This window comes from Erythrolamprus reginae, chromosome 4 (genome assembly GCF_031021105.1).
Source record: "Erythrolamprus reginae isolate rEryReg1 chromosome 4, rEryReg1.hap1, whole genome shotgun sequence".
NCBI classification, from domain to species: domain Eukaryota; kingdom Metazoa; phylum Chordata; class Lepidosauria; order Squamata; family Dipsadidae; genus Erythrolamprus; species Erythrolamprus reginae.
This window is the reverse complement of record NC_091953.1, coordinates 64,398,657-64,687,014: the sequence shown is the minus strand read 5'-3', so window position 1 is coordinate 64,687,014 and position 288,358 is coordinate 64,398,657. Positions and strand designations below refer to the sequence as shown.

The following is a 288,358-nucleotide window of genomic DNA, read 5'->3' as shown; positions in this document are numbered from 1 at the left end:
AAGGGCTGGCATATATTCAATTAATCAAAATTATTTGACATGACAGCACTTTTGTCAAATAATACAAATGAGATATTGAAAAAACAGAACACTCACATGATTATTTTTGTAAAGCAAAATTCTTAAATATAAACAATGGCAAAGCATGCAATTATTACAATGCTACTGAAGCCTCTAGATCACACTATACTGGATGCTACCTACTATCTTTGCTTATGCTGGTCCTTTTTTTTATAGAAGAAACATAGTTTGGACTAGATGGTACCCAACATTTTTTGTTTCCCCTTTTTTTTTTTAATTTATTGGGCTCCCTGAAAGCTTCTTGAAAGTGTAGGAGACTGTCCATCTTGTTGCATGGTCAGTTTTTCTATTTTAAAATAGGGAGATTGGCAACTAACAAGAATATGTCCATGAACCTCCTGGTCCTCTCTATGCTAGTGATGGTGAACCTTCAGTACCTGGGGAGAGTGAAAACAGCTTCCCCCACCCCTCCGAGGCCCTCTGGAGGCCAGAAATGGCCTGTTTCCCAACTTCTGGTGGGCCCAGTAGGATCGTGTTTCACCTTCCCCAAGCTCCAAAGGCTTCCCTGGAGTCAAGGGAGGGTAAAAATGCCCTCCCCCCCAATAGTAAGCCCAATCGGGCTTTTGAGTGTGTGGTAATAAGGCCAAGCACTTATTTTGGGGTTCAAAAAAAATATAAGACAGGGTCTTATTTCAGGAAAACACGGTAGCCAAAAGCATCCTTCCAGAGCCTCTGTGCGAGCCAAAAACCAGATGGTCAGCACACACATGCATGTTGGACCTAAGCTATGGCAACAGCTTGCATGCCAGCAGATATGGCTTCGCGTGCCACCTGGGGCACCTATGCCATAGGTTCGCCATCATTGCTCTATGCCAAATAGTTTGTTGTTGTTGCAGCTATTGTTATTATTCCAGGTTTTGTTTTTTTTTAAACCCTTTGGGACCAACTTATGAAGTCATGATAATCAATGAACACAGGCATATGCTGTATAATTTGTTTTTGTTATGGAACCCAAGGTAGTTATACATAGCAGTAAGCAACTCCAATTAAATGAAGGACTTCACAACCCACATACTGTACTGCACTAGATGAAGAGATAAAGGATGTATTAACACAGTAATTCATACTGACACTTTATTTACCTGAAAGAAGGGTAACTCCCCTCCCTCCCGCGTCACCTAATAATCACTATAAGTGGATAGAGATGCAAACAATTTCAGAATGTACTCTGAAAATATATGGATGCTTCTAAAAATTAGCCTAAGCACTACCCTGTTTCCCATAAAATAAGACACTCCCTGATAATAAGCCCAATCGGGCTTTTGAGTGTGTGATAATAAGGCCAAGCACTTATTTCAGGGTTCAAAAAATATATTATATTTTTAAATAATAAGACAGGGTCTTATTTCAGGAAAACATGGTAGCTGTTACTCGGTAGAACATAAATTGAATCTTTTAAAAATGAAATCTAATTTCCTTCCTTTTTTTAACCATCCAACCTACCTCTTCTCTTTACTTTCTCAATCTTTCTACTATTTCCTCTTTCTTTCCTGCTGTAGCTACTCTATGTCCCATCTCCATCCTGTTTTCCTATTTGGGTTTTGACACCTATGAGGAAATGCCTGTTCCTGTCTATGAATTCTAATATATAAAGATGGAAATCCATGAATTTTATAACTCAAGTACAGTGATACCTCGTCTTACAAACCCCTCGTCATACAAACTTTTCGAGATACAAACCTGGGGTTTAAGATTTTTTTGCCTCTTCTTCCAAACTATTTTCACCTTACAAACCCAAGCTGCCGCCACAGGGATGCCCCGCCTCCGGATTTCTGTTGCCAGTAAAGCGCCCATTTTTGTGCTGATGGGATTCACCTGAGGCTCCCCTCCATGGGAAACCCCACCTCCAGACTTCCGTGTTTTTGCAATGCTGCAGGGGAATCCCAGCAGTGCAAAAACGGGTGCTTCACTGGCAACGGAAGTCCGGAGGTGGGGTTTCCCATGGAGGGGAGCCTCAGGGGAATCCCAGCAGCGCAAAAACGGGCGCTTCAGCTGGCAAAAGGGATGAGTTTTGGGCTTGCATGCATTAATTGCTTTTCCATTGATTCCTATGGGTAACATTGTTTTGTCTTACAAACTTTTCACCTTACAAATCTCATCTCGGAACCAATCAAGTTCGTAAGACGCTGTATCACTGTATCTTGTTTTACAGATAATCGAACAATATTACTGATTAATTAAATGGATAGGATTTTTTTGCCTTAAATATGTCAATTTGATGTTTTATTTTTAGCATCAAAATATTTTATTTTATTCTAATCCACATGGACACACTTATTGGACTTATTTAGGCAAGTCTCCAGTATTGTTTTTATCTGAAAGATGAGTACCGCACTAAATTTTTATCTGTGTTTTAGCATATTTTTCTTATCCCACCCCCCTTTGGAGGGAAAGAATATCTTAAATCCAGGATTATATTCAACTTGATATAATACATAAACGCACAAAGTAAATTTTCACAGTAAAATGTTTCTTTTTTTCTTTAAAATATGTTTAAAGTTTGAAATCTAAATATCAAGAGTCTACGGAGAGGGGCGGCATATAAATCTAATTAATAATAATAATAATAATAATAATAATAATAATAATAATAATAATAATAATTGTTGTTGTTGTTGTTGTTGTTGTTATTATACTTTTAACTTTTAAATACTTTAGATACTAAAAATAATAAATGTTTTAAAGCATTTTTGTAAAAATTGTCAGGCTTTTACTCCAGAACCCACATTACCTGGTAGGTTCATCAAAAAACATAACTGGTGGGTTGTTCACCAGTTCCAAAGCAATTGCCAGACGCTTCCTCTGCCCTCCTGAAAGGCTTCCAGTACGAGTACTGGCACATGATAGCAAACCCAAAGCTGTCAGGATCTCATTCACCTGTGAAGACGAACAACATAAGAGAAACGTTGGTAACAATTTCTGTGATTGTATTCCTATCATAATAGTGATCTCTGAAACATAAATATCTGAAACTAGGGAATTGTACAGGTAAATATTTTATAAAACTTCTAATATGTGAGCTCTGAAGTATTAGGAAGTACATTGTTTAATATTTATTTTATCATTGTTCAACTGTCTGGAAGTTGCTACCCTTTCCCCCAAAATAAGACATCCCCTGATAATAAGCCCAATGAGGCTTCTGAGTGCATGGAAACAAGGCCAAGCGCTTATTCCAGGGTTCAAAAAATATAAGACACAATCTTATTTCTGTGAAAACACAATATTTCTAATTATTGTTAAAGTTGTAAGGAAACAAGACTAAGCAGTCATTTTGGATGAAAACTATGTTCCTATTGCATTACTGTATTATATCCTCTGCTAAGGATCCATGTTATCATTTACTAGATGTCCCTTTCTCGTTTAAAAATGAAATAAAGATTGGGGCTACCAAATTTGGACTGCAAAAATGGACGTCAGAATTGCTGCAAAGCACTTTTATATCTCTTTACTTCCATCTTTGGCTCAGATATAGTAGACCTATGCACCCCAATTAGAATGTTCTGCATCACTGGCACTTAGGTTTTAGGTATACACCAGCTTTTCTCAGGAAGTCATATTATATCTATCTATCTATCCATCCATCCATCCATCCATCCATCCATCCATCCATCCATCATCTAACTATATTTTATGTAGTGAACATTATATTTTTAGTCCATGCACATCTTTCACAAATATCCATTTGATTTCTTTCTAAATAAATATGTCTGGGTCTTCAGCTTTTACTGAAAAGATTCTAGATGTACTAAACGTTCCAAGATGCTATATCCCATCTTTTTCCTCAGACTTCAAGGAAGCATACAGGCAGATCTCTCCTAATTTTATCATATAACAACCACCCTATTAAAATAGTAAATTAGGCTAGTGATGGCCTAAAGTTGCCCAGAGAGTCTGATAAATAGATAGACTTCCTGATCTAATATCACTATACGACAGGCTCTCAGGCTAAAAACATCTTTTACCACCAGCTCAAATCCTATATTATTGATCCAGCTAAGAACTCAAATCTCATGTTTATGAAAGCATTCCTATCATTGCACAAATTCTTCTACATCTAAATTTCCCATATTTCTTCCATTTAGTATTTTCAACCTACTGAATTCCATTACGTAAGTTATATGCAAACTAGATATCCTTTGCATTCAACATTTCATAAAGCTGGTCCAAAAAAGAGAAAACATTCTATAAAATCTTCTAAATATACCACATTTACATATAAAAATAATACTTTCAGATATAAAAAGTATTCTGTGTTTTCTCCTAAAAAAATAAGTACCACATTTTAAGTCAGAATGAAGTTAATAGACATACCATTTCTTTCCTGCCTTCATCTTTTTCTTGAAGTTTCAGGTGGGCAGACACCTGAAATAGTAGAATATTATACTTATTAAGTCAATTTATTTGGGGGGAAGATGTCAGCCATGCAAAGTACTTACCCAATTCCTATAGTACATTATAGGTCTTTTGAAACTAACGTGGTTGCTTAAATACATAGCTATTATTGTATAGAATCCATAAATAAATCCTTAAGGGGTGAAATATTATCAATAGTTTCAATTAGGACAAGTATTTGCTAGAGTAATGTGAGAGGCTTGCAGATTGTCAGATTTGCCATTGCATTGTTTCAGCCCTGGTTTGCTTCAATGGCATCCTGCCATAAAAGAGGGGCAGGAATAGTAAAGAGATATAGGAAGGAAGAATAATAGGATAAGAGGAACCAGAGATGCCCGGTCAGAACAGAGCCTGGCAGATTCCAGGACACAAGCATGGGAACAGAATGTGGACACCCACTAAAAAGGTGCCAAACTTTAGGACTGTTACCAAAACACCCAGTTTGAATGCCATTAGACACTGATGAAAGGATCAAGAGGAGAGGATCCAGGACAGAGGAGAAGCACCAGGTTTATATGGGAATATTCAGATCTGGCTTTGCTTATACTGTAACACCTCTTGGCTTTATTAAAAGTATACATTTCTCTACAAATGTAGTTGAGGGTCTTTCTTATTTAAATGTCCAAGTTGGCCTGACACAGGTATTCATGAAGGGAAAAACACACATTTAACTGAATAATCTCTTCAAGAAACTACTTGGAAACATTTGATCTGAAAAGTATACTTTTATTATAATTCTGCTGAGAAAAATAATATTTTCCAAAACTGTGAATGCAGCATATTTCACCAGAAGAGCCCTTCACTCCTCCACTCAAAACAGAATATCCTACGAAAATAGACTAACAATCCTAGGCCTAGAAAGCCTAGAACTACGACTCCTAAAACACGATCTGAGCATTGCCCACAAGATCATATGCTGCAATGTCTTACCAGTCAATGACTACTTCAGCTTCAACCGCAATAACACAAGAGCACGCAACAGATTCAAACTTAATACGAACCGTGCCAAACTTGACTGTAAAAAATATGATTTCAACAATCGAGTTATCGAAGCTTGGAACTCACTACCGGACTCAATTGTGTCAACCCCTAACCCCCAACACTTCTCCCTTAGACTCTCCACGATTGACCTCTCCAGGTTCCTAAGAGGCCAGTAAGGGGCGTACATAAGTGCACTGATGTGCCTTTCGTCTCCTGTCCAAATGTCTTTCCTTTTTTTTCACCTATCATATATTCTCTTCCTTTCATATATCCTCTCCTCTAAGTTCACCTTCACCCTCTTTTTATATTATCACATGTCTATTTTCTTCCTATGTATTTATGTATTGGACAAATGAATAAATAAATAAATAAAAATAAATAAATACATTTGATTCTGTTGCAGTTCAAGAGAGTTCAAAAAGACCAGATATTACTATCAATTGGAAATTGGAAAGGATATATTTGATCAACAATATAGAGTCAAGTAATTTTGACCATTCCCAGCATGATAGAAAAAATGATAAAAAATTGGAAACACACATGTGAATAGAATATCATGAAAATTGGCTGGCTGAAAAATACTCCAAGGTCAATTGTTTTTCTCCCCAGCTTTTAATTAATCCATTGACAAGCTGTATCTATTCTGCAGTTCCTGCAAAATTGAAACACCACAACAATGTACTGAACAGACTGGTTGGAACATCCTGGGGTGTTGATGTTAACACTCTAGGAACAACAGCTTGGTTTTTTCCACAGGTGAATATAATGCCGGTGTGTGGCTTAACAGCACCCAATGCCCAATGTCCAAATGTGCCAGGTAATGTGTATCATCTCTGGTGTTATGCCCTGAGAAGTTGGGAAGTTTTCACTCCAGTCCGACCAGGAACTCAAGTAAGTAAATCCTGATAGACTCCTAAGTTAAAGGGTTCCCTATTAAACCCCTGCCTATAGCAGAACATTGCTGAAGTTTGCTTGCTATAACCAATAAAGAGCTGAAGTCACTAAACTGCCTCTTGCCTCTTCAGTAGAGGAACTTAACACCTGACACATTGCATTCCGTTCCTGTGCACTGGTTACCAATACTTAGCAATATCATACCACCTCACATTAGAAGACAATATGCTCTCAATCAGCTATGGTCAAGGATACTGAACAACAAGGCCCTCCCTATTCACCAAGACAATATATAGCCCATCATGAGACTGAAATCCTGTAGGCCAGCAATTCACTTAACATCAACCCAGTTTAACCAGAACAGAATGCCTAGAGCAGTGAATTTTTGATTCACACCAAGGTTCTGGGAGGGAGTTTTTGGCTTCCAGATAGCCTTTGAATGCATGGTATGTCTGTGTGTATGACTGTTAGTATATGGGTTTTTTAAATATTTAAATATTTTAAATTTGTCTGATTGCTTATGATTTGTTTTTACATGTTGTGAGCCGCCCCGAGTCTTCGGAGAGGGGCGGCATACAAATCTAAGTAATAAATAAAATAAATAAATAAATGGGAGAGGGCGTTTTAACCCTCCCAAGGCTCCAGGGAAGCCTTTGGAGCATAGGAAGGGCAAAACACAAGCCTACTGGACCCACCAGAAGTTGGGAAACAGGCCATTTCAGGCCTCTAGAAGGCCTCCAGGGGGTGGGGAAAGCTACCCCAGGCATTGAATTATGGGTGTGGGCACTCGCGCTTGCATGATAGCGCATGCCATGCTCCTTCGGCACCCAAGGAAAAAAAGGTTCGCCATCACTGGGCTAGAGGGAGAAATGATCCAAGGTACCTTCTTGTGTGGCCTGACCATTAGTGATCTTTCTACCAAACCATCTGGTTTTGACCTGATTAGATACGGTACTGGAAAAAGTGTCCCTGGCCTGTATCAGAAGAAATGGAAAGATTCCCCTTGTTGTGATTATGGTGCTGCGATGCAAACTATTAAACATAATTGCAAGATTGCCCATGACGTGTGTTATCTGGTTCCCTAGATGATTTTCATGAAGCAATGCCAGAGACAATTGCACGAAGGAAAGTGTAGGCTCAGCATATGCACCCCAGAGAACTGCTCTTCCGTTTTCAGGTGCTCCCATAACAGAAGTGGGGTTCAGCAGATTCTGACCAGTTCGGGAGAAATTTTGAGTAGTTCAGAGAACCAGTAAATACCACCTCTGACTCCTGAGTCTCAGCTGATTACGAGGAAACGGGGATTTTGCAGTATCCTTTCCCTGGAATGGGCTGGGAATGGAGATTTTACAGTATCCTTTCCCTGCCACGCCCACCAAACCACGGCCACCAAACCAGTAATAAAAAAATTGAATCCCTGCACTATCCTACACCTACATTCAGTGCCAAAAAGGTTCTCTAAGATTGGTATATAGCTTACCATTTTCCTTCTTTCACCTCTCCTCTCCTCCCCTCTCTTTCTTTCTTTCTTTCTTTGGAAATTTGCCCAATTGCTGGGCAAAGGATACAATCTATACATTAGTTCTTCAGCAAGGCAGATTTAATGCAATATTTTCCTTCCTGTGAATTGGGACAAGAATTATATTGTCCATAATTCCTATTTCATGAATGCACCTTATTTCTTTTCATGTTCTTTGATGCGTAATAATTACTGCACAACCCAGGAAGATGCTAATTTAGAAAAAAGAGAACTGTATGTTGTATGGATGTGGTTGCTATTATTAAGAATCATACCATCATAGCTTCCTGGACAGTTAGATGTGGAAGTAGCATGTCATCCTGCATAATGTAACAAGATACTTTGCGGAAAGAACGCAAATCACGATGTTGCCCATTGATAAGAATTTCTCCTTTCATCCCAGTCTCCCTGAAAACAAGAGAAGAAACAGTCTGGTTTTTTTCACGTCTTTCGATCAGATTAAACTGGAAAGCCTGCACATTCAGGTTTTTCACAGTAGAGGAGTCAGTTCTTTTCTAGCATATGCAAATAAGTACAAAGTGTACAATAATTATTATCAGAATCTGAGTCTACATTTTAAGGACTATTGTAGAAAAGCTCTCCATTCACAAATTGTATTTATTTATCAATACAATGTATTTGTACATATGCAACTATCATATACAGGCTAACTCTCCTAAAGTCATACAGTGTTGGATTCACATCTCTGAAGTTCCTGAAAGACTAAGTACATTTAGGCTGAAAATAACTTCATAATTAAAACTTAAGTGCACTAAGTCAGAGTTCCCCGACCTTTCCGCCTTTGCTGCAAATGGAGTGTATGTGTAGGCACTTACTTGCTGCTCACACAAGTGAGGATGTGCACACACACACACACATACACACAAGCCTGTTTCCACAGCCTAGTTGCAAAAAGCTCACTGCCGATTAGTGGGTTGCAGCCCAGAGATTGGCGACCTCTGCATTAAGCTTCATGGCCAAGAATAAATAGCATTTTTTTCCTTATAATTGTTAGAATGGCAGTGCATGTTGCAAAGGCTGTCCCACAGATCAAAGCTATGGACATGATGCCAGATCAAGTACCTCTAGAAAATAGATCATAGTGTCCCAAACTGCTTATTTAAAGCAAGAGATGGAGCCAAAATGTAAAGATGCGGATGACTTCTGGAAAAGGAAGGGTATGAGACCTCCAATATTTCACCCTGATTCCAGCTATTCCATCTCTGAGGTTTGTTTTTTTAGACAGAAACCATTGTTAATATTTAAAGTTGACAAAGAGATGTAACCTATCCCATAAAAATATTTGCGACCTTTATTTGCAAATATATATTCTTTTTCACACAGTACATCTTGGTAATACGCTTAGAATTTTAAGACCTTGGTCATAAAAAGATGCAGGTGTTTGTACATTTACTGACCTGTATCCCGCCAGAAGATTCATAAGTGTTGACTTCCCAGCTCCAGAAGGACCCATAATTGCCACCAGCTCGCCACTACTAAACTTTCCAGAAATTCCTTTCAGCAAAGTCTTGAAACCTATAAAAATGGAAGGGAGAGCGAGAGAGAGCGCTAAAATTTAGAAAACATATTTTTCTAAAACAGGTAGACACCTTGTTACAGCCATAGACCAAGTCAAAAACCAACCAACCAAATAAATAAATAAAACAGAGTAAAAAAGTAAATAAAAACCACAGTAAAACCCACTAATCACAAACCTAGGGAGGTCAAGATGTCATCTATTTTACAAAACTTTGCTACTTTAATATAAATAAAATCTTAACCATGTTGAGATAACTAAAATTATTGATTAGACATTAGCAAATATATGTAATATTAGTCTTTTTTTGGGGGGGGGGCGATATACAAACAGAGACAGAGATACATACTTTTATTGTTCTTGTGCTTGGTTTTAATTTAGTTTTATGATTATTTGCACCCAGAGCCACTTAAGTGAGATAGAGGCTGTAGAATTTGAATGAATGTGAGTAAATGAATAAATCTGATCCAGATAGCCTGGAAATCTGATTACCTGGATGTCATTAACTGCAACCAGGCATTTTTGTAGTGGCTTTGGAACTCCTTTATCACCGTGATAAGTCTTTGTGCATGTTTTTAAAAATATTTTTCTATGATTTTCTAATAAGTTTGTATCAGCTCTGGTTAAAACAATCTTTCAGTTCTTACAGAAAAAGCTTTTCATTATAGGCCTCAATATTATGATGGTCTGGATTGATAGGAAAGTTGTTGTTATAAAACCATACTGAAGATAACTCCATCTGTTATTTGTTTTGTACTCCCAGAATAGTCCCATGCCGACACCTGAACAACTGAACTCATGTAGATCCAGCTCAGCTCCATTTCGGCAAAATATCTAGCAGCATTCCCTTATAGCAAATGCTACGGTTTTCTCAAAACAAAACAAACCCCAACTCAACTCAAGTCAGCAAAACAAAACAAATCCACCCCATAAGATTCTGAGATAAGGATAGAGCAGCATTTTTACATTCTTCTATTGACTAGCTGGAAAAGTTCCATTAACCATGGTAACAACATATAAAGAAAATATATACAAAATGTTTTACAAATGGCATATGTCACCAGAAAAAGTATCACAAATGTTTAAAGGTAAATCAGTAAAATGTTGGAAATGTCAGCAAATACCAGGTTCTTATTATCATACGTAGTGGACCTGTACAGAAGCAAGAAAATTTTGGGATTAAAGTACAAACATGGTTAGGAAAAATAGTGGAAGAAAAGCCAGGGTTAAAACCAGAAAATGTTTCTATTAGGAATTTTACCAGAAAAATACAAAAAATAAGATATATATTTAATAATATATATAGTAACAGCAGCTAGGATTATATTTGCACAAAATTGGAAAGCAGGAACCATTCCTGGAAATGAGCAGATAGTAAAAGAAAATTTTGGACTGCGCTGTAATGAACAGATTAACATGAAGTTTAAAAGATAAAGAGGGTTCATTGTATTACAAGATTCCTAGGAAGTTTCATAAATGGTTAGAAAATGAATATAAATAAAGAAGTTTGAATATAAGTGGATGATGTAACCTTGATGGAGGGATAGGAAAGGGGGAAAATAGAAAAAAAGAGAAAATCTTAAATTTGAAGTGTATTAATAGATAAACACATAAAAATAAAAATAAATGATCAAAGGAATATATATGGAATAAAATATGAAAAATGTAAGTTTGTGTAAAAGAATTCAGGTTTGTAATACCGTCCCAGAAAAATGGAGAAAGTACAGCAAAGGAAGAAGGGAAGAGAGGAGTAGGAAGATAGAAAGAAAGAGAAGGAAAGAAGAGAAGAGGGGAGACAGGCAGGATTCCCTTGAGTACCATTTGTTGGGGGTCAGGGGAAAGGGAGGGTCTTGCCTTTTCTTTCTGCTCAAGATCCCCATGGACAATTGGTGGGCCACTGTGTGACACAGAATGCTGGACTCGATGGGCTTTGGCCTGATTCAGCATGGCTCTTCTTATGTTCTTATGACAAGAGTTAGGCGAGAGAGCAGGAGGGGAAGTAGGGAAGAAGAGAAGGAAAGAGGGAAGGGGAAGTAGGTTTAGAAGGAAAAATAGGAAGTGAAGGTAAGAAGAAAGAGAACGAAGGGCTGTATGAGATAGGAAGGGAAGATGGTAAAAAGCAACCTTGAACTAATAAAGCAATATGATAAATATAGAATATATGTGTAAAGATTTTGTAAATGAACGAAATGAGGAATGAGATGATAAATATGTGAAAATGTCTAGATGGGAATTTTAAAAAAAGAGATTGTGTATGGGTGCACATAAAGTTAATATTTCTTTGTAATTGTAATTCATTGTAATTCATTCAGGACATCTAGGTGTTCCATTTTATACACATCAACTGCTTTGTTATAACCATAACTCAAAATGTATATTTTGGTTCTATTTTCATGGTCTCTTACAGTTCAGGATTAATTGTACAGGCATCCAAGCAGTGGGGATAACAAACCCTGTGTGGCCTATATACTTACATCTGATGTCAGGGCACAAATAAAGGTCAGATTTGTATTGGGACATTACTATGTACCGTGTCATTAAGGAGGACTAGAACACTTATTCAGAAGACCCAACCAATCTTTCTCTGTCTTCACACTGAAATGCCCCATGGTCGGTCAACCACAGTTCCACGGTGAGTTTAAAGTTTATAAACAACTGCTGTTTTCCCAAAAATGAGAGGCCAGGCGAAATAACGCCTGGACGAAAATTGCCAATGGCGGGAAGCAACTCGGCTCTCCCCATCAGCTGTGGGGCGTTCCCCGCGTTAGCGCGGGAACGCCCCAGAGCAATCAGCGGCCGCTCGGGCATTCTGGGAAAGCCGAGGGGGCGGGGCGTGTGCCCTTTATCAGGGTTTGCTTGCCCCCCCCCGGCTTCTCTTGCCCCCCGAGCTCGCCGCAGAACGGACCCTTCGTTGGATCGCCTCTCCTTCATTGCCGGCAGCGCGCAGGACGGCGCCTACAAGAACTTCGAACATTCACCTTTCTCCCGCCCGGTTTGCTTGCTTGGGAAAGGGGGGAGGTGGTCAGATGGCTGGCGCGGGTCTGCACCCCCCCCCAACCTTGTGTATGTGGCGGCGGAGTGCGCAGGGGCTTTAACGGCTTGCCTGCTGGGTTCGTGGTTCGGGGCCTGTGTTCCGCCGGGCAGGTGATCCAGGGCCCTGACGGCCCAGCTGGCTACGCGTTTGGAGCGTTTCGGTGCGGGGCGGCCTGGGCGAGCGCTAGGGAGTGGGCGACAGCAGCGGAGAGGCCTTTCTCCCTTCCTCCACGTGGTTTGTTTTTGCCGCCGATTTCGGGGTCATGACGCTTTGCGCGGCGCCGGGGTTTGTACAACGTGGCGGGCTACTCGCACGTGCTCTGTTCCCGGCATGGCGCGCCGCGCCAGAGTTTCCTTTCGTGGGGACGGGGGGCGGGGGTCTGCCTTGGGCATGCCGCCCCCCCCCCTTCTGGAGTGTAGGTAATTAAAAAAAAAAAAAAACATTGCTTACACTGGATGCAAGATACGCGGTGGATTTCTCACTTTCATTGGAGTGTCAAGCTAGAGATCCGATGGAGACGGGAGAGGACAGGAGAGATGCAGATTGAAGGATCTGCAAATGTTCCCCTTTGCTGAAGTGCACATTCTCAGAGGACAAGTTTTATCTGTTGCCCCCCCCCCTCACTGGTTTATTTAAGAAATATATATATATGTATATATTTGGATGGCGGGGGGGGGGGAGAGAATCTATTGTTGTTTTAAGAGCTGCAATCATGTGGGTATATCCACACCGCCAGATAATACATTGTGCTAAAATAGCTAAACTTCGTGATTATTCAACTTGAATAATATATTGCTAATATGGTTGGGGCATCAATTTTGGCATCTTGGAGTATTGCTTCATGTTAAGCAGGATATAAAGAGCTCTACTCTTATGTCAGGTGGATAGAGGATTCTATATACATTACATTCTATATATTGCCCATCTCACTGGGGCAACTCTGGGCAAGTCATGATTTCTCTTCAGACTATTTACTTCATTAGGGAAATTATTTGATGAGGTATGGAATAAACTCTCATTTGTTTGGTGCTATTTTAGATGGTCAGTCATAACAAGTATGCCATAAAATTATTATTAAAATGATTTAATAGATTTAAGTCAGTAGGCTTGAATCGATTGAGCTTAAAATGAATGAATCAAAATGATCTAATTTATTTAAGTCAGTATACTTGAGTGGATTGAGCTGAAGATGAATGTTAAAATGATTTAATTTATTTAAACTGTATACTTGAAGGGGTTTAGCATAAACTGATTGGTAAACTGATTTATTTATTATGTCAGTATAGTAGAATTGATTGAGCTCGAATTGAATTATTAAAATGATTTTATGGATTTAAGTCAATAGACTTGAATTGATTGAACTTAAAATAAATGAATCAAAATGATCTAATTTAATTCAGGCTAGTATACTTGAATGAATTGATCATAAGAGGAATGAATTAAAACGAGCTAATTTATTGAAACGATTATATGGGAATTGGTTGAACATAAAGTGATTCCAAAAAAAAAAAAATAAATAAAATAAAATGATTTAGGTTATTAAGTCAGGATATGGGAATGGATTGTGCTTAATGAATTATAAGAATGGTTTAATTTATTAAGTTAGTATATTTGAATTGAGTGAGCTTAAAATGAAATAATTTGAAATTAAACTGATTTACTGGGAGTCACAACACATGGGTTGTGATATTACAGCGGGGGGGGGGGGGAACTCCCCCCCCCTGCTCGCCCCACCAATTCCACAGGGCAATGCAAGCATCCCCTTAAGGCAATTCTTAGCGTACACAAATTTGGAGAAATAAGGCTCCTGTACGCCAGTTAAATATTGGGGTAGGCCAAACAAGCCACTAGGTTATGAGCATTGGTTACAACGAGACATATAATTGAACCATAATGTGGTGGACATAGAAATGGTATGGGGATTAAAAATTTCATATTTGAAATGCTTTTCATCAGCCCGGTCTCACTACCATTTGATAACAGTTCTTTCATACCCGGTAGATAATGGCGCCCTCCTAGGGCATTTTATCACAAGAGGGACAATAACAATCAGGGATAGTAGCCATGAAACCAGGTTAGGTGGTGTTGGAGCAACTGGACCTATGGAAAGACTGCGTTGTCAGTGAGAATGGCTTGTAGTGATCAAAAGACTGTAGCATTACTATAGACCTTGGCCCCTTTTGTCCATCATGGCTTCAAAGGACTTAGCTGGCTTCTGACAGCAACTTTGCAGTTAAAACCTTGGCTTCTGTTCATAAGCAGGTTTAGAAGAAACATTACAACAAATGACGGTTTTCTGCTACTTGGGAGGCCGTTAATCGGTATTACACTTTTATCAAACATTATAAATCTGCATTTCATTTGGAACAGCGCTGCTGAATACAAAGGATTTGTTTCTTCCTATGTATGTGCAGAAATATATCTTGGCTTTTCTTTGAAGCACTGTGGAATGGGGACCTAAGAAGCGGATTGGCAGACAGGTCTGGCATATGTTTCTTTACCACATTGAAAATAGCAATTAGGTTATTGGGCGGTAAGTAAATATAGCCTCATGTGGCTCCCTTACCCTCAATTTAAAATAAATAAATAAATAATAGCCCTCACGCTTTAATAAGGGTTGACAGTGTTAATATAAACTGTTATAGCATGTGTAACATAGTGAGCTATGTTCTACACCTTACATAGTAAAATTTGCTTATTAAAGCTTTTTGTTGAGATTATATACATGTTATCAGGCTGGAGGTTTATTTTTGTATGTTTTCCTCTTCACTTCCAAGTTGGCTTAATGGCAATCCTCCTGGTCAAATATGCCCTGAGGAATTATCTTTGTTAATTTTATGGCCATACTTAACTAGTGATGTATTGCGCTAAAGGGTTACTTGGTAACAAGGTTTTTTTTTTTATGTGCTTGCTCCTGGGGTATTTTTTTATTATTATTATTATTATTATTATTATTATTATTATTATTATTATTATTATTTTCACGATGTGCCGGATCCTGGAGCAGTTGCGCATAGAAGTCTTTATGTCTCCCGGAATGGTGCTACTAATATTCTGAATTTTGCCACATTTCCAAATGTGAAGTTATTGTACTGAAGGCTACAACAGTACGGGGCAGTTGGTAGCAGGCCCCCCCCTTTTCTGTACAAGCGAAACGGAAAGATACTATTAATACCATAACTACAGCCTGCAGATACCCATGTCATTACCATGCTGAAGGTTGGAAATCTCCCAAATTCTGGCTAATCCTCTCATGAGTAAAACAATGAGGAACCGGATTGTGGGGGCAATAGCCTAGCTTTGTTAAAAGTGCTATTGCTAACATGTAGTAAGCCGCCATGAGTCTAAGGAGAAGGGCGGCATAAAAATCAAAGAAATAAATAAATTAGGCGGCTCATCTCAGCCCCTTTAGTTTGTTCATAAGAAATGGTATAGTCACTTACCGGAATGGGGGGCTTGCAAGAACGCTAAGCATTGAGGTCATCTGAATCAAATTCACGATTGAGTTGATTTTAAGCTTAATATAAGTATTAAGCATTATATTAATTGTTTTTAATGGATAATTCAGAAAATGTTATTATCATAAACAATATTGAAGTCGTGGTGTCAGGATGGTACCATTAATATTATGGTTATATTGATGAAGTCATGTTGGTAAAGCTAATCCATGCGCTAACGATAAAGAAAGCATTGGCATGGGCCTTTGCTTATCTTCATAAATTTCTTGCAATTATTTTACTCCCTGGGTGAGCAGGCAAGGCCACGGAGCATATTGGCTAATCTCCCTGGCATTTTAATGCTGGAGGAAGAGTATTATGATTTCCTGAGAGGAATACAGGAACAGGGGACTGCAACTATGGTGTACAGCTGGCCCATCAGTGGAGTGAAGCGAGCCAGCAACAGGAGGCCCAGTCCGTTAACAGGGAGTATGTGTGCATGGGCAGGCGATTGGCAGCCACATGGCATAGGCTGGGGCGCAGGGTACCCAGAATTGGTGGATGGCACCATCGCTCAAGCAAAGGAGTGCAGGTTGCACCACACGGTTACATGCCATCACATAGGGGCAACAGGTGGACTTAGCTCTCCTAACAAAAGACCTCGGTGTCAAACTATTTGAAGATAAGGGGAATGATCAGGAGATGGTCCAAGGAAAGGACTCAGATTGGGGAGACATTAGTAAGCCGCTATACATTACCCAGTTTCAGGGGCAGCGGGCATTGGATGAGACCCAGATCCTCACCCAACGAGGCGAGGCTGTTTTTCACATGGCAGCCATAAAAAAGGGCCTTTGGGGACATGGTAGGTCTGCAAAGTGCTGTCATGATCGCATAGTAGTGGATCATGCAAGGTTCCCTGGGCCAGCAAACCGAGGTTAAATGGGGGATGCGGCAGCCGCGCTGGTTATGCACGGTGGCTGACCAGTAACGCAGATGGTGGTTTGATCACTGCCGGGTATATCAAACAAGGATATATGCCGGGGTATGATGGACTCAGTGCAAGTAAAGCGAGGAAGCCAGGGAATAGTGCCCTTGGTACCATAAGACAGGCCTCCACAGGAGGATTGGCAGGATATCGGGTGGTATTCCCTCAGCAATACTGAATGCAGTTTTCAACAAGTTCTCAGCAAAGTGGCGGATGGAAGTCAGTGGTTTTCATGAAGTATATTCAGAGCACCTGAGTACAAGTGTTTTTTGGGATCGGGTGGCTAACACTGTCTTTGTATCCTTATCGTTTCTCTAGGTCCTGGCCCTGCTCCACTTTGTTACGTGCGAACTGCGAAGGAGCTGCCCTTCCGTTGCCCACAGTAGTGAACTGCAGCCACAGCGTGGCTTGGTGGCTGAACGTTGAGCTGCAACATTATCTTCAGGAATGTGGAGGTTGCTGAGTCGCTGGGGCTTCAGCGGAAAGGCTTGAGCTCGGAGGTCTTCGTTTGAGACGGGTCTTTTCCGTTGTGAAAAGTCGGGAGCAGTGATGGGCCGGACCCAGATTGTTGGTGTTGCACACGGGTGGCAACGACCTGGTGGTGGTGAAGGACTTGGCCCAGTGGCGTCAAGTCGTGGCAGTCCCCCGGGGCTTGCAGAGCATATGGAACAGATTGTTGGTCTTGCACACGGGTGGCAACGACCTGGTGTCGGTGAAGGACTTGGCCCAGTGGCGTCAAGTCGTGGCAGTCCCCCGGGGCTTGCAGAGCATATGGAACAGATTGTTGGTCTTGCACACGGGTGGCAACGACCTGGTGTCGGTGAAGGACTTGGCACAGTGATGTCATGTCATGGTGAACCACCGGTCGTACGGGGCCTACGGCCGTGGTGTGTGGTTCTGGTGTATGGTTCTGATACCCCCACATGGAGGGGATGCGGAGTCGCCGTCACACCAACAGCTGTTGACGGGACCAGGTTATGGGTTAACATGGCAGGGGGAGGCAAAGTGATCTGACACACGGGCATGTGTTTTTAAACCCCCCCTAGCTGTCACTGGGTCAATTTAGGAAGATGTCAGGAGTGGCAATTTTTACACAGACCTGCAGTGGTGCCTGCGTGAGCTGGGGCAGGCTTAGGCGGGGAGCAGGGGGCCAAGATAGAGATCTGACCCCCTGCTGTGGCAGAAACGGGGCGGAAAGGGTATCAGTAGCAACTGTGTGTTCTCCTTTGGGCATCTTTTGTAAGATGATTGGCACCCCCATTGCACAACTCATGCTTCCTCCACGGACAGAGAGGTGTAAGGGGGGTGCCCTTGGGGCTCACCTACGTCATTTCCGGTTCCGGGTCATGCAAGGCGAGCCCTCCCACATGCTGGGCGTGGCTTACTGGTCGGGAGTAGGCGGAGCATGCCTCACCCTGACCAGGCATGGAGTAACGCCCATTTGAGTTGCCCAAGTATGTTGTGTTCAAGAAACTCCGCCCCATTTAGCGACCCCTGCAGGTCTTTCTGTTAATATTTAATAAAGTGACCCATTTTACCCAGCTTGGTGTCCGAGTGTTCATTTCCCGTCCAAGGCAAATGAGAGGCCAGGCGAAATAACGCCTGGACGAAAATTGCCAATGGCGGGAAGCAACTCGGCTCTCCCCATCAGCTGTGGGGCGTTCCCCGCGTTAGCGCGGGAACGCCCCAGAGCAATCAGCGGCCGCTCGGGCATTCTGGGAAAGCCGAGGGGGCGGGGCGTGTGCCCTTTATCAGGGTTTGCTTGCCCCCCCCGGCTTCTCTTGCCCCCCGAGCTCGCCGCAGAACGGACACCCACCCACCCTCCGCTCAATCCAGGATGTTTTTTATAGGTCGCCTGGTAGGGGCCGAGTAGGAATTTTTGCAATCTTTGGGCATTTGCTACGGATTGTTTTTTGCCTACTCCATCCTGGACGAGGGTAAGGATTTGTGGTTATGGGGTGCATCTGTATGTAAATAGGTTCTGATTCAGCAATTTGATGTTTATATTCTTGGTCACTATATGGCAGAAACGGGGCGGAAAGGGTATCAGTAGCAACTGTGTGTTCTCCTTTGGGCATCTTTTGTAAGATGATTGGCACCCCCATTGCACAACTCATGCTTCCTCCACGGACAGAGAGGTGTAAGGGGGGTGCCCTTGGGGCTCACCTACGTCATTTCCGGTTCCGGGTCATGCAAGGCGAGCCCTCCCACATGCTGGGCGTGGCTTACTGGTCGGGAGTAGGCGGAGCATGCCTCACCCTGACCAGGCATGGAGTAACGCCCATTTGAGTTGCCCAAGTATGTTGTGTTCAAGAAACTCCGCCCCATTTAGCGACCCCTGCAGGTCTTTCTGTTAATATTTAATAAAGTGACCCATTTTACCCAGCTTGGTGTCCGAGTGTTCATTTCCCGTCCAAGGCAATAAAAACAGACAAATTCCTACTTTCGATTTTCAGCATACAGATCAATTTTTGTTGAATTCTTTTTAAAACTGAATTCTGTATTGTAGCAAAATATATACTTCAAATATAAAAGCAGAAACAAAGAATGATTTTAACATAGCTTCCAAAGTATGATTTCATCATAGCTTCCATGGCTTTCAAATACCTTGACTTACCACAGTTTGCTTGATGACTATTCAAAGTTACAACAGCATTGAGAAAAGTCAGATATATTTTTCACACTGACAATTGCAGCAGTGTTGCAGCATCCCCATGATTTACATTTGGATGCTGACTCACATATATGAAGGTTGCAGTGTTCCATGGGAAGCCAGATTCACTCAATAACCTTGTTATTAATTTAACAACTGCAGTGATTTACTAAAGAACAGTGGCACCAAAAAAAAAAGCAAAATGGGGCAAAGTTCACTTAACACATGTCTTGCTTAACAACAGAAATTTTGGGCTCAATTGAGATCATAAGTTGAGGACTATTTATAAAACGGAAAAAACCCAAACCCACCCTTTGGCTTCACAACCCCATTCAAGGCAACTTCCAGTTTGTTCACCTTTATTTTACCTACATACTGCGTTCAGTTCTGGAGACCTCACCTACAAAAAGATATTGACAAAATTGAACGGGTCCAAAGATGGGCTACAAGAATGGTGGAAGGTCTTAAGCATAAAACGTATCAGGAAAGACTTAATGAACTCAATCTGTATAGTCTGGAGGACAGAAGGAAAAGGGGGGACATGATCGAAACATTTAAATATGTTAAAGGGTTAAATAAGGTTCAGGAGATAAGTGTTTTTAATAGGAAAGTGAACACAAGAACAAGGGGACACAATCTGAAGTTAGTTGGGGGAAAGATCAAAAGCAACGTGAGGAAATATTATTTCACTGAAAGAGTAGTAGATCCTTGGAACAAACTTCCAGCAGACGTGGTTGGTAAATCTACAGTAACTGAATTTAAACATGCCTGGGATAAACATATATCCATTGTAAGATAAAATACAGGAAATAGTATAAGGGCAGACTAGATGGACCATGAGGTCTTTTTCTGTCGTCAGTCTTCTATGTTTCTATGTTTCTACTCTGTGAATACGATTATCTTTGAATCAGTCCAAATCACATTTTAAAGAATCTGCTCTCAGTTCCACAAACGATCCCCAACGTCTATTGAGGATTTGAAGCAAATGCATGTACAGAGAGATATGAATTCTGAATTAGAATGTTTGGACAAGATTGTATCACTGCAGTACCAAACAGCGTGATCTCTTAAGGCTCCTTTTCTCAGCCAGTGACTGGACAAACCTTCAGCAAAATTTATCCTTTGGGTTTCTTTATCTTCATTATTCATTGGCACTATAATGGATATACTACAAACATTTTATACCAATCTCATGAACTATACTTAATGCCTTATGCATAACCATTCATAAGGGATGCTTAAAAGGTTCCTAAAATATAATGGATCTGTTCTAGATTAAGTGGACGTTTTAAAAAATTAATAAAACATGCCTTTTGTTTCTCATTCTGTATCTATTCTTATATCTAAGATGGAGGGGTTCTATTCATTTCAGAATGAAAACAGTCCTCATAGTACTCAAGTTATGTTTGGATTGCTCTTCATGAAGGCTATGTTAAGCTTGTGGATACAGGCCAATAGCCTTTCCCCAAAGGACTGGAGTAACTATAACCTCCAGGAAATACCATGTGGCTGCTCCAAGGCTTTCCCAGGATCTTGCTAAACACACCTACATGCACTGTGGCTTGGTTTGGCATCAGCACAAGCATTGGCTCTGCAAATGCAACTGGGGAAAAACATCAGCACATTTTTATTTTTATAGAGATTCTTAGAGTACTTCCAAATAATTTTCAAAATGTAGCTGAAATGGTTTTGAGAGCCTTTATAGTATATGAACAAGAAGTCACTATTTGTCCTTATAAAGACATTACAGTGTTCCCTCGATTTTCGCGGCGGATGTGTTCTGAGACCACCCGCGAAAGTCGAATTTCCGCGAAGTAGAGATGCGGAAGTAAATACACTATTTTTGGCTATGAACAGTATCCCAAGCCTTCCCTTAACACTTTAAACCCCTAAATTACAATTTCCCACTCCCTTAGCAACCATTTAGATTATTACTCACCATGTTTATTTATTAAAGTTTATTTTTTAAAAAAATGTTTTTTAAAGGCAGACGAAAGTTTGGCAATGACATATGATGTCATCGGGCAGGAAAAACCATGGTATAGGGGGGGAAACCGCGAAGTATATTTTAATTAATATTTTTGAAAAACCGTGGTATAGACGTTCCGCGAAGTTCGAACCAGCGAAAATCGAGGGAACACTGAATTCCATTTGGTGAGAATACAGAGCTGGTTTAACAGTATGAAGCAAGCATCTTATACCATGCTGCTTTATTAAGCTTCTGAATCATTTCTTTTAATGTACCACCCAAGTATATTTGTACTTTCATTTTAAAAAGAAAGAGTATAAAAAAACTTATCAAATTGGATTTTCTTAAGTAGTACTGCAGGGCAGAGGGATTAAAAATCCTATGACATAGGATATCCTTCTGGAAATGGGTGAAAGGGTGTGTTTTTTTTTAATTAAATGATATATTACTACACCATTTGGTTCAGAATACTTGTTTCCTTGTTTTCTACCTCTAAAATCTAGATGCGTCTTATACTCCGAAAAATACTCAACAAAATACTCTTTGTAATCTAAACTACTCTGACACAAATAGCAATAGCATTTAGACTTATATGCCATTTCATAGTGCTTTATAGCATTCTCTAAACAGTTTACAGAGTCAGTATATTGTCCCCAACAATCTGGATCCTCAATTTATTGACTATAGAAAGATGGACATCTGAGTCAACATTGAGCTAGTCAGGATCTAACTCCTGGCAATGGACAGAATTAGCCCACAATGCTGCTTTCTAAGTACTGGGGCCACTATAGCTCATGTGTTGTCATCCTCTGCAGCACTTATTAGTAAATACATATTTCAAATAACTGGATTCTTTGCTATAATAAGCTGAATATTCATTGGGCTGCATTGACCCATACATTTTATATTGGCATCACAAGTATATTTGGCAATATCTGATCCTTTCATATCTTTATTGCTTGCCATGGATTTACCTAGAATCAAAGAGTTTAGAAATGGATGAGGATTCCACTAAAGAGCCATTGCCTGAGAAAATAAGCTACGTTAATACAATACAAAAATCACATAATGGTCATATGATACGCGGAAAAAAATACCGAAGTCATTTCTCTACCATCATACTATCAGTAACACCTGCACCTAATTTGCTGGTTGGGAATTCTGGTAAATAGACTCCAAACATATCTCGAAAGTATCAGAACAGAGCAGTGATGGTGAACCTATGGCACGTGGCAGGTGGCACGTAGAGCTATATTTGCTGGCACACAAGCCATTGCCCTAACTCAGCTCCAATGTGCATGTGTGTGCTGACCAGCTGATTTTTGGCTCACACAGAGGTTCTGGGGGGACATTTTTGACTTCCAGAGAGCCTCTGTGTCTATGTGGGGTTTTGTTTACCCTCCCCCAGCTCCAGAGAAGCCTTTGGAGCCTGGGGAGGGCAAAGCACAATCCTACTGGGCCCACCAGAAGTTGGGAAACAAGCCGTTTATTTGCTATCTACTTGCACAGCTGACAAATACAAAAAGCTACCATTAATCAGTGTACAAAGTACCAGATGCTTCCCAAATATTTCTTATACGTATGATTGTCTCTTGTGCTAAGTTGCCAACAAAGGTAATAACTGATTTGTGTCATCATATATATGAGAAAAGAAAATATACAGCCATTTTAAAACAGAAGTTAAATTGCAGTCACTGTAAATAACGTTTATTGCAAAGCACCATCTTTTCACAAAAAGATTTGTATTGTGTCGAGCCAGTTATTCAGTGCTAAATGTTAGTCATGGGTGTAATCATATAAGACAAATTTGAAGACATAGCAATATCTTCAATACCTGCAAAGCTAAGAAATTGGTTGAAACTATATGGAAGAAGGAAGTTGATCAGTGGTGAAATCTACTTACTTTCCCTACTGGTTCAGAAGTGTGCGCGCAAAGCCTGCGCATGCGCAGTGGGTTAAAAAAAGAAAATGGTGGCATCCAGGCAGGTGGGCAGGGGCCTCGCTACTGGTTCTCCAAACCACCAGCGCCACCGCTACCGGTAGGCCCAGTGAAGGGCTACCAAAATTTTTACTACTACACTGTGGGCATGGCTTATGCAGGACGCCCTGCATTTTCTTTCAACATCTTTCAGTGCAAATTGGGTGCTCTGGGGTGGAGCTGCATTTTCACTACCCCACTGCATTCCCCCCCTCCCCATCCGGGCAGTAGCCCACCCTTGGGTACACCCAAACCAGTATATAAAAAGAACAAAGGACTTCCTTCAGAAGTCTTATACTGATCTAATTAATCAGTTTCAACTTCTGTGAGCCAATTTACAATTGATTAGCTAAACTCACAACTAAAAAAATTCTGTCATCCTCTGCAGCATTTATTAGTGAACATATATTTCAAATTCTCACTTTTTATGCTACCATAAATGGCATTTTAAGCAAATCTTGTATGTAAACCAGCCTTTGAAGACAGCTGTCTCCAGGGGGAAAAATCCCAATCAAAATTAGTTTAGCTATAAAATAAAATCTTAATTTAATTATTTAACCTAGACTACAACTGCTACAGGATTGTAGTGATAAGACAGAAAATTAGAGTAAGATTGCAAACACTGGTTCTTAAAGTCTTTATTACTATATTCCACATTATGACAAAATTGAATTTTAGAGAGTAAGACAGAAGCTGCAGAGAGAAGGTTGAAACTAAACTAGATAATCTGGTTTCATTGGAACTGAGACAGAAGGAATTTTGTTTAAAGACCTAGAGCAACCCCAGGAGTTTCCAGTGATGATATTAGAAAAATAATTATTAAAGTCTTGGCAATTATTTAGATGGGTAAGAGAATGAGGCAGAAACTGCAAGAAACACCCCGAGGGAAGTTTTGGTGTACTTTGTCAGAAATAAAACAAGCATTTGAATTTTGTAGCAGCATTTTAATACAAGACTGATATTTTATTTATTTTATTTATTTATTTTGTCCAATATATAACTGTCCTAAAAATACCTATCAAATTTTATGTAAGAGAAAAGAGAAGTTTTAAAATTGAATGCACAGAACGCTTTGAGCATGCGCAGAGTGTAAAAGAACCCAAATAGTGACAGCCAGATGGGTGGGTAGAGCCTGGCACTGTCTTTGCAACCGGCTCTCCAACAATCAACAGGCATGAGCGAATTAGGAGCATTTCACCCCGGGTGAAAGAGATGAGTGAGAGGCGATGAGAGAGAGAAAGAAGAGAGAAAGAGAAAGGGAGGGAGGGAGAAAGGCAAAGACACCCTGAGAGAAACCTGGTTAAAAAAAATAGAAAAATGGCTCTTTGAGTATTTAAGGCTGCAGAACCCTGGGTTAGGCAAACACCATGGTCATTAAGTGGACCTTGTAGTCATTAAGCAAATACTGCTTTTCTTCTATGGGCATTTTTAATCGGAAACCTGAAGAAATTGTTGGTAACTAGCAAAAAGCATAGAAAACCTCAGTCACATGACTGTGTGGAATGTTGTAACAGGTCATAAATGTGGGTGTCCATATGCGCATGGACGTTTCTGTGTGCATATGGCTGTCAAAACTCCAAAAACAGGTCAAGTAACTCTAAGGAGGTCAGTCATAAATTTGAACACTTGCTGAGCAACCAGCTATGAACCGAGGACCACTTCAGAGTTGTATGGAATCTGATTTCCTTTAATCCTTTCGGGAATTGTAAAATGTCTGGATGCAGGAATCTTTGTAGTGCTGTAATGGTAAACATATGGAATGCATACCACAGGTGGCATGCAGAGCCATGCTGGAGGGCATGCAAGACTTTGCCCTTTGTCGGCTTCAGCTGATTTTTGGCCTTGGTTGGCTCATAATTAAACTAATTCCCCTTGTAAGGTAGCTGGGAGAAATAAGTAGGCTGGAAAAAAGAAACTTATCTGAATGATTTTTGTTTTGCAGGTGAAGTCATTGAAGAGAAGGTGTTAATCACGAGAGGAGCTGAGCCACCACACGTCCTGCCAGTAGGAGGACTGAGCGAATTCTGGGAAGGGGCGGATTTAGCAATCTTTTTAAAGTTAAGGCCTGATTGGTCCTGATTGGATAGGACAGCGAGCAAACCTACGTGACTGTTGAACCCGCTCCTTAGTATGGAGAAAGGCCATTTTGCCCTCCAGATGCTTCAGTGAAGCTTTCCTGAAGCCCCGGAGGCAAGAAACCAAAAAACCCCAGAAGTTCGGAAAAACATTTCCGGTTTGCTGTTGTGCTGTTTTTGCATTCCGGAAGGTTCGGGACTAGAAAACCACCAAGGTATATTCTATGAGTCTAGTCCAGTCTATTTTTATTATTTCTATTTTCATTGCCATTTCCTAGTCCCATGAACTCTCACAGTATTTAAAAAAGCTTAAGCATCATTCCTGGATTTTGATTATGAAGCTTTTTTCCCAGTTCTTCAAGGGAAAGGGGGGACATGATCGAAACATTTAAATATGTTAAAGGATTAAATAAAGTTCAGGAGGAAAATGTTTAGGAAAGAGAACACAAGAACAAGGGGGCACAATCTGAGGTTAGTTGGGGGAAAGATCAGAAGCAATGTGAGAAAATATTATTTTACTGAAAGAGTAGTAGATGCTTGGAACAAACTTCCAGCAGACGTGGTTTGTAAATCCACAGTAACTGAATTCAAACATGCCTGAGATAAACATATATCCATCCTAAGATAAAATACAGGAAACAGTATAAGAGCAGACTACAGTAGATAGACCATGAGGTCTTTTTCTGCCGTCAATCTTCTACATTTCTAGTTACTCACACAACCTCATGATTTCTCATATGGATTGCTGCAATGTGCTATAGATGGGGCTGCTCTTGAAGAGCATTTGGAAGATTCAACTGCTGCAGAATACAGCTACAATGTAGTAATAAGTATCAGATATTCAATACATATAATACCACTGCTTTGTGATCTGCACTGTTTGCCAGTGTGTTTCTAGGTGCCATTCAATGTGGGCCTGGGTTCCCTTAAAGACCATTTTGTTCCAGTTGTTTCCATCTATCCAATTCATGCAGGCAGTTTGGAATTTGGGTCCCTGTAGCCAAGGAATGTCAAGCTTGCAGGAATCAGGAGACATGTTCTCCCTTCAGATATCAGGATGATCCTGAAACTGTTGGCATTTCTCAGAATTTTGAATCTTGGTTATGTGCCTGGATCTAGAGATCCAACTGTGTTAAGAACTCCATTTCCTGGCTGAATTAAAATCCATATTATCATTTTTACTTAGTGTCATAAATATTTTGTACAGTTTTGTTTTTATGGTTTAAAAAGAGTCATTTGTTGAGAGGGGCAGCAATAAAAATAAATAAACAAGCAAGCAAGCAAATAAATAAAATGTCTCTTCATGATTCAAAATCTACTCAGTTCCATGAGCAAGTAAGAATGAAAATAAATTCTCTCCAACACAGCCAATTTTCTATCCCTAAAGCTTAATCTCTTGATAAGAGGTTCTGGGGGGGGAATTGTCGCTATTTTTAACTTTAATATTCTATGGCCTGAACAATTTGAAAGCCCCTGCTCTAATTCATCTAACTGAATGCTGAATAGTATAATTTTATTTTATTTTTTTTGTATCCTGTCTTTATTATTTTTATGAATAACTCAAGGTGGCAAACATATCCAAAATAGTAACTACTGGCAGCAGCAATTGTCAATAGTTTCATTCATAAACCTTTTCTGCTCATTTTCTTCATGGCAATCTGTCCTAACCTGTCCTTCGGATATTCCAGTGATATGGACACAGGGTACTAGAACAGAGTGTCAAGCACTATGTTTGTAAGCATATAGGAAAAACACTGGCATTTCCAGAAGTGAGTTTGAATTCATAAAAAGCAATCATGTCATAGAAATCTTATTTTTCCACAGGAGATAAATAATGAGGTAACATAGCAAGTTGAGAAAATGAAGTGGCTATAATGTTTCTTGATATCAGGAAAGCATCTATTAAAGCTTTCGGTGCTAGCCTACTCGAAAAGTTGGATAAAGTACAAACTGGTAGACTTGCAAATGGTCAAACATGTTAAAACCTGCTTCTCAATAGTAGGCACTAGGATTATGTGAGAAAGATTAAGGCAAATGCAAATACAGTAAGTATATAGCACTGTTACAGCTCAGAGTGAGTCTTTTAAATAGGTCAATGAATTATAATAACCCTGCAGACACCAGACTACATGCAAATGTTTCAGAGATGTCTTCCATGAGGCAATCTTCCTGTCATCTACCTGAGGAAGTTCTACTTTACTCAGAAATCACCATTTGCCCATTTGCTTTTTTTACCAGATAAAAGGAGAAACGAATTCTTGCATGATTCATGATTTTAATATTTTGAGTGACTGACAATTTATACAAATATTATGGACACCCTCCCCCCAAAAATTCAATTGAGTAGACTCTAGAAGAAAAATAACGAAGGACTGTCCTCCCCCCTCCAAAGTATCCTAAGCATCTATTAATGCCGTATCAAATAGATAAACATTCATTCACTGGAGAAGAGCCTAATGCTGGGAAAGACTGAGAGCAAAAGAAGAATGGAACAACAGAGAAGAAGTGGCTGGATGGAATCACTGAAGCAGTAGCCGTGAGATTAAATGGACTCCAGAGAATAGTAGGAAACAGGAATGCCTGGAGGAACACTGTTTAGGGGGTTGCAATGGGTCGGACATGACTTCGCAACAACAACATACTTAAGAAGGAAATAATACAGAAATACATGTGCAGAAAATAAACATGGGGTGGGAGAGAAGCAGATTTATATCATGTTTACCTATAAAGCCTTACATTAAGATAAAATATCCAATTAAAAATGATTTCAACTTTAAAACTGAATAACTATACAAGTAATCCTTGACTTACAACTGTTCACTTAGTGACCATTGAAAGACACCACAAAACTGAAAAAAGTAACCATGACCAATTTTCACATTTATGACCGTTGCAGCATCCCCATGATTATGTGATTTACATTTGGATGCTTGATGATTGGCTCCCTCGTATGATGGTTGCAGTGGCCCTGAGTCATGCGAACACCTTTTGCAACCTTCTGACAAACAAAGTCAATGGGGAAACAGATTCACTTAATAACTGTTAAAATAATCCTGAACCACCTTCTGTTTCAAAAGACCTAACTGACCTACATTCCGCATTTCAGATCACTTTATATAATAGCATAATATATAGATAACCTTGGAACATACAATGTGTATTTATTTCAGGTAATGGTTCTTAAACTGTTTCTAAAATGAATACTGTACAGTGTTCCCTTGACTTTCGCGGGTCCGACATTCGTGAAAAGTCTATACCACGATTTAAAAAAAAATTAATTAAAAAATACTCCACGAGTTTTTTTCTATACTACGGTTTTTCCCGCCCGATGAAGTCATACGTCATCGCCAAACTTTCGTCCACCTTTAATAAATAAACTTTAATAAATAAACATGGTGAGTAATAATCTAAATGATTGCTAAGGGAATGGGAAATTGTAATTTAGGGGTTTAAAGTGTTAAGGGAAGGCTTTTGATACTGTTCATAGCCAAAAATAGTGTATTTACTTCCGCATCTCTACTTCGCGGAAATTTTACTTTCGCGGGCGGTCTTGGAATGCATCACCCGCGAAAGTCAAGGGAACACTGTATTGCATACTCCATGCAGTTTTTAAAATTCTGTCACTTTAGATTCAAATAGATTAATAATAGCCACAATGATCAAATCCAAAGCCATTCAGCGCTAAATTTATTAACCATAGATCTATGGATTTGTGTAAATTGTTTGAGGGTATATTTTGTTCACAACACAAGCATTTCTCTTTTCTTTTTTCAAAGTAAGTAACTAGATTCAATTCACCAGACAATGGGAAGCATTACCTAGCTATTGGTATTGCAGGAATGCATTTCAATCAATTATAATTATTTAAAGCAGCCTATTTAAGATCAGACTATTTATACAAATATCATTTTTTAAAAAGGAGAAAGGGTTTTCTTCTGCCACCTTCAGTTGATATGAAAAAGGGAAAGGCATCTGCTAATTTCTGCTTTCCCAACATCAGACAACTCACTGGATCAAAGATTCTGGTCCATGAAGTCCAGTACTAAATGTGCAGCTCTTGCAGCAAACAAAAAGTTTCATTATATTTGTTGGTTTAGAATAAAGACAATGAAAGCAGAGTTTAGATATATATTTTTTGTTAAATATTCCTTTAGCACTGTCTTTGTAGTGAGTTGCTACATCCTGAATTTCATTCAGTCCTAACTTGGTATTTCCTTTTTTTTTTTAGGTGCTTAAATATTTAGTTAACTAAGATGTAAGCAAACCTATTGTCAGAAAGTGTAAGCAAAATCCTGACTGTAACATTTAGTTATTTTGAATGTTAAGAAGAATGTTCATTTTTCTCTGGCAATCCTTCCTTCCTTCCTCCCTTGCTTTCCTCACTCATCTTAGCAACAGACGTAGTGCAACCAATCAGCTTCTGCTTCGTCACTGCCCCAGCATCACAGTCTGAGGTTACTATAGTGCAATGACTGATAGTAACCGAGCAGGAGTGAGAGGGAACTGCTTCATGCGGCACCCTCAACTGCAATGCACCTGCTACACAGGCTTTTCTTGAATTCTCTGACTAGAAACAGCAAAACATATACAATAAATCCTATTTTTCACCATTTGCATTTCAAAAGGAAGGGGGGTGGAATCTTGCGAGCACAATATAAGATATGTATTTGTTACAAGAATATGTCAAAGTGGAATTTACAACACCTCAACTGTTTTTAAAGGTGAAACAATGGCATATTTATACCACACTGTTTCATTTGACAAATGAGTGTATTCTTCAGTAAAAATGGTTTGCAGATTAAACATAAATGCTTAACAAATGAAGTCTATTACTGGATCAAGTTTATCTTTAATTCTGGTATTTGAATAAACAATAAGATATATGCATCTAATCAAAATACATTAATTTGCATAGCAAGATAAACATATGGAAAAACAGCTGTTTCTTAATAACCTGAAAAAGTTGAGAATATTTCAGACATTTGCTACAAAATGGAAAAGCAAAATATTTAACAGCATACATGCAATTCACTAATGAATATATACAGAAAAAACTGGGTTTATGCAAATAGCTTAAATGCTTTATTTGCAATTATTAGGTATTTGTAGTACAGTATTTAATATAAACTTTTGTTGAAATCTATAGGAATTAGTCGATAGATTGTATCAGAAATGTTGTACGAATCCTTCATATATTTTAAGTTGAATATTTAATAGCATAATTGTAACATATGTATCCTAGCAATGTTTTTCAATGTTTAAAGGGGATTACTCCCAAGTATTCACAAAATTGCAGCGTAGCCTTTTAAAGCCAAATTATCAATTATAAAAATGAAATTTCAAGCAAGTAGCAAATACTGTAGATAGTTTTTCAGAAATCCAGTGTTGATTTACAGTCAAAAATTGACAGTTCCTATAATTATTTCATTGAAAATATTATTTCAATATTTTGCAACCTTTATCTTGCTTTGACCAGGTGACAGGGTAGCAATGGATGAAATAAGCTAGGGCTCAAATGCATTAATTTGCTGGACATGGGTAACTCTATCTTCACTAAAAAAAACAGAAGAGCTAAAATGGCAGCAGAATAGCAGTGTGAGATGAGTATATATTTCCATTTTGTTTTGGTTTTAAGTTTTCTGATGACCTTAAAATGCTTGCCTTGGGTTGCCTTTACTCAAAATACTGACAGTAGCTTCTTGTTGTGGGTATATGATGTAGTGTATAATATAGAGAGCTAATTTTCCATAAAGTGAATATTATTAGGAATCCTATAATTAGTCTTGGCAATCTATATTCAGGACAGGTAGTCCTCAATTTACAACCACAATGGAGTCCAAATTTTCTGTTGTTAAGTGAAACATTTGTTAAGTGAGTTTTTCTCCATATTACAACTTTTCTTGGTACAGTTAAGAGAATCACTGCAGTTGTTGAAAGTTAGTTACCTAATTGTTAAATGAACCTGGCTTTCCCACTGCCTTTGCTTGTGAGAAGGGAGCAAAAGTTGATCACATGACCTTAGGATACTGCAAATCATAAACATGAACCTCTTGCCAAGCATGTAAATTTTGATCACATGATCATGGGTATTCTACAACCATCATAATTGTGAAAAATGGTCATAAGTCACAATTTTCAGTGCCGTGGTAACTTTGAACAGTCACTAAATGAACTGCTGTAAGTCAGGGACTACCCATATAAATACTGTACAACCATGTTTGGACTGTAAAAATCTAAGGTGATAACTATATGGCAGCAGAGCTATTCAGGAACCACAACTCTTTGCTATAATTTAGTGATCATTGGTATGTTTACAGAGCAGTTCCAGTTCCTCTTGTATAAATTATATAATGAATATAGTAGACTACACAGAAATTAAAGAGAAATTGTACTTATTGTTGAGTATGGAGAAAAGGAAAACAGAATTCAAATTAGAAGGAGAAAAAACAGGCAAATCAATACAGTATACAATATCAATTATTAAGCCCTCAACAATCTAAGACCTTTCAATGGTCTGAAATTTAATTTTCTCAATATTATGTATGGATGTTATTGTGCCACCTAATATATTGTCATATGGAAAGATTCGTCTATTTCACAGTAAACAGCCAGAATCTGTTAAACGGTCCTATAGGCCAGTGTTTCCCAACCTTGGCAACTTGAAGATATCTGGACTTCAACTCCCAGAATTCCCCAGCCAGCATTCGCTGGCTGGGGAATTCTGGGAGTTGAAGTCCAAATATCTTCAAGTTGCCAAGGTTGGGAAACACTGCTATAGGCTATAATCAAAAAATGTGTTTGAAAACAGTAGTCCTGAATACAATAGCTGGTTAGAAAGATTCCTTCAGGTTTAATGCTTGGGGATTACCTTGGCACTTCCATGAGTTTTCTTAGCAATAGTGCAGAAGCAGATGGTTCCCGCTTTCTTCTGATCTGTTTTTTTCAGTTGCCCATTGTTGTGGTTAGCTCTGGCCCAGCTCCTGCCCCAAGGACTGTGGATGTGGGGGAGACATCCACATGCTGCAGGCCTGTTTTGCCCCCCGGTGGAATCTGCTGATGAAGGCTCCTCTGACCAAGAAGACATGAGTGACAGGGAGGAGGAGAGTGGGGCAGACAGCTCAGAAGGAGATTAATTATCTAGCTCCTCTTTGGATTCAGAACAAGAGTTAATGATACAGCCACGCATGGGGAGAGCGATGCATAGGCAACAGCAACTGAGAGATTATTATCAAAGAAAATGAGGCCACCTGTGGTTGGGTGGGGCTGTGGTAATTAGTGAGGCTGCTATAAATAGCAGCCTGTGGGTTTGGCCATTGTGGAGGATTATCTGATCGTTGTGTTTCATGCCTGCTTTGCTGGGTTTGACCTTTTGTGTGCTGATTTTCCCCCGCTTTGAAACTAAACCAGAGCAAAGTGTGTTTCACTTTGGGAAAGAATAAGGACTGTGAATTGCCTCACAACTGCAAGCTAAGTATCACAGAACTGATAAGGGACTTGTACTAATTACCAGTTTGTTTGGAGACGAGTGCTCTTTGCTATACAAAAAGAGGGCTTAGTTTAAGTGAATTTTCATTATAAAGAACATTGTTTTGAATTTTCAAACGTGTGTGTGTCTGAAATTTGTACCTGTGAATTTTTGGGAGGATTCTACCAGAGAGCCCGACAGAACACCCATCATCCTATTCCATGAGTTTTTGATGGTTTTCCATTCAAGTACTAACCAAGTACTAACTTTTGGGATTTTCAATCATAGTTACTTGTTTGCAAAGCTGATTCCCCTAATCTATTTTATAACCAGAATGGAAGTGGACAAAACTGATTAACACTCTCTTTCCTATAATCTACTGATTCGGCAAAGAAACCTGGAAGCAGGCTTTGATTCAAAGAATGAGGTTTCAGGAATTGTGAGTTGTGCTTTCCTTGCTGAATCCTTACTCCAAGCTTCCAAGGTTAGTGGACAGTCTTGAACCTGAGCTAGATTTGACTCTCTATAAGGGCATCTCTCTGTTACACGGAGCATCAATAACATTCTCTCTCCTGAATAAATTGGAGGATTCATAAAATATAGTTTTTCCATAAAGTTACTATATCCTACTACCTTAATACTAACCATTTAGATCACAAATCATTATTTGTTCACTCATCAATCTATGCAAAATAAACTTCATTCTCTAACATGCTGAGTCTTTGAGTTAATTAAGAATGGGGAGAAGGGAATATGCATTTTAGTAGACTAAGTGGAAAAAAATTATAAAGAATTTCCCATCAGAAACAAGCTATGCTAAAATTATGTGCATCACTATGTTCTGAAAGTGTAAAACAAACAAGTGATATCATACAGCCAAGTCCAAAGACTCAGGTGAAAATCTAATTGCTTCATAATAAATATGGGACATTAGCCTCAAGAGCTTCATTTCTTTTTCTCTAGAGTAATTATCTCAATAGATTTATTGACTAATGGAAATATCATGTGTGGCTTCTTCTTTCCTGGCAGAATACACATCATAAAAATTAAAGCATAATATACAGTATAACTTTAGCAGTCCAGAATCGTTCCTGCTAAATATTATAATTCTGTCAGCATATTCCATTCAACTATCAGGCTGATTATCAGTACAATATAGATTTGAAATTGGGCAATGAATAGAAAGTACTGCCTTTCATTATCTGAAGTTGAAAAACAATATGGATAAATACCCATTCTTTTTAGCAAACATTTCAGAAATGCCAATTACTACTTTGAAGAGTTTTGTCAGAATGAATTTTATAATTCTTAATTATGTAGATGATGCTTATAGTGCTTTACAATTTTCTGTTGAAACACTAACTGCAAAGTGTATTAACAACAGCCTTAACCTTTTTGTAGTATTCCATAAATTTGTAATTTTAATTTATTAAAATTCAATTTGACAAATGGGAGTTGCAATTTGTTCCAAGAGACAGGAGCTCCCATGGAGAATGCCTACTTCCATATCTTCAGCAGGCTCTTTCTGGTCAGACAGGCGGTCACGTAGAATCTATCTAAGAAAGATAGCCTCACAAATATACAGGTCCAACTTTACAGATAATAATCAGCATCTTCAATGGCATTCAGAAATGTATCAGTGGCTGATGCAGTTGTAACATGTAAAGAAAATTACAATAACTGAGATACAAGAAGACAAGGTATAAAATGTATTAATGGCTTTAGTATTTCCTGCCCCAATAAAGGCCACAACTAGTGTACTAGTCCATATGTATTGGGCAAAATAAAAAAATAAAAAATAAAAAAATAAATACATTAGGCTAACTAATGTAGTTTGACTTGCAGACTAAGACTAAGCAAACCAATAAGAAATTGTGAATAGCAATCAAGAGCAAACGATTATTCCACCTAAGATGAGTATAACTGTGCAATAGAGGTAGCATTTGACTATAATTTTTTTACAAGCCTACAGAATCAACCACATAAAGAAATAAGCATTGAAACAGCCATACAAGATCTCAGTGTGAGAAACAGAAGCCCTATACCAGTGATGGCAAACCTTTTTTTTCCTTGAGTGCCAAAAGAATGTGTGCACACGCTATTGTACCTGTGTGAGTGCCCACACCCATAATTCAGTGCCTGGGGAAAGTGAAAAAAGCTTCCCCCACCTCCTGGAGGCCCCCTGGCGGCTGGAAACGGCCCGTTTCCCAAACTTCTGGTCGGCCCAGTAGGTTCGGGTTCACTCTCCCCAGGCTCCAAAGGCTTTCCTGGAGCCGGAGGAGGGTAAAAATGCCCTCTCCCATCCCACCAGAGGCTCTTTGGAAGCCAAAAACCCCTTCCAGATCCTCTGTGCAAGCCAAAAATCAGCTGGCCATCAAACACATGCATGCTGGAGGTGACTTAGGGCAACGGCTTGTGTGCCAGCAGATATGGCTCTGTGTGCCACCTGTGGCACCTGTGCCATGGGTTCGCCATCACTGCCTTATACTATTAAAGATGTAATTTTAACTTAAAAACATCTAATAAACATAATTCACAGATTAGCCATGATGTGTTAACTATGATCTACCATCATGCTATATAACTTAGTTTAATTCATAAATTAGATACACTGAATTCACACCCATACTGAGCTAAATTATGCTACAATATGCTCTGATGTGCAAACCAACTATTCACTGCCTTTGCTACTATTTGGCATATTACCACAATGTAAATTACATGAATATTTATGCTATCTTACCCTTCTTGTTCCACCAGGGTCCTTCTGGTATAGCATAGGAGAGGTCTTTAAATTCAATGTTCACAGCTGGTCTTCGAGGAAGGTAGGAGAAATGATGGGCTTCAGGCAAAACATTGTCTATCTTCTTTAAATGGCCATTGAGCAAATGAATTTCTTGTGTGTCTGTACCACCAGAGACCACCTCATCTACTGAAACACATATTGATTTTGGCTCAGGCATAGTGGATGAAGAATTACTGGCATTCTAGAACACAAGAGGGGGGGGAAATAAAACATAGCTTTCTTGTGTTGTCCTCACCTTCTTCCTCTCCCTCTTTCCCTCTCCCCCCCCCACCCCATTGCAAATGCAATTATTGTATATTTGTTTCAGAACAAGTCGCATAATATATGTTTCATAAGAAAAAGAGTTAACTATGGTGTTCTGCTAACATTGTTGTTTTACAAGAAAATATGGCTTTGGAAATAGGCAAATCAGTCAAAGTGTGGCCCACTTTCTCATTTCTCAATTTTAAATTTGTTCTGCCTTTATGCATCATTCCCCATTCCCCCCATTAAATAGCACTCCGCACCACCAAATATTGTTTCATAACTGAATTTCACTTAATGTGTAAATTCAAGAATTCTAGACTATGTTATTTCATAGTAAAATTAACAAATGTATTTTTCCTGCTGAAAGGACTACTCCAATTCTAGTGTTCATTTTTGCCAATCTTAAATGAATTACGTTGGTTTCTTTGTCTGTAAATGGATGCTTACATGTTTCTTTTTCATAAACAACCTGAAATGTTCTTATCTTCCATTTGTATAAATAAACAAGAATTCAGTACATTCATAATATTTCAGGTTTTATTTACCCCTCTTTTTTTGCTTCTGTCAGGTCCACATAATAAATATTCATACTTTATATTACCCAGTCTTTTGTATGATATTGTACCAAAATTGCACACTAAAGTTAATGTTAACTCTAATGATCAGTTGGATAACCTATTGTTTGGGCCATGCTTCAATTAACCATAGATAAAATTAACTGTACACTGTCAGATCCAAATAACATAAGTAAAAGCTTTCCATTTTTCTTTGTTGCCATTCTAGGAGACAAGATCAATGGTGGTATTCAACCGCTTCTCTCCGGATCGCACAAACTAGTAGCAGAGACTGCAGGAGGCTCCACCCACCCACCATGATGTAATGTGTGAGCACTATCCATGCGCAGAAGGCTCTGTGCATTGCAAACCAGGCATGTGCGAGCGAAGGGGGCGTGCACATGTGCTCACATTTGCGAACTGGTAGGGAAGTAAGTGAATCCCATCCCTGGAGAAGATGCTAACATTTGAAACTGTTACTGTTTATTGTAATACAGTATGATATCTCCTAACTGAATGAGTATCCACAGGCACAGTCTAATCGAGGCAACAGCTAGTAAGTGTCATTAATATAGTCAATGTGGAAAGCTTACAAACACTTTATTGCTAAGGCTAGGCTAAACACCAAAGATAAGTTTGAACAACGCAGTTAAAGGTTTAGAGAACCTTCCATAGTCTCCAATTAGTGTTGGGCCAACATGCTAGCAAGGATGTTACTTAACATTTGTATATTCAGGCAATGAAGATACTATAAACTGATAATGTATAAAACATCTGACAAAATCAAACATAGAAGTATTCAATAATCTATGGAACTATATCAGGCCATTTTTGGAGTCATTATATTTCTACCACATCATCAATGGAAGAGTCAAAGTTGGATTCCAGGAGAAAATAACACAGGATAAATTATTTGGCTGTATATAACAGAAAGCCCTTTCATACTTAAGCCAAATAGGGTACCAGATTTCTGCTATTTCCTCAGTTTATAAAATATGTTTCTGTGCAATTCATATTCTTCCAAACTCTCATGAGCAACTTTTCAGAAGGCATGGATACTGAAGGGGAAGAAAATTGACAAAACATAGACTTATATTATGCGCAGAATGATACTGAACTTGTTTCTTCACCTTTCTACCAGTTGGTAGAACAGTAGGAAATGTCTAAATAGCTATTAAATAACTAATATCTCCAGACAACCAGGAAGAAATAGGTTGTTTATTGTTTCCAATTTATATGACATCTTTTACAAGGCAGTGAAGTAATTAAGGAGCCGAGGGAAATATCTTGACATGAATTTGTGTGGGACCTTTGAGATGGGCCAGATCAGGAAACACTCCCCATAGAACCATGATGGTGAACCTATTACGCTCTCTGCAGGTACACGAGCCACTGCCCAGCTCAGCTCCATCATGAATACTCGCGCACCTCCCACTAGCCAGCTAATTTTTGAGTATCTGCCACGCATGCAAAAGGGTGGGGTGCATGCAGGAGAAGGTGGTGTCGCCCCTTGGAAGAAGCCAATTATCTAGGCCCTGGGCAGTCAGGATTCAGACCTGGCTACAACACGGAAACTGCTTTAGTCACGCTGATGGATGATCTCTGGCAGGCCCGGGACAGGGGTTATCCTCTGTCCTGGTGCTTCTTGACCTCTCGGTGGCTTTCAATACCATCGATCATGGTATCCTTCTGCGCCGACTAGAGGTTTGGGGAGTGGGAGGCACCGTTTTATGATGATTCTCCGCCTACCTCTCTGGTCGGTCGCAGTCGGTGTTAGTGGGGGGTCATAGGTCAACTCCTAAGTCCCTACCTTGTGGGGTTCCTCAGGGGTCAGTCCTCTCCCCTCTGCTGTTTAATATCTACATGAAACCATTGGGTGAGATCATCCAAGGGCATGGGGTGAGTTACCATCAGTACGCTGATGACACTCAGCTGTACATCTCCACCCCATGTCCACTCAGCAAAGCAGTGGAAGCAATGTGCTGATGTCTGGAGGCTGTCAGGGTCTGGATGGGTGCCATAGGCTCAGATTCAATCCAGACAAGATGGAGTGGCTGCGGGTACTGCCTCCCAAGGACACGTCCATGTGTCCTCCCATCGCCCAGGGGGGGGGGAGTTATTGACCGCCTCAGAGAAGGTTCGCAACTTGGGCATCTTCCTTGATCCAAAGCTAACATTAGAATACCATCTTTCGGCTGTTGCAAAGGGGGTGTTTGCCTAGGTCCGCCTAGTGCACCAGTTGCGGCCCTACACAGGGAGTCTTTGCTCATGGTCATTCATGCCCTTATCACCTCGAGGTTCGACTACTACAATGCTCTCTACATGGGGCTAACTTTGAAGAGTGTTTGGAAACTTCAGCTTCTCCAAAATGCAGCCACATGAGCAATTTTGGGCCTTCCAAGACATGCCCATATCTCGTCATCATTCCACGGGCTGCATTAGCTGCCAATCTGTTTCCGGACACAATTCAAAGTGTTGGTAATGACCTATAAAGCCCTACATGGCATAGGACCAGACTATCTCCAAAACCGCCTTCTGCCACACAAATCACAGCAACCGGTGAGGTCCCACAGAGTTGGTCTCCTTAGGGTCCCATCGACCAAACAATGTTGGCTGGTGGGACCTAGGGGAAGAGCCTTCTCTGTGGGGGGCCCGGCCCTCTGGAATCAGCTCCCCCCGGAGATTCGTACTGCCCCCACCCTCCTCACCTTCCAAAAGAGTTTAAAAACTCATCTTTGCCTCCAGGCCTGGGGTTCCTTAGATCTTCCCCCCTGACCAATGAATGTTTTAGTTTGATTGTTGAATGAATGATATTGATAGTTTTTTAATTAGAATTTTAAAGATTGTTTTTAATGTATTATTAATTGGATTGTTATTATTGTTTCTTGTTTTTCTGTACATGCTGTGAGCCTCCCCGAGTCTTCGGAGAGGGGCGGCATACAAATCCAATTAAATCTTAAATCTTAAATATATGTGTGTGCGACGGGGAGCAGGGGGGCAGCGCTGCCCCAGCAGCCCATTTTTGGTCCCAGGAGGCTGCAGGGAAACTACTTGGCCCAAAACAAGGCATGGGGGAGTGTGGTGTCCCCCACACACACGTCCCGATTTTGGTTCCAAGAGGCTGCAGAGAGGCCTATTAGGCACAAAACGTGGTGGGTAGAAGGGACAGAGGATTGCAACGGGTCACACATGCCTACATGGGGGGAGCACAGGGGACACAAGTACATTGTATTATGGGTACACTTTTGGCACTCAATGAGAAAAGGATTAGCCGTCTCTGCCATAGAACTGTATTTTCCTGAGATAGCTTATAAAAACAAAATTTTGCTAATCTGATTGTGCTTCACCTTCCCTCCCTCTTATACTGTATTAATTCAGCGAGGAGTCAGCCCCTCTTCTTAAAACTATTCCTCTTCCCATGACTGTCTTCTTTGTTTACATAACTGTTTCTGAATATTTGCTTCAAGGTTCTGTCCCGGTTCTCTACAATTTGGATGGTAGAGTACGAGAGAGCTTATAACTTGGACTCCAGACACACATATTGCCGCCAGATACTAATGGTTTACAGGCTTGTAGTTATTCTTGGTATGTGTAATACCTGTGCCATTGATATATACACATTATGTCAATTTCAAATATGAGAACATGTGCATTTGTTTATGTGCATCAAGTGCACATAATTAGTGTCAATTTGTAGTGATCACATAGTTTTTCTTGAGAATAATCTCTCCCATTGAGTCCTTCCACCTTGTTGCTGGCCTTTTTCCTCTTTTCTTCCACTTTTTCAGTATTACAGACTTCTCAAGAGAGCTGGGTGTTCACATAATGTGCCCAAAATATGGCCCATATTATTTGTGCCCTAAATGAGTGAATTAATTCGATCTCTCATCCATTTGTTTTCTTGGTTATCCATAGTTGGTTATTCATAGCTTGGGGCCATTGAGCCCTAATATCATGCTATGGCCGTCAGTATGACTGTGGTGTGAATGAGTGTGATTACATGGTTTTATTATTGGGTTTTTAGATGAGTTTATAATTGGGCTTTGGAATTATTTTTGTATTTCTTTTATATGTTGTGAATTGCCCTGAGTCTTCGGATAAGGGCAGCATATTTTGGTCCAATATATACAAACAAAACAAACAAACAAACAAATAAATAAAATTCTTAGTATTAGCCCCAATAGTCATATTTCATATGGTCATATTTAAGACCATAAACATAGATTTCACATAGCAGGAACTAAGGATCAAGTTATCTGCTTCAGACATACTTCAATATACAGTATTGGATTATTTAGAGTAGACTACTTCCACTCTACCACAACTTCCACTTTCTAGTCCCTCAAAAGAAATGTGAAGATAAACTGTTTCTTTTTTTTCCTGCTGATTTTGTAACATTGAGAACAAAGAGAAAAGAATTACCATCCTATCTTCAGCTGCTACAGGTCTTGCAGTACAAATTTTCCCTCACTCCACTTCCAAAAAGGGGGAAATTTCTTGCATGCACAGACATCCTCTACTTCATGTTTTATGCCTTTTTCTGAAATAAAGTATTCTGATGTTTTGAGACCACAAAATTGGAAAACTGCTTTGTAACTGTGTGTAGAGTTCTCTTGTAGAAGCACTTCGGATTCCAAAAAGTTACTTGGGCTTAGTTCAAAGTACAGTGTTCCCTCGATTTTTGCGTGTTCGAACTTTGCGGAAAGTCTATACCAAGTTTTTTCAAAAATATTAATTAAAAAATACTTTGCGGGTTTTTCCCTATACCATGGTTTTTCCCACCTGATGACGTCATATGTCATCGCCAAACTTTCGTCTGCCTTTAATAAATATTTTTTTAAAATAAACTTTAATAAATAAACATGGTGAGTAATAATCTGAATGGTTGCTAAGGGAATGGAAAATTGCAATTTAGGGGTTTAAAGTGTTAAGGGAAGGCTTGTGATACTGTTCATAGCCAAAAGTAGTGTATTTACTTCTGCATCTCTACTTTGCGGAAATTCAACTTTCGCGGGCCATCTCGGAACACATCCCCCGCGAAAATCGAGGGAACACTGTACATCATTTTGATGTTTGTTTCTGTTGTCTTGTTTAGATAGTTCTTTTGCAGTGCAGAGGGAAAGAGAAGCATGCTATTTGTGCAAGAATCCAGAAACTTCATTTAAAACCTCAGATGATAAAATGAGCATTTCAGAAATAATTAATTCTAGTTTGCTTCTGGCTGCGGTTCAAGTTGCTGGTTGTCACATATAAAGCCCGGCTTGACATATGGCCTGGTTATTCGAAGGACCACCTGTCCCCCATTGTACTTGACTGGCTGGTTTAATCCTACAGAGTTGCCATGTTCTGGATTTTGCTGATTAAACAATGCCATCTCTCTGTACTCCAGAAGCATGCCTTCTCTATAGCAGCACCTGGTTTCTGAAATGAGGTTACCATCAAATTTGAATAGCACTTACCCTACTGGTATTTCAAAGAGCCCTAAAGACATAGTTCTTCATCCAGGCTTTTGGTGAGGGACAACTGATGCCTCTTTTATTTTTTATTTTTGTTTCATGCTTTTATTTGCCATGATTGTTCTTCTGTCTTGTGTGCTGTTTTTGACAGATTTTTTTTGTTCTTAAATGTTTTTATCAATTATAAACCACTGGGAGTCAGGCAGCGTACACATTTAATAAATAATTTCCTTTTAAAGTCTTCCTCCCTAGGTACTATATGTAAGAGTTTTATTGAATATGAGGCAGAGAATTTATTTAAGTAATAGTAAATTCAGAGATCATAATAATGTTAAGGTTCATATTTTGGGAAATGATAATTCATAGAAAAACCTAACACATTCTGGTAGAGTAGTTCTCCGAGGATGGGCTCCAGCACACATCGAAAGCCAAAAAAATAAACCTGTTATTCCCTAGACCTAGAGACCGACCCAAATGGGATCCTGCAAAAACACTTAGTCTTGGATAATGTACACTGAACCCATCCCATTGGGTTTACAACCCCTAGTGATCACAGAAAAGGAAGTGAAAGATCTATTTCTCAGACAGAAGCCTGGACAAGCACCAGGTCCAGACAAGATAACTCCTTCTTGTTTAAAAGTCTGTGCTTACCAATTGGCCCTCATCTTCACCCAAATCTTCAACAAATCACTAGAGTTGTGCTATGTTCCTTCCTGCTTCAAACGCTCGACTATCATCCCAGTGCCTAAGAAGCCCTCCATCAAGGAACTGAATGACTACAGACCAGTTGCTCTGACATCTGTAGTTATGAAAACCTTTGAAAGGCTAGTGATGTTCCACTTGAAAACCATTACGGATCCACTGTTAGACCCCCTGCAATTTGCATACCGAGCAAATAGATCAACAGATGATGCTGTTAATATGGCTCTACACTACATCCTTCAACATCTTGAATCTCCAATGACCTACGCTAGGGTCCTCTTTGTGGACTTCAGTTCAGCATTCAATACCATCGTACCGGACATTCTCTTAACCAAACTAAATCAGCTAGCGGTACCTTAACACACTTGTAAGTGGACCACAAGCTTCCTAACAGACAGGAAGCAGCAGGTGAAGCTAGGAAAAATCACATCAGATACATGTACAATTAGCACAGGTGCCCCCCAAGGCTGTGTACTCTCACCACTTCTCTTCTCTCTATACACTAATGACTGCATCTCAAATGATCCATCTGTTAAACTACTGAAGTTTGCAGATGATACAACAGTGATCGGACTCATTCGAGACAATGATGAATCCACATGCAGACAGGAAGTTGAACAACTATCCTTGTGGTGTGACCAGAACAATCTAGAACTGAACACACTCAAAACTGTAGAAATGGTGGTAGACTTTAGGAGAAACCCTTCCACCCTTCCACCTCTCACAATACTAGGCAACACAGTATCAACACAACAGGACTGACACAGACTTCAGAGGATAATCAGAACTGCAGAAAAAACAATTGCTGCCAACCTGCCTTCCATTGAGGACCTGTATACTGCACGAGTCAAAAAGAGGGTGGGGAAAATATTTACTGACCTCTCACATCCTGGACACAAATTGTTTCAACTACTACCCTCAAAACGTCGCTACAGAGCACTGCACACCAAGACAACTAGACACAAGAACAGTTTTTTTCCGAACGCCATCACTCTACTAAACAAATAATTCCCTCAACACTGTCAGACTTTCTACTAAATCTGCACTTCTATTCTACTAGTTTTTCTCATCATTCCTTTCACCCATTTCCTCCCATGTTGACTGTATGACTGTAACTTGTTGCTTATATCCTAAGAATTTTATTAATATTGATTGTTTCTTCATTGCTTATTTGACCCCTATGACAATCATTAAGTGTTGTACCACATGATTCTTGACAAATGTATATTTTATTTTATGTATGCTGAGAGCATATGCACCAAGACAAATTCCTTGTGTGTCCAATCACACTTGGCTAATAAAAATTCTATTCTATTCTATTCCAAACTGTAATGAAGAGACTTAAGAGTATGCATGCCTAATTTATAATTATGTATGCCTAACTTTATGCATTACATGATATGTTTTCCATCTCACTCTAGGTAACCTATCTCCGTTTTAATGCTCATTCCACTTATCTGTGGCTCTTTAAATCCAGATTTCATCACTGGGGGGGGGGTCCTAAATCCTGTTACACAACAGTAACTGTAAATCCATTCCTTAGCCAGCAGATTGGATTACAAAAAAAAAAAAAGAGTTTATCTTCCAACTAAGAACAATTTTAAGAAAATCGACTTTCTTGTTCCTTTTTAGATTAAATTCACTATATAAAGAGCTGAAAGGGTATTCGCGCTTCAGTGGAACTGTTTTCCAATCACAGGATGCGCTCGTGAAAATCTGAGCATGCTCAGAAAACCATCCTCTCCCCCCACACCTCCATTTTTTTTAACGAGCGCAACACTGAGGTAACTTTCGGTCAAATCCAGCTATAGGCAGCTGACTTCAAATAAGGATGAGGTAAATGACGTGTGTGTCCCCCCCCACACACACACACATACAACCCGCGCCGAGGTAAATAAAACATAAACCTTTCGATTTCAGTCTATTTTGTTACAATACATTAGATCTTAAATAACTTTGGAGGCTTTCGGTTTGGGGTTAGGATTGGCCGCCGAGCCATAATAAACTACATCTTGACATCTTTGACAAGGAAGACCCGGATTGTGGGAGCAATATGCTGGCTCTGTTAAAAAGTACTATTGCTAACATGTCGTAAGCCGCCCTGAGTCAAAGGAGAAGGGCGGCATAAACAAAATCAAATAAATAAATAAATATTCATATGAATTACATTAGGGGATTTGCATTGTGAAAAATGACATTATACCTTTCCACGCCTGGACAATCCCGGGCATTTTCCTTGTCAAGGATACCTTCAGAAAAGCAAACGAGTCACAGCCAGAAAACATCCGGCATAAAAAGAACAAGAAAGAAGGAGAAACATTCGCTTACCACAGCAATTTGGCGCTGGGAAATAACGCAAGAAGGGGAGAAAAGGCGCAAGATCCTCCTCCTGTCCCTCCAATAAGAGCCAGGGACGGGCAAGGAGAGTCAGACCCAGGAAGCCCCCGCTGACCCACCTCTGAGCGGGCTCTCCAAGGTCCCTTTCACTGGAGAGGAGACAGCGGCGTCCTTCCGCTCGCGGTCTATGCATAGGAATGAACTCCCCGCTTTTGAACTCGCCCTCCTCTCCTGGATGGGCTTCTAAGCGCCAGGCTTCAAAAACAGAGATTCCGGCGAACAGTCCGGCTTCTCTTTCGGAAAAGCTGGATTTGACCGAGACAAGCCAAGAGGGGCAAAACAAGATCAAAAGGATGCCAGAAGCGGAAAGGGAGGGCAGGGTGGGAGGGGCGGCAGGCAAGCAAGGAGTTCTCCGCGCCCTTCAAACTCGAGCAACGCTCCCTTGCCAGGTGCCCAAATTGCAGCCTTTCTTTTTTTCTTTTTTTTTGCTTGCTCGATTCCTCCCACCACTTTCCAGCTCCCGGCTTCCTCTGGGAGGATTCAAGGAATGAAGATCTCCTGCTCCGAGTAAGCAAAGGGACGGCGCCAGCTTCGCGGCGCTCCGACGTAGCATCTTATGGAGGAAAAGAGCGAAAGAGGCTCCAAAAGCATCTACTTACCAGAACGGCGCCCAAGGAGAAAGCGGCCATCAGACATGCCATGTGCCCCCAGCGGAGAGGCTGCGATCGCGGGAGGAGGAGAGGAGGCAAACAAAAGAGAAAAGGGCTGGGCGGGAGGGAGAGGGACCCGCAGTGAGCCGAGAAGCGGCACCCGGGAAAGCAAAGGGGGGGGGGGGGACGACAGCTGCTTCTTCACCGGGGCGGCTTCTATCTCGGCATCCTACCGGCTCTGACGCCCTATTGGCTGAGAAGCCGAAGGGGGCGGAGCCTACTTGCTGAGGGTAAACGTGCTCTTGTTTTCCTTCAGCTTCGCCAAGGCCGCGCGCCGCTTCGCTTCGCGGCAGTTTAGCTCAGTTTGGAAGGGTTTCCCCCGCCCCCGCTTTGAGTAGCCCCTGCAAAGGTGGTCCGTACGGGACCGTACAGCGAAACCCATAGTTCCCGGCCCAAGAGGAAGAGAGCAGGAATAGGGTTCCCCGAATAAAAAAGTGACGGACGGAGGAGGGCGGGAGGTCAGAACGGATTTGAGGTTCGTGTTTCTGCACCTTCCCGCCGCGCAGCACAGACTGAGGTAAATGTAGGTCATGCTGCGGCTTATTCAGTGGCGCTGGCGATAGCGCTATATGCATTTCCAGAAGGGCAAGAAGTTTCACGATTTAGACTGAATTTTGTGTTTTAGCCCAGAATAGTAAAGAGTGAAATGGAATGAAATTGGTTCCACCAATCCCACCTGTTGATGGTTTATATTGAAGACAAAGGAAATTCATTTATTGGCAAAATTGTTTACCTAATGTTTATAAGGCATGGTGTATGCGAAGAGAGGGTATCCTTATGAATTTGGAAGGTTTAGGTATGAAACACTAGGGTCCTTCCTAAGTGGTGGCGCTTGGACATTAAAAATATAAATTGCAGACCTTACCTTTAAGGTAGATTCCTTGCTGTATTTTTGCTTATGATTGACAAGTTGGCATATAAATTGGCATATAAATTGATATCTGGATGTTAATTGTTAGTCAGAACTAGCCATAATGAATTGCATGCAACTGTGCAGTACTAATGTAACGTAAAATAAATCAGTTGAAGGAAGATTACAGAACTGTCATGCTTGCTTCAATACTACACATGTCTACGCAGCATGTGGCAGAACATATGCAGACATATCGTGTACAACCCACATCAAGGTCCTCTTCAAACACAATGGAAGAACATCTTCGATCTTCTATTTATCTTCATGTGGGCTATGATATCTCTGTTCCTTGAAAATCTAAAACAGTGACAATAATAATAATAATAAAATATTACATCTGAACATCCTCAGTGGTTTTCTCTTCTGAAGTGATGCAACATTTTAATATTGCACACTTTATTTGAGATGTCCAGAGATAGATGTGGTAAGGTGTTCAGCAGTGTTATCTCAGCATTTTTACAAACTTATATAAGCAACTCAAACAAATTGTTTTCCAAGTGCAGTGGATATTCCTTAATATATGAGAAAGTAACCTTGGGGTGCAAAACAATACTCCTTATTCTTTAAAAGAAGATTCCCTACATTAGCGATCTTTCATTGCTTTGGGGACTGAAGATGTGACTCCCACTGCAAATATATATATATGCATACATACACACACACACACACTGTGCAAAATATTTCACTGCTAAGTGGCTTTACCAAGAGTTCGACTGATGGATATTTTAAAATAGAAGAGGACAAAGCCATTTTCAAGGACTACATTATGTTGCAGCTGCAAAGAAGGGCAGCAACATCTAGAAGAGTATAAAGAGTGTCATAAAGTTCAGATTTTGGGAAGTAATTGTCTGTTCTATTCTGCATTAGTCACACCTCACCTGGAGTATTATGTTCAGTTTGTATGCTCCAGTTTAAAAAGGACATTGTTAAACTGGAGCAAATTAAGAAAAGGTTACCAAGATGAATAAGGGACTAGAAATGAAGTCTTTACTATGAGGAGTAGTAAAAAAATCCTAGATACGTTTAGCTGCAGAAAAGAAGGTTGAAGGGAGTCAACCTTCCCAACTAGACCAGGCAGGAAACACAACCAGGTGAAATAATTTTAGTTTACTGTAAGGGTACATTAACAGAATCTTGTAAACAAATACCGCCACTGTTTCATTTACAATCCAAGAAGCTACATATGGTCCTTTCTGAGTTCTTGTTTCACCCACTAGCCAGCTGTGGGCTATGTCATCTTTGTCTATTCCTTAGAAAGCATCTCTTGGTCTCATCTTCCAAGATTTTCCCACATACCATTATAATGGGGCATATGGTAGCTTTCTTCAAACACCTGAAGGGCTGTCACATAGCAGGGATTGGATTTATTTTCACTTGCTTCAGAGAGCAATATTAAAACTAAGGGATGAAATTCCAAAAATGTAGATACAAATTATGTATTTGGAAGAACTTGTCAGTAAGAGCTGTCAAACAGTAAAATATGTTACTGCATGGAGTGGTTTCTTCTCCTTCACTGAAGGTTTTCAAATAGATCAGGAATTATGTACTGCAGTGTACAGGGGATTTGAACTATGATGTCTTAGGTCCCATTTCACAGTTGGTGAATTACTGTATCCAATTAGGGTTTGATAATGAATGCCCCTTCAGCTTGGAGGAAAGTCATAGTAGAATACCATTGGTCTATGTCCTCAGCCATGTGTTGTTCAGCATATTTTATCAATGACTGGATGAATGAATTGAGACACTTATAAAGTTTGCAGTTTATACAAAACTGGGAGAGGTAACCAAATCAAATGAAAAAGAAGATTCAAAATAATTAATCAGGTATGAATTCACCAAGGAAAAACAAGTTCTGCATGTGGGTAGGAGAAATGTACCGCACAAATATAGGACTGGGAAGACCTGTCTTGGTAGTAGTAGGTGTGAAAGGTATCTGGGTATCCTTGCTGACTACAAATTATACATGACTCAACAGTGTAATGCAGTTGCTAAAAACTCAGATGGCAGCAACTTGGGGTATAATAACAGAAATATAGAATTAAGATGGCATGAAATACTTTGTTGCAGTGAGATCCCATTTAGATCACGTGACAACCTGAAGCAACTTCAGAAGACGACTACCAAGATGATGAAGGGTCTGGAAATCAAACTGTAAAGAATGGATCTGGATATGTTAAGACTACAGAACACATAAGTAGTCAGTGTTCAACTCCCTGAAGAACTATTACACAGAAAGTATGGAGGGATTTTTTTTGCTCCAGAAGACAGGGCTGGAACCAGCAGGTTAAATCTATAAGAAAATAGGTTCAGGTTAGGGTTCAAGAAGTACTTTCTGCATACCACCTGCCACCTAGTGAAACAGGTTGCCACATAACATGATTCCCCTTCCCTATGAATCTTCAAACTGAAGCTAAAGATATTAGTGGATCTCATACTGAGGAGTTTGACCATATGACCTATATGTCCCCTTTCAACTCTATGGTTCCTAGTCCCTCACGCCTTAGTTGGTGTCCTATTTCCATCAAACAAAACAGCAAGTTTGAAATAGCTTGCATTAAGTCTTCAGCATTTTGGAATCATAAACATTGGGATGTGAGTGCTTGACTTAAATATTTTGTACCTTACATTGTTACAAATAGTTGGATTATCTTTTGCACACTTTGCCAGCATTGGACATTAATGTTGGATATATTTCATTCTTGTGTTCAGTGACCATACTGGGGTGTATCCAAGCAGAATATACTGTACATGTAGCCACCAAGAAAGCAATCAATTTTATGAAAAATGTTTGTAATCTCCTTAAATAGTTTGATGCATCAATCACATTAGTTTAGTGTAGTTAAGCCATCCAGCTCATCTTACCTTAGGTATGAATCCAACTGGGTGACCTTGGGCCAGTCATGCTCCCTCATCCCTAAGAATTAGACATGGTAAATTATTCTGAAATCTTGCCAAAAAACCCTGCAGAAACTATGCATAATGTCACCTGTAATCAAGATTAACTGAAAGGCATGCTTACACAAATACAAACATACACACACAAATAAATAGTAGGATCAGATTAATGTTCAGAAAAAATAGTTTTCACTTTTTCCCAGAACACTCTGAAATTCTTCCCTTTTTCTCCCCCCCCCCCCCCGTTAGAAATCCTCAAAATGTATTCTGTTTCAAAACTCTTCTTTTTTTTTTTTTTTTTTTAAAAGGAGACTGAGTTTCTCACTATATGATTTACTTATCTGTAGAATCTTTGAAAAATCAATACATGATTCATCTTCCTGTGGGCTACTGTATAAAATATGTTCGCTGCTACCAAAATGCACTTAGGGATATTGCAAAGCAATGAAGTTACGTCATGTACTATTATGTAAAAATAGCAAACATGTTTATGTATTCCATTTTTTCAACACCTTTTCAAATAACTTTCATAGTACCATAGTAAAATTATTACACACACACACACATCAACTACTATATATTGCTTTGGAATTTGAGACTAGCAGTGAATACAGTGCAAGTTTGATCAATCCTGAGATGTCCTCTCAAAGTTGTACTGCTGGGTAAAGTAATTTCACTGGTGCTATAAGTACCATTTTAGCTGTGGTATTGCATCTTTGTGTACCTGCCTTAGATCACTGCAAAGATCTTGGAATTGGATCCAGGGACTACTTTGTGCTTAGAAGCCTATGGGAAAGGGGTATTGCTCCACAAAACAACTCCAAAGGGATGCCTTGCTCAAAACATTGAAGCAGAGACTCATTGCAGCTTTCCAAGACCATAAAACATGTATCTACTCATATAATCTACCTTCCAGGATTATAGTAATCACACACTCAAGTGAAAATATTTACTGACCCATCCTGGACATAAATTATTTCAACTCCTACCCTCAAAACAACATGATAAAGCACTGCACATCAAGACAACTTGGCATAAGAAAAGAGTTTTTTTCCTGAATGACATTGCTTGGCTAAACAAATAATTCCCTCACCACTGTCAAACTATTCACTAAGGCTGCATTACTATTACTATTAGTCTTCTCATTGTACCTATCACTCATCCCCCCCCCACTTATAACTGCATGACTGTAACGTTACTTGTATCCTTATGATTTGTATTAATATTGATTCTTTCCTAATTGCTTATTTGTACCCTATGGCCATCATTAAGTGTTGTACATCATGATTCTTGACAAATTTATCTTTTCTTTTATATACACTGAGAGCATACTGTATGTACCAATGACAATTTTTGTGTGTGTCCAATCACACTTGGCCAATAAAGAATTGAATTCTATTCTATTCTATTCTATTCTATTGATAATTTGCTCATGAGTTTTGATTGTTTAAAAGATTATGAAATGCAATAAACCAATATAGCTCAGCTTAGTACAATAATGTTCAGTAAATTTCTCTAGCCAGGTAAATCTCAACTATACATATGACTGGAGAGGTTTATTGAACATTGTTGTTTTGGGCTTGGCTATATTGCTTTTCATAATCTTTTAAACAATGAAACTTAATAATAGGCAAAAAGATAATTACCATTGACTTTCATTCCATGATGGGTACGGCCAGATTTGCCAGAATCTGGTCAAAAGCATCTTGCAGTTAGATGTACTCACAACAGGCTGATTATGTTAAAAGTGACACAGATAATCAGCTTTATCTTATGTTCTCAAGATAAACACATAGAGAGTTGCAATAGTGATGAATATCTGTAGGTCTCATGTAGGATGAGAGTGAAGGGTCATTCTCTGAGCTTGTGGGTTGGATCTGAACTTTTCATTACCAGGCTAACACCTTCAACAGAGTTTAGGGCAGTGATGGCGAACCTATGGCAGGGGTGCTACAGGTGGCACACGAAGCCATATCTGCTGGCACATGAGCCGTTGCCCTAGCTCAGCTCCAATGTGCATCTGTGTGCCGGCCAGCTGATTTTTGGCTTGCACAGAGGCTCTGGGAGGGCATTTTTGGTTTCCAGAGAGCCTCCAGGGGGATGGCGGAAGGCGTTTTTACCCTCCCCAGGCTCCAGGGAAGCCTTTGGAGCCTGGGGAGAGTGAAACACAAGCCTACTTGGCCCACCAGAAGTTGGGAAACAGGCTGTTTCTGGCCTCCAGAGGGCCTCTGAGGGGTGGGGGAAGGTATTCTGGCCCTCCCCAGGCATTGAATTACATGTGTGGGTACTCGTGCATGCGCAATAGTGCTCGCACACCCTCTTTCAGCATCTGAGGGGGAAAAGATTTTCCATCACTGGTTTAGGGAATATCATTGTCGATGTTCTGTTTATAAGGGCTTTGTGTGGTCTGTAGCCTGGTAACGAAACATTTGGAAACCAACTCACAAGCTTAGAGAGTGAATATTCAGTCATATAGAGAGCTTTTTACTCAGTGACTTTGCTGATAGTTTTGTCTATCCCCTCCATTTTGTGTATGTTCAAGTCAGTTTTTGACTGCTTATGCTTGAACAAGTCCCTGAACTTTTCTTGGTAAGATTTCAGAATTGGTTTGCTCTTGCCTCCTTCCTAGGACTGATAGAGAGTGACTCTCTCAAGATCATCTAGAAGGTTTTGTATCTAAGGTAGGGCCAGAACTCAGTCTTCTGGTTTCTATTTTTAATCACTATAACTATATCATTTTTCTATAAGCATAAGGTGACCAGACATCCCGATTTCCGTGGGACAGTCCCACTTTTTGCCCACTGGGTTTTTAAAAAGTCCTGCTTTTTTGACATACCAGCCGGTGGCTTGAACGCCAGTTGGAGATTGCATTGGAGCTGCTTGCCATGCGATCGGGTGGATTGAAGTGGCTTGATCGGCTGGCAAGCAGCTCAGCTTCCACCCTGTGGGGCTGAGATGGGCGCGGGGGACATTGATGCCGCTAAAGAGGCACTGACGCTGCTGCTTCTCAGCTTGCCTGAGCAGCCAACACCGCGCTCCCTCACAGGGAGAGAGAGAGAGAGACAGGATGGGCGGGGCAGCTGGCGAGTCCCAGGCAGCTTTCCATAGAAGCCAAAGCAGTGGATTCGCCATCCCAACCCTCTTCTTCGTCAGGTGCTCCTGCTGCTCAGGGACTGATTGGTGGCGCACCAGGGACTCTGTTGGTGTTCCCATCTGCCGTCTGCATGGAGGAGCGCGCCTAGCAGGTCCGAGCATCATGAAAGAGAGAGAGAGAATGAGAGAGGGGGGGGAAGAGAGAGAGAGCAAGAGAGGGAAGGAGGGAGAGAGAGAAAGAAAGAAAGAGAAATAGGGAGAGAGAAAGAGAAAAAAGAGGAAGGAAGGGAGAGAAAGAAAAAGTGAGAGGAAGGGAGTGAGAGAGAGAAAAAAAGAGAAAGGAAGGAAGAGTGAGACAGAAAGGAAGAGAGAAAGAGGGAGAGAGAAAGAGAAAGGGGGAGGGAGGGAGGGAAAGAAAGAAAGAGAAAAAGAAAGAAGGAGGGAGAGAGAGAGAGAAAGAAAGAAAGGGAGGAAGAGATAGAAAGAGAGTGAGAGGGAAGGAGGGAAGGAGAGAGAAAGAAAGGGAAGAAAGAAGAGAGAGAAAAAGTGCTTAGTCTTAATGCTCATATTAGTGAGCAGTACAAGCTGCATTTCTGAATCCACTTATCCCTCTGAACTTAGTGGGACTTTACAGATCAATAGATTTATATCAGTTTGCAACTGTTTATCTAGATTAGGCCCTTAGGACTCAGATTGTGCTATTTATTCATGCTTCCTCAAAAGTATGTTGCAATATAGGTTGTTGCTAGTAAGTGCTTATTTTTAAGATTGTTTAAATAGCATGTTTGCATTCCAATTCACTTGCAGGTTATATATTTTCTTACTTTCTTCTCACCAGTGTTTTTCATATGACCTCATTTGGCATTGTTCAACTATCATGCATCACTCCCTTATTGGGGAGAATAACAATATTGGATGAAATTAAGTCACACACTGTACAAAAGGCCTACAAAAATCAATGATGGTGATTTCTGTGTTTATTGCAAATTGCCAATAGTTTTACACAATACAGTATTTTCTATACTTTCTATCACATTCTTTTCATAGTTTTGTAAGTTGTATTTTTTAGTTTCAAGAGTTTGTAACATTAAAAAATCTTTCTAAGCAACTAAAATTGGAACTTATTATCACAGTTTATGAAATAAAATGAAATTAACTAAAGAATATAACATAAAGTTTACCCCACCAAAATAGCATTCCAATTAATGCAACAATTTAACTTACATGTGACATGCTCTCAGTTGAAGAGGTCATGTTGCATTGGTTTGTATATTTAACTAGGGTAGCTTTCTCCCTGTCTTGGATTCTCTATGCCTTGGTCTATAATTTCTTGGAGTCCCTAATTTAAATCCTTGGTCAACATGATGCTGTTTGATAATTTGGGCCTGGTAACTACCTACCTAGTAGCGTTGTTATGACTGAAACAAAACAAGAAAAACCTCCATATATACCTTCTAGCATTCCAAGAGAAAAACCACTGTATGTGCATGTGTGTATCTGCATATACACTATATAAACACATCTGAAAGAATAGAGCAGGTTCTTGCCTGCACAGTTGAACATGTTGAGGGGAAGATGAATCTCTTTTTCAGATTTCCATGATCAATATGGGGATGATTGGATTTGAAAAGATGAATGGACAGACTGTATACATAATAAAAAGGAGGGCATCAGCTTTCATAGGCTAACTTCTTTGGACTGCCTGAAAGAAACTAAATGGAACATGGCTGGGCTATCAGTCACAGTCAGATTTTAAGAGCTACATAAATGATTTTGTTTCTATTGAATAAGTTCTTCAGACATTTTCAAAGCATTTCTGAGAATTAATAACCTTCCTGACAGTGTTTAAACCACTTAGAATCTATATTAAGCATCACAATTCTTCTCTTAAAAATAATTGTAATTGAAGTTTAAACAATGAAAGGCAACTAGATGTTTTTATGTGACACTAAAGAATGGATCTAATTTTTCCATTAGTAATGTTGCAAATAATTGAAATAATTGAAGAGTCTAATTCTCATTTACTTGCTTATATTTTGTATTATTTTATTCTATCCTATCATTATTGTACTTTTATCCTTGTATTATTATATTCTATATTCCATCCTTATTTGTTATATCTTTATATGTATAGTTGTTTATACATACTGCTTATAAATTAACATATATATATATTCATATGCTCCTATATTTTATATCGCTGTTTTCTGATCTTATGGCTGTAATCAAGTTAGAAGTAATGCAGCAAAAAGACAACAGAAGCTGAAGCATTCAGATTAAAGCTTTCTCAGTAGAAATAATATTAAATGGAAATATAGCAGAACATTCAGGTTCTTGCAAAATATCAGGAAAGCCAAAAATCAAACAACCTAAGGGTTAAAGAACATGGTTTAATTATTTTGTATAATTTACTTAAAGCCAGTGGCATCTGCCACTATTATTAGCTGCTGAGTCAGGAAACTTGAAAAAAAACCCACACCTTGTTGCCGGTTCCTATGATAGCAATCAAGAAACCAAATAGTTTGGTAAAGTCTTTTAGAAAATAAAATGATGCTACTATTCAAAGCAGGTTCAGGATATTTACAAATTATTGCTTATACTTGTTTCTGTACCAGTAATCTATTATATATGCAGCTGTGTTGATCATTGGATGAATAGATCAATACTTGGTTTGGGGTCAAATAACAGATTTCCAGTAGGCAATGGTGAGAGGATTCTGCTTTGGGAAGCATTACCTTAATTTTGGATATGAGAACAGAAGTGGAGTCCCTTAGGGAACAACTATATACAGGCTTGGACTACATTTCATCAGCAGTGTTATTTTCAATGCTGCAGCTTTATCAAGAAAATAATTGCTAAAGAAAACTGCAAAGAAAATATTCCTATTAAAATACTCTTTGTTTTAGTGCTTGACGATACACACATAATCTACTTTAAGCAAATAGTTTGAGGAAAGAAATGCAGAGTCTGCTTGGGCCAAAGGGCAAAATTTGTCAAATTGTACTGTGTTGGAGAACCAGGGTAGTACAGTGATCCCTCGCCACTTTGTGGTTCACTGTTCGCGGCTTCAGTGCATTGTGGGGGGTTTTCTCTCCCCCCACACACACATTGTCCCTGACGTACCCGGTGTTGTTGCACCTCTCCCCGGAGGATTCCTTCGCCAGCTGAACCAGCTTCCCATCTGGATACTGAAGATACTGAGCACCCACAGTGGTCACCTCCTGCACCCGAAATATCTGCAGCCGCTCTCCTCTACACCCGTCAGCCCCATCGAGGTCAGTGCCACGTCCAAGCCTCCTTTTGCCCACCTAGCTCAGTCTTTTTTTTTTTTTGCCTCTCGGCTGCGCGCTCCCAATTCCTTGCCCAGCTGCTTTCCCAGGCTGCAGCGCTTCCAGAGCCCCATCTGGCTCTCTTTCCTCCCCCCCCTTAGTCCGGGCATCTCTGCTCCCTGCTGCCTTCAAGCCGAACTGATTGGCTGGCCAGCCTGTTGATGGCAGGGACGGGGGAGGAGGGGATGAAAGAAAGATGCGTCGAGCAGCAGAATTAAACCGCAGTGCAAAGTTCAAAGTTGGAGAAGAAGGTGTCGAAGACCTCACGGACAGGTCCACGTGGTCCACAGACTGCCAGTTGGTGACCGCTGGTCTAGACAATGGTCTAATAAATCAAATTTTAGTCTATGCAAGCTGCATTCCAATTGCCTCCATTAAAAATTAAATTGCCCCTTTGTGGGGCATGGGTACCATGTTGGGAACCACTGCCCTAAACATTGGAATTACACCCATTAGCCCTTTCCCATTATATCCAGGGTGCCATCTTTTGTAGCTCTTTTGCTTTGGGAAATAGAATAGTCTAGTTCAGGAGTGTCAAACATGATTTCACTGAGGGCCGAATCAGGGTTGTATTTGACCTCAGAGGGCTAGGGTGGGTGTGGCCAGGGTGGGAATGGCCAGCTTGATGTCATTCATGTCGGGGTGCCTGTGGTAGCCTGAGTGCTCTACCAGTGAAAACAGGGTCTTGAGCTCCATTTTTGGCAGTGACATCCTCCTACAACCCTCTGCCAATCAAAATGGAGCTCCATTTCCAGGAGGCCATTGCATCCAAAAAAAGAAGGCCAGGCAGTTGCATACGGCCACCCCAAGCTCCGTTTTCACTGGCAGAGGCCAAAAATGAAGTCTGGGAGGGCCGGTCCTTTGTTATTTCCAAGGCAGCTCCATGGGCCAGATCTAAGCACCACGTGGGCTGGATGAGTTTGACACCCCTTGTCTACTTCTTTCAGACTTATCTTTTCTCCTGAATCACCAGATCCTCAGTCTAGAGGTGAGAATCATCTGGAGCTATTGCTGACTAGAGTTGGTGGAAATGGCAGTGACAACATGGAAAAGAAAGAGAGAGACGTCATTTGCTGCTCAGAGTCACCTTGGGTGAGACGGGTGTCTATATAATTGAGAGCAAACTCATGATTCTTCTACTCTTGAGCACAACTCCCTCTACAGTAACAATATGGGCTGCTTTTGAACAGTATTAAACAAATCTCTAGAAGATGTTCAATAATCAATTCTAATTTGGCCCAACTCTGTACATGTATGTTCAACAGCAGGGGCGGATTCCTATCTGCTGCTACCAGTGCACTGCACACTCAGCATGAGGAATCTCGTATGCATGCATGTGCTATGTACATGTGCGTGCCCCCAGCATGATTTTCCTTGTAAGGGGATGCATGTGCACATGAGATTTTATGCATGCGCAGAAGCAAAAAATCACCAAAATCTCACGCACAAGCATCCCCCCCATGAGATTTTGCTTCTGCACATGTGCAGGAAGTAAAAAAGACCAATAATTCAGGAAAAAAGATGGTGGTGCCCGAAAAACCGGCACTGGAGCAGTTGCATGCAAATTGCGCAATCTGACAGTCGCTACCAGAACAGAGTCACCTACCGCATCAGTAGCAGCCCGCCACTGTTCATGAAGATATAAATAGGCATAGCACTATTCCACAGTAGCACAATTCTAGAATAGTGTTAAATTTCTGTTCACGTCAGCTGATGTAAGCTCATTATCAGCTTTCCCTTGAAGATACTTGCGCATAAAATTGTGGCCAAACCAGAGTGAATTTTGACAGATGGCTAAATTTACTGATCTAGCTTCTGTGAAAGCTCACTTCCTGCCTCTGCCCCAGGAAGAATATGCCTTTCTATCGGCTGACAAGTCTGAAACAAGAAAGAAAACAAATCACTGACTGTAATACCCATGCTAGTATCAGACTGGTTTTAATTTGCATTGTGGTCGGGCTGCCAAGCTTAGGTGATCACTGAGATAAATAGAAGTCAAAAGCCATAAATCATTTACAGCAGCATTCAGTAATGACTATGTGGTTCTCAGGACTGATGCTCTGAGCTACACAACCCAGCAGGCTGCTTACTGACTAATCAGGGACCCCAAATGACCAGCATAACATGGATGGGTTCCTGCTGGTTCAGACTGGGTCGCCTGAACTGGTGGTGTCACAATGGCGGCACAGATCCAGTTCAGTCGGTGCCAGTCCATGGGTGCCGCCATCTTTTTTTTTGATTTTTTTTCTGGATTTTTTCCTGTTTGGAAGTTTTTCCCTCTGCTGCTGCTTGAAAAAGGGCCATCCCATCTGCCTCCGGGTTTATACTAACCTTTATTCCTTCACCCAAAGCACAACTGATCAGTTCCTCAGCTGTGTTTCGGACTCATTATAGTTACTGACCATGCACGGAAGCAGGGGATACGCACAGAAATGTCGCAATACGAACTGATGATGAAAGTAAGTGGAACCCATCCCTGCACAGGCTAGCTTGGATTTCTAGCTGACATCAAGTCATTGGGATTCCATAGAACTAATTTAGCTAACCAAAGCATCATTTTCTTTTCTTTTTTTGTTAAGAAAGCATAGTTATTTTATTACTTTACTTTTAAAATATATTATTCCTTTGTGCAACAAAATGAGGCTTCTTCCTAATTTAGATACATAATTGTCCAAATGAAACCTTTCCATAAGATCACACTAAGTATAGAATCTAAATCAAGAGCCGGTGTGGCGCAGCAGGTAGAGTGCTGTACTGCAGGCCACTGAAGCTGACTGTAGATCTGTGGGTCACGGTTCAAATCTTATCACCGGCTCAAGGTTGACTCAGCCTTCCATCCTTCCAAGGTGGGAAAAATTAGAACCTGGATTGTGGGAGATATAGATAGATAGATAGATAGATAGATAGATAGATAGATAGATAGATAGATAGATAGATAGATAGATAGATAGATAGATAGATAGATGAATGAGACAGAGATAAATAGATGATGAATGAGATGGATGGATGGATGGATAGATGGATGGATGGAGAGCGAGAGAGAGATAAATAGATGATGAATGAAATGGATGGATAGATAGATAGATAGATAGATAGATAGATAGATAGATAGATAGATAGATAGATAGATAGATAGATAGATAGATACTACTAGCACCATTAGCTGCTGTTGGAAGAAATGTCCATCTGAGTTCACTTCCAAGTGGGGAGAAAGACACTGGAAACATGGAGCGAAAATGGAGCTGCACAGGCAGCTCTGCACAGGAAGCAAAATCTTGCAACAGCATGCGCACATGCGTGAGATTTTGGCATTTTTTTGCTTCTGCACATTTGTGAAAGCAAAAAAATTGCTGAAATCACGCATGTGTGTGCGTTCCCTTGCAGGATTTTGCTTCCTGCGCATGCACTGGTAGAGGCAGTAAGTAGCAACCCCTGCCTGGATTGGTACCAGTCTTTCTGAGACTGTTAACAAAGGTGGGATCTGCTTTCCACGAGCATGTTTCTCCTTTTCTCATCCAGGAAAGTATAATATTCTGCCTTTTTAATATTTCCTAGACTATTTAATTCTTCTGGGAGAAAGGTGAGTGCTAACTTTCTCCACAGCATTAAAAACTTCTTTGTAAATAAGAGAGGCCTATTAGTAATCAGCTATTTTATCAAGAGCAATCTCTTGCCTGAAGTGAGTCTACTTTTCAGGTATTAATTTTAAATTCCTTGAAATCTTTGGATGGGAGGGGCATGGCCATCGCTGCAGCAGCACCACATTCCTTACACTTCTGTGGGGGAATGCCAAATCCCCGCTATTTGGGGGTGCTAATTCAGATTGAATGGGCCCAGATCCTCCCTGAAGGGGAGGGGAAGAAGGGGACTTGGATTGGCATACCCTGCAGAAACCGGTCCTGGAGCTTCTACCAGCAGTGGTGCGAAGGCGTCTAGCCGCCATAAGCCACAGAAACTACATGTCAGAACAATCAGATTGACGAGAATGGAAGTCATCCGGGAAGAAAAGGAAATATAAGTGTTGTGCTGGAGAACGAGGAGACAGAGAATTGACTGATGTGGTAAGCATTTTTGCTGGAAGGAAAATATTGCTTTATTTGCTTGTTTTTGGATTAATGGAAAACATACAGAGAAGCTGGAGGGAGTGGCTAACTTGATCCTGGAACTATTTAATTTGCATTGAATGGAAGTCTGTGACTAAAACCCATCGTGTAAGAGCACTGCTGCATTATTAGGCAGTGGAAATGAATTTTAAAAATTGAAAGTTTTTATTGCAACCTTATTCAACTTTATTTGGTGAATTCTTGGGGAAAAAATAACAAGGAATTTGAGGACTGTACAGTGTTGTCATTTACTGGTGGAGGTGATTTTCGTGAGAAAGTGTTTGAATTGGAATTTCATGTTTACTCAGATGTGACCTTCAGGACATAAACTATTTGGATTAAGTAAACCTGCTGTTGCCTTTTCTACAAGGGAAAAGAAGAAAAAATAATGACTTTGATATAAGGAAGGCTTTTTAGGTTTTTGGAGATTTACAAATAGCTGGACAATAAAACTATTCTACATATAGAAGAGATGGAGGAAAGAAGAGATCTGTTTAATGGGATTTGTAAAGACATTAAGGAGTTCTATGAAGAAATAAGACTCACAACTGAAATTGGAACTGGAGGAGGATCACGGAAAGCTTGGAATGGTAAGGAGGTCATTGATAATTGCTACAACAAGACTGACAACTATGGAGCAGGAGTAGAAGATGTAGGAGAAGTTTAGAACTAAGACGCCTTAAACAAGATCTAAGTATTGCCCACAAGATCATATGCTGCAACGTCCTGCCTGTCGGCGACTACTTCAGCTTCAACCACAACAACACAAGAGCACGCAACAGATTTAAACTTAATATTAACCGCTCCAAACTTGACTGTAAAAAATATTACTTCAGTAACCGAGTTGTCGAAGCGTGGAACTCATTACCGGACTCCATAGTGTCATCCCCAAACCCCCAACACTTTATCCTTAGATTATCTACGGTTGATCTATCCAGATTCCTAAGAGGTCAGTAAGGGGCGAGTACAAGTGCATTAGAGTGCCTTCCGTCCCCTGTCCTATTGCTTTCCTATATCTCCTATACCTTTCTTCTATTCCTATATCTCTTCTTCTATTCTTCTATTCTTTCATTGATATGTTCTATTACTTTATCTTCTTTTCTATTATTTCTTAGATGTATTTTACTATGAGTATCTCCTCTATAACCTTCATCATGTATTTTACTATATGTATATAGATATATACCCACTAAAACCCTCATTGTGTATTGGACAAAACAAATAAAATAAATAAATAATTAAAAAAGATGAACAAGAGGCACAGAAGGAGAAGACTTTTGGACATGGAAACAAAAATAATTTTGAGATTAAGAATGAACAAACTAAGAGACAATACATGTTTTCTTGTTGACATATGGTTTAATAGTGATATGGATGATTATGTCAAAATAAGCACTAATAAAAGATGGAAAAGACATGAGCAGAGATATTGGACTTGCCTGATCGAAAAGAAATTAAACGGAGAAGATTTGCCAAGATTGGATATTTAAAGAGAAGAAGGGGGAGGAAGAAGAAGAAAAAGAAAGTGAAAATAAAAAAGTGGTATAATAAAATGAGAAAGAAAGTTACTGAGCTTAGACAAAATAAAGAGGGTTTGAAAAAGGCTGATTGAATTTTGAATATTCGATAATACTCTGTTTCCTTTTGTTGTTGCTTCTCAATTTATATTTAGTGGGAGTAGTAGATATATTAATTTTGATAATTTTTATATGTAATAATAAATGAAATATATCAAGGTGATTTGATTAGATCTGATTAAGTAATTTGATTGTACAAGCTTTGGTTCAGTTTATTAAGAGGAGTTAATAAAGATGCTTGATGTTAGGATTAAAAGTAATGAAATATAGTAATTGGAAATGTTATACTGGACCTCAAGCATCTTGTATTGTGTTCCTCTCCGTTCTTCCTCCATATTCTGAGATGCAAAGGTTTCCACAGTCTGTGTTGATTTGGGGAGTCATGTCATCTGCTGGTCTTTATCCATTGTGTTTCATTAAATCCAGGCTCAGCGCAACCGTCTACTGGGAGATTTTGGAGCACTCCATATGAGCTTTAAATTTTCCAGCAGGACTTGTCACCTGCCCACACTGCCCAAAGCACCAAAATCTGCTTCAATGACCGTGGGATTACTGTGCTTGATTGGCCAGCAAACTCGCCTGACCTGAACCTCATAGAGGATCTATAGGGCTTTGCCAAGAGAAAGATGAGAGACATGACACAGAACAATGCAGAAGAGCTGAAGGCCGCTACTGAAGCATCCTGGTCTTCCATAATACCGCAGCAGCGCCACAGGCTAAAAGCATCCATGCCACGCTGCATTGAGATAGTAATTGCTGCAAAAAGCGGCCTTTGGAATCAGCTCCCCCCAGAGATTCGTACTGCCCCCACCCTCCTTGCCTTTCGTAAGAATCTAAAGACTCATCTATGTCGCCAAGCTTGGGGTTATTAGATTCTCCTCCCTGGCCAGTGAATGTATAGTGAGTTTGATGATTGAATGGGTATGTATGTGTTTTAATTGGTTCTTTAGTTTTTAGTTGTAACTTTGAATTTTAATTATTTGGATTTTGATATATATTGTCTCTTTTATATGTTGTAAGCCGCCCCAAGTCCCTGGAGAGGGGCGACATATAAATCCAATAAACTTAAATGAAGTACTGAGTACATATGCATGCTTATACTTTTCAGAGTCTGATATTGTTCTCTGTATAGTTCTTTTTTTTATTGATCACATGTAATATTCTAATTTTCTGAGATGGGGGATTTGAGGTTTTCATGAGCTGTACCCCATAATCATCACATATGATAAATGACAGCTTGAACTATCTTGTCTTGCATGTTATGAATATCTCTCATATGTTAAGTTTCACCTTTTAAGTTACATTACTGAAATAAATGAACGTTTGCATGATATTCTAATTTTTTGAATTTCACCTGTACATTTCAGCTGATCTTTTTGAAACTTCTCTGTCTTCATATCCCCTTCATGCTTTGGCTTACTTTGCTGAAAAATTGATATGAAATCAGTTTTGCTGGGGGTGGGAGGACAGATATGAAAACTAATGTTGCCTGGCATTAGGACAACATTATAATTTTGGAGAAAGTCCTTTTATTGTCTACTTCTGAAGCCTCTTTGCTTCAACGGACAGAACTCTTCTAATTTCAGAACACATTCAAGAAATCTATAGGTACTTAACTACAGATTTACAGTTTTCCTCACCGGTCTTTCAAAGCTTACTTCATTTATTCTTATACAGTTGTAAATAGAGTGTAGGGCTATAGATATAGTATCATTAAAATCATAGCTGATTTTTTTAAAGGAAGAGATTAAAGTGATTTTGTGATAGCAATTAATCAGATCTTAATCCTATATAGCAGTGTTTCCCAACCTTGGCAACTTTAAGATATTTGGACTTCAACTCCCAGAATTCTGGCTGGGGAATTCTGGGAGTTGAAGTCCACATATATTCAAGTTGCCAAGGTTGGGAAACACTGCTATATAGCTTTAAATATGAGGTAAGCTTTTCGTTAGCAGATGTGATTAATTTGATCACACCAAAAGAGATTTTGATACACCTGTGGTGAGATTTATGTTGTTATTGTTCATTTCCGGAATCAAAGTTTCCTTGCTGTTAAACAGCTGACAGGCTTAGAACATCATTTATTTAAGGTACATGAACTGGATGCAGATAGCGGCATCTAGTGGTAGATCTTCCAAATGACTATAATATCTCCAAATTGTGTCTCTGGAAGCATTTTGTTATTTATTTGGCTGCCTGCAGGTTTTGGTCACAAGTCAAGCTTGGTATGTGATATAGCTACATATATATTTAATAGAATGTGTTAAATTTTTACTATTGTATTTGCAAAACCTATTTGAGAGGAAAACCAGACTCTTCCCCAAAATAATTTCCCTTTAAAATGGGGGGGGAAATTTAGATTTCTTAGATTTCTCTAGATTTTTGTGCCTGGTCTTAATCTGAAATTCAGCATTTTAGGTAAATATGGCATTAATATGCATACATGTTTTTGATATTTAAATACACTTAACAACTGGGTCTATAAGTTGCTGAACAAATGCAATCATTTATAATTGCTCAGATATTTAAAATGTATTTTTCCCAATTTGCACTTTGCATAAAAATAATTGTAAAATATTGTTTCCATAAAATTATTTATACAATTTATTCCAGGCAGGGGGCAAGGCATGCGATCTGGACACGTCACACAGGCTGCAGAAAAGCCGAGAGTTGATTACTTCCTGACATTAAATATTGGTGTGCTTCATGAGTTGGAGATCTCTTTACGTACTTCTTGTATGAGCACTAAATCAGTCACTAGTGCACCTGTTTTTATTCTGGTTTTAGTGGATATTGTGGTTGGCATAGGTCAGAGTTTCTTGCAAGGAGCTACAGTTTAAATGAAGTAGCTCTTTTTATAAGATCACAATTGTATTTTTTTTGTTGCCTAAACCCTTTTTGGTACTGCCAGCAAGTACTGGGACAGAGTTAATATGACAACTTTAGCAGACAACTTCTGGCAGACTTATTTTTGAACTTTATGTACATTAACCCCATCTTCTGGGATTAATAATTCCAGTTTGCCATCAGGATGACACATTATTTAAGTTTTCCGTTTCCACAAAATGTTTTGATCTAGTAGGTTTCAAGATTTTTCAGTACCAATTAAAAAGATGTGTTTCACTGACAATGGACCTAATAATACAAGTGTTGGTCCAACCAAACGAGCATACCAGAAAATGCAGTGGGTGATACTTTCTTCAAGGTGCGTTTGAATAAGTCTTTGACATCTTGAGCTCTTATTACTGACAAATCTGCTCCTGTTTCACCAATACTTTAACCTGCTGAGACCCAATTTCGTATCAATTACCCCCTGAACAGTAGTTATAACTCTCAAGGGAGTCATATTTGCCCACTTCAGCTGGAACTGTTGGCATGGGTTCTTTAAAGGACTGCTTCTGGGGGCATTCTTTACAACAAAGAAAACATGCAGAATTTCATTCCTGGTTCTGAATTGTTCCTCTTCCTCACCTTATGCTACATCCCATTCCACTTCCTCTGCTTGTAATAATCCCAGGTCCTTCTTGAGGAGCTCTAGTGGATCTCTCTCACCCCATGTGCAATTACAATGCAGCTAATCTATTTTTTTTATTTATGCAATAAACCTGAATTTACTAATAGGCTTATTCCCTCACCTGCAAAGATGGGCGCTGACTTTGTTCCCAACCATGGTTGAACTGGTTTACAAAATGCTGGTTCTGAGTCCTAAATTCCTACATTTTTAAGAGACATTTATTAATCTTTCATAAAAATCCAAATGGTCTTCCTCAGTAAGATCTTTTCTGTCACATTTGATTGTCTATAAATTTTGGTTGTTGGCATGGTTATCATGATGTGGGATATTTGTTTGTTTGTTTGTTTGTTTGTTTGTTTGTTTGTTTGTTTGACTTCTGAGCCGCCCTTTTCCTCAGATTCAAGGCGGCTCACAACAAGCCAAATTAACAAACAAATTAACATTTTAAAATCAACATAGGTAGGAAGTTATGTGTCTATGCCGAGTTTTAATCTCTGAATTTCATTAGGCTCTTCTCATGGGTGGGTGAAAACATGTTCCTCAAGACTTTCGACCCTGTGGGGGTCCAGGCGTGATGAACCCCAGTGATTGGGGTCCCTGCAACATATGTACTCATGGTAAGTAGCTGAATTTTGGATTTAATGTAGCAGAACATTAGACTGAGGGATCACTTAACTGCAAGATCTCTGTCCTTGCCCAGAGTTGGAGGGATCTTCTGGCTGGCCTCCTTTTTATTATCCTTTCCTGTGTTGGTTATTGTGATCCTTGGATTCATGCACTGGTAGTCCTCGACTTACAATAGTTCATTTAGTGACTGTTAAATGTTATAACAACATTGAAAAAAATGACTTAGGACCATTGTTCACCCTTACAACCTTTGTAGCAGTCCCATTCTCGTGTGATCAAAATTCAGATGCTTGGCAACTGGCTCATATTTATGCCTGTTGCTGTGTCACAAGGTCATGTTGACAAGCAAAATCAATGGAGAAACCCATTTTCATTTAATAACTGTGTTACTAACTCATCAACTGCAGTGATTCACTTAACAACTATGGCAAGAAATGTCATTCAATGGGGCAAAACTAACTTAACAAATATCTCACTTAACAACAGAAATTTTGGGGCTCAAATGTGGTTGTAAGTTGAGAACTACCTATATTGACCTATTTTTCTCCAGAATGGGGGAGAGACAACTGTTTACGATCCCTTACACTTTCATACACTCCCTCATTTTTTCAGCCTACGGAGACACAAAGGAGGACACCAGCCCATGTCTAGCTTTGGGCCACTGCAGATTTACTTCTTTATTTGGGAAACATTAATTCACCTATCACAGTCTGCCTGGATACCATTACATAATTTATTCCATGCCTGATATCACTTTAGACAACTTCATTCAATAAGACAATAGGGGAAAAAAAGGATCAGCGTCCTTTGACACAGAAAGATCACATTCATTCCTCCAGAGCCAAGTTCTCCCTTGCTTTCTAGACTCTTCTGCTTATTGCTCAGTTGAACTTGCAGAGGGACAAAGATTATTATTATTATTATTATTATTATTATTATTATTATTATTTATTAGATTTGTATGCCGCCCTTCTCCGTAGACTCGGGGCGGCTCACAACAATAACAAAGACAATGTAAGAACAAATCTAATAATTTAAAAAACACTAAAAACCCCATTATTAAAAGCAAGTATACACACAAACATACCATGTATAAACTGTATAGGCCCAGGGGAGATGTCTCAGTTCCCCCATGCCTGACGGCAGAGATGGGTCTTATGAACTTTATGAAAGGCAAGGAGAGTGGGGGCAGTTCTGATCTCCGGGGGGAGCTGGTTCCAGAGGGTCGGGGCCACCACAGAGAAGGCTGTTCTGGGTCCCTTAACAAATGACATTGTTTAGCCGACGGGACCCGGAGAAGGCCAACTCTGTGGGACCTAACCGGTCGCTGGGATTTGCGGCAGAAGGTGGTCCCGGAGATATTCTGGTCCGATGCCATGAAGGGCTTTATAGGTCATAAACAACACTTTGAATTGTGACCGGAAATTGATCGGCAATCAATGAAGACTGCGGAGTGTGGGTGTAACATGGGCATACCTGGGGAAGCCCATGATTGCTCTCGCAGCTGCATTCTGCACGATCTGAAGTTTTCAAACACTTTTCAAAGGTAGCCCCATGTAGAGAGCATTACAGTAGTCGAACCTCGAGGTGATGAGGGCATGAGTGACTGTGAGCAGTGAGTCCCGGTGCAGATAGGGCCGTAACTGGTGCACCAGGCGAACCTGGGCAAACGCCCCCCTCGCCACAGCTGAAAGATGTTTCTCTAATGTGAGCTGTGGATCGAGGAGGACGCCCAAGTTGCGGACCCTCTCTGAGGGGGTCAATAAAAATGGATCAATAAAGATGGATGAGGATAGGGATGGAAAGAGCCACATGCATTCAATGAAACTCCCTGACCAAATTAAATTTTTAGACACAAACTGTTGCCTTACACACACACCTCAATGGTGCCCACTTATGTGGCAGTGGTAAGAGGAAGAGGGTGGGATCAGTCTCACATTTTCTCTATAATGACCCCCCCAGCTGTTGTCACTGGTCTCAACTCAAAAATTGTAAATCCCATCAGTTTCTATGGAATCAAATTCAGGACCCAAAAACCAATGATCAAGACTTGCTGCAGTAATTATTTATTTAATAGCACACACTGGAGGAATAAAGGGATGGATTCCTAGAGACAAAAGGATGCACTATTATTTTAAACATTTCAGAAAGGAGAAAATGATGTAATCATATATATGCACAGGTAATAGATGGTGTAAGAATAGATATTCATAATTAGCACACCTCAAGTTACTTCATTTTCCTTCTACTGTTAAATATCCTCAAGAAATAATTCATATCAGTTACATTACCATGGAAATGTGGATAAATGCTCTTAAGAACCAGGCATACCGAGGTGGTTTCTTTTCTGTGCCCCATTCCTCCTATTCACTGGTATCCTGGAAGAAGGTGGTTTCTTGATTGGAATTTTCTGCATTGGGAGTACTGTTCTCGAGAGGTAGCGAGTGTTGCTGACCTGAGAGCATTTCATAGGTGTCAGCCAGAATAGCTGCAGACTTGCTTACTAGCTCTGTGGTATCCATGTTTGACATTTGCTCCGTGCTTTCCAAACTGAGGATGTCTGTTGTTCCGCTTATGTCATCTGGGGCATTGGTAGCCTGGAAGAAGGTGGTCTCTTCGCTGGGACCTTCTGCATTGGGAGTACTGTTCTCGAGAGGTAGCGAGTGTTGCTGACCTGAGAGCATTTCATAGGAGTCAGCCACTATAGCTGCAGATGTGCTTACTAGCTCTGTGGTATCCATGTTTAACATTTGCTCCGTCCTTTCCAAACTCAGGATGTCTGTTGTTCCACTTATGTCATCTGGGGCATTGGTAGCCTGGAAGAAGGTGGTCTCTTGGCTGGGACCTTCTGCATTGGGAGGTAGCGTGTGGAGCTGACCTGAAAGCATTTCAGAGGAGTCAGCCAGTATAGCTGCAGATGTGCTCACTTCAGAAACCAGCTTCCTGGCTGCTGGCTGTGACCTCTGCCCTGTGGGACCTTGGGGACTGAGAAGGTAGGCACTGATGGATCCTTTTTTGACCATGGATGTACCAGGGGGTCTGAAGCCAGATGAGCTTTTTCTTGTGTGGATGCCGTGCTTGCGGATGGAATGTGTGTAGTCCTGGCTGGACAGTGGGTTTGGAGCATTGGATGGAGCCCCAGGAGGGGCACTATTGGCCTCAGCAAAGCTCAGGTTGTCTGTTGTTCCACTTATGTCATCTGGGACATTGGTAGTGTCGAAGACGGTGGTCTCTTCGCTGGGACCTTCTGCATTGGGGGTGCTGCTCTCGACAGGTAGGGAGTGGAGCTGACCTGAGAGCATTTCATAGGAATCAGCCAGTATAGCTGCAGATGTTCTCACTTCAGAAACCAGCTTCATGGCAGCCATGGGTGATACCCCCCCACTTGGAAGCCTTGTTTCAGGTTCCATGGAGTCGCTTGACTCAGAATCCGGGTAAGAAGAATCAGTCAGGTCCTGTGTGCCTCCAGGTGCTTCAGGGCTGGTGAAGATCACTCGACTTCCTGCGTGCTCTGAAACTGTGAAATATCAGTTTTTAATTCTTATATTTAATTAAATGATTACATTGATTAATTATGTGCTAACACTTTTATCCAGTGAATTCATCTAGCCTATTTTCTTTTATTAATTTTTATTTATCATTTGATGTCAATCTTACATTCTCTATTATCATCTGAAGAGAATGTTTTTTCTTCTCTACATTTTTCATTTGTTTTGGATTAAGCAAGGAGTTTCTGTTCCTTTTTTAAAAGGATCTTAGTCAAAGTTGTTTCCCTGCTTTTGGACTTTTCTTTGATATAAGAAGCATATTGTTCTTCTGATTCTCTGAGAGATTTGGGAACAGGAGAAACTGCTTCAAATGGCATCACTTGGAGATTTTTATTTCTCACAAAATAAGTCATTATATTGTATCCCCCAGGGCTCCATTCAGTACCTATGTGGAATAGTTGGGAAGGATCACTAGGAGGTATGGAATTAGTTGCTATTAGTATGTCGACGATACCAAATCTCTTTCTATGAAATCTGATGTCCTCCAGTCTTGCATATTAGACATAGTCCTCAAATTATGACTGTTCATTCAGCAACTTTTCAAAGTGATTGTGGATGAATGAATGGTACTTAGGCCTGGTCCCTGAAGTTGTGACTGCTATATGATCAAAATCCACACAATCACAGGGATCACAGGGTCACTTCAACTCCCTCCGCCTGCCTATGTCCTTACATCTCTGCCCTTCTGAGCACTTGCATTCTACTGCCCTGCACGCCACTGTCTCAGTTGACCTTTGCCATCTTCTTGCTCCTGCTGCCAGATCCAGGCAGATGCTGGCTGCAAGAGGTCTTCTCTTCCTGAGGTCACACAGGGCAGTTTCCTCATGAGATTTCAGGAAGAAGAACTTGCATGGCCAGCATCTGCCTTATTGTGGGAGCAAAGCACTGGCTAGGACAGTGGAGTGGAGAGTGGCAAACACCTTGGAGTGCAAGGCAGTCAAGGTAGCTAGGTCTCCATGCCCTGCCATGCTGCTGGGTTGAGTTGTGATAGCTGCAGCTTCCTACGGCTATTGTGGTTTCATGCCACGGGACTGGGTGAGGATGGAGGAGCTGTGGCTTCATGCTATACTGTAACTTAGGGGATTCTTGCACAGCCATGGCATATCATAGCTACTGAGTTGCAGCATGGTAAGCAGCCCCAGAGCACGCAATTAGAGGAAGTTGGAGTCTTTTGCCTTGGAAGAGTCAAGGCTCAGGACCAGCAAAGGGCTCCACTTACTTTTCCTTACCGGTATGGGATACTGAGGCCGGCGCACGGGCACGTGCAGAAGCAAAATTTCACACGAAGGCACACACACACATGGGGGTGCGCACGGCTGGACCAGCCTCCGGAACCCATTAGAAAATTGCTAATGGATTGCCGATCCCATCTGTACCAGGTGGGTCCCATCACTGCTCAGGACTGAGAGGAAATGGCTTGACTTGGGTGGATCTTCGGCTAGTGATAGATGACCCTCAGTCAACAGTGGCAACAGGGATTTCTGGGATTGCCACCAATTAACAATTGCATCTCCTGGCAATGGAAATTCTGGTCACAGTTGCTATCGTAAAGAAGACTAAAATAGCTTCTAAAGCTACTAAACTGCCTACTTCAAATTACATATTAAACTTTGTGAGACAGGTTTTTTAAGCTTAAGAAAGTCTTGACTTACCCAGCAAAATGCAGAGGACAAATTTCCAAAAATACTTCCATGGTTCCATAATTGGACTCTTCAGTATCTGTCTCACTGTGAGAGTGTCCTGATACTGCTCCTGTTATAAAATGTGATGCTGTATTGCCATGTTTCCACCCAAAGTAATTTCTCATGCTATCCGCCACAAAAGATATTTTTATGAACAATAGATGATGTAATCTTCCAACAAAAAGCATACAAAGAGAGATGCATGTAAATACACACGCTGAATGACTTCATAATATCAGGGATTTTCTTGTTTAATAATAAACAAGAAAAGTAAATATCAAAGTAAGTGATGCAGTGAATGCCCTTTTAGGATGCTTGGGAGTCTGTGGAAGTCTTGACAACAAGTTCAAACAAATCCTGATAAAATGGAGTGGCTATGGGTGGGAGACTCCTTTGTATCTATGGGTTTACCACCTTTGGCTTTGGATGAGGTTGTACTGCCCCAGATGGACCTGCTGGATGATTTGCCAATTAGCATGGGGGTCTAAGAACATGATATAGCTTCTTCTTTTCCAGGCAAGGGCAAATGTCCACTGGCTTAGTCATAGGCAAACACTTGAGCGTGAGAAAAATAACAGCTAGAAAGAGGTGGCATTTTAACAATGAACCAAAATTCAGCAATGACTAAATCAGAAATGCAAATAATAGACCTTGGGAAAAGATTCAAGTATTGCTAATACAGTGGTACCTCTGCCTAAGAATGCCTCTACTTAAGAACTTTTCTAGATAAGAACCGGGTATTCAAAAAAAAATTGCCTCTACTTAAGAACCATTTTCTACTTAAGAACCCGAGCCCGGGGAAATTTCCCAGGAAATTTGAGAGCAGCACAAAGGCCCAGCTAGTTTCCTGTCACTCCCCCTTTAATCCCGGCCATCTTGGGCTTTTCTGGGCTGCCAGAGGAGCCTTTCAGTGGCACTTAAAGAGGCTTTGGCAGCCCAGAGCAAACACAGCGTTTTCCTTTCTCTGGGCGCTCAGAGAGGGAATAAACCACTTTGCTGTGGGGACTCCCTCGCGCTGCCTCCCATACACCCGGCGCGAGGTTGTCTTCTGAAGCATCTGGATGCAGAAAGGCAAAAGGGGGTGTTTTACCCCGGCCAGATCAACTCATCTTCAGCCAAACTGAGGAGTCACCACAGTGAAGGAAAGGCACCAGCTACAAAGTGAGTGAGCGAGTGAGAGGAGGAGCCCTTCAGCATGGGAAAGAAGAAGCAACAGGTAGCAATAGCAGCCGCCTTTCGATCAAAGGAGCAGGAGGTTCCCCCCTCTCACCCGCCTGGGTTTCTCTCTCTGGCACAGTGTATGGGAGGCTGCCTCGCATCGGGTGTATGGGAGGTGCATGCTCCTCCTCGCCACCTCAGAGTTCCTCTTTTCTTTTTTAAGCCTTAAAGTTTTGGATTTTTTTAATTTCCCTCACCTCACCTTCTTCCCTCGGCACTGTCCTCCTCCTCTTCTTCCTCCTCCTCTTCTTCTTCCTCCTCCTCCTCCTCCCACCCAAATTCCGAGCTTTTATTTCTTTCCTAATGGGTTTCACGCATTATTTCCTTTTACATCGATTCCTATGGGAAAAATTGCTTCTACCTAAGAACTTTTCTATTTAAGAACCTGGTCACGTAGAGGCACCACTGTAGTTGTAAAATACTGCACATTTTTACTGTCTCCTTCATTTTGGCAGACAACAGCATCCAAACTATGCTGCCAGATATTTTCATGTTTATTTATTATTAGATATGGGCAAATTAATGAAAATAGAATTGTGGGGTTGGGGGGAGGGGTTGCTTAAAGCCCTTTCATATAAACTTTTGAATCTAGGGAAATTAACCTCTTAATTGAAGAAGTACAAAAATAATCAAGACGATAACTGTAAAAATTTCAGATATTTTCTCTACCTACCCACCCAGAAACCTGTGAAGTAGCTCTCTGGAAAAAAACAGAGGGCTTTTTTAAAAAATGAAAATCTAGGGTCTTCCAGAGAAAGTTTTACTTCAATTTCAGTTACATTCATTATTTTTTTTTAACTTTTAGTTTTCTTCTGCTTTAGTCCTGTCTTTCAGATTTAATTCTAGATTATGGCGTTTAAAACAGGGGAGAGGAAATGGTTCTCTGACAATCACATGCTCTGTTTAAGTTAGCCAAATCTGATTTATAGTTCCTTATGTAATATGTAATTTTGTTTTCAAGACTTTATGCTAAAATAAATCACAACAGTTCCAAGAATGAAATATAAGTACAATTGGAAGGAAAATTAGGTCTGTTGCAAGCTGGGTTTGAAAGAACTCAAGCAGTTGCTTGAAGCAGCAGAGAGGTTCATTTCTGAAGGCATGATGTAAGCATAATATCAGCTGATATAGAGGTAGCCATTCTTAATTTTTTTCCATGGTATCACTCACCTTGTTCCTCAACAGTGAACCCTCCAAGAGGTCTAACAAGTTTGTTTGTTGCTTTAGATTTCGATGCCGCCCTTCTTTGCAGACAAAATATAGCAAGAGAAACCAAAACTTAGAACTAATATTAAAACCCCAAAGATATAAAAATCAGGCATTCCCATTCATTCTAACTACAATCATGCAATCATATCATAGACCGGAGCAAGATATTAAAGCTCAGTGGCCCCAGGACTGCTGGCAAAGGTAAGTTTTTAGGATCTTGCGACAGGCCAGGAGGGTGGGGGTGATGTGGATCTCTGGAGGGAGTTGGTTCCAGAGAGCTGGGGCAGCCACAGAGAAGGCTCTTCCCCTAGAGCTGGCCAGTCAGCATTGCTTGCTGGCGGGACCTGGACGGGACTCTGTAGGACCTAACTAGCTGCTGGGATACGTGAAGCAGGAGACAGAAATTGCATTTATATTAACGCTTTAATAGGGAACAGCACTTTTGCAATTCAGGTATCCTATGAGTTGTGATTTGTTGATTGCAAGCAGTGCACTTTTTGCTGGGGCTGAGCTACCCACAAAGAACATGGAATCACAAAAAGGGCTGTAGGGTAAGAGAGGGAAATTGCCCTAGTGCCCTTTTTTGTGATTCTGCATCCTTTGCAGCAGCTCAGCACCAGCCACGGTCCTCTTCGTGTCCCCTCAGGAAAGGAGGGACAGCTACTGTTACCGCTGAATGGTGGGAAGAGCTCTGGCTCTCCAGCAGCGCAGCTGGCTATTCACCTGGGTGCACAGTGGCGGCAGCAGCAGGAAGAGTTGCCATTGCTGTCCCATGGTCCTGGCCCAGGAGGGTATCCTGCGTGTATGTGTGTGAACATGCTCTGTTAAAAAGTGCTATTGCTAACATGTTGTAAGCCGCCCTGAGCCTAAGGAGAAGGGCAGCATAAAAATCAAATGAATGAATGAATGAATGAATGAATGAATGAATGAATGAATGAATGAATGAAAGAAAGAATGAATGAATGAAGGAATGATTGAATGAATGAATGAATGAATGAATGAATGAATGAATGAATGAATAAATAAATAAATAAATAAATAAATAAATAAATAAATAAATAAATAAATAAATAAATAAATAATCCTTTGGATAATATTGTCTGTTACCAAACCACTGCTGAAGTAATCTCTTTTAACATGAATCAGATCTATCTACAATGGAACAGTTATGTCTCCTTTCAGTGTCAATAATTTTTTCAGGTATTAGGCAAAAATGAATTATTAAGATTATTATTGCTATAAAGGAATGGCCTCTTAATGACTAAATATCTATTTATTTGCCTTGCATTATATACAGCAGCACTTGTTCTTTGAACCTGGGTCTCCTATACAGAAAGCATTTAATCATTATTTTGTTTTTCTGCTTTCAATTATTATCACCATTCAAAGACAAAATGAACACCAGAGAAATAACACCTGGTTGATCTAAAGAATAATAGTTATATGCATACTATCCCAAATACTTTTATCAACTTTAAGCCAATCTTAGAGAAATAGAGGAAAATAGAATCTTTAATAAAACAATTAAACTAGTTTTCAATAAATGTTTCAAGATCCACCTATTATCTATCACCTATGCCAAATGTTGATATTTGCAGGAGTAAACATAATATCTTCCCAAATTTACATTGAAACTTCTATTGTGTCTCCTTAGGATTATGCTAAGATAGATGTCATCTCTGCATTGATTAACTGAAGAATTCTCCCAGAACTTTTGACTATACTTACAGTATTTCAAATAATCCTTCTGTTGACGTTATATTTACATTATATTTACCTCCTATATATTATTTTTGTATTTCTTGCACACAGGGTACTATGCATCCTACTATTATGTCACTAGCTGTAATATTCAGATATTACCCACATGGTAGCCAAAATACTGTTGCCTGCTATAAACCAATCTTACAGAAATAGAGGAAAATAGAATCTTTAATCAATCCATTAAACTAGTTTTCAATAAATGTTTCAAGTTCCATCTGATTATCTACCACTTATGATGATATTTGCAGAGATAAACAATGTAAATAAATTTACACTGAAATTTCTGCTTATCTGATTAGGATTATGCTGGTATGTTTAGTCACCACATTGACAATTCTCCCAGAACTTTTGGCAAACAATCCTTCTGTTGACATTATATTGTACCTTGGACATTAAAAGCTGGTAGGTTCAATTTGAGCAGCCTCTCTTGCTTTGCTTAAGAGACTTGCAAGGCAGGAAGTACTTGGTTGTATTTGCCAAGACAAAGAAGCAATGCAATTCGGTTCACTGAAGCTCTTCATATTGCCGTAAAAACCTCTATGTGTTACTTGCCAAAATTTCTTGGTTCTCATAAATTATTGCCAAAATTGGAGTAAGGGTATTGAAAGATATGAAAGGCTCATCCTACCGCATGAAATTCACAAAGCTTGATCATTCTGAAGGAGCTCCTTCCTGGTATGAACTATTCTTACCAAGTGGCTATATCAATTCTCCTGGGACTCCATACCCCTTTAAAAAAAGGGCCTGCGCAACAGTGGTAATAAATATATACAGCTTCAGAATAGCCCATCAGTTCTGAGTCTTCTGAATCTACTCCAGAAGTCAAACTTTGCCAATGTTCCTGTCCAAGCTGCCATTGTACTGAGGTCAGTATTGAAGCATCTCTATTTATTTGTTTGTTTAGCTCTTCTCAACCAACTCAGGGCAGCATGCAACATAATACAGTGTTCCCTCGATTTTTGCGGGTTCGAACTTCGCGGAAAGTCTATACCACGGTTTTTCAAAAATATTAATTAAAAAATACTTTGCGGTTTTTTCCCCTATACCACGGTTTTTCCCGCCCGATGACGTCATATGTCATTGCCAAACTTTCGTCTGCCTTTAAAAAACATTTTTTAAAATAAACTTTAATAAATAAACATGGTGAGTAACAATCTAAATGGTTGCTAATGGAATGGGAAATTGTAGTTTAGGGGTTTAAAGTGTTAAGGGAAGGCTTGGGATACTGTTCATAGCCAAAAATAGTGTATTTACTTCCGCATCTCTACTTCGCGGAAATTCGATTTTCGCAGGCGGTCTCGGAATGCATCCCCCATGAAAATCGAGGGAACACTGTAAATACAATACAATGTGTAGAAATCTAATTTTAAAAAATACTACAAAACTAACAAAATTTCTTTAAAAAAAACCCCAATCTATCCCGACACAGTCGTCCACATTCATCCAATCCAATCACTCACAGCATCGGCCGGAGTCAATCTCATCTCTCACGGCCCCCATGCCTGCCAGTAGAGATAGGTCTTCAGAGCTTTGCGAAAGACCAGGAGGAAGGAGGAGGTACGTATCTCCAGAAGGAGTACGTTCCAAAGAACTGGGGCCACCAAAGAGGCTCTTTCCCTGGTCCTGCCAGATGACATTGTCTGGCTGATGGAACCTGGAGAAGGCCGACTCTGTGGGACCTAACCGGCCGCTGGGATGGATGAGGCAGAAGACAGTCCCATAGGTAATCTGGTCCTAAGCCATGTAGAGCTTTGTAGGTCATAACCAGCACTTTGAATTGTGCCCGGAGACCAATTGGCAACCAATGCAGCTCATGGAGTGATGCTGAAATGTGGGCAGATCTTGGAAGCCCCACAATAGCTCACGCAGCTGCATTTTGCACAATTTGCAGTCTCATATAGAGAGCATTGCAGTAGTCGAATCTCGAGGTGATACAGGAATGAGTGACTGTGAGAAGTGATTCTCTGTCCAAATAGGGCCACAATAGGTGCACCAGGCATACCCATGCAAATGCCCCCCTTATGCTAGTTTATGCCAATTCCTGGTTGCCTCCTGCTCTGATTGTGAAATTTTGTGCAAATAGTGAGGAAACCTGAATTGAATGCAATGGAATATGTTCAGCAATTCCATTAGACAAACAGTGGAGATCAATGTGCATTTTGCTTCTCATGTAGATTGAAATGACATCTAATAATGTAAAATGAAAACCATCATTTAATACCCTAACAAAAAATTGCAGACCTTAACCCAGAAAATAAAAAATAAACTAACAGAAAGATAAATTAACAAGTTTATCCTCTGTAGGTCTGTGCCATTAATAATAATGTTTATTTTATTTATTTATTTATTTTTTATTTATTGGATTTGTATGCCGCCAGTATGATATAATAATGATTAGTACGATATGTTAGTATGTATAATCCACATTGACGATTTGCCCAATGCATATAAGCCAGTATTCTATATTAATTTTAAAAAAAATTATTTACAAATATACAAAACATAAAAGGAATAATCAAAACAGATAACAGTTGAATCTTATATAATCTAAATATAAAAGTATGTTGATAAACATATAGACTTATAAGAAGGGGGATAGAAAAAGATAGAGAATAGATAGGAGAGGAAGGAGGAAGGGAAAGTAAGAAGACAAAGGAAAGAAAAGAGAGAAAGAAGATAAAGGGGTGGGCGAGTGTACGGTGAAGCTGTGTTGAAAACATGAACTACTGTAATTTCTAATATATTAGCTCATTACCTTGGATCGGATTGGTCGTGTAGATAGGTAAATGCAAGCGTTGAATTAATCAAAGTATAGAGATTTTGAAAATAAAAATAAACATTCCATAATTATATATCTAATATCTCTTATTACTATTAAAAAAAGAAAAAAGGAAATATATACTGGATTTGTGTCTGGTCAAATTTATACAGATCATTTCATTATTGCAGCGTATTATTCTCTCTTTTTTTTAGCCATCTATAAAAGGGATCCCAACAGTTATTAAATGAGGACTCAGTTTCATTTCTAACTAGTATTCTATATTAATGATTACTAAGACATATTGGTTTAAACAGCATACCCTCCTGTCTGCCTCATATTCTGGGTTGTTCCATGCATGGTACGTCTGGGGACGTGACTCGTTATTCATAATTACTCACGAATATCCTGTTCCAACCATCCCATGATCTAGTCCCTCCCGAGAAATCCTCTATCCTTCAGCGTAAAGCATGGCAGTCCCGTTTTTCACGTCCATGTATTGTAACTCCTCCCACAGTGCCTTTTATGAGACCACTGGTTACTCTTTTAGGTTCACTTCGATGGCCCGGAACCATCCCTCATTACTAGCTTTTTATGACACCTGCATCGCACCCTTTATACTGGTAAATACACCCTCATGTTTAGATCACATATGCTCAATCCACCCCTGGTAGCTCTTATTTTTTTCACGGCTTTCACCTGGCACCCCCTTGCCCGCGGCTTCCTCTCGGACGGAATTAATTAATCTTCACAAAGTTTTAAAGATGAGGCAAATACATTTTGCACTAGTATGTGGCCCTCTGGCATACTTAGGTAAGGAGTGGGGTGCAGCACCATCCAAAATCTCCAACTAGGCTTCACAAGTGGGGGCAATCCATGGTGATCTTAATTGTAAATCAATTTTAAGAACTATTGATGGCAAGTTGTCCAATTTATGGCTATAAGGTCAGGCATTCACAGCCAACTATAGAATATCAATTAAAATGAAATTTCATTTAATATTTGTATTGGCTGTTGGGATTTCCTGCAGGTGTCAACATGGTCTTTCACACTTGCCTGTTGTTTGACTAAAAATGTCATTTTTTTCATGGTCCAGACCAGTGTTTCCCAACCTTGGCAACTTGAAGATATTTGGACTTCAACTCTCAGAATTCCCCAGCCAGCCTACTATTAAAAATTGGATGGAACATCCCTCCCCCAATCTGTAATGCAACACTGCATTGAAAGCAAGTGGAATATTGAAATTCTTAAGATTCATTTACTATTTATGTAATTTTTGTAGAAAATTTGAGTTCTCAACACAGCAACTGCAGGAACATCTCTTGATTCCCAAGACTGGGAAACTACACCTTACATAGTAAAACACCAGCTGCAAGCATCGTGGTTTCTTAAACTGCTTCTGGCCTTCTATTTACCTGGCAGTAGTTCAGGGTTTAAGAGCTCTACTTTACTGCCTGGGGGTGGGGGGTGGCTGTAAATGGTAAGTTAAGGTGGTAGAAGTGGGGCAAGGCACCATATCAATGAGCACTGTGACTGTCCATACTAACCATGGTGTGAGACCATAAGATGGTCCTCAAGTTCTAAATGTGTCCATAAGCCCCAAAAGCTGGAGCTCTTGAGTTTACTAGTGTCATTGTCCCTTCTAATTTTGATGTCAATGCTACAGCTGAAAAATAACCTACATGTAATCAAATAAATGCATCTTATTTTATTAAACCACTACTTCTGTTGGTCACTTTGCTTGAGATTTTACACTTTTTATTATAAAACTCTGTTGTTGTCCAAATATCTTCAAGTTGCCAAGGTTGGGAAACACTGGTCTAGAACACTTCTTAGTATCCATGGAGCACCCTGGATTTACTCCATGTCTTTTACTAATAATGATAGTTATATTATTATTATTCACTTGTTCATTGTATTTATTCCAGTAAAACCAAACACATTTTTATCACTGTATGTGATGTATTGGAGGCATTGTGTTGGATTAGCTACTCCTTTCCATCTTTTACAAAAATATATATTTTCAGCTCAAGCAATTGCAAACTTTTTCCAGTAAGCAAAATATTTTAGGTATACAAAACATTATAAATACAAAGCTTTTGTATGTTGTGAAAGAAATTGGACTCTGTACAACTGCACATTTTTCTCTTGTGAAACAAACTTTCTGTGTATCGCTGGCCTTTAATTCGAGCCTATTTTATTGTACCACAGAGTAACAGAACATGTGATTCTGTTATAGACAGGGGTGGGTTCTTTTTATTTATTTATTTTACAAATGTGACATACAAGACAAAGGAAAAAAACATACATAAAAACATATATATACAACATTTCGGAAATGAAAGTTTCCCCACTTTTTTTGTTGGATATTTGATCAGAGAATTACACTTCTTTTACATAATATTAATTTTTGAATTCTTTTATTTGACGTGTTGCTTTGCATAAATTTTTATTTATTTATTTCTTTTAGGCAATCATAAAATTTTGCCCATGTTTTGTAGTAATCTGATTCTTCTTTTCCCTCTAATCCTGTCCATCTCCACACAGTCTAGTATTTGTTTAATTATTATGTTTTCTTCCAGTATTTTATCTGTTTTCCACTGATGGGCATATACTATTCTGGCAGCTGTTAGTATATGTATAACTAGATATCTTACTTCTTTTTCTATTTTTTTATTAAAAATACCCAATAAATATAATTCTGGGTTTTTTTTCAATTTCTTCATTTGCTATTTCTTTTAACCAATTTGTTATTTTATTCCAAAACTTTTTTGCCTGTGTGCATGTCCACCATTGGTGGTAGAACGTGCCTCTTTCTTTTTTACACTTCCAACATATTGGAGAGGTTTTTGGGAACATTTTTGCAAGTCTTTCTGGCGATAGGTGCCACCTGTAGAACATTTTTAATTGGTTTTCCTTGAATGCGGTCGATCTTGTCATCTGCCAATTGTTAATCCATATTTTTTCCCATTTTTCTAGTTCAATTGTATAGCCAAAATTCATTCCCCAGCTTATCATATTCTCTTTTACAATTTCCACTTCTGTCTCATAACGGATCAAAAATTTATATATTTTACCGATTAATTTTTCATCATTTTTAATAGTGTCCTGTCCAATTCACCCCTCCCCACCAGAAAACCATATTCCTTTTTGTCTTTTTGGTATGCGTCTTTTAATTGTAGATATGTAGACAGCGGTGGGTTCTAACCTACCTTGTTGCTGGTTCACTTCCTCCTGTGTAATGTGGGCGCACATACGCACATGCGCAGTGCCAAAAACCAAGCTTCTGCACATGCGCAGAAGCAAAAAGCAAGATGCTACCATTGGGGCAAGTTCAGAATGTGGGCAATCGGTGATTATTCCCAGTTCAGTGAGCGGGGAGAAATTCTTGCTACTGGTTTTAAAGAACCAATCTGAACGAGGAGCAATCCACCTCTGGGAATAGACATTCCTTATATATCTTGTGCTTCATGTAACAACAATTCATGATTATGACAATGATGGAAATATAACTTTGTGACCAATTCTTGCATTTATGACCTTTACATTTCTGTAAAGCAAAAGAAAGCTGAAGTAAGATTTTAAGGATTTCACTTAGCTATAGCTTCATTTAGAAACCACCTTGCTGGTCTCAACTGTGTTCAATAAACAAGGAATACCCGTATTTCATAGCACAATTCAAAAATTGATCTGTTGGATTAAATCTTCATACTTCAAAGTTGACTCAGCCTTCCATCCTTCCAAGGTTAGTAAAATGAGGATCCAGATTGTTGTGGGCAATATGCTGACTTTGTAAACCACTTTGAGAGTGGTATCTAACTCTATGTGCTATTGCTATTTAATATTGGATACAAAAGTCAGAAATCATATAAATGAATGTTTAGGGTCCAAACAAGATTAAAATGTACATCTGGGGCAATTTATACAAGAAACATATTTAGGAAGCAAGAAAGCCCCCCTTCAACCAACCCCCCGCCCCCAAAGATATTAAGTGAGACAAAAAGTAGCATTAATAGAGGGAGTTTGAGTGATAGCACAAGAAATATACATTTCTTTGAAATATATAACTCTTGATTGCTAATTGCTTGGAACATTTTTTTTAAATGGAAAGTTGAAAAAAGAATAATGATACTCTTTTCATACTCATCTTTTACCTAACCCACACCAGTAAAAAATAAATGTATGTTTTTGACAGTGCTAGAGCACATAATGTATCACAGTCTCTCAGCCCAATCTACCTCACAGGATTGTTGTTCTAATGAAAAATTGGCATTTATTAAATTATAGAAGGCTCAGGAGGAGTTTGAGTTTATCAGCTTTTCCACCTTTTTTGCAACGGTGATTGGTACATTTGGCCTTTATCCAGTGGCATAAGGCTTTGTAAGTTTTTAAAGTTGGCTATGTAGCTGGTTTTCTTTTCTCACCAAAGAGATTTTTTTCTTGTATTATAATTTTCTTATTGTTATGGGTAATTTGTTTTTAAATTAATAAAATAATATTTAGATTAAAATAATACTTACAAGCTTTCATAAAGGAGAGTATCATCTTAAGGTTTAAATTTGAATTAAAAGATTCTAAAATCCCATTTGGTATAAAAGAATCTCTCAAGTTTGAATAACTGAGTAATATTTAAAATAAAAGACTGCAAATAAATTTACAAAATGTGTTTATTAAAGCGGCAGACATAAAGGTAAGTATACTGTATAAGCTTTGAATATCTAATTGAAGACTGAGGTTTTATTTGGCATTTATTGAAAGCAAATTGTTCAGTTTCTCTTTCAGCTCTACCCACTTCACAAATCACCTACAATAGCGATAACATCCATTTAATAGCAGTAACATTCACTTAATTTTAGTTAATGATGTAGAAAGTAAAAAACAATAGCTATAAAAATAGTTCCTCTTTCCTATATGTTCATAAGACAAATAGCATTCTTGGGGATGAAGATTTATAATAAACATGCCCCAAATACAGCAGTTTCTAAAATCACCACAGCAAAGTTTCTGTATTTACTTTTAGCTCTTAGTCTGTCCAAATCAATCTATTTTACAGCAGTAATTATACTTACTACAATTACTGCAGTATTAAGCAGTGTAAATTAAAAAAAAAAAAAAAAAGCTGCTCATAGCAAAATTCTAGTAAATTGTGTAGATTCAGAAAACATCCAAAATAATTGAAGGTCCGAGTTTTATTATATTACAATTGATTTATATTAGTGTTTTTCTGGTTTGTTTCTTTCTCTTCCTTTCTTTGTCTCTCTCATTTTTCTTTCTCCCCTTCATTTCAAAGTACACTTTAAGGGCTTCCATGCTAACTATCCAAACAGAAATTGAAGGAATAAGTTTTCTGCCAAATAGATGTGTGAAGTTGAATATTGGACTGAAGGTATTGTAAGACTTAGAGATCTGCAGAAGCAACATCATAGAGACATGAGTTTTAAGAAAGAGATACTTTGTATTGTATGATCCATCCAGTTTGTTAAAATTACGCCAAATATAAGAAAGGTTCTTATCAAAGAACATGTTTGATTTTTCTCCTGGAATGGCAAAAAAAAAGCAGAATCTCTTCATTACTTTTAATCCTATGTTAAGTCGGTTTTGCAGATCTTATTTGGAAATATATGATCAGCTTTGGAATCCTTCTTTTCACAAACTTCCAGCATATTTCATTTATATTCTCTAAAATTTAGGCCCCTGCTTCAAAACAATGGTAGTACAGTCGCAGAATACACATATACGCACACCGAGAATTTATGCAATTGCTTGGATTACTTTCTTACATGGCTAAAGGTTTTCTACCTTTTTAAAAGCAAGTGATATTAATTGTGGAACTGAGAGGCCGAGCAAAAATAAATCCAATTACAAAATCACTGTTAAACGTTCTTCCCTCTTGAAATGATGCAAACGGTTTGCAATAGCAATATAAATGTGATAAGATGTTCTCAGATAATCTGAGTATCAGCTGCTTTGGTTATGTCTTTCACCTCCAGCATTTCATGGACCGGTATATCTATAGAAAAATTCCAGCTAGAATGCCAAGAGAAAATAAGGAGTGCATTTGATCAGTGATTAGGGCATCATATTTGCAGCCCACTTATCGTCATTCAATCTAATTATGCTATCACTATTAGGTTAACGTAGACGACCAGGCTAATTCTGAGGGAGGGGCCAAATGTGTCATCAGTAATGAGTCCCTTCACACCCACAAGAGACCTAAGTTCAGCCCACCTTGAATTCCATTGACTTTTATCTACCGCCAATTTGCCTCGACTGTTAGTAGATCAGATTTATGTAGAGAACATTAGCATACAATAGATGTATATTCGTTTGAACTGCATGGACTCCTGATTTCCTGCACTTGTTATTTAGACTAAAAAAATAAAGCCAGGACCGTGGGCTCTAATCAACTGCAAAGCAAAAGAAAGACCCTCCTCAGCCATTTAATAGGAGTTATAAGCTTCTAAATAGTAACTTCAGTGGATTTGTGGGTGGGGGCTTAGCTCTTGAGAAAACTACATAATTCACTAATTAGCAAAACTTACATGTATTTCAATCATGGAAGGCTTGGTAATTAAAAAACTCAGTCCTCCTTTTGATGTCATAGGTCCCAGACTTATGTTTGTATCGGCAGACCAAAACTCCTGCTATTCCCAGTGCAAGACCAAGTACGCCAATAACAATGAGTATGATATAGCCTACTCCCAAACCAGTTTTTTCCTCTTCAGCTGAAGCAAAAGAAATTGAAAAAAATTACACTGCTATAAATCAAATTTTATTATATAAAATTTGATCAGATCATTATAATACTGCCTCACAGCAGGAGTGCAGTCATATGCATGGAAATAAACTCATTACAAAGTATTTACTGTAATTGGTAGAGTTTAGATAACTGTAGTTTATTTTTAATTTAGAATGATAAATGATGCAGAGAAAATTGCAGTCTTAATCAATCTCATTTTGTAGAAATAATCTGTTTTCTTCTTGTTATGGTCAATGAAGCTGTATTTGCCAAGCTGTACTCAAACAATGACAAGTTACATTATGAGCTGTTTTATGTCAAGTTAGATTAGCTTTGAGAGCCAGTTTGATATGGTGGCTAAGGCTAAGGAATCAGGCAGAAACCAGGAGACCATGATTTCTAATCCTGTTTAGGCATAAAACCATCTGAACTTGGACTAGCCATTTTTGCTCAGCCCTAGGGTAGAGGAAATGGAAGACTACTTCTGAAAAACTGTAGGGACTTCTCCAGGCAGTTTCTGAGAATCAGACACAATGGAATGGAATGGAGAAAAGAAACTCTAATCTTAACCCTGAGATTGATAGAGGACAGGTAGCATCACAAGAGGTTGACTGGGGGTGAATGCCTAGAAGTAAAATATTCCTTGCATATAATTATCTCTCTGTAGGATGTTGAAGAAGAATATGACTACTGTATTTTGCTGTATTGTGATAAATGCTTATTGTTGAAGCTGTATTCAGTTCTGCCATGATTTTAGATAGCAGAAAAATGAGAGAACATTCATTAAGAACAGTGTGGCACACCACACCTACAGTATATACTACTAAAACTCTTGTTTGTCTGTGTGTAACTTTTAACTGGTTGAAATAGTGAAGCACAATGCAATCATTTTTCAAACAAGGTATCTAAAGTGGGCTAACTTCAGAATATATCCAAAACCCAGAATCAAAAATCCCCATAGAATTGACACTTGGCAAATTTTATAAAGAGTTTATGATTTTTAAAAATGATTGTAAACATTTTATGATATAATAATTCAAAGTGTCATAAAACATTTTTTGTGGTCAACTCCTGATATTTGACTGTGCTATACAATACAACACAGGTTACTTTCAAGGCAGATACATCTCTGAATATCTCCCTGAATTTTTAACAAGTTTTCCAGGGAAACAATACATTGATTTTTAAGAGCTTTTCCAGGGAAGCAGTACAATGAAGCTCTGCCATTATTGAAGGCACTGAGGAATCTGGTAAGGAAATCTCTGTGAAACGATGACCCAATGTCACAGGTTCTCAAATTGTAGTTATGAATTCTAGCTACTAGATGCCTCTCATCAGAGAGCTTGAGCAAGGAGAAAGTGATACCCTTGTGTTATTAGTATCAAACCTCACTTGGTGATGTGTGTGACACCCACCCACCCATACACACACACACTTGGGATTGGGGAAGACATTCATTTAGTCCACATTTGAATGTGCATTTATTTACTTTCAGATATTTAGCCAACACATCAAATTAAACAGTAAGCAACTGAAATTTGTAATTTTAATTTTACAATGCACCTCATCAGTAACAACAGACATAAATCCTAGGCAGAAATCTGGACTAAAAGTCCTACATACATAAACATTATGTTTAAAAAATCAGTATGGAAAATCATTTAGAAAAATTGCATATACACAAAATCATAAAGACAATGTAGAGTTCTGAGAAATGTGCAAGATATTTAAACATTTTAATGGAAACTTTTAGAGTAGTTATTATATTCAGCTAACCAAATGCAAAAGTTTGAAGAAATGGAAACACACCAAATTACCCATATCCCAAACATAATGCATTCCCAATGATGAGGCATTAAGAACTAAGCCTGTCAGATTTGCTCATTCCTATGCTGAGCTTTGTAGTAGAAATATTCTGTCTTCCCTTGTATAGTTCCATTCACAGGGTGTTCATTTTCAATAATTCTGCACTCTCTTTCAACATTAAACCATTTACCTGGTGACTTCATCCTGGAGCCCTGACTTACCTAGTGGTTTATCACTGAATTTCCGAAGAGGACCCCAAGTTGTTTTGGGTGTAGCAATAATTTCACCTGATTTCCAAAAACGGAAACCCTGGCAATTCTGCAAAAATGAAACACTTATGAAATCATTATTTTCAGAATAAATTTGCTATGCATTATGACTACTAAATAATAAATCTCCTACAGAACCTTTAAAAACACTATTGCGATATAGTCAGATCATATATATAAGTTATCAAGTTATAACTGAGAAGGCACTCTTAGAGATAATTGGGGGGGGGGGTCTAGTGTATCATAGGATATAATAACTCCAACTTTGAGGTGACTTACATCTCTGAGACATCCTATGCTTCCTAACATTAAAAGGAATAATATTCATGATCCTTTTCTACCTATAAATCTCTTTGCAGTAACAGACTTAGGTTACAACCAAAAATGCTAAATTCTCTATAGATACTATATATTCCCATAGAAGTCAGCAAAAAACCACAGCCCTCTCTTTGCTTCAGTGACAGCATTCAAAGTATTTATAGCACTTTTAACATTTTTAAGCATTTATATGTAAGAAGATTTGTTGCTGACCAGAATTTCTGTGTTGTTGAACAGAATTTCTGTTGGAGATGGAAGCTTATTTACATTAGAATGTTAAGATGATCTTATTGTAAGATCATTAAGATTCTGATGTAGATAAGCACCAAAATGGAAATAAAAGTGAACAACATACATTATAATTATTTCATTTCCAGTTTTAGTTGAAGAAAATTATGAATTAAGTTTATCTCTGAGCTCTGTACTATTTTGTTTCAGTTTGTGAAGTACCATATTCTGGGAACAGATAAAACAATAGTTCTGTCTCATTTAAAATCATTTATTTTCCAACTGAGCAAAATCCCTTACCGTTCTGCAAGTGCTTTTAGGAAGTTCAACACAAATTTGGATTTTGCAATGTAAGTAAACCATTGAACTATTGACAAATGAAAAAACTTTCAGCTTAAACCGGGCTCGGTTGGATACCCCATTTGCAATCATGGTGGTGTTTCTATTTGGAATTGGACAGCTGAAAAAAAAAGCTCAATTAAACATTTAAAGAAGCATAGAATTTGATTTGTATGTATTTACAATTCTATTTATAATCAGACAAAAATGTAGCAATTTTCCAAAAGGAGAATATCAAAGTAATGCTGCTGCATTTGCAGCTATTATGTGGCTGATAGTTCTAGTAAAGATAGTAAACTATTTCACTAGTCTATAAATATTTTCTGTTTCATAGAGATCTGATGACATCCAGGAAGGATATGCATCAATAAGTGACTTATATAAATTCAAATAAATAAATGGATAGTAGCATCATGACCTTCTTTGAGCATACTTCATAAAATATATAATTGCCCACTGGAGACTGAAGCCATTATTCTCCCTCTCCTTCTTATTGCAGAAGTAACCAACAAGCATCTCCCCAAGTTGAGATACTTCAACTCAAGCATTCAGCCCTTGGCCACCTGTCATCTATTTCCTGACAGATACTCTCCTCCACCAACACATATATAAAATTCCCTTGCTGCTACCTCTGCCAACTTCTCACAATAGTGAAGTTTGTAAAAATAAACCTGGTCGCTGGTATAACATATACCTGCATTTAATTCACTGAAAGTCTTCAGATGTGTATGTTAGAAAAAGGAATGGTTTTTCTCATCTACTTTCATTTCATTCCTACCCTAGCCCTACTTCTTCATGTCTTCAATTTGATTGCTAAAATTATCTATGTTGAATGATGGAACAGCTCAAGCACTAAAATCAGAAATCAAAAATTCAGAATGCATTTATTGTGAAATGTTTCCCCATTTTTAAAATATCTAAATAATGTCCATAACCAGGTAGATGAATCAAAACAAATATACCTAGCAGGTAAGAGGTTGAAGCTAAGAAATAATGGCTTGAATTAACTAATAAATTGAAATGTCACAATTACAAAAAAGTAGATTTACATTGCTGGTATTTCAACTTTAAGATTATAAAATTGATACCATTCTATAAATTATTGTGTTTATTATTCACAAGGTTGCAATAACATCTTAATACATTCCGTAAACCATACCCGCCATATATAAAATGATATGAGTGAGGATCCATTGAGTTACTGGTTGGGGTTGCCCAACATTGGCTGACAACTGCTTTGAGTTTTTTGCTTCTTGCTTGAACTCCCACTTCAATCACTATATTATCACTGCCAGAGATGCTGAAATTTTGTGGAATTGGAGAATTGCCAACTAACAATCGCATTTCTGTTAAGAAGTGTCCAGATCCATGTAAATCTTCAAAAATTGTATAAATTCTGAAAGACAATGAGGCATTGTTAACATTGGTAGACTATTTTTTTTAAAAAACTACCGTATTTTTCAGAGTATAAGACACACTTCCCCCCTAAAAGTGGACAGAAATGTCTGTGTATCTTATACAACGAATGTTGCTGAAACAATACCTACCCACCTGCCAGCCTTTTTCAGCCTTCGTGTGTCATGTTTTGGCTCTGCATGTCTCATTTTAGATCCATTCCAGGCTGTGGGGATTGCCACAGCACATTGCCACCTTTGTGTGTCATGTTTCCAGCCTCCACACGGCATGTTTTCGGCCTCCACATGCCCCATTTTTGACCTCTGAGCTCACATTTTCATCCGGTTTCAGGTGGCTGTGGCAAAGATCTCCATCCAGAAGTGGTCAAAAATGTGACGCATAGAGACCAAAAACAAAGCAAGCAGAGGTTGAAAACACAATGTGAGGAGACCAAAAACACGACACACAGAGGTGGCAATGGGCTGTGGTAATCTTCGCAGCCTGGAATAGCTGGTTGGCGGCAATGTACCCTCTAAGGTGCGCGGCCGTGTGACCACGCACCCAAACCCCACCCCACCCGCACACCCTCCCGCACACCCTTTTCCAAGGCCGCGCAAGGAGCTGTGGCTGCCCCCCGCCAGCGCCTCCGTCCCCCTCGCACCCCTGGCTTCTCGCTGCTGCCCCCCACCTGCCCGCCCGATCTGCCCCTCTTTCTCCTCCCCCACTTCCTGCTTTGGGGCGCAGCTCCTCCTGCAGCGGTGGCTGCAGCGCCGGTGGCAGCTGTGGCTTTTCGTCCTCCTGATCTGGCCGCTAGCCACTCCGAACACTTTGGGAATGCCCACCCCACCCCTCTCGCAGTCCCTTCGCTGAGAGCGCTTTCGTCCTGGCTGTCAACAAAGGGGCTGCAGGAGAGGTGGGGCATGCGTTCTTCTCACAGCGGAGGCCAGCGAAGGTTAGTTTGAATGTTGGGCGTGTGTGCGCACGCGCTCCCCATCCCCCTGCCAGCCCACCTGGAACATTCAAACTAAGAAAAACCTTTGCTGGCCTCCGCAGAGAAGAAAGGAAGAGAGAGAAAGAGAGAACAAGAGAGAGAGAGAGCAACAGACAGAGCAAGAGAGAGATAAAATGAGAAAGAGAGAGAGAGAGAAAGAGGGGGAGAAAGAGAGATAGCAAGAGAGAGAGAGAACAAGAGAGAGAAAGTGTGTGTGAGAGAGAAAGCAAGCAAGAGAGAGAGAGAAAGAAAACAAGAGAGAGAGAAAGAGAGAGAGAAAGAAAACGAGAGCAAGAGTGAGAGAGAGAGAAAGCAAGAGAGAGAGAAAGAAAACCAGAGAGAGAAAGAGAACGAGAGAGAGAGAGCAACAAACAGAGCAAGATAGAAAGGAGAGAGGGAGACAGAAAGTGAGAAAAAGAGAGAGAGAGAAAGAGGGGGGAGAAAGACAGAGAAAGAGAAAGAAAGAAAGCAAGAGAGAGAGAGAGAAAGAGAGAGAAAGAAGAGAGGAAGGGAGTGAGAGAGAGGAAGAAAGAGAGAGAGAGAGAGAGAAGAGTGGAAGGATGAGAGAGAGAAATTATAGAAAAAAGGGGAGAAAAAAAGAGAAATGAGAAAGTGATTGAGGCAGAGAATGAAAGGAAAGAGAGAGAAACAGAGAGAGAAGTGACTCTTGATTTAAAGCATATGGTAAAAGCACTTAAATAATAACAGAGGGGAAAAACCCAGCCCTCACCTGTTTTTATTAATAGTTATGTTTTTGGTTTTGCTGGTTGTTTTAGTTTTAATAGTAATAGATTTTGGTTTTGTTTTATTATTAATTTCTTTTAATAAAAAAGAAGGGAGATTGATTGATTGATTGATTGATTGATTGATTGATTGATTTATTGATTTATTGATTTATTGATTTATTGATTTATTTAGACTTCTATGCCACCCAGTCCCAAGGGGACTGCCGCTCAGACACTATACTTTTCCGCCCACACCGAAAAAAAATTAGAGGGAATATTGGTTGGCGGTATTCTGGGAGGACATTCCTACTGCCAATCAGCTGCTTGTCCTCCCACTTAGGACTGTATGACTAACTTGTTGCTTGTATCCTAAGATTTTTATTAATATTGATTGTTTCTTCATTGCTTATTTGACCCCTATGACAATCATTAAGTGTTGTACCACATGATTCTTGATAAATCTGTATTTTATTTTATGTACACTGAGAGCATATGCCCCAAGACAAATTCCTTGTGTGTACAATCACACTTGGCCAATAAAATTCTATTCTATTCTATTCTATGAGGCTGTGATAACATACTGAAGATGACCAGGCGGTTTGTCGTTTGTTGCAAGAACACCAGCTGGATGTACTGATGGATGCTGGTAACCAGAAGAAGATTTATTTTTGTTTTCCTCCCCAAAAACTAATGTGCGTCTTATACTCTAGAGCAGTGATGGGCAACCTTTTGAGCTTGGTGTGTCAAAATTCGCCAAAAAACCGAGCATAACTCGGGCGGTGTGTCACCTTGAGAAAAAAACACTCTCACTCTCTTCCTTCCTCTCTCCTCTCTCACTCTTTCTTTCTTGCTCTCTCTCACTCTCTCTCTTACTTTCTTTCCTTCTCTCTTCCTTCCACTTTTTTCTCTTTCTCTCTTTTCCTTCCTTCCCTTCTTCCCCTCCCTCTCCCTCTCCCTCTCTCCCTTTATATTTATCTCTTCCTTCCTTCCTCCGCCCCTCCATTCATTTCATTCTTCCTTCCTTGTTCCCTCCATTTCTTCTTCCTTCCTTCTTCCTTTCCTTCCTTCCTTTTCCCTCCATTTCTCCTTCTTTCCCTCCCCCTTCCCTCCTTTCCACTTCTCTATTCCCTCTCCCTTTTTTTCCCTTCTTTCTCATTTGTTTTGTTTCCCTCTCCCTCGTTCTTTCCCTCCATCATTTTCTCATTTTTCTCTCTCACATTCCCTCCCCCTCACTTCTGTTTTCTCTCCCTCTCTCTTGCTTTCTCTCTCTCTCTCTCTTCTCTCTTCCTTCCTCTCTTCTTTTTTTTCTGCCCTGTAACACGCCGCGGGGCAATCGGCTGCAAGCAGGAGCTCCAAGACGGTGGCACTGACATCGGGTCGCAGTACATTGCTGGCACTGGCCCACTGACTGGGCTGGGACGGAGGTGCCAGCCCCATGCCCAGCGCAGCAATGTACGACGGCCTGCAACACATACAGCCGCCGCCGGTACCTTGCAGCCAACCACCCCACTGCCGCCCCACGGCTACTACTCAGTGCCCTCCCGCTCGACACAAGTTTGGCTGCGCCACCTTCGTGGCTTGCCCTGCTGCCCCGCACCCGCTAGAGCTGCCCAGTGCAGCCGAAGCGCGGGGCGGAGTAGGCGGCGGCTGCTTCAGGCCCGCCCCCGAGCTGAGCTTCCTTTGGCTTCCTTCGAGGCAAAGCTGTAAAGCTCACCTGCTGCCTCGAAGGAAGCCAAAGGAAGCTCAGCTCAATGAAGATCGGCTGTTGGTCTCTTCAAGCTGCTGCCGCCCACTGCGGAGATCCCTTCGCCCGAACAGAGGCGGCGGCGGCAGGTTCAAGGGACCAACAGCCGGTCCTTTTCGGGGCTGCGTTGTTGCAGCATCTGAGGCCGCCACTGCCTCCGCCTCCAGGCGAAGGGATCTCCTCAGTGGGCGGCCTCGGAGGCTGCAACAACGCAGCCCCGAAAAGGACCGGCTGTTGGTCCCTTAAAGATGCCACTGTCGCCCACTGCGGAGATCCCTTCGCCTAGAGGCGGAGGCGGCGGCGGCCTCAGACGCTGCAACAACGCAGCCCCGAAAAGGACCGGCTGTTGGTCCCTTGAACCTGCCGCCGCCGCCTCTGTTCGGGCGAAGGGATCTCCGCAGTGGGCGGCAGCAGCTTGAAGAGACCAACAGCCGATCCTCATTGAGCTGAGTTTACTTTGGCTTCCTTCGAGGCAGCAGGTGAGCTTTGCAACTTTGCCTCGAAGGAAGCCAAAGGAAGCTCAGCTCGGGGGCGGGCCTGAAGCAGCCGCTGCCTACTCCGTCCCACGCTTCGGCCGCGCCGGGGCCAAGTAAGCTGAGGCTAGGCCCGTCGCCCCGGCTCCAAGTGCGGGGCCTGGGCGGGCAAGCATTGGGAGGGCCTCGCCGTCGCTTGGCGGGAGAAGAGCTCCCCTCCACGCGATCCGAGTCGGCATGGCCGTCAACAAGTTAGTGCACGGGGGTCCTGATGGCTTGCTTATGGCCCCCTCCAGCCGCTCTTGCAGGGCTTCCAGGCTTCCCGCGGGGTGGCGAAGAAGCAAAAAAGCGGCACTGGAGGGACCAAGACGGTCTGCAGCTGAGCGTCTGGAGGAGGAGGAGGAGGAGGAAAGCCAGGGGGCGGGGAGGAAAGCGGTCTTTCTCGCCTTCAGGGAGAGGAACTGCTGCTGCTCTGCCATAGGGTGCTTTCCTCCCCACCCCCTGGCTTTCTTCCTTGCCGCCGCCAGACGCTCAGCAGCAGAGTGGAGGGGAGATTCGGGAGCTTATAGTAAAATCTTGTACGTTGCCGGGGGCCGGGTAAATGGCCTCAGCGGGCCGTAGTTTGGGGACCGCTGCCCTAAAGCTCCCCGCGTGTCACTGAAAATGGCTATGCGTGTCAGTGCTGACACGCGTGTCATAGGTTCGCCATCACTGCTCTAGAGTAATGATGGTGAACCTTTTTTTCCTCGGGTTCCGAAAGAGCATGAGTGAGTGTTATCACACATGCACGAGTGCCCATACCCATAATTCAATGCCTGGGGAAGGCAAAAAAAACCCCGCCCACTGGAGGCTCTCTGAAGGCCCTCTGGAGGCCGGAAAAGGCCTGTTCCCAAACTTCTGGTAGGCCCAGTAGGCTAGTCTGCTCTTCCCAAGGAAGGGTAAAAACATTCTCCCCCAGCCCCCTGGAGGCTCTCTGGAAGCTGAAAATGCCCTCCCAGAGCCCCTGCGAGCCAAAAATCAGCTGGCCAGCACAAACATACACGTTGGAGCTGAGTAAGGGCAACAGCTTGGATGCCAGCAGAAATGGCTCCACATGCCATCTGTGGCACCCGTGCCATAGGTTCGCCATCACTGCTCTAGAGCCTCTTATACTCTGAAACATATGGGTATGTCCTGTCTCTGCACAGTAACAGTATTATTTTCACAAAACAATTAAGTGGCTTCAGTTTTCAGCCAAAGGAATAGAAAGGATGCCACTTTTTACTTGTGCAGTGTCTACAAAAAAAAAATTAAAGACAGTTGCATAAATATTAATGGAGTGTGAATAATTAAAATCAAACATCATTAGAATTTGATTACCATATCAATGTCAACAAATTAAAAGCTTTTAGTTTTCTAAAACTCTATTTCACATTACTTTATGAGGACTGCCTTACAATTTTTACTCCTTTCTAAGGGGAAATTTCTTAGAAAGAATAATTTGACTGCAAATATTAATGAAACCTGAAATATTTCATATAAGTAAATTTTACTCTGTCTTGCAAATAGCAATAGCACTTAGACTTATATACTGCTTCTTAGTGCTTTACAGCCCTCTCTAATTAGTTCAGCATATTACTTCCAACAATCTGAATCCTCATTTTACTGATCTTGGAAGGATGGAAGGCTGAGTCACCCTTGAGCCTGGTGAGACTCGAACAACTGAATTGCAGGCAATCGGCAGTTGGCAGTCAGCAGAACTAGCTTGCAGTACTGCATTCTAATCACTGTGCCACCATGGTTCTTTTTGTAATTGAAAATGTTTTTATTGGATTTCTATGCCGCCCCTCTCCAAAGACTTGGATATAACCCTAAGTCTGTAATTTCTCCCTATTGCTACTTCCAGACATAATTTATTTATTTGTTGCATTTATATTTGTATTTGTATTTATTAGATTTGTATGCCACCCCTCTCCACAGACCTGGGGAGGCTCACAGCATTGACAAAACAATATATAATAACAAATCTAATATAAAAGTCTAAAATAACAATTTTACATTAAAAGCCTAAAAACCCCATTATATAAAAAAGCATACATACAAACATACCATACATGAAACTGCATAGGCAAGGGGAGATGTCTCAGTTCCGCCATGCCTGACAGCAGAGGTGGGTTTTAAGAAGTTTACAAAAGGCAAGGAGGGTGGGGACAGTCCTAATCTCTGGGGGGAGCTGGTTCCAGAGGGTTGGGGCCGCCACAGAGAAGGCTCTTCCCCTGGGTCCTGCCAGCCGACATATATGCCGCTCACTCCAAAACTGACTCTGAGCGGCTAACAATGGATTATAAATACAAGTAAAACCAGTAAAAAAAACATTACTAAAATAACATATATCTTTAAAAAAAAACCATACATCCTAACATTCAATCTTAATTCCAGGCCTGCAGAAAAGCCAGGTTTTAGCAGCTTTCCAGAAAAACGGTAAGGAGGAGATGATGCGAATCTCTGGGGGCAGTTGATTCCACTGGGTTGGAGCCGTCACAGAGAAGGCTCTTTCCCGAGGTCCCGCCAACCGACATTAAATGTAAGTAGCACATGAAAAGATAAAAAATGTAGTTGAGTTACCTGTATTTTGATACAGTGTCTAAAATGAAAGTCAACTCTGCACATCATCCTCTCTTTTGCAAAATTATCCTTTAAATTCTGCATTTTGGACTTCTGCAACAATTATTTGATGTTTTATATTTGATAGAAAATAATGTAATTGGTTCTCTTTCCTAAGAAGTTACTTACCCTTCTGAAGTATGTCCAGATGATGTTAAGAGATCATTCTGAAAGATACAGTGAATTTGACTTGAAATCTTTAAGTAACGGATAATCAGATCTGAAGAATAATCATTTCGAAGAACAGTTCTTGCAATGGTGTGTGTGGTATTCTGTAAATGAAGGGCAACAGAGAAAGATATATTGAATTTGTATTTTATTTTATTTTTTATTTTAAAAGATAGCAACATATAGCAAAACAGTAAAATGAAGAGCCATACAGGACCTGTTGATTATACAAGAATTTTATTCTATTCATTTAGTTAATCTATTCATAATTAATTTATTTCAACTGAGGAATCTAATATGTAGAAGTTCCTTGGAAAAATTAAGACTTAGATTACAGTAAGAGAAAAGAATGAGAAATACATTTCAGTAAAAATTTATTTTAACTGTGAATCAAAGCCCCAAATCCTGCCCCTACCATGCGGTCTTTATGGATAGCGCATGCATAATTTTTCATTATTATCATCTTTTTTCTAAGAAAAGCCTTATTAAGAGAGTAGAATGACATGTAATACTGTATTCTCAGAGTCTTCAGAGAGGGGCGGCATACAAATCTAATAAATTATTATTATTATTATTATTATTATTATTATTCATCCTTAATTCCAAAAACTTTATATTAATTATTTCATTTCATTATTTAATTAATTAGATTTCTATGCCGCCCTTCTCCGTAGACTCAGGGTGGCTCACAACAAAATAGGTACAAAAATACAACGTATAAGAAATTGAAATTAAAAGTCAAATCTAAAACCCCAATACATTAAAACAATCCTCCACACTCAATCAATTCAATTTTTCAATTTATTAGATTTGTATGCTGCCCCTCTCCAAAGACTCGGGGCGGCTCACAACAGTAATAAAAAACAGTATAACAATGGAACAAATCTAATAATAAAATTATATAAAACACCCCAACAATTTAAAAACCATACAGCACATACATACCAAACATAAAATATAAGAAAGCCTGGGGGAGATGTCTTAATTCCCCCATGCCTGGCGATATAGGTGGGTCTTGAGTAACTTGCAAAAGACAAGGAGGGTGGGGGCCATTCTAATCTCCGGGGGGAGTTGATTCCAAAGGGCCGGGGCCGCCACAGAGAAGGCTCTTCCCCTGGGGCTCGCCAAATGACATTGTTTAGTTGACGGGACCCGGAGAAGGCCAACTCTGTGGGACCTTATCGGCTGCTGGGATTCGTGCAGTAGAAAGCGGTTCCGGAGGTATTCTGGTCCAATGCCATGAAGGGCTTTAAAGCTCATTCCATGTACATTCCAATTGTTGGCCGGAGCTAGGCATAACACTCAACAGCCCTAAGCCTGCTGGCAGAAAAGAGTTTTTAAAGCCTTGTGGAAGGCCAGGAGGATAGGGGCAGTATGAATCCCTGGAGGGAGTTGATTCCAGAGGGCCAGGGCCGCCACAGAGAAGAGTCTTCCTGTAGGTCCCACCAGGCAGCATTGCCTAGCTGACGGGACCTCAAGAAGGCCAACTCTGTGGGACCTAATCGGCCACTGCGATACATGAGGCAACAGGTGATCCTGTAAGTAAAGCCATGTAGGGTATTATAGGTCATAACCAGCACTTTCAATTGCGTTCGGAGACCAATCGGCAGCTAATGCAGCTCACGGAGTGTTGACTAGACATGGGTATATCTTGGAAGGCTTACCTATTCTTAATGTTTAATTAGAACTTATTTAACTGAGACTCGAGTAAGAGACTTACAGTTTGTATTTCAGTTTCGCATTCGTTCCAGTCTGTCTGAAGTATCACATGAGTAAAATTACTGGAGGTTACATTGCAGCGAGGATTCCCTAGGTACAAGGAGTTTTCTGGAATAGATTGCTGGTGCAGAAAGTCCTTCTTAATGGAGATGACAATTTTTTCAAACTCACACAGTACTTGAACAGCCTCCTTAATTGAAACAGCAGCAGAACTCTTAATCAAGGGCGAGTTCTGAGGTAAATCATGAATGCTTGTTGTTTGATTTATATTTTTACTATTAATTGTAGTATTGGCAGTTGTATTCTCTAAGCTTCTGCTGCTACTAATGGAAAAATTATCTTTGGCAGATGAAGGCATGGGGTCCGAAGTATACGGATAGGTCAAGGGTAAAGCTGTGCTTCTCCATTCCTTTGACCGTTCATCTCCAGAACTAAGGTTGGAAGAAAGTACTATATAGTAGAGAAAAGTTATTGAAAATTGCATTATACAACCCATTCTTTTTCTCCACAAAGAATTATAGTAAATACAACTTTGAGATCTATCCTTTGACAAGCCTTCCCGTTTGGAAACCAATTGTATGCATTCCAAAACCTCCCCCTCTCTCCTCTATTCTATTCTTCCCATCTGCAGAACAAAAGTGGTTTCAGCATAGAATTATCAGCAAGTTTGTAGGCTTGCAGCTCCCAGTGTGCCTAGTCAGCCAACTATTGCTCAGCTTGAGCTAGCTCAACACAGAGAATGGATACTCACCGTCTTAGCTTCAAACCTGCCCATTCTGCAAATCAACAAAAAACCCTCTCTTCTTTCAAAAAATAATTTTCTTTTCCAAATCCCCCAATTTATTCAGAGTTCATGCATTTAGAAACGAGTGTGTTTACAACTATATGTTGTTCTACAAATATGAACCTAAGCTATTTTTCAAAGTAATGGGAGCTTTACTGACAACTGTAAAAGAATCTTCACCTGTTCAATGATCACAGATCAACCTTGCAAGTGAAATGTGTTTTTCTAGCAAATTTTGAGAATGTTACATAATGGTAAACTTTCAGGCTGCCTTTATGAGAGGCCATTCCAAGGTGGACTAAATAAAATTTGAAGTGAGGCAGATAAAAGCACCCTATTCAATGAGAAAAAGAAATCACTTGAAATAGCAATAGCACTTAGATTTATATGACGCTTCAAAGTGTCTTATAGCCCTCTCTAAGTGGTCAACAAAGTCAGCATGTTTTCCCCAACAATCTGGGTCCTCAGTTAGTGCCCTTTAGAGTTTAGGGACAGTTACATGAGCTGGGGTGGCGCAGCAGGTAGAGTGCTGTTCTGCAGGCCACTGAAGCTGACTGTAGATCTGAAGGTCAGCGGTTCAAATCTCATCACCGGCTCAAGGTTGACTGAGCCTTCCATCCTTCCGAGGTGGGTAAAATGAGGACCCGTATTGTGGGGTCAATAGACTGGCTCTGTTCAAAAGTGCTATTGCTAACATGTTGTAAGCTGCCCTGAGTCTAAGGAGAAGGGCGGCATAAAAATCGAATGAATGAATGAATGAATGAATGAATGAATGAATGAATGAATGAATGAACGAACGAATGAATGAATAAATAAATAAATAAATAAATACATTTTACTGACCTCAGAAAGATGGAAGTCTAAGTCAACCTTGAGCCGGTGAGAATTAAACTGCTGAACTGTTGGCAGCATTCAGTGAGTAGAATTAGCCTGCAATATTGCATTCTAACCACTGTGCCACCACGGCTCTTAAACCCAATCAATTCACTGGGATATGTTTTATATGTTTCTAAAAGATTACTTAAAAGGGATGAAGAACTAGAGGGTTTTTTAAAAGAAATCTATTTAAGTTTCATTCAAGGAGACTTAATCAGCATTTTATATTATAGCAATAAGATATTTAATATATTTTATTTTATTAATTGGATTTGTATGCCGCCCCTCTCCGAGGACTCGAGAACTTATCATTTACCATTGAATTACTTCAGTAGCATTGTTATAATGTTAGAAACTCTGCATATCATTCTTGAAGAGGACTACTGACCCTGTTAATTCATATAATTACATGTACTTTAGCCTTACGTTTGCTTACATCTTTTTTTTAATAAAGGAATGAGTTGAACTTTTTCCAAGTTGGGAATAAATACAAGAATCCAATATAACTTCTGCTTTTCTTAGTTTGTTTCTTGTTATGAAAAGTGTCAGGACGCAAGCCTAGTGTTGCTCAGCAGGCCAGCCCATTGAAACTCAGACAAAGCCTAACCTCCCACTTTTTCCTCCTCCTCTTCCTTCTCAAGAGAAACTGGGAGCCTGTTTCACTGAAGGAAAGATTGGCTAGAAGATGGACTTGCCATCCATCTGCAGCCCCCTCAACACCATTCAGTTCCTATGTCAATTTTATCACAGTACCAACATAAAATAATTTTCAGCTTTACAACCATCTGAAATGTTTTCTTTATCAGCCAGCTGCAACCACATTTTATTTTCCTGGGAACGGGGATGACACTAAAAAAGAGCACATCCCTCTCTAATCCAGCCTTCCCCAGTTTTAGTCTGATGTGTAGATTTCAAGTTTTAGGATTCTCAGTAAGGGTTCTTGTGGATGATATCCAATGTCTCCCAATGCCACCCACAACTTTTCTTCCCAAGAAGAGTCATATCAGGTTTAAAGGCACCCTTAGTGATCAGTAGTGGAGGAATCTGAAAGTCAGTACTTCATTAGTAAAGATTTGTGGCTATCTCAATATTGATAACCAAACCCAGGTGAAGAAAGTACAGGTGTTAGAATGGCCTTTTTCAGGGACAGGTTCAAATGACCTTGTCCATTCCACGAACAAGAACTTCCGAGAGTGTATGCAACCCTTTGCATGGGGACCACAAATTTGAAGTGACAATTCCATGGCAACAAGAATAGCAGAGTTGGAATAAAATGAAAATAAATATTGAAACCTTGCCTTCACAGTTCCTCCCAGGTCTCTCAGCATTTACACTGACAAATCCTTCTTTGCATTTGCATTCATAAGACCCATAAATATTGTAGCATGATGCATTAGGAGAACAATCTGTTTCCTCTCTTTCACATTCATTGTTATCTGTTTTCAAAAATATAATAAAAGAGTGTAGTAATACATGAATTTGTGGTTATTATTTAGCATGCTGGCAATACGTTGGTATTTCTATACTTAAGACATCAATACATTTCTTCTTTTGAATGAACATCATTCTACTTACACTACTTAAATCACACTACTTACTACGAATCACAAGTAACTCACAAACTCCATGAGAAATAAATACTGTATGCAAGTATAATGACTGAAATAAACATAATTAGAATATCACTTTAGATTGCCCTTGGAGAATATTGGTCTGAGTTTTAACTGCTAATGGAAATAATCTATGAAATTAAAAGAAACTATTATTTACCGTATATGGAAAGACTGCTATTGTCAACCTCGAAACGGTTGCTCTTTCGAAAAGCTTCAAGAAGAGACCCAGAAACATTCCTTGCATCCATGTCTATTGGAATCAGGAGGCTGAAGTTGACCACAATGCTTCCTGGGATAATACTTACTATTGAAATGTTAATCATACCAGCATCCATTTTTTGAAGAATATTAGGAGGCAAAGACGTTCGGACCTGTTACCAAAACAAAGTCATGAATTTATGTATTTATATATGTATGTATTTATTTATTTATTATTCTACTTTCTAGTCCAGTGCCTTAAAAACACTGGAACCAAACTGACTTACTTATTTACTTAATATTTGAATAAAACTGTATAGAACAGTGATGGCAAACTTTTTCGGCACCGAGTGCCCAAACTGGAACATGTGTGCATGCGCATGCATGTGCTAGAGCACCGGAAACCTGAAGACCAGCTGGCCAGCATGCACATGTCTGGTTTTTTGGCTGGTTTTAGACATTTTTTTGCCTATTTTCAGGCCGTTTATGGGCTGAGCATGGCCTGAAAAACTGTCTGTTTTTGGTCATTTGGGGGCCATTTCCAGGCTGTTTTTCAGACTCGGATTTCTTTTATTTGACCATTCTGGATTTGCAGCTCTTCCTCCTTGTTCCTTAAGGTTATTCTTGTTGCTCAGTACAAAAAATTATGTTGCAGTAATAATTGTTCTTGAACTATTGAATAATTATTCTGTTATTTTATTAGGTCTTTAAGAATATGAAATGGCTGCTTTGTTCTCCAAAAAACCTTGTTCCAGTTTCTTCCTCTATATTAAGGAATTCCATTAATGCATGTTGGATAGGCTTATGCCCATTAGTCCTACCACCTGACTTTTGTTTTACACTCATACACTACGTAGCGGTCTGTATGCAACTTGACATCCTCTACATGTGTTTGTAGCCAACTGGGAATTTGGGAATCCAAACAGCTCATTCTTTTCCAACTGGCTGAATGGAAATAAAGCAAATCCAGGTAATTGATTCTGACAATGTGGGTATTATTATTTTTCAGTCTGTGAATCTGTGGTTTTGAAGCTGAGTACAAGTTCCACTTAGCGCTATTTTTAGTACTATTTTTATCTCTATTTCAGATTTTCAAGTTGCAACTTAGGGTTCCATTTCTATAGAATCATTACTCTACATTATGCACTAATCATGGGACATGATCAACCCTGTATCCCAGATCAATAAAATAAATATCTGATTATGTCCATAATGGAGCTATCTCATTTTTTAAAATGTATTATCATCATCATCATCTTACTTCATTAAGAAACATCTTTGAAAAATTCCGGTGCTTTTCACTTTTTGAGTTGCTGAACTCTGAGCAATAGTTCAGATTCATTATTCTAACTGTCCCATTAAACTTCTGGGCAGCTGCAAGATATGAGAAGGTGACCAAAGTTAGACAAGCATTGTTAGTTAAACTATGAGTAATCAGTTTGTGGGCAGGTTCTAGACATCAAATACATTATGTCACTTCAAATGGAAAATCAAAAGTATATCTTAAAAGCAGCTGAAAAGAAGCAACTTTACATTTAGAGACACAAGTGATATTTACCATCTGACTGTTTTTTATCTAAGATCAAAGATTTGCAGAACAGTTTTTGCTTTTTTAATAACAAATAAAATAAATGTAAAAACAACATAGTGATAAAGATTAAAATATCACATTCATCATATGCTATGTACAAATATTAGCAAACTAAATCAAATAGTCTGAATCAGTAGTTAATAATATTTATCATACACAATATGAGTTTTTAAAAATAGAAAAAAAAGAAAGTGTCTTCCTTCATCCCTCTATTACCCTGTTAAAAATAAATATAATTGTTGATGATTATCATATAACAATTATTACTGCAAATATGATATATTTAGAACACAACTATTATTATGTTATAATTCTAATTATTTTGGATATTCAATCATCCCCCGCTTACAAAGAATAATTTTGATTACTTTCTTGATAAATTCCAAATATAATCAAGGGGAACATTTTCACAAGTTGCAGTCACTCTAAACTTGATTCTGTAAATAGGAAGGATATTTAGAAAGAAAATAGCATGCTAGTGTGCTAGACATCTGATGTTACTAAATGTTGGTTGGTATTTCTTTAGGCTAAACTAGAAAGGTAACGTTTTCTGTTATGGACTTCTGCGGTAGTAGATGCACACTATGATATTTTATGTTGCCTTACCTGTCTTTACTTTACGCTGCATCATTTTACTTTCATTTCCATAAAACTCTGGCTTTATTTTAACGGTGTACAAAGTTCCTGCTTTTAGTTCAGAAATATTCAGATGACTGCTTTGGGTTTTAACATTCTTTATCAGCTGTTTCTCCTCAAAGAGCAGAAAATGGAAAGTAGTATTGGCTGGAAAATGTGTAGTCCAGGAAATCTGAAAGCTAGTATTTGTCACATTGGAAAAAAATATTCTTTCAGCTGGAAATGGTGCTGAAAATATAAAAGGAAACAATTGAATCCATTCTTAGAATTGTCTATCACATTTGTTTTATGAACAATTTGATGGTTTGTGAAAAGGAATATTTGATAGTGTTGAAACATGTTGCTTGGGTTTTTTTTCTCAGCCCCAACTAGAGAATGGGTTTAGATCAGGGGTTCTGAATCCCTGTTCCATAGACTGGTAGTAGTCCATGGTCTGTTGGGAATTGGGTGAGCACATTAAATTTTATTCATGCATGCATAGGATCTGGGTTGTGCATGAAAAAATCATTCCACCACCACTGCTGCCATTGTTGTCACCATTGCTACAATCAGTCTATGGGGATGTTTGGCTTAGATTATCCTATCTGGTTAATCTTTGGACAAGGCTAAAAAAAGAACCTAAATAACAAATGATACAATTTTGGAAGAATTAATTAATTATATGAAAACGTTTTTTCTCTTATGACCCTACTCTTGTAGTTAGTTAGTTAGTTCCAAGGCAATCAGCATCCTGTGCAAATAATAAACACCTATTTTAGGGGAGGCAGTGGCCTTGCTCCTAAGATGCTGGGCTTCTTGACTAGAAAGTTGACAATTTGAGACCCAAGCACCATATTTGGGGGGGGGGGGGTGAGCTACCATTCCTATTCTAGCTCCTGCCATCCTAGCAGTTTAAAAGCACAAAATTTCAAGTAGATAAGTAGGTACCACATTGATGGGAAGGTAACAGCATTCTGTGCACCTCCACTTATAGTCATGTTGGCCACATGACCACAGATGAAGCATTTTCAGACAATGCTGACTCCGTCAGCTAGGAAACAGAAATAAGCACCAATCACTAGAGTCAAACACAACTGGAGAGGGAAAACCTTTATCTTTTTTTACAAAAAGGGGATTGGTTGGGCTTGGTATTTTTTAAATCCCATGAAAATATTAGAACTTCTGTGTTCTTTTTTCTCCCTTATTTATTTAAATGGAACCACTCTCTAGCTTGTTGCCACTAGCGTCCATTTTCTAAACCACACTGCCTTTCTCATTATAATAATCTATTATTTTTAAAGTCAATGCTAAAATAAAGGTATACTCACCATTCAAATCTGTAGCAAAGGAAAATGTTATATTCTCCTTGAAAGAAGATGGTGAGGCTGTGTTGTTTCTTTTATTAGGCCAAGAGCTGTTATTTCCTCCCATGTACCTATCAAGGGTATGGTTCAAAGCATGAAATTTGGAATTTTTGGTTACATTAACATTCTCAGAACTTCTTTCAATTGAGAAGGTAGGTGTGCTAGCCTCTACTGTAGATTCATTTCTCTTAAAAGGATAGATTTCTTTGTTTGAAACTCCAAGTGATGAGGACATTGAACCATTAAGGGTATGGTTCAAAGCGTGAAATTTTGGGGTTTCAGTTACATTAATATTCTCAGAATGTCTTTCAATTGAGAAGGTAGGTGTGCTAGCCTCTACTGTAGATTCATTTCTCTTAAAAGGATAGGGTTTTTTGTTTGAAACTCCAAGTGATGAGGACATTGAACCATTAAGGGTATGGTTCAAAGCATGAAATTTTGGGGTTTCAGTTACATTAATATTCTCAGAATGTTTTTCAATTGAGAAGCTAGGTGTGCTAGCCTCTACTGTAGATTCATTTCTCTTAAAAGGATAGGTTTCTATGTTTGAAACTCCAAGTGATGAAGTCATTGAAGAGTTTTTCTGATCTTGGGTGGTCCATCTCTCTTCAACTACAGTTCCATTTGAGAATGTTACATTGCCTGACCATTTTGGAGCCAAAGTAACTGTTTCTGGGTTATTCAAGTTTCTATCCTTCTTGAAATTCTCTAATATGTTCATCTTCTGAGATGTTGCCAATGTCTTCTCTGCTGGAAGAGTGCTTGACTCCTGGGTGCCACTGGAGGGCAGCACAGTTGCTTCAGTATACTTAGTAAAAGATGACACTTCCTGTATTTCTGCCATTGAGAAAAGTGCGGGAGTTGTATAATCAGTTACATTTGATCCCTGTGTAGTAACTTGATTCACAATTTTACCTGAATAGTAACATTTTGTACATAATAAGCATAAATGTAATAACATGGTGATATTTCCTTTCATGTATACATGAAAAAAATATTGTTAACTGAAATGCATTAATTATACAAATGAAACAGTAGCTACCTCTGTTCATGCACTACTCCATGTAAGTAGACATACTGCATCTTATGCAGCTATACTCTCAAACTTCACATGTTGAAAAGATTCAAAAGGAAACTAAACAAGAATATTCAGGGCAGGTGGGAGCTTCAACTACACAATCAAATTCTTGCCCCTTTATTATATGTGACATGTATGCAACACACATCAAAAAATTCTAGAACTTCAGGTGCATTGTTGCAGCCACTATCTTGACCTTTTTTAAAAAACAATCTCCACCCAACCAGATGTAATTATAGACCATCCTTTATGTCATGGCTGTCAAACTCACTGTATTACATTGCCGTTACATGTTTTGCAGTGTTTTTTCCCCATTCATGAAGCTGGGGTGGGCGTGGCCTACATGTGACGCATCCGGGCCATGGGATGCTAGTTTGATACTCCTGCTCTATGTGATCGGAATCTCTGAGTGCATCGGACTCCCAATCAAGCAAAATCAGATCATTTTCAGGATTGCTTTTCCCCACTATGAAGCTGCTTAGTTATTGAGTTCCTTATAGAGATACTTTTTTTTGAAGATGCTTGATTCTCAGGCATGAAATGAAATGAGCCTTTTCCCATGTGGCTTCAAGTCTGTGAACCATGTTCCCTAAGGACATTAGTTTTATCATCTCTTTTTGAAGGTGATAAAAATATATCTCTTGTACCAAGGTTTACATTGTTCATTATTTTAAATGCTTATTTTAATTATACAGTGCCCTCGATTTTCACAGGTTTAAACTTCGCGAAAAGTCTATACCACTGTTTTTCAAAAATATTAATTAAAAAACACTTTGCGGTTTTTTCCCCTATACCACGGTTTTTCCTGCCCGATGACATCATGTCATCACCAAACTTTCACCCACTTTTAATAAATATTTTTTTAATAAACTTTAATAAAGAATCATGGTGAGTAATAATCTAAATGGTTGCTAAGGGAATGGGAAATTGCAATTTAAGGGTTTAAAGTGTTAAGGGAAGGCTTGTGATACTGTTCATAGCCAAAAATAGTGTATTTACTTCCGCATCTCTACTTCGCGGAAATTCGACATTTGCGCATCCCCCGCGAAAATCGAGGGAACACTGTATTAACTTGTTATCTCTCTAAAAATTATTTTATACCACCTTGATTGTTGGAAAAAGCAGTATAATAAATTTAATAATTGATTTTTTAAAATAATAAAATCAAAGAACCCTCACAGGGGTTTAATGCACCAGAGAAAACACTTTACTAATTCATGGGAATAAACAAATCCTCCATCAAAGTATAAACCTACGATATATATATATAGATATATATATTTACCTTCACAGTTTCTGCCTGGTCGGGCTGGATTGGCATCTGTGTCTGTCTTGCAACTGCATGTATATGAACCCTCCATATTTATACACTTTGCAGACATACTGCAATCATTTTCTTCTCTACGTGCACACTCGTCCCAATCTGAAGTTCAAAAACCAACGTTCAAGAAAACAAAGATTAGGTTAAACTGGATGATAACAAAAAGCAAAGCAGAAGCTCTTACTTTTATAATCCTCAGGAAATCCAGAATATTTGTTTCTGCAATTGTGGTTGCCAAGTCATCAAGAATATTTTTTCAAAAACATTTTTTATATTTTGCCCACCTTTGACAAAGAGTGCAGCATCTTGAAAATCTAAATCTCACCATAAGAATCATCCAAGATTTATTATATTGCTTTCAGAGGTTAGGGTGAAATTAACAGGGTTTCCCATTTCTTTCCAAGGCTAAAATAAGACAGGGAATCTTCCAGGCTATTATTGGTCATTATGAGAATCCACAGAAAATGAACTCACATCTATATCCTATCTCAGTTGTTATCTGTAGGGGCTCCCACTGTAAGATTAGACTCTAATATTGCGCGGAAGCAAAGAAATCACCAAAAATTGGTGAAATCCCACAAGTACGAGCATCCACGTGCGAGATTTGGGTTCCTGCACATGCGCAAAAGCCGAATCTCATACCAACACATGCATCAGTCACTGGGAACGCACCAGGAGTGCCAGTGACGGGGAACCCTTGCCTGCAGCAATCCCAGTGAGATATAGGAGCCCCCCCAAAAAGAGATGTAGGTACATAAGACTACCAAATCTTAAATAGCTAACACTGCAGAGGTGGGTTCTTCCCGGTTTACACCAGTTCTATGGAACCGTTAGTAATTTGCCAGCCTGGGTCACTGGAACCAACAGTGACCCAGGCCTGCCACACCCCTGAGCCATTTCTTTCGGTGGCACCATAGGCACCATCATCTTGGTTTTTTGCTTCTGCACATGCACTGTTTTTTTCACACTGCGCAACACACACAAGCCTGCACAGCACATCAAGAAGCGAACTGGCAGCGAGATAAATCAGAACCCACACTGCTTCAGAAAATAATAAAACTGTAAACCAGACTTTGAATTAGGTAGTATACCTTCTGCTGCAGAGCTCTTTGGGTCAATTTCAAGCACAGAACTGTTATGAAGTGATGCAATCATTGAGTCAAATGCAGACAAGTTCTTTGGAAATTTTAGATCTTGTATTACGATTTTAAGTTTCACAATAATACTTCCAGCTTGAATGGAATCCATTAGTATTTTCAGCTTCCTGGATAGGTGTAATGCATTCATATTTGAAGGATATGAATTCCTAATCTGAAAACAGATAAGAGAACGATTGCTGTTTTAACACCCTTGTGGACGCATGCACACACAGCCACACACAACCTCAGACATACACACTGAATTTCTTTCTTCTTGCTGTCATTTTTCTTTATATTTTATGCATGTTGTTTATCAAGAAATTAAATTTGTACCTATGACGTATCGAACAAAATTAACTTCTGTCAGAAAGCTACTTGCCCCTTACGTTCAAAACCCACCTGAGGAAACAAGAACTGAATGCCATTTCATAGGCTGTTATTTCACAGGCGGAATTTCCCTCAACTTCAATGCCGATTAAATGAAAGCCTTTCATAGAACCATAGAGTTGGAAAGTGTAATTTCAGCCATTTAGCCTATTCAATTTCTCAGTGCAGGGATTCAAACTGAAGCATCCCAGATAAATATTTTTCTAGCATACTTTATGTTGTGGTTAGCTCTGGCCCTGCTCCTGCCCTAAGGACTGTGGATGTGGGGGAGACATCCACATGCTGCAGGCCTATCCCCCCCCCCCCGTGGAATCTGCTGATGAAGGCTCCTCTGACCAAGAAGACATGAGTGACAGGGAGGAGGAGAGTGTGGCAGAACAAGAGTTAATGATACAGCCACGCATGCGGAGAGCGATGCATAGGCAACAAAAACTGAGAGATTATTATCAAAGAAAATGAGGCCACCTGTGGTTGGGTGGGGCTGTGGGTTTGGCCATTGTGGAGGATTATCTGATCCCTGTGTTTTGTGACTGCTTTACTGACTTTGACTTTTTGTGTGCTGATTTTTCCCCGCTTTGAAACTAAACCAGAGCAAAGTGTGTTTCACTTTGTGAAAGAAGAAGGACTGTGAATTGCCTCACAGCTGCAAGCTAAGTATCACAGAACTGATAAGGGACTTGTACAAATTACCAGTTTGTTTGGAGATGAGTGCTCTTTGCTATACCAAAAGAGGGCTTAGTTTAAGTGAATTTTCATTATAAAGAACATTGTTTTGAATTTTCAAACGTTTGTGTGTCTGAAATTTGTACCTGTGAATTTTTGGGAGGATTCTACCAGAGATCCCGACAGAACACTTTATATACTTGATTATCTAAAGAAATGGAGACCATCACCTCTCTAGAATGCAGAAAATATTCTTTCTGTTAGGGACCCACTATCTTGTTCCCTACCTGTTCTCTTCAGATTCTGTTTCATCTGCAAGGGCCTAAAATTGGCTTTGGAATTCCACAGGCCAAAGGTATTTTCTATGCCTACACCTTAATTTTATGCTAAACTAAAAATAAATCAGAAAATCATTGAAGTTGATATAGTTGCATTACCTCAGCCATCAAACATCTGGAAAAATTCTGGTATTCTCTGCTGCTCACATTGAGAAACTGGTCAGTGAAGTTATAGTTCAAGATCCTTAGAGTTAAACCAAATATCAAGGCATCTAAAAGATACAGTATTAGTATATGGTATTAAAACAGTGATACAATGAGAGGTAAAACATATAAGAGCAGACAAATGATAAAACCCTAATGCTTCTCAAATCTTAATTAGACACTTAAGGCACTGCAGATTTATAGTACTATCAGATCAAATTAGAGAGCGTTTTAAGAAAAAAGATTTACAAGTTAGAAAAATACTTTCAATTGGATAAAATAGTAAATATAATTGCATACAGTACCTGTTTTCACGATTCTACTGGAGGTAATATTTTTGCCACAAGCTTCATAGCTGATGTTCATTGTATACATTACACCTGCGTCTAGATTTAATATAGTTAACTTCATATCTGTGGTTTCCTTTCTTTCAACAAGTTCCTTGCCTTTGTACACTTCTGCTCGGAATGAATGGTTCTGTAAAGAATTTATACTCCAAGATGCTTCAAAACTGCTGCTAGTTACATTGAAGATATTGTGGTTTCTAATAGAAGGAGAATCTGTAACAACAAATATGTGAGCATTATCATATTTGAGAGAAATAAAAACCTTCTGTGGTTATATTTTGTGTGACTAAGGAATTATAGATATGCACTTTAATTGCATAAAATAGTTTGTTTAGTACAGTATTTCCTCTTAGCAATACATGAAGTCAATGGAGAATTTGATTCATGGATGAGGAGCAGGAATTCTTTCTTCAACCTTTAAGGTAAAAATACAAACTGCTCTATTTTGCATTCCTAATTGGGATGCTATGCAAATCAACAACAACAACACCCTGTCTTTAGAAGGGCAACCTTTTGTGTGGTTTATGAACATTTGTACCTTTTTGCCATGGAATGAAATTAAACACTAAGCTATTTAGTGTTGTTTTTGCCAAGTTGTTTATCTGGAAATAGGTACTCTTATTTTTGCTGGATCTAAGTGGCTAGGGATTATGTTTTCTATTTCACGTTAATATAATAAGTTTTTCCACTAAGTTCATTTGCTACTTGGCAAGTAGTATAGATTTTATTTATTAATTAAATTTATATGCCACCCATATTGTTGGAGGTGATACCATGGACAATCTTACAAAATGATGAGGCCTGTTCTATTTCTTGCTGTCATTTGCCTGAAGAAGGTGGAGAATGACACTAGTCATTAGAGCTGATTAGAAGTTCAGTATCAAATACTATTCACCATCTCTAGAAAGTAAAATATCAATTTTTAGTTAGTCTTCCTCTTAGAACCAAAGGAAATTCACTCAAAGGTGCCTACACATCAGTTTACCTGTTCTGTTATAAACAACTCATCTTATTTTATTCAAGTCTAGAAAATGCACACAAAATTAAGATTTCAGGATTAAACTAAAATAATTCTTTGGCTATAATTTCCCAAGCAGCTCATGTTTTCCATTATAAATGTTATGTTCATTTTAAAATAAACCTTATTAAATTTCTACATATAAAAACAATTCAAACAAATAGAACATATAAAGAAAAAAGTAAGAAAAATGAAACAAAAAGGACAGACAAATCAACTTATAAACTTAAACAACATATAAGGCCTTCAGTTTCAGTGGTGTTCGATACATGCACATAGATAGTTATGTAAGTTCAAATGATTATTTTTTCCTGCTCTACAGCTTTCAGTGCATTTCTTTGTGCAGTTGGGACATGTAGAAATGTTCCACTAAACTCAATAGAAAAATGTACATTTGCTTTTACATCAAGGTTAGCAAAGTTAAAATGTCACCATATATGTCCCTCAAGATCCACAATTGTTTCCACTGAATATGTGGGACTCATGGCCTGTTTCTGTTGGCCCCAAGGGTTGAATGGTCAGGTTAAAAGCTGACCCTTCAGATTGTTAAGGGCACAATGAAGAAAAAGGAAAGAAGTAGTTCTGTAATTGTGTCTTTACTTTGAAGCTTAAATTATTTGAAGACTAGCACCATATATCTGAATGTGCAAGCAATTTATTTTACTGTTTTCTCCAATCTGATCCCTTCTAAATGTATTAAATTGAAATTCCTATTAGGAAAAGAACCTTTGGCCATAGGTCTAGGGAAGAAACATAATATAACTTTCACTCCAGGCAGCAAAGCAGCTTACATGATAACTAATTCTCACCAGACCAAAATGCCCACATTTCCTTTAAAAAAATCAGAAATATTAGAAACTGGGTGAAAAAAAACTATTTATTTATTTTTGAAAGGTGCTCTGGGACCTGCAACTGAAATATTGTTCCCAATTGAATGAATCAATAAATTTATTGGATTATAGTTGCATAAATAATTATGTGGTACCCCAAACAATAAATCTCATATGCCAAATATGTAATCATTTATGTAAAAGAATGTGCTTTGATTAAAGCAGTTGAAATATGAAGCAGAATGGGAAATTAAACAATCATTAGCATTCTTTAAGCACCAATGTATGACATCTTACAACAATCATTAACATTCCTTAAGCAACAATCTGTAAAAGGGAGACATGATAGCAGTGAGGAGGGGGTCACACTGATGTTCAAAGCACCAGAGGGCCAGACAAGGAGTAACAGATGGAAGCTGACCAAGGAGATATTCAACCTAGAAATAATCTATTGGTAGGATATACTTACGAACAAAATGTCTCAGTAGGTCAATTTGTTTCATTTACATAAGTATTGATTGGTTCCTTTTTATACAGAGAATTGCTAAATAAATGATAGTGTAGACACAATTAAAAGAGCAAACATGCTTAAACAAAGCAGGTCCCACAGGCCCTAAAGAAGCCAAAATTTAAAAATAAATGAATTTTAAAATATAAAGCAACTTACCACATTCAGAATCTACTGGTGCAGATCTTAAATGTCTCCGCAAATTAGAAGAATGCATATTTTTAATCAAAATGTTGGGTATATCGTGATCACAATCTGAATCAAAGAAAAGAATAATGAAACCTGATCACAAGCCAGTAGGTTATCCTAAAAGCTAGCTGCAATATTTAACTGGCTGTGCAATGTAGAGGCAACGTTATATTGTATAACTGGTGGAGGGGTGCATATACAGAGGTACCTCGGTTAATCCGTTCCGTAAAGTTGGTTGGTAACCGAAATGTTCGTTATCTGAAACAATTTTCCCCATAAGAAATAAAGGAAACAAATTTAATTGGTTCCCAGCCCCTGTTGACTCCCTAATATGAAAGTTACAGGCTATATGGGTATGTTTTTTTAATGATAACAGTTATAATACAATATAAATGGAGTTAAATAAACATAAAAACATTAAAGAAAGCATTTAAACATAAGAAAACATTTAGCAAACATAGGAAAACGTGGCTGGAGGTATGGGGAGGAAGTGGTGGAATTACTGCTTGAAAGGGGAATCATTGGCGTTTTAAAATCGGAGGTGACTTCCCTTTTCTATCACTTTGAGGTTGAAGGAAAAAACTTGTCCATTGTCTGTTGCTTCTGTCTTTTTTGTAACACTTTTCAGTAATACAACGTCACATTATTATTGAACATGTTTAGGTTCCTATTACCGATCGCACTGTTAGGGAAAGACTTTTCTACAAACAATTACAATTCTCCCCACTTCACACATATTTCTTTAATTACTGTACTTGGGAATTCCTCCTTCCCTTTCTCCTCCCCCTCCGAAGACATATCCTCAGCCAAATTCTTTTTTTGCTCAGCCTGAAGATGCTGCAACTCTTCAGCGGTGAGTTCGTTATCGTGCTCCTATCGAGCTATATTATTATATTATTATTGTAACTGTGTCTCGAGTGCGAATGTTGCTGGGTCTGAGATGCCAGCCAGTCGCGTGTGGGTTACGTAGCTGTTCGCTATCTGAATTTTTGTTCGCTATCTGGAGCAACTTTTTACCAAAATTTTTGGTTGTTATCCGAAATGTTCGCTATCCAAGGTGTTCGCTAACCGAGGTTCCACTGTACCTTCACCACCAGTTTGCATTGTGATGCTTTGCACAGGTGCAATTGCTACGCTTGTGCGCACGTGTGCATTCCTTTGTTCAATTCTGCTTCTGCACATTCTCAGTAGCTATAATCAGCCTGAAACACAACTGAGGAGCTGATCAGCTGTGTTTCAGGCAAAGAAATAAAGGCAATGAAAGGCTATCAAAATTTAACTACCACACTGTGGGCATGGCTTATGTAGGACGCTCTGCATTTTCTTTCAACGTCCTTCAGTGCAAAATGGGTGTTCTGGGGTGGATCTCCATTTTCTGTACCCCATTGGGTTCCCCACTGTTTGGGCAGTAGCCCAGTCCTGAATAAAGGTAAGTATAAACCAAGGGCGGGTGGATGACTCTTTTTCAAGCAGCAGCAGAGGAAAAAACTTCCAAACAGTAAAAAATTCAGAAACAATTTTAAAAATATATATGGCGGCATCCATGGACCAGCACCAACCAAACCAGATCTGTGACACTATTGTGACGTCACCAGCACATTGCTATGCTATATACAGGAGTATGTTCCCCCCAGTTTGGATCACCTGAACCAGCACGTATATAGCATACTTATTTCTGCCTCCTTTTAATAGATCAATAGATGATGCTGTTAATATGGCTCTACACTACATCCTTCAACATCTTGAATTTCCAATGACCTACGCTAGGGTCCTCTTTGTGGACTTCAGTTCAGCATTCAATACCATCGTACCGGACATTCTCTTAACCAAACTAAATCAGCTAGTACCTGAACTAGTACCTAAATCAGCTAGTACCTGAACACACTTGTAAGTGGATCACAAGCTTCCTAACAGACAGGAAGCAGCAGGTGAAGCTAGGAAAAAGCACATCAGATACATGTACAATTAGCACAGGTGCCCCTCAAGGCTGTGTACTCTCACCACTTCTCTTCTCTCTATACACTAATGACTGCATCTCAAACGATCCATCTGTTAAACTACTGAAGTTTGCAGATGATACAACAGTGATTGGACTCATTCGAGACAATGATGAATCTGCATACAGACGGGAAGTTGAACAACTATCCTTGTGGTGTGACCAGAACAATCTAGAACTGAACACACTCAAAACAGTAGAAATGGTGGTAGACCTTAGGAGAAACCCTTCCACCCTTCCACCTCTCACAATACTAGACAACACAGTATCAATAGTAGAAACCTTCAAATTTCTAGGTTCTATCATATCTCAAGACCTAAAATGATCACCTAACATCAAAAACATCATCAAAAAAGCACAACAAAGAATGTTCTTTCTGCATCAGCTCAGGAAGCTCAAACTGCACAAGGAGCTGCTGATACAGTTCTACAGAGGAATCATTGAGTCTGTCATCTGCACCTCTATAACTATCTGGTTTGGTGCTGCAACCCAACAGGACCGACACTGACTTCAGAGGACAATCAGAACTGCAGAAAAAGCAATTGCTGCCAACCTGCCTTCCATTGAGGACCTGTATACTGCACGAGTCAAAAAGAGGGCAGGGAAAATATTTACTGACCCCTCACATCCTGGACACAAACTGTTTCAACTCCTACCCTCAAAACGTCGCTACAGAGCACCGCACACCAAGACAACTAGACACAAGAACAGTTTTTTTCCGAACGCCATCACTCTACTAAACAAATAATTCCCTCAACACTGTCAGATTTTCTACTAAATCTGCACTTCTATTCTACTAGTTTTTCTCATCATTCCTATCACCCATTTCCTCCCATGTTGATTGTATGACTGTAACTTGTTGCTTATATGCTAAGATTTTTATTAATATTGCTCCTTCTTTGCTTATTTGACCCCTATGACAATCATTAAGTGTCGTACCACATGATTCTTGACAAATGTATATTTTATTTTATGCACGCTGAGAGAATATGCACCAAGACAAATTCCTTGTGTGTCCAATCACACTTGGCCAATAAAATTCTATTCTATTCTACTCTATTCTATCTATCCTCCTATCACCTCTGGTCTGTTAGTGAAAAATACTTGTTGTGGCAGGGGCCATTTAGTGTGCTTTTGCATTGTGTGTAAGTTAGTTGTATAGCTTTTATGTTATTTTTGTGCAAAATATTTTGAGCTCTCTGTGCTTCCGTGAGGTTCCTGCTTGTTGCAGGTGCCATTTTCTGTGAAGTCAGCTGCTTTTGCATTGTGTGCGAGTCTGTTGTGTGGCTTTTGTGTTATTTGTTTATGAAGTGTGAAAGTTGGTTTTTGCGCAAATCTGGTCACATGACCATGACCACCAAGCCACACCCACCCAGTCACATGACTACCAAGCCACATCCACAGAAATGGTAGGGAAAATTTTTAGATTTCACTGTCTTGATGTGAATGCCACTTCTACTCTGTGCAGCTAAATGCTGTGGCAAAAGATAGATTTGTATTGTGATCTTCAGCTTTCAGTTTATCAACCATGATAAACTGTACTTGAGATTCGCATAATGTGTATAAGAGATTTATTCTTTTCTGAAGGCCTCCTCCGCACAGCCTAGAAAATGCCTTGTCACACTAGAGACCCTGTTTTTTAATCCTAAAAATCCAAACATAAACCAAAACCAGAAATTTTAAAAATCTTTCTATTTTATGGAGCTGCTCTTCAGTCAACTATATCTGAAATAATAACCTTGTACAACAACATCAGTAACTTCGTATACTTTGAACACAATTTTCTTCAGCAAAAAAGAAATAGAGTCCAGTGGAACCAATTGCTGCACTCCAACCAGGATGTGAGACACTAATGTCCCTGCAAAAGTTTCTGACTTGGTTGTCCGGATATGATACACAGAGATGTTCATGGGCCACAATGCTCCAGTAATCTGGAAAAGAGAGAAACTCTTCTTAAATGTTATAAAATACCACTGTAGACAAGTAAATAGTTTTTCTTTCAATTCTATACATAAAATGAAAAACAATGCAATCAAAATTAGACCCTTTCTAACACTATAAAGACTGTTTCAATATTAACTTAACATGTGACAACTCTATTAAAAAATTTAGTCCAAATTTTATAATTTATTATTTTAATTACATTGAAATATATTTTAAACAATATTTAATAAATATTCAACATTATTCATTTGAACGACATTTTCATGTCCAAGTAATGTATTTGCTCATATACACACCAGAAAAGGGGGTTTACTGTATTTGAAATGTAAATTTATCTGAAAACTATACGTTCTATAACTTCTTTGTCCAGTAGGTGGCAGTCCAGTGTAGGCTGGGCTTTCTTACATCAACAGAAATATACTGTACAGTACAGCTTATACAGTATACAGTACTGTATGTCTATTCCCATTGATTCATACCATAGAGTGCAAAAGACGTGAATGATTCAGAAGTCTTGGAGCTACTTTGCATAATTCATTGAAATCCATTTTCATAAAGACTGACACATTATACCAGTACTTTGTCACTGTTCGTTCTAGAATTGGAAAGAGAAAACAATCAGGTGATAGTCAGAACTTTATATTTAGTGCTGAACTAACATTGTGATCTTCTCATTTTTAGTGGTGTTGATTAACTGCTGAGACTCATAAAGTCTGACAATCTATGCATTTAATCAACCTATCAGAATTATCTATGAGACTCATATGTTCTGCATCATAATTGATCTCTTGTGTGAAAACCCTGACAGAATTTTGAAATATCAGGTTGCCTAAGAAGGAAAGACCCACAAATCAGATCTTCCATCTCATCTTCCTTATATACAGGAGTCGGCTGCAGGGGGTTTGCAGGCGTTCAGGAAAACCTCTAGCTAAGATTCTACCCAGTTCAGAGAACCCAGAAATCCCACTCCTGGCTGGCCCCGCCACTCCACCCCTCCTAGGAATCCCCATGTGGCCCAATGGCCTCCAGCGGGCCTTGGAGCCTGGGGAGGCTGTTTTTGCCCTCCCGGAGGCTCAAAAAAAGCCTCCGGAGCCTGGGGAGGGCAAAAAATCCCCTGCCATGGAGTAGGAAGCCAACTAGGCCACACCCACCCAGCAACCAGAAGCTCTTGCTAAAAAAAGTTTAAGCCTCCTCCTGCCTATATCCCAAGAAGAAAAGAATAAGTAGCATGACACTATTGTACTACCTTCTGGAACAGGATCTGAACAATGGGTTCCTGTAGATGTCTTACAGCACTTTTTATATTCTGGACAATCCATGTCAGACACGCACAAACTCTTTACTGCTTCCTTTATCTTCATGGGACAGGCACCAGGTCTTGAAGCAAACTCCCTGGATCTGTTTATGGCTATAAAACCAAACATTTTACAAGAAAAAGTGCACTCACTGGCCAAGATTCTAGTTTCTTTAGGTACATCTAAGAGCCTAACCACCCTCAATGGAACTTATTTTGAACCAAACCTTGCCAATGCCTATGAATATCAGATTCAAAATTTCCTTTCCACAAAATTTTGAAAAAGCAGAGAATAAATTATTCTTGACTCAAGAGGTTCTAGTCCCAAAGTCAATTGTCAGCCATTGGAAACTACTGCTAGCATTCCTCTCTTTAATTGTTGTTACCTTGTCTAAGCATGACTAATGTCAAGGCAATACGTGATGGCAGAGAGCAAGAATAAAGTCCATTGTTCCATACCTCTGTCCAGATTGTATTTATATTCCCCTCTGAGAAACCTAAATGTGGATTTAGATCTTTAATATCAGAAGCTCTTGGCCTCTTTAATGCAACTTTCTTTATTTCTGGGTTAGGGGTGATAAACCTTATCTGAAGTTGGATGCTATGCCTGAACCCATTGTTAATTTGGATATTAGTCTGCCTTTAAGATGAAACCAATTCTTTTGCCTGTGAAAAAGACAGTCCAGAGAGTTTTGAATTGGCATCAGACACTTTACATAAATTATGCTGGTTCTTTTTCACACTAGCTTCTAGCTCACTTTGAAACAAAATTTGAAACATGAGTTTTCACTCACAGAGGTAGAGAGCTGTATGCACTATTTGGAAACTTAGTACCTATTAAGTATATTTCTAGTTCTTTACTTTTTATAACTCATTTCTAAACTTTTAGGAAAAGTGATTTTGAGATTTGAAGAGTGGCTCTCTGAGGAAAGGTCTCTACAATGATAATGGAAGGCCTTCTCCAGAGAAGCTTGCTAAACTTCAGAACTGTTTTCATTCTGACAATCAACTTATTTATTTATTGGCACCAGCTGTGGTTTTTAAAGATGATTGTTATTTTAATCCACAGTTGCTACTGCAAAACATTTGCTGTGGATTATACTGATGTAAGTAACATGGTAGAAAGAAAAGCTGATATAAAACTCCAGTCCCACTATTTTTAATGCAGAAATTTATTTATCAACATAGCACCAATAATAAAAGGAGCAATAAATAATGGCAATTATATTTCAACTGTAAAAAAAATAATCTGACTTGATCAGGCCAGCAACATTTTGTGCAAAAATTAGGTGACTAAGGTTTCCAGCAATGCAGAAATCTAAATCCACCTCCAATTTAAGTAATCTTCATATGCCAGCTAAGAAGACGAAAATGAAAGCCAGCCTCTCACATCTGTACCTCTCTGATAACAAGACCTAACAGCATTCCAGTACTCTAGTCAGAGAAATATGAATGTCAGCCACTCCTTTGACCTTAATGATGAATAGACTCAGTACTTTCCCCCCCTCATTTCAGCAATGATAGCCAAGAGATGCTATTTTGTATGAATACTTCTGCTAGAATGCTTAGAGCATTACATTTAATCAGGTCTAAAAGTGCATTTAATCACCCAGAAGCAGTGCTTTTCCCACCAAAGGTAATTGCACCCTCAGGGAGGGGAAACATGTGACTCCCCAGTTGTTTCTGAACAAAAATTCCCAGCATCCCTCACATCTGGCTATATTGAATTGGACTCCGGGGAATTATAGTATAGTACCATCCAGAAAGCCAAAGATTGTCCACTCTTGACTGTTAGAAATAAAGGATACTTAAAATAGAAAGATAAAAAGCACAAAGCAACCATATGCAAATAATCCAACAAAACTTCAATTAATTCAAAACAAATAGGCTTCAAGCTAAATGAATCATACAAAATAAGTGGGAGAGGATGCATTTATATCAGTTATTGATAATAAAAAATATCAGTGCCCAAATAATATTATAATCCTAGTTTAGTGCTTATAGCATAAACCTCTAGCGTGTTTCTGAAAAGACTGTCAAGTTCTCATTACTACAGTAGTCGTTCTCAGGAGTGAAGCCAATTCTCAGAGATTCCTGGAAAAATGTTATCTAGTCAATGTCTTCCTTCAGGGAAAAACCTCCTGCAAATCATGTAATAATAATGGGAATACAAAGAATTGTTATGATGATGATGACGCTTTTTTACAAAAGGTTTTATTTACTGTATTTTATTATTTATTTATTTTTAACTCTGTCAGGTTTATCATATGTTCTGAAAAGTTTTCAGACTAAGAGATAAAGAGCCTGATAAGCTAAAATTAGACAAGGCCAATCCAGTATGATTCATATTCCCATGACAACTACTGTATGCAGAAAGCCAGTAAAAGGCTGGTGCACATTTTATGTGGATGATTCATCTGTTGCCTGCTAGCAAACCATTTGCAAAAAATGTAAAACCTTTTGAGAGGTTCTATCTCAGAAAATCACAGCCAATCACAATTTGCAAGGGAATATTTTCCTTTATGTTAATTAATCAATAAAATTAGTAGTGGTGAGAAGGTGAAAAGCACCCCGTAAAAATAAAAATAATAATAATACAGGGATGCATTTCTAAAAGTATGGGGGAGAGCCAGGACAATAATCTAATCTAATTTATTTAGTCAATTTAAATCCAATTGATTAAATTAATATACAGTCATTCATCATGTATTTAATACGCTCCTCCTTATTTTACACAAACAATCACATGCATTTCAGTTATAATAGAATAAAGAGAGTCACAGGTTGGCCAAAGTTATCTGCTACTTAAATTTACTTTTGGGTATGCTGTAGAGATACAAATATAGCATCCAAAGAATAGATCAGCATACAGAGAAAGTCTAAAGTGCTCTATGGTTCAACGAGGAGCTCCGGGAGTTGAAACGCCAAAAGAGACGTCTAGAGAAGCGATGGAGGAAGAGTAGGTCTGAATCTGATCGAACACTTGTAAGAGCTTTTATTAAGACTTACAAAGTGGCGCTCAAGGCGGTAAGATGCGCGTACCATGCCGCCTTGATTGCATCAGCGGAATCCCGCCCGGCCGCTCTGTTTAGGGTGACCCGCTCCCTTCTTAACCAGGGGGGAGTTGGGGAGCCCTTGCAGAGTAGTGCCGAGGAGTTTAACACGTTTTTCGCTGATAAAGTCGCTCAGATCCGGGCCGACCTCGACTCCAATTGTAAAACAGAGTCGGCTGACAACGAGTCAGTCGAGGTGACTGGGGCACGTACTTGTCCACCTGTCTGGGAAGAGTTTGATCTGGTGACACCTGATGAAGTGGACAAGGCCATTGGAGCTGTGAGTTCCGCCACCTGTTTACTGGATCCGTGTCCCTCCTGGTTGGTCTCGGCCAGCAGGGAGGTGACACGGAGCTGGGCCCAGGAGATTACCAACGCTTCCTTGGGGAGGGGAGTTTTTCCATCACTCTATAAAGAAGCGCTTGTGCGCCCCCTCTTCAAGAAGCCTTCCCTGGACCCAGCAGTACTTAACAACTATCGTCCAGTCTCCAACCTTCCCTTCATGGGGAAGGTTGTCGAGAAGGTGGTGGCACTCCAGCTCCAGCGGTCCTTGGAAGAAGCCGATTATCTAGGTCCCCAGCAGTCGGGCTTCAGGCCCGGTTACAGCACGGAAACCGCTTTGGTCGCGTTGATGGATGATCTCTGGCGGGCCCGGGACAGGGGTTTATCCTCTGTCCTGGTGCTCCTCGATCTCTCAGCGGCTTTCGATACCATCGACCATGGTATCCTTCTGCACCGGTTGGAGGGGTTGGGGGTGGGAGGCACTGTGCTTCAGTGGTTCTCCTCCTACCTCTCTGGCCGGTCGCAGTCGGTGTTAGTGGGGGGTCAGAGGTCGACTCCGAGGTCTCTCCCTTGTGGAGTACCCCAGGGGTCGGTCCTCTCCCCCTTGCTATTTAACATCTACATGAAACCGCTGGGTGAGATCATCCAAGGACATGGGGTGAGGTATCATCAATATGCCGATGATACCCAGCTTTACATCTCCACCCCATGCCCAGTCAACGAAGCGGTGGAAGTGATGTGCCGGTGCCTGGAGGCTGTTGGGGCCTGGATGGGTGTCAACAGACTCAAGCTCAACCCGGATAAGACGGAGTGGCTGTGGGTTTTGCCTCCCAAGGACAATCCCATCTGTCCGTCCATTACCCTGGGGGGGGAATCATTGACCCCCTCAGAGAGGGTCCGCAACTTGGGCGTCCTCCTCGATCCACAGCTGACATTAGAGAACCACCTTTCGGCTGTGGCGAGGGGGGCGTTTGCCCAGGTTCGCCTGGTGCACCAGTTGCGGCCCTATCTGGACCGGGACTCATTACTCACAGTCACTCATGCCCTCATCACCTCAAGGTTCGACTACTGTAATGCTCTCTACATGGGGCTACCTTTGAAAAGTGTTCGGAAACTTCAGATCGTGCAGAATGCAGCTGCGAGAGCAGTCATGGGCTTACCCAGGTATGCCCATGTTTCACCATCACTCCGCAGTCTGCATTGGCTGCCGATCAGTTTCCGGTCACAATTCAAAGTGTTGGTTATGACCTTTAAAGCCCTTCATGGCACTGGACCAGAATATCTCCGAGACCGCCTTCTGCCGCACGAATCCCAGCGACCGATTCGGTCCCACAGAGTGGGCCTCCTCCGGGTCCCGTCAACTAAACAATGCCGGTTGGCGGGCCCCAGGGGGAGAGCCTTCTCTGTGGCGGCACCGGCCCTCTGGAACCAACTCCCCCCGGAGATCAGAACTGCCCCTACTCTTCCTGCCTTCCGTAAACTCCTCAAAACCCACCTTTGCCGTCAGGCATGGGGAAACTAAATATCTCCCCCTGGGCACGTTGAAGTTATATATGGTATGCCTGTATGTGTGTATGTTAGTATTGGGGATTCTCTTAAACTTGTAATATTTTAATTAATTGGATTGTATTGGATTGTTTTTCACTTGTTGTGAGCCGCCCCGAGTCTTCGGAGAGGGGCGGCATACAAATCCAAATAATAAATAAATAAATAATAAACATCTCTCATTTCTAATTATTTAGAATCCAGGTGTAAGTACTATACTTTAATATCAAGGGAAACATTAAGAGTCATTCAGTAACACGCTCTTAATTCTGTCCATTAATTAACAATGAAAAGAAAAAGGTTGATAAAGAATATGTCTAAATAATACCATTCATAAATAATGAGGTCACTAGAAGGTGTGGGAAATGGTTTAACCTTTATTGGGGAAATAAATAAGACAGATCTATACATCCCTATAGAATAATTCGCAAGTTCTCCTGAGCAGGAAGAGCCTCTAATCTGATTAGGGCACCCTATACCTGTATGCAGTTGAAGATAAGTTTACCTTGTTAAATCTATCTTTGGCAAGCTTGAGATGCTCTATTATAAGTCAAGTGCTATTTTCTCTAAGAGTGCCATGAGCGTATTCCGAACTGCTAGAGTTACTATTATCAGAGACATGTATTCTGAATAATTCCAAATCTAGAGTATGTTTATAGCAATTAAAGAAAATTGGCATGGCTGCATGCTGGTGAGCAATGTAATTGAAATATATGAATATTTTAAATGACTTTTTTTTCTTCCTAGTATCTTCCCACAGATGCAGGGTCTGCTTTTCTGATCAACAGAAGGTTGGATGTGACAAGAATTGACTGGTGCTTTAACTACTTGATAAGGTGGTTCTCTTTCTTCTAAATTACATATTAAACTTTTAAAATCTGAGGTATTATAGATCTACCAAGTATGAAGTAAAAGGAAATGCCGCAAACTACATTCATAATTTTACATTGATTATGCAGTGATTATATGTGTTCACTCTCTGTTTTAGCATGACTGATCAATATAATTCCATGAGAGCTAATTTCTACTGTCTTCTGTAACTCAATGGAACATTATGGTCCCAAAAAATGAGGCATAATCAGAGAGATGAAATGAGAAATCATAAAGTTGTGCACATAATAAATGCCAGAACAGAAGTAAAGAAAAGGATATCACTAAAGTAGGATGTGCAATATTAGGATTTGATGAATAGTACCGGTACTTTACATTATATTTCAACTAGTCAGTCATAATGACTCAATGATACACTCTCCTCCTTTAAGATGATTATAAAAATATATTGCATTGGGAGTAAAAATTCCCAATTGTAAGATACTGTATATGAAATAGCTGAAAATAGCAATCAAGACAGAATTTGTATCTGGTACTGTTAAGGGGGAAAAGAATTAAATATAACTTTTTTAGTAGTATTGATCTTTCAAGACTCCTCTGAACACATTTGCACAATGGAAGAGTCATTTATTTTATAAATAAATGTTTTTGAAAGGATAAAGAAAGGACAAACACCAGTCAGACTAGTGGAAATATTGTTTTGTGGCTTAGTTATAAATCAAAGGAAAATTCTTATACTCATATTATGTCATTTATATAAATGAATGTTTCTTAGGCTATAACAATGGTATTTAAATTAATAAGGACTAGCAAATAATAGCAAAATGACCATTGCCTGATTTTAAAACAGTTTTTTAATCTTATCTTTTTTATCATGAAACTGAAAAAACGGCATATACGGTAAGTTTATGTGTACCTCAGAGAATAGCTACAGTATTCTTATACTGAATGCATAAGATGTATTCAGATTAATGTACGAGTTTAAGTAATAATGACAATTTGATATTGGAGCCTATCTGGTGTAGTGGTTAAGGCACTAGGCTGGAAGCCAGGGGAATGTGAGTTCTAGTCCTGCTTTAGGCACAAAGCCAGTCACTTTCTCTCAGTCCTCGGAAGGTAAATGGCAAGCCATTTCAAAAACAAACAAAAAATCTCTCCAAATAAAATGCAAGACAGATTCCAGGAGCTAACACTGATTTGAAACTTCTATTTATTGACTGGTTTACCCTGGAATTTACTATCTTTTCTAAAATAATTTAAAATGAATAATTCAAATTGAAGGGAAGGAGTCTTAAAATTGCTGAGCATATACAGTAGATAATGGTGGCATACAAGATTTTTGTTTAACATTGGAAGGAAGTCACTTAATATTCAGCTTGGCAGCTTGTCAAGTATGGCAATTCATTTGACCTTTGAACATATGTTTATAAACCTGAAATAAAATCCATGATAAAGATTTCATTGAAATGAATACATGGCCTAATCATACTATTTCTGGAAAGGATTACCCATATAAGAGCACACCTGGACTTCAGTATGTTTCTCCACAAGATACTTCAACCTTAAAGAATTTCAGAGATTTGCTTCAATGCATAAAAACATATTTGTATTTTTAAAAGATTTTTATCCTGCTTTATTATTTTATAACTTATAATACTCCTTCCTCCGTTGTTTTATTTATTATTTTTATAAATAACCCATTTAATACTCCTTCTTCCTCCTATTTTCCACAAAACAAACCCATGAGGTGAGTTGGGTTGAGAGAGAGAAAATAGCCCAAAGTCACTCAGCTGGTTTTTCATGCCTATGGGAGAACTAGAACCCAGTCTTCTGGTTTTTAGCCTAGAGCTTTACTGGCTGTCTAAAAGGTATGTGATTAAAGAGAAAAAATATGTAAGCCAAAAACACTTTTTCTATATTTCAATGCCCAAAATATATATCATTTGCAGAGATGTGCAGTTATAGAAATCAAATCAAATCAATCAATCAATCAATCAATAAGCTGGACGGATGGCCGGCCAGCTAGCTATAGTTGTACATGGACCATATTTACCGAATCTGCTTTATGAAATAAAAGAATCAGCATTAGATTATAAATACACAAAGGTCAGTTTATTTGCTGCTATCTAGAAGTCATTTGGATATTTGCAAGTGACCTAACTCGCTGACCCTATACTGTAATTAAATATATTGCTGGTTTTGCAATTCATAGGCCGGAGTCTTTTCATTGTTTCATACTTACGTAAAGAACAATATCGACCCATTTGTTCATACCCAGCACAACAATCTGTCACATTTACAGTTTCTTGGACCATAATAGAACGGTACTCTTCTTTGTAATAGGTTGTGCTGCACATTCTCCAAGGAATCCATCCTCCACATGGTGTTTGTTTCTCATATGATTTTTGATATGCAATTATTTTGCTCACATTTTTTATCATAGAATAATTGCATAAATGGTAACCAAGCAAAGGAATACTTTTCTCTAAAATAAAGAAAGCAGAGTGATCTATTAGAATGGAATTAGTCGCATAGAAGGTACCTTTCCACCAATCTACTTGGAAACAACTGAATGTTGTTCGAGTTCACTATTGTTAACATAAGATTTTGTTACCCTTGTAGATTCACAATGCTGAAAAATAAAAGGAAGAAGAAGAGAATGATGGGAGGATGCAGTTGCAGTGGGAAATGTATATACCACTAGAAGAACAGAAAGCCCATATTACGTACAGATTCATTCAGTGGTCACTAAGTTGACATTGTTTTGATATTGTGTAATTTTTCAATCAATATTTTAATGATTTTGAGTATGGTCTGAAAGTCCAGAAGAAAGAACATAAGATCATGTTTGACCAATAAATGACAATTGCTAGAAGAAACTTTCCCAAATCCACGCAGAACCTTCTGGAACGAGGAGTATAAAATAAAGCAAATAACAACGTACCTATTATACAGCAAGCCAACCCAGAACTGACCCAGTGATAAAGTAGAACATGGTAATATTCTGAAGCAGATAATTTGATCAAGATTTTTGCCTCCCCCTCCCGCCCATTAAGAACCTGTGGGATAACTTTCTCACATGTGAAAAAGTTCTGTGGCATATTCTTCTTGATGCTGACCTGTCAACTGGTAATCCTAAAACTTTCATGATAAATCCTTTACGCTTGTCTATTATTATTGATACTCTGATATTCTATTTTGATTGGAGGCCACACTGTTCAAGCCATTCAGAAAACAAATTTGCTTCGGTGCAAATGCTATCTGTCCTGAAAAAGTTTTACTTAACAATAATTTTAGTCTAAAGTCCTATTCACATCAATTAGGATCCAGCAACAAAACCAAGCAGTTGAGAGGTTAGCTCTAACCAGTTCTCAGAAAACTACTGTTCCCCTGGGCAGAATTGCTAAGCAAAATTTGTTTACAAATTAGCATTTTCAGCTGTGTAGCTCTTAGTTACAAGACTTAGCTTGCCATTAAGCTAATTTAAAATGCGCTTTGGTATGGGTACATGTGGCGTGAGTGTCTTTCAATTATGAGCTGAATTTTCCACTATAATTACTGGAAATTTATTGGATATTTACAAGTTTTATAATTATTGGCTAATTGTCATTTTACCAGCTTATCTTTTATTATGAGATTGATACTCCAGACAAATATAATGACTTTAAAATATTGACACTTTACATTCATTGGTGGCAAATTGTATTGCTCATGTAAAGATTTTTCTTAATTTAACAATGAAAAACTGTGATTAAATTATTTTTGTAATATACTACACATGCCATATACAATACTGTATATTGTGGCTGAAAATTGCTTATCTTTCTTCATTGTTATTGTTATAATAAAGCCTATTTGTTTGTTTGTTTTTGTTTGTATTCCACCTTTATTATTTTTGGAGATAACTCGAGGTGGCAAACATATCCAACACACCTTCTTCCTCCTGTTTCCCCACAACTACAATCCTATGAGGTGAGGTGACTGAGAGAGAGAAGATTATTGTTTAAAAATCTGGGAATCAATGGATGTTTTTAGAAAAGGTGAATTCTCCAGTCCTCATAAATAGCAGTCACACCCAAAATAGTGATGAATATATTAAATAATCAGATCCATAATATGAATCCATGAATGTAACCTGAGGAAATAAAATCAAATGCAATCCAAATAATTGATTTAACAAAATAATTATAAAATATAACCTCAATGACTTTTGCAATATTTTGGATTTAATTACACAATCCCTTTTACAGAGTTTCTATTGCAGAAAAGGCAGTGGAGAAAACCTATCACTGCCAAACCATTCAGTAAAAATAATATTTTAAAGTTGAAAATAAATAACTACAACTCCCTATCTCATAGCCTCTTTTCATCTGTCTTGATATAACAAATTAGGAAGAGAGGCTGAAATGCTTATCTCCTGGAATGCTAATAATTGAGGAAGATTAATTTACAACAAATAAGTATTGTTGTAAGTATTAGAGGAAAAGAAAATGCATTTTTTCCCTTAAAATAGCAAAACCACAATTGCTTTGTTCATTCTGCTCTCTGAGACAATTCTGTGAAGTGAGAATGTGCTAATAAGATTCTAGAACTACAAACTACAGGCAAATCTTTACATCCAGAATCCAAACAGGATTCTCGTGTATCAGGAGATATGTCCTTTGACATCCTTTGACAACCTACAGGCACCCTAATTTTGTTTATTTCTTAGGTTCTTTTAACTTAAAATAAATTAAATGTGATACTAGCATGCTTCAAAGGAAAACATCAATCTCAAGCATGACCTTTATTCCAATAATACTTTTAGGCCTTGGCTATTTTCCAGCCAATCTCAGAAAATGAAAATTAACAAGAAGTACTGTCTCTCAAAATGTAATTATTTGGTTTATACATACACAATTAACAAGACATAATTAAAGGAAGTATAGCTTAATGCCTGGTTTGAAAGTGTGTCTACCAATCTAGCAAACAAAACAAAACAAAAAGAGATGTTAAATAGTCATTGGAAAACTAAAAGAGCTCAGCAGTTTGACTTTGGTTAAGCAAGTGATTAGTAACTGAAATAGTCATCTTGGCAGCCATTTTGTGAGAATACCTATAACAAGCTCTCAAAACTGTAAAATGCCCCCTAGGTCAAAAAAATGGGGATTCCTAAATGATATACTGTACTGTATACAGAAGTTTCAGCAGCATGAAAGACAATCTTCTCCAAGATTTATATAGTTTACCTAAAAATTCTATACAAATTTAGATGAAACCATAAAATAGGAATAATTTTATTCCTATTTTATTTTCACATCTTCTATTCTTTCTGTAACCTTCATTATGTTTTAAACAAAATAAATAAATAAATAAATAAATAAATAAATAAATAAATAAATAAATAAATAAATAAATAATAAGGGAAAGAATGTGAAACATCTCTTTTACAAAAAAAAATCATTTTGAAAGTATAGTCATTGACATCAAAGAATTTGAAATATTAAATCCTTGATTAGCATGAGGATCAGGATGAATGACCATCTGCATTATATGACAAGCAAAATCTATGGTTATAAATTAAAATTATCCCTGAAATAAAACTACTGTAGTAGCATTAAAACTGTAGCATGGTGACTCACCTGTAAAGGTGTCGCTTGTGCTCTCTGCTGAAGTGATGTACAGAAGGAAAACAAAAGTTACTAAGACTTTAGTCAATAAAATACAGGAGTCCCTCATCATTTTTAAATTTGTTCTCTAAATAATTATAATAATAACTTATTAGATTTGTATGCCGCCCCTCTCTGCAGACTCAGAGACTAAATACAAAAGAGCTGATAGTATTGCATACAGTTATTAGGATATAAAGGAAAAATTAACTGCTTTTCTCCTTTGTTATACAAGTATACATTGGTCCTGGAACAAAGAGTGAATTCAGCTAGTATCTTGCTTGCATGGGTTTGTTAATGGTTTCCCAAGGGACTGCCTGCATCTAAATTACCCATCCTGGTCCTCAGCAACCTGTTACACTCATTCTACAGAATAACAATCTGATGAAAACACTCTTCCATGAACTTAAAAACAAGAGAACGTTTCTGGGAGGGAAACCAGGGATAAATCATCTATTAAATTAAATCATTGCATTTTCTCTGAAAAATCAAGGTAATGGAACTCAAGGTTTTATTTTATCTGCATAACATAATGTGTTAGGCTGAAGAAGTCGGGGTTCACATTCACTCTGCAAGCAATATGTTTAAACTGGGGTATCTCCAAGTCCAGCATCTTCATCCCTATATTACACTAATATTGGTTCACTGGACTGGAGGATAGTAGTGCCCTTTCCTTCCCCTTATGAGAGAAGACTCAAACTAGGGAAAAGTCTAGGTATTGCGTAACATTTTAGAAAGGTGAAAAAGACTGTAGTTGATTAGGCAACAATGCAAAGTAATTGTGCCCTCTCCCTCCAACCCCAGAGGGAAAAGTTGGTAAGTTTCATATTTGTGTATATTATAGAAATATAGAAGAAAGGCACTATTGTACAAATGTTCAGCAATCACAATTTCAAGAAAAGCCACACAAGAAGTGGCAGTTAAACCTTGTATCAATCCATTCTCTCATAGCACCATAAATTCTAGATCATATGTGAAAATATTCACAAACTTTTTTCAACTTGATATACATTGGATTAAAGATTGGGGGAGGGTTAGTGCTTTGCTATAGTAAATCTGGCAACTAATTAGAAAAAATATCAATTTCATATATTTCACAATTTTTCAGATGGGGAGGCTGGGAATATGGCCCCCAGGGTCTTAATATCAGTAATCCAATAATCATTGCCTCTAATATCTACTGTCTTTTTGCAACAGTTTCAACATTATATAGAAATATTTTTGATGAATATAGTGCAGCTTTAAGCATTACTTCTGATCAAAGACTACCAATTTTAATTGAAATAAGTTAGTTCCTCTGTGCTGAGTGGCACTTTCTCCCTAGGATTGTATCTTTAAGGAATGAGTTGGTTCTGCTTCTATTTTATATTTTGTGGTGGTCATGATCTTAGTAGCTTTAGGTCTTTAGAATCTATGCAAATATTTTCCACTTGGGAGTCGGGATTGTATTTTTGAGAAAGGTCTCTGGGGATCACATATTTTATCAGGCACTTCCTCTCTTTGGTCTTTCCCATGATTATAAAAGTGTACAATATAAGGAATTAACTAGAAAATCAACATCTAAGGAGCACTCAAGGCAACATTTAAAAGAACAGTTTGGGATTTCAGTTATACAGTTCTGACTTGATATTATTAATCTTCCATTTTTCTTGTTAATCTAATAACACACAGGAAAAATTAATAAAATTTTCTGCTTTTCTGCTCTCATTCTCAGTTGTGGATACATATTCAAATCCAGCTTTGTAAAATAATCTTAATTAAGAGATAAAATAAATCTTTACAGGAATCATATTGGTTGCATTAAGTTGTTCATATCCCTAGAGGAACAGTGCATTTTATTGCTATGGTAACCATAGTGAATCATGCACCAGTGCCATGGAAACACATCAAGAGTATTCCATTGGGAATTCAAAACAGGCTTTGGAAAACAGTATCTATATATCTATTTTTCAAATATGTTAATATATTCAGTGATTAAGTTGATGGAGATAAAAATAAGCTGAATTGTAAAAAAAAAAAAAAGGAAGAGATAGTATCATCTTGGATATCTCAATGTTATGCTGAATACATATGAACTTTTGTAAATATGAAAACAACCATTGTCCCATTTTACAGAGGATAATACTCTTGACTACTTTCTACTCTGATTTAAATAGAAGACTGGAAGGCTGGAAAACCAAGAAATTCCCCATCAAATAATTACTCTTGGAGGGCAAACTTAGTAGATTCACAATACATTTGATCATCAGGTCATGGTGTGGTGTGGTGGTACAGATTGTGTGTTCATATGGGTTTGTATCTTTTTTCCCCCTACCCACTTACCTACCTACCTACCTACCTGCATACTTAGATTCATGACCAAATCTATGACTTGTCACATTTTGTTGAGTTGTACACTCCTTTTCTGTTTTGGCAAAATGCACATAGTCAACATAGTGAAATCTTTTGAATTGTCTTCTGATCACTTAAGGCTCTACCTTTAATAAACCTTATCCTAGGAAACTCCCGCAGCACCTTATTAAATTGTTTATTGTTTCTAGCTTCCTGCTTTTGGTTAAATATATTACATAAGCAATTCTTACAAAAATAAAATTAAAGAAGTATTTTTTAAGTGAGCTATAAATTATGTAATTCATGGAATGCCCCTGAACCACTTGCTATGCCTTGCATTTGTTTAAAAATTCAAGGACGTTATTTATATATTTATCAATTCATTGAGTTCCTTCCACTTTTAGAAGGGTCTTCCAAGGGCAGCAAAAAGCCAATTCAATAGGATCCATAAAACCCAATAATCTAAAACTATATTACATTGTTACACCATTAACTTTATATTGTACAATAGTCAATAACTCTCCCCAAGTTCCCATAGCCTCCCAGAACAGCCAAAATCCAAAAGGCAATGAGGATTGGAGCTACCCTTATCTCAGAACGCAAAACTGAGAACTGTCAAAGATAATGTCTTGGCTGCCTTGCTTCTTGGTAGGTGGAAGCTTCAGTAGGTATTTCCTGTTCACCCAGACTTCGTGAGTAGAACCAGTTTGGAATGAGATTTTGTAGACTCCCTGCCCTAAGCCATTCATAACTGCCTTCAGAACAGAGGTGGATTTCAGCAGGTTCTGACCAGTTCTGGAGAACCAGTAGTGGAAATTTTGAGTAGTTCAGAGAACCGGTAAATACCACCATTGACTGGCCACACCCCACCTATTCTCTGCCTCGAGTCCTAGCTGATCGGGAGGAAATGGGGATTTTGCAGTATTCTTCTCCTGAAATGGGGAGGGAATGGAGATTTTACAGTATCTTTCCCCTGCCACGCCCACCAAGCCCACAGAACTGGTAGTAAAAAAAATGTTGAATCCCACCACTGCTTCAGAACCACAAGCTAGAGCAACTCTTCTAGCAAAATTATTTTGTTACAAGGCAGTAACAGGTCTGTCTCATAAACATATGGGACTGTGCAATTTATATTATTTGAAGTAACATAAATTGTTAGTGCACCCTATGTAGTGTTCACAAATGAATTTGGGCATGGGCCCAACTTGTCAAAACTTCCATCTTCCGAGTCATGTGTTAGAGGATCTCCAAACTATGAAGTTGCTCTCCATAGGGATGCCCAATACCAATAATTTATACCTTATGCTTTGGTATTGCTATTTCATTTGTGTGGGTTTTTTTTTTTTTTAAAGGAGCTCCTTTTTCTATTGGTATTTCTTGGTTCAGGTTTTTGTCTTTCTTTACTCTTTGTTTCTTTCAGTTTATCTTTTGTATCTTTTAACAAATACTCGTTCTGATGGTACCTTGCATTGGATGACCTTTCTGGTTGGTTTTATATGATTGTTAAACAAGGCGAGGACCAAATTTAGAGCACACAATAATGGAAAACCTGTAGGATTTCCTACTGTAGGATAACCTCTCCTTCCTGTCATTACTAGTAACTGGACTGGACCCTTCAGGAAACAGCACTGCTGCAAAATGCTGTCTTTATTCCCAATCTTCATAAACAGGCCCAATACTATGGATTACAGTATAAAAACATCTACAAATTTTAGTACAGTATATTGGCGGTCATCCTACTTTCTCCTCTCCTGTCCTGCCATGAATCATTCTTGAAAGGAATTTCAGTGAATTCCGATTGCCAAAGATTTAAATGAACCATTTCTTTCACAGTTCTACGTAACTATTGTCTCCTCACCTTCCCATTGAGGACCATAGGTATAGTGGAGTACTTGTTAATCCTCTTAGTATTTATTGCATGGTGAACTTGTTCTGCACTGTGCTCATCTATCTGCTAATAATGAAACTGAAGCAAGTCCCTTTAGAAGGGCTGTGCCTCTCTTGAGGTTGCTGGCACTTCCCATTTGTCTGTTGCCTGAACCCATTCCTTGCTTTCTCCCTTATCTGCTTTAACTAACCATAAGGAGAGGCTTAAACATATAAATGACAGAATTAGGATCAAGAGAACTCTGTCTACTAACTCAGGTTCCACAGCCGCAAACAGTTCCAGATATAGCAAAAGGTATTATCAGGTTTTAGCAACCTGGCTGCTAATCTTGAGCACATGAGAAATTTTATCCATTAACCATGAGCAAAAATCACATTTTAAATCTTATGTCCCATCTCTCCCAATAACTTTTTTACATCAATATAAAAATGTAAACAATTTTGAATGGAAGGCTTTCCTTGGAATGGACTTTTTTGCATTTTAAAACATTGTACTTGGAGATATTTTTAGATATCATTTATCTTTTAGTTTCTGTTGTCTAGCTATAATTCAGTGAATAAGCTGCTATATCATCAGTTTGGTTTTGCTTTTCATGGGGGCATAGTTCTTTCTTTTTGTCTTTCATGACACTTACCTTTGCATAAATGATTTCTTTGAATTCTGTAATTTTCTTTTTTAAGTTATTAGATTTACAGATGCAATCAAAGGAAAACCAAGGAGAAAAAATTAAACCTTTCAGATCACTTTGGTAACATAGAAAGGGCAAGAGTTCCAAAACGACTGGTTTATTGATGATACAAAGGCTTTTGATTGTATAATCCTTTAAACATGGGTATATCAAACCACTTCACCTGCTCATTAAGGAATGCATGAGATGACTCAAAGGGGAAAAAATTCAAGCAAAATTTAAAGCATAATGTACGTGAATCAAAACTGGGAAAGGAATGCACCTAAATGCTTTATTTAACTTATATGCAGAATGTTAATCAGGAGAAATTTAAAGAGTTCTACATATTGTGGCTGGTTCAGAGTACTCATGAAATAAAGCTCAATGATACATTTAATATTTATGTATTAAAAAACAGACACCTTAATACAGGTAGGATATTATTAGTAGGGAATCAGATGGCTACTATTATTATGGGAAAAAATACTGCAGCGTCTCTTTCTCAAAATATGGAATTCGGCATCTTTCTACTGTTTTGAGGGCTGCAGTTTGAATCTGCTTTATTTTTAGACAAGTATAGATTTCCTAGTTCTCAACCGGTTTTATTCTTGTTTGTTTCGATAGGCTGTAAACGTTGTTTTTTTTAAAAACCTAGTATTCTGGAAGAGGCCGAGGGGCTGTCACAAAAAAACCCGTATAAACTCTCGCCCTTTTCCCCCTCAAAATTTGAAGGCCTGGACTTGGAAGTGCCTCGGCCTGCCTCCTTCAGGAAAACCGGTCATATCTTGGAGCCGAAAACAGCGTGCTTGAAAAGTTGCTCCTGCGACCTCAGCCCGACCAAAGCTGCCCGTCCTCTCCAAATCGTTCTTCGGCGCAGTATACCAGGGACCGCCTTCTCCGGTTTCTGTCAGCCTTCAACTGTAGCGGTCACCCCCCGCATAGCTTCAGCGCCCCTCAATCTCCCGGGCGGCTCTCCCACGACTCGCACCGTCGTCTCAGTCGCAGCATGGCCCGCCGGCGGTTCCTAAAGGGGAGAGGAAACCACCTCAGGGGCTCTTCGTCGCAAGCGGCGTCGACGCCGCCGCCCCCCCTCCCCCCCAAGAATCGGGAGCCTTCCCCCTCCTCCATCCGGCCAACTTCGACCAATCGCAAAGATGCGCACGTGATAAGCGTTCCCAACGATGACTTCATCCCTGGTGTGGGATGACGTCAAATTCAAGATGGATGGAATCACGGCGGTGGCGGCGGCGCGCGCGGGTGAATCGTAAAAGGAGACGGCCGAAGGGAGAAGGAAAGGGGGCGAGCGGAAGGTGAGTAAGAGACCCCAGGCGTTGCTCCTTTCAGGTGGAACTCCTCCTGGACAAAGGTTCGGGTTTCCCCGTGCACAAAGGCGTCTTTTCCTGACGTAACTCTGAGGTATATTTTTCCCCTGCCGAGTAGGGCTGCGGTCTTAAGCTCTTGTCTGCGCCTGCGCCAGTTACAAAACGCGCTCTTACCCCTTCACGGCGCATGCGTGGGTCCTGATAGACGCGTTCACGCTGTGGCATACATTCACGTCGTTTCTTTTATTTAGTTGCCTAGCGCGCATGTCTGTTGCCCATTTTTAGCTCATAGATGCTTTCTTTTTCTTTGCCGCGCCTGCGCTTTGCCCATATACACTAGGGTTCACCGCCTACGCGGTTGGTTTAAGAATAAATTGGGTGGGGTATAATTAAATGCATTGAGCATGCGCGAAAATGAATGTGCAGTAATGAGCTTGAAATCGTGTGATGTCATTTTGGGGCCACACCAGCCAGGCTGGTTCTCCGCGCAAAGGAAGGGTGGGTGTTGGTGACTTTAAGCATCAGGGTTCGTTGCCACCTTGTGCTTTTTGTTCCTATCAGTGCAACCATTTCTGAGCCCTCAAGTGTTGAAGTTCAGCTCCTAAAATTCCCAGACAGGACAGGAATTATTTATTATTTTATGTATTCATTTATTATGAATAAATAATTAATTATGAAAGTTAAAAGGTCAAAATACCGGGGGGGGGGGACATTATAATTTGAGAAAGTTATGATAGCCAGAGATAACAAAACTTTTGAATTGGGAGACCTTGGGATACAGCCTCTACAAGTACTTCCTTTAAACTTGTCTGCCCTAACTAATATGATATAAATAATATAATATAATAAACTCAAGGTGTATTTAACTTATATTGTGATGATTGGGAATTATACGAATAATGTCTGTATACATTTTAGAGGAGCATCTTGACCTGTAATATATGGGCTACTTTTCACATTGCAGTTTGCTAGGAAACCACACAGGATTAGAAGCACTGCTTTCATTAAAGGCTTTTTGAAAAGGATGTTTGCCTCCTGGTAAAAATCAATCTCTCTGGGGTTTTGACTTTCATGAGCGCTAACTGATTAATTATGTTTTGGTGTCAGTACCACTAAGGACTGATTAGTTGCAGCTGAGTGTAAAAAAAATTGCCAATATGTGTCTCTGTAGAAGCCCACTGGATAAAATACAGAGAAGACAAAATCTGTTGCAATCATTGGGAAGGAGAGGGAGCAGAGAAGGTGTGGGGGAAATTTGTATTTGAACAGTGCAGAGACAGTCATCAATTGCAGTACACCAAGGACAGGAAGTTTGCAATTGTCTATATATCTACAACTCAGGGGTGAGCTCCAGGCAGAACGCTAAATTGGGCTTGCTGCCGTGGCTTGTGAGTGCTTGACCAGCATAGTTTTGCTTCTGCACCTGTGGAGATAGCAAAATCACGCACGGAGCCGCAGATGCGTCTGTTTCAGCATGTGCAGAAGCAAAAAACCTCACCAAAATACAGGTGCACCTGCAGCTCTGTGCATGATTTTGCTATCTCCACAGGTGCAGAAGCAAAACCAGGCTGGCCCTGCAAGCACTTACAAGCCGTGGCAGCGAGCCCAATTTAGCGTTCTGCCTGGAGCTCACCCCTGAGTTGTAGATATATAGACAATTGCAGACTTCCTGTCCTTGGTGTACTGCACAAGCACTCACGAGCCGCAGTGGCAAACCCAATTTAGTGTTCCAGCTAGCAGCCTACTCCTGCTACAACTATAATGTCCACAGTCCCTTGTCACTGATCTTGTTGCTAGGGATCATCATGAATATTGCAGTTCAAATTAACTGGCAGACCTTCAGCTCATACATTTTTTGTTCTGGTCTCCAGCAGCAACCTATTGCACAGAAAAGGCAAATTCAGGAAAATAAGATCCACTACAACAGGGGTGTCAAACTCATTTTCACTGAGAGCCACAACAGCATTATGGTTGCTTTCAAAGGGCCAGTGGTTGAGTCACCATGACTAGGTGGGCATGGGTGGTTGTGCCTGCTTGACGCAGCAGCGTCCTCCACCTCCTATGGGGTGGGCGGGGGCAGGCAAGGCTGCAAGAGGGGATCCGGAGGTCTTTAGCAGAAGAAGACTAGATCAGGATGTATGACAAAGCCTAGTCCATCAGAGGAGCCTTGCCATCCCTCTCAGGTCACACGGAGGGACCCTGGAGGGCAACACGGGCTGCCCAGAGCCTTGGATAGCAGAGGGCAAGCACCCAGACCAGCCCTTGAGTTTCCGGGGTCCTGGGACCGCCCAGCCCAGCCCCACTTACCCCAAGGGGGCACCCAGCTACCTTTATCTCCTTGAATCTCCTGATGCTGTGCTCATTCTCCTTGGCCAGGTTGCTCATTGTGGGTGTGGGAGGGAAAAGTGATGGATTAGAAGAAAGTCCACTGTATTTCCATGCAAGGACACCAGGTTTTGTAACCAAAGCATCCTGAGTGATAGGAGGGGAAACTATCAAGACAGGACAGGAGGAGGCAAGGTAACTGAGTGCTAAGGCAGGACTTACCTGACACCCTCTCTCTCATTCCAATCTGCCTCCCTTCTTCCCTTCCTTCCTTCTCTCTCATTCCAATCTCTTTTTCTTCCTCCTTCCTTCCCACCTTTCTTGCCTCCCTCCTTCTTATTCCAATCTTCCTTGCCTCCTTCCTTCCCTGCTTCTCATTCTCATCTCCCTCCTTCCTTCACTCACTTACTCACTCACTCACCTGCCTTCCTTCTCATTCCCTTCTCCTTCCTCCCTCCCTCTGTGCCCAGAAAGGAATGAGGGGAGGGAGAGAAGTTGGCAGTGCTGTCAATGGCCGTACCAACATGGCTGTGGCTTTCCCATGTGGGGATTGGAGCAGTTCTAATGAAAGGGAAGCACTTGTGGGCCATGGAGGTGCTGGTGACTTGCGCAGCGCTAATCTACAACTGTGGCAGCCATAGCCATGTAGGCTGGAACATGGCCAGCCTTAGATCCCCGCCCCTGGGCATGCGGACAGGAGGCAGAAAGTATGCGGGGCCAGACAGTCACAACAACTATCTGAGTCCTTCCCTTTCACCGGAATGCCAGGACAGAACGTTCACTGTTCCTGTCTATGCGCCCACAGTGGGAGGGGCTGAGGCAGCAGGGGCCGGCCTCTCCTCTCCAGGTCTAACCACATTGGGTGGTCTTGTATTTGACATGTCTGCTCTACAAACCTGAGTTAAATGATCTCTCAACTGCCTCCTAAATTGCCTTGCATTTTAAGACTACGATCCTACCCTACAACTGCAGCTAGCTATTCTACTTTTAATGCCTGTGGCGCTAAGTTTATATTAAAAAATAGTTTAAAAGCAACATTAGATACCATTATTTACATATATTAAGCAAAAAAAGTCCAGATATATTGGACAATAAACCTCAGGTGTTTAATCAAATCCGGAAAAAAATTGACAGCTCTTACAGTTTATAGAGGACCTGCACAATTACCTATATCATATTCAGCTAGTACGAAGTAAAGTTGAAAGGACATCAGCAAATAAGAAAGATTTCCAAAGTTAAGAAGAAACTATGTTGGGCAGAGTCGTGTGACTTACAGTACAGTAGTAACAAAGTCTGTGTGTCAGTGTTGTTTCTTTTAGAAGCACAGGTACAAAATTTAAGTGGGAATTCATATACCTGGCAGGCTCAAACATTAGAGGCTATACAGTACTTGGAAGTGAATCCAATCAGGGTAGTTCTGTTCTGGGATTCACAGACAAGTTCACCTAATTTCAGTGTTCCAGTTAGGACTCCTCAGATGTCGTTTAAATAGTATAGGCAATCACTGATTTTGTCCAACTGTCTGTCAAAGGAAAGTCTTAAGTGCTTACAACCATTTGTATATACAGTGTTCCCTTGACTTTTGCGGGGGATACGTTCCAAGACCGCCCACAAAAGTCAAATTTCCGTGAAGTAGAGATGCTCCCTTTTCTTCCTTCCTCCCCTTTCTTCCTCCATTCCTGGTTTTACTTACCCCCAGAACCCACAGGGGCAACGAGGCGGCAAGCAGGGGGCTTTGCTGCACTTGCGGCAGGCGGCAGTAAAGCTTGGCTTCAATTGGAGCGTACCAATGCTCCAAGAATTAAAGGGGCGGAAACGGAGCTTTTATTTAAAGAAGCAGGACGGCTGAGGTGGGGGGGGGGGGAGGAGAGTTAAAATGCACAGTATTGTACATTGGGCAGCCCCAGAAAATCCTTGGTGTGCAAAAAGACCACAGAGTGTTTTTTTAAATAATATTTTTTGAAAAAACGTGGTATAGACTTTTCGCGAAGTTCAGACCCGTGAAAATCGAGGGAACATTGTATCCTGAACCTGAGATTCAAAAGAGAAATACTTATAGTAGGTGGGGGAATTATTTCTAATAGGCCTGAACTGAGCACTCAGGATACCAAACACATGACTAGATTTTGTTTATCATTGCATGCAGAAAAAAAGCTGACTGTAATTTTCTAATTAAGTCTATATATTTTTCTTCTTTTTTATTACCTATTGGGGTCAGTTTGGTTTTTTTAATTGATCTTATACCATCCAGTCAATTTCATGTCTTAGCAACTACATAGATTAAACTGCAAATCATTTTATATTTTATATCCTTTATTTTTTTTGGGGGGGGGGAGGTGTAAAATACTAGAGTAGATCAAGTTGCCTTCTGGTCAATGTTCATTGAGGCCTTTCTCATTGTCACTACAATGATCATTTGTCTCCAGCATTTTCCTATATCACTGATGCCCAGTATAGGTGCTTTCTTGCTTCATCTGGATATGTGAGATGAATTTCATGAAGGGAAAATGCAAATGTACACACATTTACTTGGCATGCATCCCTGGCTTTCATTGCTCATGCTCTTCCCTCCCAGGAATACATACATACTCTGCCATGATCAGGCACCATAGCACAAGTTAAGGGCAAGGAATTGTTAGTGTAATTAATCATAGTAAAATACAATCAAAACATGAAGTAAAGTAAGATAATAGATATATTAAGCAGTAAGTAGCAGTTATCAATTCACATTTCTTTGGTCCAAACTGAGATGTCCAAAAGCTTGTCTGACCAATAATATATTTTTTGCAAGAACAATATCAAATATTGGATTAGTTTGGCTTCTTTAACTAAGAGTTCCAAAATCTAGAAGCAGTCCCTGAAAACATCCCTTTCAGGTCCTCAGAAATGTACTGTACTGAGGGTAGAACAGAAAAGGGAAAGGTTTTTTGAAGATTCTTGAAATAAAATCAGACGCATCTGAGAATGAATCTAGTTCTATTGCGTCCAAGATTTAAAAGTTATAATCAACTACTTTGAACTGTTTCCAAAACAGATTGTTTCCTACATTGAAAAGAGCTCAAGAAAACCATTTTTAGTATGGTTATTCTTACGTGTTGAAGGAGTGGTAATTACTCAGAAAATTATTTTGGATGTTAATTTTATTTTGCAATAGACAACAATTTATTTTTTTCTCCATAACAGAGTATATGACATAAACACTTCAAAATCATTGCCAATTAAGGAGTAAATGCAGTACTGAATCTAAGATTTCTCTTGCTCGGAAGTGTTTTTTGAAGAAGAAGAAAAAAACCATTTCTGGTAGGTTCTATTTATTTTTAGTAGTATGAATTTAGGATTAAATTTCTTGATTTTCTTTAGTATTTCAGTTATTACAGAATAAGACCTTTTGCAGATGTAAGATTTTTGAACATTACTGGAAAAAAGCACAAAGAGCCTAGTTCCACTTTTCTCTTCCGCATAATTGTGAAGGGAGACTACTTTAAATTATTTAGATTCCCCATTATATCTGAAAATGGAGAAGAGGATTGCAACAAATTTGGAGAAGAAAATAGAGACTTGGCATTATGGCTACAACAGACAAGAGAAGAAATAGGAAGGATGCTTGTTGCTTACATTCATATAATACTAAACTTGTTCTAGTATTATTTCAGGTCAAATTTCCATACATTGTTTCATACTTCCTATATATAGTAAATGAATATGTTCTGTATATCCAATAAAAAAATCTCATGAATCAACTCAGCAATTACAATGAAAGGCAGAAAATAAGATATTAAAAAATAAGTATGTTGGATCCCATGTAAACATTTAAACCAGCGACTCGCAGAATAATGTTTTTTGAAGGACTGTCTACCAGATCATTATCAAGATAGAGTGAAAGCATTTTCACCTTTGATGCAAAATGCAATTTCTGTATTTTACAGCAAAGAAGGCGCTAAGAACAGAACTAAGTCTCTGGCAATGTTATAATTGCTCAAATGTGAAATTTTTATACAATTAATTTCTGTAGTATTGAAGCAGCCTGTGTATTTAATTTAGATCACAATATCTACAAAAAAACAACAGAAGAACTACTAGAAGACAAAGACATCCCAGTGAACACTAATCCAACACAAAAACTAGACAATCAGATCAGGAGAACTATCAGTGACTTCACTAAAAAAGGCCAAATTACCAAAGATAAACAGTGGCAGATTAGAAGCAATGGACCCATCCTTTCATGCTTCTACAGATGCCCTAAAATACATAAACCTGACATACCCCTCCATTCAATCACATCATTAGTGAGAACCCCTACCTACAACACAAAAGAATTAACAAAAATACAATACAAAAAAATAAAAAATCTTTGGCACCTCACAAGATGAAGCAAACATTCCATCAACTTTCCACTACAGTGTCTTCAAACAATCAGAGATGTGACTATAGATGAAGACAAAATCATGGTCTCATTTGCTATCACAGCTCTGTTCATGTCCATACATTCAGAATTAGCCAAAGAATTTAAGACACATCGTTCCACAGTACAGTTGATTTATCCAAATTACACCGAGATTGAAACACCCAGGATTATGGATCTCATTAACTCTGCCTAACCACATATTCCAATTTGATGGACAAATTTACCAACAATTAAAGGCACACCTATGGGATCACCACTTTTAAGACTTACAGCAGTCATTATGCAACATCTTGAAGCTATAGCACTTCTACAAATATAACCCAAAATATGGATTACTGTACATACCGTGTTTCCCCGAAAACAAGACATACCCCGAAAGTAAGGCATGTCAGAGGTTTTGCAGAATTTGCTAATATAAGGCACGACCCGAAAATAAGGCGCAGTCAAGTTTACATACGGTACGGTGGAAAAACATACGGTACCATTCAAAGCTGTTCATAGCGGTACCGTAATACAGTGTTCCCTCGATTTTCGCGTGGGTTGCCTTCTGAGACCGCGAAATGCCTGACCACTCAACCCAATACATCACAACCAACACAAGCCCTAAAAAGAGTATCACTGTCATACATCAATAATGTCTCAGAAATCACCAACAGACTACTGCAACCACATGAAATCAGTGGCATACACAAGCTAACTAAAACCTTTTAAAATATCCGAAATAAATCAAAAGACCCATCAGCCCCAGAAGAACAAACAGTATTTTGTTGCCGCAACAAATTGGACAAACATAGGACAAACAGGCAGAAGACTGGCAGAATGCATCTATGAACACCAACTAGCATTCAAAATACACTGCTCAAAAAAATAAAGGGAACTCTTAAACAGCACACTATAACTCCAAGTAAGTCAAACTTCTGTGAAATCAAACTGTCCACTTAGGAAGTAACACTGATTGACAATCAATTTCACATGCTGTTGTGCACATTCAATTTTGTACAGAGCAAAGTATTCAATGAGAATATTTCATTCATTCAGATCTAGGATGTATAATTTGAATGTTTCCTTTGTTTTTTTGAGCAGTATACATAAAGAAAACTCTTTACGTTCATAACATATGGAAAGACATAACCATAGTCTCAATTGCGAAACTGATCATCCTAGATGAAGCCAAGTCCAAAAATGATAGGAAATTTCTAGAAGTCTGGCACTCTGACAAGAGACACATAGACATAAACAATATATACTATGCAAAAGAGACAATCAACAAGCCAAAAAGAGAACAAAGGAGACCAAAATAACTCCTTACCAGCAATTAGCTAGATGAGTATAGATTAACTCCAAGCTTAATATCATCAATAATTATTTTAGATTCAACTCACATATAGTACCCCCTGTTCCACTTTATTAAATTGGGATTATTTCCTTTGCATTTAGAATTAAATAAGAATTGAAAAGAAGACTTTAAATATTTAACCAGTTTTAATTTTAATATTGTTTTGTTTGCTAAATATTTAAATTACCTTATATATGCAGATAAAATCTAAGTGGAATTTTCTCCTTGATTGTGCATAGGCTGATTGTACATTGTACTACATTTTACATATATGTATATATTTATGTACATGCACACTATATTTAATTGATATAGAATGTTGTGCATGTTAAAAATCTAAACAAAATATATTAAGATCATATTATGCTTTGGGTATATTATTTTAAAATGCTCTTATTTTTATTCCATCTAAATTATTTTGTGAAAGTGAGTCTGGTTTTTATTTTTTGTCTTTCAGATAAACTTAATCATGGATGGACTTTTGCATTATATAAATCCGGCACATGCTATTTCTCTTTTAAGTGCTTTAAATGAACAGCGTCTGAAAGGACAACTTTGTGATGTTGTTCTAATAGTAGGAGATCAAAAATTTCGAGCTCATAAAAATGTTCTAGCTGCCAGCAGTGAATACTTCCAATCTCTATTCACTAAGAAAGAAAATGAGTCTCAGTCAGTATTTCAACTTGATTTCTGTGAACCAGATACCTTTGATAATGTATTAAATTACATTTATTCATCATCTTTGTTTGTTGAGAAAAGCAGTCTGGCTGGTGTGCAAGAAGTAGGCTACAGTCTTGGAATTTCCTTTCTTACTAACATTGTGTCTAGAAGTCCTCAAGTTCCTTTACCTTCATGTCCTATCAAGAAAATATTATTCCACGAAGATGATGAAAGTGGCTCCCAGAAAAGAAGTGTCATTGTTTGTCAGAGCAAAAATGAAACACAGGGAGAAAATGTTGGTCAAACCTTCCATGATATAAGCCATAGTTCTAATTTTTTGTCATCGGTTGCTATCAAAACTAAGTGGCCACAACAATCAACTGAATTTCAGCATAATCTATCACTAAATGAAAAGAGATGGTTAAAAGATAGTTCTTTAAGATATTCAAAGACCAATGAATCTTCAATTACAATGGAAGGTCAAAGTAGAAAGAAAAGAAATGCAATATTATCACAGAAATCGTTTGTAGAGAAAGAACTGGCAGTTGATGAACGAGGAGAAAGTGATCAACTTTTAAGAGAAAAAGCAGAGGAAATATCCTTGAAACAAGTTTGTCCACCCGCTGAATCTGTATGCAATTCATCAGAAGCCACATTTTTGCTGAATGAAAGAAAGAAAGTAACTAGTTCAGGTGAAGACAGGAATTTACTATACTATTCAAAATTAGGATTAGTACTCCCGTCTAGGATAGCTGGTCCTGAAAGCCAAAGTACTGACAGAAGTGGACCACTTGTAAAAAGTCTTCTTCGAAGGTCATTGTCAATGGATAGTCAAGTTCCTATATCTTCACCCTCTATCGATTTAAAGCTTTCTCAAAGATCTTCAATGGGAAACAATGCACAAGGAATAATGTTGAATGTAATATCTCAAAAGTCATCCATGAAAGATACTTCAGAAATAGCAGCCCCTGATGATAAGACACAGATAATGCATCCACATCGTCTCAGATCCTTCAGTGCTTCTCAATCAACAGACAGGGACATGAATTCTCAAGATGTACAGATTAAAATTGAACCTAGCAGTCCACTTTCAGATCCATCTGAAATTATAAGAATTACAGTGGGAGATACTTTATCATCTGTCAATAAAAGTGACTCTTTTAAGACTGAAGATGACCATAGGGAACTCACTAATTCTTTTAAAGCAGAAGATAGTGAGCTCAGTAGACTTCCAGCTAAAAGAAGATTTCAAGCAGACAGAAGGCTACCACTCAAAAAAATGAAAGTAGACCAACATGTTTCCCCAGAGTCTAAGGACAATTTTGAAGAGAATTTGAATCCTATACCCTTTGTTGATTTCCCAGATTCTGATGTTAGCAGAGATGAATGTGGTGAACTGGAGGAAACAAAGCCTAACAAAAAATTTAAGTGCAAACACTGTCTTAAGATTTTCAGGTCAACAGCAGGCCTACATCGTCATGTCAATATGTACCACAATCCAGAGAAACCATATGCTTGTGATATTTGCCATAAGAGATTTCACACAAATTTCAAAGTTTGGACCCATTGCCAGACACAACATGGAATTGTAAAGAACCCCTCGCCTGCTTCTAGCTCACATGCTGTCTTAGATGAAAAATTCCAGAGGAAATTAATTGATATTGTAAGAGAACGGGAAATTAAAAAAGCTTTGATTGTTAAATTAAGGCGTGGAAAACCAGGGTTTCAGGGACAAGCTAGTTCACAAGCTCAACAAGTCATCAAAAGGAATCTGAGGTCAAGAAATAGAGGAGCTTACATTTGTACCTACTGTGGGAAAGCATATCGCTTCCTGTCACAGTTTAAACAGCATATAAAAATGCACCCAGGAGAAAAATTGGCTGGAGGAAATAAAACTCTTGTTAAACCAAAAGAAGATAGTCGCATTGAAAACCCAGTGGAAAACAAAAAAGTTTATCAGTGTCGTATTTGTAATGCTAAACTGTCGTCTCTTACTGAACAAGGAAATCATGAACGGCTGTGCCGGAAAGCAACAGTTTGTGCTTACTGCAGTCTTCTGTTTTCTTCTCCAGAACTGAAGCATGATCATGAAGTCACATGTGAATATAAGAAGCTCACTTGCTTGGAGTGTATGCGAACTTTTAAATCCTCCTTCAGTATTTGGCGCCATCAAGTTGAGGTGCACAATCAAAATACGATGGCTCCAACAGAGAATTTTTCTTTGCCAGTTTTGGAGCACAATGGTGAAGTAAGTAATGCTTCAAAACCACCTTATCAAGCAGACAAAATTGGCCACTTTCTCACTGCTAAAGAAGATGGTGTATTTAGCGATTCCTCAGAGCAAATCAATTTTGATTCAGAAGATTCCTCATGCCTTCCTGAAGACCTTAGCGTTTCCAAACAGCTGAAAGTTCAAATCAAAGAAGAACCTGGGGATGATATAGAAGAGGAGATTTCTGAAAGCAGCCGGGAATCAAAGGAAGGCAATGCTAATAAGGATACCGGTTTGTGGCCCTGTGAAAAGTGTGGAAAAATTTTCACCGTACACAAGCAGCTAGAGCGTCATCAAGAGCTTTTATGCTCGGTGAAACCCTTTATTTGCCATGTGTGTAATAAGGCTTTTCGAACCAATTTCCGATTGTGGAGTCATTTCCAGTCCCATATGGCACAAGCTTCAGAAGAACCTTTGCGAAAAGAACCTGAGATGTGCTCTTCAGCTAATTCTCCTTCACCACCACCTCTGCCTCCACCCCCTCCACTTCCCAAAATACAGCCTTTGGAACCTGATAGTCCTACAAGCCTATCAGAAACCCCTTCAGGTAGTGAGAAATTATTTGTTCCACAGAAGTCTGACACACTTTTTTATCATGCTCCACCACTGTCAGCTATCACATTCAAAAGACAGTATATGTGCAAACTTTGCCATAGGACATTCAAAACTGCATTTAGTCTTTGGAGCCATGAACAGACACACAATTAAAGAAAACGTTTTTAAAAGAGTGCCTACAGAAAGTTTGAAATATTTGTTTAATTTCTGTGATGTTTTTGAAATTGTATCATTGAAAGTAGATTATATATAAATAAATATATATATATATATATATAATATATGGCATACACATATAAAGGGTAAAAAAACCACCTCAAAATTAAACTTGAAATTTGTGATGCTGTGTTTTGGATATAGAAATGAAAGTAAACTAAATTTATCCTTACTAGAAAAAATTGTGCAAACTTTTTGATATTGTGATTTCAGATTTCCTAGTTATAGAATATTTACATTAATTAAATCTGAGTATATATTTCTCATAATGCTATACTGGTAAACATGGATACATGTAAAAAAAGAATCAGTGACTTGTTTTTACAGAAAATAACTCATGAGCTCCATAAATTAGTCCTTCATTTGATGTTAAGGGAAGAAGTGGATTGAATGCTTTGCTATGTTGGCCTTGGTCCTGTTAAACATTAGCAATAATGAATAAAACCTCAATTGAATTAACTTGACCCTTATTGAAAACGGTTGCTTATCTTGCAATAATTTCATTACTGGAATTTTCTGAATGAATATTGTACAAGATGTAATCAAGGATGAGCAATATGTAAGTGTTTGGATTTTTATACATATACAAGTAGTCCTAATTTATGATCATAATTGAGCCCAAAATTTATTTTGCTGAGTAGAACATTTGTTCTGAGTTTTGTCCCATTTTACAACCTTTCTTACAACAGTTGTTAAGTGAATCCCTGCAGCTATTAAGTTAGTGACATGATTGTGACATGACTTCCCCATTTACTTATGATCACAAAAGATTATCACGTGACCTCAGGATACTGCATCATAAATATGATTCACTTGCCAAGCATCTGAATTTTGATCACATGACCATGGGGGATGCTGCAAGAGTCGTAAATGTGAAAAATTGTCATAAGTCACTTCTTTTCAGTACTGCTATAACTCTGGCAATTAAATGAATTACCTGTATAGTAGGTGTGAACCTTACTTTGCTTGCCTTAAAAAGGTTCTTAATTTATGATACAGTTCTTATCTGATCCTCAAAGTCTGATAGTCTTATATTTTAATACACAGAACTAATGTAAAAAGAAGCAAATTGATATTTCAATGCAAACTTTCATTTTTGAATGAAATAGCATTTAATAGATATCATAAATTCTTCTTTGCTTCTGATCCATATTGGTGCTTATGTTTCATTATAGTGAAAATTATGAATATGAACATTTTAAAAATGAGAAATTTTATTTTCATTACTGGGTAATAGTGAGCTCGGCCAAGGCTGAAAAAAGTGTTTGAAAAAAAGTTCAAATGTAGATAATTATGTATGTATAAATGAAAAATGAATAGAAAATTTCTATTAAGTATGCTTAGGTGAAAGTGCAGGAGGAAATGCAACACCCAAAAGCAATGTATTTCATAAATGAAAATCCACAATGAACTTTTCTATCCAATATTCTACGTTCAGTGTCTTTTTTTTTCATTTAAGATTAAAGTGATTAGAATATTGAGCCATAATCTAATGCAAATGTAAGCCCACTAATTTTCCTTTGCCAAAATGCCTAATTTGGGTCCTGTTTCCCAAAATGCCTGTGTACTTTCAGTGATAGTTAAAATAGTGTTTCCAAATGTGGTGCTCTTTAATTTCATAATTTCCCACCAATTATGGACAGTTTAGAAACTAGTTCATTTTAATGTGTGATTTATTTATTCACATAGACATCTGCACTCACATACATTTACAGTTGCAGCATCTATAAACAACTCCATGCATGTGTATTCATCAATTGTAATGCAACATTCTTACATAAGAATCCTTGTTCATTGATTTCTTCTTTTGGTATAATACAACCATTGCAGTAGATAAGCTTCATATATATCAGTAGTGCTACAGTTAAAATTGACTGATACAGTAGGACAATGAGTTATAGCATCCGTACATGTCTTAAGTAGAATAATCAATACAGAAGTCTGCCAAGCATTTGGAGTTTTATTTCTTGCTGAAAAATTAACATTTAACCCTGGTTTATTTTAAGTTTGTTCTAGTGTCCATATATTAGAATAAATGATAAGAATGTGAGTGCTGTAGATGCATCAACTGACATTTTAGATTGTGATGTAAGAATTTTTTTTGAGCTAGAGTAATAATAAGATTCATTTATTTTATACTATTTAAAAACAAAAAGAAACTTGTTGAAGAAATTTTCTAGAACAAAGAGCAATAGGACACATACTATAATCTAATAGAAATGAAATATGAGCAATAAATATATCATTGTCAGTCACATTATTAGATAACTTAAAATTACAATATTTTTAAAAGTTAAAAATAAGCTTATAAAATTCATGTGATCTAGTGATCACCATGTAATGTTTATTGGGGTTTTAAAATTTTATTTTCTATGGTCAACTGATCAAATGGTGTAGAAAATATGGGTTGTCAAATCACTTTTTGATCAAACATGGTAAGTTCTTGAATGCCCATGATCCAAATATTAGTAAACAAGGTAATAAAAGCAGAAATAAGTTTCACAAGAACGTAGCTGTATAACAAACATTGAGGCCCTTTCATCAAATTTCTGGTCAAATCATATTCTATTGTGGGAATTGTAAAATTGTAAGATATTTCTGGGTATCAACAGTTGCTTGGAGCAGTTACTACCTTATTGCTGCTGACATTCTTTTTTGCCTGGCCTTTATTGGGAATCACTTGTTTATGCTGATGATTGAGAAGTCTAACCCAGTTTGCATGGTACGTTATCGATATTTAGATGAACCGAGTTCCCAAGATCATATGACTAAGTTCTCTCACCACACTAGGCTACAATGGAGTTAGTGAGTACTGTATATCAGAAAGAGGAATTTGCAAAACACATGCTAATTGTAAGAAAGCTATACGATTATACCTGACCACTAAATTCTCCACAAGATAATTACTCTTCAGTGAATAGTGTTGTGAGAAGAAAGCTTTTGTGAATCCTAACTAATGTGATGGACACATTTTTCTCAACCAAACACCTTTCTGTGGCATGATGGAGGGCATATTCCATAAAATAGTTATGAGTCCTGAGGGAAAAACTAGATTTATATTTAACTATATTAAATGCATTGAAATTATTATCTGGGCATTTAACTTTTACTATTTTCATACAAATCAATTTCATTTTGCCCTACTGTTAGATAAATTATAATTTAACAAAAGTATTTGAATACAGTAATTTTGGGGATCTGCATATAAGGCTTTCAGATGCCATTTGTAACTGGGCTCTCAGGTTGTGAGCCTATAAAGTTTAACAAAGCTCTTTCAGAAAAAAATTATTCAGAAGCAATCTTTATATTATTCAAGAAATTTAGAAGTAATTGTGGTCTGAATTACAGTTTTGAGCATGCTTTTGTGTAGTCTTTTTTTTTCTTTAAAGAGGGAAACATCTGACTTTAATTTTGTCAAGCTATAACGAAAAAGCAATAACTTAACAGCAAAGTTTACAAATGAATTATCTTCTTATTCCCAAACTAAACCATGTACTTTATTTTTATTTTCAAAATATAATTGAATGTATAAAAATCTTTAGAGCAAGGTTCATACACACGTGGTTTCAGAACAATAACATTTATTTTTAACTTCAGAATAAATTAACTCTTGATAATTTAAAAAAAAGTGAATTTACATTCTTAGCTTGTTTAAACTGAATAGAGCCTTTGTTGCAATGTTTTTATGGCAAACATTGCATACCTAAAAGACACTCGCAGAATATTTTCTTCAGTTCAACATTTTCCTGTCATCCCATTATAGTACCTGCATGGAAAACAACATGAATGAGGGATTTAGTTAGCTATTTTTTCCATCTATTGCATTACAACATATATATGCTGCTTTTGCCTTTTTTGCTTTGGAGTTAGATATTGGAGTTAGATATTGACATTTTCAGAGTTCCTTAGTATGCGCTTGAAGGTAGCTGTTGCTACACCTATATGGGGGGAATTTGTAAATCATCTCTGATCTCTCACTGCCTATATACAAGATTTGCTCATCATTCCCATTACCACACTTGATTTCTTTTAAACTGCACAACACTTCTCAATCATACTTAAACCAGTAACACAAAGGCTGACTTTTATAGATTAGAATTCCCATTTCTTTCAACCCCTTAACTATATTTTATTTTAGTAAGGCTTCTGTTAGAAACCCTCCAACTATTGAATATCTATGAACTCTGCCAAACATGCTCCCCCACTTTAACTCTAATTTTAGTAGAAACTCTTCTACTAAATTATATTTAATAAATACCGGTATGTATATTGCTTGTAATAAAAGAAAAAGAAGTTTATTTAAAACTGTAATGATTTTTCTATTATGCAAACAATAAAAGCATTGATTTGTTGCTCGGATCTAAATTTTACTAAATATAGTTCATACGTTCTAATTTACAGCTTAACGAGAGAAAAATTCAAAATTCAAAATATCACTAACAATATAGATATTAGGATATATGTAGCTTCTATTTTAGTTATATGTATCTATTTTAATTACTATTTGCAAATTCATATTATATTTGCAAAAATGACACTTGAAATTAGAGTTCATTAAATAACTGGAATTCTATCTAGCAAAGATTTTTCATTATCTACATATGAATGGAGATCCTAATTATAAACTTGCAAGCCTAAGTAGCAAATGCGTATGAACATTGTAGCATTTTAACAAAAAACCTAGTTTTGTTTTTATAAAGTGGAATGGATAAGAGTAGCCCAAGTGGTTCAGAAACATCTTCAGTTATTTAATTGTGGATACTGGATACTCTTAAGTAGCATTTGGTTTAGTGAAAGGCAGCTTTTTATCATCTTTCAATAATTGCTTATTGAAAATCATCCCATTTTTCTAAAGGTGCACTTGCTTCTCCCATCTTTCCTAATCATGGCAGCAATGTTCAAGTTTTTGGGAGAATAAAGCACTGCTGCTTCTGACACTGTAAAATAGCTGAATATATCCAATATTCCACAACAGCCATTGAGCTCAGCAAATCCTAATAAATCCTTGCCAATACAAATAGCCAGTATTTTTTTATTGTGAACTACAACACACCTTTTAATTATTAAGATTTCATCTTAAGATCTTCTTGTGCTTTCTTTGAATGATGTCCCTCTTGGATTATATGTAGACAGATATAGATGGTGGAGGTGTTAATGGTTGTTCTACATCCATATGTAATTAAATTGATTTTTGAAATTACAAGATATATCAAACCAGGCACTTTAGAAGCTACCACAGGCAATATGTCTAAAACTGATAGTCAATTATTAATCTTTAATTAAAATTAATTTAGCCTTAATCTTTTATCTTATCCTTGTTGTGTTAAAGGAACACTGTTTACATTTTATTGTCTGAATATTGGATACAATTAAAACACACTAATTTTCTTCCTCCTGTAATGGCAATTATTTAATCAGTATTAAAAATAAATATATTGCTGATCACAAATGCAAATAGAATATCTGGGTTAGCTTATGTTTCCCAGTAATAAAGGAAAATTGGGACTTTTTAAACACTTCATATATTGAAAAGATATCTAAAATTCGACTTTCCAACGTTGATTAAAGTTATTTTACTTTTTTTAAAAAAGCCATTTAATTCAGAAGACCCAAATAGCATCCTATTCACAGTTTTAGCATTTGCATTGTATGAGCTGTTGAGATATTAAAATTTCCAGATTTTTTTATAGTTCTTGTATATGAATTGTGTGGAAAGCATGAAGTTTGTATTTCTGATGAGGATTTTTTATAGTACTTTACTCTTTATTGTCCTTAGATGTTTACACACACAACCAGTTTCATTTTGAGTGTCTGTAAAGTGATTCTGTACAGCCAATAGACAAAATTCTAATGCTTGACAAAAATAGATTTTTTTAAAAAGTTACAAAAGACCTACTTTTTTATAATATTGCTGTCTAATTTTGGGGACTGCATTCAAAAAGCACGTGGAATAATCATGTCCAAGAAATAACCTGGAATGTAATTGAAATCCTATTTTGAGGTTTTTTTGTTTTAAAGTAAAGAGTTGTAACATAAATCTGAAAGCTGTTGTTATAATTATGTATATCTTGTATACATTAGTTTACCCTCTGTGGTAATTTTAAAGTAGAAATCTAACTTTTTTATAATTGAAAATTCCTAATTTCAAATTCTTTTAATGTAATGTTGCCGTTTTGTATTACTTTTCTACTGTATGTTTTTAATTATATAGTTCTTTATTAAGAAAATATGGAGTAAAATAAACTTGTTCTCTATAGTGATTCTGTCTCATAATAAATTTAGCAATATTTCATTTTCTTAATAACAATAAATTCCTTGTTATTTAAGTTTGACTTTCTACAGATCAGGTTCTTATATCATTATCACTCATGATTTGCTCTACCATGGAATTAACATACCATACTGAGCGATAAAGAAATAATTTAGAAACTACAATGGCTGGTTTCATGTAACATATTTTACCAAAATAACCAAACAGCATTATATCTTGGTGTCATAAAATGCCATCCTCTCCATGGCATGTTTACTTAGGATAAAAACTGCAGAGTAAGAGTTATATTCCGGTCACAATTCAAAGTGTTGGTCATGACCTTTAAAGCCCTACATGGCATTGGACCAGAGTACCTCCGGAACCGCCTGCTACCGCACGAATCCCAGTGGCCAATAAGGTCCCATAGAGTTGGCCTTCTCCAGGTCCCGTTGACTAAACAATGTCATCTGGCAGGCCTCAGGGGAAGAGCCTTCTCTGTGGCGGCCCCGGCCCTCTGGAATCAACTCTCCCCGGAGATTAGAACTGCTCCCACCCTCCTTGTCTTCCATAAACTACTTAAGACCCACCTATACCGCCAGGCATACGCAGAAGCCGAATCATGCCCTGGGTGCGCTCCCAGAGTGCTTCAGTAGGGCTGGGATTGGTACCCTGCCCCTGGGTGTGCATAAGTGCACCGTTGTGCCTACCGTCCCTGTCCTACTGTCCTTTTTTTATCATTGCTTTTTACTTATGTATATACAAACTACTATCCTATAAATGTTTGACAAACATCAGTTCTCCAACATTTAGCAGTAGCTTGACTGCCACCTATTGGTTAATCATTCAATAAATCAATAATTTAGGATAAGGTATTTAAAATACTGATTACTGTATCACTATTTCTGATAAGCAATAATTAGAATTTGAAAGCAACAATCATGTTTTCAATTGGTGCTAAGCTACATTGAGACAATAGGAAAACTACTAATCATGGATATGGAATCATGCAGGATAAAAGTAAGGTGTTATAGAAATTTCCATGAATCATCATCACCTACTTCTGGTGTCTATTGTCTGTCTGTCTGTCATCTGTATTGTATGTGGGGGTTGTTTATAAAATAAAGTAAAAAGGTTCTGGTCCCATGCTCTGCAAAATTGTGAATTCATTGTGAATTCTGAACATCTGAGCTTCCTTTCTCTGATCCAGCATTCCAATTCCCTTATGTGGTGGGTGGAAAAAGGAAACCTGGATCTTGGGATCCAAACTTCCTTGGAAGAGGCTCAGACCTTCCAAAGAAGCTTGGACCTTTCTCTGGCCCTGTGTTCTAGTTGTCTTCCTCACAGAGGGGAGATTGGTTCCTTCAACACTCTCTGGACCTAAAGGGGAATATAAGAATACCCAAGCAGTCCTCCACAATTACTTCTTTCAAGAAGACTGCAAAGCAGCCATCTCCAAAAGCAAGGGAATTTGCCATATTTGCTCAGCTGCAAATCAAGCAGGAAGGAAGGAAGGGGGAAAAAAAACAAGTTCACACTTCTCTTGCTGATCACTTTCAGAAATTACTTATTAATTGCTCTAAAAAAGTTTGATAACTTCAGAAATGTCAAGGCTGGAAACACAGAGCAAACGTCTTCTATCCTTAATATAAGAAAATAAAAAATTGTAAACTTAGAACGTTGTAATAAATAGAAAATGGAAGACAATGATATAGCTTCAGAAAGTTTAAAATGGGTTAAGGGCTCAGAAAACATTAGATTTTGAATATTAAGACTTTGAACATAATTTTAAACAAATTTAATTTTCGTGGGAAAGAAAAACTGTTTTTAATATTGGAGACATAGCAAAGAATTTATGATGGTGTTCAGAATTACGTTTGACATTCTAACTGCGTTAGGATGCTGAATCAATGTCAGCTGTGTTGTGTCTTCTTGGGGACTGTTTGTTTCCAGAAAAAGAGGCAGTAGAAAAAGATATGCCAGAAAGTATATCTGAGAATAACATGAACAAAAAATTGTTTGTTTGTTTATTCATTCATTCGTTCGTTCGTTCGTTCATTCAATTTTTATGCCGCCCTTCTCCTTAGACTCAGAGTGGCTTACAACATGTTAGCAATAGCACTTTTTAAGAGCCAGCATATTGCCCCCACAATCCGGGTCCTCATTTTACCCACCTCGGAAGGATGGAAGGCTGAGTCAACTTTCAGCCGATGATGAGATTTGAACCGCTGACCTACTGATCTACAGTCAGCTTTAGTGGCCTGCAGTATTGCACTCTACCTACTGCACCACCTCGAATGGCTCCACCTTGAATAAGAATTTGTAATTAGATATAAAATTTGTCTAATGGCATAGAAAGGAAGCTATTTAAAGTTTTGAAGAAATTTCAGACAAGGATCAACAATCTTCTGAATGAATTAAAAAACAAGATTGATTTATATATGTAAGAAGGAACTCCACATTGATTTATTTGATTCAGATTAAAATGGAACAGGTTTTTTGCTGACAGCTGGACTGAAAAAATATTCTGCATTGGGTTTGCTTACAGTTAACAAAGATTTTAAGCCTTCTTCCCTGCAGTTTCAGTATCTGTCTTAATCTGAGAGCATTTAAAATGGCTTTGTATCAAACTGTCCTTTTATTTAATGTAAGAATATTTCTGAGCTTGCTCTCTTAATGCAGACTTCTGAAATTGGGTAACTTCCAGATGTGCTAGGAATGTTGGCTGTGATGCCGGCTGCAAATTTTGCAAATATTTTCCACACATCTGAAGATTACAAGTCCTGGAAATGATACTGGAGTAGTTTCCATTAAAGTTACATTTAGGTTAGAAATGTTATGCACTACATTATACTGATAAAACATTGCTTTGCAATGTGACATGTATTGTTTATGAACAAATCTTTTTAGTAAATCTGGTATTAAATCTTTTGTACAGATCCAAAAATTAGAACTCTAATTTCTCCATTTGTTGGGTTTACTGAATGAGATAAGACAATCAAAACAATACTGGAAAGTGCCAACAGTTACAATATACAAGCAGATAGGCAGCCTATTGCTCTCTTGAAAGTATAAATACATAAATTATTTCTGCACAATCATTCCAATTGTACACTGCCCAGAATTACATTTGGTAAAATGGGAAGCTATAAAAAATTTATTAATAAAATAAATTTCTAATGTAAACATCTTGAACTCAAATTTTCCTCTTGTATTGCATGCAAAATAGCTATGTTGAATCAAGACAGACATGTTGGGTTTGAACTCAACATACACTTGAACTAAGCAAAACAACTGTTTTGAACTTGCAATAGAGCATGTGAGGTGAGGGCTGGGGTTTTTTCTCTCTCTTATTCTTTGGGTGCTTTTTATCATATGCTTTAAATCAAGAGTCACTTCTCTCTTTTGTTTCTCTTTCCTCTCATTCTCTGCCTCAATCATTTTCTCATTTTTTTCCTTTTGCTCTCATTTCTCTCTCTCCCTTCCTCTTTTCTCTCTCTCTTGCTTGCTTTCTCTTGCTTTCTCTCTCTCTTGCTCTCTCTTGCTTTCTTTCTCTTTCCCCCTTTTTCTCTCTCTTGCTCTCTCTGTGTCTTGCTCTTTTGCCCTCTCTCTTGCTCTTGCTATCTCTCTTTCTCTCTTGTACACCACGCCAACAACAGGGGCATCGGGCAGTAGCCGCAAGGTGGCAGCAGAGCAGTCAGCTGCGAGCGCGAGCTCCAGGGCGGAAGCACTGACGGCGGTGGCTGGATGTATTGCTGGACATTGTACATACTGGCTCTGCGCTGGGCATGGGCATGGGGTTGGCACCTCCGTCCTGCCCAGCCAACGGGCCAGTGCCAGCCCCGCAGCATGTACGGCGTCCAGCGGCACACCTGACCGTGTCTCACACTGCTTGAATAACAATGCCTTAGACTATCCACTGTTGACCTCTCCCAATTCCTAAGAAGTCAGTAAGGGCCCTGCATGAATGCAGCAGCATGCCTTCCATCCCCTGTCCTAATGTTTCTTACTAGCAGGGTTCGACTACTGCCTGGAAGGGGAGTGACGCAGTGAGGTAGCGAAAATGGAGCTCTACCCCAGAGCGCCCAATTTGCACTGAAATATGTTGAAAGAATAATAATCCTGCATAAGCCACACCCAGTGTGGTAGTAAAAATTTTCACTGCTTACTAGCATCATGTATATAAACATTGTTATATCTTTGTATACTACCAATATGTACTTGACTGACTGACTGACTGAACAAACAAACAAACAAACAAACATCTAGCTGAGCTTTGCAATAGAACGGCCTTAGAGCCTAGAAATAGCAGAGATGGAAGGGACCTCGGAGGTCTTCTAGTCAACCCCCTGCTCGAGCAGGGGAACCCAGTGCCATGTCGATTGGCCAGTTTCTATTTTTTGAAAGCCTCCTGTGATTGCAATAAGCGGCCTCCAGAGAAGCCTCGTCTCCTCATAGCTGAAGGGCCTTGAAGAGCCGGAAAAGAGCAGGGCGCAGCTGATAGCGGGAGAAATGCCCGCCCGGCTCCTCGGGAAAGAAGAGGGCGCCTTCGCTTTTCCTTTCCGGCTTGGGAATGTTTTCCTCCGGTGACCCTTCGCTTGAGGGCTCCTCCCGGCCGGCGCCCGCGGTCGGTTGTGCCGCGCGCGTCAGTCCTCGGGCCAAAGCTTAGCTGCCGCCTCCGTGACGTTGACGCCGCATCTCGCATTGGCTGCGCCTCTCCGACCTCTCCAAGCGCGCCCCTTTGGCAGAGGCGGCAGGCGAATACCTGGCCCGGGCGGCCCCTTTTCGTCACCCGCGCGCTTTTCGCTCCCAGCCGCGGCTCCGGACTTGGCCCAGGAGCGCCTTTCTCTGAGGGAAGGACGCGTGCCCGGAGGAATTTGCCGCGGCGGGAGGGCGCCTTGCCATGCCGAAGGGCTTCCCTGCTCTTGAGAGGAAGCCAGCCGGCCCGGGAAATATGGTCAGTCATGTCGTGGCTGGCTTTCTGGCTGGATGAACTCCAGCGGTTCTCGCTGCTCTCCTTGTTTACAGCCGCTTTGGCCGTCCTGACCGCCTACCTGGTGCAATGGGGCCTGAGCGTCCTGCGGCAAGGCGGGGGGAAGCCGCCGCCGCCTCCCCGGCTGTCGCGCCCGGGACTCCCGCAAGAGGACGAGGGGGGCTCCCTTTTTACCTGGCTGCTCTCCCTGAACAGCTGGAAGAGCGAGTGGCAGAAAGCCTGGATCGCAGCGCTGAACAAGGAAGCCGGGTTGCGGGAGGTGAGTGAATGGCCTGACCGCAGTCCAGTAGGAGTGGGGGGGCGGGTTGTTAGGGTTGTAGTTTATTTTAATTTGGTAATGAGGCGTCCGTGAGCTCCAGGTTAACTTCGGTACTTTTTAACCGGGAGTTTTTCCGCATCAGATACACCTAACTAATCCACGGGGGTAAAACTAGAACGCAAAGCTCAGGCAGCGCCTTAGTGATCATCCTTATACCGGGGAGCCTCTACAGGCTAAAAAAATTGTGTCTTCACTGCGGAGTGTAAAGGTTTGCGCTGACCTGCAGTGTTTTGCCTTGTCATGCAATCCTGTTGTGTGTGGGGGGGAATGTGACTATAGAATAGAATAGAATAGAATTCTTTATTGGCCAAGTGTGATTGGACACACAAGGAATTTGTCTTGGTGCATATGCTCTCAGTGTACATAAAAGAAAATACTGTATAGATTTATCAAGAATCATGTGGTACAACACTTAATGATTGTCATAGGGGTCAAATAAGCAATGAAGAAACAACCAATGTTAATAAAAATCTTAGGATACAAGCAACAAGTTACAGTCATACAGTCCTAAGTGGGAGGAAATGAGTGATAGGAATGATGAGAAAAAATTAATAGAAATAGAAGTGCAGATTTAGTAAAAAGTTTGACAGTGTTGGAGGGAATTATTTGTTTAGTAGAGTGATGGCGGTCAGGAAAAAACTATTCTTGTATCTAGTTGTCTTGGTGTGCAGTGCTCTGTAGCGATGTTTTGAGGGTAGGAATTGAAACAATTTGTGTCCAGAATGTGAGGGGTCATTAAATATTTTCACCACCCTCTTTTTGACTCGTGCAGTATACAGATCCTCAGTGGAAGGCAGGTTGGCAGGTCCTTGATTTACAACAGTTAATTTAGTAACTAGTCAAAGTTGCAATAGCACTAAAAAAAATGACTTTTGATGACTTTTCACACTTCTAACCATCGCAGCATCCTCATGGTCGCATGATCAAAATTCAGATGCTTGACAGTTTGGTTCATATTTATGACGGTTGTAGTGTCCTGGGGTCATGTTATCTGTTCTTGCAACCTTCTGACAAGCAAAGTCAATGGGGAAGCCATATTCACCCTGTTACTAACTTAACTGCAATGATTCGTTTAACAAATGTTGCAAGAAAGGTCGTAAAATGGGCCAAAATTCAATGTTTCAATTAGCAACATAAACGTTGGGCTCAATTGTGGTCATAACTCAAGGATTACCTGTATTTGCAGGTATAGTTATGGTGACTCCTTCCTAAATTTCTAGAAAGCAATAGTAAATAGAATAAAATGAGCATTAATTTTCTCCTGCTTGTTCTTGAGGAATGGCTGAGATAATTCATTTATCCAACTTAATGTGACTTTCCTGCCTGCTATTGTCTATGTTCCAGTAATAACATTTAAAATGGAAAATTAAATAGTAATTTGGAGAAGAGGGTCAAAGAGTAGGAAACAAACTTACTGTAGAAACTCTGATAGGAAATTAACAATACTTTGCCTGCGTACATCCTTTCCAAGAAAGCAACTGCATCCTCTTCTTTTTAGCTCACTGCTTGGCAGACAGTGTTTCTACTTCCTCACTCAGCCTTCCAAAATCAAAACAATGTTGTAATTGCAAAGCTGCATTTGTTTTTGCTGCTTCGCCACCATAACAAACAAGCCTTGGAATAAAGGGAGCACAGTCCATCACAAAGCACATGCCACAGATGTTATGTTCTTTATTATTGTATTTGGCAATACAGATGACACCTGAGTTCTGTTCTCCACTAGATATTTAAATAAGATGAACCTGTTTGTTCCCTCTCTCAATCATGCTGTTTTCCACTAAAATTATTTCTTATATTTAAAAACATTTGGAAATGTAAAAAATAGAAAATAGTTCTTTATGCCTGACTGCCTTTTGTCAGGAACACACTAAAAATACAAATCATTTGGTTTTGCCTCTTAAACTAGATGCCAAAAAAGGTGGGTGTGCAGCCCATTAAGTTATTTAAGAATTGATTAAAACAAAAGATGAGGGTCTGAACAGCTTTCTCCAATATGACACCTTCTAGATTGGACCCAACTCCCATTATTCTTAGTCCACATAGCCAACTACAGTGCTAGTGAAGGATGATGGAAGGATAATAAAACACACTGAATGGATAAAATTGTATGTAGCAGCAACTTCTGAACCAGCTTGATGTTTTGGGCCTTATAGCCCTATGTAATATTGTCCCACTGGAGGTCATAGTAGATTCACACATCACATTAAACCTCTATGCAATTTGTTTCTGAACCAAGGCACTGTGATAATATAAACTTTGATTTATGGTTTAGTAAATGTATGGAGCTATTTATATGTAGCTTACAGGTAGTCCCTGACTTACAACCATTCATTTAGTGAACATTTGAAGTTACACAAGGGAAAAAAGTGATTTATGACTGTTTCCACTTATGACAGTTGCAGCATTCACATGATCACTTAACCAAAATATAAGTGCTTGACAACTGACATGTATTTTTGACTGTTGCACTGTCCCAGGTTCATGTGATCACAATTTGTAACCTTCCCAGCTGACTTCCAACAAGCAAAGACAAAGGCAGAAGCCAAATTCAGTTAATGACCATATGATTTACTTAGCAGTTGTAGTGATTCACTTAACAAGCAAGGCAAAAAGGTCATAAAATGGGGCAAAACTCATTTAAAAACTGGCTTGCTAACAATTGAAATTTTGGGCTCAATTGTAGTGTTAAGTCTTCACTTGTATTCAATGAAACATAATTAAATGATGGCTTAGTGCATTCTGTGAAGCATTCAAGATGAAAATTATTGCATTTATTCAAGGTATTGTGTTATATTTAATATATTTTATAGCATGTAGTCACATCTCAAAGCAGATTACAATAAAGTAGTAAATACAATAATATAAAAAAAAATTAAAAGGAAATACATAATCATTAAAGAGCAAATGAAGGGAAAACCAAAATAAGTTCATACTAATAAGACCTAGGTCAGTGATGGTGAACCTTTTTTGGTTTGCCTGCCAAAGGTGTGTGTGTGTGTGCTAGTGCGCGTACACATGCCCACACCAATTCCCTTCCCCACATGTATGCACACACACCCCGTGCTGCCCCTGTGCATGCGCACAATTCCCCTCACCCCCAACCCATGTATGTGCAGAGGCCTCACTGAAGCCTGGGACAGTGAAAAAATGGGCAAACGGGAAGTTTGGAAAACAAATTTCTGGTTTGTCCGTTGGGCAGTTTTTTGCATTCCGGGGCTTCAAGGAAGCTTCTCTGAAGCCTCTGGCGGGCGAAACGGCCCTCCCCAAGGCCAGAAATCAGCTGTCCAGTGCACACATGCCCCTGGAGCTGACATAGGACAATGCCTCATGTGCCCTCCGACATGGCTCAGCTGCCACCTGTGGCATGCATGCCATAGCTTCGCCATCACTGACCTAGGTGAAGAGACAGTTCCAGAAGGGGGCTAAAGATATTATATAGTAAAAGGAAGAAGAAACCGCTATGGTTTAGCAATGATGTAAGGGCTATAGTCAATGAAAAAAAGGCTGCCTATAGGAGGTATAAAGTGTCTGGAAGTATAGCTGATAGGGAGGTGTATAAAATGAGACAGAAGGAGGCGAAACAGATAATATATGCTGCTAAAGCCTCAAAAGAGGAAGAAATTGCCAAATCTGTAAAGAAGGGGGATAAAACCTTCTTCAGATATATTAGTGATAAGAAGAAGAAAAACTGCAGCATCACGAAGCTTAGTACCAGGAATAATACATGCATTAATGGGAATAAGGAGATCGCTGACCATTTCAATAGCTACTTCTGTTCAGTTTTCTCAAAAGACACCTTACAAAATAATACTATAGAGGGATATAGCATTGCTTCCAGCTGTACGGATTCAGCTCCCGTGATCTTAGAAGCCGATGTCTTAGAAGAACTTGGACAATTAAAGATAAATAAGGCAATGGGTCCAGATGGCATCCACCCCAGAGTTCTTAAAGAACTCAGATCTGTCATTGCTACCCCCCTGACTGATTTGTTTAACCAATCCTTGTTAACAGGAGAAGTTCCTGAGGATTGGAGAATGGCCAGTGTTGTGCCTATCCACAAGAATGGCAGTAGAGAAGAAGCTGGTAATTACAGGCCAATTAGCTTGACATCAGTTGTAGTTAAAATGATGGAGACTCTACTCAAAAAGAGGATAAATCAGAACCTAAAAAACAATAACTTATTGGACCCAAATCAGCATGGCTTTACTGAAGGCAAATCATGTCAGACTAATCTCATTGATTTCTTTGACTATGTCACAAAGGTGTTGGATGAAGGTGGTGCCGTGGATATTGCCTACCTGGACTTCAGCAAAGCCTTTGATACGGTTCCACATAAAGAGCTGATAGATAAATTAGTGAAGATTGGACTTAATCCCTGGATAGTTCAATGGATTTGCAGCTGGCTGAAGCGTAGACATCAGAGAGTTATTGTTAACGGCGAGTATTCTGAGCAGAGTCAGGTTACAAGCGGTGTGCCACAAGGGTCTGTTCTGGGTCCTATTCTTTTTAATATGTTTGTGAGTGACATAGGGGAAGGTTTGGTAGGAAAGGTTTGCCTATTTGCCGATGACTCTAAAGTGTGCAATAGGGTTGATATTCCTGGAGGCGTCTGTAATATGGTAAATGATTTAGCTTTACTAGATAAATGGTCAAAGCAATGGAAACTGCAGTTTAATGTTTCCAAAAGTAAAATAATGCACTTGGGGAAAAGGAATCCTCAAACTGAGTATTGTATCGGCAGTTCTGTGTTAGCAAATACTTCAGAAGAAAAGGATTTAGGAGTAGTGATTTCTGACAGTCTCAAAATGGGTGAACAGTGCAGTCAGGCGGTATGGAAAGCAAGTAGGATGCTTGGCTGCATAGCTAGAGGTATAACAAGCAGGAAGAGGGAGATTATGATCCCGCTATATAGAATGCTGGTGAGACCACATTTGGAATACTGTGTTCAGTTCTGGAGACCTCACCTACAAAAAGATATTGACAAAATTGAACGGGTCCAAAGACGGGCTACAAGAATGGTGGAAGGTCTTAAGCATAAAACGTATCAGGAAAGACTTAATGAACTCAATCTGTATAGTCTGGAGGACAGAAGGAAAAGGGGGGACATGATCGAAACATTTAAATATACTAAAGGGTTAAATAAGGTCCAGGAGGGAAGTGTTTTTAATAGGAAAGTGAACACAAGAACAAGGGGACACAATCTGAGGTTAGTTGGGGGAAAGATCAAAAGCAACATGAGAAAATATTATTTTACTGAAAGAGTAGTAGATCCTTGGAACAAACTTCCACCAGACGTGGTAGATAAATCCACAGTAACTGAATTTAAACATGCCTGGGATAAACATATATCCATCCTAAGATAAAATACAGAAAATAGTATAAGGGCAGACTAGATGGACCATGAGGTCTTTTTCTGCCGTCAGACTTCTATGTTTCTATCTTTCTATATACGGTAGCCTATTATAATAAACTAAAATACTTGTATTGAGAAAACCTGCCAAAAGTAGGATTTTTATAGGTCCATAAGGATTTTTATACTGTAAATTTGATGGCAAAATTGAACATGGATACGTCACCAAATTCTGTAAAAGTCACAGTATCTGTTGCTTGGTGAGTTAGACAGCGTCTTTAAACATTTATGCTAGTAAATTTATTTATGCCTCAAACTTATTTAAATAAAGCTGATAGTTTCTGCTATATTTGTGGTGAAGTTACTTTTGCATCCCAAAAACGAAGGATCACAACTATGATTAAGAAAGCCTACAACTTGTATTTCAGTTGCAAAATAAAAGACCAAGACAAAAACTGGGGGCCACACATATGCTATAATTCAGGTGAATCGAGACTAGTGACCGCCAAAAAGATCTTCTTCCATTCTTTGACCAGGAAGGTGATATTGCTGTTTGTATCAACATCTGTAGTTTAATGTCAGCCATCAACACAGATTATAATCCAGATGAGTGGAGATTGTTGATGCTTCCAAGAGGAGTCTTAAAACTGTATTGCTGCATAATTGCAATCTGCTACCATCCATTTCAGTTGCTTATGCAGTTGCAATGAAAGAAACATATGAAAACTTGAAAGAGCTCTTAAGATGCATTAACTACGGTCAACATCAATGGTCAATCTGTGGTGATCTGAAAGTGGTTGCTATCTTACTTGGTCTTCAAGGTGGATATACTAAGTATTGCTGCTTCCTGTGTGAATGGGATAGTCGTGCGAAAGAATTGCACTACGTATATCAAAAGAGACTGGCTGCTACGGCAGACACTGCAACCAGAGAATAAAAAGGTAAAGTGTCCAGCACTTGTAGAGACAGCAATAAGATTTTACTACCTCCATTACATATCAAGTTGGGATTAATGAAGAATTTCGTGAAGGCAATGGACAGGAATAAAGCCGCTTTCATGTACCTGATAAGTAAATTTCCATCACTTAGTGCTGCAAAAATAAATGAAGGAATTTTTGTTGGCCCATAGATCCATGAACTTATTAATGATGATGAGTTTTCTCTGTTGCATGGTAAGTAAAAGACTGCATGGATAGCATTTATTTATTTATTTATTTATTTATTATTTGGATTTGTATGCCGCCCCTCTCCGAAGACTCGGGGCGGCTCACAACAAGTGAAAAACAATCCAATACAATCCAATTAATTAAAATATTATGAGTTTAAGAAAATCCCCTATACTAACATACACACATACAGGCATACCATATATAACTTCAACGTGCCCAGGGGAGATGTTTAGTTTCCCCATGCCTGACGGCAAAGGTGGGTTTTGAGGAGTTTACGGAAGGCAGGAAGAGTAGGGGCAGTTCTGATCTCCGGGGGGAGTTGGTTCCAGAGGGCCGGTGCCGCCACAGAGAAGGCTCTCCCCCTGGGGCCCGCCAACCGGCATTGTTTAGTTGACGGGACCCGGAGGAGGCCCACTCTGTGGGACCGAATCGGTCGCTGGGATTCGTGCGGCAGAAGGCGGTCTCGGAGATATTCTGGTCCAGTGCCATGAAGGGCTTTAAAGGTCATAACCAACACTTTGAATTGTGACCGGAAACTGATCGGCAGCCAATGACATCAAATATTCTTGGAAACAATAAAGCAGCAAACTACAAGAAAGTGGTTGAAACACATCCAGGCCTACAAAAATCATGGTTGTAACATGTCCTTAAAAATTCATTTTCTACACTCTCATCTGAATTTATTTCCATCAAACTGTGGGACAGTGAGTGACGAGCATGGGGAGCACTTCCATTAAGTTGTTGCAGCTATGGAAAAAGATACCAAGGTAAATGGAGACCATCAATGTTTGAAGACAATTTTTAGACAATTGTAAGAGACAATTCTTTCCTTGAATACAAAAGAAAATTCAAGAGAAGCAGAAGGGACACAAACCAAAGGCAAGATTAATGAGAAATTTAAACTTTTGAACATTTTAAACTTGTTTACTAATTTAGTTTTTCTTGATAAACCTATACAATAGATTGTTTCATGCATTCACTGTTGCGAATATAATTAACTTAATTTAATAAAAAATATACGGGTTTATATATACGTATTAAGTTTGACACATTATTTACCTATTACCTGTGGTTGGAAAATATAAAATGTTCATTGCATGAAAACTAGAGCCAATTAACAAATTTCATTATATTTGAATTCAGCATGTGAAATTCATTAAGAAATGGCACGTTTCACTTCTGCAACTAAAAAAAATGAAAATTTGTAACACAATAAAGAACTAAGAGTGTACACTCAAAACTTATTTTTAACTCTGTTAATCAAAATTGATAATAAGAATGATTTGAATTAATTTCACTAAGCAATAGACTGGTAACATATGTAGTACAGATAGTTACGAGGATCTCCCGTATTTAAATACATGAGCTAAACTTTGAAAAAGTCTTGATTTATAATGAAGCAGCATTTAATTGAAGATTGGGTTCTTAACTTTATTCCTCAGCATCACAGACTGAAATCTATATAACATGACATTCTTCTATAAAATTATTGTAATTTGGCAAAAGCTCAAGCATCCTAGTCAAGAGAAATTGAGGGCTTACACAGAAAGTGCATTGCCATGCAACTTGTTAATAGACATTATTAAGTACAACTTTCAGTGTTTTAGACTTCTCCAGTGTTTGCTGTTTAACTTTTTCAATTTTAGTGTTTGGCCTTTTTAATAGCTTTGTGTGTTATCACTTTTTCTCTTTCTTCCTATCCCTTCCAGAACACCTGCTTGTTTACATTTGATGAAGATGCAGCTTACCAGAACCAAGAGCTTGGAGTACAAGGGATAATTAGTGTAGAAAAATCTGCTGAAGAAAAGGTGAGCTTTTCTTTTCTTGACATTCCTTAATTTATAAGGCAGAGAACCATATATAAAACTGGTCAGCTGCTTATGTATTTCCTTACCATGAGGACCAATGCACGGTCTCTTGAATTCTCTCTCTCTCTCTTTCTTTCATTAATGTCATTAGCATGTATAGGAAAAGGGGAAATATTACAAACTGAGGTAGGCATGCCCTCAAAAATTTCAATTTATGTCAATTAGTTGTTTTCTGTTCTGCACTGTCAGGTATATATAATCTATGGATTGTTATCTATGGTATATTAATCCTTACACAAAAAGTGTTTATTAGGAATTAATACTTAGCAATAAAATATTAATAAGACTAAATTCAGTGGATTGATATTTAGGTATACAGTCAAATAGTTATAGTGTATCGAAAAAAGTTTATTACACTAAAAATCCTTCCTTTAGTAAATATGCTAGTAATTTGGATGTATGGCAGAATCCAATCCAAACAAATTATATGATTTAACTAATGATACATGTTTTGAGTTGTTTGCAGATAATACTCTAGTCTTCAGCTTATTATTTTTAACACAAAAATAGTAAGCTAAGTATACTGGAAGCATATTGGTTTACTAGTGTCCCATAGAAAGCAGAGGTAACTATTTAGTCTTTCTGACATAAAAATGATTCTTATAGTGTAAAATGAAAGTATAGTTATGAATAAAGAGAATATAAGGGGCATTATGGAGTAAATACAGAAGTACAGTCTATTTCTATGTAAATAAGGGTATGGTGAGATCAGTTGGCAAACAAACCTTTGTACTTATATACTTTTTATGTATGTTTTACTTTCCTTGAATTGTGGCACACCTTAAGCAAAGTTCATATTGCTTTGATTACATTATTAAATGCATATCTTCTATCTAGAATTGGGCATGTATTTATGTTAATAATTGATCTTTTAAAATAATCACAGACTACAGATCAAAAGGTTAGTAATTATTGCTACATTTCTCTCTGAGTCTTTACAAATAAGCAAAATATGTTAAAATCATTTAAATGTGTTAACATATTTTTTTCTTCATAATCAGAAACTAAGACTAAACATGAAGTTAGGAATATGGGGCAGGATTTGATAGTTAGGGAGGAATAACTAGACTTACTCTGGTTTGAAAACCACATTATGTCTGACTATTCAGCTTCTCATTTGGCCTGTACAGACTGTTTTCCTAAAACAACAGAAGCATTAATTTCCAGAAAATATAAACACCAACAAGTTCCTTCGTGTTTCTATTATACTCTACTAATAAAACTTAGAATTGTTCCACTGTTGGAAAAAAACATATTTCATGTATTCAGAAATAGTTAATTGTGCATTTGTTTACTAAAGTTTAATCTGAAATCTGTATTTCCTACTAGATATCATAAAGTAATCAAACTTGCCATTCCTCCCACATTCCATTTTAAGAATTTAGCTATCATATAGGATAAAGTTTCAAGATCAAAAAAGCCTATATTCTTCCTCTCCCACCCCTTTCATTTTCTTTAACATCCAGGCATCCCCAAAAACTGTACAGTATTACTATAAATGAAATTTTGGTTTCTTGCAAATGGTTACTTGTGAATTTCAGTTATACAAGGACATGGTTTTGAAACTGGCAGTGCAACCAACAGTCTTTCCTTTGTCAACCATCAGTAGCTTTACTTAGCTTTCTATGGGAAGTTACAATATCGCTTCCACAAAGCTGATTCCCACTTGAGCAGCAACTGGCAATAGCAGTCAATTATATTCTGATTTAAATCACTTTCTAATAGCAGCAGAGTAACTCAGGTTTCTGATTGAAGTTCAAAGGGGTTATGAAGATAAAGGTAAGCAAGAAAATCATTTATCTGATTAGTGTACAAAGGTATGTTTTTAAAGCACTTAGTCTGGTATGGTGTAAATTACATTCAGCCTTTACATTTTCATAGTTAGTTCTTTTCCCTAACCTGTTTTTGCAGTCTTTAAAACCTTAGTGTGTTTAAGAGTGCGGCAGTCTTTACATCATTATTCTCTGTTCTAAGCTTTATAACCGAGGTTAATCAATTTATACAACGAAAATATAGTTTATTGCAAACATGTTGCATAATCATGGATAACTATTAGATGCTAATTCTTTGCTGCCATCTAATGATAGTCCAAATTTTTTAGCAGCTTAGAAATTAAACTGATTCAGACAACCTTGTTGCCTGGATTGTGCCTTCATCAGTTGGAGGTGAATGTAGAGAAACAAAGAAAGAAAGAAAGAAATTGACAGCATTGCGGGAGAAATAAAGTTTTCATGGTGATTCTTGTATTTAAGAAGAATTATAGATTTTACTCCATTTAGGTTCCCATAAGTGCTGTACATCTTTGAGGTTGTACTTACGTAATTATTAAAATCTCAGAACACTTGAAAGCTGCATATTCTATACTTACCTAAATAGGCTTCTAGCCTTCAGAAAAAAGAAAAGAAAAGAAAAAGTGTGTATATGTAATTTGTGGGTGAAGAACAACCTAAAAGGAAATATTGTAAATAGAGCTTGAGAAATTCTGGTAGTTGCTCACAAGCTCTTCTATTTTGTTCTCTGTTCATAGTACTGTAAGCGTTGTGAGTTACTCTAATTGAAGTGGATTCATACCTATCTGTCTGGGAAGAGTTTGATCTGGTAACACCTGATGAAGTGGACAAAGCCATTGGAGCTGTGAGTTCCGCCACCTGCTTACTGGATCCGTGTCCCTCCTGGCTGGTCTCGGCCAGCAGGGAGGTGACACGGAGCTGGGTCCAGGAGATTGTCAATGCTTCTTTGAGGAGGGGGTCCTTTCCAGATCCCTACAAGGAGGCACTTGTGCGCCCCCTCCTCAAGAAGCCTTTCCTGGACCCAGCCATTCTTAACAACTATCGTCCAGTCTCCAACCTTCCCTTTATGGGGAAGGTTGTTGAGAAGGTGGTGGCGCTCCAGCTCCAACGGTCCTTGGAAGAAGCCGATTATCTAGGCCTTCAGCAGTCAGGATTCAGGCCCGGCTACAGCACGGAAACTGCTTTGGTCGCATTGATGGATGATCTCTGGCGGGCCCGGGACAGGGGCTTGTCCTCTGTCCTGGTGCTTCTTGACCTCTCAGCGGCTTTCGATACCATCGACCATGGTATCCTTCTGCGCTAGCTGGAGGGGTTGGGAGTGGGAGGCACTGTTCTTCAGTGGTTCTCCTACCTCTCCGGTCGGTCGCAGTCGGTGTTAGTGGGGATCAGAGGTCGACCTCTAGGCTTCTCCCTTGTGGGGTGCCTCAGGGGTCGGTCCTCTCCCCCCTGCTATTTACTATCTACATGAAACCGCTGGGTGAGATCATCCAAGGGCATGGGGTGAGGTATCATCAGTACGCAGATGATACCCAGTTGTACATCTCCACTCCATGTCCAGTTAAAGAAGCCGTGGATGTGATGTGCCGGTGCCTGGAGGCTGTTGGGGTCTGGATGGGTGTCAACAGACTCAAACTCAATCCTGATAAGACGGAGTGGCTGTGGGTTTTGCCTCTCAAGGACAACTCCATCTGTCCGTCCATTACCCTGGGGGGGGGAAATTATTAACCTCCTCAAAGAAGGTCTGCAACTTGGGCATCCTCCTCGATCCACAGCTCACATTGGAGAAACATCTTTCAACTGTAGCGAGGGGGACGTTTGCCTAGGTTCACCTGGTGCACCAGTTGCGGCCCTATTTGGACCGGGGGTCACTGCTCACAATCACTCATGCCCTCATCACCTTGAGGTTCGACTACTGTAACGCTCTCTACATGGGGCTACCTTTGAAAAGTGTTCGGAAACTTCAGATCGTGCAGAATGCAGCTGCAAGAGCAATCATGGGCTTCCCTAGGTATGCCCATGTTACACCAACACTCCACAGTCTGCATTGGTTGCCGATCAGTTTCCGGTCACAATTCAAAGTGTTAGTTACGACCTATAAAGCCCTTCATGGCATTGGACCAGAATATCTCCAGGACCACCTTCTGCCGCACGAATCCCAGCGACCGATTAGGTCCCACAGAGTTGGCCTTCTTGGGGTCCCGTCGACTAAACAATGTCGTCTGGCGGGACCCAGAGGAAGAGCCTTCTCTGTGGTGACCCCGACCCTCTGGAACCAGCTCCCCCCAGAGATTAGGACTGCCCCCACCCTCCTTACCTTTCGCAAACTTTTGAAAACCCACCTCTGCCATCAGGCATGGGGGAATTGTGACATCTCCCCCGGCCTATATAATTTTATGTATGGTATGTTTGTGTGTATGTCTTGCTTTTTAAATAAGGGTTTTTAGAGATTTTTAATATTAGATTTGTGATACATTGTTTCTTATTGTTGTTGTGAGCCGCCCTGAGTCTGCGGAGAGGGGCGGCATACAAATCTAATTAATAATAATAATAATAATAATAATAATAATAATAATAATAATTATTATTATTATTATTATTTTGTTTTTCAATTTTGTCTTGGCAAACAAATAGCAATGGAATTTAAATTTGAAATATGGTACAAACAAACAATATACCATATTTTTCGGTGTATAAGACGCATCGGTGTATAAGATACACCTAGCTTTTAGAGGAGGAAAACAAGGAAAAAAGTATTCTGAACAGAATGGTGTAGTATTATATTGTTTAATAAAATACTAGTGTAGCAGAATACTTTTAAAAACCATGTACACTTTTTACAAACTTCAAACTTGACAGTTTCAAGGACTTCAAGCTTGTGGACTTCAACTCCCAGAATTCCTCCACCAGTCATGCTACTTTAGCATGGGAGTTGAAGTCCACAAGCCTTAATCTTGCCAGGTTTGAAGACCCTTGCACTTCTTACTCCTAACTCAGGGGTCTTCAAACTTGACAGTTTTAAGACTAGTGGACTTCAACTCCCAGAATTCCTCCACCAGTCATGGGTGAAGGGTCTTGGCTGGAGGATAACAGTACACACACACACACACACACACACACACACAAACACACACACATCGGGTCCGTTGCTCTCTATTGCGCAGTTTAACTGCTGCAATCCTAATCCAGTTGAGGAAAATGTGAACATTGTTTTCTTTCCCCCCCCTTTCTCTCTTTCTCTCTCGCTCTCTCCTCTCCCTTCTCCTTCCCTCCAGCTTCCTCCAAAGCCTTTTTGAGCAGTCAAGCGAAAACGTGTTATCTGCTCAAACGTTTCAGGGTCTGCCTTTCCTATCTACCTCCCTCCCTTTCCTCTGTCCCCAGTTTGGATGGCATGATGGGACGCCGGGGTGTGGAATTTGGGAGTGTGTCGCTCTCCATTGCAACCCGTTTGATGCACAAAGCGCCGAGAGGACACCCACCTGCTTCTCTGAAACTGCTGTTGACCTCACCTGCCTTGCTGCACCCCTGAAGACAGAAGATTGGCGTGGAGGCTGATGGAGCCAAACCCCCTCGTGCCAGATGACCAAGGCAGCCCATCAGGCCTTCTCCACCAGCTGGATACACAGAGAGCTGAGGGGTCGCCCACCCGCTTCTCCTCAGCTGCTGCCACGCGCCCTGCCTCACTTGCTCGGCGGCGGGAGTTTCTCGCAGGATCCCTGCCGGCACCCTCCCCCCCACAGTTTGGATGCCCATGGTGACTAGCTGCCCCCATCTGAACTGGGGGGGTGCCTGCAGGGACCCCACGAGAAATGCCCGCCACTGGGCAAGTGAGGCAGGGCGCATGGCGACAGCTGAGGAGAAGCGGGCGGGCGTTCCAGCTGGTGGAGAAGATCTGCAGGGCGGCCTTGATCGTCCGGCACAAGGGGCTTGGCTCCATCAGCCCATCACCACCTCAGCATGTTGTTGGGTGGCAGGCTCAGCTGGGCGAGCGGCTGTGGCAGGGGCTGGTCAGGGGCCAACATTCTCGGTGCTGCTGCTCCTCAAACAAAAAACACCAGAGCTGCTGCCTCCGCCGGGACTGGCTAACTTGAGCGGTGCGCCTGCCTTGTCCCTACCACCTGGAGGCCCCAGGCAGCCGCCTGGAAAGAGAGGCTTTGCTCCTGGTGCTAGGGCCGACACCCTGCCCATCTCTGGGGCGGAGCTGCTGGGTGGCCTCAGCAGCATTCGATGTATAAGACACACCCAATTTTTAAAGCACCTTTTTTCAGTAAAAAGGTGCCTTTTATCCACCGAAAAATACTAATCAAATGTTTAATTTGTATGATAACCATAAAATATACATTTCTATATGTTTTATTATATATGTAGTAGAAAAAGCACGCTTAGTAGCCAATATGCATATTATTATTATCATTATTATTATTATTATTATTATTATTATTATTATTATTATTTACTATTAGATTTGTATGCCGCCCCTCTCCGTAGACCTGGCGCGGCTCACAGCAATAATAAAAACAATGTACAATAACAAATCTAATAACAAATCTAATATTTAAAAATATCTAAAAACCCCTTATTTAAAAACAAGACATACACACATACCATACATAAAATATAAAGGCCAAAGGGACACATCTCAATCTCAAGTATGCAGATTTCCCCCCTTTTTCTTCTTAAAAAATTCTTGCTCTACTTGTGAACATTCATACAAAGGTTTGATTGCATTGGTAATCCAACTGCTAAATAGGAATTTGGTTCTGAAATCTATCTATACAGTACTAAAACAAAAGTCTTCATAACTGGACAAAATAGTGCATCATAAGGCAACAATTTTTGGACCAAAGTATCTCAAATAGGTAACTTACAGAATGCATCTAAAATCTAAAACCCATGATTCCCAAGGGAATGAAATTTGGGGAAATCATGGCTGCTTCAGTGCTTTGGGCTGCTGCTGTGCTCATGTGATCATTTTCAGATTCTGTGACTATTTCTCAGTCAGTCTCACAATCTCTCCCTCCCTCACCCAGTAATAGTCACTCACCTATCTCTCGGAAAGAGAAGGGAAGGAAGGAAGGGAGGAAGGGAGGAAGGGAGGAACAGGGGAAGGACCCTCATATACCATTGCTGGCCTATGTACCCCCTGTACAACTTCCCCAATCAATGTCTTCTGCATACCACTCCTGACCTGTGTCCCTTTGTTTTCTTTCTCACTCAGCAATGGTTTACCTTCCTTGGACCTTAGCATCTTCCTGCTGGCCTCCCCTTGACTTTCTTCTTGCAGCCTTACTATGAACAAAATAAATGGAGACGCCAGCAGAAAGAATCTCTCCCACTTCCTATTTGCCCACTATTTCTGTTTCTCTGTTTAAGTAAGAAAATAACTCTGAAACATTAACTCAAGAGGGCAGGGGTGGTCTTGTTGGTATGAAATTAACAAAGGATTGACTCCTTCACAGGTTACTTTCCTTTGTTACACAAATTTATGCCCAATCACACTTGGCCAATAAATAATTCTATTCCTATTCCTGTTCCTGTTCTATTAACAAACAGTAAATTGTTTACAAAGTGCTGCCTGAATAATGGTACAAATGTTTCTGTGTTAAAAACCATCTACAACATTTTTTGAGAATGCTCTGGACAACAAAGCTTGAAAAATGATCTTATAACATTTCACTACACTTCCTGCTAGCTCCTTTAAGTTTGGCTTTAAAATAATAGCAATAGAATTACGGTACATCAATGAATCTTGTTTCCCATGGACAAGGTTATATATAAGCTTAATTCACATAAGAGACAAGAAACAACTACTTTTCTGGACCAATGCAACTGCCAAAATATGGCAATCACTTTAACATGCAAATAAATGCTCACGATGCATTCTCAATAAATACAGCTGATAATAAAACTATATTTTATTATTTTAGGTGGTTTCCTGTAATGTAATTGGAGATTCCTTCCATTTTCTTGTCAGTGTATCCCAAACTGCACCTCTTACTGGAGAATGTCAGTCTTACAGTGTAAAAGTATCTCCACTTCATTTGCAGGTAATGTTTTGAATATAAATTAACAAATCTTGCAGTAAGATATCTTATATATCTATTAGTTCATTTAGTCACCTTGTAGAGTATTGTAAGTCAAGGTACATAACTTCTTACAGAGGACATACAGTATCTAGTCTTTATGTGATTTGTTGGGGGGGAGCACTTTTTAAAAATAGTATGATCTGGATAAAAACTAAATTTGATTTAATTTTCTTTATATTTACATTGCATTAATATAGCTGATATTTTTATAAACTAGTGACCTATTGATAATTTCTACCTTGTTTTTATTAAAATGACTATTTTCAACATTTTTGAAAGACTCAAGGGTGTAACACACATTACAAAACAGCTAAGTAGTCTGCAAACCCCAACTACTCAGGATATCACCTCCATTCCACAAACATCAACTAATCAGCATACATCAATTACATCAATGATCCCAGGTGTTACCCTATTGACTCACCAGGAAGTTTCAACACAACTTGCAGCTGCCAGCACTCCACACCCACCCACCCACCAGTATTTATAGAGGGAAAGCAGCTCAGGTCTTGCTGTGTTCCCCCTAGCACAAGGACAGAAGCACCAGCCTGAAGATGACAAGTGGGACCTTGTCGAAACATCGCCAGAAATCTCTGAAACCATTCCTCATGTTCAATATTGTAGTCAACCATATACTCAGCCATTCCTTCTTTTCATATATTGTTCACTGGATTTACTACATTATGGTCCAGTTTGGGTATTGTATTAAAAACCTACATGGAATCTCTTTATAATTCTGCTCCGCAATTAAAGAAACTGCATCTAATTATTGTTTCCTGCTTGACCCAAATAAGGAAATACATTTAATGACATTTAAACATTTTAATTTAGAAGCCAAATTTAAGCTACAACTTCATATTATTATTTATTTAGAAACAAGTTTACCATAATGGATATAATGGGAATATATGTTTAACTAGCTTCTGATTTGTTTTATTGCTTGTATCAAGAGAAGAATGAAACAGTTATAATAGATATAGTCAGTAGTATAGATAGAAACAGAAATTTAAAATCTTTATATTTTATTGAGTACTTCATTTATAATTTGTGTAGGACAAACTGATCAGCCGTGACCTATGCATGCACTAGATTACATTTTGATCACAGAGAGTGAACATACATAACTAGTCTGCTGTCCTTCAACAGTTTTTAACTATGTCTTGATAATTGTTTACTAATGGAATTGCTAAGAATTTAGACCCAAAGTATTTGGGGACATCAGAATTGCTAAGAATTTAGACCCAAAGTATTTGGGGACATCAGATTTTCTATCGGAATTTATATTCAGAATATAATTTAAAAATTTCAAAGAAGAAAGATTCTGTACCATAAATTGAACTGCAACTTATATAAAACTGCAACTGGTATTAACACCTGCCCTAATTTTACACAATAGAAATAACAATCCTTAATAAACTTTCATTATCAACAGCTGAAACTTTCAGCAAAATCCGAAGAGGAAGACATCCAGATCAAGTGGTCTTTCATCTACTCCTCTGAAACAAATATTGAAGTCAAACCTACTAATATGCAAAAAGTAAGCATATTGCCATTTTCTTATATGTAGCTGCAGCAGGTCTAAATAAATAATATGTGTAAACATTTGCCTATCCCTTCTCTAAACCATTAGCACTTTGATTCTACATTCCAAAGGAGTGGCTTCTAATAAATTAGGAGCAAGGTATAAAGCTGTAATTTCTGACATACTAGTGTGGGTGTGACAGCTTTTTGAAAGGTTGACAATAATAGGCTGCTGTAAATTTTGCAAGAGTAATTATATGCTGCTACTTTTAAAACAATTGCAATAATAGTCTATAAAGCCTCTCAGTATTTGCTACTGAGATAGACAACAACAGCAAACTTAGGTATACATAAATACTTTACTACCATTTCACCATGAAATTTTCATTTTCATCATATTTACAGCTGCCTGTAAACCACAGGCATTTAAAAAACTACGGTATTTGGGCAGTAATAAAAGAAGGCTCCTTTTTGTCTCATTTATTGGACAGAATTCAAAATATTGCTGGTGGTCTCTGTTCCTAGAGGGAGACTTTAACATATACCCCTCACCCCTTTTTTAAAAAAGGCATTCTTAAGGTTCAACAGCTTTGTGCTTCAGGAGCCTTAGCTATGATTCATGAATTCAAGACAGCTACTGTATAACCTGTTGAATGTTCAGGAATTAAAAAAAATAGGGCATGAAAGACCTATGAAGTTGGCTACAGTGTATTTCTGAATAAAAATTATTGGATCAGAACAGTTTTCTTCAACATAGTGGTCACCCCGTTCCAATCCAATGAAATTACAACCCCATGAATTCATAGGGGGAGGGGACACCAGCTTGACGAAAGCTAGTATAGATGGATATTGATGCCACAATACCACAGAGTGAATGAATAACATTTATATGGAGGCTGATAATGCTGAAAATGTACTCTATTGAGAGAATATTCTGTAATTAAATTTTCTGATTAAATACTTATACTTCATGGCTAAATATTGCATTAAAAATTCATCTTTGTTGAAAAAATGTTTTACATAGTGTAAATTAAACATCAGCAGGCAATTTCAAGCTTGATGAACTCTGAATAGGCGTTTTTTAAAAAGTTATAAGGAGCCCTCTAAAAATAATGTGTGTTTGTTGAAGTTTGTTTGGTGTACATTTCTTATCTTTTGAGCTGACTTTTGAAAAACGTCTGGATTAATTTAATGTAACTGACAATATTTACTCAAACCATTCTTTAAAATTAGTGTCATGAAGCCAGTTAACCCATCAGTCCAAGAGTCTTCAAAGTTTTTAAAAAGGAGCCAGTTCACAGTCCCTCAGATTGTTGGGGGCCAGACCAACTGAGTGGGCATGGCTAGGTGGTCATGTGACTGGATGGGCATGGTCAATTTAATAGTCCATTAAACAATACACACAAATTAAACTTTAATTTATTTTGTTCCTGGGGCTATTTTATTTGCTTTTGTTTCCATGTTGCACTTTTGGTTGACTTTTCTTTTTATAAGATCATTTTTTAGGTTTAGGAATTCACTTCAAGAAACTCAATTTTGCAGCAATACTTCTCAAGCCCCAAGGAGCTTACAATCAACCTATCTCTCTTTGTTTCTCTCTCTCCCTGGGGGAGAGGAACCTCTGAACTGGTGGTGGGTATCTGATGTCCGGAGGTCGACAAATGGCACAATAAAGACCAACTGGTCAGCAAGGAGGCGGGGCAATCCCGTGGTCTTCCCAAAAGTAACACATCTCTTTCGCTTGAAACTTGAACAGTAGTCCGGCCGGCGGATGGGTAATCAGGTAGCCCTCCTCCAAACCAGTCCTGCAGTACTCTGCCGAGCATACAGAAGTCCTGGGAGGCCTTCATGTGCCCTGTTTTTGGGCTCCCCCACTTCAAGTAGCACTCTGTCAGTCAAAAACATTGACCTTATTTTCCAGTTCCAACCTGCAGGGCTTGCAAAGGGAAGTCCTGTGCTCAGTCGAAGGATTTGGGGGGGGGGGGGGGGGCAGAAGATGGGCAGAGAAGCCTTGCCATCCCACGCAGGTTGGATTAATGACTTCTGTGGATCGCATGTGGCCTGTGAACTGTAGTTTGAGGACCCCTATATTAGTCTCTTTCCCTAATGATCTCCAACAAAAGAATTACCGGTAATTCTCTCTCTACTGTCTGTCTAAAATAATAATACAGTTTTAACCAGATTGACAAACTGTCTCCAAGAATATGCATAATTAGTGTATAAAATGGGATGGATAAAAATATTCCTTAGATACATGTGAGGTGTGAACACCCAAGATCAAGGGATTCAGAATTCTTTCCATGCAAACACAAACTAGCATCTTGAAGGGGAGTGATATAAATTGGACCTCTTATTTTCTGAATAACAGCTACTGTTCCTTGAATACTTCAATGCTTCAAAAACTTCAGTTAGTTTTCATGTTTAGTTACATACATCTACAGATCAAGAGTGAGTTCTAACTTACCTCACTGCCGGTTTGCTTCATCCTGCACCACATGGCCGCATCTCATGGGTGCATGCTTTGTGTACGCACACAGGCATAGTGCCAAATTTTAAAAAAATTCCAAAAAAAGCCAAAAACAAACGGCAGTGCATGCACAATGCTGGAGATTCAGCTTCTGCGCATGTGCAGAAGAAAAAAACCCTGGGGAAATTTTTTTTAAAAAAAAATCTGAAAAAAAAGATGGCGATGCCCATCGACCAGCCCCGTCCAAACCGGTTCCGTTATGTCATCATGATGTCACCAGCTACCAGTTCAGGAGAACCAATTCAAACCGGGAGAGACCCACCTCTGCTTCAGATAGTGGTGCCAGGCCTTGGTGATTATTCTGGAAGGAAAAATACAAAGGAAAGGAGAAGTACAGTTGGGTGTAATCTAATCTACATACCATTCAATAACCTTCCCAATATTCAAATACAGTAATACCTCATCTTACGAACTTAATTGGTTCCAGGACGAGGTTCGTAAGGTGAAAAGTTCGTAAGATGAAACAATGTTTCCCATAGGAATCAATGGAAAAGCCAATAATGGTGCAAGCCGATTAGGAAAATCCAAAACATTAAGGCTTTAAAAAAAAAAGCTGCCGGCAGACGAAGCTGAGGCGAACGGAGTGGGGGGAGGGAAACCCATGGAGATCCAGAGGGGAGAATGGGGCAGGAAAGAGTGCAGAAAAACGGAGGAAACCCATAGAGATCCAGAGGGGAGAATAGGGCAGGAAAGAGTGCAGAAAAACGGAGGAAACCCATGGAGATCCAGAGGGGAGAATGGGGCAGGAAAGAGTGCAGAAAAACGGAGGAAACCCATGGAGATCCAGAGGGGAGAATGGGGCAGGAAGGAGTGCAGAAAAACGGAGGAAACCCATGGAGATCCAGAGGGGAGAATGGGGCAGGAAGGAGTGCAGAAAAACGGAGGAAACCCATGGAGATCCAGAGGGGAGAATGGGGCAGGAAAGAGTGCAGAAAAACGGAGGAAACCCATGGAGATCCAGAGGGGAGAATGGGGCAGGAAAGAGTACAGAAAAACGGAGGAAACCCATGGAGATCCAGAGGGGAGAATGGGGCAGGAAAGAGTACAGAAAAACGGAGGAAACCCATGGAGATCCAGAGGGGAGAATGGGGCAGGAAAGAGTGCAGAAAAACGGAGGAAACACATGGAGATCCAGAGGGGAGAATGGGGCAGGAAGGAGTGCAGAAAAACGGAGGAAACCCATGGAGATCCAGAGGGGAGAATGGGGCAGGAAAGAGTGCAGAAAAACGGAGGAAACCCATGGAGATCCAGAGGGGAGAATGGGGCAGGAAGGAGTGCAGAAAAACGGAGGAAACCCATGGAGATCCAGAGGGGAGAATGGGGCAGGAAAGAGTGCAGAAAAACGGAGGAAACCCATGGAGATCCAGAGGGGAGAATGGGGCAGGAAAGAGTGCAGAAAAACGGAGGAAACCCATGGAGATCCAGAGGGGAGAATGGGGCAGGAAAGAGTACAGAAAAACGGAGGAAACCCATGGAGATCCAGAGGGGAGAATGGGGCAGGAAAGAGTGCAGAAAAACGGAGGAAACACATGGAGATCCAGAGGGGAGAATGGGGCAGGAAGGAGTGCAGAAAAACGGAGGAAACCCATGGAGATCCAGAGGGGAGAATGGGGCAGGACAGGGTGGGAAAAAACTGGGAGGAACTCAAGTCTGGAGGTGGGGCATCCCAGCGGCCGGCGGCAGGTTCGTAAGGTGAAAAAAGTTCGTAAGAAGAGGCAAAAATATTCCGAACCCTGGGTTCGTATCTTGAAAAGTTCGTATGACGAGGGGTTCGTATCATGAGGTACCACTGTATATACTCAATACTCCCAGGTACTAAATTTGATGGTTCTTGTAGAAGTCCCATGAAGCAATAGCAGAGGCAATTGCCTAGATATCTCAATTGGACATCCAGTTGTGAGGTCACTGCTGTACTGCCATAAATGTTTTACATATAATTACGTGGACTATGTGCATATATTGACTTCTCTTTGTCATGTTCTCATCATATGTTAAATATATAAGTATTTAATCATTTGCAGTTTGACTTTTTGCTGTCTGGCTTTCATAACTATTATGTTTGATGCATTGTCACTGAGGTGCATTGGCACTTTCTATTATGCCTGCTTATATGTTCCATATCATGGTCCTCATTTCTTCATTATGCACAATTTAGGTACAATAGAGGAGGGGATTTCACATCTGTATACATTTGTCTACCTCCAGATGTATTATTTGTTTTAATCCAAGCTTATTCTTCTAGAATTGGAAGCAATGTAGAATTTGTAGAACAGATGATGATGCAGTTTGAATCAATGTGCCAAGCAGCATGCTGAACACAATCTTGAAGATTTTCTCCCATATGCTTCTTCAAAGTTTTATAAGCAATGCCACAATTTTTCTCTTTATAGGATCAGACTCTTGGGACATGCACTATATTAGAAACATTAAAAAGTACGTTGCAGAATCTCATCTGTTGCACAACACCTGTTATGATTCTGAGTACAAGATCTACTGATATAAAAGGAATACAGGTATAGCTTTATTTAAATGAATGGATTTGCTCATTGCTGCTGTTTCTCTTTTTTGATACTTCCTGTTGAAAGGTTTTCATAATTTAATGCCTTGGCTGAGTCTACATAAATGATTCATGTGCCTATGCAATGCTTAATTCAAAATGATGTTGAGATTTAATGTATGAGAACAGCATAATTTATTGCACATTTATCTTTAATGGAACTATTTATTTTTTGCTTCCTATGTACAGAATACAGTGGCCATTCCACAAGGGGCTAGTCCTCCTAAGCCTCCAAGGGCTCATGAACTAAAACTGCTCATGAAAAATATCAAAGCAACACTCGCCAATCATAACATTGCAGGTATAATAATTTATACTTTGCTGTCCCTGTACTTTCCTGAATTGCATAATATATATTCTGGTTTAATTGCAATGACAGATTAAAGCAGATGCTATAAACAAAGAAAAGGAAGCTTTTTCATCAGTAAATGCATAGCTTTATTGATTGGTTTTAATTTCTATTCTCTATGTTGTTTCAAGTATCAGAACTTTTTAATGAATAAATCTCTTTTTATTCTATATCATCATCTGGAATGTACCTCTTTTTATTATGATTATGTACTAGAACTGTTGATGTCTGTGGGAAACATTTCTTAACATCTTTGCTAAATGTTTGGAATGCAAAATAACCTACTTCAAGTGCAAAATGCCTCTGGCTCAAATATCAAATTACTCTTTTGAGTCTAAAATGGATTGTTTCAAACATTTCATTCAAAACAGGGTAATTTGTGTTTGAATCACTTGGCTGTGAATTTCTATTATTAAAAAAATTAATATTATTGCAATGCAATTGAAATAACATTTTAACCAGTTCTTAATTAATTTATTTTATTTATTTATTAGATTTGTATGCCGCCCCTCTCCGGAGACTTAATACTTAATATTTATAGGCAGGAGAACAGGAACATACTTTTGTAGGATAAAAACTTTTCATATTCTTTCTCCTCATCTTTTTTTTATTAGAATTGGCATGTGGTAACTAGTATGATATACAAATCTGCAATAATATCTTTGCTGTTCTCTTCTAATCATTACATATTGAGGCTCGTTAATTCATATGAACACTTGTAGATATCTCTGTGTACAGTAGGCTCTTATGACTTGAATAGGATGATAGGCATAAAAATTACTGAGTATACTGTAAATTGGTGAGACAGCTCTGCTAGCCAAGTGCTATCTTTGAACATAGATTTTGGAAGTCAAAAATTCAGAGTGGTCATCAGCATTAGCCATTTAGTCCTGTCCGACCATCATCATCATCATCATCATCATCATCATAATGATAATTTATTAGATTTGTATGCCACCCCTCTCCGTGGACTTGGAACAGCTCACAACAAAATAACAATGTAAACAAATGCAGAATGCAGCTGCGAGAGCAGTCATGGGCTTACCTAGGTATGCCCATGTTTCGCCATCACTCCGCAGTCTGCACTGGCTGCCGATCAATTTCCGGTCACAATTCAAAGTGTTGGTTATGACCTTTAAAGCCCTTCATGGCATTGGACCAGAATACCTCCAAGACTGCCTCCTGCCGCACGAATCCCAGCGACCGATTAGGTCCCACAGAGTGGGCCTTCTCCAGGTCCCGTCAACTAAACAATGTCGGTTGGCGGGCCCCAGGGAAAGAGCCTTCTCTGTGGCGGCCCCGACTCTCTGGAACCAACTCCCCCTGGAGATTAGAACTGCCCCTACTCTCCCTGCCTTCCGTAAACTTCTTAAAACCCACCTTTGCCTTCAGGCATGGGGGAACTGAAACATCTCCCCCGGGCATGTACAATTTATGTATGGTATGTTTGTGTGTATGCTTGTTAGTATATTGGGGTTCTTTTTAAACTTTTTAAAATATTTAAATTTATTTGGATTTGTTACGATTTGTTATGCCTTGTTGTGAGCCGCCCCGTGTTCGCGGAGAGGGGCGGCATACAAATCTAAATAATAAATAAATAATAATAAATAAATAAAAACAAATCTAATATTAAAAACATGTAAAAACCCAATATTAAAACCATGCAGCACAATCATTCCATACATAAACTATATATGCCCGGGGGTATCTAGTTCCCCAATGCCTGGCAGCATATGTGGGTCTTTAATAATTTTCAAAAGGCAAGGAGGGTTGGGGGTGGTTCTAATCTCTGGGGGGAGTTGATTCCAAAGGGCCGGGGCCGCCACAGAGAAGGCTCTCCCCCTGGGGCCCGCCAACCGACATTGTTTAGTCGACGGGACCCGGAGAAGGCCAACTCTGTGGGACCTAATTGGTCGCTGGGATTCGTGCGGCAGAAGACAGTTCTGGCTCTCTCTAGGCCTCTCTGTCTCATAATACTCCTTCAAATCCACCATGGTCACCACAGTATCAAATTTTATAGTGTTCAGCCATGGTGTACAGGGACAGCCCCTTCTCGCAGCATGATTGATTTTTTGAGTGACATGATCCCAGTATGGCAGCCTCTGTTTGGTGATTTTGGCTTCAACTATTATTTTTGGTGAGGGTCAGTCTAGAACTTCTTTGTCATTTTTGCAGCCTGTGGGATGCATAATAATTTCCTCCAGCACTTCAGTTTAAAAGCTTCCGTCCACCCATCTCCTCTCTGTCTTTTTCAGAGTCCAGGTTTCACATCCATAAGTATCAAATGTAAAAATTATTGCATTAGTTTAACTAAAACTGCATTTGGTTATGAAGCTGATGTCTTTATTTTTCCACATGATATTTTTTAAGTCAGATATTGCAGTTCTTCCAAGTGCTATTAATGGTCAGAACTTCAAGTACTAAGTCATGCAAAATGTGTTTAAAGGGGTGAATTATATAACTTGTCCATCAGGTTTTGTAAGCCTTTACGAGCCTGCACTTGCATACTTCCTTCAGGGAATTCAGGGAAGGTGAGCATTAAGGAAAACAAGTGGTTTATCCACATTGCTTGTACATTCTTTACTGTGTTTTCCTCCTGCTTTTTAAACTTTGGCCTTCTCTTGACTGAATTAGTATTTGAACTAGTTTTTGGTTTAAAATATGGTTTGGCTACTTTTTTTTTCTTAATGTAACTGTACATGACTAATGATGACTTTAACTTCTTACTTAATTTTAAAATATTGAGTTGTATTGTTTTTTCATTTCATATTTTTGTCAATAAGATTTTATTCATCAAGACACTCCCCTGACCATGAAAGAATAAACCAACCCTTTGTGCATAAGAGACATCCTAAACTTTTAATATCTCTACCACATTATTTCTATTTGGTCATCACACAGATAGTAAACATTACAATATTTATGTGTTGGTAAATGTTTAGATTCTTCTTTTAAAATCTCCCAAGCATAGCAGCAGTTCTTATATGGCTTAGAACCTACATTCCAGTAACTCATTGATCTGAAATGCATAAAACCATTTTTAATCTAGTTGCACACCAAGTAAGAAACTCTTGTTTTATTAAAGTTGTTTTCCATTTCCCTCATTACAGGTATCACTAACCCTATTTGTGTAGTTCAACTCAATGATCCTTTGCAGAAATTTTGTAGCTCTTTTGCCAATTATCCCACAGACCTTTCTTCGAAAGAGGAATTTATTTTGTAAGTACACCTTATAATACTTTTACAAACGTGGTAGAAAACAGTTCCCTATTTTTTTATCCTCCTAGTGGGAGTAATCTTATTTGCTTACTGAGGCTGAAAGCCTACACAGAGTAGTACATAGCATAGCATTATAATGAAGAATAAGGAACATCTTTATTGTAGATTGTTCTGGTGTGTCAATTACGTTCAGATCACACACTGGCAAATATTATAGTGTAAGGATGGGGTGGGATTTTAGTGTGTTGGTTTTTTGTCATACCATATGCTGTTTGAACCTTTGCACGTTTCGTGAGTGAGTAGATCCATATTATAAAACCCCTCAATGAAGCAATAATCTAGCAATTTAATTTAATTTAATTGACTTCTATGCCACCCAATCCCATAGGACACAGGGCAGCTTACAACAATATAAAATACAATAATGAAAGAAGTCAATATTAAAACTAAAGACATTAAAATAATAAAAACAATAAAATCCCCCAAAGCAATCCAATCAACCAAACATACATAGCTATCCAATCAACACTATTTGGCTGTGACCGATGGTAGTATTCATGGCCCCCAGACGTGCCGGCACAGCCAGGTCTTCACTGCCTTTCGGAAGACCAGTAGGGCGGGAGCAGTACAAACATCGAGGGGGTGGGGAGTTGGTTTCATAGAGCCAGGGCAATGTATTTAAAAATCCCTTGGGAGTTGGACAGCATAAAAATTAAATAAAATGAATGAATGAATGAATGAATGAATGAATGAATGAATGATAAAAATAATGATGGATTCCAGCACCGATTGGACATAACAATAGTTAGAGGACGGTTTGCTACTTTGTAAATAAAACCTGGGGGTAGTATAATGTTTAAATCTGTTAGATCAAAACATTACAGTATCCCATGTTTTATTTACCAAGTGGCAACAGCTTAATTCACACAAGACAAATCCAAAAGTAACTAAAGTATGTTTTGGATCAGTATGAAATATGGAGAACACAGAGAGACTGTCAAGTTAAAGTTGAACTTTCTGATTCATTTGGCTGTTTGCTTCCTCTAACAATATGGCCACACTTTCACTTTATTATTCTACTTTGACCGGCCTGGCCTGCTGGAGGTACTGAAATTGCTTTGCTTTGTTCCTTCTTTCACTGCTGCTCCAGAAGACAAAACTGCCTAATAGGAAATGGAACTTTCCTTTTTATATGGCGCGCCTACCAAATTCCCTTGGTGGTTGTTTCTTAGAGGCAGCATTAAAATGAGCAGAGTCATTCTTCTTTTTTCTCTCTCCCTCTGTCACTCTGTGCAATAGTTTCTGGCGTAAGTGATAGTTATTCTTACTAAAAGATAGGAAGATTAATTTGCTTCTCCTGCCTGGAATCTATACTGGATTTTAGGACAGGGCTAGAATAATAGCTATAAGCATAATGAATTATGGTTGAATTTTAGATAGAAATAATATGCTGTCTATCTCTATGTACTCCTGTTTGATTGAAGTCTTCACATCACTGCAAACCTACTCAGATGTAAGTTCTACTGAGTTCAGTTATTCTTATTGCTGGATAAGTGGAAATGTGACTACAGATTCCACCCACAGAAATAAAAACGGTTGAATACAAAGCTACACTTTCTTTGTAAGTTAGCTTAATTAAAATATTACAAATTAAAAAGTGGTAAACTTTCTGAATTAGTGAAACTTAATGCTAGCATTAAGTTCCAATAATTCAGTAAGTTTATTGATGATTAATTGCTGATAAAGTTGATTGTGTTTGCTCAAACAAAATAAAGTATGTTCTTGCCAGCATTTTGGATTTTTTTCCCCTTCCAAACAAGTGGTTCTGCTTTTAACAATTACTTGACAAGCAGAAATTCCCCTGACATTGAAAGAATAAACTAGTCCTTTGTGCATAAGAGACATCTGAAGTTTTTAATATCTCTAAATATCTCTCTAATAAAGTATGTTCTTGCCAGCATTTGGGAATGTTTTTCCTTCTTGACAAGCAGAAATTCCATTATGCAGTTAAGTAATCATGTTTTAAAATATAGGACTATGTATGTATTTGAATGCTTTGCTAACTACAAGTTATGTTTGTCCACAGTGAATTAAATGCCAAATCAAAAGAGCTGCAAATCAGCATTGCAGAAAATGGGGAGTTGGATGGTAAGTACTGTTAGAAACGCATTTTCTCCCAAGAAGTGCTTTAACTTATCTGCCCAATTCGAAGAGTGCGGCAGGAGAAACTGCTGAACACCATAGAAGCCCAGGTGTTATTTTTCCAGCCATTCTTTCCTCAATTAACTCTAAGCAAACAGTCAAACCTGAGATCTTGTTTAGCCATCTAATGAACAACCCCTTTAGTTTCAGAGAAAAGAGGATCATCCAATCGGTATGTATCACATGGTCACAACTATTTAGCAGATTTATGTGGCTGCAAATCGTAATGAGGTAACTGTAGGCCTGTGGTGGTGAACCTATGGCACGCATGCCAGATGTGACATGCAGAGCCTTTTCTGTGGGCATGCACACAATTGCTTCATCTCTGCTCGGCAAAAAGAAGCAGTTTCTTTTCCAGCAGAGATGCCTGTGTTGGCATGCCCCACCCCACCACCAGCCAGCTGGTCTTCTTTAGGCACTTAGCTTGGAACCTATTAGGGCTAGCTTCAATACAAACATTCATTCTTGGCTTTGAGATAGGCAGCAAAGCTAGGTTTGTCCCCCTGTGCCGATCCGGCAGACAAAACAGGAAAAGGGGGTGGAGAGAAATAGTCCCATTGCCAAGATGTGTGCAGGTCGGAGGGGGGGGCAAAAATTCCAATTTCAGCCTCCTGGTGTGGTGTGGGGCTTTGGGAGAAGACTGGAAGGAAGCACCACTGGCTTGCTCGTGTCCTCAGCCTGCAGTCTAGTTTGATGCAGGTGGCAACATATTATTATTATTATTATTATTATTATTATTATTATTATTATTATTATTATTATTATTATTAATTACATTTGTATGCTGCCCCTCTCCGTAGACTCGGGGCGGCTCACAACACAATAAAACAGTTCATAACAAATCTAATAATTTACAATTTAAAATATTTTTAAAAACCCATTATTAAGCAGACATACCTACAAACACACCATACATAAATTGTATAGGCCCGGGGGAGGTATCTCAGTTCCCCCATGCCTGACGACAAAGGTGGGTTTTGAGGAGTTTACGAAAGGCAAGGAGGGTGGGGGCAGTTCTAATCTCTGGGGGGAGCTGGTTCCAGAGAGTCGGGGCCGCCACAGAGAAGGCTCCTCCCCTGGGGCCCGCCAAACGACATTGTTTAGTTGACAGGACCCAAAGAAGGCCCACTCTGTGGGACCTAATCGGTCGCTGGGATTCGTGCAGCAGAAGGCGGTCTCAGAGATATTCTGGTCCGATGCCATGAAGGGCTTTATAGGTCATAACCAACACTTTGAATTGTTGAAATTGATCAGCAACCAATGCAGACTGCGGAGTGTTGTCATGACATGGGCATATTTAGGGAAGCCCATGACTGCTCTCACAGCTGCATTCTACACGATCTGAAGTTTCCGAACACTTTTCAAAGGTAGCCCCATGTAGAGAGTGTTACAGTAGTCGAGCCTCGAGGTGATGAGGGCATGAGTGACTGTGAGCAGTGACTCCCAGTCCAAATAGGACCGCAACATAGCTCACATTGCCCTTTGCAAGCCCACTGTCAGGGAAACCAGGTGCCAGTGAGGACTGGCTTTTTGGCTAGCTTTGTCCAGCTGTCGGGGGGGGGGGATGGGGGGGTCTGGAGCAAACTAGACTGGGAAAGCTGGCTGTGAGAGGAAGAGAAGCCAGGTGAACCGGTCCTAAACGCTTTCCGAACCCCCGAATAGCAGAAGCAGCAACCTGAGGCAGAAGGATGGGGTGTTCCTGCAGGCTGCCATTGCTGTGTGCTAATGCTGCCGTTCCCTTCTTTGCGTGGGATCCCCCAACTTTCCCAATCTAGTTTGCCCCAGGCCCCCATCCATATTCCCCTTGACAGCTGGACAAAGTTAGGCAACAAGCCAATCTTCACAGCGTCCAGCTTCACCGGCAGTGGGTTTGCAAAGGGCAATGTGAGTTGTGTCGCTGTCTGTATCAAGCTAGACTGGGGAGGAAGAATGTGAGCCAGCACCAAGGAGACTGCAGAGATGGGCAGCCAGGAAAAGGGGTGAGTGAGGGGCATCTGCAGCAATGCCAGGTTTGCCAGACTTTCTAAGCCCACCTAAAACAGGGATGGAAGGTGGGGGGAGAGATTCTATCTAACTTGTGTGTGTGAAAGGGAGAGATCTGATCCAATCTCACAGTTAGGGCTTGCGGCAGTGCACACTCTCTCTGTCTCTCTCTGTCTCTCTCTCACACACAGAGAGATTTGATCTTTCTTTTCTCCTATCCCCCCTTCTGCCCCACCCACCAGAGACCCCAGGATTCCCTCCCAAACCCTGCCTGTCTCATACAGACACCACCTACATTACTGATGTAGAGTTGGCCATTCAGTCACATAACCATCGCCCCAGCCAAGCCCACCAGGTCATTAGGAAGAACAGGTTGGCATTTTGCAATAAACAAGTGGGTTTGGGGTTGCAGTTTGGGCACTCGGTCCCTAAAAGGTTCGCCATCACTGCTCTAGACAGTTTACAAAAGTATAATAAAAATTACAATGCAAAAGCCACAAGGCAACACCAAATTAAAAATAAATGAGGTTTCTCTTGTGTGTGATTAACAGTATAAAAGCAAAACACATATGCTACTCTCTATTACCATTGTAGCCCCAGTGGGAAAACGGATGGGGGCCTGGGGCAAACTAGACTGAGAAAGCTGGGGGATCCCATACAAGGGAACAGCAGCATTATCATAAAAGCAAAACACCTATGCTACCCTCTACTATCATTAGTAAAAAGTCAATAGAGTCAGGACCATCTGGATTCTGGGAAAAGGCTATTCCATGGGACAAGCATGACAGAAACATCCTTGGTTCTATTAAATAACATTGTTTCACAAGTTAGACCTGCCACCTGATCAGGGATGAGTAGAAACCACTGGCCATTGGTCCCATTAATAACTTGACCTTATGCAATGCAGGGCTTTAAAAATTACAAACAGAATCTTGAATAGCATCCAGAAGCCTACATAAAACATGGGCAGAGACATATAACCGAATATTATCAGCATGTTGTTGATTCTTTAACTCTCTGCCAACAAATTACCTTATCATCTGTTTTATATAGGTCTGTGACGGCGAACCTATGCATGCCACAAGTGAGAGCCATACCTGCCGGCATGCAAGCTGTTGCCCTAGCTCAACTCATGCTTGCATATGCATGCCAGCCAGCTGATTTTCGGCTCGGTTGAAGGCTCTGGAGGACCTCTGGGGGGGTCAGGGGAGGGCATTTTTACCCTCCCTGGGCTCCATTAAAATCTATGAAGCCTAGGAAGAGTGAAAAATGGGTCTACCAGGCCCACTGGAAGTTGGGAAATGAACCTTTTCTGGCCCCTAGAGAGCCTCCGGCACACATATGCATGGGGCGAACAGGACAATGCAAGGGGTCAGTCCATATGTGGAGATATTAAATTATGGGTGTGGGCAATAGCGCACATGCACACTTTTTCAGCAACGGAGGGAAAACTGTTCGCCATCACTGATATAAGTAGTAAATTGGAAATTAGCCCTCCAGCACTTGCAAAGTAGGATTAGGGCTGCTTATCTGTACCAGAACCAGAATCAATTTGAAAAGAGGAGGACCACCATAAAACGCTGCCCTGCATTCCCAGCTCCATAGGTCAGTTCAGAAGGATACCATGTTTAATGGTGCTGAAGGCTGCTGAGGTGTCAAGGAGGCCTAGTACATATAGACTGCACTGCCCTAAACCTGCAGAGATTATCCATTAAGTGGCTCTGTAATGTGGCTTGAAACCCCAATGACAATAGCCCTGGAAATCAGTTTCTTTCATATCCCTTTGAAGCTGCAAGCCTATTACCATCTCAATAACTTATAAAAAGAAGACTGGATACTGGCCAAAAATTGTCCAGTACTGTTGAATGGTGTTTTGAGGAAATGATAGAGCACCACTTTCTTTAAAACAGTGGAACGTGTCTCCAAAGTCGCCTTAACCAATCAGGAGGGACATGGTCCAAACATAAATGGCAGAATTCAGAATCCCAAAGTCTACTTCCTCAGTGACTTCCTTATGAAGTCACAAATGGTATACTGGAATTAGTAACTTCTTTTCTGGTTTATATCAAAGATAGTAGTTTTTAATATTATATGTCCCAAAATATTTAAAACTTGTTCTCAACATAATTTAAATAAATTATTTCTGTTTTATTCAGGTGACTCTTCCGTTTCTGCTAATGTTCCTTTGGATTTATTCAGGAAACAGCCTTCTGGACTGCAAAGTTTTACATTGAACAGTCAAATCAGCAATAATAGCTCTGCAGTAGGATCTGTGTCTGCAGAGGTAGAAAGTTTAAATTTACCTAAATTTTCTTTTCTTGAATATATCCTGATCCTATTCATTTGACTCATTATGCATATAATGGTAAAATATAGTCATAACAATAAATTACCCTATCTCAAGCCCATCAGGGACCATCTGCTTGTACATGATTTTTTAAAAATGGGTGTGACTGTGTTGACACTTACAGTTTTTTAAATGATTTGATCTATTCCTTTTCCCCACAAAAGCCAGATATATGTTCAACTACCCTTACTTTAAGATGCTAAGTGTTCCCTTTCTTTAGTTCTTGTACATAGAACCATCAGAAACCAAATCGCTGCAAGTTCCTGCCAAGCTTCCTGTTGCCAAAGTAGAAAAGGATCGAACTGTGATGCCTTGTGGAACTGTGGTAACTACTGTAACTGCTGTGAAAGCCAAGACTTTGGTGGAAGGGAGATCATCTGTTCTGCATTCAGGTGAGAACCCAAGAGGAAGTCTATCTTGCTCCAAGAACCTGACTTTCTCCTGTGCGCTGCTTGGAGAGTCCAAGCATGGGTTAAATATTTGTCAGGGACTGAGTGAAAAATATCTGGCCATGGCTCCTTGGTTCCACTGAGATCAGTTGTTTTACTCAGTCGAGCCTAAAGGGATGCAAAAAATCTTTCTCCTTTCCTCTCTTGAGCAAGCATTCAAAAGCACCATATTTGGACTCTCCTTCATTTTAAAGTTTTCTGTTTTATACGATTGCCTTGTTTGGGAGTGGGTGAGTGCAGGGAACTTCCTTGCTATCTTGCAAGTTGCTGTTGCTGCTGGGGTGTGTGTGTGCTGGTTGATCAAATTGCTGGAAGAACTTCCCCTACCTCTTTCTTCCAAGCTGGTTATTTGAGCAGCAGGAATCCTTGTCTGGGGTTCCGGAGAAGCTCAGTTTCATTGGTGGGCAGTCAGCTATGAGTCAGGGTTTCCCGTACACGAATTCGGAGGCTCAGTTGTTGGCAGAGCTACATCCCTCTTCTTGTTATTATTGGAAGTGAGAGTTAGTGTCCAGAGTTCCGGCAAAGCTCTAAGACACTGCAACGGACAATTAGCTGGGAAGTAGAGATCACTAATTCGAGGGCCAAAAGGCTTACATTTTAAAAAGAATTTGGAGCTGGGAGAGCTCACTCCAGATTGGGTGCCATATTGCCCACGTGAGCCCTAGAATCACAGTGAGTGATACTACAGTCGGGTTCAGTGCCAATCCACCAAGGCTCTTCATTTGGTGTTCTGTTTCGACCAAACAGGCCAACAGATATCTCATGGAAATCGAGATCCAACATCTGTTGGACTTGACTTTTATTTGGTGTACAAAAAATTCAAAATGCAGTCTCTCAAATCAATCCAGAGTTGCATCAGACCAAACAATTATCTAACCTTCATAGACTTAAAAGTGGCCTACCTTCATGTTGATTGAATGAGATACTACCTAGATCCCGCCATGTATGAAGAATGATAGTGAGAATATGTATGTTTTAGTGGGGGGTTTTAATTAATGTTTTTATGTCATTTTTAAGCATTGCTTTTTACTTGTTGGAAGCCCCTAGGAGTTGGGTGGCATATAAGCACAATGGACAAACGAATGACTGAATGTCCCTACTCAGCCATCGCTTAGAAGGTTCCTAACATTCAGTGTTGCAGGGGTTCCTTATTGGTACAAGGCCATGCCATTCAATCTTTTGTCGGCCCCTCACACCATCACCCACCTGTTAGCAGCAGTTGCGGCCTTCCTCAGGGTGAGACCAATAAGCCTGCAGTGTTACCTAGACAACATTATCATCCAGTCAGATTCACCTCTGCAAGCCCAGGAACATCTTCAGGTCACCATTCAGACTCTTCAGGAACACGGCTTTTACATCAACTTTGCCAAAAGTCACCTGGTTCCTACCACCAACCTTCTTCATCTCTGAGCGGTGGTCAACACCAGGGCTTGTGAGGTTTTTCTGTTGCAGGACAGACTGCACAGCATCCGATTCCTCGTCAATCATTTGGTCCCTCTGGCCTCTCTCTCTCAACTACTGGGAAAAATGATCTCCTGCATTGATATTGTGCTTTGGGTGACACTACGTGCTTGTGCCCTTCAATGGTTCCTGTTGCTGCACCAGAGGGCAAAGTGCAGCAACTCCAAAGTGAAGGTTCGGGTTTCTACATCCATCCTCAAATCCCTGCACTGGTGGACATTTGGTGGACAAGCTTTGGCTTCTTAAGAAGAGGGCAGGCCACAGCCACCTTAACGTGCTGGGGTACTACCCCCTCCTGTAGAAAAGCGTTAATCACCACCATAGTCCACCTACCTGTCACCTCCCAGGAAACTTTCACAAGACAGGAGGGATATGGGTCTACAACACAGATGCTTGTGCGCGTACTCGCTAGGATCCTGTCCACTTTCTCAGGAACAACAGGGTCAAATTGTTCCCATATAACAGGGTAAGAACCTGCCTCGGGCTTCTATCAAACCAGTAACCACAGCAGCATCTAACTAGGAATGAAGTCAAACGATTTTGTTTTTCAGAAAAACTGTAAATTCCTCAGCACACCCCTTCAGGTGGACCTCAGTCTCCTCTTTCTCAGGAGGAAGCAGCTCACCTTAAACTGGGTCGCTGAGCGATGTAGTTAGTGTGGAAAAGTATTTAAATTTCTGTAAATATGAATTGCCACAAGGTTGGCTTTAATAGCAGCTCTTACCCTTCTTTAATTAAGTTCATCCCCTGTGTTATATAAAATTAATAGGGTGCCTATTAACTCTGTTCTCATAGAACAAAGTGATGGATTGTCTTGATTATTTTACATAAAGCAGCAAAGTTTAGTAGAATTGTAGAATGAGCCATAGGTAGTATTCTCCTACTCCATATTAGTACTGTCTAATGCATTAGTTTAAAATGTTTTAAAAAAAAAAAGTATCAGTAAAATAATATTTTATTTTCAGAAGTACTATAAATGGGAAACATATTGTGTACCTATTTGCACAGTCTTGCAAGTTAAACATTGGAAAAATAGATTTCAGATGACTAAACAAAATCATTCGGTTTCTTTGTGGATGTGCTGGCCACTAATTGTGTTTGGTAGAGTTGCCCATCTCCTCAGTCAAATCTTGAAGGCGCAGAAGGAGCAAAGATTTTCCCTCCTGTTTCACTAATGATTAACTAGGCAGGTAAAATTGTAGCAATAAACAAGACAACAGTAGTAGCTACTAGTAGTAATAAGCTAGTTATTATTTCTCACACATGTCTTTTTAAAAGATTGTTTAAAATCCCTTCCAAGCATGATACTAAATTAACTGTTGTTTAAACAGATGGTGTTTGCTGTACTGTGAATGCTGCTTTAAAACAAAAATAAGAGTGAAAAATCTGCTATGAGAAAGAAGTATAAACAGAGTGTAATTTGACTGTCTTATAAATAGTTCTGTATCTCTTGAACTTCTAGACTGTGTACGTTTGTATCCCATAAAACATGTCTTTAAAAAATCTGAAATGAAGTAGGTGATAGATTGGAATCATACATTACAATAATTAATAGTTTGCTTAATAGTTTGTTGTGCTATACTGTATATACATGGCTTTGAGCTAAGCCAAGTGTATCGGTGGTTATTGAAACGGATGTCCAAGTGCCACCTCTATGTTGGTTGAGGCAGGCAGGGTTCCCTTGAGTACCATTTGTTGGGGGTCAAAGGAAAGGGAGGGTTTTGCCTTCTCTTTCTACTCAAGATCCCCATGTACAATTGGTGGGCCACTGTGTGACACAGAATGCTGGACTTGATGGGCTTTGGCCTGATTCAGCATGGCTCTTCTTATGTTCTAAGTCAAAGCAAACAACAGTATGGTTTAGTATAGTAAAGATTTCTTTTAAACTCTCTAAATATCAGACCTATGTATTTAATTACTTATCCATTTGCCAAAGGTGAGTGTTTTGTTGGGTTTGTCCTTTATAATGTGTAAAAGAAACAATAAACAAGCTATTTTATCTAATAGTTTCCCCAGTGCAAAGTCCTGCTAAACTGAAAAGGATTGAAAAGGATTTATCCATTCAAGCAATCCATTGTCAGAATGTCTCAGTAAGCAAGGCTTTATCTTCCTCAGATACTGGTGAGTTTGCATTTTCTTTAGGAATGCATGGGACAATCTTCAAACAGTAGTATTCTAATAAACTCATATCAAACATTCAGCTGGCATGTGATGGTTTTTAGGGTCAGTTTATTTAACTGATTTTGAATTGGAAGACATTGGGTTATGTTAGTGGGGGAAGGGGGGCACCCCACCTCCGCAAAAATGCCTGTTTGATACTATGGCTTCCTTCACACAGAATAATGATAAGCCTAATTTCTATATATACCATACCTGTTAAAGTGAGCAATAATATCTAACAGAATCACAGAAATTGAGAAATTGGAATTGGAAAAGAATATCTAGTGACTCATTCTTGCTTTTAGGAAGAAAACACACTAAAAATTCACTACATTTTCTACATCATAATCTGCCATTAAAAGAGTTATAGTTATGATAATGCCATAAGAAGTATAAAATATTAATGAGCAGCTTCTATGTCAATTCTACTCCTTTGACAAATAGATTCTATTGGATGTCTCCAGAATTTGTCATGTGCTATTTTTTTTCCTTTGTAAGCCGATTATACTATGTCATAAACACAGGAATTTCTGTCTCTATTTCTAATTATTTCTTATATCTTTTAAGTTACTATCCACAATGAAACCAGGGAATAATGATAAATGCATCCCTATCCCTCTTTGTCAATGTTTTTCAAAAAGGAAAAACTAGAAAAAATATTCATTCCATTTTAATCTCTGGTATTCAGTTACAAGAAACAGGTTCACAGAACCTGAAAAGCAAATCTGCCTCTGAAGTGCTTAGGACTAATTTGATATGGAGCTGTTTATCATATAACCTATACTGTTCACATGAATGTATTTTGAGTGCATGTATATTTAAACTTTGAATTGCCTCTATTAATTAAATGCAAGCAAAATTCTCAGAACAGTTTCTTGAATTGCAAAGCAATAGAAAAATATTGGTTTAGTTTTTAAAGAATTGAATTTTAATACTACCGTAATTAAAATTCTAATAATTTATTACTAACAATAATTTAATATATTTCTATTAAGGCATTTTTGCTTGATTCTGTATTGTGTACTTAATTATTTTATTTAGTCATTCTCTTATTTATGTATTTATTTTGGCAGAGTTACTGATGTTGAATGGCACAGATCCTGTGGCTGAAGTAGCCATTCAACAGCTCAGTGAATCTGCAAAGCAAAAGTTCAAATCTCCCAGAAAAAAAAGCACCATCATAATATCAGGGATTTCAAAGGTACAAAATAATCATGATTGTTTTTCATTTAATGAATTCAAAATCAGCTTTTTTTCTACTGAATTTTTTAAAAAAAATCTCCACTGGATTTATGTGCCATTTTGCAGTTGAATTTCTAGATTAAGACGTGATTTCCCAGAGGAAAAAAAAGACATTTCTTCTGAATATTGCAAGCATCAGAAAAATTACACTAATTGTTGCTAAAGCTTTTCATGTCAAGCAGTAAAAACAATTTGTGTTTTTCTGTACTTAGGATAAAAAACATGGTCATTAGAATCAAGCACTGTATAAATGTAATGTGTTAATTAAACTTTGTCTATAAGTGAAGAGAAAGTGTTTTTTTTTCATGCTCGCACAAGACAATTTCTAGTTTTTTTAATTGAAATTGTGATGTAATACCTATGGCACTTTGGTGACATTAAAGACCCTCCTGGCTTCTGAGAAAATAAGGTCTGTAGTAGAATTACTGTCACAGATGAAAATGAGTACTTCACTACATTTCAGATGCTTCTGGATTGAAAGGATTAGCCAGCTATAACTGTTGCCCAGAGGATGCCCAAATATGTTAAGAACATACCAGTAATTCTTTAGGGAGGCTCCTTTCATGTCTCCTTTCATGTACAGTACAGATGCTGTTTGTGTCCTGATCAGCGTACACTTGAAGACCTCATGACAATTAAAGTTTCTAGTTCCTGTGCAAGACTTGTTTAAATTGTACATTTTTAAATCTGTTGTAGAGTAGGGGTCCCTAAACTTGACAACTTTAAGACTTGTGGACTTCAACTCCCAGAATTGTCCAGCCAGCTGTCTCCAAAATTCTGGGGCTTGAAGTCCACAAATCTTAAAATTTGTTAAGTTTGAAAACCTCTGTTGTAGAGTATGCCTCATTTTAATTGTGATGCTTCTGACAGGAATAAACAAAGCAGAATTTGTTCAAATGCATCAGGTTTTGTGCTGAATATGAAAGGATAATTTGACCTTGTAAATGTTTCATGGGAGTAGCCACATGAGCAGACGTTAGAAGAGATTCCAAGTTGTACTAGAGTAAGACATGTAGAGCTTAAATATAGATATTTAAAAGAAGAGGATGGGAAGTGAATCCAGAAATGAGTATGTATGACAAAAGGGGTTTTTTGGGGGGGCGAGCGGGGGGGAGGAAGAAAAGGCCATTGAAGAAAGAGATGTGCAGCTGAAGCTGAGAACCAAAGGAGCAATGATCCTGGGCAAAAGATTATGTAGGCCCCAAGGCAAAAAGTGGCACATGCCGTGGACGAGAAGGAAAACAACAGCGAAAAATTCTTAAGGAGGCAAGATCCAATTCCTAAGAGTTGTTGTATCACTTGAGGGTCTTACAGAAGAAGAAAATAAACGTGGTTATGAAATTAAAGGAAACTAATTTTTTCTTCCATAGCATTTCCAAGTGGACTTCGCTACAAATATTTTAAGTATATCTTTTAAAAAATTGGTCCTAATTTTATTCCATACTAATGGTGTTTTACCTGTGGTATTTGTTTTTCATATTTCAGACTAATTTATCTCAGGACAGCAAAACTGCACTAATGATGGACTATGCAGCAGCCATGGATGGCTCTTGTAAACAAGATGATACTTTTAGTTTTGAAGGGCGTCTTGCACAATCCCCTTCAGATGAAAAAGTATCACTAGCTGCCTCCCCGATATCTGCCCTTGAAGAACCCCAGGAACACAGCCATGGTGCCTGGACCTTAGATGACAGTCGCCATCAATGGCACAACAATGCACTACTAGACCAAGACTGTGACAAGATATCAGGGAGCTCTGTAAGCATGTCAGAATCTGAAATTGTGAAGAAGTCCAAAGGTATGAATCTTTCCTATAAAGGGGTATTGGTGTCATAGCCTTTTCTAGACGAGGGGTAGAGAACTATGGCCCTTTTATGACTTGTGGACTTCAACTCTCAAATGCTGGTTCAGGAATTCTGGGAGTTAAAGTCCACAAATCCTAAAAGGAGCCATACAGTAGTTTCCCATCTCTGTTCTAAGCATCTTTGCAATTAAATTAAAAAGAAAAAATAACAAATGGAAATTATGTTCATGTGTGTGCAACAAATCCCCTCTCTGGTTTTGCAAAATTTATGTGTTATTCTAGAACAGGTGGACAATTAATTTGCTCAATGACCCAAATGAGAAACTGGGATTATTATTTATTTATTTATTTATTTATTTATTTATTTATTTATTTATTGGATTTGTATGCCGCCCCTCTCCAGAATTTAATTCTGTTCAGTATTAATTTTATTGCTTTATAAAAAAGCATTAATGTGTGTGGTTTTATTACTGTGAAGGTACATAAGCACACATGCATCTGCGTACCTAAATTGAAAAAGCAGTCACCTTCAAAATAAGTTTTATTGCGTGTGTGGCGTGCACTTATTTACATTTGATTTCTAATTTCCAATTGACCAGACAGGGATAGCCAACAGGCCAGATATGACCTGGGGACCATAAAATGCCCAGATTTGTTCTAGAATGAATTGTTCCTTTAAAATCCATTTATCTATCTTTTGAATATAAATCATTTTCTTCTGATCTATGTAAAACATCTAAAAGTGTTGTGATTAAATGTGGTGATTGATATGAATAAGTATCTTCATGCTCTTTGCATTAAAGCTACAGAAATTTTTATTGAATATAAAATTATACAAGTGATAACTTCCTGTGTATATATAATAATAATAATTAATAATATTAGATTTATTAGATTTGTATGCCGCCCCTCTCCGTAGACTCCTTGAATAAAGCATGTTCAAGGAGAATACTAGGAGTATACGGTAACATTTGAGGACATTATGCAGTTCTTTTGGTCAGGTTTAGAAGTAATTAAAATTTTCTACAATATGGACAAGCAGTCTAGAAAATTCTTATGACACCAATTGCAAGTGACAGTAAGAAATTGAACAGATGGGAAGATCTAAGCAAAAAATGGGTAAAAAGACTCTTTTGTGGATTTTTGGGATCTCAATGTAAGACAAAAAAGGCCAGGCATCATTTGTGATGGTGTTGGGTTTTTTTGCACAGCATAGCAGCACAAGCATTTAGTTTTCCTCCTAGGCAATATTCCTTTTCCCCCTGCTCTCTCAGCTTCCTGGAACAGATAAAATTAACCACAAAGTGATCAGCAGCAGCCTGAATTAAAAGTGACTACCCAGCCTATTGTACTTTTAGTAAGTGGCAGAATAACATTCCCTGCATCTGGTAGACTACATTGATATGTATGCAGTCTAGAAGGTTGCCTAAATATAAGTATTGTTTCTCCTATATTCTATCCCAAGTTAAAAAATGTAAGAGGTAATTATACTGGCTGGCTTTTCTATCTTGAGCTGGCTTTTTCCTTACAGAGGTCTCTTTTCTCTGTATCTTCACCTGTCTATAAAATCTATCTATAATGCATAGATTTGTTTCACAGAATTCATTTTTTCCTTCAATGGCTGTATGATCATTTCAAGAATCATGACCTAGGCCAGTATTGGTGAACCTATGGCACGGGTGCCACAAGTGGCACATGGAGCCATATCTGCTGGCACACAAACCATTGTCCTAGCTCTGCTCCAACCTGCATGTGTATGCTGATTTTTGGCTCAAACAGAGGCTCTGGGAGGGCATTTTTGGCTTCCAGAGAGCCTCGGAGCGGTGCGGGTGGGGAGGCCATTTTTACTCTCCCCTGGCTCCAGGGAAGCTTTGGGAGCCTGGAGAGGGTGAAACACGAGCCTACTGGGCTCACCAGAAGTTGGGAAACATGCCATTTCCGACATCCAGAAGGCAATGAATTATGGTTGTAGGCACTTGCACATGCATGTGAGGTCTTTTGGCACCCGAGGAAGAAAAGGTTAGCCATCACTGACCTAGGCTGTGATGTGTCGTGGAAAAATCAAACTTTCACAGCCTATGCAATTAAAATCCATTTCTGGATATGGTTTCTGATTTCCATGTATTCTTTTTGCTTCTTAAAAGGTTTGTTTGATGTCTGGTCCTTTCCAACTTAATAGTATTTCCTCTTTCTGATGTGAAAGTAAGGACACCTTATGCTCAGTTTCTTTTTATCAGCTAAAATAATAACTTTTAGTTTTGTACAGACTTCTCCTGTTTCAGAATCTTGTATTTCATTCAAGACTACAGCCCCTCAAAGGGAGTATCTTAACTTTGTCTTCTAAAGTGTTAAACACAGGTTGAAAAAGTTGGCAACATAAAAGTTTGAATCTTTTTTTGACCCATTTTCCTAAAAGTCCTTTTCCCACAGCCAGGCTGGAAGTTAGAAGTAGGTTCATCAAAAATGAAAAGCTTACATAGAGGAAATGCTTAGATTAAAGTAACCTTTCTGAATTGAAATCCAACTAATAATTTATATATTTCTTCCAAAGTTTGATAATTCTTGGTATACTTTTGAAAAAAAATAGTAACTATGTTTTTCAGAATATGCAAATAAGGGGTTTTTTGGGGGGGGATAGTAATCAAAGCTGTTATTGATTTTCCCTATAGTTTTAATTATGGTTATTTTTTATTCATTTTGAAGAATTTGCTCAATATTAAAAATGATATTTATATATTTAACTTATGAAATGTTTAATTTAAAATCATTTATATTTGTTGAATATATATCAGCATATTTGTACCATTACTCACAGGAACAGTTGATGTCTTCTTCTTTTTTCCAGTAGGCAAAAGCAGCTTCCTTTTCTGTTTCTCCTTTGTACTCTCTATTTAGCCTCCCAAAATTAAATATATTTGAATACATTATAGACCTTAAAAAATATGAAAATATTATTTCTAGACATAATTGCTACTGAAGTATTATTTGAGGTTTAATTTAAAATGAATTAGTAAAAGCAAACTTAATAAAAATGAGCCAGAATTGCATTTATTTTGTAATAGCAGCAAAAACCTGATGAGCAGGTTTGAAGTAAAACATATTCATTCAGTTTAACTGGTTTACTGCAAGAGAGGTAGGACCGGGAGGGAGAGGGAGGGAGAGAGAAAGAGAGATGCTTTAAGTTGTTGAATTCAGAGCCAATTCAATGTATTCTATTATCTGGACTTTGTCCATGTTTTTCTATTCATTGGTTCAGTAAGTCAATGTTATTTGTTTCTCAAAAGATAACTGAAAAATCTTTACTATTTTAAAACTTATTTTTCTTCTATGTCAAGGAAATTTCCTATGGAAAACCTCTTGTTCTGCTTCGTCATCACTAGTTAAAGATGGCTAACAGTTTTAGCACAAAAGTAACACTTGTAGGAAATCACCAATATATAATATATATAATGGTAATTGCGTTTTCAGATGTTTTATTTCAAACTATCAGAGTCATTTAAGGAGCCATTTAATGTACTTCAATATCAAATATACTTAGAGCTAGATAAAATTATCTTGACATGTTTCAGTTTGCTAGTTCTGAGCTGAGATCCACAGACATAAAAATATGATGGTGTATAAGTAAAGGTCTTAAGGACACCACTATTTCAGTCTTTTCTCCTGTTCTCTGAGATTAATGATCCTTTCATTACAGCCCTGAATGTAGGTTGCTCCTGGCATTTTGGTATCTAAAATATTTCTCTTGGTAAAATGCTTGAAGATGTGTGGACTTCAGCTCTCAGAATTTCCCAGCCAGCTATGCTAATTCTGGGAGTTGAAGTGAATTTGTTATAAATTCCTCATTTTAATCTCAAAATCTTTCCAATTTCAGGTGGGAGCCTAACATTCTGACATTTGGGGCATTTCTGATTTTAAAAAAAAAACACATTTAATTTGACAGTCCTACAGATACTGTTAAGAAAAGATGTGTATCATGTCATCAGCTCCTGCATTTTGTGGTGGTGCTCAGAAACATTTAAGTAGTTATTGGGGAGTGGGGGATCACAATCTCTAGATTAAAATCCACACCAGTCTTGATCAGTATTTATTAAATTGATGGGATCCAGTATAGCTGTGAAGTACTCAATTGCTATCCTCAGGATTTGTAAAGCTAACTATATATTTTCATTGTTGCAGGTGGAATATTAAAAAAGAGTGCAAAGTTATTTTTTCTTCGAAGACACCATAAAAAAGACCCAGGAATGAGCCAATCACATAATGATCTCTCCTACCTACAGCAACCCAGATCTGATGGTACTCAAAAGAAAGGAGGAACCTTAACACGAATTCTAAACAAGAAAACTATTTTTAAGAGCAAAACCAAACTGAATGGCTCCTCAGTTGGACCACATGCATAATTTCTAGAACCTGCCAAATTGTATCAGCTGCACATGACTAATTGTTTACAGAAAACTGAACTACCATATCCTTTATGAGGTTCACTAGCAAGATGATTCGCAGAAGATAGCAAAGCATAGATAGGGAATGATTGGAGTTAGAACTATGGTTACTAAACTATAGAGAATAACTCATATTTATTTGGAAATTAGCTAATTTAATTCAGTAGACCTTAGTCTAAAATACAATTTCTAGAAATTAGGTTTAAAATGTATTTTTGCTTGAAATTCAAGTATAGCTGAGAGTTACAATTAAAAACTATTGCATTAATACTTATCTATAGTGGCTATACTGTTAAAGAGCCACAATGCATATTTAAAATGGGCTATTGTGCCTGCGAGAAAATGGAAAAAACAAGAAATTGTGATATGTGAATGATTTAAGAAAATTGTAAGAGAAATAGGTATTAGTTCATGAGATCCAAAAATTCGATGAAGTCTGAATTCACCTTTGCAAGCTAACATGCTTTCATGAAATTAATGAAGGCTGATGAAATAAAATGCAGCTCATGAAAATGTATACCTTTTAATGAAATCTGAAAATATGCTACCATATTCCTTCAGATTTATGATCTGAGAAACGTTTTAGTGTGCAGTTGTATGTTTGTGCACAAATGTGTGCATGCACTTGTTTGTATGTGTATAGGAACAATTGTTGTATGCATTGAAACTTAATCCCAGATAAAAATGCATAAAATTTCAGCCTTAACATGTTTCTGGAGGAAAAATATAAGATTTAATTGGGAAACACGAATACAGTAATTGTTAAATACTGCAAATAATATTGCTTTTGACAGATGCTGAGTTGGTAATTTATATGATTACTTAATAGGAATCTATTTTTTTTGTTCTGTAGATATCCTTTTAGTCTAAGATAAGGAACCATAGATTATTGAAGCTTACTGTTCTTACTTCCACAATACTCGGAAACAACATTGCCAATATTGCGATGTGCCTTGGAAATCCTAAAATAGATATATTAATAATTTAATGGCAACATACTGAGAGGTGACATTAGAGCATGCTCACTCTTTTTAAGTTTCAACTATTATGTTTTTGTTTTGACACAGCTTACTTATAGGAAAAAGTATGGGGAAGTGTTCCCCATTTCTTTATTGGATATTTTAACTTCTTCATTTAAAAAAAAACACATTTGAGTGATTCTGACTATCTTACCAAACATTATGTATTCTGATTCAGTAGGGATTTGCTGCTGAATATATGGCTTGATTGTAGATTTTAGAATCAAGTTCTATTACATTTGTTCAGGGTAAATCTGGTGCCAATTCCATCACTGTGATTTAAATCAATAAACGAAAATAATTCGTTGAAATAAAGCTGTTCCTCCTGTGGATCAGTGATTTGCATAAACTGCAATAAAAAACTCCAACATACAAAACGTTATTGAAATGAAGCTGCAATTTCTGGAAAGTTGTGGGAATTCTCTTTTTTGTAATGACGGTATATTATAAACTGACTGCTATGGGGTTATCTGTATGAAATAATTTATTTCCATAAGTAAGTGCAGGTAGTCCTTACTTAACAACTCTAATTGGGACCAGAATTTCCATTCAATGTCATCGTAACTTCAGTCACTGAATAAATGGTTTTAAACAAGGACTACCTATCCTATGTTCATCTTAGACACATATCTTTGGATGTAAACTTGCTTCCATGTACCTGGAATTAGAATTCGTTTGCATGACATTCTGTCTTGTCTTTTAAAAAATTGTATAGCTTTATATTGGCCCATAAGCAGACTGAAATGCCAAATTAAAAACAAAAGGACTTGCTTTGTAACTCTTACAAATACTTGAACTCTTTTAAAACTGTTATTTGAATGACTCAAAATTATGTTGTTGGATTTTAAAGAAAAGTACCAAAGGTATGTCATGTGGTTTGTGATTTTTATTTTAATTGTTCTAATAGAAATGAGTAGCAATAACACTTAGACTTATATATCACTTCATAGTTCTTTACAGCACTCTCTAAGTGGTTTGCAGAATCACCAACCTCAGACCCTCATAAATCTTGAGCTGGTGACAACTGAACTCCTGGCAGTGAGCTAAATTAGCCTGCATTCTAACCACTATACCACCACAACTCCAGTAACATCCTGACATTGCCATGGGTTGTCATATTGACCAACATTATTTCTATTCAAAGCATCATGATTATATAAGAAAGATACAAGTTGATTTATAAAAACTAAAATATAGTTAAGATGTAAATCATTAGAAACATCTTGCTCATATTCTTCTGAAATGAATTGAATATTTATGCCCCATTTCAATAGACAAGGAAAGCTTTACAAAAACTCTTGCTTTTATCTCTCATCATTTGATGATACCTGGGTTTTCCTAAAAAGGAGTTCCTAAAAATAATTAGACTAATAATGTGCTCTTCCTTTTTTAACATTAGCTTGCCCAAATATGCCTAATATAAATATTGCAATTATTAATTAGTAGTAACAGTCAGAGAAACTGAATGCTTTTCAAAATTACTTCAATCTGTAAGTGGGGTTGGGTAACATTTCTAGTTGTATTTATGGAAAGAAAATGAATGATTTTTTAAATGGCACTCAGAAAGGTAAAATGCAGGGTTTTTTCCACTTATCTCCTGGCTAGACATTTGAATGGTTTTATGAGATTTATATGGATGAAAACCATAGATAGCATAGGCATCCAGAAATAGTGTCAGATGTTTAAATTCTTTTAACTTTACATATGGGGACTATCTTAATGCAAGATATAAAATAGAATATTAACCACACTATATATTAATAATTATTATTGGCAAAACTTGTTTTTTTCATATAACATTAAATCAACCACCTATGGTATTATATTTTCTCTATTGTATGCTAATTACGATGATATTATTATGGTCTGATTTCAAAGTTTAGATAAGCCTACAATTGTGAGATGCAGCTATAGTAGCTGAATTCATGCACTGAGTTTGATTCCAGTTCTAGATTAAGAATAAGAAATCAGACTTCTTAATTATTAATTTTAGAATCTCAACTCATGGTGCAAATAAGCATTATGCTTAGAATTTAACTTTGTTTTTACTGAATCTAATTCTGACTACAAATCTTATTAACTCCTTCATTTTAATTCTATAAGCTGAAGTTATTTAATTGCAGTTATTAAAGAAGTGATATATCAGTATATTCCAATCTACTTTTCATTCTATTATTGTAAGTATTCCTTTAGAAGTAGGATTTTTATTTTGTCAAAAACCAACCTGATACTCTTGATTCATATTTTATGTAAAATTGAGAAAAGGGAAGACTCACACAACCTTAGAGTATATATTGAAATGTTCATCAATCATCTAATCTTGAAGGAAACATCAAGAATATTTTTTATGTCTCTGATACAATACAGGTAGCCCTTATCTACTAACCACTCACTCAGTGACCATTCAAAGTTGGGATGGTACTGAAGGACTGGTACTTTTAACTAGCCCTCTATTTCTGGCAATTGCAGGATCCTTGCAATGATTTGGGTGATGGGCAATTGGTTTTATTTATACCAATTTATATAAGATTTTACAATCTTCCCAACCAGCTTCCCATAAGCAAAAGTAAGGGTGGAGCCAGCAGGAAAAGTCACATGTAGCTTTTATAAATCCCTCTGGACTTCTTGCACTCACACTGCACCATCCTTCCCTCGCTTCCTGTGTTCATGTGTAGCCTCCACCAGGTCTCCCAAGCTCTCCTCCAGCCTCTCCTACCTCATCTCTGGCCTATGCGGGTCCCCACAGCACCTCCTTGCAATATCCCTCCACCCTGAAGCATCCTCGTGGCATTCCCACACTCCATACCTGAGACTATATCATTTAGAAATGGCAATCCCAGTCCCAATTGTCATAACCTGAGGACTATTTGTATAAGGCAGTTGAGGGAAAATAAAGTTGCAGAGTTGGAGTATTAAGGATCATATCAGAACTGTTGGAGGAAAGATCCTTACAAAGCTCTACCAAGCATCATAGCCACCCAGTTATTGTACATGAGCACAATTTCGAAGGGCACTCACTAGGAACAACACCAGTCTAAAATGCCAGTTGCTCATAAACAGAGAAGTTACCCAAGACTAGGTCTAGACCAGGGGTGTCAAACTTGCATCGTCACAGTGACATTACGTGACATATTGGGACTTTTTCACCATTTGCTAAACCGGGCAGGGGCAGGGCCAGCACATGATGTATCCAGGCCACAGGCCATGAGTTTGACACCCCTGGTCTAGACAGACCAATTTGAGCACAGCCTGGATTGTTTACAGGAAAGCTTACAACTCAATGCCGCACACAAGGATTTGTGAATGCTTAGAAGTATAAAAAGTCAACAGGACACTAAGAGCCTTCCTCAAGAGCTCAATGTGACTATGGAAGACAACACTGGAAGTCAATTCAAGATAGGTCACACAAGTAGCCATCAAGTGCAGCCTATGCCGAGGTGATACACTATCCCCACTGCTGTTCTCAGCCAGATAATTACAAGGATTAGATATGGATAGAAATTCAAGAGTGATAATGCTATCAGCCACTTCTTGTATATGATTGACATCAAGTTGTATGCTAAAAATGTAGGAGACATCAACTCACTGTTCCATTTGACCTGGAATTACAGTGAGGATGTCATTCAGACTAAAGTGTGGGCAGATGGTGGTCAACAAAAGGAAAATAATTAAGATTGATGAAGTGGAATTAGCCCACATAGCAAGACACACAGACCAGTTACAAGTTTCCCATAGTCATGTGGGAACCATGAAAAGGAGACAAGGAAGAAAAAGATCCATGCCATTAACGTGTGTTCTGCCAGTAAGATGAGCTGGTAAAAGGACGCAGAAGCTGCCGAAGCCCCTCATTAGGGGGTGTGTGTGTGTGTGTTCTAATTTACCTCACCATCAGTTCACTGCATGTGCAGTGCCAAAAACTCAGCTTTTGTGCATGCACAGATGCAAAAACCAACAAAAAATAGCCCAAAAAGCCTCTCAAAAGATGGCAACCGAAAAGTGCTAAAATCTTAGTTTATGTGCATGGTCAGAAACAAGAACCAACCAAAAATAGAAAAAAAGCCCCCAAAAGGATGCCAGCTGAAAAGTGCCAAAAATTCAATTTATGCACACACATATAAGTAAAAACCAGCAAAAAATAGCAAAACAAAACAAAAAAGATGGCAGCGACCACAGACCAACACTGACAGAACTGGCTCTGTGATGGGAGGGGGTGAACTGGTGGTGAGGTAAATTTTAAAGAACCGGTTCGAACCAATAGGAACCTATCTCTGCCCTCATTATGTATGGACATTTTCACCTCAAGGCCAATGCCGAGACTACACTATCTGGAAAGAGGGTGCTTGTGGTTTAATGAGTATGAAAGCCACTGTCCTGGATGAAACTCAGAGCACTCTCCTGGCAATTCTCCTGTTACAACAACAGAACAGTCTGAAGACTTTTGTAAAGAGAGAATTATTAGGCTGCAACAACTATGCAGCAGCAATCATATAGTTAACATTGTTAACTATATGATATAGTTAACATTGTTAACTATATGATACAATATTGCCCACAAGATCATATGCGGCAACGTCCTTCCGGTCAACGACTACTTCAGCTTCAACAGCAACACAAGAGCACGCAACAGATTCAAACTTAATATTAACCGCTCCAAACTTGACTGTAAAAAATATGACTTTAACAATCGAGTTGTCGAAGCGTGGAACTCATTGCTGGACTCAGTGGTGTCAGCCCCCAGCCCCCAACATTTCTCCCTACGACTTTCCACGATTGACCTCTCCAGGTTCCTAAGAGGCCAGTAAGGGGTGTACATAAGTGCACTGATGTGCCTATCATCCCCTGTCCAATTGTCTTTCCTTATCTCATATATCATATATTTTCTCTCCTACTTTTCTTCTTTCTTACTTTCTATCTTTATATATATTACTTAATGTCTATTCTCTTTCATATGTATTGTATATTGGACAAAGAATAAATAAAATAAATAAATAAAAATGTTCCTACATCAAACCATACTCAGTCAGCCAGGTCAGCCTATTCAAATTCTTCCTCATGATTGCATTCATTCCTACAGGACCTGAGTTGGCGGAAACATTTGCCAGCATAATTTGATCTGCTCTGATGGGCATGCTGTAATCTGCCTCAGCAATGCAGCTTATGAATGGTCCTATCTGTACAGTTTTGCTGAGACAATTCTCCTAGCTTTATTTCTCCATCCAACTAGTGTCATCAGCGTGTGTGTGTGTTTGTGTGTGTGTTGTTCTGCTTAAAGTATGTAACTTTAAAGTCACAAGTCATGGGGATGTCAAACTGAAGGCCCACAGGCCAGATATGATACTTAATACTCCAACGATCTGGCCCATGACACAATCAAGTTTGATTGCATGCTCCATATTGTTAACCCAGGGTTTTTTTAAAAATATGGATAGGAATGTTCCACTAGTTTTTGACATCAGCCTTTCTGGTGGAGCAGAAAGTAAGGTAGGGTGAAGCAGGAGAAAGCTGGCAGAACACATTGTGAGAGCTACCTCTCACTTCATCCTAGCCAGTCTTCTTTCCTATCACCCTCTTTGGATAATGTTGGCTCTTCTTGGGTTAGCAGGGGAATTGACAGAACCCTTGACAATCAACCCAGATCCTAAATATACCAGATTGGTAAACCCTGCAGGAAAATAATGGTGCTGATAATGAATGGCCAGTCAGCAGCACCTAGAAATAGCCCACATAATACTGTATGTAAAATGGTATTCTGCTTTCCAAAGTAATAAATACAATGCGAAACACAGACATGCAAAATTATTTGTTGAAAGAACAACTTATTTCAGACAAAGCCACCAATAGATCTCTTTCCCGCTAAAATTCAACTTTTCTTAAACATTTTTTGATAGAAGGTCCTAAGGTAGAAGTGCAGGTCAATATTATAGAGCAAATGCTTCTAATACCAAATGCTATTATAGAGCAAATGCATCCAGATGTTGTTTTTTCTGCCAAGTTACAATGGACATGGAAGTTGGATCTTGGTATCTATGGGGCAGTTCCCCTCTCTCCAATAGCTACAATTGACAAGTAGGTGCTATCGAATATGAGCTCCTTACCATTAATATGAATGATATCCACTGTAGTTGTTCATACATCAAGGATTGTGTCAGGAGAAAATAGAAAAATCTGATTTAAAATGGGAACAGCTGTAGACAAATTAAGGTTGTCTCCATAATGAACTGGAACGAAAAGCTGTCACTGAGGATGTGTTTTCTAAAAATAGTGGGATGCCTTTGTACTATAGTTAGCAGTAATGAGAATAAGCTTTCAGTCTGGAAGTCAAGTGTCACTCCATAGTCGCATTGAGACACACAACACATTCGTGAATTAACAGTTTAATTGGAATTTCTTTATTCAATTTATATCCTAATTATACAGAAATGGAACTGAAAGCTACAGCTACATTCTGAATACCACTCAAGACATTCTCGTATTTTAAAACCAAGTTTCCAGTAATAGTTGACATTCGCTGCTAACTTGAAGGAACTGCATTAACACAAACTATCTTCATCCCATTTATCTGCTTGATCAAAAGTTGGACGTAATCAGCTTTTATTAATTATAACGCTTTTAGTAATCCACTTCTATTACCAAGGCTGAGCCTTCGCATTCTGTTAATGATCCCAGAATTTCTTCCGGATTTTGATACGGGATGGCTGTAAGTAATCGGAACCAGTGCTAACGTCCACGCAGGCAAGTAATTCGCCCCTTTTCTTTCGGTGCCGCCAATCAGCTCGGTTGACAGTTCTCAGCCTTTCCGTCCATCTGGTTCGAGCCACTTCGCTTTTACTACAATTCCCATGAGGCTCTGCGACGTCACGCGTTCGCTTCCGGCGGCGCGTGCTTCCGGCTCGGATCGGAACCTGGAGTCCGGACTCGATCCGGGTATCAACATTCCAAAAACAGGTAATGCCAAGCCCCCGCCTCGAAACGCGTCTCTTTCTCACTCCCAGGAAACTGGTCCTTGCCCCGCGCTTGGGACCCGGCGCCGGTGAGCCCTTTCCCGCCCGTGGAGTTTCCCAGGGCGGCGCGGCAGGGTCCCTTCTCCGCCCGTCCTACCGCCCGCTCCTCCCTCCCCTCCGTCCCGCTCGCCTCTTCCACGCCGCCTGTTCTTTGTTACAGGCAGCAGCCGCCCGCGGCCGCGCGCGCTGTGAAAGGGGTGAGCCAGGTCCGAGGCAAAACCCGGCGGAGCCGCTCCCGGATCCCCAGCCGGGCCGGACCCAGGCGAGCCGCTGCCTCCCTACGTGGAGGCGACGGGCTTGCTATCGGCTGCCGAGGCTCCTCCGCCCTTTCTTTTTCCCCTCCCAATCCCGCGCTAGAACCGGGTGGGATAACCCGGGAGTGAGGAGGCGGCATGAAACGGTGGGATAGGCCCTTGTGGCTACTACTCGCCAGCCTAGTAAGGGCAAAGCGGGAGGAGGAGGATGGAGCCGCCTCGGAGCTTTCCTTTCCTCTTTCGGCAAAGCCAAACAGCCAGGCGCTCTCTAGTCTGGCTGGGTTGGAGTACAGCGCCCGTCCTTCGCCTCTCTGGCTTGGCTAGGGGCAGCCTAAGAACAGAACCGCCCCAAGTCTGGAATGCGGCGCTTTGGACTGCTGCAAAACTCACCTGCTCAATGCTGCGGCAGCCTGTTCCAAAATTCAAGAAGGGTTTCCACCACCACCACCCCTTAGCCACCAGACGGAAGGCCCCTTCTATTTGCAAAAGTTTATTCTCCAACTTCATAGGAAAGCATTTGCTCAAGCGAACGTATCTCAATTCTTTTAAGCTCAGGATTCACATTACTCCCAACTAAGCACCTATTGCATGGATAAGCAAAAACCATGGAGAATACTTGAAACCTTAAGCAAAGCACACACAGGGTGTCCAGCAAACCTGGAAAATAGGGGAATCGGGGAATTATCAGGGAAATTTGTGGTTCAGGAAATATCAGGGAATTCATGAAAAAAAACCTGGAATAAATCAGGGGGGAAAACAAACTATTACAATGTTTAAAAGCCAGGAGAAAATCATGTTTAAAAAAAAAAACAAAAAAACCCAGATTGTGCTGCCTGGCAGAGTCAAGCAAAAATGAGCATAACTGTGGCAACAACTTATTTCCTCAGCTACAGATATTTGGATATTTCTCCACACCTTAGCCGTTTGGTATGATTTAACTAGATTGCAAGTTATAGGGAAATGTCAGGGAAATATCAGGGAATTTCAAAATGCTTTCCCCCTGGACACCCTGACACATTTTTATCATTTTCCCCCATTATTATAATTGAACAATTAAGAAGTGAAATATTGTACTAATCCCTAGTGACTTGGTAGTTCTTAAAGTGTAGTTAATATTAAACATATGCAGAAATAATCTTTTGCATCTCCTTCCACAGTAGTAAACGTTTCTTCCTCTATAATGGAGTTAGGCGATTACAGATCTATTGAGACTAATATATGGAGAAATGGTGTGTCAAAATGGCATGTTAAGACAACTGAAGTCTACAGTATTCTTGGAACCACTAGTTTATGTTGTACTGTATAAAATTCCGCAATCACAGTTAAATCTCACTGATTATGTTTCAAAATTAAAATAATGAAAGATCAATAGACGTATTTCCAAGGGACTCTACTGCTTGGACATACATTTTATGCTACTTGCTTGTGTTTAGAGCCATATTTCACTGTTTTCTGACAAAACTTAATAAATATGCTGCCTTACATGTACTTTGGAAGAACCAGAAGAATGACATTTGGACAGGGACTCTTTTAAGTGTAGTTATATGATGTTTTAGCAGAACATATGCTTTGATTTCAAACATTTTAAAGTTTAACTCTCTGGATTTACAGTGACATGTTTTCATCTTAAAACCTATAACAAAATATCCTATATTTTCTATAACTTTTCCTATAGCTCATTTTGTTGCATGACTTATTTCTATCTCATTTCTGAAGTACTAATTGTCTGCTAAGATGTCACCAAATTACTATTCTGTAAATGAACTAAATTAGAACTTGAAAGTAAATTTGTTAACTTGATTTACTGCCAGGTAAGAGAGTATAGTTTTAATTTTCATCCTTCCACTCAGTTGCACTGATACATTCTACCTACTGTATTCTTCCTATTGGTTATAAATGGGATAGCATTTTTATCACTGAAGCAATATTGTCAAAAGTGTATTGCATTTTTCTTCAATATGAATGGGGTAACACAATTTTAGTAACAATCTCTGGAGCCAGCCAGTAGGGGTCAGTTGTGTCACATTCATACAAGCAACAAGGACTACATTTTAAAGGCATTGTTCAGGCTTGAAATTAAGGCAATCTTAAATACTGGAAGAGAATACTGTAAGACATGAAGTGGATTTGGGGCAGGAATCAATTCAAGTATGAATTCATATGTTAATCTGTCATCACCCACCCACATTTTATCTTATTTTAATATAAATGAATTAAAAATCTGTTGATTGGGCAAGCAATTTTATAGTATTTGTTTATCTTTTAAATCCTGCATTGTTTACAGTTGATGTTAAACAGTTCATTCAGGTGGCCATCCTTTTACTCAACACTCACTTATGACATAATGATACTATTTTCACCTACTGATGTTATTTCTTCAGTTGGTGTCATTATTTGTGTGTGTGTGTGTGTGTGTGTGTGTATACACACACACACAGTCACCCTCCTTTTTATTAATCAGCAAAAATATGTTATACATACACATACACACATAAATACACATACACACATATATACACATACACACATAAATATATATGTATGTATGTGTAACATAGGAGGGTAATTGTGTGTGTATATGTGTGTGTGTATGTATGTATGTATGTAACAAAAGGGAAACTAGTATACTGTAGATCTATTTCAAGCTATTTTGCTCTCATCAGCTAGCCATATCCTTACTGGGATTTGAACCTGGGGAGTCTGCCTGTAAGGCGGTAGCCTTAACCTCTAGAACACAGGTTCTCCTCCTCTAAGCTTGTACCAGGGGAGAGTTATATGTCCCCCCCCCCATTGAATCACCTTGGTATACTCAAAATGGGAGGGAGCATACTACTTCCTTTTTGCCTCTTGGCCCCTCTAGGGGCCATATCCAAGACAGTTAAATTTTTATAGCCGACAAACTATATTCTAAATGTGTAACATATTTTTTTCTGATAATGAAATATATATATATATATATATATATATATATATATATATATATATATATATATATATATATATATAAAGGTTAGGTTAGGTTAGGTTTATTGGATTTATATGCCGCCCCTCTCCGCAAACTTGGGGCGGCTCACAACAATAATAAAAAACAGTACAGTACATAATACCAAATCCAATGCCCACCCATCTAGTTACAATTTAAAATTAATAATCTCATAAAAACAGTATATATATAAAAAACAGGCACACAGTCAAAGGCTGCAAGTTCAGTCTTTATATATATATATAAAGGGTATGGCTAGCTGATGAGGCCAGAACAAGGCCGAAATAGATCTATCCTAGTCTCCCTTAATTTTCAAATTCAGCAAAAACATGTGACACACACACATATACTCTGCGTGTGTGTGTGTGTGTGTGTATAACATATTTTTGCTGAATATTTAAAATTAAGGGAGACTAGGATAGCGCTATTTCGGCCTTGTTCTGGCCTCATCAGCTAGCCATACCCTTATTGGGATTTGATCCTGGGCCCTCTGCCTTGTAAGGCAGAGAATTAACCTCTAAGCCACTAGATCTGATCCCTTCAGCTTTGTATCGGAGAGGCTATATGTTTTTTCTGTTGGAGCACCCTGGTATATTGAAGGAACGTCACAGCTCCTTTTTGCCTCTAGGCGCAACCCAGGGCCATATCAAGGCAGTTAATTTATTCATAGCCAACAAACTATGTTTTGTATGTATCACACACACATATATATATATACAGCATTGCAGTGACTATCATTACTTTTTATAGCGAATTGGAGTTTGGCCTGTCATCTCTGAAAATAGTATTTTAAAAGGTAACAGAACCATTTTATTCATAGGGATGTGTGTGACTTTATAAGATTGAATAGTAGTTTTTCCCCTTCGTTCTCGCAGTGTCTGTTTTGAAATAAGCAGCAGAATTTTGATCCCTTGCTTACCTCTCTTACAAAGTTTATAGCAGAGTAATAATTAAGGAGGCTTGTTTTGAAACCACAGTTCAACATTCTTTTTGCTGTTCTACTGGTTCAAGCCTCCGATACAGTTAACTCTACCATTGGAGTCTGAGATTTATTCCTGAGTATTCATGTATCATGGTTTTATGCCACTCAGAGAATGTTCATCTGACTAGAAAACTTAATTTTAAAAACTATAAGAATTAAATACCGTATTTTTCGAACTATAAGATGCACCAGTGTATAAGACGCACCAAAATTTCAAAGAAGGTTTTTGTCCTTCCCAGCCTCAGGAGCACTATGCAAGCCTTGCAAACCCTCTGTGCACCCCGTTTTTTTCAAAAATGGATCCATTTTTCACCCGTTGATTTTGTAAAAATGGGGTGGGCAGAAGGTTTGGGAGGCCTGCAGAGAGCTCCTGACGGCTGGTGAAGGGCCAAAAAAAGCCCCCCATTTTTTGTGAAAAATGGTCTGTGCTTTATGCTGTTTCCTCCCCCACAAAAACAGTGTTTTTGCTTTCCCCCAGGACTGCAGGCTTCCAAAATCCTATACACACCCCATTTTTTTTTTTCAAAAATGGGATGGGGGGGTTCGGGCTCTGGGAGTCACTGACATTTCCAACATCTGGGGGGGAGATATCTTATACTCTGAAGAATATTGGCAAGTCCTCATCGCTCTTAACCCCCCCCATGTCCTTTCTCCAGTGAAAGCACATCATGATTGGCAAAAGCTAGCAAAGATATATCTATATAAAACAGTAAGAGAATGTAGCTGTTACCCTAATATTGATAAGCAAGCTTCATTCAGTGAATCAATTCAGTGATTTTTTTCAATTGAGGTATGTATAGGAGTGCACTATGAAAATTCTTAAAATTAAGCAATGCAATTATATATATTTTTTTCAGAAAAAAATGCTTCGCGTTATATTCGTAATACTATAAAACATGCCTGGGAATCAGCCCTGCTGTAATAATAGAATCATATAGAGCAGTGATTTTCAACCTGGGGGTCGGGACCCCTTTGGGAGTCGAACGACCATTTCACAGGGGTCGCCTAAGACCATGGGGAAAGACAAATTTCCAATGGCTTCTATTCTGGCATCTCGGAACATATTTTTTACAATCTGACCAATCAGGTGTTTACAGTAGGGGTATCCCTCTGGCCTTCCTGCCAATCAGCTTAAAGCTCGGTTGGGAGAATTGGCACTAGACTTATGATTGGGGGTCACCACAACATGAGGAACTGTATTAAGGGGTCGCAGCATTAGAAAGGTTGAGAACCACTGATGTAGAGGTTTACAGTTTAAAAGAAAAAGAAAATAATGTGAACTATGCACTGGAAGGAAGGTAATATTCTGTGTTTTAGATTTAGACCCTAGGATAGATGCTTAAATCTCAGAACCTATGTTCTTTTGTTAGTGATTAAAAATGACTTCTGTTTTGCAGAATTGTTACTGGTGGATACAAATCCTCCCCACCAACTAAATAGACTCTTGAGGTATCATCCATCCAATCGAAATTTTTGGGCAGGAATAGTAGGAAATAGTGTATTTTTGTAACATACAAGGAAGATTTAGGAAAGATTGACTATTGTCCCATTGAGTGACAATATTATGTAACTCATCTTCCAATGATAATTGAAATAAGCTATCAAATTTGTGGAATAAAAGTGGGCAAAATGTAAGCACTCCAGCAAAAACAAAGAATTTTACATCAAAAAGCTCTTATGTAGTATATAGAATTGACTTAACAAAAGCAGTATTATTTTGAAAAAGAGAAAAATGATTTTTATGTTGGTTTAAGGATTAGACATTGGAGCAAAATGAGCTAACTTCAAAGGTCAGCTCTATCAGATAATTTGCCAATTTTATTGTATAAATTTTCAGGCTGTCGAGTTAGTGGTAACTTATTGATCATTTCCATGATAGTCTGTCCCCATGTTAGCGTACCCTTTGCTGCTGTAACGAGTCCATCCATCTTGTTGCTGTTGTCCTCTTCTATTTGCTTCTGTTTTTCCCACCATTAAAGCCTTCTTTGGAGAATTAAGTCTTATGCAGTGATTCAATTTTTTTTCCAGTCTGGGTTTAGTAAACCAGGATGAAATAGTTGAATAGTATTTAATATCATTTAACATATCAATTCGGCATACATGCAGTGGGAAACACTTCTATTGTCACTTCCTGTTAATAATCTACAACAGTCTTTTTCCAATCTTATTTGGATTGCAAATAATATCCTTTGCAATCCATATAGCAATTTAGCTCCCTTGGAATATGACTGGTAAACAGCTCTATTAATCAGTTGTTCATTCTAGATTATTAAGCTGAATTGAATGTGCTTTAAAAAAAAATCAAGATAAGTAAATGTAGAGTATTTAAAGAAGTCCACATTTATTTATAAAAGTAAATGAAATATGGAACTCTTCCTTTTTGCACAGCTGTATTTGTTTGAAAAGTGTATGTTTAAGGTGCTGGACTAGGAAGTGGTAAAAATCCATGTTGCAGTCCACTCTCAGGTACAAAATCTCATGGGGCAATATTGAGTAAGTCACTCTTTGTCAATCAAACCTATCTCAGTTGGGTATATATTGCCTTAAGCTCTTGTACAAAAGATGGTATATAAATCTAATAAAAACATTTTGTTAATAAGCACTAGAGTTTTATGGTTTATTTCTTTCCTTCTCTTATTTTCTGTGGGGTCTGGGTGTTCTTTCAACTTGGTTGTTTTCTCAGTGCTAATAGTACTGATGCTGGTGCCTAATTTGCGTAATGAAACATCTGCAAGAAAACAAAGCAAGCTCAGAGAGCACCCCCCCATTTCAACCCAGAGCCACAAATATTTCCCTTTATTTTTATTTTCTGCATTAAATCATTTTTCTTCACATGAGGTTTTTTTAAAAAAATAATATACATTTTAATTTTTGTGAAAGGACTGGATTGCACACTTTGAATTGACCTGCACTGTAAAATAATGGTTTATGGACAGGATGCAAATTTCTATCTGGTAACTGCATCACTTTTAGCCACTTGCCTGCTAAATAAATCTGGTTTTGGGGTTACTTTAGAGATAGGTGTGGTTCATGGAGTATCCTTTTGTTGCAGCAGAGGTAGATGTTACACCCAAGGTTTTGTTTCATACCATATTGTGAAATATATTGCTTTCATTTTTTAAAACAACATGGTTTGAAATATTATGAATTGTGGTTTTGGGAATGTTCTTGAAAGCTTTTGGGGTAGAGAGGATGTGTTTTTGTGCCATGTTGTCTGTTGTTGACTTTTCCCTATGCAATAATATATTTCTCAGGAGGATTACCAAATATTTTTTCCAAAGTGAAAAGAGGCTTCTCTAAACCTCTTGGGTTTAGGGTTGTCAAATTTGACCCTTTTTTCATGTGAATCTTTTTTGTGGTATCCTTACAGCAGTGTTTCTCAACTATGTCCATTTGGAAATGTGTGCACCTCAATTCCCAGAATTGAAGTTGTTGGCAGGGGAATTCTGGGAGTTTAAGTCCACACCTCTTCAAGTTGAGGAGGTTGAGAAACATTGCCTTACAGCCTTTTTAAGAGGGAAGCAGGTAGACATACCGTAACATAGAAACATAGAAGACTGACGGCAGAAAAAGACCTCATGGTCCATCTAGTCTGCCCTTATACTATTTCCTGTATTTTATCTTGCAATGGATATATGTTTATCCCAGGCATGTTTACCAATCACGTCTGCTGGAAGTTTGCTCCGAGTTTGCGGAGAGGGGCGGCATATAAATCCAATAAAACCTTAAACCAACGATCTACTATTCTTTCAGTGAAATAATATTTTCCCACGTTGCTTTTGATCTTTCCCCCAACTAACTTCAGATTGTGTCCCCTTGTTCTTGTGTTCCCTTTCTTATTAAAAACACTTCCCTCCTGAACCTTATTTAACCCTTTAACATATTTAAATGTTTCGATCATGTCCCCCCTTTTCCTTCTGTCCTCCAGACTATACAGATTGAGTTCATGAAGTCTTTCTGATACGTTTTATGCTTAAGACCTTCCACCATTCTTGTAGCCCGTCTTTGGACCCGTTCAATTTTGTCAATATCTTTTTGTAGGTGAGGTCTCCAGAACTGAACACAGTATTCCAAATTCCAAAGTAACAATCCTAGTCTATGGCTAACGCAACTCCATTTTAAGTGTTTCTATTTTCAACTAATATTTTTCCTCTTTGTGAAACACAGCTTTTACCACAGATACAGTCCAGCATACTTCATCAAAAATGTGATCAGACCAAGTACCGGTATTAGTTGAGCTGCTTTTCTCCACTTTAGTCTGCTCTGGATACACATTCTACCTCCTAGTTACTGGGCACTATTTTGCCATTATTACCATTGCCACCATTATTTTTGGCAGGCCCAAACCTCCAAGCATTCTGGCTTCATCCTGAGTGTTAGTTGGAGCACTGACAACCATTTTGAGTTTGGGCTGCAGAAAAGAAGATTGGACACCTTGTTCCATGCCTGCTAGTCTGACTGGCAGGTCTCGTTTACAGAGGAGGAGCATGGGTTGAAGTGGGAGGAAGTCCTAACCCTAACCTTAACCTCTTCTCTGTACACATGAAGCAAAATGTTGTTTCTGAACATGGACTGAGTATTTAAAGACTGCTAAATCTGAATCTAAAAATAATCTAGTGGCATTCCTTATCCCTTACTTTTTCTCCAAGGCATCATTGTTCAGTAATTAGGAGAACAAATGTCAGCATACTCTTCTGCCAATTTAAGAATTGGTAGATTGCATCACAAATGCTTAGAAATCTTGGGAGTCAAGAAAAGACATTGGAAGACATTAGAAGTCTGAAAGTTACATTGCTCCTTATTTATTCATTCATTTCTTTACTTATTTATTTTATTAGATTTATTTGCCATTGTTATGCAATTCCTATATCCATAAGGAATTTCATTATATGGATTATATCACAACATATTCCTTGTGTGTGTAATCACACTTGACCAAATAAAGTATTCAGTTCAATTAAAGATATGATTTTTAACTAACATGGGTAACACGACTGGTAAATCACACATATGGAACTGAGTTTTATATTATGGACAAAAAATAACATAAGCATTGGTACATTGGTATACACAGTGATACAGTATATCTATTTTATATATAGAATTATATATATGTAATTCTTTCTGGAAACAGTATTTCTTTTGGAATTCTTAGTAATTCAGACAGTCCTTAATATAAGCCTATGGATCAGTGAGGGCTAACCTCTTTGGCACTGACTGCCAAAACTGGAGCATGTGTGCACTGGAACCCAGAAGAGAGAAGCTGGTCAGTGTGCATGCACATGTCGAAACCCAGAAGAGCATCTGGCAATGGTGGGTGTGGTCACAGAGAGGTCTCTGCGTGCCACCTGTGGCACATGTGCCATAGGTTCGCCATCTCGACTGTAGGTAATAGAAAATCAGATCAGAGATCTGCAGAGATCATTTCAGATACTTCATTTTACTCAATGGTGCATATTGTTTTTAAGGCAGGAAAATTAGTGAGCTTTAAGATGAACATAGTTTTATGGAAGACATTCTAATGATCCAATTTATATTTCTGTCCTTTTGGTTTTGGCAGGTACCAGAAATGGCTGAAGAAGGTGGCGACTTTATATGTAAGTGTTCAGGGAGGAAGAATAAATCATTGCTATGACTTTTGGACTCTTAAAACTGAATGTGTCATTCTGTTCTTCTATATTAGCCATTTAATAGAGTAAATCTAAGGAAGGATACAGGTAGTCCTCGACTTACAGCCATTCAACTTTACAAACATATGATCATTGTACATTTGTTTAGTGACCAGTCAAAGATACAATGGCACTGAAAAAAGTGATTTATGACCATTTTTCTTATGACTGCTGCAGCATCCCATAATCAAATGGTCATGTAATCAAAATTCAGATGCTTGGTAATTGATTTATCCTCTTGGTAAATATTTATGACATTTGCAGTGGCTCAGGGTCATGTGATCATACAAACATAGAAGATTGACGGCAGAAAAAGACCTCATGGTCCATCTAGTCTGCCCTTATACTATTTCCTGTATTTTATCTTAGGATGGATATATGTTTATTCCAGGCATGTTTAAATTCAGTTACTGTGGATTTACCAGCAACGTCTGCTGGAAGTTTGTTCCAAGCATCTACTACTCTTTCAGTAAAATAATATTTTCTCATGTTGCTTCTGATCTTTCCCTCAACTAATAATAATAATAATTTAATAATTTATTAGATTTTTATGCCGCCCCTCTTCGAAGACTCGGGGCAGCTCACAACAATAATAAACAGTATACAGTAAACAAATCTAATATTTGAAAGAAGAAGAAACTAACTTCAGATTGTGCCCCCTTGTTCTTGTGTTCACTTTCCTGTTAAAAACACTTCACTCCTGAACCTTATCTAACCGTTTAATATATTTGGGGCTATTAAATGCCACAATTGCTTGAAATGAAGACTTGAAATATTCAATATAGCTACTTGACAATATGCTAGCAAAGAGTAATTTTCTTGTCTCTTCCAGGGTGTGAAGATTGCAATCTGTATCATGATTCAGAATGTCCAGAGCTGGGTCCTGTGGTGACAGTCAAAGACTCCTTTGTGTTAAGTAGAGCAAGGTAACTTTTACAATATTCAATATTGTATTTTTGAAGTAAACCAAACCTACTTGGCAACGTTTTAAAAGAGAACCCTCTTTGTGAACTTGAATTTTGTTTTAGGTGTTGCATTTTAAATGGAGAATGTTCTAGGTCTTGTGTTGAATTTATCTAATTCTAAATGTCAACTGAAATGAACTAGCATGTGTAGTGATTAAAGAGCTGGGAAAAGATTGGAGAAACACATGTATAAGCCTACTTCCGGTCATCAAAATTCACTGAGTGGCTTTGGGCCAGCCCCCTTCTTTTCAGTCTAAAGTTCCTGAAGGAAATGTAAGATGGACTCTAATAGATAGTCATTATGATCATCATCTGTCTTCAGGTTAGCTCTGGAGTTTTTGAATATCAGGAAGCCAAGTAATGGTGTATGAATTACTCAGTTTCAGCTAAATGTAAATTCATGACCAATTACCAATTCATAGAGTTAGAGAAGTATCCCAAGTATCCCAAAAAGTATGACCTCCAAATATGTTGCAGGCTACAAACTAGAGCATGTAGTATTCTTAAAGTTGTACTTTCTCATTTCAGAACGTTATCAGGATAGGGAAGCTTAAGAGAGATGGCAACTTTCTGGGATTTATCAGAAAAAGCCATGTGAGAGATTCATAAAAAATACACTATATTAGTAGCATAAAATGGGAGCAAACGAAGCCATGTTTACTGGAAGATGGGTACTCCTTATATAGCAGCTACCTTGGACAGTGGCTGTTTGCAGTTATGATAATGCTGAAAAAGTAACTCTGCAACCAACTCTTGTATTTGCAGGTCTGTAAAGCAAAGGAAAGGTGAAGTAAGATTCTCAGCATAGTTGTAGTCACTAAACAACGACTACCTATACACACTTGTAAATCCTATTTTGAAAGACCACTATGTTCCAATCTGTCTTTACCTAAATCTGTCTTTACCTGTTTAGGTAAAGACAATATACAGCACACATCACTAAAATTAATTTTCTCTTGTCAGACATAGTAATGCTAAATTTTCAATGCATGTAACTTAAAGTGGAGATTTGTCTTAATAAACCATCTAGTCTGTGAGTACAGTGATCCCCCGCTCGTTGCGAGGGTTCCGTTCCAGGACCCCCCGCAACGAGCGGGTTTTCGCGAAGTAGCGCTGCGGAAGTAAAAACACCATCTGCGCATGTGCAGATGGTGTTTTTACTCCCGCAGCGCTAGCGAGGAGCCGAAGATTGGGGGCGGCGCGGCTGTTTTAAAATGTCGCCGCCGGCATGGGGGGCTTCCTAGCAGCCCCCCAAACCCGGGTTGGGAGTCCGGGGGGTGCTGGCAAGCCCCCCATGCCGGCGGCAACATTTTAAAACAGCCGCGCCGCGCTGGCTGTCGGCGCTTTCGAGCTGAGTCCCGGAGCGAATTCGCTCCGGGACTCAGCTCAAAAGCGCCGACAGCCAGCGCCAGCGAACGGCTTCTCCGCGCTGGCTGTCGCCGCTTTCGAGCTGAGTCCCGGAGCGAATTCGCTTCAGGCCTCAGCTCGAAAGCGGCAAGAATGAACGGCGTGGGCGGGCGAAGGGCGGGCGGCAGCGAGGAGTTTGCGTGGGCGGTGGGGAAACTCCTTGCTGATGCCCGCTGCTCGCCCTCCCGCCAGCAAGAGGGGGAAGACCCAGGGAAGCCGCCCAGCAGCTGATCTGCCGGGCCCCATCTACGCATGCGTGCCCATAGAAAAAAAGGGCACACGTGCGCAGATGGTGTTTTGACTTCCGGGTTGAAAAATCGCAAATTACCCTGTTCGCAATGGTCGGGGACGCAATAACCGGGGGATCACTGTATTTGAATTCTTATTACCAGATACAATTTGTAGTGTGTTGGGAGATTTTCTGTTTTTGTCTTTGTCACAGCAATGTACAGTATTATAAATGTGCAACTCGAGTCACAACTGATTGATCTGTAGAGAAAGAATAATAATAGAAAAAGGTGTGAAAATAAATAGTTCCCATAAAAGTTTTTCAAGACTTTCCCATAATTGTTTCTAATAACATGCTTTTTATAGAGCAGCTTTGGCTAGGGGATAAAAAATATTTTTTTTTCTCACTTTCAGTCCCAATTCATTTCAGATGACAAATGATCAGATAGTAGGAGTTACATGAAACTCCTGTTCATTACGATACAGTAAGGTCAAAGAGTATAACCTGGTTTTTCTTTTATATTAGTTATTGTTTTGCTATGTGACATTTTTGCAGAAAATTTATACTTATCCATGTTAAGATGCTGGGTTTATTCTATAAGGGTTGAATTCTTTCTTCCATAACTATTGCCAGATATGTTTTAGCATCACAATATTCAATTTTTAGATCATCCCTTCCTTCCAACTTGGAGATCAGACAACTTGAAGATGGGACTGAAGGTGTTTTTGCAATAACTCAACTTGTGAAGCGTACCCAGTTTGGTCCCTTTGAATCCAAGAGAGTTGCCAAACTAGAAAAGGAATTAACATTTCCACTGAAGGTACAGTGATTCCAAATTCAGGTTAATCAGTTATAAGGGCTTTGAAAAGATGTCTATGTTTCCCTGATCTGATGCCTGTAGATACATAATTTCTAAGTGAGCATTGCTATGTTCATTGAGAATTACTGTCCAGTACTACTAGCTGATCATTTGTTTATATATAACTTTCAGATAATGTGGAGAATCAAGACAAAGTTGTTTACAGCCTTGGACAAATTTGATTCTCATAATCTAGATGGAAGTAGTGAATTTAAAAGCCTTCCTGCTGTGATTCAATGCTGATCATTGTAACAGGAGTCCTCTGAGTTCCCTAAGAGAAAAATCTACCTATCTTGAGCTAGATAGATTTTTCAATCAGATATAACAAAGCAGATTTTGCATTTGTATTGGGGGCAATTAACACTTACTGGCAGATGCTCCTAGACATCTGGGAAGAATAAAAAAGAGAATAGGCTAGACATGTTAAATTTGTGTAAAATAAATTAGTAAATGAATGGCAATAACATATAAGTAGCTATCAAACACAACTCAGATTATTCAGACCAAGAATTGGAAAGAAAGCGAAGATGCTTTTAAGAGTCCAAGCAATTCAGGTTATTGTTTTCCTCATCACTGGAGCAGGAAATCTAGTTGTTTCTGTTTATTCTATGTCATTACACTGCTATCTGGACACAGGGAACAACTTGGAATCAGGTCATGCTTGGTTCTAGGGGTTCTCCTATTTGAGGGGAATCTTGGGCACATTTAGCATTTTTAAAAAGTGTCATGGCATACAACTATAAAATAATGTGCTACATTTGAAATGGTCAGATATAAAATGCTGGGGGCACCTTGATCTTTCTTCTGCAGAAAATAGCTCTAATAAAACAAGTGACTCATTGCATGGTTTGTTACTTTATCAAAATTATTATTAGGATCATGTATTGATGTTCTACATGGATTTTGTATAGGTATTTCAGAAGGAGGGGTCGGCAATCTATTTTGATACATCTAATGAAGATGACTGTAACTGGATGATGATGGTGAGACCTGCCAGTCTATATGAGCATCAAAACCTGACTGCTTTTCAACATGATAATGATATTTACTTCACCACTTCTCGGGACATCCCTCCGGGAACTGAGTTAAGAGTATGGTATGCAGCCTTCTACGCCAAAAAAATGGAAAAGCCAGTTCTAAAGCAATGCATTGTCAATGGTATGTTCGGTTGTTTGTGGGGAGGTTTTTTACTACCATATAGCATTTTCTCTGACTTGGTTCTTGTGGATATTTTCCTGGAGTGGAGATATTAATGCAGGCATCTTCTCCACATCAAAGTCGATACATTGTTTTCTCCGATTCACACAAATAGAACTTTACTTCCCATCTCCAAGCCTTTGATGAAGTTCTTGTGGAACGGAATGTAATAGGCACAAGGATTTCAATACTTGAGAGAATGAAAACAATTTGATAGTAATTTTACATGCAGGCAAAAGTGTGTTTCTCTTCTTTCAAAATATCTTTGGACCCAGCCTATCATATTCAGCCTGTTTTATTCTATTTGACAGAGACATAGAACACAAACACAAAAAGAATAATCGGAAGACTTGAGATCAGGGCTTAATAAATCAGAGATGTTAATTGCTGAGAATTATCCACAGCCAATGTGTATATCAGCAAGGAGTATGGAGCTAAAAGCATGATCCACTAAACATTTCATGCTCCAGATCCTGGATATTAGCTGGGCTAAACAAACTTGATTTCATTAACCATCTCAGATTCTGCTACTACTTTACATATTTTTCCTTCCCAGACTCACATCAATTTAATTGGTATTGTTTAGTATTCTGTCTCCGTGGACTCTACCTGTGTAGTTATTAGGAATTGAAAATGACTTGATAGCATCTAATCAATGATTAGGATTCTGACTTCCAATCAGTTTGAAATTGATGTTGGAGTTGTTTTGGACTGATAGGTTATGGATCAGAGTCATGGCTTCAGATTTTCTAGAGCTGGAGCTTCTTTAGCCTCCATCACTTATCTGAGCACTAAAGGGGGTGAGAAAAGCCCAGGATCCATATTACTTTTCCCTGGCATCTTTACTTCATGGAGGAGGACACCAGGGTGGACATGATTCAGCCTTATATACCTTTCAAGTGGTTGCTTTAAAACACAACGCTTTAAAGAATTGTGTTTCAACAGAAATGCATAGAGAATGGAGGAAGAAAATGCGTCTTCAACTTTGTTTATCGTACTATGTTCTGTTAAGAAAAAGAAAATACATCTCATTGTTAGAGAAATTTGTTAAGTGGGAAAACAAGCTAATAAAAACATGGTCTCTTTAATATGTGTTTAGCTGTGATGGAATGTGAACAACAACGAAATAAAAACACTTATCCTGCTGCCTTTTCTTTTGAAAAACTCAAGAAATTAGCCAAGAATAATCAGTCTGCCAGAACTGATCCTTCAGGTATCAACGCATTTTCATCTCTAGTGTATACGTACAATATAAATCTGGAATATTTTGTTTTTGTGTATTATTCCACAAAGTAAAATTGTAAATGTAATAATGATAAAGCAATATAAATTGCTTTCTGGTGGGGGTTTTTTAGTTCTATGTTTTCTCTCAGCCATTTTTCTATGAGATTTTGGCAGAGATTATTTTGAGGCTAGTTACTGACAACGTTATTAAATTTCAAAAAGCTGGTGTATATGATTTAAAAGATCATACAGTGGTCATCATGCCTTTAAAAACATCCTCTGATAGTGAGGATTTGATGATTTATATGATAGTGAGTAAGTTTATAATGTTTTTATATGTTGTGGTTGGAGGTGGTAACATTCATGGTCCTTTGTGTCTTGGGTGGTATTGATATTGTCTCAGCTTTGTGCAAAGGGTGAAAGTATAATACAGTAATACCTCGTCTTACGAACCTAATTGGTTCCAGGGGGAGGTTCGTAAGATGAAAAGTTCCTAAGACGAAACATTGTTTCCCATAGGAAACAATGTAAAATCTATTAATCCGTGCAACGAAAAAAAAACAACGCAAAAAAACGCCGCCGCCCGGCTGTCACCTTTTGAAACAGCTGGGGGTGCTTCCCGGCGTCCTCCTGAACCCGAACGCCAAACCCGAACTTCCGGGTTCGGCATTCTGGAGGCCGCCGAGAAGCCCCCCGGCTGTTTTAAAAGGTGACAGCCGGGCGGCGGGGCTTCCCAGCGGCCTCCCAAACACCGAACCCAGAAGTTCGGCAAAAGTTCGGGTTCAGGAGGCTGCTGGGAAGCCCCGTCGCCCGGCTGTCACCTTTTAAAACAGCCGGGGGGCTTTCCGGCGTCCTCCTGAACCTGAACGCCAAACCCGAACTTCCGTGTTGGGTGTTCGGGAGGCCGCTGAGAAGCCCCCCGGCTGTTTTAAAAGGTAACAGCCGGGTGGCGGGGCTTCTCGGCGGCGGCAGCGGGTTCATAAGAAGAAAAAAGTTCGTAAGAAGAGGCAAAAATTTTCTGAACCCCGGGTTCGTATCTTGGGTTGTTCGTACGACGGGTTCGTATCATGAGGTACCACTGTACTGTTGACTTCAGAGGTGGACATTAAAATATAGATTCTTAGTTGTTTCTAAAGTTCAACTGTGATTCTTACTGCTTTTTCCTTGTAGAACATGAGCAGGGTCATTTGGAGCAAGCTAAAACGGTTCCACAGAGCAATCAAAATGATGTCCATCTAGAGAAGGCTCTGGAAGTTACCCATACTGATCAACCCATCACTATCTGTGAAAGTGCCAATTCCCAAGTGAATATGAAGAAAAAAACTCGACGGGGCAGGAAAGCCAAAGGAGCGAAACTAGAAGCACCTCTTGTGATTGTGGATGATAAAGATTCTCCTGGTGAGACTAGGAAATCGTTAAAAGTAATCTCCATACTTTATGTTTGATACAGTAATAATGAAATAATTATCCCTTCAATAATAGCAATGGAAACTGCAGTTTAATGTTTCCAAATGTAAAATAATGCACTTGGGGAAAAGGAATCCTCAATCTGAGTATTGCATTGGCAGTTCCGTGTTAGCAAAAACTTCAGAAGAGAAGGATTTAGGTGTAGTGATTTCTGACAGTCTCAAAATGGGTAAGCAGTGTGGTCGGGCAGTAGGAAAAGCAAGTAGGATGCTTGGCTGCATAGCTAGCGGTATAACAAGCAGGAAGAGGGAGATTGTGATCCCCTTATATAGAGCGCTGGTGAGACCACATTTGGAATACTGTGTTCAGTTCTGGAGAACTCACCTACAAAAAGATATTGACAAATTTGAACGGGTCCAAAGACGGGCTACAAGAATGGTGGAAGGTCTTAAGCATAAAACGTATCAGGAAAGACTTAATGAACTCAATCTGTATAGTCTGGAGGACAGAAGGAAAAGGGGGGACATGATCGAAACATTTAAATATGTTAAAGGGTTAAATAAGGTTCAGGAGGGAAGTGTTTTTAATAGAAAAGTGAACACAAGAACAAGGGGACACAATCTGAAGTTAGTTGGGGGAAAGATCAAAAGCAACGTGAGAAAATATTATTTCACTGAAAGAGGAGTAGATCCTTGGAACAAACTTCCAGCAGACGTGGTTGGTAAATCCACAGTAACTGAATTTAAACATGCCTGGGATAAACATATATCCATTGTAAGATAAAATACAGGAAATAGTATAAGGGCAGACTAGATGGACCATGAGGTCTTTTTCTGCCGTCAGTCTTCTATGTTTCTATGTTTCTATCCTAGAATGGCAAGGGATTAGTAAAGGAGTGGGGCATGGAGAGCTTCATCTTCCACCGTATGATGTAATTGCATTAGGAAACTCATGGGAAAGGCAGTGTCAGGAAACGAGGCAATGCATGAAGATCCAGGAGACAGTCAAAGAGAGGCACTTGGGTGAGTGAGTAGCTGGGCCAAATGCAAAAGGGCAGAGGGAAGTGTGTAGAAGAGGGAGAGTCGTCCCAGCAGCTTGTGATCTTCCCTGCTGGCTTCCACATGACCATGGGGCACTTGGTAAAAGTCGTGCAGTGTCATTATAACTTGGAGCAATATGTAGCCTAATGGTTGTAGATCAGGGGTGGGTTCCTTCTACTTTGGACCATACTGCCAGAACCGTTAGTGACCTGCTAGTGACATGAAGATGACACCAGGGATCTGTGTTCTGTGTGCGCCACTATCTCTTTTTTTGGTAATTTTTGGCATTTTTTTCAGTGTTTGGATGGCTTCTCTTCGTCTTCTGTCCACGGGTTAATACTGACCTTTATTTCTTCTCACAAATCACAGCTGAGCAGCTCATCAGCTGTGTTTCGGTCTGAAACCACCTGAGCATGTGCGGAAGTGAATTTGCACAAAGGGACACACACACGCACAAAACATTGCGATACGATGTGATAATTTGTTCACCTTTTTGACTGTGTAATATATAATTATTGAATAGATAACTTAACTAACAAAAATGCAATGCTCTCTACATGGGGCTACCTCTGAAAAGTGTTCGGAAACTTCAGATCGTGCAGAATGCGGCCGCGAGAGCCATCGTAGGGCTTCCTAGATTTGCCCACGTGTCTGCAAGACTCCGCGGCCTGCACTGGCTGCCGATCGGTTTCCGGTCACAATTCAAAGTGTTGGTAATGACCTTTAAAGCCCTACATGGCATTGGGGCAGAATACATCCAGAACCGCCTTCTACCGCACGAATCCCAGCGGCCGATAAGGTCCCACAAAGTTGGCTTTCTCCGGGTCCCGTCGACTAAACAATGTCGTTTGGCGGGCCCCAGGGGAAGAGCCTTCTCTGTGGTGGCCCCAGCCCTCTGGAATCAACTCCCCACAGAGATTAGAATGGCCCCCACCCTCCTTGTCTTTCGCAAATTACTCAAGACCCACCTTTGTCGCCAGGCATGGGAGAGTTAAGATATTCCTTCCCCATGGCCATTACAAGTTATGCATGGTATGTTTGTGTGTATGTTTGGTTTTTTTATAATAAGGGTTTTTAGCTGTTTCATTGAATTGGATTGTTACATGTTGTTTTACTATTGTTGTTAGCCGCCCCGAGTCTGCGGAGAGGGGCGGCATACAAATCAAATAAATGAATGAATGAATGAATGAATGAATGAATAAATAAATAAATAAATACCCTAAAAATGGCTTTGTGTTGCACCTTATTGTAGCATATTTACTATAAATGTTAAAGTGAGCCGCCCCGAGTCTGCAGAGAGGGGCAGCATACAAAATAAATAAATAAATAAATAAATAAAGAAAGAAAGAAAGAAAGAAAGAAAGAAATGGAATGTGAGTAATTAATGGCCTGTTATAATGTACAGCCAGATTACACATTATTAAAAGCAGTCCCTACATTTCTATTTGAATAATGGTCTTATCTGTATATCAGTTACAAAATGCCACTATGTACAATAGACAAAATAACATTAAGATTATAATCATGCTTTTACTTATTTTCTGAGTAAACAGATATTGTATTTTTCAAAGTACAAGACACACCTTAGGGGAGGAAAATAAGGGGATGAAATCTGTCTATGAGGTATTCATCTGGCTAGCATCCTTAATCTGGTCAGTTTCAGCACATTATTTTATCCCTGGTTAGGGCTTTAAAAAGCCTTATTCGGAGAGAGTAACAATGAAAGAGCTTGCAAGCCGGTAAGAGCTGGGAACATTGTTAGCACCTTGTTAGGGCTGGAAAGAAACAAATTCAGAGCAAGTAAAGCAATTTTTAAAAACCTGCAAAGACTTAGGGCTGGAAAAACAATCTTTACAGAGAGTAACTTCTTTGAAAGAGCCTGCATGGTAAGAGCTGGGAAGATCGTTAGCACCTAGTTAGGGCTGAAAAAAATATTGGGGTGGGGGAAGCTACATTTAGAATATAAGATGCACCCAAATTTTCAGCCTTTTTTATAAAGGAAAAAGGTACGATTTATACTCCAAAAATATGGTATGTGAATCAGCTTTGAGTTAACTTGGGTATAGACGAACAAATGCAATCAGGTTTTTTTTAAATAGTATATTTATTTTATTCATAATTCATTGATTGTTTTTCTTGGTGGCAGCGAACTCAGTGGACCATGTGGCTGAAATTATCACTGAGGTACCACCCGATGACACAGCGATTCCTTCAGCAGCAGAAGATCAAATTATGGAGCTGATGTTAGCAAAGCTACCCAGTACTGCAAACAACATGAGTTCATTATCAAAGTAAGCTTTCCCTGCGAAGAAAAAAGTCCTGCTTTCTTATGATAACTCTGTTAGGTATTGATCACTTATGATGGTTGTGAAGTGGAGTACAGCGATACCTCGTCTTGCAAACGCCTCGTCATACAAACTTTTCGAGATACAAACCTGGGGTTTAAGATTTTTTTGCCTCTTCTTACAAACTATTTTCACCTTACAAACCCACTGCCGCCACTGGGATACCCCGCCTCCACACTTCCGTTGCCAGCGAAGCACCCGTTTTTGCACTGCTGGGATTCCCCTGAGGCTCCCCTCCATGGGAAACACCACCTCTGGACTTTCGTGTTTTTGTGTTGCTTCAGGGGAATCCCAGCAGCACAAAAACGGGTGCTTCACTGGCAACGGAAATCCGGAGGTGGGGTTTCCCAGCAAGGGGAGCCTCAGTGAAATCGCAGCATCGCAAAAACACAGAGGTCCGGAGGTGGGGTTTCGAGGACTTCGGTGTTTTTGTGATGCTGCGATTTCACTGATGCTCCCTTTGCTGGTAAACCCCACCTCCAGACTTCCGTTGCCAGCGAAGCGCTCATTTTTGCGATGCTGGGATTCCTCTGCTGGGATTCCTCTGCAGCATCGCAAAAACACAGAAGTCCAGAGGTGGGGTTTCCTATGGAAAGGAACCTCAGGGGAATCCCAGCAGCACAAAAACGGGCGCTTCAGCTGGCAAAAGGGGTGAAGTTTGAAGTTTAATTGCTTTTCCATTGATTCCTATGGGAAACATTGTTTCGTCTTACAAACTTTTCACCTTAAGAACCTCATCCCGGAACCAATTAAGTTTGTAACACAAGGTATCACTGTACATGCTTATTGGAAAAAAGATCTTACCATGCTAAATATAGTAGAACATGGAAATGAATAAATATCTTGTTACCGATAATGACAATGAATAAATTGGCATACTGACAGTGAATACCTCTAGTCCTTCATTTATGACCACAATTTAGCCCACTATTTCTGTTGCTAAGTAAGACATTTGTTAAGTGAGTTTTCTCCCATTTTATAACTTTTATTGCCATAGTTGTTGCAGGACTCACCGCAGTTCTTAAGTTAGGAACATGGCTGTTAAGTGAATCCCCACTGACTTTGCTTGCCAGAAGATTGGAAAAGATGTTAACATGATCCCAGGACATGTCATAAATATGAGTCAGTTGCCAAGCCTCTGAATTTTGATCATGTGACCCATGGAGATAGTGAAACACTAAATGAATTGTTGTACATCGAGGACTACCTGTAAATTGGCAATCTGCTTATATAAATATCAAATTACATTTATGATGAAAGGATATCCACAGGGAGACCTAATAGCTTCTCTCAGTATGGCTCCCTGTAGATGTATTGGGAATGAAAATCTAGTTCTGGTCAGCAAGGCGTGCCAATATATGCTGGTTTTTATTTATTTATATATATTTTTATTCATTATTGCTTTCTTTCTAATCTGTTAGGTTTCCTCACCATCAGAGCTCTGTGTCCCTTAAGAGGAGTTTAATCCTTTCCAGCCGACACGGGATTCGACGGAAGCTGATCAAGCAGCTTGGGGAACACAAGAGGGTGTATCAGTGTAGTATCTGCAGTAAAATGTTCCAAAATAGTAGCAATCTCAGCCGGCACATCCGCTCTCACGGTAAATTTCAATTTAGCTGGATTCTTCTTTTACAGAGCTAATTATTGGTGGAAGAAAAATCTTTAATCCAGTATACAAAAGGCAGAGAACATTCGGAAGCTGAAGCAATAATTAAATTAGACCAACTGCCTGCATCCATGGCTTAGGATAAAGGGACGGTAAAATAATTGGTCAACTCCCAGGAGGAGTTCTTGTTCGTTACAGAGACATCGGGCAAAGGAATTTGCAGGGCCTGTATGGATTTTCTAATTAGGTTAGGTCCCACAGAGTGGGTCTTCTCCGGGTCCCGTCAACTAAGCAATGTCGCCTGGCGGGACCCAGGGGAAGAGCCTTCTCTGTGGCGGCCCCGGCCCTCTGGAACCAACTCCCCCCAGAGATTAGAACGGCCCCCACCCTCCTTGCCTTTCGTAAACAACTTAAAACCCACCTCTGCCGCCAGGCATGGGGGAATTGAGATCCTCTTTCCCCCTAGGCCTTTACAATTCTATGCATGGTAGGTATGTATGTATGTTTGATTTTTATATTAATGGATTTTTAATCATTTCTAATACCAAATTACTATTGTACACTGTTTTATTGTCACTGTTAGCCGCCCCGAGTCTCCGGAGAGGGGCGGCATACAAATCCAATAAATAAATAAATTTCAGCAATCCTCAATTTCTGATCCTTTAAGTAATTAGGAATATACCACCAACAATCGGATTTTTAAAGCAGTTTACAAAAGCACAATCTGTTCATAATTAAAGGCTCTCTAATCTCAGGGTTAAATGATGTTGTTCGTTGCGATGTCGTGTCTGACATATCGCGACCCCATGGACAATGTTCCTCCAGGCCTTCCTGTCTTCTAGCATCCTCTGGAGTCCATTTAAGCTGACACCGACTGCTTCAGTGACTCCATCCAGCCACCTCATTCTCTGTCTCCCCCTTCTTCTTTCTTAGCATTAGGCTGTTCTCCAGTGACTCCTTCCTTCTCATTAGGTGGCCAAAGTATTTGAGTTTCACCAGGCTAAATATATTCTGGCTAAATATAGACGGCTAAATTTTGGAAGGCATGTGAGCCCAAGTTGATTTGCTCTGTTGAGCCTAACCGTTTCATAATTTTTGGTTTAAGCATTATTAACTTTTCTTAAATTTTCCAGCTTTCTAAAAATAATGAGTGTTTTTAATTGGTCCTTTAGGTGACAAACTATTCAAATGTGACGAATGTGGTAAGCTTTTTAGTCGAAAAGAGAGTTTGAAGCAACATGTTTCATACAAACACAGTAGGAACGAGGTTAGTATGGTACTTCTTCATATATGGAACAGAAACTCATAGACATTGGTCAATTTCATATAAAGTCAAGACAGAGGATAAATTGCAAAAAATAATCCCTTTTCCATGCTGGCAAAAAAATCGCAGTTCTTTTAAAACTATTCTTTTTTTGAAACATTTTACAACAGTGTTTCTTGTTGCTCTTAGTGAAAGGGAAATAAAATGTATGTGTTTGTTTTTCATATTCTTAATCGCCCATCTCCCTCAGAGAAAGACTGTGGGCAATTTACAATATAATCGAAGTCAACCATTAAAATCAGAATAATTTAAGACTTTTTTTAAAAAATTGTAAAACATAAAAATTTCAAGAGGTGAAAAATTCTAAGGTGGATTAAGGTTAATACAGCTCGGGGGGTGGGGGTGTTTCTCATGGGGCCAGCAACCCCATGGATTCATGTATCCCCCATGTAGGGCTACCCAACCAGGTTTTGGCCCCTTTGTGGGAGGCCAGAAGATTGGAGGGGGGGGGGGGCTTTCCTTACCTCCGAGGGTAACATGTTTCACAATACAGGGACATCAGCAGGAAAGGGCCTCTTCCTTGACCTCTCCAGTCGAAATTCTTTGACTGATGTGTAGCCTGCCCTTCCCTGCCTGAAAACATGGGTCAGGATGATGGGATGGGGCGAAACTGGTTCTTAGGCAACCTGGCCTATGCCATGTATGGCTTTATAAGTAATGACCAATTTGCAGAGCAAGGGTGTTATATGTTGTGTGCTTCTTTCGGCAGCCAATATGGCTTGTTTGGCCTCACTCTTCACCTGCCATGACTTAACCAGAGCCTCTCTTTTTCTCTCTCTAAAGTCCTAGCGGTAGAGAAGCAACCTACTCTTATTATTGCCTATGGGAGGCTTATGTAGATGGCCCTTCCTCTCTGCTATTCACTCTCACTCTCTTGACAGGGAGTTCCATTTTATCATCCAGCTTTGAAATCCTTCCAGGGACCCAGGAACCAGGAGTTTCCAACCTTGGGAACTTTAAGCCTGGCGGACTTCGACTCCCAGAATTCCCAAGCAAAGCTGGCTGGGGAATTCTGGGAGCTGAAGTCCACCAGCTTAAAGTTGCCAAGGTTGGAGACCCCTGCCATCGACTATAGCAGTGTTTCCCAACCTTGGCCACTTGAAGATATTTGGACTTCAACTCCCAGAATTCCCCAGCCAGCGAATGCTGGCTGGTGAATTCTGGGAGTTGAAGTCCAAATATCTTCAAGTGGCCAAGGTTGGGAAACACTGGACTATAGGCATAGTTGTTTTGCCACTATATAAATCTAGGACCTTTACTGTTACAAAAGAGCCTCAAAAATCTTTGTGCAAGGTTTATTTCTGATTTAAAGGTGTCTAATTTTCCTTAAGGTTATTTTTAGGCAAAGATTTTTATGGAAACAAATTAAAAACCAGTACAAGAAGTCCTTGACTTACAACAGTTCACTTAGTGACAATTCAACATTACAACGGCACTGAAAAAAGTGACCTATGACCATTTTTCACACTTTGACCTTTGCAGTATCCTCACGATCATGTGATCAAAATTCAGTTGCTCAGCAACTGGTTCATATTTATGACCGTTGCTGTATCCCTAGCCCATGTGAATACCTTTTGTGACCTGACAAGCAAAGTCAACAGGGAAGCCAAATTCAATTAACAAACGGGTTACTAACTTACGAACTGCAGTGATTCATCTAGCAACTGTGGCAAGAGGCAAAATTCAATAAATGTGTCACTTAACAATGGAAATTTGGGGGTCAATTGTGGTTGTAAGTTGAGGATGACCTGCATTTTAAAAGAATAAATTACTTCATACTTTTTGTGCCTCCTCTAGGTTAACAATGAATATAGATACAGATGTGGTACATGCGAAAAAGCTTTTCGGATAGAAAGCGCATTAGAATTCCACAACTGCAGGACAGGTAGGATAACAGTCAGGTAACTCTGATTTATATGAAATGGTAATGGGTTTTAATTCTGTGATAAGAAAAGACAAAGAAAATTGAAAAGTAAGTACAGAGGGAGCGAAATATAGAAGGAAAACAGATGGGAGATAAAAGTGTAAACGGTGCAAATTTAGGATATTTGTTTATGATATATTGGAAAAATGTATAAGTGTGTAACATGTTGATATTGTGGTATATAAATTTGGTGAAAAAATATGGATGTAAATTTGGTGAAAAATAACAAAAAAATTACAAAAAAAGGAAAGAAAAGTAGGTACAGATAGTCCTTGAATTACAATGACAATTGTCACCTAAGCAATGTAGTCATAAAGTGCAGTGTCACATGATTGCATTGTTTAACGATGGGAATCCTTGCAATCCCTGTTACTATTCATGAGTGAGGATCATGGCTCATTTAGTGAGCACTTCCTTATGGGGAGGGGGAGACTTACCAAATCCATTTGCAACTTTCCCTTCTGGTTTCCCATTGACTTTGTTTGTAGGAAGCCAGCAGGGAAGGTAGAACTGTTATAAATGCAAGCTGGTTGCCAAGCACCCACATTATGATCTTGTGACTGTGGTTGTACTGGGATAACCAGAACTTTGAGGCCTAGTCAAAACCACCACTCATTCAATGCTGCATAAATTTCAATGCTGCATAAATTTCAGTGCTTGCTGAACAAGTGTGCTGCCCCATTCAAACACACACACACACACACACACACACACACACACACACACACACCTTACTGTGGTTTGGGTGAGTTTATAAATTTTCCCCAGCATAAAGACTCAGAATTGTCCCAATTAAGCCCAGCCACAAGCAGGCAAAGATTAGTCCACAGAGCAATGGCCCAATGGTCCATTAAGCACTTGAAACTTGCTCAGACAAATAACTCCACCAAACAAACTTAAATCCACCAAGCAAAACTTAAATCCACATTTGAGAGCTCACTTGGCAAGAAAGATTCAGAGTCTCCAAGTCATTATTCCAAAGACCGTGTCAATCCATGGTGAAGCAGGAATCATGACAATCAAACAGACAGCTAGAAAACCAACACGTTGTTCCCAGCAATGCTTTGTGCTTTGATAGCCAGCTTTTTGGTATAACTCATCAAGAGGGACGGGGCTTCTCCTCTCAAGTAGTTTGGCTGACCTCCTTTGCTCCTGCTTTTTCTCTGCCCTGCATGTTTTTGGATGAGTGCAGAAGGCAGTTCCTCCTCCTCTTCGATTGACTATCTGCCACAGCAAGCTTTCCCCCATCTCTTTTAGTGGCGGTTCAGAATCATCAATCAACTCAGTTCCTGGCAGTACCAGGAATGAGTTCATCCTCCCTTGAGCTGCCCTTTGAAGAGGAATCTCCAATGAAGACATCACAAGAAGTGTTTGTTAACTAACAAACTTGCGTGTCATAATTTACATAGCCAGCTAAAATGTGAATAATCTACAGATTGGTCTTTTTTTACCAGCTTAATTATAAGTTGAGTTGTTTTGTTTCATATTAAAAATTCACAATATGATTAATCACTTTGAATTTGGTTGTTTTATAGCATAAGACAGAGAAAGCTGCTTTCTCTGTTTTAGAAATTGCTCCTGTAGATGTGTATAGGTAGTGCTTGACTTACAATAGTTTATTTAATGACCATTCAAAGTTACAACAGCACTAAAAGTGACTGATGGCCATGTTTCACATTTATGACCATTGCAGAATCCCCAGGGTCACATGATCAAAATTCAGATACTTGGCAGCTGACTCATGTTATGACGGTTGCAGTGTCCCAGGGCCATGGGATCACCTTTTGCAATCTCCTGACAAGCAAAGTCAACAGGGAAGCCAGATTCACTTAACCATTTGACCAACTTTGGAAGTACAGTGATTCTCTTTAACAACTATGGCACGAAAGGTTATAAAATGGGACAAAACGCACTTAACAACTGTATCAGTTAACAGAAATTTTGGGCTCAATTGTGGTTGTAAGTCAAGGACAATCCTTTGTGATTCTTAAAAATCATATAAATTACATTTATTTATTTGTTTGTTTGTTTGTTTATTTATTTATTAGATTTGTATGCTGCCCCTCTCCGTAGACTTAGATTTAGAATCATTCATCTCCTTTTCTTTCAGATGATAAGACATTTCAGTGTGAGATGTGTTTCAGGTTCTTTTCTACAAACAGTAATCTTTCAAAACATAAAAAGAAACACGGGGACAAAAAATTTGCCTGTGAGATTTGCAATAAACTGTTCTACCGAAAGGATGTGATGTTAGATCATCAGAGGCGCCATCTGGAAGGTAAGTACATTTGTGATTAATGTCTTCTTGGACCTTGTGTTTGTCTGTGATTGGGACTTTCAATACTCAAGTTGTTAATTGGGTTGACAACTACTCAAAAGATTGGTAGTTCTTGATGTAGTGATGTTGTACTGTAAAAGACTATGTAAACCATTCAAGGATAGCTATTTTCTAATGCTATTATCCAAGTTACTTATTTATTATTTGAGCTTAAAGTTTGTTCACAAAATCTCTTTGATATTATAATTTATTACCTGTGATTGAACTTAAGAAGGTTTTTTATTTTTGTTTATATTGGAAGAATCCAAACTTAATTTTGTTTGTAATCCCATGTGTTCCTTCCTATTGATTCTTTAATACGTATAGTGATGATGCTGAAATAAAACATGGATATTCTCAGCAGATGTTGTTCTGTCGAGCTCTCTGGTAGAATCCTCCCGAAAATTCACGGATACAAATTTCAGACACACACACGCTTGAAAATTCAAAACATTATTCTTTATAATGAAAATTCAAATAAACTAAGCACTCTTTTTGTATAGCAAAGAGCACTCATCTCCAAACAAACTGGTAATTTGTACAAGTCCCTTATCAGTTCTGAGATACTTAGCTTGCAGCTGTGAGGCAATTCACAGACCTTTCACAAAGTGAAACACACTTTGCTCTGGTTTAGTTTCAAAGCAGGGAAAAATCAGCACACAAAGGTTTAAGTCAGCAAGGCAGGCACGAAACACAGTGATCAGATAATCCTCCACAATGGCCAAACCCACAAGCTGCTATTTATAGCAGCCTCACTAATTACCACAGCCCCACCCAACCACAGGTGGCCTCATTTTCTTTGGTAATAATCTCTCAGTTGTTGCTGCCTATGCATCGCTCTCCGCATGCATGGCTGTATCATTAACTCTTGTTCCAAATCCAAGGATAAGCTAGATAATTGATCTCCTTCTGAGCTGTCTGCCATACTCTCCTCCTCCCTGTCACTCATGTCTTCTTGGTCAGAGGAGCCTTCATCAGCAGATTCCACCGGGAGCAAAACAGGCCTGCAGCATGTGGATGTCTCCCCCACATGCACAGCCTTGGGGCAGGAGCTGGGCTAGAGCTAACCACAACATATGTTATGTTTACACATTTGTATCATGACAGCTGATGTTAGCATGTGTGTTCCAACATTTGCATAATAAAACCACACATGTTTTCATCAAGTGAAATCCACTTCCCTTCCCTTCTGGCTCACAAATGTTCCCTTAGCTCGCACACGCTGTCATCTGCGCAAGCAACAGAACATGAAAACCATCCCAAAAAAGGGACATCATGACAGCGAGGGTGGGTTGGGCTTTGTACAGTCGGCCCTACCAGCCCTTGCGAGCCGGTTAGAACCGACTGCATTTCATCCCTGGTTTTCATCACCCCAGTCATATATAATTTTTTTTTTCCTTACAAATTCTTAGAGGGAAAGACACATTAGCTTCAAAGGAACTAGCCATCTTAGTAAAACAAGGATTTTATGGACTAGATTGTAGTCCAGTTAATCAATTTCACGAAAGCTTATGCTATGAAAATTTCATAATTTGAAATTATTAATTTTAGGCAACTAAAATACATTTTAGATATCTGGTAACAACTTTTTTTCTTTTCTTAAAACCATAGTGTAATAATTTCTTGAATGTTAACAGGAAGGAGCAACATGCTTATTACAAGGCACTGTTTTGTTTCTGCTATCCATTATTTCTAAGGCCATTCTGGGTGTATCTTGGGGAATCACACTGTGTTCTCCCATGCTTGAGTCATTGCCAGACCCTGGAAAATTCCCAACATCGTTTTTTGTATCGCTGTATAACAAGTGTGTGAAATTAAGTCAGAAGGTAGCTACTTTCCTGCTGAAATCAGTGTTTGGAATAAACCAATTAAAGTTGTACTTTAAAAGGATGTGTTACGAACATAACCCCTGTTTTCAACATATTCTTTACAATTTGTTCTCCTGAGTGAAAGCTTATATTATTATGTTCTACTTATTCTGAAAATTATAACCAAAAGGGGAAAAAAAGAGAAAATCTGATAATAACTTTTCAGAATGATTTAAGGATTTAGTACTATTTTAGCTTCTATAATAAAGGTTTAATCCTTGCTTTAGCCAAAAGTGTTTTTCAGTACATGAGCAATTGTGTAAGTAATTTGTTGTTCTAATATATCGAAAAATGACAATCCAGATCATGGTGGGCAAATGAAGAACTGCAGTTTGTAGCATCTCTTACCACTGGCTTCATTGGATAAAGCTGCTGGAAGTTGTGTTCAAATCAGGAAGCTAATAGCTTCTGCTGAGCAAGGAAGTTCTATAGGAATTGAACCAGTGCACTTCAATGAATAGAGTCAGAATTGTGTGTGACAGACAATAATTAAACCATGTCATTTGAGCATATAGTATTGTGTAAGGCTTTATTTCTCAGTCCAATCCATGCACAGAGAAACAGCACAGCTAATCAATTATGTGGAGTGCATATTTTGTTATTGTTATGCTTTTTAATGTTTGGATCACATTAGTAATATATAGGCTGTTGTAGAAATCATGGTTCTGTGTTCTTCTCTTGATGGGAATTGTTACCTTAAGGAGTGAGACGTGTAAAAAGAGAGGAATTCGAGCACAATGCAGAGAATATGGTTCGCTACAAGAAAGAGCCTTCCAGATGCCCAGTGTGTGGAAAGGTAGGATTTCCCATTGACCATAATGTGTCTGTGTGCATGGATTTTAAAGATATGGTCACGCAAGGGAGTACAATAGCTTTGTTGCACCGATTCAGTACTGTGTTTCCCTGAAAATAAGACAGGGCCTTGTATTTTTTGAACCCCCAAATATGACCCTGGCCTTATTATCGGGGCAGGGGGCACTGCCTCGTGGAGCAGGACTTTGCAAGACTTGTTGTGCTGTTACATGCACAAACTGCAGCACGCCTTCTGCCACACGAATCCCAGCGGCCAATCAGGTCCCACATAGTTGGCCTTCTCCGGGTCCCGTCGACTAAACAATGCCATCTGGTGGGATCCTGGGGAAGGGCCTTCTCTGTGGCGGCCCCAGCCCTCTGGAACCAACTTCCCACGGAGATTCGAATTGCCCCTACTCTTCCCGCATTCCGCAAGATGTTGAAGACCTATCTATGTCGCCAGGCATGAGGGGAATAATTATCTCTTCCCCCCACTACCACCTTTTTTCCTGACTGTAATACATGAGAATGGTATGATTGTGCAGTAATGATAGCTTTTAATATTTATGGGTTTTAAATTTCGTTTTTAATTTATATTGGATTTGTACTCTGTATATTGTATTGTTGTTGTTGTGAGCCGCCCCGAGTCTTCGGAGAGGGGCAGCATACAAATCTAATAAAAATATAAATGTATATAAAAAAAATATACTGCCAAAGCTTGTGTCCTGCTGCTGTTCAGGAGGGTTTCTTCCCCCTCTTGCTTCACTCAAGAGCTGGAGGCGAAGGAGGGTCAGTGAACACAACACCAAGGAACACGATGGAACTACAAGTCCCAGGTAGGGCGTGTGTCTCATGGTGGGGCTCAATTTGGGAGTGGCAGGCGAGGTGGAGTGGGGAGAGGCAAAAGATGCGCGCCCTACCTGGGACTTGTAGCTCTGTTGTGTTCCTTGGAGAGAGAGCAAGTGAGAGGCAGGTGCACCAGGGGGCTGTTCCTGCAGGGGATTCCCACGCACCATCCTCGCCTGCAACCCCCGTCTGAAGGACACAGGGAGAGCAGGTGGAGGATGAGCCGTGGCTCTTGAAATGATTCTTGATTTAAATCGTATGGTAAAAAGCACCCAAAGAAGAAAGAATAGTATCAGCAAAAACAAAACAAAATCCCAACTCTAAACGTTTTTTGGAAATGGTTTAAGAGAGAACATGTGCGCGCGCGCGCACACACACACAAGAGAGGGGGGGAGAAAGGGAGAAAGAGAAAGATGAGAGAGAGGTAGGGAGATGAGAGACAGATGGGAAAGAGAGAGGGAGAAAGAAGAGAGAGATGTGGGACGGGGGAAAAGATGAAGAAGAGAAAGAGGCAGAGAAAGAAAGAAAGAAAGAAAGAAAGAAAGGGGGGGGGAGAGAGAGAGAAACCTGTTTAAAAGAAAATACCTGGAGCCACAAAACCTAGTGTGGCATGGCTAGAGGGAGGGGTCATGTGACTGGGTGGGAGTGAGTGATGTTGAGTTGGCCATGCTCACCTAGGTTTTGTGGCTTCCGGTACTTTCTTTCCTGTGGGAAACTGGTCCAAATGGCTCTTTGAGTGTTGCAAACCCCTGATTTAGACTATCTCCATCATTGTTTCCAAAGCCACTCCCATCTTCCTGAGATTAATCTTAGATCTGTTTCTCCATCAGATCCCAATGGTTTCTAAGCTTGCTTTGATAAAACCCACTATTGTATGTTTTAGAGTTATTGGTCTTTTTATTGTATTTAAGATAAATAAGGAGATGGATTTTATTAAATCAATTCTGCTGAATTTTAGGTAACAATTTATAAATGAAACAATTGAAATGAATTGAGAAGAAGTGAATAATTTTGATCAATATTTTTTGCCTCCAGAATTTTTCGTGCAGGAGTAATATGAATAAGCACCTTTTGACCCACGGAGATAAGAAATATACGTGTGAGATTTGTGGCCGTAAATTTTTCAGAGTCGATGTTCTGAGAGATCATATTCATGTTCATTTTAAGGTACAATATTTAGCTGTGGGTAATAGTTTTATGCCAGGCTGAAGCTCAGCAGGAGGAAGAAGTTCCTCAGAAATACTGAGGAAACATTGAAAGTGAGAATGCTTGAATTGCCATTGCCTGAACAGTTTAACGACAGATGAAATTGAAAATTGGGAGAAGGTTCCTCTCAAAAGTTGTTTTTAGAAGCTTATAAAAACCAACAAACAGGAAGTCAATCTGATCTCCATAGGAAAACTGTTATACAATAATCACACTGCAACAGAAAAACTGTCTCTTTGCTTTAGCCTCCAATCCTATTGGAAGTGTGAGACTTGCAGTCGTTTCTCCCTGCTTGGGTGGGCTGAAGTGGGTTGGAGAAGGCTGTCCTGAACATGCCCAACCAGGAAGGACTTTATAGGCCAAAATCAGCACCTTCAGTTGGCAACCCATGTAGAATCTGCAAATTTGGGTGTTCTGTGCTCCTAATATGAAAGCATGTGGACTACTGCATTTTGAACCAACTGCAGCCCAAATAGAGCACATTGCTATAGTCCTGCTGGAGACTAGGATGCTGATGTATCAGCAGAAATTCTAACTTGGTAGGGTTCAACTTCAGTCTGTTCTCTCCCATCTAGACCCTGACAGCCTCCAAGCAAAGAGAGAACATGATCTCCCCCATGGCCCAGTGTGAGGATGCACAGCTAGGTATCATCAACATATTGATGATATCACACACCAAAAGATTGCATGACATGTCCCAGGAGCTTGATAATATATGTTTGTTTGTTTATTTACCTATCCAATTTATATTGAAATTCAGGGGAGATAAGACATCCCAAAAATCAGGAACTATTCAGCCAATCTTTACTCTCCCACCAACACAGATTGGCCCAGAATTTCCCACTAAAGAAAATAGCTTCAACTCCCTTGCAGGTGGTCTAAAAAGATATTGATGGTCAGTCAATATAAAAGTGAACAAGAGATCTAAGGATGATCTCATCCAGAACCTGGGACAGGTCATCCAGGAGAATGAACAATGCTGTCTCCATCCCCAAACCAGACCTAAAAAAATGACTAAAAATGGCCCAGATAATCTACTTTCTCTAGGATAACTATACATTTAACATCAGAGAGAAGCTTAGCAACAGGCAACAAAACATGTTAGCTGTTTTTTCAGAGGTTTTATGAAAAACATTACAGAGCAATTACAGTAGCATCAGCTTCCTTTTGGGTTGAATAATACATTTCATTTGAACCATCCCCTATACAGGACATAGCAATAATGGATGACCACCAGAGAGAAGAATTTATTGGCAAAATTGGAATCTCTTCGGAAGAAAATGATGACAACTCAGATGGAAGTGTGGATTCTGAGCCCCACAAGTATAGCTGCAAAAGGTGCCAGGTAGTTTTACTCCTTTCAACATTTTGGGGTGGGATTTGGTTGAAAGTGCCATGAAAAATGTTGAAAATGGCAAAAAAATATTCCGCCATATTTCCTGATCCAGAGGTCTCTATGGTATATTTTATTGAATATATAGATTTTTTGCACATGCAAGCTTTTGCTTTTCACTAATGATAGTTCTTTGCATGGAAAAAGGATACATTTTGCCTCTATTGAAATAAAAAAAATGTACTGTAAACAAGAAGTCTTTCTGCATGTATTGTCATCATTGAATTAAAATATCATTGGAATCTTTGTATCTGGTGGCAGGACAACAGATTTGGCCAGTAGACACCCTTAGATCCTAAGTTCTCCAACAGAACTCTAAATTGTTTATCAAAAATAAATAGATTGTGAATAGTTTTAACTAAATGTCAACTATATTACTAAAAATGCATTGTTATATATAGTGGTACCTCTTTGTCTTTGGTAGACATGGTTAACACTTGATGCGAGGGAGAAGAATGCGGTGACACTTGTGGAGATAGGGTAGTTGGTGTAGTTTGTTTTTTTGTTGTTTTAACAAGGGTTGAAGTATGGGACATTATCAAATTAGAATCCACTATTTCAAATTTTGAGGTTAGTTTCAATTTTATATGTAGTGAAAAGGAAAAAAAATTACTATAAATTCCAAATCTGTTGAATGTATTTTGTTTCCCTTATAATATAACTATACCAATTCAATAGCAATTCAATTAATAACAGAATTCAAAAAAAAAAGAAGGGAGAAGAAAGAAAAGAAAAAAGAAATATTATTATTTAGTGCCACAGAAAAAAAAGAACAGGTATTAGCCTTTTCAAGTAAAAGGAAGACAAGAAGTAAAAGAAGGGAAGGAATATCAACTATATGTAGAAAACAAAAGAAAAAGAGTTGGAGGAGAAACTTTAGGAGGAGGGAAGAAAAAGGAGAAGGGAAAAAAATGAAGTAAAAAGAGTTGTTCAGAAAGGAAAAGAAAGAGGGTAATATTTTAGTTCAACTATTTAGAATAGAGCAGGAACCCAAGGTTTATTAACAATGCATATAGTTCAAACCAAACTTCTTCTAGTAATAGAAATGTCCAAGAATAGGGAAGAAAGTCAAAGAAGAATCAGGAAAAAAAACAAATAATTATTCAAAGACACAATAACAGTATTATATACTTAAGTTCTTCTTATAAATCCTATAGTTTTGCTAGGAAGTAGAAATGAAAATCCAAATCTCAAAGGGTAAAGTTATATTTGATTTCAATTCAAAGAGTAAAACAAATCCAAGGCTTGCTTGTGTTCAAAATGAAGTCAGTTTATTTTCCAAATTCAAGACAGGAACAAAGAAACAGATCCCAAGATGGAGTCTAGTTAATTTCCGTGCAGCAGGCAGATGTTAAACCAAAGAATTCTCAGCAAATAATCCAAAAGGTGTCAGCAAATAATCCAAAAGGCTCAGCAAGTATTCCAAATAGGTTAATCCAACAATAAGTAATCCAAAAAAGAAGTGATTTCAATCTCTTCTAGATTCCATTTGGTTCATAATTATTAAGTTATTTCATGTTGTGAAAAGGAGCAGCAGAAGAGGAAAAAAAAAAAAAGGCAGCAAGACTGTGTTCCTCCGCTTCAAAAATTAAGTCCAGAACATTATGATTTTAAAAGTCTATTAACAACAAATTCTGATCATCACTAGGAATTTCCTTTAGCAGTTAAAATTTTCTAAATAGTCATGTCAAAATTAAACTATTTTGTTAAGCCACAAAGTCAGAAAATTATTTTATAGGTTCCAAAGTTCACGTTCAAGATGGAAAAGTAAAAGTGAAAAAAAGAATTAGGTCCGGCTGTTATTTGCGGATGAGTTTAAACAAGAAAAAACTTTCACTTTCGCCCTGGAGAAAAAAAAAACTTTTACTTAGAACTTTTATGATCTTCTGGCTTTAAACACGAAACAGAATAGAAATTTTTACCTTAGGTCCTTTCTCTGCTATATTCTTTTTCAATGTAGATGTAGATATTTATACTTTCACTTCTTTGATTTTTATTCTTCCCGCTGAGTGAGGGGAGAAAGCGCTGGCCGGTCCTCTTAAACAAAGAGGAGCGGTTCTCCCGTCTCCGAAGCTGCGGGGCGAACCGCTGCCTCCGGAGTCCTGGCGATGGGTCCTCGGGCAGAGGAGAGCCCCCTGTTCATGGATCGGGCCATCCGGGCCCGATCCGATCGCAATTGCGACCTTCGGAGGGGGTAGAAAGGATTCGCCTGGCAGAGCCCTGCCAGACACGTCCCGCCGCGATCTCCGCCAAACCGGAAGCCAAAGACAAAGACAAAACAATGCAGTCCAATCTTGCAACCATACATGAGACTTTGAATACTTTGAAGGACTTCATGGTCAAATCACAAGAAGACGCCACTCAACAAAGAGAGGCCATAAAGGAGGAGGCAACACAACAAAGAGAAGCTATAAAGGAGGAGGCAACACAACAAAGAGAAGCCATAAAAGCTGACTTGGCAGAATTTAAAGTGGAGATGGCCCAAATGAAAGCTGATATGGGCGAGATGAAAGACCAGATAAAGCAGATCCAACAAACTCTTCAAGAAAGTGACGACCGAGTTAAAAAAGTTGAAGAACAATCTGATAAAAATGAGAAAAGAATGGATTATCTTGAAGGGAGAGCCGATGAGAGATACAGAAGATATGATGAATCTATTATCCAGCTGGAGATGCAACGAGCTTCGTACGGACTTCGATTTCAGAATATAAAAGAGGAAAAAGATGAAGACTTAAAAGCGACTATGGCGGAAATTATTGGAGCTATACTTCAAGAGGACCCCATAGCTTTACAGAGAGAAATCGATGAAGTATACCGAATCTCGAATAGCTATATCCGTCGGCACAACCTCCCAAGAGAGATACATATTAAGTTTACAAGAAAGGCGTTGCGAGATGAGATACTCCATCATTCAAGAAACTCCCCGCCCCAACGTCAGGGAGTAGAAATAAAGATACTAAAGCAAGTTCCAAGAAGTGTCAGAGAAAACAGAAGAGATTATCACTTTCTAACTAAAATTTTGATTAAAGAAAACATTACTTACCGTTGGCTTATTCCACAAGGACTTTCTCTGACATGGCGTTCTACAAGGTACAAACTGGAAAACGTAGAACAAGCCATGTACTTTCTTGAACAGAGTGGTATTGGCCACTCCGACTACGCAAGTAAGCAACAAGTGGTCCAACTACAACTAGTTCAACAGCAACCAGGGGAAAAATTACCAACTCAGCAAGAAGAAAACTTGGGGGCAACCGCTCAAGTAATAGAGCAGGACCAAGGTGCTAGAAGAGTTCAACCTCAGCGAGAAACCAAAAAACCCACTAAATGACAACGAATAAAGACTTAAAAATCTTTTCCGTAAATGTTAATGGACTTAACGAACCAAGAAAAAGGAAGCAAATTTTCTCTAAAATTAGAAACCAAAATGTTCAGATTGCAATATTACAAGAAGTTCATATTAAAAAAGATAACCAAAAATTACTGTTGAATCCCAAAATTGGAAAAATGTATGCTGCATTAGCAGACCAAAAAAAAAAGAGGTGTAGTGATGTATGTTAAGAATTCTATAAATTCCAAACAAATATATAAGGATAAAGAGGGTAGGATATTGATTGTGCAAGTAGATATTGAACCTAGACCTCTAGTGGTTGTTTCTATTTATGCTCCCAATGAAGACCAAATGACATTTTATAAAAATTTACACCAAATAATAATAGATTTAGCTATTGATAATGTATTGATAATAGGTGACTTTAATGCTATCGCGAATAGACAATTAGACCACTCAGGAGGGGGAGGTAATAAAAAAAGGGGAAAAGGCAAAAAAACAAGAAGAAATTTACTACCTAGCACTTTTCAAAAAATGAAAGCGGAATTATTACTAAGCGACATTTGGAGGGAAAGACACCCTCACAAAAGGCAATTTACCTTTTACTCCAATCCTCATAAAATTTGGACGAGAATAGACATGTTATGGGCACCAAAAACAGTGGCAGAACAAATAAGAGAGGTCGAGATAGACGTTAATACATGGCCTGATCATAACCCAATAGTGGTCTACATGACGATGAATAATAAACAGAACAACTGGCGGATGAATAGGTATATATTAAATGATAAGAAATATAAGGATTGGATCAAAAAGGAATTAAAAATATTTTTTGAAATTAATAAAACATCAGACACTACTCCACAGAACTTATGGGATACAGTTAAAGCATATATAAGAGGTTTAACAATATCCTATACAGCAAAACACAATAAGGAAAAGAAATTAGAGTACTTACAATTAACAAACGAACTAAAACAATTAGAATCCTTATCGCAGCAACATATTAAGAACAGAGATCTAAAGACAGAAATAAATGTAATTAAACATAAAATTAGAGTTATAGAACAAAACCAACTAACTGAAAAGATCAAAAGAGCAAAGCAACAATATTTCGAACATGCAAATAAACCGGGCAGATGGCTAGCGTATAAACTTAGAAAACAGAGTCAATCAAAATTAATCCAAAAATTAGAAGATAAAGATGGTAAAATAAAATATGATACAGAAGGTAAGGCAGACATTGTGTATAATTTTTATAAAGAATTATATGCTAAAGATCATGTTATTGAAGATGAAGTTTTTAACTATTTAGAGGCTTCAAATTTACCACAAATAACAGAAGATCAACAGGCTACCATGGATGGACCAATAACAATGGAGGAACTCCTAATAACAATTAAAAAACAGAAAAGCAACAAGGCCACAGGCCCAGATGCCATACCTGCAGAATGGTACAAGATAGACAACGAAACAATAAGAAACCATATGTTAGAAACTTTTAATTTATGTAGACTTGAGGGAAAAATCCCCAAATCTTGGTCAGAATCACTGACAACCTTAATACATAAACAGGGTACAGAACCAGAAAAAATTAAAAACTATAGGCCTATATCATTATTAAATGTAGATTATAAGATCTTTATTGCTATTTACGCAGAGAGACTCAAAAGAGTTATAAATGGAATAATACACCAAGACCAAAATGGGTTTCTTCCAGGGAGACAAATTAAAAATAACATTAGAACTGTAATAAATATACTAGAGTACTATGAACAACATCCAGACAAGACGGCATCTCTAATGTTTTTGGACGCCCAAAAGGCCTTCGACAACGTTAATTGGATATTTATAAAAATGCAATTAAATAAAATGAGATTTGGCCCAAAATTTGTTAACCTAATAGATACCATATATTCAAAACAAACAACGAATATAATATTGAATAACAGTCAATTACCAATACTTGACATAAATAAGGGAGTTCGCCAAGGATGCCCTATATCACCATTGTTATATATTATGACCCTTGAAACCCTATTAATTAAAATAAGAGCGGACCCCAAAATAAAAGGTTTAACCGTAGGAGATGAAACCTACAAACTCCAGGCCTTTGCAGACGATCTAATGTTTATAATTGAAGAACCGACTACAACAGTTCCTACCTTACTACAAACCATTGAACAATATGGAAACGTAGCAGGTTTAAAGATAAACAAAAGCAAAACACATTACTTGACCAAAAATATGAATAAAACACTAGAAACTAAATTAGAAAGTATTTCTGGAATAAAGATTGTAAAAAAGGTAAAATATTTAGGAATAAATTTAACAGCGAAAACAATAACATTAAAAAATGATAATTATATGAAATTACTAGCAGAAATTAAAAAAGACTTAGCAATGTGGAATAATTTGAAAATATCTTTCTTAGGAAGAATTGCAACAATTAAGATGAACATTTTACCCAAGGTCTTATTTCTTTTTCAGGCAATACCAATAAACCCAGGGGGAATCTTTTTAAAAACTTTAACAAACTTAGTTAAAAAATTTATATGGCAAGGTAAAAAAGCAAGGATAAAAATGAATTGTTTAGAAGATATTAAAGAAAGAGGTGGATTTGGCCTTCCAAATTGGAAACTATATTATCAGGCCGCTGCATTAACATGGCTTAGAGATTGGATAATCTTAGATAATAAAAGAACACTTGACCTAGAAGGACATGATTTAATGCTTGGATGGCACGCATTCCTATGGTATGATAAGGACAAAAATCATTCATATTTTAAAAGGCATACATTAAGGAAATACTTATTAGAAGTATGGAAAGACATAAAGAAGAATCATTTCTTAAGCATTCCAGATTGGTTAGCTCCTTTAGAAGCAATAACACATCCAAAGTCTATAAAGGACAAGAAAATGACTTATAGATATAAAGAACTATTAAACGATCAGATGAAGCTTAAATCTAGAATTGAACTACAAGAAGAAGGGATAATAATAGATTGGTGGCACTACGCCCAGATCCGATCTAGATATCAGAAGGATAAAACTCTTTACATTTTTAATAAAAGTAAGAATCCTTTAACTACTTTAATAACCACTAACTCAACAAAAATGATAGGGAAAATATATAAACTACTTATTGCTCATAAAAATATAGAGTTGACTTTAAAAGATACTATGATAAGATGGTGTAGAAATATTGGTAAGGAAATAGACATAGACACATGGGAGAAAGTGTGGATTAATAATTGGAAAATGACTAAATCAGTTTCTCTAAAAGAAAACCAAATCAAAATGTTCTATAGATGGCATCTCCCACCAAATAGGATAGCAAAAATGTTTCCCAAAACATCCCCAATATGTTGGAAATGTAAGAAGGATATAGGAACTTATTATCATCAATGGTGGACATGTAGCAAAGCAAAAATATATTGGAAGATGATTGAAAAAATATTAAAAGAAATAATAAAGCAAGATATAGATAATACCCCGGAATTTTACTTATTAGGTGTCACAAACCAGATCTATAAGAAAGAAATTTTTTATCTAATTATACACATACTAACTGCGGCTAGAATAATATATGCGCAAAACTGGAAAGGGGAGGAAATCCCCAAGGAAGAAGAGGTTATAGCCAAGATATTAGATTGCGCTGAAATGGATATGATGACAAGAAGATTAAACGATCAAGAGGATACTAAATTTTATGAAACATGGAACAATGTTTACAAATGGATAGATAAGAAAAAATAAGATATATCTCTAGTGGTTGTTTTTTTTAATCCTTTTTTGTATTAGTTTTTACCTAGGTGATAATAATATTAATATTAGTTTAAAAGGACTTTTTGATGATTATGATATAGTAATGTATGTATAAGTATAAGCAAAATACTAAGATTTTCGAAGTATAATAGTTGAATTTAGTTTTACTGTTTGGATTGAAGGTTTGATACTACTTTACTATAGTAATTAGGATTATATTAAAGGTATTTTTTCTTTGGTAATTATGTTATACTAACTCTACCTAACACCCATATTAAGATTTGTAAACTTTAACTCAAATTTATTAAAAAAAATTTTATATAATAGTTAACATATATTTAATTATGTATTCTTTTTCTATATTTGAATGTATACTTTCATAAGAAGCGGGGGAAACACACCCCCACTTTATGTTCATTGTTTGTATGTATTTGTTTGTTTTTTATGAAAAATAATAAAAAAAATTGAAAAAAAAAATATATATATAGTGGTACCTCTATTAACAATTTAATTTGTTCTGTGACCAGGTTCATAAGTAGAAAAGTTTGTAAGTAGAAGCAATTTTTCCCATAGAAATCAGGTTAAAGGCAAATAATGTGTGCCAACCCATTAGGAAAGAAATAAAAGCTCAGAATTTGGGTGAGAGGAGGAGGAGGAAGAAGAAGAGGAGGAGGATAGACGCTGCTGAAGGAAGAAGGGGAGGGGAGGGGAATTAAAAAAAATCCAAAACTTTAAGGCTTAAAAAAAATAGAGGGACTCTGAGGCGGTGAGGAGGTTCACACGCCTCCCATACACCCGGCGCGAGGCTGCCTCCCACATACTGCGACAGAGAGAGAAACCCAGGGGGAATGGCAGGAAACTGGCCGAGCCTTCGTGCTGCTCTCAAATTTCCTGGGAAATTTTTCCAGGCTCGGGTTCTTAAGTAGAAAATGGTTCTTAAGAAGAGGCAAAAAAATCTTGAACACACGGTTCTTATCTAGAAAAGTTCTTAAGTAGAGGCGTTCTTAAGTAGAGGTACCACTGTATATTATTAAAAAGGCATGTTCAAAAATCAACAGCAATCCACTCGTAAATATAGTCTTTGTCTAATGTGCCTAATTGGGACCAGAATTTTGTGTCACTAAGCAGAGTGGCTGTTAGACAAAACATTGTATGATCATTTTGTCACTGCAACAGCCATAACTTTGAGGACTGGTCATGACTACCATTTGTTCAGGGCCATCATAACTTTGAATGGCCACCAAATTAATGGGGATTAAGTGAAGACTACTTACATATATATTCTACTTCCATTATATTTTCTTGTATATTTTTAATACATATTTTTGTAGAATATTTTTTGCAACAACCACAAAAAAACAAACTAAACAAGTTAGACATGAGAATGTTTGTTTTAATCATAGTAATTAATATCCATAACTGGTAATGATACATATCTCCTTCAGTGCTGTGCATTCACTGCTGTTTCATTTTTCAGTTAACGTTTGGCCGAGGTAAAGAATACCTGAAACACATCATGGAAGTTCACAAAGAGAAAGGTTATGGTTGTAGCATCTGCAACAGGCGCTTTGCTTTGAAGGCAACATACCATGCTCATATGGTCATACATCTGGAGAACTTGCCAGATCCCAATGTGCAAAAGTAAGACAAAAAGAAAAATCTAATAGAGCTAAATTAAGTACACTCTTAACAGCTTTGCCTGGATAAACATTGCATGCAAGAAGTTTCATAAACTTAATGGTGAAACTTTAGCAAGCTAAAGTGAGGGGAATGATGGACTGTAAAACTGGGCTGGTTTTATTTTTATTTAAAGTTATTTATTTATCTCTCAAAAAGAATTTTGCAAATGTACTGTCCTGGTAGCAACCAGTTTTCCTTGTCATAGAAGAGGATATTGTTTGAAAGGTGGTACAATCAATATGAGAGCCAGTTTGGTGCAGTGGTTAAGGCAAATGACCAAAACCCAGGTGACTGTGAGTCCTAATCCATCCTTAAGCAGAAAGGCAACTGGCTGCCGTTGAGCCAGCCACTCTCTCTCAGCCCTAGAAAAAAAGCTACGGCAATCCACTTTTCAAAGCATGCCATGAAAACTCCAGGGAGTAATTCAGAGTCTAGAAGACCTAAAAAACCTGTTGTAACAATAGCAGCAAAATAAAATTGAAAATGCTTCTTCATTTGGTTTTGTCAAGACATTGCGAGTGGAACATGCCTCAGGAACAGTCTTGGGGAACATCTCTATGTGCAAGGAAGGAAAAAAGAATGAGAAAGAGCAGCAGGCACTTCCAGGGCAGGAATCCATGGAGGAACTATATTTTTGAGAGTGCCAAGCCAGTCCTTTTCATGTCAACATCTTGCAGATATAGCGCAGTGATGGCTAACATTTTTCTTGTTGCATGCCAAAAGTGTGGCGCGCAAACAGCACCCCATAATGCAATGCACATGCGACAACTCCCCTGCACATGCACACACAACCAGAGGTGGGATTCAAAAATCTGGAACTTCCAGGAGGTCACCTTGGCTCCAGAAGCTTTCTTTGAGCCTCTGAGAAGATTAAAACAGTCTCCCCTGGGCTCCGGAGCTCCTCCGAAGGTGGAACAGGGTCTGTTTCGGGACTTCTGGAAACTCAGGGAGGCCTGTTTTTCACCCTCCCCAGGCTCCCCCCATTACTCACGCATCCAGGCATGACCTCCTCCATCATGCGCATGTGTCTCCCGCATGCGCCCCACCCTTCGCTCATATGCGGCAGATACCCAAAAATCAACTGGCCACCAGGAGGCGTATGTGCATGTGCAGTGGAGCTTAGCTGGGCGACAGCTCCTGTGCCTGCAGAGAGGACTTGCCATCAGTTCGCCATCACGGATATAGTGGGACTAGTGCTCCAAAAGGACATGTGGTGGAATATATGGTCCTTATAAATACTATGTTAAGGAAATTTACTGAAATGCACAGTGCCAAGTGGTATAGTTATAGCCATGATATAGTTATAATAAGGTCTTTCTAAAATTTATTTTCAAATAAAAAATTATCCTAAAAATATCTTAGAAGTTGATCCTTATTTCCCATTTTAGATATATTCATCCATGTGAAATCTGTGGAAGAATTTTTAACAGCATAGGAAATTTAGAACGACATAAACTTATTCATACAGGTAAACTCATTCTATTTCTTCTTCCTGAATAAGAAAGACGTTGTTCATCTAAATCCTATAGTTGGGAAAAGCCAATAATATTGATTTTTTTAAAACTCAAACTCTTCCAAATACAGTACCTACATTTTGCTGGTGTGGGTTAGAAGAATTGGCTTTCCCCTCTCTAGCTCCTGTTTTAGGTGGATATTCCATCTGGATTCCATCCAGAATGGAAACCTGTTGTAGTCATTTTTCTGCCTCCAATTTAGTTTATTCAACATTTTAAAATATCTTATTATTTGCTTTAGTCATTATGCTACTGTATTTTTAAATCTCTCCTTCCACCCCCTCTCATAACAAGTATTCTTTTACTTTCACTTGTATCTTGCCACACCTTAAAATTCTTTCTTCTGTTCAGTCCTGTAACTAATAAAGGACACTTAGATTTCCTTGTATTTGCCTCTCCCTCATTTCACATAAATTTTTTTTCTATCTTTTTCTTGGGGGAATGGGAAGGAATTTGTTTTTTTTATTATTTTAAGAGGACACTTTTGTTGGTTTTCTTTTTATTATTAAAGAAATAAAGGTGATAATTTTTTTTTGTGAAGGGGTGAAAAGTCATGCTTGTGAGCAATGTGGCAAGTCATTTGCAAGGAAGGACATGTTAAAAGAACACATGAGAGTCCATGATAACATCCGAGAATATCTATGTGCAGAATGTGGTAAAGGTATGATATCTTATCCGTAAGGTGTGAAAATATGAATTTCCATGGCTATTTAAATTGCATCATTTTTTTCACAAAATACTAAAATTAAGCATTTAATTTTATATGAAAATGTGATCTTGATATCCTGCTTCATTTCTGTTGGGTTTATATATTATGTTCTAAGCACATTCTTATTGATTCTGAAATGGAGTAAGATATTATAGCTGCTGATGTTGATGCATTCTTGGTTCAGGTCTGCTCTTAATGGAATCGCAACCAAAGAGTTGGCCTTAGCATTAGGTAGCATAATCACTCTTGTAAAACATTGTATAATAGATTAGTTTGTGTCTTCAAACTTTATTTTTGGCTGCATTCGGTTACAGAGTGCTATAAGTTATATGTACCCCATGAATATTGGCCTCTTCCCGGTCCCGTCAGCTAAGCAATGCAGGTTGACGGGACCACGGGGGAGGGCCTTCTTTGTTGCCGCCCCGGTTCTATGGAATCAACACACCACCACCATCACCCCCGATGTCTGTACTGATCCCACCCTGCTGGCTTTCCGTAAAGCCACAAAGACCTGGCTATGCCGGCAGGCCTGGGGGCCCTAAATCAACAACTAGCTTGACCATATATATGAATCTGTAAGAATGGCATGTACGTGTGTTGTTGAGTAATTCTACTACAAGTTTTAATTAGGGTTTTAGAACTTAGATTGTTTTCTTTTACTTCTTTTTCTTGTTGTTTGTAATTTATATTGTTGTAAGCCGCCCTGGTTCCTTCAGGATTGGGCGGCATAGAAGTCAAATTAAATAAATATTGCTCTGGTCTTTTTCTTGCCAGTTCCAGCTCCAATGATTGAGAACAGCAATTGCATATATCATACAGTACTTTTTTGATTGTTCGAAGATCAGCAGTCCCATCCTATTTAGAAGAGGAAATAGATTAAGAGCAGGTGGCCCAAGGATAGAGATAAGTCTAACTGCTGTTTCTCTTGCATGTTTTTGAATGAAGAGAGCCAGTATGTTATATCAGGGAAGCCTATGGTCAATCCCATCCTCAACTGTAGAATCTCTGTAGATAACTTCAGGACAGTCACTCATTCTTAGCCTAACCTAGTTCCTGGGATAGTTCTGGGGAAGAACTGGAGGAGAGGGTGCTACGTGGGCTACCCTGAGCTCTTGGAGGAAGGCAAGATATAAATGTAACAATGAAATATAACCAACTAAGCTTAATATGGCTTGCCTGCCATGTTTTAGCATACAGTTTATTCCTTGCAGGAATGAAAACAAAGCATGCATTGCGACACCACATGAAGCTGCATAAAGGCATAAAGGAGTACGAATGTATGGAATGCCATCGGAAATTTGCACAGAAGGTCAACATGCTTAAACATTATAAAAGGCACACAGGTGAGCATCATTGATAGGTGCTTCATGGACCCTGCAGAGAATGAGTCAAATTGCCTTGAAGTTGTTGGGCTTTAAATTAAAATTGTCAGTTCATTTTTACAGCAATAATATTCCAGGTATCTTCAGAAGTAAACAGTACAACGGTATATACAGACAGTTGTTCCTAGGAAATGTCCAAAGAGTTTGAGCTGTTATATTTTGAGAGAGAGAACATAAGAATATAAGAAGAGCCATGCTGAATCGGGCCAAAGCCCATCAAGTCCAGCATTCTGTGTCATACAGTGGCCCACCAATTGTCCATGGGGATATTGAGCAGAAAGAGAAGGCAAAACCCTCCCTTTCCCTTGACCCCGAACAAATGGTACTCAAGGGAACCATAGAGGCGGTACTTGGACATGCGTTTCAATAACCACTGATACACGTGGCATCCATGAACATGTCTAATCCTACCTTGAAGCTATCCAGGCTAACAGCTGTCATGACCTCTTCTGGAAGTGAATTCCATAAACTAACGACCCTCTGGGTAAAGAAGTATTTAACTTTATTTGTCCTCACTTTCTTACCTATGAGCTTTAGGGAGTGCCCCCTCATCCTAGTATTGTGTGATAGGGAAAATAATTTTCTCTATCGACCTTTTCTATCCCATGCATGATTTTATACACTTCGATCAAGTCACCCCTTAAACGCCGTCTTTCAAGACTGAAGAGACCAAGGCGTTGCAACCTGGTTTCATAAGGGACGTTTTCCATTTCCTTGATCAATTTATAGTTAACATTCTTTAACCAAATATAATTTTATCTAAAATTAGGTAATTCTACCCATAATTTTACCATATTTTATCTTTCTGGAAATAGATATTTTTACTTTCCACTATAACAGTGATGGCGAACCTATGGCACTCGTGGCACGCAGAGCCATATCTGAAGGCACGTGAGGCATTGCCTTAGGTCAACTCCAGTGTGCATACACGTGCAGGCCAGCTGATTTTCGGCCTTCTTTTTGGCCGTTTTCGCTCTTCCCGGGCTTCAGGAGGCTTTCCTGAAGCCCGGGAAGAGCGAAAACGGCCAAAAAGAAGGCCCCATCGGAGGTTCACTTGTGTGCATCCCCTCCAGCCTCCTTTTTGCTGTCAGAGGTCTTCAGGAACTTCTTCGGCTTCGCACAGTTGCAGCCAAGCTTCCTTTACCTCGGCTCATTTCTTCTGCAGCCTGCAAGGTTTTCCTGAAGGCCTCTGCAGCTGATAACAGAGCTCCAGATTGATCTGGACTCTGTTATCAGCTACACAGGCCTTTATGAAAGCTTTATGCATATTGCATCATGGGCGTGGGCACACTATCGTGCAAGCACACACCCTTTTGGCCCCTGAGCCAAAAAAGGTTCACCATGGCTGCACTAGAACATCAGTAAATGAATCACCACAATATACACAATATATTCCCACCAAAATACAACAAATAACAAAAACAACAATAAAAGCCAGTTTAAAGTAATCCGTTTTAGCATATTTGCTAAACTCCAGAGAATAGATTGAAAGAAGTATAACAAATGCTTACAAGCGTAAATGGAAGAACTGGTTACAAAAAGCTGAAGAATATTTGGGTTTTTGAAACATATAAGAGAATATTCTCCCCCTCCCCCAAAGTTTTGCTCCCCTGCCAACAAAACATGGTCCATTCTTTCTCTGGAGAAAGAGATCCAGTCTAAGAAAGACAAACTGCTTATCTGCAGAAATCATACCCTACAAAGTTGAAGTTTGGATTTATTGTCCTTAATCAAGCTAAATTCATTGCCAGTTCAGTCCAGAGACTTGTTTCTCACAAAACAATGAATGAGCAAAAACAGGCTGTCATCGGTATAGTATTGAGGAACAGTTTATACCAAATCCCCAAACAATCTTTTATTTCCAGAACTCTTGGATTCTTTAGTGCTAAAGAAAGGCATATTGCTGTTATATACAATTTTATATTCGATATACAGCTCTATCAGAAACTATTGTTTTGGTGCTTACTATGGTTTCTAATTAGCAGGGATCAAAGACTTCATGTGTGAGCTCTGCGGAAAGACCTTCAGCGAGAGGAACACAATGGAAACCCATAAACTAATTCACACAGGTAAACTTTAGAATATTAATACTAAACTAAAATAGGTCTTCCTCATCTCTTACATTGTTCTTCCTTTTTTGATTTCATGTTGATCAGTTGATAAATGCCTGCTTTGTGCATTATTGTAATGTATTCTCTTTAATGCCTACATTTTTTTCTTCCTTGAACTGATGCTTCTGAGAAGCATTGTATTGCAATCTTCGGCTTTGCTCTAAATTATTCTTTCTAGGATTCCTACACATTTAGCCCCCAAATATCAGGCAAATATCAAGTTGAGGAAGTTGTTCTGCTCCAAAAATGGGGAACCCACAGTCTTCCAGATGATGTTAAATTAATATTCCCAAAATAACTGATCAGTGTCACATTAAGCTGAAACTGCTAGGATTTATAATTCAGAATAATTCACAGGGCCAGAGGTTCCCTTTTTACATTTTTCCCCACCATAAACTCATTAAACAGTGCTAAAATTGAAGTCTTCAGAAATTGTGTATTAGGAAGTGTGATTACATATTGATAAAAAATGTTTTGTTTTACTAATAGTGGGGAAGCAGTGGACATGCTCAGTGTGTGATAAAAAGTATGTCACAGATTACATGCTTCAAAAGCATATCCAGCTGACCCATGATAAGGTAGAAGCTCAGAATTGTCAACTCTGTGGGACAAAAGTTTCTACTAGAGCTTCAATGAGTCGTCACATGAGAAGAAAACACCCAGAGGTGAGTATAATGGCAGAATAACAAGTCAGAATTTTTCTTGACTTCCTTTGAGACACATAAGATTCCTCTGAGATTCTTGTTCTGGGGCATTAATAGTAATCCAATAATTCAGGTCTCTTCAACCTTGGCAACTTTACCTCTTGTGGACTTCAACTCCCATAATTCCTCAGCCAGTATAAAGTCTCCCAAGTCCACAAGTGGAAACGTTGCCAAGATTGGAAATCCCTGCAATGACTCCCTTGCTTTCCTGTGGTGCTTGCTTGCTTGCTTGCTTGCTTATTTATTTATTTATTTATTTAGTTATTTATTTAGTTATTTATTTATTTATTTATTCATTCATTCATTCATTCATTCTTTCATTCATTCTTTCATTCATTCTTTCATTCATTCATTCATTTGATTTTTATGCCGCCCTTCTACTTAGACTCAGGGCGGCTTACAATATGTTAGCAATAGCACTTAACAGAGCCAGCATATTGCCCCCACAATCCGGGTCCTCATTTTACCCACCTTGGAAGGGATGGAAGGCTGAGTCAACCTTGAGCCGGTGATGAGATTTGAACCGCTGACCTTCAGATCTATAGTCAGCTTCAGTGGCCTGCAGTACAGTACTCTACCTGCTGCGCCACCCCGGCTCATCATGCTTCTCATCTTGATAAGGTTAATACATAATGCAGTATACTCTGCCCATACTTAAAGCCCACACGGACCATGGTTTTTAATTTGGGAGAAACAGAAAGCACTAATTCCTAACATTAGCAAGTTAAAATAGAAAGTTGTTGTGTGTGACCTCTACTAAGACAATTATTAGTAGTCAGTTATTGATTAAAATAAGTTCAAACAAACTGTGTGTTTGCTACATTCTTAGCTGGGGCAGAACAAAAAGTCACCTTTTCCTGATATAGTATTAGGACTCCTTTGTCTAAATATTCTGGTATTTTAAATGTTGTCTTTTTAACAAGAAGAGAAAGAATGACATACTTCACTGGATGTTCAAAATATTTAAGACGTACCTATAAAAAGAACGAACTTAAAGCATTTTCTTTTTGAATTTTGCATTTTTATAATCTTCATTCATAAGCTCTGGGAACAAAAGATATATTTATAGTTCTATAGCCAATTTGGATGAAAACAATTCAGACAGGAAAGGACCTCAAAAAGTCCCTGTGTTAATCAGTGGAAAGATCCTTCCCTCTCTTTCCTTGCTATAGAATAATGGAATGGCTGTTAATGTTAAAACAAAGAAAAAAATCATGGCCATTGGTTTCAGTCGGAAAAACAGACGCTGCCCTTTTTTCCTATCTTTCCTGTGTCTCCACAGCATTCTGACTTACTGAGTTACTATTCTTTCTACATAACTGCAAAATGATGTTGCTTTGGTTGTTTGATTTTCAGGTTCTTTCAGTTAGGATTGATGACTTGGAGCAGCTGTCAGAGACCACAACGGTTGATGCTTCGTCTATAGGAATTGTGCAGGTAAAGTTCACCTATAGTCAGATTAGATGCTGTGTTCCATCACATGTTTTCATATTATATAATAAAAAGAAAGCCCATAGCTTGCAAAAAGAATTATCCAAGCATGCATGCTTGGGAGTTCTCAGGGCTTAATCAGGAAACCAGATTTTTATCTTATGGATAGAGATTTTGCAAATTCAGTAGCAAAAACAAAATTTATTCCTTTTATACTAGGCATACATTTAGTGCCATACATTTTACCATTTGTTGAATAAGAATATGTGTATATTGATGCAGCATATGAACAATCATATGTATCTAAATTAAAGTCAATGGATCTGAAATTTCTAGAGATACGGACTCTCATATTTTTCCTGTTTTAGATGAGAGACAGCTTAGGTGCTTCTTTGATGAGATACATATGGAGTTCAGTCACAGGAAAACCACAAATTTGTTACACTTTAAAAATCAGCAGTGTTCTGTTACTTTGTGGATTAGAGCATATTTACTAGCCACATTAAACATTTCCCTTGGTTAGCAGCTTCAATAAATGCTAATTTAAACAAAAAAAGATCCAAACAATAGGGGCAAAAGGGTAGGAAATGCAACAGGTGTAATTTGTGATATTTTTATTTATTTCTTAGATTTATACTCCGCCTTCCCTTCAGGAGTTCAAGGCGGCAGTCATAACACTCCTTCCAAATTTCCCTCACAACCATTACCACTCTGGAAGGTTGGCTGGGCTGGAGAAATTGACCAGCCCAAAGTCACTCAGTGGCTCTATGACTGTGAGTGAGGATGGATTTGAACCTGGGTCCTAATCCATCTCTAATCCATCTACTACATCATATTGGCTCTCTTTCTATTAAAGTTCTATAATTATGTTTACTAGCTATTTCTATTCAATCTAAAACATATATAAGATAGCTTGACATTATAATTTATAGCAGGGGTAATTAGCCAGAATACAATTTTAGTAGCCTTTGTGCTATTTTAGTATGGGCAATGTCTTGGTTGAGTCTTAAGCAAGTAGAATCAAAGTTACTTATAATTTTCTAATCTTTCCATTTCAAATTACAGCTTATCATGAAGTTCATTTATTGAAATAAAGTATTGTCAGTGAGAAAGGTGATACTGAATCTCATCAAAATGTCTTCCTATAGCCAGATCTAGCTCTGGAACAGAGTGAATTACCAGAAGGGAAGCATACAAAGGCTCATAAACGAGGTCATAAACAGAAGCACAAACCTGACGAAGAAGAGGAAACACAACTTCCTGAAGATTCTGCCTTCACTGAATATACAGAAAAAGAAGTGGAATTTACAGGAAATGTAGGAGATGAAACTAATTCAGCAGTGCAAAGCCTTCAACAGGTTAAACCAATTTTTTGCAACCCAAAAAATAGGATAGATACTAAAAAATATGAGACTTTTATCAAATACATTAATGCGCAGCATTTACACAATTTATCTATCTATCTATCTATCTATTTATTAAATTTGTATGCCCTCTCTGTAGATTTGGGGTGGCTCACAGCAAAAGTAAACACAATGTAAAATACAAATCTAATATTTAAAAACTAAAAACCCCATAATTTAAAAACATACACACAACATACCATACACAAATTATATAGGCCTGGGGAAGATGTCTCAATTCCCCCATGCCTGACGGCAGAGGTGGGTCTTAAGAAGTTTATGAAAGGCAAGGAGGGTGCGGGCAATCCTAATCTCCAGGGGGAGCTGTTTCCAGAGAGTCGGGGCCGCCACAGAGAAGGCTCTTCCCCTGGGTCCCGCCAGATGACATTGTTTAGTCGACGGGGCCCGGAGAAGGCCAACTCTGTGGGACCTAACTGGTCGCTGGGATTCGTGCGGCAGAAGGCGGTCCCGGAGATATTCTGGTCCGATGCCATGAAGGGCTTTATAGGTCATAACCAACACTTTGAATTGTGACCGGAAACTGATCGGCAACCAATGCAGACTGCAGAGTGTTGGTAAAACATGGGCATACCTAGGGAAGCCCATGATTGCTCTTGCAGCTGCATTCTGCACGATCTGAAGTTTCTAATATAAATCCAATAAAACTTGAAACTTCTGAACATTTTTCAAAGGTAGCCCCATGTAGAGAACATTTCAGTAGTCGAGCCTCGAGGTGATGAGAGTATGAGTGACTGAGCAGTGACTCCCAGTCCAGATAGGGCCACAACTGGTGCACCAGGCGAACCTGGGCAAACGCCCCCCTTGCCACAGCTGAAAGATGGTTCTCTAATGTAAGCTGTGGATCAAGGAGGACGCCAAAGTTGCGGACCCTCTCTGAGGGGGTCAATAGTTCCCCCCCCACAGGGTAATGGACAGACAGATGGAATTATCCTTGGGAGGCAAAACCCAAAGCCACTCCGTCTTATCAGGATTGAGTTTGAGTCTGTTGACACCCATCCCGACCCTAACAGCCCCCATGGATTTGTAAATATGCTTATAGGTAAAAGAAAGGAAGGGGAAATTAATAAAAATTAGGATTCTATGTTACCATAGAATAAGCTGGGGATGTATAAGCTCCCTTAGTGAATAAATTCACTCCAGTCAGAGGAAATAATGCAACTTTCGAGGAGAAAAAAAAGTTTGCCCTCTGCCCAAATACTGTCATACATGATAGGCCACATGCTGGATTTGATATTCTGCTCAACTAGTTACTTATCTATTGAAATGGAAGATTTCTGTAATTCTGTTGCCATAGACATTCTCTCACTAGTTAGTTTTAAACTGCTGTAAAACTCTACAGGAGTAGAGGCTATTAAAATGTTTCTGACCTGGTACTGATAAGGTTTAATGAATAAGTTTGGAGTTTTTCAACTCATCTGTCATGCTGCTGTTTAAACCCTGGGTAATGTTGGAGCTATGGAAATAAACCAGATGGTTGACACCATTGTTCCAAAATGACCTCTTCCTTCTTTCAGAGTTTAGTTAACACTTTGGTTTATTAGGTGATGGATAAGAGGAGCCCACATGGTTCTGTGCAGATAGAAGAACTACATCATTAAGTTGGGGGAGTACAGCCAGAAATTTAGAGTCTTTAAAGGTGTTGATTGTCACCTTTAAAGCCTTTTATGGCCTGGGGCCAGATTATTTGAAGGATCAAGTTTTCCCAATCATATCTGACTGACCACAGGGAATGTTCTCTGTGGCGGCCCCAGCCCTCTGGAACCAACTCCCCCCAGAGATTAGAATTGCCCCCACCCTTCTTGCCTTTCGTAAGCTACTTAAAACCCACCTCTGCTGTCAGGCATGGGGGAATTAATTGGTTTTAGTATTAGATTACTATTGTACACTGTTTTATTGTTTCTGTTAGCCGCTCCGAGTCTCCGGAGAGGGGCGGCATACAAATCCAATAAATAAATGTATGTATGTATGTATGTATGTTATGGGTCCCCTCTTTTAAGCAAACCCATCTATTGGAATCAAGCAGAACCTTCTCCATGATGGCTCCCTACCTGCAGAACATCATTCCTGGGGAAGTAAGATTGGCCCTCACTTTGACACTCTTTTGAAAGCGTGATATGGGTCTGCCAACAGACCTGGGGACTCCAGTTTCATATGGAGCTCATCAAGTAGTTGGTCTGATTGTTACCACTGTGATTGGGGTTTGTTGGCTTTTGAATTATGGTTTTATGTTTGTAAGCCACCCAGAGTCACTGTGAGTAGGGCTGTCATATAAATTTTTCTAAATTAAATTAAAAATAGTGCTATTGAATGAAGGAATCCAAAATTAAACAAGTCACATTGAGGCTTTATGTGATATGTTAATACATTTTCTAACACTTAACAGTTAATTAAAGCTAATGTCATATTGTCTTACAGCATAATTATAATTTTATGTGATTAAAATTTTAAAAAATTACCATTGACTCAAAAATGATCAGATCATTTTGGATGAGAAAACGTTTAAATTTCAGCTTCAGACAGAAAGGAATTTGTGAAATAGGAAGACGATCCTATTTCAATTGATTAGCATTAGCATGAATTTTGCTTCATGTTTTAATAAATCGACTGAGTCTATTAAGGAATTGCTAACATGATAAATACTTCCCAAGGAAATTCATTTCAAAATTTCATTTTACTAGCACAAAGCATATTGAGTATTCAGTAATGCCTTTAGCCCTTAATGTAGTGATAAAGATCACTCATAATCACATTTATCCAATTTTTTAGTTCAGCATTAGATTAAATTATTCCATTCTCTCATATAATGTGTCTCATATTTCCAATTCTAATAATCACCTTGATAATTCCAGTCCTCTCAGTGCTAATTTTCATCCCTCTTTTTTCAGGTGGTGGTGGCCCTTGGAGATCCGAATGTGTCAGCTCCTTCTAGCTCTGTTGGCTTGACCAATATTAGTGTCACTCCGATCACTACAGCTGCTGGAACCCAATTTACAAATCTACAACCTGTGGCTGTAGGTCACCTTGCCACGCCTGAACGCCAAATGCAGCTGGACAATTCTATTCTCACTGTGACATTTGATACAGTTACTGGTTCTGCCATGTTGCATGGCAACCGCCAAAATGATATCCAGATACAGTCACAGCCTGAGACAACCAACCCCCCATCAGTAGCTCATTTTATAAACCTAACAACTCTGGTGAACTCCATTGCCCCACTAGGGAGCCAAATATCAGAACAGCATCCCTTAACATGGAGGGCAGTGCCTCAAACTGATGTCTTACACACTCAGGCCCAGCCATCCCAACAGACAGGACAACAACAAGTCCAACCTGAACAGCAGCAGCAAATGTACAGCTACTAACTTTTACTGGAAAGAAGACAGCCAATCTCCGAATGGGTTTGCCAGAGGCCCATTGGACACCAAACCTAAATCAATTGCTGGAAACCAAACATATGGGGAATAAAAGGATTATACTATGAGATATATGCTGATATTAACCCAGGAACTGAAATGCCAAGCCCTTTGCAATTTTACACTCTTGGAGATATCATTGCTACTTTAGCAAATTATGGGTACTGTAAATAAGCTGCAGGAAATAGATATGAGGCAGGTTTTAGAAGAGTTGAGATCAGCGGTGGGCTTCTAGCCGGAACGGTAAATTGGGCTCTCCGCCACGGCTCGCGAGTGCTTGCGGGGCCAGTGCGGTTTTGCTTCTGCAGCTGTGGAGGTAGCAAAATCGCTCATGGAGCCGCAGGTACGCCCGTGTTTTGGCATGCGCGGAAGCAAAAAAAACCCTTGCCGAAATACTGGTGCACTTGCGGCTCTGTGCGCTATTTTGCTTCCTCCACAGCTGCAGAAGCAAAACCGCACTGGCCCCGCAAGCACTCACGAGCTGTGGCAGAGAGCCCAATTTAGCGTTCCGGCTAGAAGCCCACCGCTGGTTGAGATCAATTAAGAAAGAGGAGGGAGTAATAAATAGTAAATGCAATTATAGTGTTTTTAAAGCAGCACCAGAAGAATGCTTCAATGTAAAGCTTGGATATGCCTGCCTGGGGTGCAAGAGCAAAAAAAAAATTTTTTTAAAGTTTTGCTTCCATAGACCATTACATCTAATGGAACAAAGTGGGTAGAAGTCAGGTGGGGATAGTCCGTGATGTGATATGTGCTTCCTTTCATGTATCATTTCCATTATACTGATGGAAATACCACTCTACACATAAGACAACATGGTATTTTACCTGAAATTAGATAGTCTAATGCAAATATGAAATAATCCCAGTTCAGGCGTGCCTGCCGGTTGTTGGAGATCCACCATTTGGATTCCAACTTCTTGCTGCTGTCACAACCAGCTCTCCGATGACCAACAGGCACGCCCTAACTGGGAACATTTCACCCCTGGTCTAATGTTAAAGTAATATTTTATGGTGTCTTACCAAATGAAATTACCTAAATCTATGTCATGATCTAAATCTAATGAGGTAATATATTGACAAAACTGCTTGCTAATTGAGTATAATGCTTATCTAATAGATGGAAAGCAGTTCTTCCTATTGAAATTGATTTGCCAGTTGGTCATTAATTCACCAATTTGTCTGTTCTATCATATCATAAATATTTGAGTCCAGGTGGGTGAAAGTTATTTTTTTCTGTATTACCCTTCATATTTCATTCTGTGTTCCTGGCAGATATTTGCAAATTGAGGGACCCTTTCCAAATTGACATCAGACATCCATTTGTATCATTTGTAGCAACTGATAGGGGGGGTTCTGCTTCTGGAACCAAAAATACATAGTAGCTTATTACCCATGTGCAAATTAGAGTATAATATCCATTTCAGGTGATACAGGCCACAAAGAGGTAGACTGAACAAATGCTAAAGAAAAACATTTGTCCTAAGCAAAACTTGGAAGAAAATTTGTGTTATCCACCCAACCTAAAGGGAACATTTCTGAATCCTAACATGCTGTATCTGCTTGACATTGTTAAATCCAAGCCCAGTCTATATCATCTGTGTATGCTCATTAAATAAAAGAGAGGAGCCCAATGGTTGATGGGGAGAAAAATTGAATAAATCTTGCCTTTGCATTTGTGAACAGTACTTTTTTCTAGGCAGGTTGTGAGAACATGTTTAAACTATTGCCTTGAACAGTGATTTTCTTAAATCTGCTTCTGGATTTTGCTATTAACAAGGAATATTTTCTAACAGCATATTAAATGCTTGGATTATAAAAGGTAAGAATCACTTAATTCTAAGGAGAAACAAATGAAACGGGCAACTAAATGTTTATTTTGTGGAGGATCTCTTCCAAATACTTTTCTGTTGTTCAAAATACTTTCACTTACTTGTTTTGTTTCCTATACAGAGCAGAGGTTAGGCTTGATCCATAAGTGACTTTCTTCTCAATGATTAGGAAAACCATACATTACATTAACTTCTCAACGGAAACTGGCTATCACAAAGTTTTATGTAACCCTTTCCCCAAAAGGCTGAAAAAGATGCAGTGAAGCATTCTACACTGCTCAAAAAAATAAAGGGAACACTTAAACAACACACTATAACTCCAAGTAAATCAAACCTCTGTGAAATCAAACTGTCCACTTAGGAAGCAACACTGATTGACAATCAATTTCACATGCTGTTGTGCACATTCAACTTTTTACAGAACAAAGTATTCCATGAGAATATTTCATTCATTCAGATCTAGGATGTGTTATTTGAGTGTTCCCTTTATTTTTTTTGGAGCAGTATATATATATATATATATATACAGTATAAATAAATAAATAAATATATATATATATTGTCCTACAGTTCTTTGTGTTAAAAGGAAATACTGTATATGGTACAAATAAAGATAGTAACCTAGGTTGCAACTTTTCTATCTTACTTAAAAATTACACAAATGCCTTGATTGACCAAGGTTACATTAAGTAATGAAACTATTATCCCTAACTTACTCATTTCTTTAATTCTGCATAATATAAAATGGAATAGCATGATGGTATGTTTATGTACACATGTAGGCTACGTTAAAGTTATAATGCAGCAGGCGATGGCTGGTAACAGAAACCAAAATACACGCCACAAGGACAGTGAGAATCCCTAAGGAGCATACATTGTAAGTTACAGTTTTGTCGCCAAGCAAACGTCAACCAGATGCTATTTTAGAAGTCCTACATTTCATGAAAGAGGGTTCTGCAAGTTACACCAAATTCTATGAGGTAGTACATACATTTAACTGCTATTGTTATTTTTATGGAGATTGCTTGGAAAAAGTATTCATTAATATATATACAGTGATCCCCCGGGTATTGCGATCCCGATCATTGCGAAATGGCTATATGGCGATTTTGCAACCCGGAAGTAAAAACACCATCTGCGCATGCGCGCCCTTTTTTCTATGGGCACGCATGCGTAGATGGCGCCGGGCAGATCAGCTGCTGGGCGGCTTCCCTAGGTCTTCCCCCTCTTGCTGGCGGGAGGGCGAGCGGCGGGCATCAGCGAGGAGTTTCCCCACCGCCCACGCAAACTCCTCGCTGCTGCTCGCCCGCCCTTCGCCCGCCCACGCCGTTCATTCTCGCCGCTTCCCAGCTGAGTCCTGAATCGAATTGGCTTCAGGACTCAGCTGGGAAGCGCGAGCGAGCGGCGCCAGCGAATGGCTTGTCCGCCGCCTGCCTGCCCGCGCGCCCACCCGCCCTTCGCCCGCCCACGCCATTCATTCTCGCCGCTTCCCAGCTGAGTCCTGAAGCGAATTGGCTTCAGGACTCAGCTGGGAAGCGCGAGCGAGCGGCGCCAGCGAACGGCTTGTCCGCCGCCTGCCTGCCCGCTAGCGAGGAGCGGCGATGTTTTAAAACAGCCGCGCGGCTTCCCAATGAGTCCCGAAGACAAACGCGGAAGTTTGCCTTTGACGTTTGTCTTCGGGACTCAGTTGGGAAGCCGCGCGGCTGTTTTAAAACGTCGCCGCCGGCATGGGGGGCTTCCTAGCAGCCCCCCAAACCCGGGTTGGGGGTCCGGGGGGTGCTGGCAAGCCCCCCATGCCGGCGGCGATGTTTTAAAACAGCCGCGCGGCCCCCAATCTTCGGCTCCTCGCTAGCGCTGCGGAAGTAAAAACACCATCTGCACATGCGCAGATGGTGTTTTTACTTCCGCAGCGCTACTTCGCTAAAACCCGATCATTGCTAGGGGTCCTGGAACGGAACCCTCGCAATGATCGGGGGATCACTGTATTCTTCTAGCTACTAGCAGAGACAGCAAAATGGAAAGAGGAAACGGGATAAATATAATGGGAAGGTTGACAACATTGGGAAGAAATAGGGTGAAAGGGAGAAGAATATTGGTGATAAGTCAAAGAAAGTACCCAGGAAGAAGAAAAAAGAGAAAGCTTGTTTAAATGTTACAAAATGTTAAAAACATCAGCAAGCAGTGTCTCTCAAAAGTACCATATTTTTGCAACTAGGTTTTAGAGAAAGAAAGCAAGAGGAAAAGTATTCTGAACCAAATAGTGTAGTAATATATTATTTAATAAAATACCAGTGTAGCAGTACACTTGTTACAACCATGTGCACTTTTTACAAACTTCAAACTTGACAGTTTAAGACTTGTGGCCTTCAACTCCCAGAATTCCTCCTCCAGCTCAGAAATGGGAGTTGAAGTCCACAAGTCTTAAACTTGCCAGGTTTGAAGACCCTTGCACCCCTAACCCAGGGTTTTCAAACTTGACAGCTTTAAGACTAGTGGACTTCAGCTCCCAAAATTCCTCCTCCAGTCATGCTAGATGGGATAATTAGAAGGCAAAAACTTCCCCATTTTTTACCTTTATTTTTTTTTGCAGAAACCGCATCCATAGGATTTGGGAAGCCTGCAGAGTACTCCTAGGGGGTGGGGGAAGGCAAAAATACTGTTTTTTCAAGGATGTTTTTGCCTTCTCACCCCCTAGAAGCCTCTGCAGGCTTCACAAACGTTATGCGCATCCCATTTTTGCAAAAACAGGATATAGAAGTGGATCTTTGGGAGGCCAAAAATGGCTGTATTCGGTGTATAAGACACACCAACATTTCCTCCCTCTTTTGGGGGCCCAAAAGTTGCATCTTATACTCCGAAAAATACGGTAGGTTAAACTTCAGAAGGTGGAATACTTTACAGCTTTAGGCACCTGCTATCAGTTCCTTTGTTTTCAATAATTTCTTCTGGTCTTGTCAGCAGATCTAAAATAACACCCCCAACTATTTCAGGAAAAAACATTCTTTCTGTCCAGAAAATATGGTATATATTTGTAAGAACCTTCTGTCATACAAGCCAGTTCCTCATTAGGAAATAATATAGCCCAAAGCAGGAATAGGTAACAGATAGATAGGACCTTCAGTTACAATAAGCCCCTCTCAGCTAGTTCAATTGTAAGGGATGGTTGGGGTATAGTTTAAAGATAGAGATCTCCATGTTGCACATTACTTTTCCTCCACTCCAACGTGAGGCTTTAATTTGCATTCTTTGTATTATGATCTCATATTGTGATTAGATCCACTTGGGAGTCAGGTTCACTGAATTCAGGGAGTGTAAATCAAAACAGAATGGCAGAGGATTGAGCTGTTAGTCATAAACAGGGCAGGCACCCCAACTGACTTTCCAGTTAATTGCCCATAGTTTTCCATGCATATTGCTGCAAAATAAAATTGATATATCTGTCAGATCCTAGCTAATTTGTCAGCACATAAGTATTGTCATTTCAGCACATATACACACACTGTATGTAGACAAAGACTGGAATCTAGGTAACATCACCCTGCTGGTGCTCCAAGGACCAACTGCTAATAAAGAAGACGGCAATGTGCAGGAAAACATGACTCATTCATGAAACATTTCTTTTTGTTGTTCTGTGGCATACAAAGTCAAAATCTGCTCATTTTAGTTCTAGCCCAATAACTTTAAAAGAAAGGTTTGTCTGCATGAAGTAGATGGAATCGAGCCCAGTGAGCAATGATAAGCTCGGATCCATCTGCATGAAAGCAAGTTAAAACTACCTGCAGAACCAGAAGAAAGAATGGGAAACTTGTTCCTGGAGGCAAATATATCTAATCTTTTCTCCTTCTCCTCCCTCTTCTGCTATTTTCCCATGCTCTACGTACAGATCTCAACATGCTCAAAAATTTCCTGCAGGCATAACTACCCTTTGTGTTTATTTAAGTGAAAAAATGGGTTAAGAGACAGAAATTTTCCAGAAGCAAAGAAAAGCAAAAGAGCAAAAGCCAAGCAAAACATAATGAATTGGCTCATGGTATATCATAAACTGTTCTAATTGACTGGTAACAAAGGAAATATTTCTGAGCAACTGATAGACAGTACTGATTTGATTCCAACACACATCGAGCAGTTACTGTATTTTTCGGAGTATAAGATGCACTGGAATATAAGACACACCTTAGTTTTTGGGGGAGGAAAATAGGGGGGAAAATTTGCTTACCAGGTATTCATCTGGCTAGTGTTCTTAGCCAGCACATTATTTTATCCCCTGGTTAGGGCTTTAAAAAAACTTTATTTGGAGAGAGTAACAATGAAAGAGCTTGCAAGCCAGTAAGAGTTGGGATCATCATTAGCACCTGGAAAGAAACATTTGGAGCAAGTAAAGCAATGGGGGAAAAAGACAGGGTTTGAAAAACATTCTTTGCAGAGAGTAACTATGAAAAGGCTTGCAAGATGTTAAGAACTGGGAACATTGTTAGCACCTGGTTAGAGCTGGAAAGAAACTTATTCGGAGCAGGTTAGAGCAATGAAAAAAAACCCTGCAAAGACCTAGGGTTTGGAAAACATTCTTCGCAGAGAGAAATAATGAAAGAGTCCACAAGGAAAGAGCTGGGAAGATCATTAGCAGCTAGTTAGGGGGGGGGGGGGGAAAACCTACATTCATAATATAAGAAGCACCCAAATTATCATCCTCTTTTAGGGAGGAAAAAGATGCGTCTTATACTCCAGAAAGTACAGTAGCTTCTTATTTCAGCAGAAGGAAAAACACATTCAATTATTGGCACCTCTATACCAAATTTGTGCCCAATTTGCTTTTGGAAGCTGAACTGAACTATTTCTGATCCTGATCCAGGTTATTTGAAACCAGAGCAAAGCTGATAATTCAGATGAATCATTGTTCGGTAAATGTGGGGAATCCATATTTACTCTGCTGGGAATTATTGTAATCTAGCTCCTGGGCTCCAGACAATATTTATTATCTTCCTCCCCCACCCTACCACTGTCTACACAGAGATTTATTATCCTCTTTTTTCTTTACACGTTTTTTATTTTTATTTTTTACAAACATATCAATGCATGAACAGTGTGGCACCTGAATCTCTTACATTTTAGTACAAATAAAATAATATTCTTCTTATTTACTACAGTTTACAAGCTTATATAGTTCTGATACCAGTACACACATTTTTGTTGAATTATAATAATCCTATAATAAACTAGAGGGGAGAATATTCTAGATTTAGTTTTTATGAATGGGAATTGGGTTTCAGAGGTTAAGGTGGGAGAAAATTTAGGTTGCAGTGACCATCTATGTTTGTGGTTTCATGTAAAAACTGATTGTGAGCAATCCTATATTGCAACCAAAGTATTGGATTTCAGAAAAATAAATCTTAATGCAATGGGGGAATATTTAAATAATGAATTAAAGGGGAGGGATAAAATGGCAGGAGTGAGCACCCAGTGGACTGTATTAAAAAAGCCCATCTTAAAAGCCACTGGACTGTATGTAAGGCAAATAACTAAAGGTAAAAGGAAGAAGAAACCACTATGGTTTAGCAATGATGTAGTCAATGAAAAAAGGCTGCCTATAGGAGGTGTAAAGAGTCTTCGGAGAGGGGCGGCATACAAATCCAAATAATAATAAATAATAAATAAATAAATAGCTGATAGAGAGGTGTATAAAATGAGACAGAAGGAGGCGAAACAGATAATATATGCTGCTAAAGCCTCAAAAGAGGAAGAAATTGCCAAATCTGTAAAGAAGGGGGATAAAACCTTCTTCAGATATATTAGCAATAGGAAGAAGAAAAACTGCAGCATCACGAAGCTTAGTACCGGCAATAATACATATATTGATGGGAATAAGGAGGTTGCTGACCATTTCAATAACTACTTCTGTTCAATTTTCTCAAAAGACACATTACAATATAATACTATAGATGGATATAGCATTGCTTCCAGCTATACGGATTCAGCTCCAGTGATCTTAGGAGCCGATGTCTTAGAAGAACTTGAATGATTAAAGATAAATAAGGCAATGGGTCCAGATGGCATCCACCCCAGAATTCTTCAAGAACTCAGATTTGTCATTGCTACTGATTTGTTTAACCAGTCCCTGTTAATAGGAGATGTTCCTGAGGATTGGAGAATGGCCAGTGTTGTGCCTATCCACAAGAAGGGCAGTAGAGAAGAAGCTGATAACTACAGGCCAGTTTGCTTGACATCAGTTGTAGTTAAAATGATGGAGACTCTACTCAAAAAGAGGATAAATAAGCACCTAAAAAACAATAACTTATTGGACCCAAATAAGCATGGCTTTACTGAAGGCAAATCATGTCAGACTAATCTCATTGATTTCTTTGACTATGTCACAAAGGTGTTGGATGAAGGTTGTGCCATGGATATTGCCTATCTGGACTTCAGCAAAGCCTTTGATATGGTTCCACATAAAGAGCTGATAGATAAATTAGTGAAGATTGGACTTAATCCCTGGATAGTTCAGTGGATTTGCAGCTGGCTGAAGCGTAGACATCAGAGAGTTGTTGTTAATGGCGAGTATTCTGAGCAGAGACAGGTTCCAAGCTGTGTGCCACAAGGATCTGTTCTGGGTCCTATTCTTTTTAATATATTTGTGAGTGACATAGGGGAAGGTTTGGTTGGGAAGGTTTGCCTATTTGCCGATGACTCTAAAGTGTGCAATAGGGTTGATATTCCTGGAGGCATCTGTAATATGGTAAATGATTTAGCTTTACTAGATAAATGGTCAAAGCAATGGAAACTGCAGTTTAATGTTTCCAAATGTAAAATAATGCACTTGGGGAAAAGGAATCCTCAATCTGAGTATTGTATTGGCAGTTCTGTGTTAGCAAAAACGTCAGAAGAAAAGGATTTAGGGGTAGTGATTTCTGACAGTCTCAAAATGGGTGAGCAGTGTGGTCAGGCAGTAGGAAAAGCAAGTAGGATGCTTGGCTGCATAGCTAGAGTTATAACAAGCAGGAAGAGGGAGATTGTGATCCCGCTATATAGAGCGTTGGTGAGACCACATTTGGAATACTGTGTTCAGTTCTGGAGACCTCATCTACAAAAAGATATTGACAAAATTGAATGGGTGCAAACACGGGCTACAAGAATGGTGGAAGGTCTTAAGCATAAAACGTATCAGGAAAGACTTAATGAACTCAATCTGTATAGTCTGGAGGACAGAAGGAAAAGGGGGGACATGATCGAAACATTTAAATATGTCAAAGGGTTAAATAAGATTCAGGTGAGAAGTGTTTTTAATAGGAAAGCGAACACAAGAACAAGGGGACACAATCTGAAGTTAGTTGGGGGAAAGATCAAAAGCAACATGAGAAAATATTATTTTACTGAAAGAGTAGTAGATCCTTGGAACAAACTTCCAGCAGACGTGGTAGATAAATCCACAGAAACTGAATTTAAACATGCCTGGGATAAACATATATCCATCCTAAGATAAAATACAGGAAATAGTATAAGGGCAGACTAGATGGACCATGAGGTCTTTTTCTGCTGTCAATTTTCTATGTTTCTATGTTTCTATCTTTCATTATTTAGTTATTTAATATTTCAATATGTTATTTTTATGCCAGTTACCATATTCCAATTGTCATTCCTTTCACTACAAATAACAGGAGCATTGTTGGGGTGGGAATGGAATCTGGGAGGAAGGGACAATGGGAAGGGGATGGGCCTGCAGTGCCCAGCTTTAAAACGTGCACAGGGGGCTATCACTGCCCAGAGGATGCTTTTCAATGAAAGGTGGTGGCACCGCTCCACTGGAGGAGTAACAAAGCTCAAATCAGAGGGAAAAGGGAGCTGGCCCACCAAACTTCCCATGCCACTCCAGGAGTCAGGCTCAGAGAAAGCTGCAGCCCCCTCACCAATGATACTCACCCATCAGCCAGTCTCCCCCCCCCCTGTGTGTGTGTATGTGTGTGTATTTCTCTGCCTCTCTCTCTCTCTCTCACTGAAAGCCAAGGCTGGGCCAAACCGGGGAGCTCTCCTTGAGGCTATATGCTACTCCTTTTCTTTATTTTTGGCAACATTTTGGAAATTGGGCTGACTGAGGAACAAGTGCGAGCTGCAGTGAAGGCTTCCCTTTGTATGACCCTCCTCCTTCCCCTTCTTCTCCTCTCACAACCACAGCCAATCAGAGAGAGACAGAGAGAGACACAGAGAGAGGGGGGAGGGAGAGAGGGAGATAGAAGGGGAGACAGAGAGAAGGAGAGCGAGAGAGACATAAAGAGACAGAGAGACATAGGGGGGGAGGGGGGGAGACAGAAAGACAGCGAGAGAGATACAGAGAGGGCGAGGAGAGGGAGGGAGGGAGATACACAGAGAGAGATAGAGTGGGAGACACAATGGGTGAGCAGTGTGGTCAGGCGGTAGGAAAAGCCGACTTCATAAGAATGAGGACCCGACATTTTCACTATGGTGGCCGGAACCCAGGTTGGACCTTCCCCATAAGCTCGGGCAAAAACCTGAGATCCTACTTCCAAGTTTCTAGGAGGAGCCTCCGGCCACGGAGAATTGTTTTCATACCATGGATGTAACCTGTCCAAAATTATTCTTAATTTTCGACCCATAAGCAGCTCCGCTGGGGTTTTTTGAGTGGCCATACATGGAGTGGAATGCTGGGCCAATAACATCTCTGATAATTTCTTTGACCAAGACCCTTGTGGGAGTTTCTTAAGTGAATCTTTCACTGACCGTACCATTTGCTCCGCCTGTCCATTACTAGCCGGGTGCCATGGTGACATAAGGGCATGACGGATTCCCGCAGCCGCTAAGTAATTTTCAAATAGGACTGATGTAAACTGTGGTCTGTTATCCGACACCACAATATCTGGGTACCCGTGGGTTGCAAACAATGCATTCAACGCATTGATAACTGCAAATGATTGGGTAGAATGTAAATGCACCACTTCCAACCATTTTGAATGGGCGTCCACAACTATTAAAAAATTTTGACCCAGGAAAGGCCCAGCTAGATCAATATGGAGGCGAGCCCATGGGCCTGCAGGGGGTTCCCATACTAGTGGTGGTGCTCTAGGAGGTGAGGGCCTGTTTTCTTGACACCTTAGACATGCGTCTAAACACTCTTCTATCTCGTGATCTATTCCCGGCCACATGTAGTCTCGGGCTAGGCCTTTCATCCTTACAATTCCGGGGTGCCCCTTGTAGAGAAGACTTGGAACTTGGCGCCTAAGAGAGGGTGGAATAATTACTCTGGAGCCCCTTAATAAAGAGCCCTTTTCCCCTGATAATTCTGAACGGCACCTCCCATAACAGGAATATTCAGGTGCTTGCTCCTTTTTAGGCCACCCCCGGAGCACCCACTGTCTTACTATAGCCAACGTTGGGTCATGGCTTGTCTGTTTCGCTACCTCCGATGCAACTAAAACTAATGGACTCTCCTCAATGGCTAACACAGGGGACACTGGCGCCGAGTCATCCAAGATATCTGGAAGCGGACATCTACTTAGCGCATCGGCATGGGCAATGTGCTTTCCCAGCCGGTACACCAACCGGTAAGTATAGTTTGCTAAGAATATAATCCATCTCGCCATGCGGGGTGAAAGAACGATAGGACTTTGGCGATTTCCTGCTAAAATTCCTAATAGGGGTTGATCATCAGTTACAAGTTCAATTTTTCTTCCGTACAAATAATCGTGAAATCTTCGCACCCCTGCCACTAAGGCCAATGCTTTTTTGTCTATTTGGCCAAAATTTCGCTCAGCCTTAGCAAGAGTTCTAGAAAAATACGCTAATGGAGCCTCCGACCCATTAGGAAGTCTATGACTTAACACAGCTCCTACTCCAAACTGGGAGGCATCACAAGTCAAAACCAATGGTAATGTTGGGGAATATTGAATCAATATAATATTGGAAGTCAGAACATCTTTTACGGCCGCAAAAGCGGCCTCTTCTCTGGGTCCCCAGTGCCAATGTGTCTTACTATCTAATAACCGATGTAACGGTTCCACTATTGATGCTTTGTGTGGAATGAATACAGCGTAGAAATTTAGCAATCTTAAAAAAGCTTGTAATTCCACTTTAGACTGAGGAGTAGGGGCTTCCCTGATGGCTTTGGTTTTCTCAGGGGTAGGATGGATACCTTGTCCACCCACTATAAACCCTAAGAATTCTACTTTAGTAACTCCCAACACGCACTTACTCAATTTTAACTTCAAACCCTTCTCTTGAAATTTTGTTAAGACCGATTTAACTCTTGCTAATAATTCCGTCTCCGAGCAGGCGGATACTAGGACATCGTCGAAGTATGGCACGACCCCTTCCAATCCATAAAGAAGCCTCTCCATGAATCCCTGGAAAATTCCCGAGGCTATTGAAACCCCAAACTGTAACCTTTGGCAACGAAACACCCCTCTATGTGTGACTATAGCTTGTGCTTCTGCAGTTTCACGGTCCACTGTAAGCTGTTGGTAGGCCTGCGATAGGTCTAACTTCGCATACAAACTACCCTTCCCCAGTGAGTGCAGAAGATGCTGTACTACTGGAAGGGGGTAAGAATGGTGGGCTAATGCCTTGTTTATGGGACATTTATAATCCCCACATATACAAATTCCTCCGTCCGCCTTTACTACAGTTACGACAGGAGTTTCCCATGCAGCTTGATCTGTTGGCTCTAAAACTCCCTGGGCTATTAACTTATCTAATTCTTCATCTACCTTTTGTCTGAGTGCCAAAGGTACTCGGCGGGGCTTTAAGCATAGTGCAGGCACTTTCGGATCCAAGCTGAAAGAAATAGGTGAACCGTTATAACAGCCTAGTTTCCCATCAAACACATCTGGGAATTCATGAACGACGAAGCCCCCCTTACCATATTTATTCCCGTTACTTCTAGGCCCAATGCTTGGAACCAATCCAACCCCAATAGATTAGAAAAAGGCCCATCCACCACTATTAATGGTAATTGTCCCTTAATTTTTTTGAACTGAACGGCAAAGCGTCCTTCTCCTATAACTGGAATAGCGCGGCCTTGATAATCTCGCAGATTCAATCGGCATGGTAACAACCCGTTTTTTGACAATTTCGGAAAACACCGCTTAGCTGTAGACCACGACACCAGCGAGCAAGCCGAACCCGTGTCAACCTGCATGTTGCACGGCATGTGGCCCAGGCGAACAACCACTGTAATCTTTTCGGGTGATGAGGAAGTTTCACTGACAACCGTAGACCTCTGCGATGGACGCGTGTATATTACGTTGCAATCTTGACGTCGGTAATTCGAGTCCTTGTAGTTCCCTCGTCCTCCGCTAAAGCTATTGTGCTTCTGGCTTGAGGCTGTTGAAGGTTGCTGTCGGCGGAATTGACAGGCTCTGGCTATGTGGCCCCGTCCTCCGCATCTCCGACAAATAAAGTCTTTAAAGGGGCAATTTGATCTAAAGTGATCTCCTCCGCACCCTCTGCATGGAGATGGTGGTCGTCTAGCTCGCTCAACTGGCTGGACTTTGTTTCTTGCAACAGCTAATTTGCAGACCTCTTCTTCTTCTAACCCCAAAAATCTTTCAAAGTCTTGTGGAATTTGTTTTGCATTAACATCAGAAAGTAATGTGGTGGCATTTACAGTGCTTTCCATCTCTGCTAATGACTGCATTGAGAGCTCGAAAGCCCTAGCCTCCGCTAAAGCTGTCTTGAACGTTAAGTCTCTGATTGACAATAAACGGCGTTTTAAACGGCCGTTTCTTACACCAAAAACAAGTCGGTCTAGTAAATAATCTTCTAGGTTGTCAAACTCGCAGTATAATGCTGCGCATCGGAGAGCTGCTACAAAATCATTTATTGATTCTCCTTCTATTTGATTACGATGGTAGAATTTATATCTCCAGGCACAACGGGAAGGTGCTGGGGCATAATGTTCCTGGAGGGTATTTAAGAACTGCTGCCATGGAATGTCATGAATTGGGGTGAGGGCAAATAGGGCTCTTGCTGTTTTGAACATTTCGGCTCCACAGAATCCTAGAAAATATGCATGTTTCCTGTTGTCTGAGATTTCTGTGAACCCATTAGCAATAAGGAAACAGTCAAATCTGGCCACGTATGAATCCCATGTTTCACTCTTAGGGTTGAAAGGCAGAAAATTAAGTTGTGTAGACATCAATCCTTTTATTTAACTTAATTTCTTAGATTGTGTACTTGCGTGGAAATCCTCGTCGCCAATGAGGTGGCTTTGTACAGATTCGGACACGTAATTGCGGCTTTGCTTGAACTGCTTTATTCTAACATGAACATAACGTTAATACAACAGTCAGTATTCAACTGTCAAACCTCCTCGGGGTTTCCCTATTTAACTACCAGCTGGCTGAGAAACGAACCAATGATTGTCCCTTATTTTCCCCGGTAGCTAGGTTACCGCCCCTCTCCCAGTGCCCTTTCCTGTTCTCATAACACTTCCTGTATGGAGCCTTTCTAGGCATCTCCTGTCGTTGGTACTCCCGGACATAACAGGAGACACAATGGGTAAGCAGTGTGGTCAGGCGGTAGGAAAAGCAAGTAGGATGCTTGGCTGCATAACTAGAGGTATAACAAGCAGGAAGAGGGAGACAGTGATCCCGCTGTATAGAGCACTGGTGAGACCACATTTGGAATACTGTGTTCAGTTCTGGAGACCTCACCTACAAAAAGATATTGACAAAATTGAACAGGTCCAAAGATGGGCTACAAGAATGGCGGAAGGTCTTAAGCATAAAACGTATCAGGAAAGACTTAATGAACTCAATCTGTATAGTCTGGAGGACAGAAGGAAAAGGGGGGACATGATCGAAACATTTAAATATGTCAAAGGGTTAAATAAGGTTCAGGAGGGACACACAGAGAGAAGAAAGAGAGCAAGAGAGTTACAAAGAGGGGGGAGGAAGGGGAGCGAGAGAGACAGAGAGATACAGAGAGTGGGGAGAGAGAGACAGAGAGAGGGAGAGATAGAAGAGAGGGGGGGAGAGGAGAGAGAGCGGGAGAGAGATGTCAAAATGGTTTTGTGGGTTTGGATTTTTTTTAACAACCGGTTCTCTGCCCTAATGACTGGCTGGGTAGGATGGCTGGGTGGGAGTGAGTGAGTGATGTTGAGTTGGCCACGCCCACTCAGGTTTTGTGATTCCTGGGTGTTTTCTTTTCTGTGGGAAACAGGTCCAGATGCTCTTTGAATGTTTAAGGTTGCAGACCTGTGGTCTAGTTTAATGAAAAGAAGGACCAGGGGTTTGTTTCGTCAAGAGAGAGAAACATTAGGATAGGCGACAGAAGGCACGCTGGTGCGCTTATGCACCAGTATGTTCCAGTACTTAAGGGGCTTCCAAAAAGAAGGAGAGGGACAACCTATTCTCCATAGCACCTGAAGGTAGGACAAGAAGCAATGGGTGGAAACTAATCAAGAACTGATCTAGAAATCAGGATAAATTTCTTTACAGCACAATTAATCTTTGAAATGGCTCGCCTTTGGAAGTTGTGGGTTCTCCGACATTAGAGGATTTTAAGAAGATATTGGACAACCATTTATCTAAAATTGCATAGGATCTTCTGCTTGAGTAGGAGGCTGGACTAGAAGGCCTCCAGGGTGCCTTACAACTCTATTATTCTGTTCTGTAAAGAAGGGGGATAAAACCTTCTTCAGATATATTAATGATAAGAAGAAGAAAAACTGCGGCATCACGAAGCTTAGTACCGGGAATAATACATGCATTAATGGGAATAAGGAGATCGCTGACCATTTCAATAGCTACTTCTGTTCAGTTTTCTCAAAAGACACCTTACAAAATAATACTATAGAGGGATATAGCATTGCTTCCAGCTGTACGGATTCAGCTCCAGTGATCTTAGAAGCCGATGTCTTAGAAGAACTTCAACGATTAAAGATAAATAAGGCAATGGGTCCAGATGGCATCCACCCCAGAGTTCTTAAAGAACTCAGATCTGTCATTGCTACCCCCCTGACTGATTTGTTTAACCAATCCTTGTTAACAGGAGAAGTTCCTGAGGATTGGAGAATGGCCAGTGTTGTGCCTATTCACAAGAAGGGCAGTAGAGAAGAAGCTGGTAACTACAGGCCAGTTAGCTTGACATCAGTTGTAGTTAAAATGATGGAGACTCTACTCAAAAAGAGGATAAATCAGCACCTAAAAAACAATAACTTATTAGACCCAAATCAGCATGGCTTTACTGAAGGCAAATCATGTCAGACTAATCTCATTGATTTCTTTGACTATGTCACAAAGGTGTTGGATGAAGGTGGTGCCGTGGATATTGCCTACCTGGACTTCAGCAAAGCCTTTGATACGGTTCCACATAAAGAGCTGATAGATAAATTAGTGAAGATTGGACTTAATCCCTGGATAGTTCAATGGATTTGCAGCTGGCTGAAGCGTAGACATCAGAGAGTTATTGTTAATGGCGAGTATTCTGAGCAGAGTCAGGTTACAAGCGGTGTGCCACAAGGATCTGTTCTGGGTCCTATTCTTTTTAATATATTTGTGAGTGACATAGGGGAAGGTTTGGTAGGGAAGGTTTGCCTATTTGCCGATGACTCTAAAGTGTGCAATAGGGTTGATATTCCTGGAGGCGTCTGTAATATGGTAAATGATTTAGCTTTACTAGATAAATGGTCTAAGCAATGGAAACTGCAGTTTAATGTTTCCAAATGTAAAATAATGCACTTGGGGAAAAGGAATCCTCAATCTGAGTATTGTATTGGCAGTTCAGTGTTGGCAAATACTTCAAAAGAAAAGGATTTAGGGGTAGTGATTTCTGACAGTCTCAAAATGGGTGAACAGTGCAGTCAGGCGGTAGGGAAAGCAAGTAGGATGCTTGGCTGCATAGCTAGAGGTATAACAAGCAGGAAGAGGGAGATTATGATCCCACTATATAGAATGCTGGTGAGACCACATTTGGAATACTGTGTTCAGTTCTGGAGACCTCACCTACAAAAAGATATTGACAAAATTGAACGGGTCCAAAGACGGGCTACAAGAATGGTGGAAGGTCTTAAGCATAAAACGTATCAGGAAAGACTTAATGAACTCAATCTGTATAGTCTGGAGGACAGAAGGAAAAGGGGGGACATGATCGAAACATTTAAATATATTAAAGGGTTAAATAAGGTCCAGGAGGGAAGTGTTTTTAATAGGAAAGTGAACACAAGAACAAGGGGACACAATCTGAAGTTAGTTGGGGGAAAGATCAAAAGCAACATGAGAAAATATTATTTTACTGAAAGAGTAGTAGATCCTTGGAACAAACTTCCAGCAGATGTGGTAGATAAATCCACAGTAACTGAATTTAAACATGCCTGGGATAAACATATATCCATCCTAAGATAAAATACAGAAAATAGTATAAGGGCAGACTAGATGGACCATGAGGTCTTTTTCTGCCGTCAGACTTCTATGTTTCTATGTTTCTATGTTTCTTTATTTGGTCCTACATTTATGCCAGAATATTGCAGAAACAAAGGAATCGATTCCACCACAACCACCCCCTTAAGATAGCTGAATGAACTGTATGAAAACACCTTCATGTTCAATCTAGCATCTCTTTGGAGGATTTGAAATCTTTTGTTCCCCGCCCCCAAATTCAGAGAGCTGGATGGACCAAAGATCTGACTCAGTGTAAAACTATGTACCTTATGTTATTGTATTGTTGGCACTGTAAACATGCCAACTGAGTCAGTCAATCCTTTTGTGAGACTATAAACCAGGGTCAAAGCCAGCACCTGGTGTCCTTGCAGAGCTGCCAGAATCTTGGCACTCTAGCAGAATCCAGAACAACAGGAATGTCAACATGACTTTAGAGACAGCGCTGGTTGTCACACAAAAATATGTTTTCTTTTTCTCAGTAGCCATCAAGGCAACAAGCATGATGGCTCCTTCAAGCATGGATAGTAAAGAAAATAGCTGAAAGAAGTATGCAGCATTAGAAAGATAAACTTTCTAATATTCATTTTACAACAATAAATTGCTGCCACATACTATTTTTCATGTTTGAATTAATGTTTTTTCAACAAAAGGTTCATGGGCAAGGACTTTCAAATAATCTGATCAACTTTTCTTATGTCATTTTGTCCATGATTCAAACTTCCAGATTTGTTTACTTTAAATGTTCCGTTTATAGGTTGTTGATGTTATTGTTAATTCATTTCATAAGGGTTTTTTAATACTGATGCCACAATAGGTAGATGCCACATTTGTATCTTGTTCATCAGCTTATTTACCATTAGCATATACTCATCATTAGAATTTGTTTGTTTAGATTCTTAGCAAATGGAAGGACAATAAATGGAAATGCTTGGACAGTGGGCCAAATAGGAAGCCAAAAACTGTGCCAGAAGGAGGCAATAAAATAATAATAATAATAATAATAATAATAATAATAATAATAATAATAATAATAATAATTTATTAGATTTGTATGCCGCCCCTCTCCACAGACTCGGGGCAGCTTACAACAAGAATAGTAACAATATAACAATGTAACAAATCTAATATTTTTTTAAAAAATCTAAAAAACTTATCATTAAAAAACCATACAACACAAGCATACCATACATAAACTACAGTATATAAAAATAATTTTTATATTGTTGCCAAACAAACAACATGGACATTTCCATGAAATCAGTAGCAGCTAAGTTCAATTTTATAGTTTGCCTTAACCCAGGGGTCTCCAACTGTCATAACTTGAAAATTTGTGGACTTCAACTCCCAGAATTCCCCAGCCAACATAGCTGACAGTGAAATTTGGGGAGCTGATGTTTACAAGTCTTTAAGTTGCCGATGTTGGTGATCCCTACTTTACAGACCTCTACATGGGGCTACCTTTGAAAAGTGTTCGGAAACTTCAGATCGTGCAGAATGCGGCCACGAGAGCCATCGTGGGACTCCCTAGATTCGCCCACGTTTCTGCAACACTTCCCGTCACAATTGGTAATGACCTTTAAAGCCCTACATGGCATTGGGCCAGAATACACCCGGAACCACCTTCTACCGCACGAATCCCAGCGGCCGATAAGGTCCCACAGAGTTGGCCTTCTTCAGGTCCCGTCGACCAAACAATGTCGTTTGGCGGGCCTCAGGGAAAGAGCCTTCTCTGTGGCGGCCCCAGCGCCCTGGAATCCACTCCCCCCAGAGATTAGAACGGCCCCCACCCTCTTTGTCTTTCGCAAATTACTCAAGACCCACCTTTGTCGCCAGGCATGGGGGAGTTAGGATATTCCTTCCCCTAGGCCATTACAAGTTATGTATGGTATGTTTGTGTGTATGTTTGGTTTTTATAATAAGGGCTTTTAGTTGTTTTATTAATTTGGATTGTTACATGTTGTTTCTTATCATTGTTGTTAGCCGCCCCGAGTCTGCGGAGAGGGGCGGCATACAAATCCAATAAATAAATAAAATAAATAAACTGACAGAAGGAACAGAAAATTATCTGCTGATAGCTGGCCATCCCAGCAGTAGCAGACATCTTCTTAAAATACATCTAATGACATTTTGGGCACTAAATAAGTTTAAACAACATTGGGCCAATCCTTTAGGTCTCTCTGAAACACTGATTTTGTAGCCAGCTTATCCTGCAAACTACTGTTGGACTGGAAGAAGCCCCAAAGAGGACATTTTCCCCATAGTTCTTTAGGATCAATTCTACTTTTACACTTAGTTTTGCATGTACCTCTTTTATGTACAAAATAATTGTAGTTTACAACAATGCCACAGTCATGCCCCCCCTTTCTTCAGGCCCTGAAACTGCAGGCATTTGACTCTTGCAAAAGTAGATCCAAGGAAAAACAAAGCTGTTCAGCAGCTGAAAAATATATGAAAAGATTGTCACTGCTCAAAGTGGCAGCTGATTTAAAACACAGCATTGTGAGCAAGTAGTTTGGTGAAAGAATCGTCTACTGAACAACTCAGTAATTTCTGTAGGGTATTCGAGCATTTCCATGGAAACATACTGCAACCATCCTTCACACTGCTAATCTTGATGGTAAACACTGCTATCAGGGCTTGGATAACATATGAGGTCATGAAGTCTGAGTTCTGTTGAGTAATAATTGAGCTTAAATCTGGGGAAGGCGTGCCTCAACCATAAACCAAACAAAATCCAAGGAGCTAACTAAATTTCACTGTACTATTCTCCATAATAGTTCTGTGGTTATTTTATGAAAACTAAAAATAAAATGTGACGTAATAACCATTTAAACTAACCTAGAAACTGATATTCCACAAAGGAGCCTTAGAGATATTTCATTCCAAACAGGAAAAACTTCTGACCCAAATCTTTTGATAAAAATCAAGCATTTCAGCTTGTAACCAACTTGCTTGATAATCTCAAATGCTTTAAGCAAACCCAGACATTGTTTTTTTTCCTTCCTCTTCCCACATATTTTAGTCTTGCCCTGGATATAAAAGAGGGCAAACCTTTAGTAAGGGGAAGAGGGAATTTAGCAAAAGTAACTTGCAGGAGTAACTTTTAAGTTTATGCAGCACTTCAAAAGGGGGGGGGGAGAGAATGCATGCAACTATTCACATACCATAGCACGTTGACAGCTTTTTAGAGCAGCTGCAGCCAGAAAAGATTCAAGGAAAAGATGCAGCTGCTTTAAATAGTTATTAACAGGTGATGCAATGAGCATCCGATGCACTTTTCCCTTGAATGCAGCATGTTGCACATCCCTAATAGCCATTAGACAAATAACTATGTACTTTTATCAGGCCACTTACAGTTGCATATTAGAGTGTGGGCTTTCAAGTTCCCTATAATTTTTATATCAATCAAAATAATAAAGAGAGCGAGAGAGAAAGGTGTGGTGGTAGAATCCATATTTAGTTACACTCTTCAGATGGAATGTGGGAGGACGCTGTAGACATTCAAATTAGGCTTCACTGAGTACTAAGGCTGTTTCAGGTTACAGCTGAGATCTTTGTCAAGGGTTGTTGGGAAGAAATATTCGGATTCTTCAGTAAAGGGAAATAGAATTAGAAAGAAAATTATTTTTATCTTGATTTTATGTATTATGTATTTATAATCTTTATATATATATTTATTCAACGTAGTTTTCAACAAAAACAAATACATAATAAACAAAAGAATAAAACTGGTGTGACAATGAATTATTCTGTGCATTCAAGCTAATTTATAATATTAAAACAAAATACATACTTCAACTAAAGACACATACAAAATCTCATCAAATCACACCAACTTCAAAGGGAAGATGGTTATAAAAATCCATATTGCTGGAGAAGGGTGGCATAGAAATCCAAACTAATAAACAAACAAACAAACAAACAAACAAACACTCACTTACCAGGCCGCCTTGTTGCAAGCCAGGGTTAGGGTAGTAGTGTCAGCTTCAGCTTCAACCACAACAACACAAGAGCACACAACAGATTCGAGCTTAATATTAACCGCTCCAAACTTGACTGTAAATGGTACGACTTCAGTAACCCAGTTATCGAAGCATGGAACTCATTACCGGACTCCATAGTGTCATCCCCAAACCCTCAACACTTTACCCTTAGATTATCTACGGTTGACCTATCCAGATTCCTAAGAGGTCAGAAAGGAGTGTGCATAAATGCACTAGAGTGCCTTCCATCCCCTGTCCTATTGCTCTCCTATATCTCCTATACCTTTCTTCTATTCCTATATCTCTTCTTCTATTCTTTCATTGATATGTTTTATTCCTATATCTACTCTTCTATTCTTTCTTAGATATATTTAATATGAGTATATCCTCTATAACTTTCATTATGTATTTTACTATGTGTATACTCACTAAAACCTTCATTGTGTATTGGACAAAATCAATCAATCAATCAATCAATCAATCAATAAACACACACACTTACCAGGCCACCTTGTTGCAAGCCAGGGTTAGGGTAGTAGTGTCAGTAATTTTCTTGCCTTCCTGAATTAAAAGATCCCTTTTCTGACAGC

General features: G+C 39.1%; 6 protein-coding genes and 2 long non-coding RNA genes across 15 annotated transcripts in view; 4 read left to right on the top strand and 4 right to left on the bottom strand.

The window, feature by feature from the left end:
- ABCG1 (ATP binding cassette subfamily G member 1) overlaps positions 1-46,080 on the bottom strand; it is a 66,821-nt gene extending 20,741 nt beyond the window's left edge. The window contains exons 1-6 of one of the 4 annotated variants that reach the window (XM_070750455.1): positions 45,761-46,080; positions 35,744-35,987; positions 9,286-9,403; positions 8,143-8,275; positions 4,393-4,443; positions 2,813-2,958 (exon numbers count right to left, since the gene is read on the bottom strand). In XM_070750455.1, coding sequence (XP_070606556.1) covers positions 2,813-2,958; positions 4,393-4,443; positions 8,143-8,275; positions 9,286-9,403; positions 35,744-35,987; positions 45,761-45,802 — 734 coding nt within the window. In that variant the 5' untranslated portion in view covers positions 45,803-46,080. Of the gene's footprint in view, positions 1-2,812; positions 2,959-4,392; positions 4,444-8,142; positions 8,276-9,285; positions 9,404-32,403; positions 32,481-35,743; positions 35,988-44,967; positions 45,052-45,092; positions 45,288-45,760 lie in introns of those variants that run through there. The other 3 variants (XM_070750456.1, XM_070750457.1, XM_070750458.1) reach the window with 3 other exon arrangements.
- A 19,671-nt stretch (positions 46,081-65,751) lies between these two features.
- LOC139167321 (uncharacterized) lies at positions 65,752-75,291 on the top strand. Its single transcript, XR_011559105.1, has 3 exons — positions 65,752-65,852; positions 73,538-73,720; positions 75,174-75,291. It is a non-coding gene; the product is annotated as an uncharacterized lncRNA (long non-coding RNA).
- On the bottom strand, positions 67,913-71,213 carry LOC139166636 (uncharacterized). Its single transcript, XM_070750454.1, has 2 exons — positions 71,063-71,213; positions 67,913-69,379 (listed from the first exon to the last, which is right to left on the bottom strand). Exons 1-2 carry the CDS (start codon positions 71,109-71,111, stop codon positions 68,226-68,228), a joined length of 1,203 nt encoding a protein of 400 aa, XP_070606555.1. The 5' UTR covers positions 71,112-71,213; the 3' UTR covers positions 67,913-68,225.
- Positions 75,292-82,692: 7,401 nt separating the features above from the next.
- On the bottom strand, positions 82,693-129,282 carry UMODL1 (uromodulin like 1). The gene is made up of 23 exons (XM_070750453.1): positions 129,168-129,282; positions 125,789-126,031; positions 117,788-117,949; positions 117,021-117,136; positions 116,336-116,528; positions 112,572-112,667; positions 110,015-110,269; positions 109,665-109,777; positions 108,130-108,349; positions 107,003-107,140; positions 105,094-105,554; positions 104,604-104,766; positions 103,267-103,524; positions 102,331-102,443; positions 101,029-101,242; positions 100,557-100,694; positions 97,600-98,048; positions 95,841-95,983; positions 88,900-89,136; positions 87,702-87,861; positions 86,785-86,904; positions 84,584-84,758; positions 82,693-84,068 (listed from the first exon to the last, which is right to left on the bottom strand). The coding sequence occupies exons 1-22, from the start codon at positions 129,265-129,267 to the stop codon at positions 84,591-84,593; spliced, it is 4,260 nt and encodes a 1,419-aa protein (XP_070606554.1). The 5' UTR covers positions 129,268-129,282; the 3' UTR covers positions 82,693-84,068; positions 84,584-84,590.
- Positions 129,283-134,182: 4,900 nt separating this feature from the next.
- LOC139166643 (uncharacterized) lies at positions 134,183-135,570 on the bottom strand. The gene is made up of 2 exons (XR_011559002.1): positions 135,243-135,570; positions 134,183-135,104 (listed from the first exon to the last, which is right to left on the bottom strand). It is a non-coding gene; the product is annotated as an uncharacterized lncRNA (long non-coding RNA).
- Positions 135,272-148,593, top strand: ZBTB21 (zinc finger and BTB domain containing 21). Of its 3 annotated transcripts, XM_070750464.1 has the most exons (3): positions 135,272-135,390; positions 140,911-141,027; positions 143,926-148,593. In XM_070750464.1, exon 3 carries the CDS (start codon positions 143,938-143,940, stop codon positions 147,106-147,108), a length of 3,171 nt encoding a protein of 1,056 aa, XP_070606565.1. In that variant the 5' UTR covers positions 135,272-135,390; positions 140,911-141,027; positions 143,926-143,937; the 3' UTR covers positions 147,109-148,593. The 3 variants fall into 3 exon arrangements, with proteins under 3 accessions (XP_070606565.1, XP_070606566.1, XP_070606567.1); XM_070750465.1 differs by lacking the exon at positions 140,911-141,027; XM_070750466.1 differs by lacking the exons at positions 135,272-135,390; positions 140,911-141,027 and adding an exon at positions 142,579-142,590.
- Positions 148,594-158,116: 9,523 nt separating this feature from the next.
- Positions 158,117-205,135, top strand: C2CD2 (C2 calcium dependent domain containing 2). Its single transcript, XM_070750463.1, has 14 exons — positions 158,117-158,670; positions 166,959-167,057; positions 174,832-174,951; positions 176,423-176,527; positions 181,429-181,551; positions 181,785-181,896; positions 185,055-185,163; positions 187,250-187,311; positions 191,505-191,632; positions 191,916-192,087; positions 195,613-195,726; positions 196,839-196,966; positions 198,493-198,805; positions 202,988-205,135. The coding sequence occupies exons 1-14, from the start codon at positions 158,383-158,385 to the stop codon at positions 203,206-203,208; spliced, it is 2,094 nt and encodes a 697-aa protein (XP_070606564.1). The 5' UTR covers positions 158,117-158,382; the 3' UTR covers positions 203,209-205,135.
- Positions 205,136-211,152: 6,017 nt separating this feature from the next.
- Positions 211,153-268,247, top strand: PRDM15 (PR/SET domain 15). Of its 3 annotated transcripts, none has more exons than XM_070750459.1 (24): positions 211,153-211,214; positions 221,050-221,086; positions 221,991-222,084; positions 224,426-224,579; positions 225,530-225,776; positions 226,915-227,028; positions 228,210-228,437; positions 231,633-231,777; positions 233,253-233,431; positions 234,610-234,704; positions 236,559-236,646; positions 238,796-238,963; positions 241,572-241,666; positions 243,544-243,675; positions 244,925-245,059; positions 253,681-253,844; positions 255,272-255,351; positions 255,939-256,058; positions 257,318-257,449; positions 259,471-259,557; positions 260,089-260,264; positions 261,660-261,740; positions 262,883-263,092; positions 266,044-268,247. In XM_070750459.1, the coding sequence occupies exons 2-24, from the start codon at positions 221,059-221,061 to the stop codon at positions 266,518-266,520; spliced, it is 3,429 nt and encodes a 1,142-aa protein (XP_070606560.1). In that variant the 5' UTR covers positions 211,153-211,214; positions 221,050-221,058; the 3' UTR covers positions 266,521-268,247. The 3 variants fall into 3 exon arrangements, with proteins under 3 accessions (XP_070606560.1, XP_070606561.1, XP_070606562.1); XM_070750460.1 differs by having other exon boundaries at positions 211,155-211,214; positions 259,474-259,557; positions 266,044-266,639; XM_070750461.1 differs by lacking the exon at positions 266,044-268,247 and having other exon boundaries at positions 211,155-211,214; positions 262,887-262,975.
- The last annotated feature ends 20,111 nt before the right edge of the window (positions 268,248-288,358 follow it).

Bases quoted from the DNA above. Each gene is read 5' to 3' on its own strand.
- LOC139166636 (XM_070750454.1), bottom strand. From the start codon at position 71,111: ATGGAACCATGGAAGTATTTTTGGAAATTTGTCCTCTGCATTTTGCTG. The intron at 69,380-71,062 runs GTAAGTCAAGAC...GATATTTCACAG, and splicing joins TGTCCTCTGCATTTTGCTGG to TTTCAGAGCACGCAGGAAGT.
- C2CD2 (XM_070750463.1), top strand. From the start codon at position 158,383: ATGTCGTGGCTGGCTTTCTGGCTGGATGAACTCCAGCGGTTCTCGCTG. The intron at 176,528-181,428 runs GTAAGCATATTG...TTCTCTTTATAG, and splicing joins AACCTACTAATATGCAAAAA to GATCAGACTCTTGGGACATG. The intron at 185,164-187,249 runs GTAAGTACACCT...GTTTGTCCACAG, and splicing joins TCGAAAGAGGAATTTATTTT to TGAATTAAATGCCAAATCAA.
- UMODL1 (XM_070750453.1), bottom strand. From the start codon at position 129,267: ATGATGAGGGACTCCTGTATTTTATTGACTAAAGTCTTAGTAACTTTT. The intron at 103,525-104,603 runs GTGAGTATACCT...TTATATTTTCAG, and splicing joins CTTTGCTACAGATTTGAATG to CACCATTTCCAGCTGAAAGA. The intron at 100,695-101,028 runs GTAAATAATAGT...TTTTGAAAACAG, and splicing joins TAGCAGTCTTTCCATATACG to ATAACAATGAATGTGAAAGA.
- PRDM15 (XM_070750459.1), top strand. From the start codon at position 221,059: ATGGCTGAAGAAGGTGGCGACTTTATAT. The intron at 245,060-253,680 runs GTAGTTTTACTC...TTCATTTTTCAG, and splicing joins ATAGCTGCAAAAGGTGCCAG to TTAACGTTTGGCCGAGGTAA. The intron at 255,352-255,938 runs GTAAACTCATTC...TTTTTTGTGAAG, and splicing joins ACATAAACTTATTCATACAG to GGGTGAAAAGTCATGCTTGT.
- ZBTB21 (XM_070750465.1), top strand. From the start codon at position 143,938: ATGGATGGACTTTTGCATTATATAAATCCGGCACATGCTATTTCTCTT.